The 288,358-nt window shown below is 41.2% G+C and overlaps 10 protein-coding genes across 15 annotated transcripts in view; 4 read left to right on the top strand and 6 right to left on the bottom strand.

Annotated features, from left to right (window-relative positions):
- Positions 1–35,999: 35,999 nt before the first annotated feature.
- On the top strand, positions 36,000–38,211 carry LOC135710133 (uncharacterized). Its single transcript, XM_065232629.1, has 3 exons — positions 36,000–36,337; positions 36,590–36,676; positions 36,744–38,211. The coding sequence occupies exons 1-3, from the start codon at positions 36,101–36,103 to the stop codon at positions 38,112–38,114; spliced, it is 1,695 nt and encodes a 564-aa protein (XP_065088701.1). The 5' UTR covers positions 36,000–36,100; the 3' UTR covers positions 38,115–38,211.
- Positions 38,212–44,714: 6,503 nt separating this feature from the next.
- Positions 44,715–46,134, bottom strand: LOC135710016 (uncharacterized). Its single transcript, XM_065232473.1, has 2 exons — positions 45,963–46,134; positions 44,715–45,903 (listed from the first exon to the last, which is right to left on the bottom strand). The coding sequence occupies exon 2, from the start codon at positions 45,895–45,897 to the stop codon at positions 44,881–44,883; it is 1,017 nt and encodes a 338-aa protein (XP_065088545.1). The 5' UTR covers positions 45,898–45,903; positions 45,963–46,134; the 3' UTR covers positions 44,715–44,880.
- An 11,577-nt stretch (positions 46,135–57,711) lies between these two features.
- LOC135710014 (uncharacterized) lies at positions 57,712–59,024 on the bottom strand. 3 transcript variants are annotated; one of them, XM_065232471.1, is made up of 2 exons: positions 58,953–59,024; positions 57,712–58,893 (listed from the first exon to the last, which is right to left on the bottom strand). In XM_065232471.1, exon 2 carries the CDS (start codon positions 58,865–58,867, stop codon positions 57,716–57,718), a length of 1,152 nt encoding a protein of 383 aa, XP_065088543.1. In that variant the 5' UTR covers positions 58,868–58,893; positions 58,953–59,024; the 3' UTR covers positions 57,712–57,715. The 3 variants fall into 3 exon arrangements, with proteins under 3 accessions (XP_065088543.1, XP_065088542.1, XP_065088544.1); XM_065232470.1 differs by having other exon boundaries at positions 57,712–58,881; positions 58,938–59,018; XM_065232472.1 differs by having other exon boundaries at positions 58,966–59,003.
- A 4,963-nt stretch (positions 59,025–63,987) lies between these two features.
- Eato (Engulfment ABC Transporter in the ovary) lies at positions 63,988–282,493 on the top strand. Of its 2 annotated transcripts, XR_010518394.1 has the most exons (8): positions 63,988–64,514; positions 81,519–81,639; positions 81,701–83,756; positions 85,931–86,643; positions 86,706–87,626; positions 87,835–88,514; positions 88,581–93,150; positions 282,287–282,493. XR_010518394.1 is itself a non-coding variant. In XM_065232610.1 (7 exons), exons 1-7 carry the CDS (start codon positions 64,308–64,310, stop codon positions 88,773–88,775), a joined length of 4,893 nt encoding a protein of 1,630 aa, XP_065088682.1. In that variant the 5' UTR covers positions 63,988–64,307; the 3' UTR covers positions 88,776–94,315. The 2 variants fall into 2 exon arrangements, 1 of the variants encoding a protein (XP_065088682.1); XM_065232610.1 differs by lacking the exon at positions 282,287–282,493 and having other exon boundaries at positions 88,581–94,315.
- Positions 111,605–113,665, bottom strand: LOC135710158 (uncharacterized). Its single transcript, XM_065232671.1, has 2 exons — positions 113,407–113,665; positions 111,605–113,339 (listed from the first exon to the last, which is right to left on the bottom strand). Exons 1-2 carry the CDS (start codon positions 113,572–113,574, stop codon positions 112,932–112,934), a joined length of 576 nt encoding a protein of 191 aa, XP_065088743.1. The 5' UTR covers positions 113,575–113,665; the 3' UTR covers positions 111,605–112,931.
- On the bottom strand, positions 114,104–115,996 carry LOC135710151 (uncharacterized). Its single transcript, XM_065232664.1, has 4 exons — positions 115,711–115,996; positions 115,553–115,639; positions 114,813–115,490; positions 114,104–114,753 (listed from the first exon to the last, which is right to left on the bottom strand). Exons 1-4 carry the CDS (start codon positions 115,739–115,741, stop codon positions 114,542–114,544), a joined length of 1,008 nt encoding a protein of 335 aa, XP_065088736.1. The 5' UTR covers positions 115,742–115,996; the 3' UTR covers positions 114,104–114,541.
- Positions 127,040–129,150, bottom strand: LOC135710152 (uncharacterized). Its single transcript, XM_065232665.1, has 4 exons — positions 128,916–129,150; positions 127,439–127,875; positions 127,225–127,378; positions 127,040–127,157 (listed from the first exon to the last, which is right to left on the bottom strand). The coding sequence occupies exons 1-4, from the start codon at positions 129,100–129,102 to the stop codon at positions 127,048–127,050; spliced, it is 888 nt and encodes a 295-aa protein (XP_065088737.1). The 5' UTR covers positions 129,103–129,150; the 3' UTR covers positions 127,040–127,047.
- Positions 129,240–154,980, top strand: l(3)72Ab (U5 small nuclear ribonucleoprotein l(3)72Ab). Its single transcript, XM_065232607.1, has 6 exons — positions 129,240–129,403; positions 129,553–129,716; positions 129,781–130,306; positions 130,386–135,304; positions 135,368–135,893; positions 154,719–154,980. The coding sequence occupies exons 1-6, from the start codon at positions 129,359–129,361 to the stop codon at positions 154,959–154,961; spliced, it is 6,423 nt and encodes a 2,140-aa protein (XP_065088679.1). The 5' UTR covers positions 129,240–129,358; the 3' UTR covers positions 154,962–154,980.
- Positions 200,652–279,432, top strand: Gbs-70E (Glycogen binding subunit 70E). 2 transcript variants are annotated; one of them, XM_065232637.1, is made up of 5 exons: positions 200,652–201,651; positions 254,111–254,870; positions 263,037–263,174; positions 263,275–263,543; positions 277,630–279,432. In XM_065232637.1, the coding sequence occupies exons 2-5, from the start codon at positions 254,163–254,165 to the stop codon at positions 278,060–278,062; spliced, it is 1,548 nt and encodes a 515-aa protein (XP_065088709.1). In that variant the 5' UTR covers positions 200,652–201,651; positions 254,111–254,162; the 3' UTR covers positions 278,063–279,432. The 2 variants fall into 2 exon arrangements, with proteins under 2 accessions (XP_065088709.1, XP_065088710.1); XM_065232638.1 differs by lacking the exon at positions 200,652–201,651 and adding an exon at positions 236,900–236,918.
- Positions 282,494–285,811: 3,318 nt separating the features above from the next.
- Positions 285,812–288,358, bottom strand: part of LOC135710149 (solute carrier family 25 member 3-like) — a 10,856-nt gene continuing 8,309 nt past the window's right edge. For both annotated transcript variants that reach the window (XM_065232659.1, XM_065232660.1), the window contains exons 3-4: positions 286,666–287,006; positions 285,812–286,595 (exon numbers count right to left, since the gene is read on the bottom strand). In XM_065232659.1, coding sequence (XP_065088731.1) covers positions 286,250–286,595; positions 286,666–287,006 — 687 coding nt within the window. In that variant the 3' untranslated portion in view covers positions 285,812–286,249. The remainder of the gene's footprint in view (positions 286,596–286,665; positions 287,007–288,358) is intronic.

Raw genomic sequence — 288,358 nt, 5'->3', positions numbered from 1 at the left:
TAAAGGGCACGGTAGCCTAGTGGAAACCGTTTTTGCGTACTGCCCCAAACTCCTTCACATTACTATAGAGGTAATAGGGTCCCAAGCTTTAAAAAATCATATCACTTTCCAATGTGAATCCAAATCTAATTCACCCTTCTCACCAAAAACGTCTTTCCCGTGACAACCGAGGATTTTCAGAGGTACATAAACTCGGTCTCCAGTAATGACGGGTGTCGAACTAACAATGATTTTCTTCCCCGAAAATATCTGCCATGGCGTTTTGGACGTTGAAAAAGCATTCGACAATGTCTGGTATGACGGCCTGGTGTTCAAATTGCAGCATTACGGTCTTCCAAACTTCCTAGTGAAGATAATTAACAACTATCTATCGAACAGGACGTTCCGAGTCTCTCTGAATGGCATCACATCGGATGCTTTCAACATCGGTGCTGGAGTTCGACAAGGAAGCATCCTTGGCCCCATTCTATTCAACCTGTTCACCTAAGATATACCGGCTCTGCCTGATGGTGGATCGTTGTCTCTGTCGCAGATGACACATCCATCGTCTACAAGAGTAGGGTCATCGGAGCTCTAACTGCCAAACTTCATAAAGGCCTGGACGTCCTGTCTGAATATTTCAACAGCTGAAAGATCCGTATGAACGCGGCAAAGACCCACACTCTAAATCTCCCAGACTTGTTTCGTCGGTGAATAATAAGATCTGCCTGAACGGTACAGTGGTGGAATGGTCGAAAAAGGTAGTCTACCTCGGATTAACACTAGACAGCAAGCTGATTTTCAGGGAGCACGTTGACAAAACCAAAACCAAGTGTAACATCTTGATAAGATCACTGTATCCACTCATCAACAGGAGGTCTACTCTATCCCTGAAAAATAAGCTTGCTGCCTACAAACAAATCATCCTTTCCGTAATAGAATACGGGATGCTAATCTGGGAGAGTTGCGCCTAATTCCATCACCTTGAACTCCAAAGGATCCAGAACAAGATCCTTAGGATGGTCCTAAGCAGTCCCCCGCGGACTAGAAATTCTGAGATCCACCTCCTGGCTGGAATTCAAACATTAGAAGAACAGAGAGTATTCATCCTGGAAAGGTTCAGAGACACCTGTCTGAGATCAAATCATCATATCTGTGATCTAGCTCGTTAGGTTAAGTTATACTCGTAGTTAGGTAGGTTTCCACTTTTTTCAATTCAAATAAAACACACTATAAACTAGTTGAAAAACGCAAATATTAAATTATAATATCAAATTAAACAAAGATGAAGAGCCAGGTAGGCTAATCAAATAAAATGTCTAATCAATGTACTATCATAATCAACAGAAACAAACATAATTTTACTACTACTCCCCAATGGCCTAAGGACGTCGCCGACGTCGTTATAGACCTTGACAGTACTGATTCTCCAGAGTTTTAACACTGAGAATGAATTGCTAATGCCAAGCCTCATTTATTTCGTGGTTTGTGCAAATTTCGCTGGATCACGGACTAGAAACTACGGATTGGGTTCTTTAAATTTTAAAAATTTATTTGAAAAAGTTTCGATTTTTTTTGAATTCATAGACTTTCATCTCGATTTTTAAATCCAGATTCAAAGCAAAATAATAACTTCACTGTTTGAAACTGAACTAACAAATTGACTGCTCACTCTCATACAAAGTATCACCGAGGGGCGCTAAAACGCTGTCCAGACTGAGCAGTTATAACATGTTATAACGGTTGTCAAATAATTGCAACACAGAAACCACCATCAAGATAGCACTATAACATGTTATAACTCTGTAGTCTGAACGTACTAAAGGGTGATACGGTCAAAATTTGGTCAAGGGAAAACGCGTGTAAATCGGTGAAATCGTTTATTTAAAAAATCAAATTAAATTTCTTTTTCAAGTTCAATTAGTATAAAATTCAGGAAAAATATTCAGTTAGGCTTCCACTTTTCCAAATCCGAATTGCCGGGCCTTACGCTTGACCCCTGCCATCAGATTTTGTACAGCCACCTTGTCCACCTTCTTCGCCGCAGAAAGCCAGTTTGCCTTGAACTGCTGCTCGCCCTTAGCAGTTTTTTTGGTCTTCTTTAGGTTCCGCTTGACAATAGCCCAGTATTTCTCAATTGGGCGGAGCTCTGGCGTGTTGGGAGGGTTCTTGTCCTTGGGAACCACCTGCACGTTGTTGGCGGCGTACCACTCCATGGCCTTTTTACCGTAATGGCAAGATGCCAAATCCGGCCAAAACAATACGGAACAACCGTGTTTCTTCAGGAAAGGCAGCAGACGTTTATTCAAACACTCTTTCACGTAAATTTCTTGGTTGACAGTCCCGGAAGCTATGAAAATGCTGCTTTTCAAGCCACAGGTACAGATGGCTTGCCAAACCAGATATTTCTTTGCGAACTTTGACAGTTTCATGTGCTTGAAAACATCTGCTACCTTTCCCCTTCCTTTTGCCGTATAAAACTCCTGTCCCGGAAGCTGCTTGTAGTCGGCTTTGACGTAGGTTTCGTCGTCCATTACCACGCAGTCAAACTTCGTCAGCATCGTCGTGTACAGCCTCCGGGATCGCGCTTTGGCCGTCGTATTTTGTTTATCATCGCGATTTGGAGTCACTACCTTCTTGTAAGTCGATAGTCCGGCTCGTTTTTTGGCTCGATGCACGGTTGTAGACGATACACCCAGCTTATTTGCGGCATCTCGGAGAGAGAGGTTAGGGTTTCGCTTGAAACTACCGGCAACTCTCTTTGTCGTCTCAGCGGCTTCCGGTTTTCGATTTCCCCCCGATCCAGACTTCCTGGCTGTCGACAAACGTTCCCCAAACACTTTAATTACATTTGTAACGGTTGATTTGGCAACTTTTAGCGATTTTGCCAACTTTGCGTGCGAGTAGCTCGGATTTTCGCGATGCGCGAGCAAAATTTTGATACGCTGCTCTTCTTGCTTGGACGGCATTTTGACAACTGAAGAGTGAATTCCAAAATCAAAATAGGAGCAACATTCTACACACACACACCTTCAAAATGAGGGGTGTTCAGGTTTTTTAAATGCAAAATTGAAAGAAATACGTCAAGTTGATATTGACCAAATTTTGACCGTATCACCCTTTACAACAAACGCTCGACGATCACGTCCCGCGAAATCCAAACTGATTCAAGATTCAAAGCAAAATAATAACTTCACTGTTTGAAACTGAACTAGCAAATTGACTGCTCACTCTCATACAAAGTATCACCGAGGGGCGCTATGATAAGGATTTAGGCTAATTTAATAGCATTTATTTAAAATTGTTCCAGTGTACCAAAATTGATGAAATTTTGGATTTCGGTTCCATTTTTAATGCAGTTTACCAATATGCATTTACTTCAATACCCTTAAAGAACCCAATTGTACGGTCATCAACGCTCATGCTGCTCATGTCTCAGGGATAGGCTGTGTCCTGTGTCCACGTCTTCTACCAGATCTAAAAAGAGATGTGAAATGTCAGACTGACATTTTCCATAAGCCTATTTTAGTACATAGTGTTTAAATGACAGAACAGGCGAGCTTCTCATTCTCAATGAAACTTATTTCGTATATCAAACAGCCCCATCCAGTTGGTCTCGATGGAAACGCATTTATAATTCTATTAACGCTCATCGGAATGGAATGAGCCAATATAAATACATTTCTATTGGCACGCATGTTTGTACGGACTGTAATGGTCTGAAGCGAACATTCTTGCTGCTGTTTGGAAGAACCCTAAATGTTAACACAAAAGCAGCATTCTATTATATATTCTTCAGAAACCAGATTCGGAAAACTCGAAGCATAGAATGAGCACTCCGCCTCTGCGGTGCTGTCGGGCAACGGAATAGAATGAAAGCTATTCTGTCGTCAGTGATGGGTGAAATTTTGCTATAAATATGTTCCAACAGGCTGATCTGGCTAAGCACAACAAAGGATTCCCTTTTCGCTTCGCCTTTTTAGTTTATTATTTTTGAATGACGAACAAATGATTGAGTAGAGAACATGTTTTGAATCGAGTTTCTTTGAAGGTTTCTGTAGGAATGATCAATTTTAAGAAACTAAGTTGATCGTACTGTTGTTAGAGATTCTTTTTACTGTCTTAATTAGCATGTTCAAATATATGACAAATTCCCAAAACACTTGAACTTGTAACAAGGAATAATTTTAGAGGAACCGCTGTTGAATTGAAAACTTCACACATTTTTCTCCTCCAGACAGTTTAAACTATAGGCCGGTGATCATATTTCACATCCCCTACACACATTTCATGGACTCGGTGCCATCCATGTCACGGCATTTCTAAGTAATGGTGGGAAATTGAGAATCGAATGTGTGTACCGAAAGAAAACATCTGCAGGTTGTTCCTGGGAGTAATTCAAGTAAACCACCAGTGCAGTGCAGTATGTAAATCGCTTCGACACCCTGTCACCAAGCAAGCGTGGTAGAGGTCTTGTATTTAATCCCCTGGGGAAAAGAGAAAAACAAGAGAAAAAAAAGCAATCTGAAGAATCGAGGGAAAAAAATTAAGACCGAAACCGAAATCAAAGGACTTTGTTCTTCGTCTTCCGAAGCTAATCCAGCACTTGAAAACACATTTGTAACTACTTATGACTTTTGAGCAGACCGTGGTGAGTCGAGTCTCTTCGCGGCAACTATCGATAGCAATTGGCGTTTCTTTTCTCTTGGGAACGGGATCGAAACGAAGGAGGGTAACGGAATAATATGTGATGTTCTGGAACCATACCACCAATGCCTATGTGACAAATTGAATTTGTGTGCACTTGAGATTAGAATCATTTCCTACGCATAGCGTGCCTTGAAGCAGTGGAAAACTAATCATAGCAAGCCTAGTTGAAGTGCTGCATAGATTTTCGTCTGTGTAGCTTATAGGTCTTCATATTCTCAAGTTAATGAAATAGACTTCTTTTCGTAAATCAATCATCAATGACGTGTCCTTCATTTGAAATTTCCAGGACAATAGACAATAACCCTCAGAATCATTAATGATTCAGTGAAAAAAAAAACATCCTCAAAAAATCATCTTCGGAACATATTTCTTTTGTGCTTCCTCCCCCATCAAGTCTATGCACATTTACGTTTCTATCTCATCTTTCTCCCAAAGACCTTCTTAGCGTATAATCCATAGAGTCGTCGCCTACTTGAAACCGTCAAAGATCCATAAAGACATCCTCATCGTCGACGGTACCGGTTCCGTGTGAATATCAATGTGTAGGTATATTTCCGAAAGAAGGAAAAAAGTAATACCCTCAGAAGTAAAGCAATAAATATGAGAAAAATATGATGTTCAGGAAAGAAAAGTAACACGCCATCATCATCTTTCGACGTAAAACACCCCACCAAGGCAGTCGTCCTTTTTTTCCGTCTGATGATGTAAATACGTGGAGATTTCGGATTTCAAATGGTGGGGAATATAATTGACTGTCAGATTATTAGATCATGCGGTACGTCAGTCAGTTTGTTTTTCGGCACCGGACGGAATCAACCAACCGAAGCTTGTTACCGTTGTTACACAAATATGACAGCCCTGAAATCCGATCGTCTATAGTCCGGTTTTATTTTCGACACGCGATTTTGATTGTCAGTACACTGCGTTACTTTGTTTTTTTTTTTTGAGAAATTACCAATGACAAGTTTGAATGTAACAAAATTCTAGACAACAGCATTGTGGATAGTCATCATCATATTGTGGTCCATCCATACCTTATTAATGTTTTCATCTTGTTAACGCCGAAACTAGAATTTTATGCCTTCCTCAATTAAAGTATTCCCAAGCATGCTTGGTATGCACAGTTGTACACACCAACTGCTCATTTGTTAATAACTTTTCACTCAGTTGTTGAAATTTGTGTTTCTTTAAAGTAACTGATAGATTAGAATCTTAGTTTTCTATAGATATGCAAAGAGTAGGTAAATCTTAACATTTGAATGAACAGCAATGAATTTTTACACTTAAAGTCCGAGATGTGCAGCGAGTATTTCTCACTTAATTTTTACAACGCAAAAACAAGGGGAGGTAGCTCATCGATTCTTCCGGTTCGCCTCCTAGCATCGTGCTATAAGGTACCAGGCGATAACCAGGGTAGTTGATCGATAGCTCGATGACGTCATTTCGTTGGCGTCTGCAATGGGAAATTCTCATAGCAGGCGTTGACGATGGGACGTTGTCGAGTTGTTGAATAGCAACTATCGTGGTAACTCACCGATTACCTGTCGATCTGCCAAATTTGGAAAGACGTCTGCATTGAATTGTCTCATATAATAATATTCCGCCCACTATATCACAAGAAATTGCGAGTAGCTGAGTGGAAAGGAGATAAGTTAAGCATTGGGTACAGGACCAAGTCTCCCCTGGGTGGTGCAAGAAGATGAGCGCAATAGAATCATCAAGTTGCCATAAGGCACGGAATGAGACTATTGCATGGCTGGGTAGTCAAAGTCTTCCATACGTTAGTTAGTTAGTTATATAATATTAAGTATATCACAGAGGCAACTACAGATCCAGAAACAAAAACCGAAAACGCTGAACGGCAGATTGGTTTACAGTGGTCGACCAGGGTGTGTGCGGATAAATTACAAAATTACAATTAGGGTAGATGTACCAGTTATGGCTGTGCGTTCCTGTTGTGGTGTGTTCCAATCATGGCCTATGGAAATCCTATATGCCATAATTGGAACACATCATAATAGGAGCGTATAGCCATAACTGGTACATCTACCCTACATCATTATTCCATACATCAGCTTGAATTACGTTGATCGATATTACATTTTTTTTGCTGTGCACTACACCACCGGAGCCAGCAAAGTTCAACAATCCATCGTTGCTTATGCCTTTGTTGTCGTTTGGAACCAGTTTTGCGAGGTAGGTGACGATTGTGCGTATTTCTCGCGTAAATTTTGAAAAGGGCCTAGCCTGAACAATACGTAAAGAGCAAATTGAAACATTGTACGTCGCGTGAATGTGGAACTTAATGAAGGCCTAAGTACTTTTTCGTAGTTTTTAGTTTTCGGATTTGAAAGATCGTCGGTTACAGTGGCCTGCTTACTGAGCAGAAAAACGCGGTCCCAGGTCCTTACATATCAAAGAGATTTATAGTAAAATCGCTTGTGTATCGTGTATTTTGCGAAGCTCGTTGTTGTCGTTGGTTCCGGGTTTGAATGGATACAAAAATTTGAGCAACGGTATTATGTGATATGAGGGGCTCGGTGGCCTTAGAGCAACCGTTTTTGCTTACTGAGCAGAACATCATGAGTCTAATCTCAGGCCCATCCACAATCAAGATTCGTCAATCGTTTTATTTGTTAATATGACTACATGGTAATAACAGCAACTCGGTGATTAAAAAGGTGCTCGTCTGCCTAGTGGCAAACGTTTTTGCTTACTGAGCAGAAGACCGTGGGTTTAGTCCCAAGCTCCTTCGCGTTATATGATCGTTAGGACATTAATTCAGCTTATCGTTTACCAAAACGAACCCTGCTGCAAACCCAACCCTCTTATCCAACATCCCAGTGATTCCTCGTGGAAGTGCAGAGGTGTTCTCGGCTTCCATCAAAGCGAGTGTCATGTCAACACAATCCTTCCCATTACTTTCTTGACCTGTGTTCGGGCGCGGCCGGCGCTGGTATTGCCTAATTCAAGATCACCAGTTTTTACACATTGAGGATGATTGCTAGTCCCAAGCATCGTCTATTGGTTCTCTGTGTAATTACAGCTGATCTGGCAATAACAGAGTAGCAACCGTGGGCGGTCAATCAAGCTCAAGCTTAATTTTTACAACGCAAAAACAGATACAGTTTATTACTAGAATTAAAATCTACTTTTTTTACGTATCTATAACAAGCTTAAACTCTATTCTATTGACTACTTAAAAATAACTGTGTTTCGTCAACTTTGAGCAAAGTTATTAGGAAATGAGCAGTTCGTGACCAAAACTGTGTATTCCAAGCATGTTCCCAAGTAACCAACAATCCCGCTAATTCGCATTTTTGCAACATAAGGCTGACACACGGCTAACATAGAGCATGCTAAGCTTTATATTAGCCGCATATTAGCCTTATATTGCAAAAAGGTGAATTAGCGGGCTTCTTGATTACTTGGGTTATTTGTAATGTAATGTAAAGGATACCCCTCATTGTTACAGGGCACAGCCATTGGACAGTGGACTGTCCACCTCATATGACTTGATCAAGTACGATACCTGGTTGTATTCAATTTACCACTGTATGAAGGGCCAAAAAATGGTGGGTGGACCCGTAAGCACAGACACTTACGCGTGATCCACGGGAGCAAGAAGAAACTCCCTCCAATGATAACAGAACTAGCCATCATGCGAGAAATGTCCCAATGAGTGGGGAGAAGAGCCCAGCTTCAAATGTTAACAACAAGACGTTGGCAATCCCACTCTGTATAGAAATATAATACTACCCATGATTTTCTGCTCAGTAAGCAAAAACGATTCCTCCAGGGCAATCGAGCATCTCAAAACCACAACACTCTACGACAAAATATGATTACGTTTTTACTAAGTATGCAATGAACGACCAGGGTCACTCAGCACAGTGTGCCAAAATACATTGGCACTGTTTGGCACCCATGGTACATCATTTTTATGATCACTAATGTAACTGGCATCACTGCACTATTTCTGCGCCTGCGTAGTGCGGATATGTCAAAATTTGATTGTATCAAGACGGCTCAGGTTCATACAAACATCCAGGCTTATCATATGGCAAACTGCAACAATATTACATAATTCTGCAATGGATACTACACGAAACCATGGTGATGGATCCGTTCAGTCTGGAAGTGCTATTTTCCCTAAATTCCAAGGTTAATCCGGATTGGATTCCTGTCTTGCATGTTTTGAGACCGTCTAAGCGTACGGATGATGTTGTGCCACTACGGGCCATCAAGATTCGGACGTTGATCGGAAATGAAAATAAGTATCTCGAACAGATCTACGAAAATGAATCGAAGCAGATCCGTTGGCTCAATGCCATTACGATCAACTGCTGTTCACAAAACCAACGCACAGTACTGTGCAAAATATTGGCAAATTTACTATGCTAGAGATTTTACTGTTCTGTGCAGCGTGTTCCCGCCATCGGGGGCACGTTGTATGGGAGGTAATTTCCTAACAAATTATCGCGTTATATTGTAGTCCGACGAAGGAAAGGGATACATGTACTGTTGGCACCAAAGACGACGAGCTGGCCACCCTGATCACGGACGTTCCTGAAGGGTGTAACGCAACGGTCGAAGCTGTCAGTGTCAGCGAGTAAGCGTCTGGCAACACGATCGAAGGAGCGGACTTCCGGAAAAAGGAGAATAAAAGGCAGTGCAAGCAAGCAGTGAACACGCAAGATTTTGCTACAAATAAAATTTGTTTTCCTATTACTACAATAATTAAACTATATTGAGCTAAAGTAGGGATAAAGGTAACTTGTTTATAACTAAAATTTCCTTATGTAGACTAAAATTAATTGCCTTAAAAATATTGATTCCTAGTTCAGTGAGACCTAACCTAACTTAACCTAAATTCGGATAAAAAGCCCTAGATCACGAAAGGCCACTGATTAGTAAGTACTGTTGAAGAATTATATAAACTTAAACTAATTGTAACCCTCCCTAGCTTTGAAGCTGTAACGATAATAAAACCGCTATCAAAATCAGTGCGGGCTTTTTAATCCGACCGACGCAACATGTACCGATTTCCCGCGAATAGCATTCCGGATATCAAAGATTTTCATGTTCTGTCTCCGACTATGGAATAGGTCACGTCGAAAAAAGTATCTCCTGAGAGGTGATTCCGAAGGGTTCATCAATATTTGGGCCGTACCGGACATTACTACGGAGCAGATTAAAGCCATTCAGAATGCAAAGAGACTGCCTGCAAGTAAGCAGATTCCATCAAATATATTTTCCTAAATGATTCGCACAGCTCTTGAATCGACCATCTGTACCAGTTTGGAATAGGCGTGGAACAAAATGAAAGAATCATTCATGTGGGCATGCTCATCGTCATCTTCACCAGCGAAAGGCTGTGTGGCGACGTGGACAGTCCCGTCTGGCTGGAGCAGATATCCGCATCTACGTAGTACTTCTCCGAATTGGTTTCGAGCGGTTCCCATGGGGTGATTTTGGCCAGACTGAACTGTGTCGAATTGATTTCCTGCGTCATCCATTCCGTCTCCAGTAACTCCTGGATGGTGATCCAAGTTTTGGGATTCTTGTCCAACTGCGAAAGCAACACTCTCCAATTCTTCGCTGATTTCTTGCGGAATTATCAGTTCGAATTGCAGGACTTCCTTCAACGTCCACGAATGGGTTCTCGAAAACATCAACACGTACGATATTCCTATAGCTTGCTTTCGGCAAGTAAAACAAAACTTTGAACTGTAATAATACCGGATTGCTAAACATACAATTATGCATAAACAAAGTCAGTCCAATTACTGACACTCTTTGCACAGCGCGGCACACTTGAAGCACACTGAGAAAAATGTTGGCGCAAAATAAGTGTCATTCTACACCACCCCTTGTGAACGACAGAAATACGCGATAATTCATATAGGGAAGAGCGCTACTTCGTCGTAATCGCCCATTTCCGTTCTATCGAGTGGAAATCATCAATAATATCAATGATTTTACCATGCACAAAACAATAATACGTTTGTTCCGATGCGTTAGTTCATTAGCTACGACATAAATCCTATTAGAGCGCATTGTATGCATATTTACGCTCATTGTTCTCAAAACAAAAGAAGCGCTCCTAGCGAATACCCTTTTTCTCCGTTTATCCGTAGGACGAAGAAAATCTAATGGCGTTTTAATGCGTTTGGACGGAATTGAAACGCGTAGGACGAATTTAGAAGCAAGAAGCAGTGTTAGATTTTTAATAATATCTCAACAATGTTTGACTCTTTATCAAATCCAACGGTACGTATGGAAAGGTGGATAAATTTAGAAGTTATCTTTGATGAAAACATTCCATTTTTTGTTCAAACGCTTTCCAAAAAGCGTGGTAAAGTGCGGGATGTTCTTAGTAGGACGGAAATTAGATCAAAAACCCTAGTTTCTGTGGTTGATGTTTTTTTTTCCTTGATTTGTTTTTCGTCGATCTTGTTTTCCGTGCTGAGCACCAATGCTACCGACGCCAGGGAGGCAGCTCCCACACCTGGACCCTACCTATCGACCCATAAACTCATGAACCGGGGACCAACGGCTTTACTTCCCTTCGGACGGAAGGCGTGATCAGAGATGTTATGCCTCAGAAAATTCCAGCGGCGCCGACTGGGATTGAACCCAGGCCTGCTGGGGTGAGAGGCAATCACGCTTACCACTACACCACCGGCGCCGCTATGTGGTTGATGGTTAATTTTAAATATACGAATGGTTACAAATAACAAATATACGAACGACAACAGCGAATTTGGAACTTACCATTTATCTAGGGTATAAAACCTTTGTCCGACACTTCCACTGGATCTTCATGTCCACCATCTGGTGACCTCCAATATCCTTCGTTCTGCCCATCTTAAAAACTTCACGTCTGCTCGTGGCAAGTGTCGTCGAGTGAATCGCGAATACCGTTAATAACTTTTCCTGGCTGGTCCGAAATCTGCACGGCTCGTCGAAGGTCTCGCAAGAGAGAGAGAATGCACAATGTTCTCAAAATCTCCCGAGCATAATGCTGCACGATGGCAAAGGCGAACGCGCACGGGCAGTCAATCAGAAATTATTCGGCTTCCCAAACGAGAGACGGAAAGGGAAAGAGAGAGAGAAAGAACTCTCACCGCTCGCATCGCACTGTAAGTGTAAGTGTAACTCGTGTCGTTTCATCCAAACCGCCTGAAGGTGTTGGTGATCGCTCGTATACCGTATGACGTGCAAAACGAGGACTGGTTGACTAGAGACTTTAAAGAGAGACAAACCGATACCAGAGTCTAGGATGAATGAGAGTCCGTGGAAAAGCATAATGGAAGTAAGAGAGCCAAAGTACTGGAATCAAGGCCGATATTCGCCTGGATTTATTTAGGCTGAAATGAAATAATCTAATGTTTAGGTTTTGTTATATTTATTCAACTTTCAAGTGCCTCGCTTATCTCCCACATATCTCATCTTCTCCACTCTTAACAATAAACTGTGTATACATATTGATCACCAAATCGCGTTGGTTTTCTGATATTCTTCCGTTGTCGTAAGGTTCTTGGAATATCATTTGAACAGGATGCTTGGTCAACAGATTCCACGATGCTTGAAGTAATCGGAGCGCTTCTGACATCCTGTACGTTTCTTGAGTACTGAACGCCTCCACTGCTGACCAGAACAACCTTTGCTCCTTCTCTTGCCAACACGGTAAAACGTTCCGATGAGAATGTTGGATCCATTTTTGTCTTTTTTTGTTGAGCCATGAGCACCATATCTCCGACGGCAATTTCAGATTCTTTTGCTCCTCGTGCCCTATCTGCGTAGTGCTTGCTGACAAGTTTGGCTTCACCGTCTCGTTCGCGAATATCCGTTCGATCCAACTCAGTTTTTGATTCCTTCCAAAGGCTAGGAAAGGTCCCCCTATACTTCCAGCCGACTAACAGCTCGAAGGGTGTCACACCTAAACGTGAATGAGCAATCAGGGTATTGTGATTATGAACATAGCGTTCTAGCGCCGCTTTCCAATTTTCGCCATCGATTCTTGATGCGGCTACCGCCTTGATTATGCCCTGATTTTGTCGCTCGACGATTCCGTTTGTTTGGGGACAAAGTGGAATTGATTTCCGGACTTTGATTCCTTTATTCTCCCAAAACTCTACGAATGCTGAGCTTTGGAACGGAGGGCCGTTATCACTTTGGATGATAGCTGGACATCCCCATGTCTGGATAATCAAACACAACGCCCTGTTGGTACTTTCAGCGTCGGTGTGATTCATTTCTATCATTGATAGATATCGCGAATACGTGTCAACGACCACTAAGAATGTGCCCGCTCCGGCACCTGGTATAGATAGGAAATCAATTTGGATAATCTCCCACGGCCCTTCGGGTAACACTCTGCTAGACAGCGGTAAGGGAGGATTTTTGCGAGCTAGAACAGCACACGTTTCACAGCATTTCACAAATTGAACTACGTCCGTCGACATCCCAGGCCACCAGAAGAATCCACGCATGATCCGTTTCATTGCCGCTTCTCCTACATGCCCTCCATGTGCCGATGTCATTGCTTTCATCCGGAGTAGCCTGGGTAAGACCACTCTATCACCTTTAAATACAAGGCATCCCAGCACGCGTAGATTATTCTTTTGAGCTTCAAATTTACGCAGTGCTTCGGTCCACTCGTTGGTCTCTACTGCTAGCTTTACTCTCATTAGTTCGCTGTCATCTTCAGTTGCTTTCTCGATTTCGTCCCACGTAATCTCCATGCACCCGGAATCCAATGCATATAGAAAGTTATTCGAATCCTCCTCCTCAAATGGAAATGCACTTTGAGTCTCGTCAATCAGCCTTGACAACGCGTCGGCCACGTTTCGTGCTCCAGGTACTGTCTTGATCCGGAAATCATAACGCTGGAGCCTTAAGGCCCATGATTCCGCCCGAGTTACGGCCCTTTTACCGAGGCGATGATTTGTACTGAAGATGAATTCGTTAGCTTCTGAGTCGGTGCGAATGACGAATGAGCGTCCCAGAAGATAGTACGAAAAACGCTCAACCGCCCACACTACTGCTAGCGCTTCCTTTTGAGTTTGTGGGTAGCGTTTCTCGGTGGACGTCAACGATTTTGACGCGCAAGCAATAATTCTAGGATTACCATTGGCGTTGTATTGTACCACCACTGCACCCAAACCTGCTGGGGATGCATCTACAAATAACTCGACCATGTCCGTAGTACTGTAATATCCCAGTTTCCTTATCGTCTTCAACGCGTCATTCCGTAGGAAGTTGAATTCGTGCTCTTCTTCGTCAGTCCAATAAAATTTGTCCGAATTGACTAGGGTACGGAGGCGCTCCGTTTTATCCGCTCGATTCACAATAAACTTATCTGTAAAAGTTACCAGACCTAAGAAGCTTTTAACTTCTGAGCAGCTGGCTGGTCTTCTGAAATTCTTTATCGCGTCGATCTTGTCAGCTTCAACCATCCAACCTTCCGCAGTTAGTATGAAGCCAAGAAACTTCACTGACTGGCTGCTGAAAACGCATTTCGATTTGTTGAGCTGAACATTGTGGTTACGAAGACGAGTTAGAACAACCGCAAGGTTAGCATCGTGTTCCTCCTTGGACTTCCCATGGACCAAAATGTCGTCCAAGTAATTCTTGACACCCTTACACCCACTCAGAATATTGTTTTCCAACATTTCCTGGAATATGTCCGGGGCATTGGATAAACCGAATGGGAGTCTGACACATCGGAAAACTCCGAATTCTGTGTAGAAATTCGTCAGGTGACGCGATTCATCATCCAGCTCGATGTGGTAGAAGGCATTCGACAAATCTATTGTCGAAAACCAGCGAGCACCATCTAGTTCAGCGAGGATCATTTCTAGCGTGGGCATTACGAAAGGAGTCCTATAGATGTATTGGTTTGGTCCTCTGAGATCGATCACCAGCCTGAAATCATCTTTACCCTTCGGAATGACAAGCATGGATGAGCAGAAAGACCGATCCATATTATTGGAAACAGGCTCTATAATCTCCGCCGAAATTAACTGATCGAGTCGCTGCCGGACCAGTGGTTTAATGGCCAAAGGAATATTTGTGAAGATGTTCCGGCAAGGAGCAACGTCCTTGTTATAGTTAATCTTCACTGGCGGAAGGTTGAATTTGGGGAATGGTACGTTTCCATTAACAAACGAAATTTCTATCGGCTGGAACTTCGAATCAAAAATCTCACAGGAAGATGTGACCGGAACCTTCAACCCAAGCATTAAGACGCTATACCGGGTTGCTGTTGGTCTGCTTAACAGGGAACGTCGCTCATTCACCACATAAAATTTCTCCATTAACACTGGCCTGTCTTCCGAGATGAACAGATTTGCTTCGAATGTAGCCATCACAAGAATTTCTCCCTTCGTGGCATAAGCTTCGAGGGATCTGTCCGCTCGTTCTTGCAAATTGTATACCGCCTCGGCGTAATTAGCATCACTCAACAGTAATCGAAATAGTGGTTCAGTGAAAGTGTTGACCTGAGCACCCGAGTGGATTAAAAACTCGCAGTCCATTCCTGCCACTTTCGCCGCAATAATTCCTTCGTCGTTGAGCGTATTCCTGGATGACACTACGTTGATATGCTGCCCGAGCTTGACCTGTGATAGTTTGATGTTTAATTATTAAACCAGTAAACTTATCTATTTTCAATACAAAATCGATAGTTGTCCATTTTTGCAATTGCACAAATATACCTTCTTTGCAAGTTGCATCTAAACTATGTTCAAAGCTATTGGGTGGTTTCGTTAAACAAATCAAATAACTGCTTTTGATCCAAATTCATTTATTAAGTAAGTTAACAAACTGTTTCAAATTACATTCGAAATACATTTCAATAAAATCAACAAAAGCAATAGTTGGAACCATATCATGTCGTATTATCAAATAGATCCATGTATTAATTAATTTTCCGAATCATCACTTACGTTCTCCATAGCCTTGGAATCCGGTTCCTGCTTTTCGACCGCAGCAATCCTTTGAATTTCCGTTTCTGTTGGTTCCGACTTGCAACCGCTTGAAACCGCAGATTGAATTGGAACACGGCAAACTCTCTGAAAGTGGCCCATCTTGCCACAGTTTCTGCACACCTTATCAATGGCCGGGCAATCCGACGAATAATGGTATACGTTACCACATCTCCAGCATTTCTCTCCGTGCGATCGATTGAAGTTCATGCCACGACGTCCGTTCATATCTCGACGATTGTTACGCCATCCCGGCAATTCAGAGTGTCGTGTGTTGGTCGAAGACCGGGAGTGGGAACCAGAAGAATATGGACGTGTCCCTGTACTGTTCTGATACGGATGATATCGATTGTGAGGTGGCTGGCTCTTCGGAAAGTTTGCTCTGACGGGAGCGATAACAGCCGGTTCCGATTGAACGTGCTTCTGCCTGTAATATTCTTCATTCAAACGGATTGTTTCGATCTCGCGCACTTGATCAATCAGATCAGTAACCGAACCTCCTTTGTTGAGCATCTTCAATGCTGCTGTACGCACTTCCCGGCATCGTGCCTGGCCGGCGATTGTGCCGATGATTTCTTCAAACTCCTTGTCGTCCTTGAATTCGCACAGCCTAGCCGTTGCTGCTACTCTGTTGACAAATTTCAAATCAGATTCTTCTGATTTTTGGGTCATCAAAGCAAGTTTCCGTCGCTGTAGCATGATGTCGGATCCCGACCCAAAATACGTCTTCAAGCGGTGTAGTGCGTTAGCGAAGGGCCTGGTTTCTGCACTTGGTGCATCCTCGGTGGACTTCGTATTCTTAAATACTCCGAGCAGGCGTGGTCCAGCCTTGATTTTGAAGACGATGAACTGCGTGTGCTCATCTTCGATCCCTGCCAGCGTCATCGAATCAATCAATAGCTCTTTCCACATTTCGAACGAGTGTCGGTTGATATCATCGTCGTCCGCCAGGGGCACGCATTCCGGTACATTTAGCGAGGACACGGAGAGCTGGTTTACAGATGAAACGAATCGAGATTCTTGAAAATTATCCGCCGTTTCCGCCCGTCGTGTACTAGAGGGCCTTGGTACTCCATCAAAATCGACGCTACCTTCGTCCACCGCGCTGCTGGTTGCATTCAGTGCCGCCACGCTTGATTTCAACGCTTCTTTTTCCGCACGTTCACGTTCTAGCGCTTCCTCTAAGGTAACCGAACGTGCCTTTGCATCCTCCAGTGCCTTCGTCAATAGTCTGATCTGATCCGCATTCTGTTCCTTCGCTAGTTTAGCCTTCTTCTTCTTTGGAGATTTGACACTGCAAACAGAAAAAAATGCCTTTTAATTATTTGGCATATTTCGACGTGGCCTCGTTATAACCTCGAAACACATGATTTGTTTCAACTAATAATAACTTGCTTTTCTGCCCTTCCGTCAGAAAGCACCAGAATCACAAAATTTTCCATTCCGCCCTTCCGTCGGAAGACACTAATTCATAATGTTTTAAGGTTACGCTTGTTTAAAATGAACTCCATCGCCCTTCCGTCGTGGAGTATTAATCCGTCCTTCCGTCGGTTTATACATGATTCCATCACTTTCATAAAATGGCCGTCCTTTTCTTTTCCATCGATATTTTCTACCAATTTCTTTTTCCAAATCATCTCGTTATTAACACACAAAGTTGCCATTACAGCCTTTTTCACTATCACTACACTTTTGTTTTCACCGATTGATATAAATTTTCAGTTTTCCTTATTTTCTTACCTCATGGGAGCGTTTACTGCGCCATTGTGGTGACCTCCAATATCCTTCGTTCTGCCCATCTTAAAAACTTCACGTCTGCTCGTGGCAAGTGTCGTCGAGTGAATCGCGAATACCGTTAATAACTTTTCCTGGCTGGTCCGAAATCTGCACGGCTCGTCGAAGTCGGAGAAGCATACACGATGAGGATTATGCTGTGAAGGGCTGACATCCTGTGTTATGTACACGTAGTACAATGACATAAAACGAGTTTGAGGGTTCAGCTCAAGAAGCTTTTCAAAGTTTTCGATTACCAGTGGGTTCATAACTTCGCAACGGGTGAGGAGCCTGAGGGACAATTCCGAGAACCGATCCGATAGTGGCAACATGCCCGCCAACACTTCTAGACTCATCGTATGAGTCGAGTGCATGCATCCTAACGCGATACGAAGACAACGATACTTGATACGTTCCAGTTTGATGATGTGAGTTTTAGCCAGTACTTTGGCTCTCTTACTTCCATTATGCTTTTCCTGGCTGGTCCGAAATCTGCACGGCTCGTCGAAGGTCTCGCAAGAGAGAGAGAATGCACAATGTTCTCAAAATCTCCCGAGCATAATGCTGCACGATGGCAAAGGCGAACGCGCACGGGCAGTCAATCAGAAATTATTCGGCTTCCCAAACGAGAGACGGAAAGGGAAAGAGAGAGAGAAAGAACTCTCACCGCTCGCATCGCACTGTAAGTGTAAGTGTAACTCGTGTCGTTTCATCCAAACCGCCTGAAGGTGTTGGTGATCGCTCGTATACCGTATGACGTGCAAAACGAGGACTGGTTGACTAGAGACTTTAAAGAGAGACAAACCGATACCAGAGTCTAGGATGAATGAGAGTCCGTGGAAAAGCATAATGGAAGTAAGAGAGCCAAAGTACTGGAATCAAGGCCGATATTCGCCTGGATTTATTTAGGCTGAAATGAAATAATCTAATGTTTAGGTTTTGTTATATTTATTCAACTTTCAAGTGCCTCGCTTATCTCCCACAAAAGTCAGTCCAATTACTGACACTCTTTGCACAGCGCGGCACACTTGAAGCACACTGAGAAAAATGTTGGCGCAAAATAAGTGTCATTCTACACCACCCCTTGTGAACGACAGAAATACGCGATAATTCATATAGGGAAGAGCGCTACTTCGTCGTAATCGCCCATTTCCGTTCTATCGAGTGGAAATCATCAATAATATCAATGATTTTACCATGCACAAAACAATAATACGTTTGTTCCGATGCGTTAGTTCATTAGCTACGACATAAATCCTATTAGAGCGCATTGTATGCATATTTACGCTCATTGTTCTCAAAACAAAAGAAGCGCTCCTAGCGAATACCCTTTTTCTCCGTTTATCCGTAGGACGAAGAAAATCTAATGGCGTTTTAATGCGTTTGGACGGAATTGAAACGCGTAGGACGAATTTAGAAGCAAGAAGCAGTGTTAGATTTTTAATAATATCTCAACAATGTTTGACTCTTTATCAAATCCAACGGTACGTATGGAAAGGTGGATAAATTTAGAAGTTATCTTTGATGAAAACATTCCATTTTTTGTTCAAACGCTTTCCAAAAAGCGTGGTAAAGTGCGGGATGTTCTTAGTAGGACGGAAATTAGATCAAAAACCCTAGTTTCTGTGGTTGATGTTTTTTTTTTCCTTGATTTGTTTTTCGTCGATCTTGTTTTCCGTGCTGAGCACCAATGCTACCGACGCCAGGGAGGCAGCTCCCACACCTGGACCCTACCTATCGACCCATAAACTCATGAACCGGGGACCAACGGCTTTACTTCCCTTCGGACGGAAGGCGTGATCAGAGATGTTATGCCTCAGAAAATTCCAGCGGCGCCGACTGGGATTGAACCCAGGCCTGCTGGGGTGAGAGGCAATCACGCTTACCACTACACCACCGGCGCCGCTATGTGGTTGATGGTTAATTTTAAATATACGAATGGTTACAAATAACAAATATACGAACGACAACAGCGAATTTGGAACTTACCATTTATCTAGGGTATAAAACCTTTGTCCGACACTTCCACTGGATCTTCATGTCCACCATCTGTCACTGTCTGCAATTGCTATTAGATATTAGTGCTGTGATACTTCCTTCAACGAAAACAAATTTTCTTGCATTGCCACGGTCAGCTAGGAGGTGGCTCGCGTCTTAAGTCGCTGGTCCACCGAGCACTCGGCATGGTCCATCAGCGGTACATCATTTAATCAATGTAGATATTACCAACAATCAATACGAAACTAACGATTTTAAATTGGCTCACCACTTTAGTAGCCTATTGGTCCCAAGCAAACGATTAACGTACCCTATCCTAGTCGAAATTCTAGTACTACGCCATGTTTGTTTTGATTCGCTATGAAAGTTTGACAGATAAAATGAGGGGTTATTGGTTTTTCCTATGTTTCGAGGGGTGAATCGATTAGCTTGGGACCGAAGAGGGTACCAGAGCCGTTATTTCGGAACCTTCTAGTCTTAGAGTTACCTCTATGATATTACCAACAATCAATACGAAACTAACGATTTTAAATTGGCTCACCACTTTAGTAGCCTATTGGTCCCAAGCAAACGATTAACGTACCCTATTCTAGTTGAAATTCTATTACTACACTCTGTTTGTTTTGATTCGCTATGAAAGTATGACAGATAACATCAGGGGTGTGTGGATTCATGCACAACATGCAGGGGTGAGTGAAATAGCTTGGGACTGCTTGGGACCGTTGTTCTGGTACTGAGTGAGCCAAAAATAATAATGATTTTCTTCGGGACCCAGTGGTCTTAGAGTTACCTCTATGATATTACCATAGAGGTAACTCTAAGACCACTGGGTCCCGAAGAAAATCATTATTATTTTTGGCTCACTCAGTACCAGAACAACGGTCCCAAGCAGTCCCAAGCTATTTCACTCACCCCTGCATGTTCTGCATGAATCCACACACCCCTGATGTTATCTGTCAAACTTTCATAGCGAATCAAAACAAACATAGTGTAGTAATAGAATTTCAACTAGAATAGGGTACGTTAATCGTTTGCTTGGGACCAATAGGCTACTAAAGTGGTGAGCCAATTTAAAATCGTTAGTTTCGTATTGATTGTTGGTTGTAGTGTGTAAACGTCAAACGCAAGGAGATTGATTATGCGCGCCACAAGTAGCGGTACTACCAACTAAGAAACTTTTAAATTTACCGTTAATAAATTTTCGATAAACATTTTGATATAGTTACACAGATAAAAAAATCTGAATTTTAATTGTGATGTAAAAATTCAATCACGTAGAGTTGTATTTCATTTCACGCAACCGAGCAACTTGCAAACAATGTTGTTTACAAAGATGGGCTTTTGTATACAATATTGCTACATTGCATGAAATGTGTCAGAACTTTACATGATATATAATGTAAACGTATATGATATGTGACGCTCCATTTATGTGCATCATATTGAACAGAAATTTACACTACTTTTTCGAACTGTGTATGTCTACTTGTCTGTAACCGTTTGGTCACAAGTTCATAGGTTTTTGTCATTTATATTAAAGAGACTGAATTGGGTAAAGAGGCGACATCTTATCAATTTGACAGGTCTTCTGCTCGATTGGAATAACTTTTCCTATGACTTTGACGGATAGGATAATCCATTGTTCCAATTTTGACATGTCGTCTATTTATAAATTCAGGCTCTTTAATTTATATTATATATTCAGATCCTTCACGTTTCATGTGCAAGAACAGCAGTATACCACAGAAGTGATAGGGTCCTGTACCGCTGTGAAAATGTTGTGCCGTTACGTTATGTCCACCATTCGTCTATGCACCGAATGAACTCACGAAAAAATTTGACTTTTGAGCGGTGCCGTGTTTACTAAAAATGAACACATGATGTAATGCTCGCGTATCTTTAGAAAAGGTTCTATCAACTTTTATAAAAAAAAACTTGTTAGGCCCTTTTCTCACGAGCTGAAGAACACCCACGAAAACCAAACCACTATCGGAAAGGGGAGAATTCGCCCTATCTGATGGTGTTGTTGGTTTGCATGGGCGTACTTCGGTTCGCGCGAAAAATGTCTAACAAGTTTTGTGTACATAATTTGATAGGACATTTTTAAATGTTACGCGAGTATTATTCATGTGTAAAAATGGGCACCGCTCAAACGTCAAATTTATTCATGAAGGTCATTCCGTGCATTGGTAAATAGAGCTACAAACAACCATACAAAACAAGGATGACGGGATGAAAGAAAATTGGGAGAAAGAACGGCCATTGCCCAAAATCGGCCTCTTTTAATATCAGGCGTCCAAGTGCTAAGACGCATTTTAATTAGCTAAGTGCAGTGGTTGCTGTTTTTTAACGAGAACAAGGACCCCCCCCCCCTCCCCTAGCAGCAGCTAGTGTGCGATAGGGAAATTTAACGTTCAGGACATCTTTTATGTTGGACCTTAAAATGGTCATCCGTCAGCACACGGCGGGCTCGTGAAATTGGAAACAGTTTCCGAGCCTAATTGTCAAGGACCAAACACCATTATCTGGTCAAACCGAGGGGGACGACTCTATCTACGATGCAGAAAAGATTGTGTTTTGCTGTGACTAGCTGCGCGCACGTTGAGTAGATAGAAAGAAGATTGATGACGATTCTGAAGATTTCCTGCAAAAAGATGATACGCGATGCAAGTAGATGCGACAAATGAAAATAGATTTTTCGAAGATTGATTAGCTAGTGTGAGATTTGTTGAGCATCTAAACTTGAGATTTAGATGTGTCGCCTCCTGGGGTCAAACGTAGGCCATAATCCCAAAGGAGGTTTCCCTTCTCGGCTTGACCAAGGTGTCCTTGCTACGGTCGACCGCTGGCCCGTCATCCGCTCGCTTCGCCAATCTGGCGAGAGTACCGGCCGCACTGTAGGACAGGAGTCACTGTGTCGGCCATCCCGATTCACCATCAACGGTAGCAGCGGTATGTACCGGTACAGTGAACAACGCGATTAGGCTCCACGACACATATTACACGAAATTATGAACACAGAACAACACGCACATAATACAGAAAATGGCGAATAAATGCATTTAAAGAAAAGTGAAAGTTCTTCGTTTTTGTATCGCGAAACCCTATGATTACCCGGTAGCTAACCGACTCTGGGTGTTCCGGAGCTTGCTCTTGTCGCCTGAGTCGACCGGGTGCTGTATGTTTGATCTCCGAGTAGGTAGTTGGTGAGTGCTGAGTTCTAACATCAGTTATATGTCTGTGATCATATCTTAGCTATCGCAACTTCGGGTAATCCGCAAAAGTACTTGCATTTTCCTCAGGCACTTTTGATCTAACTGCAATCACTCTTTCATACTCGAAATGTGCCACGATCAAATTGGCACAACGACACCCTATATGCTCTCTGATCAAAGCACAGGGTCAAGTATTAATTAATGGAGAGCGTTCTAAGCCTATGTGAAAAGGGCTACGCACAATGGATCCGGTTGTAATCCATTCCGGAAGATTTGAAAGCTAGCCCTCAAATTTTCCGGAGTGAATCACAACCTGATCAATTGTGCGTGGTCCTTAAATGTTAACCAAAAGGATTTGTAGAAAATTATATCAACAATCAATACGAAACTAACGATTTTAAATTGGCTCACCACTTTAGTAGCCTATTGGTCCCAAGCAAACGATTAACGTACCCTATTCTAGTCGAAATTCTAGTACTACGCAATGTTTGTTTTGATTAGCTATGAAAGTTTGACAGATAAAATGAGGGGTTATTGGTTTTTCCTATGTTTCGAGGGGTGATTCGACAAGCTTGGGACCGAAGATAGTACCAGAGGTGAGCCAAAAAGTTGAGCACGTTTCTTCGGGACCTACTTGTCTTAGAGTTACCTATATTATTATATTGTACAGTTAGCATTCGCTCGTTGCGGTTTTCTCGTCCAGCTGCTTTTTTGTTGTGAGTTTACTAACTGGGTGACGTCCAAACTAAGGCTGTGTTCCATTTCAGGGGAAACATGTCAGAAGGGTATAACTCGAAACGTAAACAATGACTTTGAAAATCCCTAATTGGTTCCCTAGAAGGAGTTTGTCAAAATTGATTCCTGGTCTATCAAAAATAAGTCTGGTGGAATAGCAGGTTTATTTGAAATTTTTCCATCTGTCAAATTTAAATGAAAATTCACCAAATGCAACACATCCTAAAAGTAGTTTTTCCATCAGGAAATTGTGTCAAACTAGCCTTGGCATTTCACTATTGTTACTTGGGAGTAATCTATAGTGAGCTGTTTTGCATGAACAACCACAGTTTGACTTCTGATAAAAACATCCCAACGAGCAAATCACATTCGTTAGATACAAAATTATGGTTAAAAAATGTGAGAAAAGTTTGAGTTTATATTTTTAAATGTTTTCGGTTTTATAAAGGTCGAACAAATTATAGCATGATGTATTTGAAAAGTGTTATATTTGAAACCCACCGAATTTATCATTGAAATCACTGTCCTTCGATCCAAAAAATAAATTCATTGGTAAACCCCCTGTTCCCGACTGCTCTTTGAATGCGTATTGAGGTCCCCAAGAACTGTGCAAAAGTTAAATGAATTTGGTTATAATCTCAATTCGCGGGACATTTTTTTTTAAACCTAACGATCCTGTTTATTTGCATTTAAAAAAATGCAAATATTGCTCAAATTTCACCAAATTTTGAAAATACTACGCAAAACAACACTGTCCAATTGTTGATTTGATCTTTGTACAAAAACTTACTATTCTTTCACTTTAGATCAAGTGCTCCACACCTACCTAAAAATTCATATATACTTAGGTATTTAGAGCAATAGGTCTAAATTTATATAATAATTATTTTTTCTCAGAAGTCTTATCGATGTCGGTGTTCGATAAAGTTGTTCTGCATTGTATTCCTAATCCGAGATTTGATTAAATTTGAGCAATATTTGAATTTTTGTTTAGCAAATGAATAGCTTCGTTGTGGTTTCCTTACAAAATTTAAAATCCTCCCGCAAATCCAGCGCATAACCAAATTCAGCGGGGAATGTTTATCTTTTTACACGAAACAGCTGTTGGCAGTGACATTAGAGATTGCAGTAGGCTGCGGTTAAAAATAGACGTTCTAATTTTTTCTCCTCTAACATAACGTTTTCCATAAAAGTGCTTTTAATAGTGTGTTGAAGCTGAGTTCCAAATTCTGCACGAAGTTTGGAGTTGGAGTTACGGAGGTCAAGAGCAAGGGAACTGCTTTCAGGTTCCACAATGAATAATTCTCGTGTTCTGGCCGAGCGGAACAAGCTACTACAAATTGGCTACCGTGGTAGCTGGACACGTTTTAAAAGGAGAGCACGCAAGCTACAAACAACCAGTACATTGCAGTGCTCAAGAATCAATTTCTCGCTTCTGAATCGCCACTAAACTAGAATTTTAAGAATGGTCAATCAACGAACGTTGAAACTTTATCAGAAGTGAAGTAGGGGTATTTCAAATAAATTCTAAAAGAGTCTGGACCAGTTCATGTTGATCCCCGTGGACCGTCTACGACTGGTACTATTATGTCAAGAAGAAGGATGATTTGAGCAGCTTGTTGCAGGTCCACTTGATTCCTTCGGTTAGATCTTTCCCTTTTATCTATTTCTACTTCATATCCATTAGTGATTAAAGTACGTCATTATCAGCATTAGTTTACCAAAACGATCCCTGCTGTAGATCTTTCCCTATATCCAACATCCCAGTGATTTCTCGTGGAAGCGCAGAGTATTTCTCGGTTTCCTTCACAGCGAGTATCACGTCAACAAATTCCTTCCCATTCCCTATTTGACCTGCATTCGGACACGGCCGGCGCTGGTATTGCTAAATACGGGTACACCTCGATATAACGTAACTGTCACTTTTGACTTTCATCGTCGATATCTCGCTAATAATAATTGAATCATACAAATTAATATTACCAATAGATGGGGGATGGTGATATTACCATAGAGGTAACTCTAAGGCCAGAAGGTCTCGAAGAAACATGCTCAACTGTTTGGCTTAGCTATGGTACTCTCTTCAATCCCAAGCTAATCAATGCACCCCTCAAAACATAGGAAAATCCACGAACCTCTCATTTTATCTGTCAAACTTTCATAGCGAATCAAAACAAACATTGTGTAGTAGTAGAATTTCGACTAGAATGGGGTATGTTAATCGTTTGCTTGGGACCAATAGGCTAGTCAAGTAGTAAGCAAATTTAAAATCTTTAGTTTCGTATTGATTACCTGTATTAGATTTCCTGTATTATATTGGTATACCAGTATTAGATTTTCAGTTTTTACACATTGAGGATGAATTTTAGTTCCAAACATCTTCTGTTGGTCATATGTGTAATTGCAATAACAGAACAGCAACCATGGGCGGTCAATCATGCTCATGCTCATGCTCAGCTGTTGGCAGAGATGTCAATCTCACTGTTCCCAGTATGGAAAGTTGTGGTAGAGCGACGTCTTGAGTGCTCAGCAATGTTTACAATATGTTTTCTTCTAAAACCAGCAAGTGCCTGGCGGGCCGGACCTCATATAAACGTCATTGGTTGTGATCCTCCATACAAACTTCATCCACCCTAATGGCCATATTTATACAACAATTTCAATTAAAGTTTTTAGATATATGCAACAATATTTACTTTTCCTCGCCGGAATGTTTACACTCCTCGCATTTGAAATTGTTTTTTCCTAAGATGCAAATCGATATGAGATTGGTTTACATAAAATAATTTTGAACTGTTTGGGATACATCAGATTTCGTCAGATTTGTTTGATTCTCTTAATTTTGAATAGAAACAATATAAAGAGCAAATCAAAATCGGGGAAATCCGAGATCATCGGCTCGAAAGTCGTAAGAAATTAAAAACATTACATTGTATTAAAAAAAAACCTTATATTTTCTTCAAATTCTAATGGTATCGTTCATGTGAGTGTCGTTCCCCTCGGGAAAGATTCGATACAAAAATTGTGTTTTTTATATTTGACCTGGAACTGCTCTAAATATTCTAATGTATAAATCTGGAGAACAATTTGAGTAGAAGGTAAGACATTTGACATCATTTTGTCCATCTTGTTGAAGATTTTCTCGAAAAACACCTGGCATCTCTAGGTAAACGTTTCTGGTACAAATATTACAATTATTAAAAAATGTTCAATTTGACGGGCCTGAGATTGAACCCACGGCCTTCTGCTCACAATCGGCGCACTGAACCACCGAACCTGTAATTTTTCAATATGTAACGTGCGGGACTGAAACACGTACAACTGAAATGTGATTCGAAGTCCGAAAATCTATGATCTGATTCGAAAAATGAGGCAAAAATCTTCATAAACATTTTGTATGAAAATTTTCGCAATTCATGGCGCACACTGTACTGCCGATACATTGAATTCAGCTGATATCGAAATACATACAGTAGTTCATCAATCATATGGAACCAAGATAAACTGCAAAGATTGCAATCAACACACTTCTTCAGAGACCTTTTTTGCATTGGGAATAGCTCGAGTGGCTTCTTGCTGAGTCTGACCGAAATTTGCCACAACGAAAAATCATATTCGTTCGGGTGAGCTCCTACAAACAAATTGAACCCATGTGCAGCTACCTACCACCTACCCAGAAGGACCTCTCCGAATGGCTCGCACCGGGCCAATAGATAAATATATGACCCTCTTCAAACTGCATTCGCTGCTTTTTCCTAGATCATTTTTTTCTCCCTAAAATTAAATAGAAAAGAATAATGCGTCGGACGAAAAAAAAGCTGTAGCAAGAAGTACGGAAAAATCTTTTCAATGGCAAATAAATTGGAATCGAACTGCAAAGGACATCCTTCGGGACTTGAGTGGTCCTTCGCAGGTAGAAGAATGCAAACGAAACCGAATCCAGGGTAGGCGAAATTGTTTGAGGTCAGTTCCACGACTTTTGCTTGATTCTTCATGACATACTACTATATATTGTTGTTTTTCCTTTTCCTAGACAGGCTTTGACATTGTTATGGTCCCTATTGTATTGCACCCATAGACTTCAAAAGTGAGGGAAAACGCAGATGTAACACTTTACCGACTGATAAATAGATTCCCATATCCCGCAGATTCTCACAATCTCCTCGTCAACCGAATTATGAACCGGTACAGAAAGGGGCCCAACAGTCTGGGAAGACGATATCGTCTTAAGACCATTATTTATGAGACGACGGTTTCAAAGGAGAGATGAAGCGTTCCAGAATGACCCTCTGATTTCTTCTTATTGTATCGATTTGAGAGTGAGTATCAATCCGAATGGTTGGTCACGGCTTTCGGTCAGTTTTAATCCTGTAAACGAATCAGGTTGATCATTTCCCGCCAGTTTTAGGTCCTCTTAATCGGTGTATGAACCGAACGAAACCTTCATGCACCGTAATTATACATCTTTCACAAGGAGCATTCCCTTTCCGATTTACTACATTAGCCACGTCCTCACGTACACCATAATATAATTAAGAAAATAACATAAATTATAATTATATGTGCGTAAGTTTGTAGCACGCAGCAACAAGCTGCAGGCAAGTAAAACTTGAAACCATCGAAAGGGAATTTTATGGCAGCAAGGAACATCTTTTTTCGGTTGTAAAAAATATTAACATTTCCTTAAGGGTTCCAGCCAACGTCGTCAGCTCAGCAGAAGGAAAGAATACAGGACGAATGAAATTTCTACGCATTAGGGTGGCCCCAAAGTAATGGTTAGTCACGCATGCAATGGACCCCTAGGATGATGAGGTACATTTTATTCGCGGAATCTTTGAAAGTCTCCTCATCAATGTTTCTTATAGGTCAAAATCTAAGGATGGAGTCCATTAAAACTGAGGCAAACGGGTCCCCCTAGCAGAGATCTTTGCATGGTTGCACGCACCGTGGTTCCATAAAATGTGGCCAGTTATTTATGCTACATAAGGAAAACGAAACGTGCGCCGAGTCTCACGGACAATTCTATTGGAATTCAATACCATAAATAGCATAGAAGGCAGTTTTTTTTTTAAGAATGAGCAGTTCCATGCGAATTTGGTAAATTAGTCTGATTTGTATGAAACTTTTGGGCCAAACATCTGTTTTACTAAGATGAAACTGTACTAAGATGAAACTGTACTAAGATGAAACTGTCGGAAGAAAAACTTTCTATTATAGTGTCCTCTTTCACGGTCCCCTTCATCTAATGAATACCCCCCGTATGCAAGGTAATTTTGAAGTTATACTGCCCCCTCGGTAGAGATGAAATCATTGTGTGCATTTGTGCATTTTTACTGAACATTTCAGCTGATTTCATGGTACTTATTAACCTTTCTACAGCAGCTTTTCCGATGATATATGGTACAATTACACTTCAAAATGGGGCAAAGCGGTGCATACTAAGGAGCATTTTCAAATACTTAATGTATAGTTTTCTCTATTTTAGGGAGCGTGCTTTAAATATTTACTGAGCTTTTTAAGATTTTTAACGTATTTTGATCAATCATTTAAGGAGCAACCTATTTTAAGGAGATTTTTTTACTTATTAAAGATAATTTCATCTGTTTTATTGAGCAAAAGTAGGGCTGCCTTGCTTGAACTGTAGAAGAACTCTTCAGAAGGTCAATCATAATCAATTTATGCCAGCTTGATTACAAACCTATCGGTTTCCAAGCGCTGTGTGAGTCTGAGGACAGAGGGATCCTGGCTTTCGGATATGAACTAGCCCATGGCTAAAAATCTCCTAAATAAAGTTCACAAAAAAAAAACTATCCCGGTTTGACTTGTAATGTAAATCTAAATTATAAAAACACCCACACTCACAGTGACACAGTAACAAAACCATAGTGGAAAAAGTGTGCATTTGTACTTGTACCATTCAAGTTGGATGTGCTGTTGGAATGCCTACCGGGTCCGAGGACTCCAGAGCAGCTGCACTCGATAGATTGAACAAAGTATGCTGGACTAGATGCAGGACTTGCTGGAATATTTAGTTGATCAAACGATTCGATGAAAAATTTCCGGGAAGTATGCCGGCAGTGAATGACAGAATTTGTACCATTTCCGAACTTGATTCCAATCACATTTTCATCACGGATACTGACCCGGACATGCTCGGTCAGAATAGAGAATCTATCCCAAACGAACACCAGTCGCAATCAGCCCCAGATAACCTAGCCGAGCAAAGCGCGCCCCTTTCGAAGTTATCTCTGGATCTAAATTTCGAAAATAAAACGAACTCCTTTGTCGGAGTTTGCCTGTATATAGATCGAAGCGAAAACCTCATACAAAATACTAAATTTTTCACCTGCGTGAAAAACGCAATTGGCAAATTTTTCACTTCGCGTTGAACTGTAAACAGATACGATCCAGCGAAATCTAATTTTGTGGATCGTATCTTTTTCGCTTACGTTTTTTTTCGCGCAGCGCTAGCGAAAAAAGCAGCAGCTAGGGGAAATGTTGCAAGGTATTTTTGGTATGTGGATACATTGTATTTGAGAGCATCTATTGGCCAAATTTTAGTGCTGCAGGACTTTGTTTACCCGGTTTACCCCGTGACGATAATAGGTTAAGGTATTGCCGAACCCAAGCCCTAAGCGAAAAGTTGACGTTTCGAGAAAGAGCGTATCTGTCAGATTTTCACTTCACCGGAGGTGTAAACTGGAACATGTTCCACAAACATTTTTTCACAACCTTTTTCGCTAGCGAAATTTCATGATTTATCGCGTGCTTCAATTTTCGTTTTGCTTCGATCTGGATACTAGGCTTAAGCGGCAGCTAGCTGAGCGGATCGTCTGTGAACGCACAACTGGAAAAAAAACCCGTCGATTTAGCTCGCCCCGTCCAGTCCAGTCCAGTCCACAATCACCAAACCTCGAACGTCGGCCGGATCTTTAATAAACTACAAACCAGGGGAAACATGTCAGAAGGGTCTAACTCGAAACGTAAACAATGACTTGGATCGTCGGTTTCATACGAATGACAACACACCCACTCAAACTAACTAAATCATCTGACAGAGAAAGGTTTGTCCTATGAGCTGGTGTCGTCAGATTTCGTGAGTGTGTGGTCATTCAAGAGAAATCGACGTTCAAAGTCATTGTTTACGTTTCCAGTTATACCCTTCTGACATGTTTCCCCTGAAACGAATGTAAATAGGGTTAACTACCCCATTTCTGGCCTATTAAGCACAACCCGAATTTAGGCTGTGAACCATTCGCCGAGTTAAATTTAACTCGTGGTTAAAAGTGACATTTCGAAAGTTATTTGAAAATCCCCGTGATCGACCGGTTTTCGAGCCACGGTTGTCAAAATTTAACTTCTTGTCCGTCAGAAATAACCATGCTCAGATAGCAGGGCTAATTGATAACTTTCCATCTGTCAAATTTTAACCAAAAGTTCAAATAATCCGGAGTTAAAGGGTGATACGGTCAAAATTTGGTCAATATCAACTTGACGTATTTCTTTCAATTTTGCATTTAAAAAACCTGAACACCCCTCATTTTGAAGGTGTGTGTGTGTAGAATGTTGCTCCTATTTTGATTTTGGAATTCACTCTTCAGTTGTCAAAATGCCGTCCAAGCAAGAAGAGCAGCGTATCAAAATTTTGCTCGCGCATCGCGAAAATCCGAGCTACTCGCACGCAAAGTTGGCAAAATCGCTAAAAGTTGCCAAATCAACCGTTACAAATGTAATTAAAGTGTTTGGGGAACGTTTGTCGACAGCCAGGAAGTCTGGATCGGGGGGAAATCGAAAACCGGAAGCCGCTGAGACGACAAAGAGAGTTGCCGGTAGTTTCAAGCGAAACCCTAACCTCTCTCTCCGAGATGCCGCAAATAAGCTGGGTGTATCGTCTACAACCGTGCATCGAGCCAAAAAACGAGCCGGACTATCGACTTACAAGAAGGTAGTGACTCGGCAAAAGGAAGGGGAAAGGTAGCAGATGTTTTCAAGCACATGAAACTGTCAAAGTTCGCAAAGAAATATCTGGTTTGGCAAGCCATCTGTACCTGTGGCTTGAAAAGCAGCATTTTCATAGCTTCCGGGACTGTCAACCAAGAAATTTACGTGAAAGAGTGTTTGAATAAACGTCTGCTGCCTTTCCTGAAGAAACACGGTTGTTCCGTACTGTTTTGGCCGGATTTGGCATCTTGCCATTACGGTAAAAATGCCATGGAGTGGTACGCCGCCAACAACGTGCAGGTGGTTCCCAAGGACAAGAACCCTCCCAACACGCCAGAGCTCCGCCCAATTGAGAAATACTGGGCTATTGTCAAGCGGAACCTAAAGAAGACCAAAAAAACTGCTAAGGGCGAGCAGCAGTTCAAGGCAAACTGGCTTTCTGCGGCGAAGAAGGTGGACAAGGTGGCTGTACAAAATCTGATGGCAGGGGTCAAGCGTAAGGCCCGGCAATTTGGATTTGGAAAAGCGGAAGCCTAACTGAATATTTTTCCTGAATTTTATACTAATTGAACTTGAAAAAGAAATTTAATTTGATTTTTTAAATAAACGATTTCACCGATTTACACGCGTTTTCCCTTGACCAAATTTTGACCGTATCACCCTTTAGTTGGAAATGCTAACATGAAGCTTTAGTGTGATAATTTATTAGCTAGAGAATGATCTTCAGAAGAGGGTAGGTGGATAGTTCCGTTAGAGTACGGCAGTATGAAAATTGAATGATGAGCGAAGGGCCATTAATGCGACAGTTTTTTGAAGTCAAACGCACATCTTTTGCCTAACCCGTACGATGTACGCGGAGACTTGAAGTATGTCTTCAAGTCTACAGGCTCATGCTCAACAAGACATACTTCAAGTCTCCGCGTACATAAGTAGTATAGTATATACCAGCAATTTTCGCATATACAATAGCTCGAGAACCTGACCAGATAGAAAGTTACTGTCTTCGGCAAACTTGTTCAGGGGGTCAAGTATTTTTGGCTGGTGGACAGTAGTTCCGACTTTTCTCACTACGTGGCGCTAGAACACACGTGAAATTCTCATATAAAATATCTCGAGATCCGCAAGCGGCGCCGGTGGTGTAGCGGTAAGCGCGATTACCTCTCACCCCAGCAGGCCTGGGTTCAATCCCAGTCAGCGCCTTTTTGGTCCCCGGTTCATGAGTTGATGGGTCGATAGGTAGGGTCCAGGTGTGGGAGCTGTCTTCCAAACCAAAGGAAAAAAAAATCTCAGATAGAAAGTTACTGTCTTAGGCAAAGCTGTTCAGGAGATCATAGCCTTTTTGCTGGTGAACAGTAGTTCAGAATCTTCTCACTAGGTAGTGCTCGTATACATGTTAAGTTATCGCATGTGGTACATCACTAGATCCTGACCAGATAGAGAGTAAATGTCTTTGGCAAAGTTGTTCAGGAAGTCAAAATCTTTTCGTTGGTGGACAGTTGTTCGGGCAATTCTCGCCAGAGTTGCGACCTATCACAATCACGATTGCCAAACAGCTGATGGTAGTAACGCTTTGTACATTCCTATCAATGTGCTCGTCGAAGCTCTCTCCATGACCATCCATCAAGTTGACGAAAGAAGTAAAAAGCAACTGGTGAATGTCGCCTTCTGTTGTGATCCATCACCGATCTGGTCATTCCCGACCGAGACGGCTAATACATAGGTGCCACAGTCGGAAGAAGTGTTAGTTTGTTTACTTAAATGAACCATGCCCATTTTGTTATGGCATGTTTGCTATAAGAAATGCGCCTCGTGTTTATTAGCGAATTTCACATCAAAGATTGATTAATTGAGTAGGGAATCAGTTTGGCACGGCATTTGTGACCAGCATACACCTTCCGGTAGTATGAAACAGGTCATAAACTGTTCAAATCCGCAGATAAAAATTTTTGTTTTGAATTTCTGTATAGCAAAATAGTGAACTTTTCGTGAAAATTAACGGCAAAGAACTCACCAACACTGGGAGACTGTGAGTTCCTGCCCACCTGTCATAAAACCGTCTTGATTCCCGACAATCACGACACTCATCTGTGCTCGTTTTGAAGCAGTTGCTGCTTTGCTTGCTTATGTGAGTGTGTTGGTGAGTGAGCCCAATTGTTTCCGTTTCATGTTGCCTGCTTTGTTTGTAACTCACACAGTCGCGACTGCCAAGACGAACTTGGAATGTGTAGGCATTGCAAGGGGTTCACAAGGTTACTCGGCACACCAATCTCTAGAACAAAAAAAAACACGGAAAACGAGACTAACTCAGAGAGTGAGGCACTTTTGCTCAGTTGAATGGAGACATTTATAAAACCGTACACTCCCGATTATAAGTTTAAGGACACTCCCTAAACGTTTTCGTTCTTTTTGGAACATTTGAAAGATTTTGAATGGAAATACGAATAGGCAAATTGCTCAATATCATTTTCAAATTTTGTATACCAAAGGTTCACCCAAAGTTACACATTTTTTTTAAATTTACTCTGAAGAATCATGATTGATTTTCTCAGAATTGACTTGAAAAAAAAAATGGAAATTAAAAGTAGTAGTAGTAGAACCCATATGCTATACCATTCATACCATTCAAATAACCTAAGGAGATCAAAAAATGGACGTAAAATGAGAGAGCTTTGAACAAAACACATTTGCATGTTCACCATCCGGAAGAACTTTGCCGCATGTACAACTTTGGCGATGACAGTTACTTCCTGACCTTAAGCTATAGCATGTACAAATATTTTACATGCACACTAGCGCCACATACCGGAAAATATTCTGAACTATTTACTGTTCACCAGCAAAACAGCTTTGATCTCCTAAACAACTTTGCCGAAGACAGTAATTTTCTAGCTGTTTGGGATCTCGAGCTGTAGCATATATGAGGATTGCACGTGTATACTAACGCAGCGCAGTGAGGAAATTCTGAACTACTGTTCGTCAGCCAAAAGACTTTGACCTCCTAATCAACTTTGCCGAAGACAGTAACTTTCTATCTGATCAGGATTTCGAGCTATTTTATATGCGAGAATGGCACGTATACTAGCGCCGCAAAGTGAGAAAACTCTGAACTACTGTTCACCTGCGAAAAAGCCTTCATCTCCTGAACAACTATGCCAAAGACAGTACTTTTCTATCTGGTTCAGAACTCGAGATTTTTAATATAAGAATTTTACGTGTATACTAGCTTCGCGTAGTGAGCAAATTCTAAACTATTGAGCACCAAACAATAGGCTTTGACCTCCTGAAAAACTTTTTGAAAGACAGTAAGTTTCTATTTGGTCAGGATCTCGAGAAATATCACAGACGAAAATTTCACATGTATACTAGCGCTACGTAGTGAGAAAATTCTGAACTACTGAGCGACAAGACTATGAGCTCCTGAACAATTTTTTCGGAGACAGTAACTCTCTATCTGGTCAGGATCTCGATTTATTCCATGTTGTAATCAATGAAGTCAAATCTCACGTAGTATGGTTACAATTTACGCGGTTTCCATTTACATTTTCCCTATTATCCGCATTTTCAGGTGTTTACTGTAATCAAAGTTTAGCTTGTTTCGATCAAAACAAGTTTTTTGAGGAATACTCGTTGGTTTCAGATCGATTGGTAACTCAGCAACAAAATGGCAATGGAAAACTCATGTGTGTTGTACAAAGTACAACAGCGTGAGTAACGGAGGGTTAAGTCACCCAATTTCTATGAAGATGCCGTTTGTCTTAAGTAACAGCGCAAAGAAACCCTTGTAGTGTACGTTCGTCGTTTCGCTTTCTCATTATAAAAGTGAATAAATCGAACTGTTTGTTGCTAAGATGATTTCGGTGGTCCTAAAATAATGAATTTTAAGCTGCACGTAAGGATACGTGATTGATAATTCTCCCGAATATCCTGGTAAATACACTTTGACTTAAGTAACATTAGGGGGCCACCAAACGACGTATAATAACTTTTGACTCAAAACCAGTATTTTTTAGCATGAAAGCTAGCGATCTGCTTTGTATGATTAAAACCCTGCTTAATATATTAAACATTGCTATCACTATGAGATTATATGTGTTTAATTGGAAATAGGAATAACTTTTCGGTCATCAACACAAAACTTTATTTTTCTCTGATCGGGTGCGAAGGTTACTTTCGACATAATGAAAATTTGCTCTTGATATGTCAAGAATCTGGTAGTACCAAATTAAATTAAATTAATATTATGATACTGAGGTAGAAAGAGCATTGCCGCCCCCCCCCCCCCCTCGCCTGTCTGGCTATGCCTATGTAGATTGCTTCAAATATTTATTATCAAGAAAGTTCCAACCGATACAGAAACAACAGAGCTATAAGAAAAGGATACATTCATCAGTACATTTCGGGTACACGCTTTTGTTTGTCCACATGTGCTTGCAATAAAATTTTAAACTACTTTCTTGCAAGAGCATCTATCCTTCCTGACGACGACGGCGAGGCTGCTAATTCAAATTTCAAAAGCAGCGTCGTTCGAACGACGTCGAGAGAGCGTCGATATCGAAGCTTTCGTCAACTCGTTACCTAGTCGTTACTCGTTCACTTCGGATTGATTCGGCTTACGAGGAGGGCGTCAGAGAGTCGTCGATTGTTCGGCTGGAAGGACGCCTGAACTGAAATTTGCGGTGCGCGCTTTGATTTTTATACTTACGTGACTGTTGCTGTTATTTTGTGCAGTTTATCAGAAACCATTATCTTGAAGAAATGGCTCACTTGCATCTGCAGCTGTTTGCGCACCGGTTCAACGAGATAGCGGAAGATTACCTGCGACGGTTCAACTGGATCTACGCGGGCGTTGTTTCCGAAGTGGACAACCTGTTGCGTGCGATCAACGCCACCTGTTCGAAGCAACACTTCGCCAGCCCAAGATCCTTGGTTTTCGACGATGTGGCCTTCTGCCGGGAGATTTTGCACTTTTTCGATCCGGTCCAGTGCTGTCAGGTAAGGAATTTAAAGAAAACTCCGAATGCATCCTGCATCGAAAGGGAGCATGCATTAAGTACGTCACGAGAAATTGATGGAAAATCAAACCGCCCCCGCCCCCCATTCGCCACGTTTTTCCTATACCCAATGCATGGCTCCCTTTTTAGAGCGTGACGTATTAATGTATGCTCCTTAACTGCCGTCTTGTTTATGTTATAACGAATGTGCTTCTCGTTTTTCTGCTGTGCATGCTTCCCGCTGTGTAAGCAGAAAACCCTGTGGAACACCGACACGCTGATTATGCACATTTTGCGCCACGGCGGACGGGATGAACTTGACGAAGATACGAAGCGCTTGGTGAGCAATCGCAATATAGGTTTCATGAATTTTCGTGTTGAAATCAACTTTGAATGGTTTTCCACAGGCCATCCTGTTCAATCTGTACGTACAGATTGGGGCGAGCATTCTGGTTCGGTACGATAACAACTATGAAATGATGGAGCAGTTCACGGCCCAACTGCTGCGTAAAGCAGCCGACTATCTGAGCTGTATCCGGAATAAGCCAGTTCGTGAGGACGCCTCAGCGGGGGACACCTTCGCCCAAGGTACGTTCGCCAAATGGAAGTACGTTTTTGACTATACCTGTACAACGTGCTGCGACGCGGGAATCAAAAAATGCCGTTTCGACGATGCTATTGCTTGGTTCAAGATCCATCAAACCACGTTGGTGGTCAATCAGATCCGCCACTTGGGTACCAAGGTGCATGCGGCTAACATGCGTAACGTACTGCCGGACCACATTGTTCCAACGATTACTCAACCCCGCCAGGAACCGCTGGAGATCAACAACAATACTCAATGGTCGAAAGCGGCCATGTACCTGTTGGAGGTACGGGAATCTGAACTCGATAAACTTTGCTTTAAGGGAGCGGCAATTCAACTCAACACCCCAGTGGAAACTATTCGGCGCTATCTCAAGGGAAAGCTTGATCCACTATTGACAGACATTATTGTCGAACCCTTCGGTTCACGCGTTACCGGTGTCGGTAATGACCAGTCCGATCTCGATCTACGTATCAAATGGAAATCCAACATGAAAGCGACCAAGGCGTACTTGAAGGCCGTTGAATGGGCTAAAACGGACACCAGCGAAGTCGAAGTTATCCGCGAAATTCCCGCAGGACCCATGGTGCTTACCATCCACGTTCTACCACCATTGGATATAACATTGGACCTCACCTTTGCCAGCCCTTACATCGTCGCCAACAGCGAACTGATCCAGTACTTCTTCCGTCTTCAACCAATGGCACGTAAACTGTTCTTTCTGCTCAAGGAATGGAAACAGCAAACGAATCTTTCGCGCAGCTTTCATCATCATGTCCTAATTATGATGATACTATTCCACATGCAGCAGGAAAAGTACATTCCACCGATCGTTTCCCTGCTGGTTGGCCCAGTTTTATTGGACAACAATACATATAACACCGCGTTTGCCGAATCAATCACATCGTTCCAAAGACCAACAAACCTTCTCACACTGTTGAGAAGCTTCTTCGCGTACTGGTCTCAGTTCAACTGGGCCAGAAATGGCGCTTGCCTTTCGGATGGCCGGGTAAGGCCCAAAGAATCGTTCCGCATCGCATCGGCACGTAAGTCGGTCCCGCCGATGATGGCCACCGATTACTTCGACCAATCCCGAAACATTGCCGCCAGCATTCACACCGGCGACCATCAAAAGTTTGTTCAGGCCTGCAAGGAGGCCGTCGAAGTGCTGCAGATGAAGAAATCCATTTGAGGTGCCTGAGATGTCGCATGTTTTGCATTACCTTGGACATTTATTTGCCTTGAATTACGTTTCTTGATTTGAATTTTATGTTCTGACTTATGAATGCAATAAAAATAAAATAAACCTTCATAATAAGGGTATTCACGTAGAAGAAACCATCGTAAGTATACCAAGTATACGTAAACTTCCACTGCAGTTCAATAAACCCTAGTTACAATGGTGCATATGCTTACGATGCGCTACGCGAATACCCCTAAATGTGCTTTTAAAATGCTCTTTCAGAAACATCCAAAACGGCTTGTTTTTACTAGAATGTGTGCCGATTTTGGCAGCACGTCTCTAACTCTTTTCTGTAGAGAGTAGCTAAAGACGTCTGTCTTTGGTAGTGGTTAGAGAAGAACTAATTTTATTTAAGACGTTTAAAATTTAGTATAAATGTCAACAAGGCTTGCTTCGATTGCTAACAGCTTAGCTTAAACACTCCTCCTCAAGCCGCAGAGATTCCCATCATCGTACGGCTCTCTTCAAACTTCGTCCTCTGCAATGGTTTGGTTAATCCGTCAGCGATCTGCTCCTCCGTGCCAACGTAAGCCAGTTTCACCACACCACGATTCAAAGCGTCCCTGATGAAAGATCTGGGACCTGCGAAACATTGTCTTGGGATCCGGATCGGCAGGATAACGTTGGATCAAGAAGCCTACATCGAAACGATTTTGAAGCGGTTCAACATGGATCGGTGCAAACCAGTGAAGGCACCGATGAACACTAGCGAGAAACATTCCAAGGTTGACGAGGAATCTGCTGCTATGAAGGATGTTCCGTATCAGGAAGCTGTCGGGTGTCTTATGTATTTGGCGTAAAGCACTCAACCGGACATACTGTTCGCCGTGAATACCCTCAGCCGGTTCAACAATAATCCAGGTATCAAGCACTGGAATGCGATGAAGCATGTTCTGCGTTACTTACGTGGTACCTCAAACTTGAAGTTGGTCTACAACAAGCATGCCGATTCAAGCATAGTCGGCTACTGCGACGCGGATTGGGGATCCGATCCGGACGAACGTAAGTCAACCAGCGGCAACGTTTTCATGGCTCCAGACCGCGCTATTTCGTGGTCATGCAAGAAGCAACCTACGGTGGCGCTATCGACGTGTGAGGCGGAATATATGTCCGTTTCGGCTGCGGTACAGGAAGCGTTCAGGTGACGAGGACTTTCTGCGCTATTCAATGAAGAAGGAGAAATGGAAATCCGCTGCGACAACCAATGCTGTATTGCAATCCAGATTTGTGAGGAGCTCTCGATTGCTCGATCCTCCCAACTGGTTGCCGATCGTTCTACGCGGATGATGTGAAGATCTATGTGATTGTTCATAGCTTCACCGATTGCTTACGGCTTCAGCACCTAATCGATACTTTCGAAGAGTGGTGCTCAAGAAACTATCTCACGTTGAATGTTCAAAAATGTAATATTATCTCATTTCATCGCAAGCTGAAACCAGTGGCATTCAACTATACGATAAATCACCAACTTCTGCAACGTGTGGACAATGTTCGTGACCTAGGAATCACGCTGGACGGCGCCTTAACATTCAAGCTTCATTACTCGGGCATCGTTGCGAAAGCTAACAGGCAACTCGGGTTCATTTTCAAGATCGCTGACGAGTTTCGCGATCCTGCCTGTCTAAAAGCTGTATATGTACTGCTCTCTAGTGCGATCGATCTTGGAATTCAGCTCGGTAGTATGGTGCCCGTATCAAGCAGTTCGGATAGCGAGGATTGAATCTGTTCAAAGGAAATTTGTTCGGTATGCCTTTCGTCACCTTCCTTGGAATGACCCTGTGAACCTTCTGCCGTACGAAGACCGTTGCCAATTCCTGGGTCTTGAAACACTAGAACATAGGCGGACGATTAGTCAGGCCGTGTTCGCAGCGAAAGTACTTATTGGTGATATCGACCCTCCAGGAATCTTGGCTGAATTCAAAATCTACGCACCCGAACGAGTTCTTCGGTCGAGGAGTTTCCTGCATCTTGGACCTCGTGCTGCGAATTACAGCTTGCATGACCCAATACGGTTCATGTCTGGGCGTTTCAACGAGTTTTTCGACTTCAACTGTGCAGCGGAAACCTTTCGTCACCGTATTCAACGCAGACTTCTGAGAAGGTGAGTAGCTGTCCATTTAATATACACGTAAAGGATTGTGCTACCTGTTTATTTTTTGTTTCCGGTTCAACTGCATGACGAGGACTTCTACCTGATTCACGGACAACAAATCTATGCCATAGGAGGATAACTTTTTTTATGCTATAGACTTGATTAATGTTCGTTGTAATTTTATTGTATTATTGTGATTCATATGTATTTCGAAAAGATATGGGGTTTTTACGCCTTTTCTAGGCTTTTCCCCATCAGGCTTCATTTAGACACGTTAAGTCCGATGAAGAAAAACAAAATAAATAAATAAATAAATATGTGCATACGCCGCAGAATCGAAAATCCAGTCGTTCGCATCCTTCTTGCCAAACCTAGAAATAACCGTGCAAAATGTTTCACCTTTCCTTGAACCCTTGCAGTCCCTGGCGATGTGTCCGTACCGAGCACATTTTCTGCATTTCGGGCCCTTGGATGAAGTAGGCTACTTTATTTGCTTCGAGGTTTTTTCATGCCGTTTGTGGGTTGCGAAGGCCTGGTTGTTTTTCTTGCTGCCTAGCAACGGTTGCTCTTGAAGAAGTTTGGTCTTGACAAAATCACCGGTTATGGCAACTCCAGAGTTTTCCAAGGCCATAATCATGGGTCGGTAATCGTCCGGGAGGCCAGGCTTGAATCCGATGCAGTTCAGCTGGTGCGCTGTCGAAATTACATGGTTCACGTATTCTTCCATTGATCCACACGAATCCAGATCCGACTTGATGAGCTGGTGGAGCAAAGCGATCTGCCGAGAAAGTCCTTTGTCCTCGAATGCCGTTTCCAACTTGGTTCATGCAGCTTCGGCCGATTCCGCGTCCTCAATGTGCACATAGATTAGCGGATCGAGAAGCAGGATCAGTTTCAACAGCGATCGCAGATCCTTCTGCACATCCACCGGTTCGAATGTTCCGTCTGGTTTCTGCTTCGGGTTCACTGCATCCAGAGTCCTTCTGAGGAGCTGATGAAAAGTTTTCGCTGCGAACTTCCATGAGGACCAGTTGTCCCGTCCAGTCAACCTCTCGATGGGAGGAATACTTGAGGAACCGCCTTGAGAAACTCCGTTGGAATTCGAACTTGTACTCATTTTTCTATCTTCTTTCACTACAGGCCCATAACATGTAGAGAGTAGCTAAATACGTCTGTGTTTGGTAGTGGTTAGAGAAGAACTAATTTTATTTAAGACGTTAACAATTAAGGCTCTGAACCATTTGGTGGATTATTTTAACTTTTGGTTAAAATTTGACAGATGGAAAGTTATCGATTAACCCTGCTATCCGAGCGTGGTTACTTCTGACAGACAAGAAGTTAAATTTTGACAACCTTGGCTAAGTTCTTCTCGAAAACCGGTCGATCGACAGCACAGGGATTTTCGAACATAGAAAATAACTTTCGAAATGTCACTTTTAACCACGAGTTAAATTTAACTCGGCAAATGGTTCACAGCCTAAGGCTGTGAACCATTTGCCAAGTTAAATTTAACTCGTGGTTAAAAGTGACATTTCGAAAGTTATTTTCTATGTTCGAAAATCCCCGTGCTGTCGATCGACCGGTTTTCGAGCCACGGTTGTCAAAATTTAACTTCTTGTCTGTCAGAAATAACCATGCTCGGATAGCAGGGTTAATCGATAACTTTTCATCTGTCAAATTTTAACCAAAAGTTAAAATAATCCACCAAATGGTTCAGAGCCTAAGGCTGTGAACCATTTGCCGAGTTAAATTTAACTCGTGGTTAAAAGTGACATTTCGAAAGTTATTCTTGATGTTCGAAAATCCCTGTGCTGTCGATCAACAGGTTTTCGAAAAGAACTCAGCCACGGTTGTCAACATTTAACTTCTTGTCTGCCAGAAATAACCACGCTCGGATAGCAGGGTTAATCAATAACTTTCCATCTGTCAAATTTTAACCAAAAGTTAAAATAATCCACCAAATGGTTCAGAGCCTAAGTATAAATGTCAAGGCTTGCTTCGATTGCTAACAACTTCGCTCCAACATTTTCTTCCCATGGTAGCACTAGCACAGGTGATTCACAATGTCTGTCCTTTGAAGACATTTCATGTTTTGCCTGTAGACATACTGAAACTGCAAAAAATATGACAGTCTCATGATAAGATGTCACTTCAAATAGATCAAAATCTACACTGATCGATTCTCTCTCTTTCGTTAATAACTCAGCTCCAAAAACATGTTCAGCTATTCTTATCGTTAAATACTCTTAATAATACTTTCTTTTAACAGACTATGTATATAAATTAGCTCGAAATATGAATGCAGCCAAGCTATTAAGGAAAGAGAGAGACGATGAAGAGAATCGATCAATGTTGATTGGTCTATTTGAAAAGTGACGCGAGATTTCTCCTTTCAGAAAATGCTGAATATGATAAATGTGACCACCCTGAATATCCACAGGATTAAGTTCCAGTCGTTCGATAAGCTTGAGATCGTTTGAATAGATCCTGATCAACAAGTAATCTTGAAAAAATATCTACAGGACGACTTTTGAATTTTTGCTAGAATTTTTGATCAGTTGGCGATCTTCCGAACATCATCATGATCAACGTGATGTGTTGAAAAATATCCAGAGGACTTAATTGAAAACTTTGATCCGCTGGATATGACTTTAAAATGAACCTAGGGCCTTCCATACGTCACGAATTAAGTGGGGGGGGGGGGGGGGGTTTGGAGGCCCATGACAATTTGTAATACATGGGGGAGGGGGACTAATCTCAACCGTGACATCACATTTGCTTACGTTAATATATGAGTAATCCTCGTTGAAACCAGGCCGCCATTGACACCTGGTTTTTAAATATTTAAATATATCCGCTTGATTGATTGAAACTGATGAAAAAACAAGGGGTGGTCACTCTACACACTTATTTTGTGCCGACTTTTTTCTCAGTGTACCTAGCATGTGCCGGCGAGCCGCAGTTGTGCCAGTCGTCGGACTCTGAGGGTTACCGTGTATCGAGCATAGTCGACAAACTTACTCTGTTGCGTGGGAAGTATTGGTATCGAAACTAGAGGAATCTTTCACACACAACCCTGGTGAAGTCATCGGAGGTGTAAACAAAAAAAAAGACCGTTGATCGACATCAGTATTGCAAGCTTCACTCGCTTCACAAAGTTAAATGTAAGTTCTCACTAGAATTCTCAAGCTTTTATGAAGTTCCCTGAAATTATAAAAAGTTCAATGTAGTTCCCCAAACATGTAAAAAGTTCCGGCTTCTACAAATTTTTGCTAAGCTCGCTTATTTTTTAAAGCTTCCTAAATTTCATGATTTCCTATGTTCCTAATAAGTTCCCTGCTTCTTTCTTCTTCTTCGCATTTCAAGCTTATTGCGTATGGCATATTAGCTTATTGCATGCTCTCAACTTAGTGTTCTAGATGCACTTCCACAGTTATTAATTGAGAGCTTTCGATGCCTGTACCATTTTTGCATTAGTATAATTGTGTGGCAAGTACAATCATACTCTATGTCCAGGGAAGTCGAGAAATTTTCCAACCCGAAAAATTCCTAGACCGGACCGGGAATCGAAACCCAGCCACCTCCAGCATGGTCTTGCTTTGTAGCTGCGCCTTTACCGACTGAGCTAAGGAAGGCCCCTTAGTAATAAGTTCCCTGCACGTCTACGAATTCCCTGAAGATATAAAAATATTCCTGAGCTAATCGAATTTATAGCAAATTTCTACAAAGTTCTTCGTTCCAGAGATGAACCAGCCGAAGGCTAAAAATCTCTTTAATAAAGTAATAAAAAAAAACAAAGTTCTTCAAACTTGTCTCCTTCAAAATTTGCTGAACTTCTTCAAAGATCGCTGCAGTTTAATGAAGTTTGCTGAACTACTACAAAGTTAACTGAACTTCTAGACAATTTGCTTCTGTTTTAGAAATTCTCTGAACTTCTTCGATGCTTCCTTGAGTTCTTAAAAGTTTCATGATGATCTTCGAAGTTCTTTGAGTGTAAAACTTCAGAACTTTTACGAGCTTCCCCAAGTTTCTCCGATGTTTACCAAACTTGTATGACGTTCTCTGAAATCAAATGAAGTTGTCTTAACTTCTACAAATTACCCTTGAGTTCTGAGAAGTTCCCTGAATGCCTATAAAGACTCAGTTTAATAAACCGGAAACATTGATACCCCCTCCCTTAGCTCAGTGGGTACAGGCGCAGTAACAAAGCAAGACCATGCCGATTCCCGGTTCGGTCTAGGAATTTTTCGGGTTGGAATTTGATGTGATTGTACATACTTGCCACACAATTATATTAATGCAAAAATGGTACGGGCTTCGAAAGCTCTCAATTAATAACTGTGGAAGTGCATCTAAAACACTAAGTTGAGAGTACGCAATAGGCTTGAAATACGAAGAAGAATCACTAGGCCACTGCTCATAACAGAAAACAATCTACAAATAGGTTATACCGAATTCACCGTAACATTTATTCCAGTTCAATTAAACAAAGTTCAGTTTAAAATTAAAAATAAGTCAAACTACCACATTATCTGGGTAGCAAAAAAAAATACACATCGTTCTTTCCAAGTTCAATAACCGTCAACAAGGCACATAGCCGTCAGTCCAGCTGCCGTTTTACCATTATTTAGCATCCATTCCGTACTTTCTCTTCATTTTCTTCTGAAAAAGCTTCATCTGAGTTTTCTTCGATGGTCCCTGTCTGAGCGGGACCACTCTGTATTGCCTTCCTTCATCAATAAATGGACGAAAGCCATTCAGGAGCAATTTCATGTATTTGTCGTTCCGCTTGACCTTAAGCGTATCCGGATTTTCAACCAGGAATGCTTCGATCTGGTTGAGGACGTCGTTCTCCAGGAAGCGCTGCTTCTGCAGTTTCCATGTAATTGGCGCATACTTCCACATTCTTTCCTTCTTCTGTGCCTTGAGAACATCCTCAGGCCTTTCGAATTCCAGTGCTCCGTGTTTCATATCAAACTTGACGACACAATTGACCTTCACCTTGCAGATAAATTTGGCGTGCTTTTCAAAAAATTGCTCACTGAAAATTCGTCCGCTTTTCATCTTTTCGGCATACACACTTCGATCTTCCTTGAAGTATACCGGTTCCCTTCCGGGAAAGACGTTCAGCGTGTATCCTCTGTGAGTATCCCGATGACAACGCTCGATGGCCAGTTTCGCATCGCGTTCCGATACGAAGTATACCAACATGTCGAAGATTTGTGCTTTGCACTGAAACTCTCTGTAGTATTCATCTTTCCTGTGGTACCACCAGCGGACATATAATCCCCGCGAGGCAAAGTATTGCGAAACTGAAGTGTCCTTGAAATTACCAACATATACCGGCCAAAAGCAAGCCAAATCGGTATTGGAATTGCATCGAGGATCTCGAATGATGGGAGTCATATCGTCCATCGTGTAGCGGATCTCGTCGAGTGCTACATTGCGTTGACGACGCTTTTTCTTCGGTGGTCGTGGTGGCCGAACGATTGGACCAACGTAGTCGACTTTACTGTAATCGATTTCCACCACCTTACGACCCTGTTCGTCGAAGTATTCGTCTGTTTCGTAACCGGCTTCTTCGTCATCCGTTGATTCCTGCGCAGGTTGCAGCGACGAGAATGGACGGGTTTTGACCATGGTAACCTAACCTCAAATAGCAAAACAAAAGTAAAATAATGTTGTAATTTGGTTTAGGTACTTACACAATGTTTTCACTCGAACAATTCAGTAGTCCAGTGCAACAGCTAATAGTATTTCTAAGCCAGACTTGAAGGCAGGAACGTATATAAAATTCGAACAGAAATTCCTTTTCCACTGAAGTTGAAATCTCGCAGAAAAACGTCTCCGCGGAGAAAAACGAGAATAATTGCATGAATAAACGACGAAAAGTTCAGAAAATCTGCTTTATCGATCAAGAACACGGCTTTACGGCACTGTCTAATTATGCCCAAAGCCATTTGAACGAAATTCGTCATCAGCGAATTCGACTATACATACACGTAAAAAATTTCCATGTACTTATACCTTGATACACACACGGTAGCTCGCAACAACTCAAAATTGAGTCGACCATTCAGCGGAAGTGGATACTCCGCTCAAAAGTGAGTAGGCGCACTTTAACTCACTTTTGCGTAAACGACGTTCTCGCGCAGAGTTAGTTGAAACCGCTCTGGGATATTTTCAGCCGGGAAGTATCTTTTTTTCATTTGTTTAAAAAAAATGGAAACTACCTGCTCCAGATTCATTTAAATGGAGCTGAAGACGACTGAAAACCGTCTCCGCATGCAATTCCTACTTACCTTAATACGTTTCGGCCGATGTTATACAATAATTTCGCCGTTTCTTAGAGCGTTTGCTCCAATACGGCTGGCATTTTTTCTAATCCCGGATTTGGCTGACTGAGTGGCTTTTACTCAGTTTGACATTTCTCCCCTAATAAAAATTGTATGGTTAATTTGCTTAACGACGTGTTCTGGGTATGATCCAAACCATTTGTGGAATAGTTCAATGATTTGGGTTATCGTTCGTTTATGGTTATTTTTTATTACTCAGAAGAAATCGTAATGCATCAGAAGAAATTGAGTACGATTGACTCACCCGGTGAGTTAGCTGAAGTAAGCGTGTATGATATTTCATACATATATATCGTATACACGCTATTTCAAAACTACCCAAATTTGGGTAGAATCCACCCAGATTGGTCAAAACTGAACCTACCCAAAAATGAGTAAACTGTGTTTGAAGTGACAAGTTGACGAACGAAGAACATTGAAATGAATTTGATCGACTTTATTGGCAAATCAAAGTTCCCAACAAACAATCGTCTATTGAAGAAACGACTTCTTGGCCATTTTATTCAACTGCATGCTTAATAGTACTTGTACTATTTTTAATAATAACTTCTGTTCAGGCTTTGTTCACACGAATCTGGAGAATTTATTCAACAACAACATTGAACTACTGGTGTTGTATAAGGTATGTCGAGAAGCTTTTATTCGACTTATATGAGTTGTAACAGAGTTTATACGATAAAATTTTTGATTATTCAGCGTTTATTAGACATCACTGCTTCCCTTAAAACAGTGGTGCTCTGTATACGCTTGATTCTCATGTGAAGTAACGTTTAATTAGACATTATTATACATTTATTAAACGATTATTCAAACGTGGGAAAATTAATCCGAAAATAAGAGGACAGGGACAAGGGAAGGGTGTGTGTGTTTCTTAAGTGTATTGTATTTTCAATATTGCTGACCTGGCTCGCACCACACAGATATTAGAAAATTTATTAAATACTTATACATGCCGTTGTATGGGAATCGAACCATGTACCTTCCGATCAGCAGCCGCTTGCTTTGTCATCTGAGCTATCCTAGAATTCATCATATGGGTAACTCAATAATCAATAAAAACTTGCTCGAAAGTAAATACCTATCAGCACTCCCGATCGCAACTCTAGCTCGTTCAAGGCCCTGTGGGAATGATTAATTCATTCATCGTTGTTATAAATGAGACCAATGTTGCCTCTTCACCTCTCCAAGTCGAAAGAAAGGATGTTCGGTTATATTTTAAACTAGATCAATGCATAACAACCAGATTTAAATTCAATGCTCAGTTTTCAAAATAAACGCATTTTAAGATTGCACTCGTATACCTGTCCGTGGAAAATTTTGAAACCATCATCACTTTCATAGTTCGTCTATTCTCCACGAGTGGCAACTTTGATTTGCCAATTCATTTGTCAACTTGTTACTCCCAACATAGACCTTTTTGACGTTTGATAGTCTTTCTCTATCCAGCACACATGAATGAATGAACGGTTTGTTTTCCCCTCGGTTTTCCCACTAATCTGTTTCCCTCTTGCTTGCACTCGTTCGATTTAAATGGTGCAGTAGTGGTGCGCCGATTAAGCGTCAAAAAGCTCTATAGTTTACCCATTTTTGGGTAGGTTCAGTTTTGACCGATCTGGATGGATTCCACCCAATGTATGAAATATCATACACGCTTACTTCAGCTTACTCACCGGATGAGTCGATCGTACTCAATTTCTTTTGATGCTGATCTGATGCACCGAATTGAAGATCCCGGTGAAGGAAGCGTGGGTGGTGTGCCATTTCAAATAGGTTCGCCACTCTACCCACCGATGGAACAAACGCCCAGCCAGCGGCTACGAATAAGCGAAGTAAGAGGAGGAGGAGGAACCGTCAGTCCGATGGTGCGAGCCGCGATGATGTTACCGTGACGAACGTCAGCGGCATCGGTGAATTCGGTGTCGCCGATGAAGACGAACATTCCAGCCAGAGTGCTACAAAAGTGAAGCTATCACCGCTGGTGGTAAAAAAAATGCATCCCTCAACACGCTCATCGCTAGCTTCGCGTCGATGGACGTCAAAGCTGAGTATACTTTGAACTTTGATTCTAATGTAACGTTAGGTTCTGTTGTCATTGGATGTATTCTGATGTTTTATGCGTGCAACAAATTACATCGTGATGAAGTTTGATTCTAATGTAACGTTAGGTTCTGTTGTCATTGGATGTATTCTGATGTTTTATCCATGCAACAAATTACATCGTGATGAAGTTTGATTCTTATGTAACGTTAGGTTCTGTTGTCATTGGATGTATTCTGATGTTTTATGCGTGCAACAAATTACATCGTGATGAAGTTTGATTCTAATGTAACGTTAGGTTCTGTTGTCATTGGATGTATTCTGATGTTTTATGCGTGCAACAAATTACATCGTGATGAAGTTTGATTCTTATGTAACGTTAGGTTCTGTTGTCATTGGATGTATTCTGATGTTTTATGCGTGCAACAAATTACATCGTGATGAAGTTTGATTCTAATGTAACGTTAGGTTCTGTTGTCATTGGATGTATTCTGATGTTTTATCCATGCAACAAATTACATCGTGATGAAGTTTGATTCTTATGTAACGTTAGGTTCTGTTGTCATTGGATGTATTCTGATGTTTTATGCGTGCAACAAATTACATCGTGATGAAGTTTGATTCTAATGTAACGTTAGGTTCTGTTGTCATTGGATGTATTCTGATGTTTTATCCATGCAACAAATTACATCGTGATGAAGTTTGATTCTTATGTAACGTTAGGTTCTGTTGTCATTGGATGTATTCTGATGTTTTATGCGTGCAACAAATTACATCGTGATGAAGTTTGATTCTAATGTAACGTTAGGTTCTGTTGTCATTGGATGTATTCTGATGTTTTATGCGTGCAACAAATTACATCGTGATGAAGTTTGATTCTTATGTAACGTTAGGTTCTGTTGTCATTGGATGTATTCTGATGTTTTATCCATGCAACAAATTACATCGTGATGAAGTTTGATTCTAATGTAACGTTAGGTTCTGTTGTCATTGGATGTATTCTGATGTTTTATGCGTGCAACAAATTACATCGTGATGAAGTTTGATTCTAATGTAACGTTTGGTTCTGTTGTCATTGGATGTATTCTGATGTCAAATTTTACATCGTCAAGACGTTTGATTCTGATGTAACGTTTGAGGCTAATGTATTTTTATGTACTTGGACGTCACATTGAAGTCTGAATACACTAAGGGTACAGCAATACACGTTAAAATTTAATGTATTGAAGATGTCTGCTGATGTTTCCTACATTACAATTTCTATTCGGGTACAAACTCAGTGGAATCGGTACCAAGATGATGCTTCGTACGAGAGCGGAATACAACCTGGCCGTAAATCACCTGATGGATTCCAAGGCGGGATTCTTCACCACGATATTCCCGGTGAGAAGCCCTTCAAGGTGGTCATCCGAGGCCGACCGAGCTACGACCCAAAGTTCATCTCGGATCAAATCAAGGACCACTACAAACTGGTCCCAACTGCCGTCTACGGGATTACGCGAAGGGACGAGAACACGAAAATTGCATTTTCCTGGTACACTTACAGAAGGGAACAGTGACGACGAATGCGTTGAAGGCTATCCGCTTCATCAACTCCATCATTGTGGAATGAAAACCATACCGTGGCGGCCGTCACGACGTCACCCAGTGCCAGCGTTGCCTGAATTTTGGACACGGCACCTGAAACTGTCACATCAAGCCGCGGTGTGGCAAATGCACACAAAACCACGTTACCTCTGAGTGTGGTGTCGATGTGGTGGCGGTTATCATGGGTCCGACAAAGAGTACCCCAAACGCGAGGATTTCAAGCGGATCCGAAAGCAGGCGTCCACAAGAAACCAACCAGGACGGAAAAAGGAAAACACTCCGGAGTTCAGGGTGGTCAAGTTACGTCTGGTGCCTCAGCTCGACAAAGCTCTCCATCCTCCCTGAATTCTGGAGACAACCACCAGCACAAAACGCCAATCCCGATCTCTTCTCTGCGGATGAGCTCGAACAGACCCAAGTGCTCGGTAAATTTATCATTCAGTATGGCGTCTAAACCGTTAACTATCGTCACTTGGAACGCTAGCTCTGTACGAGCAGTATTGGAAATCCTTGGGCAACGGTTGAGTGTTCTTCCTGTTCGCTGATGATACCGCCATAACCGTCAAGGGAAGGATGTCTCGTGAAATAACAAACAAGCTTCATGGGGTGTTTACACTTATCCTTTCTCACTAGCGCTAATGAGCCAGCTGCTAGCAAAAAAGCTCACCAGCATAATGTAAACAGGGCATCAGCGTCTACCAGCATGAGATTTCAGGAGCAACTGAAATTCGTGTTATTTGGCTAGTACATTAGCGCTAGCAAATCCGCACAGCTGTAAACACCCCATCAACGATGCATTGACGCCTTTGCTGATTATGCCAACACGTGGAAAATCAAAATCAATGCCTCCAAAACCCAAACAATAATGTTCATCCATCGGCAATCTCCCAAACTAAAACCGGCTTCCTCTTGTACTGTAATAATGGATGACACAAGGGTTGAGTGGTCCACTGAAGTAACATATCTTCAAGAGCAAATTTTCATTACGTCGAATGTAACAAAGGTAAACAAAGTCGAGCTATCAGTGTCAATCGATGCTCCTGCTATTACACTATATACTGTCCGAATATAGGATCACATCCCATTTTTAAATTTATTTACCAGTCGAATTGCTTTTTGACGTAATCACCTTCCGATCAAAATAGTTTTCGATGTTACTTAAGTCACCCGATTTCTATGGAGATGCCGTTTGCCTTAAGTAACAGCACTGAGAAACCCGTGAAAAGTGTACTTTCGTCGTTTCGCTTTCTCATTATTAAAGTGAATAAATCGAACTGTTTGTTGCTAAGATGATTTCGGTGGTCCTAAAATGATGAATGGGCTGCACGTAAGGAGACGTAATTGATAATTCTCCCAAATATCCTGGTAAATACACTTTGACTTAAGTAACAATAGGGGCCACCAAACGACGTATAATAACTTTTGACTCAAAAACCAGTATTTCTTAGCATGGAAGCTAGCGATTTGCCTTTGTATGATTAAAACCCAGCTAAATATGTTAAACATTGCTATCACTATGAGATTATATGTGTTTAATTGGAAATAGGAATAACTTTTCGGTCATCAAAACAAAACTTTATTTTTCTCGGATCGGTGCGAATGTTACTTACGACATAATGAAAATTTGCTCTTGTCTTGAAATGTTATTTGACGAGAGGCTCCTTTTCCGCTCACACACAGCATACTCAACAGATGGCGGAAGTCTTTTAGCAACGATGTTTTATATTGAAAAGTATTCAATGTGTTATGTCTGTTTGTTTGTGGGGCAGTAGTTAAGTGTTCCAATTTTAAATAGCAACCGTCGGTGGAAAGAATTTACCAGAAGAAAGGTGATATGATGATCCCTAGGCAGCACTACGGGATATTTCGCTACATATGGAATGTGCGGTACATTTCCAATTCGTCTGCCTACCCGGACGATTTCGTGTTCATCGAGAAATAGAACCAACTAGTGCAGTGGACTCCGTTTTCCAATACTGCAACCATTTTTCAGCTTGTGAACCAAACGCCTGCGCTTGAGCCTGGTGCCGTTCCAAAGTGTCTCCTTTGCCTTCACGAAATCGTCCTGACCGCTAGGCTTTGCCGTTGACTTTCTCCGCACGTTCGCTTACAGATCCTTACTGAACGTTGGCCATCGTTCGGACTAAACGATTCCAGCTCGAAAAGTGTTCAACGTTAACTACCGTCATTGCTCTTGAATGGGTGGTTGGGCTTGAATCTAACGGTTTTCTGGATCGAACTCCACTTGATGGCATCGGTAACCACATTAAGCATCAAGGGTACGTAGTCCGATTCATCCAAACTGGTGAGCGACAGAATTTCGCCAATCCTAAACGATAGGAACTAATGATATCGGTGGCTGTCCGAGCGAATCCAAGCCAGAACTGTAGCTGAGTCCGTCCACAGGAAACGCTTTCGAATGTTGAGGGTGAGCGCTGTACAATTTTTTTGCAACAAACGTGATCCCATCATGGAGATTTCGAAGATATTGAATTAGGAAAAATACCAAGGGGAACGAAATTTGAGGGTAGAATTCCAAAGGAATTTCGATGAAATTTCTATAGAAATTCTGAGGATAATTCCAAAGATTATTCTGAGCAGAATTGCATAACCATAACCAGGAATTTCAGGAAATTTGCTTAAAATTCAGGGAAATATTTCTCAATCTTTATTGATAACTGCGGTTTAAAATAAAATGATAGGTATTGATATCACCATGTGGGAAAGTTCTAGATATAGAGCTAAAATTAGGGCCTAACAGCTTTTGTAAACAATGACTTCTCTCGATACAAATTTAAGAAACGCCCATCAAGTCATCGTTCACAAAAGCTGTTAGGCCATTATTCTAGGTCCATCTAGATTTTTGTCAAAAAATGCACCAAAATTTTTATGGCCTCAATAATAGAGATATTGTTGGAGTAAATCGGTAACGCAGTGTGCTGATCACCTCCTTGGAGACCGAACGTCACCCCTAGCAACCTAAGTTTTCTTAAATAAACAACGGTGAAAAACTATTCATTCCTGTTCAAGACTCCACTCAAGCTAGTCGTTAAATAAAATCCATTCTACTTTTAAACTTTGCTGTTCCGGTTCTTTCTAACCATCAAGAGGTTATGGGCGACTCACGCAAGGATTTAGTCCACGGGATCCCGCAGTTCTCGGGCACCGGTTTCGACAATTGGCAATTTCGAGTGGAGAAGTATCTGAAGTCCGTGAAGCTGTTGGATATCATCAAGAAGGATCCTCCGATGGAAGCGGCCGAGCTCACGAAGTTCCAGGAAGATGACGGTAAGGCGGCGTTCCTGCTGACGTCATTTGTTCATGACGATTTGCTGCATTTGGTGCGTGACAAGGAGACGTCCAAGGAGATGTGGATGAGCCTTGAATCCGCCTACGCCAAGAAGTCCGTCTCGTCGCAGACATTCGTCAGGAAGCAACTTGCGAAGCTACGAATGATGGAAGGTTCGTCTGTGAAAGATCACCTGAAAACCTTCGAAGAGCTGATCCGACAACTGAAGCTGGCCGGAGCGAAGCTTGAAGAGAACGATATTGTGTCCCAGCTGTTTGCTACCCTTCCCGAGTCGTTCGATCCGTTGGTTACGGCACTGGAAAATCTAGGTGAGGAAAACCTAAAACTGGATGTTGTTCGCGAGCGCCTTCTTGCCGAGGAGCTCAAGAAAACCGACCGGGCAGCGGATTCCTGCCAAGAGAAACCTGCAGCATTCCAAGGATCGAAGCAGAAGCCTGGTAAGTTCACCGGAAAGTGTAACCGTTGCCAGAAGAAGGGGCACAAGGCCAAGGACTGTCGTGTGAAGTTGAAGACAGATGGGCGCGCTGAAGCTAACGCTGCTGCTGGAGGTAAGGCGGTGGTTTTTATGACCGGGAGATGCTCCCAAACAAAGGACGAGGGAGCAGTTTCCTTTAAGCTGGATTCCGGAGCCTCGGACCACCTTGTGAATGTGAAGCACTGTTTCACCGACCTCACGAAGCTGAAGCACCCTGTCGTCATAAACGTGGCGAAGGATGATCAATCCCTGATTTCCCGGCACAGTGGCACGATCAACGGCGTCAACAAGGAAGGTAACTATATCAGCTTGAAGAACGTCCTCTTCGTACCAGATCTTCGAGCGAACTTGCTATCTGTGAAGAAGATGGCAAAATCGGATCTTGATGTCACATTCACGAAAAAGGAAGCGATCATGAAGCAAGGTCGTGACCTGATTGCGAGATGTCCCATGCGGGGCGATTTTTACGAGCTCGATCTCCGTGTCGATACGGTGGCGGCCAACATGTGTGGAGCTGTGACTGGTAACCTGTGGCATCGTCGACTGGCTCATTTGGGGAGCAAGAGTTTGCAGACACTCGCGAAGCATGGCATGGTAACAGGTATTCCCGAGAAACCAGATAAATTGGATTTTTGTGATGTTTGTGTTCTCGGAAAGCAGTGCCGAGAACCATTCACGGGTACTAGAGTCCGTGCTACAAGACCTCTAGAACGAGTGCACTCCGATGTGTGCGGTCCAATTACACCAGCGGCTTGGGATGATTCTCGGTACTTCGTCACCTTTATTGATGATTACACGCACTTTGCAGTAGTATATCCCATCAAGAAGAAGTCCGAGGTGTTCCAGAAGTTTCGAGAGTACGAGGCCATGGCGAGTGCCGCTCTGGGACATTCGATTTCGAAGCTGACTGTCGACCAAGGGCGCGAGTATTGCTCCAATGACCAGCGTGATTGGTACGTTTCCAAGGGGATCCAAGTCGAGCCAACCGCAGCGTACACACCACAGCAGAATGGAGTGTCCGAACGGTTCAATCGGACAATCGTCGAAAAGGTGCGTGCGATGCTGATTGAAGCCCAAACTCCGAAGAATCTGGAATGAAGCGGTTCTAGCGGCGGTATACCTGACGAACAGAAGTCCAACCACCGCGGTATCTGATTGGAAGACTCCTGCGGAAATGTGGACTGGTCACAAGCCGGACGTTAGTAAACTACGTGTGTTCGGCTGTAAAGCATTTGCTTGGGTGTCCACGGCACAGAGGAAGAAACTGGATCCGAAAAGCAAGCCTGCTGTGATGATCGGCTATGCGCCGAACGCCTACCGCCTGTGGAACAAAGAGAAGAAGCAGTTATTCCTAGCCAGAGATGTCAAGTTCGATGAAAACAGTTTTCCGTTTGCCACCCAGATCCGTGACGAAACTCCTTTGGTTGTTGCTCCGTACGAGTTCGAGGATCAAGATGAGGAAGACGTGCAAACCCCTGAACAGTCCGTTCAACCCGATGAGCCGCTGGTGGCTCAACATGACGACATCCTGACTGATGATGAAGAAGGCGAGGTTGAAGACGACGGTGTTGAACAAACCGGAGCGCTCCCTTCGCAACTAGACCGTGGTTCAAACCTCGAAATGGAAACCCCGAGGCGCAGCGAACGGGAGCGCAGACTCCCCGGTAAGTTGAAAGAATTTCTGGTTGGAAAAATTTTCACTGCCGCGCAATCCCATTCTGCAGATGTTCCCCATAACGTTTCCGATGTACTATTTGACGGTTCCGTTGGACGAGATGAGGCCGAGCGTTCGATCTTCGATGTCCCGGAGGCGTACAAGGAGATCGCTGGACGAGCCGACGAAGTTCTTTGGCAGCAAGCGGTCCGTGAGGAACTGCAGTCGCTAGCGGACAACCATGCTTGGCGATTGGTGAGATGCCCTGCTGGTGTGGTTCCGCTCAAATCGAAATGGGTCTTCCGAATCAAGCCGGACGAGCATGGCGAACCGATCCGTTACAAGGCGCGCTTGGTGGCGAAGGGATTCCAACAGAAGCCCGGAGTCGACTACTACGAAACATATTCCCCCGTAGCAAAGTTAGACACGATACGAACCGTTCTTGCTGTAGCAACCCACCGAAGGATGCACGTTCACCAACTCGATGTGAAGACCGCATTCCTCTACGGTGAGCTTGAAGAAGACGTCTACATGGCCATACCCGAAGGAGTTGCAGCACCGCCGAACTTCGTTTGCAAGCTGGATCGATCGCTGTACGGACTCAAGCAAAGCCCCCGCTGTTGAAACAACAAGCTAAACGACCTTCTACTGGATTTCGGCTTTACCCGTTCCCGGCATGATTACTGTCTATATACCAGGATCGACGATCGAGGGGGGGTATACATAATCATCTACGTGGACGATTTGCTCATTGCTGGCGATCGACTGGACCTGGTGAAGGAGATCAAGCGTGCTCTTTCCAAGAAGCTCCAGATGACGGATTGCGGCGTGGTTAATCATTTCCTTGGAATGAAGATCCGATACGACCGCGCCACCGGATGCATGTACCTGGCGCAAGAAGCTGCTGTGGACCGTGTGCTGACGAAGTTCGGCATGCAAGACTGTAACCATGTCAAAACCCCAATGGAGAAAGGCTGTTTCCTGCCACCACAAGCTGCGAATCCTGTGTCGCATCCATACCGTCAATTGCTGGGCAGCCTGATGTATACGATGCTGTGTGTTCGACCGGACATATGCTACGCTGTTGGATACCTAGGGCGCTTCCAAGTTCAACCTGATGAGGCCCACTGGCAAGCCCTGAAGAGAGTGGTCCGTTACGTGAAGGGAACGAAGAACTTGAAGCTCCAGTACAAGCAAAACGACGACGCCGAGGCACTTGTCGGGTACGCAGACGCTGACTGGGCATCGGATGCTGAGGATAGGAAATCCGTTAGTGGCTTCGTCTTTAAGGTCTTTGGGAACACCGTGTCTTGGGCAAGCCGCAAGCAACAAACCGTTGCACTGTCGTCGTGTGAAGCCGAGTATGCAGCTTTAAGTGCCGCGGCCTCCGAAGGGCTGTGGCTGCACGGAATCCTTGAAGACCTGAAGCAAGTTCGACCGGACACGGCATTCAAGGTGTACGAAGACAACCGTGGGTGCATTGCAATGGCCACAAACACCGAAAGCAAGCGTGTCAAGCACATCGATGTAAAGCACCATTTTTTGCGCGACCATGTGGCACAAGGAAGACTTCAAATCGAAGCAATTGATACAGCAAACCAAATAGCGGACACGTTCACAAGCCCCTGGAACCTGGACGTTTCCGCGAACTGAGGACCCTCCTAGGACGATTCAGGGGGGGTGTTGGAGTAAATCGGTAACGCAGTGTGCTGATCACTTCCTTGGAGACCGAACGTCACCCCTAGCAACCTAAGTTTTCTTAAATAAACAACGGTGAAAAACTATTCATTCCTGTTCAAGACTCCACTCAAGCTAGTCGTTAAATAAAATCCATTCTACTTTTAAACTTTGCTGTTCCGGTTCTTTCTAACCATCATCCCTATATTCAAAAATAATTTACATTTAACGTTCCGCTTCCAGTTTACAAACATGGACTGCGAAACTCGCTGTAAAAATAAAACAGGACTCATTTACCTAGCTTGTGAATATTATTCCACACGATTGAAAACAACAACACTCATCGTATTTCAGCATGAACTTTATTTGCCTTGCATTTGCTTTTGCACCTTCATTTGAACATCCCGAACGGTGGCCCTGGAGATCGGTGCTGCACCGTAGTACCGCAGGAACCAATTGATCGATTTCATGTTGTCTGCCTCATTTTGCCGTCTGGTTTTCGGCGGCGGAAGGGCAGGATCCCGTGTCACGATCTCAGTCTCAGGCTTTTTAGGCTTCTGAATCTTGTATTTTTTGTTGAAGGCCAGCATTCTCATCCTCTTGTTTGTTTCTTTGCGAAGTTTTAGCAAGACTGGTGCCTTGACGTACGTTTCATGTCCCTTCCACAATGGACTCACGTTCGGTCGCACACCCTCGAATAAGTGGACCAGCACGCTCGGCTTTGGCTGCATATCCATGAACGTTGGATTCGATTCCTTAGCCCATTCAATGTCCAATTTCACATCCTCTTCGATAAATCGCTGCTTCATAAACTCTTGTTTTAGCGGAGAAGGTTTCCAGCGAAACTGACTCGCTACGGCGGCAACCATAGCCTGAATACTTACAAATTCAAGTATAATGATTTCGTTTGGGTATCTGCCGGCAAACGTAACTGGACCGTGTCTGGATAGTGCATTCTCCATGACCGTTTCCAATGGCGTAAATTTGCATGAATCGCCCAAAGCGGCGAATCGAACGCATCTTTCTTTATTAAAGTAAATCGGATCTCTTCCCGGAAGAACAATCAGCTTGTATCCAAAGTAGGGATCCCGGTGACATGTGGCAATTGCTCGATCCGCATCCGCTTTCGATGTAAAGTACACCAACATATCGATGAGCATGCACTGTCTCTGGTACTTTGAAAATGCCTTATCATTCGGTTGGTGATGAATGTAGATCATTCTCGTCAGCAGTCCGTTGTATGCAAAATAGTTCGAAACCTGTTCATACCAAGTATCCTCCACCCATTTATCCACCTTGAAATTTCCGACATACACCGGCCAGTAGGCGGCCAAAAACCAATTAGCTTTGCAAGAGGGATCCGTTTCCTCGGAAAGTAAATCATCTGGAGCGTACTTTCGTGGAAGCCGGTCGCACTCTTCTGTATCTGCGGCTTCGGGTTCATTACATCTCTTGGTGAGATCGACATGAGTGAAATCCGGTTCTTCATCTGAGTTATCCAAATCATGCAGCATGGTGGTTCCTTCACCTGTTGATTTGTCTAATTAAATTACAAGTATTATGGTAAGGAGTACCTACACGGACCAAGACAAGGTTTACTTTTTACGTTTACGTTTAATTTAGGTTGTGTTGTGAACAAAAGATGCGATCGATGCGACGCGACGATTCGAGTGGTACCTATCGGCTTTTTTTACGACGTTTACGATGACGGAAGAATATGCCAGCGTTGCCAGAGTGCTCTCAACTTTATTTACCTTTCTATAAACGCACACTTGCATAATCATGAAGACTTCAAGTTTCAAGTCTAGCCGAGGATGTGAAAAAGGCCTATGTACCAAATGTAAATAAATCAAGATTTTGTTTTTAATCAATTGAGGCTGTGTTCCATTTGGTGAATTTTTACTTAAATTTGACAGATGGAAAATTTTCAAATAAACCTGCTATTCCAGCAGACTTATTTCTGACAGACAAGGAATAAATTTTGACAGACGCTTTCTCGAAAATCGGCCGATCAACAACAGAGGGATTTTCGAACATCTTAATTTATTTTCGAAGTGTCAAATCTAAGTGAAAATTTTCCAAATGGAACACAGCCTGAGTTCTTTAATACCCCGGACAGACTATATGGCTTATATCAAGTAATATAGGCTGGCTTGCAATGAGCACTCATATATAGGATTTCCAGTGAAAACTAGATGTATGAGCTAGGGGAAGGGCAGCTCCAAGTATCAGTATCAATACCGATGGTGGAAATATTAAATATTTTAGTATGTGTGATATTTGCGAATCTTATACTTAGTCTGACAGTTGTTTTTTTGTTTTTAACTATTTTTGTTTTAAGTGTACATTTGACATTCGTTTAATCAAAAATGTATTTCACACGAGAGGCAAGTAAAGCCCTACAGTAAAAGTATGGACGACTGTCACCACAAAACTGAAAAAAGCTGTTCCAATCGAGCAAAGCGGTGCATTTTGACGGTTCGATTGGAACAACTTTTGACAGACGTCCACACTTTTACTGTAGGGCTTTAGAGGCAAGTCATTACTTTGTGATCTTACTGGCCACCACCACCAAAATCCGCTCCTTGTTCTCATAAATTCGGCATTTTTTGGTAGCTGTTCTCAGTGCACATAATCGGCCGCACTTCCATTCCCAGGAATTAATTTCCACAAATTCTTCATCGTCTGTGAACCAATGTGCTGTTCTCCTATGGAACGGGAATCGATTGACAATGCCGCCCCTGTTATCGGAAGCCCAGAGTGATGGTCTCGTGGTCGTATTACGCTCGATTCGCCATGAGAATGCAACTTGGAGAGATTTGTTGCTGGGGGAACGTCCAGTACCGTTTTTATCATGAATAGCCGAAGACGAAATCGATCAGAGCTATCGAAAACGAAAATCTAGGCAAAAATTAAAACAAACAGAAAGCTGCAGTAAACATAAACAACAACGGTGCAACGTCATTGAGTGTATGCGTTAAAGTTACACTGTTATTATTTTTTTACTTTGAAGCTTTCCGCTTGACAGTTAATATCATTGATATTTATACTAAAAATTATAATATCTACCAATTTGAGCAATTTTTACATCAAATTTTACTTCAGATCAAGTTGTACTTCCCCTAGTGTATGAGTGCCTATTGCAAGCTAGTCTATATTACACACGCAGAAAAATTTATCGTTGAAACAAAAATATTTGAGGTAAATTTAAACGTAAACTCAGTTTGTTCTGGCCACAAAAATAAACAAGGTTTATTTCAAACGTATTCCATGTCTAAATTCATGTGATATTTATATTTAAAATAAAAATAATGTTACGTTTATTTTAAAAATATTCGTGTTGAAAATAAACGTGAATAGTTTTGTTTGGTTTGACAGCTATGCGTACAAAAATAAATATGTTTATTTTAAACATGCTTCTTTTGTTTGAAAGAAACATACTTAATTTTAAATTAAATTAGCATTTGAATGTTTGTAGGAGATGAAAAAAAAAACAATCTGCAGACAGGGCATCTAAACTTGTGCTCTTTTTCAAGTATGATAAGTTCGAAATGCGGGGACCCGTTGGGGTGAGTGTCCGGAGGTTACAGTTCAGTAAAACCAGCTAAACTTTGTGATATTAGCGTCGTTTTGTCGTTTCTAACGCTGGTCCTCATACCGGCCTCTTTCTACGTTCGGTGTTGGAGGGGAGGATCCGGAATAGATTCAAAATCTAGTTCAAAATCCATTTCGGATTTTCGTTTTTCTTCCGACGTCAGTTGTGGAGGAGGATGATACAGGGATCGGCATCAGAAACGACAGAGTGACGTAGATACTGTGGAGTTCCTCCGGTTTTATCGAGCTGGAACTTTATTAAGACACTTACCTAGGTGGGTTTCCGGATCCATGACTTCGGTTTTGTTGCGGGCCGTTTTAAGTTGATTGGCAAAGCTTTCTTTCCTTTCCTGTATTTTAACGTCGGTCTCTATTCCGCAATCTAGTGCCAATCACCGACGGACATCGATTGCCATCCATTGACGGCAATCGAATGTGCAGGAAGGCAGCTTCCACACCTGCGTAGGATATCGCACCCATTCAACACACATGGGCCGGGACCAACGGCTTTACTTCCCTTGCGAAGGAAGACGTGACCAGAGATTTTAATGCCTCAGAAAAATCCCACCGACCTCGGCTGGGATTGAACCCAGACCCATCGCGGTGTTAGAAAGCAGTCACGCTTACCACTACACCACCGGCGCCGGCATTGGCAAAGCTGGGGCAATATTTTTCCGAATGTAAACAAAGAAGGAAAAAACGCAGGGCACGCTAAAACTCGTTTACCCAAATTCTATATTGTTGAAATAAACATGCTTTTGACTTTAATTCAAACATATATATTTTTGTTGCAAACATGTTCTTAATTTATTTTCAATTATTCATATGTTTATAGAATAAACATTTAAATTTTTGATTTAAATGAACAAAATTCGGTTCCGTGGGAAAAATTATTTCGATTTTAATCATGCATGACTACTGGCGAAGTAATCATGGCTCGGACTCAATAAGGTGAAGCGGGAAACTGCATACCTTTTAAGCTTTTTTGATTTAATATAATAAAATATAATATAATAATAAAAAATAACCATAAACGAACGATAACCCAAATCATTGAACTATTCCACAAATGGTTTGGATGATACCCAGAACACGTCGTTAAGCAAATTAACCATACAATTTTTATTAGGGACGCCAATTCACAGTACACCGTGCAGTGTACGGGCCGTGCAGAATTTGCGGTAGTATGAAAAAGACAACTACTACTCTGACTGATAGTACGTTCAGACTACAGAGTTATAACATGTTATAGCAATGAGCTGGATTACCGAGGTGAAGCAATCACTCACACAACCACTGTACGATACACGCAAGTACACGCAAGTAGTGACGTCACTACTTGCGTTTACGTTGATATTTTGGTTTACTAATACAACCCTATTTCACGATCTGCGCCACCTCTCTCTGTACCTCATTGATGTTATAGCGCTATCTTGATGGTCGTTTCTGTGTTGCAATTATTTGACAACCGTTATAACATGTTATAACTCTCCAGTCTGGACAGCGTTTGACTCATACCCCTAAATTCTTTACACGGAGAAAAAATACCACCCTAAATTTGAGTTATTTTTACTAAATTTTGAGTTGAGCCTCTCACTTGCACCCGTTATTGTTATCAAAAAAGGAACGAGAGATTCGACCTAATGATATAGTTCAGCCCAATAAGTTACTTGTGAGAAAATTGCATATTCTCAAATTTACGTAAATTAAACTTAATTCTGGGTAGAATATACTTGAGAGAAAGTATTTTTTTTGCTGGCGTTAAATGGAAACTACTAAATGCGATTTCCTCAAATTTGGGTTATTGGGCTGAACCCGGGAGTGATGGGAAAAGTACTTAATTTTGGGTAGTTTTCCATCTCCGTGCAGCGTTATGTGAGCTGCACGCTATTTCAAAACTACCCACATTTGGGTAGAATCCACCCAGATCGGTCAAAAATGAACCTACCCAAAAATGGGTAAACTGTGTTGGGAGTGGCAAGTTGACAAATCGACAGTGAGCATGCATAAGGGCGTATACGCGATGATTGATTCTCTTCGTCGATTTTCTCTTTTGTTAATAACTCGCTAGATTTAACGTTTCTCGGAGCGTTTGCTGTTGCTTTTGATAGCCAATACATCTTGTTACTACTCTGTATTGAACAAATTATTGAAAATTGTTTCGCTTAGCAGTAGCAATGCAAAGAGAAAATCGATGAAGAGAATCGATCATCGCGTATTCGCCCTTATGAATGCTCACTGTAGAAATGAACAACGTCGATCGGATTCATGTCAATGTTGTTCATATGTCAACTTGTCACTTTCAACACAGTTTACCTAAAGCCCTACAGTAAAAGTATGGACGACTGTCACCACAAAACTGAAAAAAAGCTGTTCCAATCGAGCAAAGCGGTGCATTTTGACGGTTCGATTGGAACAACTTTTGACAGACGTCCATACTTTTACTGTAGGGCTTTAAGTTTACCCATTTTTGGGGAGGTTCAGTTTTGACTGATCTGGGTGGATTCTGCCCAAATTTGGGTAGTTTTGAAAAAGCGTATGCCCCTTAAGGTATGGCATCCATGGTATCCGATACCGGGCGAGACCAACACAGAAATTCAAAACTACCCAAAATTAAGTTCTTTTCACTCATCTCCATGTTCCGTACAATAAGCCAAATTTGGGTAAACCGGCTCAAAGTAGTTGCATTTAAACACGGCAAAAAAAATTACCCATCGCTAAGTTATTTTCAATTTTTTCTACCCAAAATTAAGTTCAATTAACTCAAATTTGGGTATATCGCATATTACTCAATTTTGACTTCTTGTACGGAACTAGACGGATGAGTCGAATCTTTCGTTCTATTTTTGACAACAATAGCAAGAGGAAATGAAACGGGGAGAGGTCAAATAATTCAAATTTGAGTTTAAAAAACCCACGCGCTGGGTAGTTTTGTTTTTCTGTGAATATGTTTTGCAGCGGAAATGAGAGAGACACTAGCCATCTCTCTCATGCAACGGCAAAAAATAATGTCGCGTCCAATCCAATATCTGATGCTAGTGCGGCCGTACCTTCAACCTCATTGGCCGTGTACAAGCGGTGCAAAATTGCGTGTGAAAGTGCGCTTCGATTATCATTGTTCGCTCAAAACCAATCTTATCGGAATGGATTCGACAGAACGACATTGAAATCCCTTCCCAGAAGGCAATCGTAATCAGCAACAAACAAAAGCCACCTCCTTAGTATTGTCACTGCTGCTGCTTGGGGAAATCCACGAAAGAAAAGTCGTGTGACTAGAGCGCTGCTGTATCAAGTCGATCGTGTGTTGTGTGTGTGCTGTAGTGTGACAGAGGTAATGAACCAAGGGGAAAGTGACCCCAAATGACGACAAATAGTTTGATTAGAATCTTCCTGTTGAAAGCCTGGAAGGAAAAGCAACGGCACCCCGTGCGGAATGTACTGAACACACTGTTTCCGGTTGTGGTCATCGCATTGTATGCGTTCAGTCGATCCGGATTTCAACGGGGCGGTGCGGCCAAGGGAAGCTTCGATGATGCTCCGATTCAGCTGTCCAGGGTTTCGTCCGAGGTAGGTTTGCGAGGGAATCTAAAATGAAAGCTTTGCCTGTTCAGCGATTGCCTCTTAAGTGTTTATTTACATTTTCATTGTGCCGCGGTGTCCGCTGTGTTTACTTGTCGCGAAACTCGTTTCCCAAGGTAGAACGACAACATCAACCTACCTACATTTTTGTCCAGTCAACAAGTTTGTAGGAAAGGTTATACCGTTATGAAAAAAGAAATCCAGTTCTGCTATAGGCTACCACTTAGACGATTTCCTGATTTGAAAGTGAAAGTAAGATTATTAATTGTTCAGACCAGACTGCCTAGACTCTCAGAATATAGAATCGTAGTTAGGGTATTTGGAGGATCCATAGTTGCAGAATGAAATTTTATTGTGATTTGACGATCATTTATTTCTTTTTTAGACTCACAGCGAAATGAATGCACCAGCACACGCTACAATTCCATTATGTTGCATGTCTGTTTATTTCCAGCCATACGTATTATAAATAAGCAAATCAACGCTATAGCGTCTGACTGCCATTGACTTATTGATTTGTTTGGGTGTTAGTAGGTACCGGAATGGAGTGAGTCAACAACGTAATTGCAATCTCTTTCTCCCTGTTGGCACTGTGCTGACGCTTTCGTCGCTTTCATTTTAGTCTTAGTCACATACTTGATATTAATCAATATACAAGTATATAACGGTAATTATTAGTAAGCAAAATGCCAACGTTGCTATATCATAGTTAATTCTAACGTTGAAGAATCATTCGAAATGCTAAGCTCGTTCAGAACATTTTGGAAAACAATTGAAGCATTGTGACATAGTTTATAACTACGCTTACGCTTTTGATAGACGATAGGTTTCATAAACTTAAATGAAGCTTGGAATGCGGTGCATTATTTATTATATTATCTGTCGTGTTACTTAGTAGAGCGTAAAATTTACATACTAAAATGACGCGTCTATTTCCGATACTTTGTTACTCTGGGTGCGTTTGAAATGATAATCAGTATTCAGTACATAACATCACTATTAAATACTAACACTATACGGGATTACGTAAGCTATGCATTCCATAAGCACGACTTATGACTGATTATCGTACTACAGGAGGTACCACTAGCGGCTCTTATAGCCTTTACTGTCTGTAATCGCATATCAGTCACATACGAATTGTCGTCAATTTTAAGGTAACAACGCTATCGATTATCAATTGGAATCTACTTTCATATTATGTAATAAATATACGAACTTTGATAATGAAAAATGTAAAACCAACATCCAGTTAGTTTGTCCCACCAAGCAAGGTAATCGCATATCAGTCCCATCCTTAAATTCGATCGTCCAAAGGTGAGGCTACAGTTCCAACATTCGGCAATTGTGTTAGGGAAACCACTTTTTTCCATCACGAAAACGCCTCGTTTGCTGATGAAAAATGACGCATCTTTGTGGTTTATTCAATAGATAATAAAAAAGCGATGATTGATTGGAGGAATTTCTTGCTAAAATTTTCCAATCACGAGATATTCGCAATCAATCATATAAATTAGAGTTTTTTTTTTGCTTTTTTCTAGCGTTCTGGAGAAAACCTTACCTTAATTCGAAGTGTTTCTGATCAATTGACCAGATCATGTGGTATTCGATCAGTGCGAGAATGTATGTACCACTTCAATACTGTTTCGGCATTTGACCAAAAACATTTGGTTGCTGGGTACATTATCAAAGAGTTTTAGGGGATGCGGCTGGCAGCAAGTTCAATGAAAATAAACTCTTAAACAACAATAATTTATTGTGGTCCTGAAAAGAACCGTTTTGTCGTGATGGTTGAGTAATGCTGAGCTATCAGGGTGTTCAACACGGATAAGGCTGGCGAGCTGTATGTAGTTTGGAACGAGTGTGACGCGCTTGGCATAGACTGCCCACAGCGACTCACGAAGAGCTACTGAATCCGATCAGTAGCGGTGTGGCTTCTTCCTCTTTCTTCGGTGATTGAATAAGCACCGGTCGGCGAAACCGGATGGAATTCGATTTTGAAATCTGTGTTAGGGAAAGCGCTTTTTGCAGGCAATCGGTGATGATTTTGATCATTATTGGTCGATTTTTTTTCAAATTGCACCCCCAATATGTTGTCGAAAGACGTAATCCTACGGCAAAATTAAATATGTATGATGTTTCAAATATTTACATGGTAATCGTACGTACTTCGTAACTTCAACTGCCATTTTCTCAGCGTTTATTTTTTTTTCCATATGAGACTTGTATGGGATTATAGCGAAGACAACATATCAAGAAGACTGGCAACTCTTCCATTTTCTCATACGAACGCTATGAGACAGGTACAATCGCGTCATCTGCCGCTCAAAGGTAAATGCGTCAGGTAGATACACTGTCCATCAGTCTTTCTGCTTTAAACGTGTCGAAATCAATATTTTTAATTCTAATGCTAATTCTGACTGCACGGGAGGTATTGAAAATTTTTCAAGATTACTAAGAACCTGTGATTCTCGGTAGGAAAAGTGAAAAATCGGCAATTTTTAACCTTTCGTCTGTGAATCGGTAGGCATCCCGAAAATCGGTAGGACTACCGATAAATCGGTAGGACTATTGATAAATCGGTAGGTCTGACCACCGTGGGAGAGGGTTAACCTGTTCGATATTGCAAGCGTTGGTAGCGGTGAAAGCAAATGACGGGGTCAATAATCTGAACGCTAAAGGTTGAATTCTGGTGTGCTACATTTTATATTTGGCCTATTCTGCGCGGCGTGTGAGGTGAGGTGACTCACTGTCACTAGTGAAGTGACAATTTGATTTGCATGGAGAGTCACCTCACCCGAGGTGACAATTGTCACTTCATCATCACTTCACTGTCACCTCACCTCACACGCCGCGCAGAATAGGCCTAATTACTTTTTTAATGTTTTATAACCTAACTAATGATTTCGGTTTCATAAGTCAAACTGATGATTTCGATAAGAAATCCTTCTGCCGAAAATTCATAAATAGTTCGAACTATTTATGAATTTTCGGCAAGGATTTCTTAAAGATCTTTGGCTCAGTGCAGGGCTGGTAGCTGGCTATTTTCAAATCAGTCACTAAAAAGTCACTTTTTGCTCGAAAGCCACTATTTCTTAAAATTTTAGTCACTAAAGTCACTTTTTTACGACCAATAATGTTGAGAGTGCAGCATTTGCCTTTAAAAAATCACATCAAATCACAGCTCAATATGTTATATTTTTGGCAACAAGAAGAAATTAAGTAAATTCTAAGGGAATTTTAAACACAATTTCAAGAAAATTCTGACATGAAATCCTGGAGAATTCGTATAGAATCTGGATTTGAAAATAATTCCAAAGGGATTCTAATTATAATAGAAATTTTTCAGTGTTTCCACGGAAACTGAAGTTTTTCAACGAACAACGTCATGAAGCTGGTCTGCCGTCATCTATGATACATAATGGTAACGTGGCCTCATCTACGCAATATATCTGTCAGCCGTTCTCTGAAAATTTTCTAGTGTCTTCACAGACGAGAGACTGAGTGACGACCATGTCCGACTGGCAGTAAGACAATAGATTTAGCTGTCACTTTGCCGCAACGCGTCCGATCCGGATCTAATGTGCGTGGGCCTTTACGTACCACTCTCTGGCAAAACCATGAGCAGAATTGACATCAATCCCGAGATGTTTTCCAGGGCTACCTCAAAACTCAATTCGTCGTACATTCCGGGTCCTGACGGAATTCCATCGGCGCTGCACGTTTTTCAACGGTCCGTGGACGTCAGCGTTTTCCCATCCTGTTGGAAGCCAGCGCACATGTTTCCAGTACACAAGAAGGACAACAAACAGGACGTGGCATCACTTCGCTTAGCGCTGTTGCTAAATTGTTCAAACTCGTTGTTATGGAACCGTTACTAGCTCACTGTAAGCTCTATCTAGATAGAGCTGGAATTAGGGGGTAACAGCTTTTGTAAACAATGACTTCTATCGATGATTTCTAGGAATCCAAGGCAAGCAAATGGGCGAGCCTTGAATTTCAAGAAATCGTCAATAGAAGTCATTGTTTACAAAAGCTGTTAGGCCTTAATTCCAACTCTATCTAGATATATAAGTATCGACCAGCATGGTTTCATGACTGGTCGCTCCACTGCCACTAGCTTGCTGTGCCTTACTTCCTACATTTCTAATAGTATATCGGATCGTGCACAGACGGATATCATTTATACTGACTTATCTGCAGCCTTCCATAAATTGAATCACCGCATATCAGGCTTGGTATCCACGGCTGCCTTTTCCTATGGTTTCAGTCGTACCTCACCGATCGCTATCCTACTGTTGACATTGGTGAATACCAGCTCCGTATGCTCACTGCCACGTCCGGCATACCCGAGGTAGTAACGTGGGACCACTGATTTTCCTGATTTACTTGAACGACGTGAATCTGGTAATTGAGGGACCACGATTAACTTACGCAGATGACCTTAAACTCTTCCTTCGAATTCAATCAATTGAAGACTGTTGCTTCCTTCAACGTCAGCTGAATGCTTTTGGTGATTGGTGTATTCTGAATCGTATGGAGGTTAACCCGTCCAAATCCTCGGTTATCTCTTTCGCGCAAGAAAAAGACTATTATGTTCAAGTATGTTTTTTTTTAATCACTGAAATTGTGCGCGTCAGCAAAATTAAGGACCTAGATGTGATTCTGGATACCAACCCTCTTTCAAGCAGCACATCTCGCATGCCGTCGACAAAGCTTTCAGACTTTACGGATATCTACTGCCTTAAATCGTTGTACTGCGCCTTGTCTCGCTCCATATTAGAATACTGCTCGGTTGTCTGGACTCCCCACTACAACAACGGTGTCGAAAGAGTTGAGTCTGTTCAGCGACGGTTCCTGAGATATGCGCTACGTAAACTGCCGTGGACGGATCGCTTCCGCTTGTCTAGGTACGAAAGTCGTTTGCAACTGATCCATCTATTTATAGTGCGTAAATCTCCAGAAAGTCTTGCACCATAGCTCCATAAATGTGGCAGACACAGTTCAGTTCAAAATAATAATTCAGATTTCGTTACTCTGTGCAGCATATCCACAACTTCTAAAACTGTCGGGACTCCAAGAACTTGAGACATTAAAAACTACAATAATTTCCAAAATCCTTTCAGGGTGTTCCGAAAGCACCCTGATCTTTGATCTTAAAGTTTTGTTTGCTTCAAAGATTCCGTAGGTTCCAAAAGTTTCTGGAATTTTCAATGTTTATGAAGCCTTGGATCTTCCTAGAAATTCCTAGAAGTAATCGTGATTATTTTCAGTTCACATGAATATTGGAGTTTTCCGGTGTACCCGAAATTGAAGCATTGCCATGAATTCCACAAGCTGATCTTCTGGAATATTCGTAAAAATTACCAAGTGATGAAACCGATCCTAGAGCTCCGAGATTGGTTCCAAAACAGTTGTAGGTGTAATACAGTAATGACCCGATTTTGTCAGCCTTTTTTAAAATATTTAGCAATGTTCCCAAGCCCAAGATTCTTTGTACAAATTTCGCTAGATCTGGCCAATCACGGGGTAGCAACTTCTGAATTGTATGGTCGACAATTCTCATGCTCATGCTCATGATTTTGTCAGTCGTCTTCGAATTTTTTTCTAATGTTCTACGAACCCCTTCCATTTTTTCAATGGTCTTATTATACCAAAGTATACCTTAAACGTCTATCTTGAAGATGAATGAGAAAGATATGAAAATACAGTTATGTTAAATTATTAAAAGATAAAAATCTGCTGCGCGGAGGGACTGACAAAATCGAATTATAACTGCATTAGAATTAATTTGAGATTGTGATATGAATATAGAATAAATAGAAGTTCCACATCAACATTAAATATCTAGCGTTTTACTAAAATTATTCAAACTTCATACAGGCTCTGCCAATAAAGTCTAAAACTGTAGTAGGCCCTGTCTGTCACCAACCAAGTTAGTCATAGTAAACAGTAGCTCCTAACAACAACTAGTTTTACTTGTTGGCCTTGGTTACGGATATAACAATTTGGCGACAAGGATGGGATGAGGGAGCGGATGACGGTCACATTCCACCCAAGTAGCAATTGTGGTTTTATGAGGGTTCTGTAGACCAACATTTAGACTTGTAGCATGCTTTAAAACCTCGATAAAACTTGCAATGTTACTTGGGCAGCGCGTTGTTCAGTCCCGACACATACACGGACCGATACGTTGTCCGACTTGCGTACGACGACTATTGGTGTTGCCCAGTCCGAGAATTCTAGATAGAGCTGGAATTAGGGTTTAACAGTTTTTGTAAACAATGACTTCTTTAGATGATTTCTAGAAAATCAAGGCTCGCCAACGCAAATCAACATCACCATCGGGTAGAAAACGACTTCCTTTACCCGAATGTTATGTTAGTTTGCATATGTTCCCTACCAAAAACTCAGTCAGATTAAGGCGGCCATAAGCGCTCGTAAAATGCTGGATATGCGGGACGTGCATCGGGCTTCAGGTACTGCTTCACTTGTGCTATTGGGCATCTACCCAGCGTGCTTCGGAATACCTCTGGAAACTGTTGCTTGAGTTGATTGGTGAACGACGTTAACCAAGCTGCTTATCAGCACAGACCACAAATCGAACAGATCCATAGTCTCGATTCCAAGAACGTTGAGTTCAGCGCTGCTCGAGATGAAAATGCGAGAAATCTCAGTCTGGAACTCGGCAGTCAGAAGCTGTAACTGCAGATTCTTCCGTCGGTTGAGTGGGGTGGCTGTCCGATGCTGATCCATGTCTCTCCTGAGATTATGGTGATGTCGGACGCTGAGTCGTGTTGAAGTTTGACTGCTGCACCATTGAGCTCGACCGGGATGAACTTCCGCTTGCTTCGCAACATCGATATACACGGTTCGTCTTCACGTTTTCCTTGAGTTTCGTCTGCTTGAACGGTTTCGAAGGCGCCGCTGTGTTTCTGGAACAGTACCCTCCCTTGTATTCTTTTTGCTTGCATCTGGAACAGGTGTGCGAAGCGAACGGACATTCACGAACATAGTGCTGGTCGCCACACTTCCAACATGGCGTTTTCGGCACTTTTTGGTTCTTCTTAGAAGGAGCATTATTCTGGTTGGGAGATACAAGTCCACCATCAGTCATCTTCCACGAGGTTCTCCAGGGTACCTTGCTGGCGGCTTCTCCCAATTCGTTGACTGCGGTTTCGTCGGCTTCCAGCTTCGAGATCAATCTGGCTCGTATGTCCGCATCGCGTGGCGATTGGATTCCACAGACAAAACGGAGAGCATTGAATTGGTCCGGTTTGAGCTTGGACAGCTGAAACGCTTCACAGTTTTTGTTAACCATGGCAGCATACTATGTGAAGTCATCCGTGTCACTTTTTGCATACTGAAGACACTGGTACCGGGAATGTAAAACAGACTTCTGTCGACCGAACAGTTTCTTCAGTATTGCCAAGGTCTCGTCCAGGGTGTGATCCCGGGGGTGCTTGGGAAGAATGTTGTTGACATACTTCTCGTGAAAAAGCGTGCTTAGCTTGCGAAGAAGCAATCTGAAACGGGCAGCGTCATCCATCGAAGAAAACTACTCCGTCCGGATCGTACTGGAAATCCTGGATCCCGCTTGCCTAGGACTCATTAATATTCTCAGTGCCAGCAATCAGATTTCCCCTATTTTACTGGTTTTTCAATTTGCTGCTGCTGTCTCGTGATGAGATTCGTTAGCTGCAGGATGGCGTTCCGGAGTTCCCCGTCGGACATCTTCTTGCTTGAGGCTTAGAGACACTTGAGGATCTTTTAGATGCAAATCTGCATAACCAAAATTCGTAGACGAAACGTGATGGATATCGAAATCGTACAGCAGGAGTGTCAAGGCTCAAACGGTTTGCTGTGTAAACAGGTATACCTTTCTTTGAACCGAAAACCTAGAGCAACGGTTGATGATTGGTTTGCAGGAGGAAGTGTCGTCCATACAGTATCTTATGGAAACGGGTGACGGCGAATATCAGGGCTGTCCTTGCAATCGCGGGAAATGGACTGTAACGAAAGAGTTTCGGTTTCAGTGGAATAAAATTTCTTCGGACGAAATCAAAAGAACGCGTGTTAATGATTCAACAGACAATTTTACTCTGAACTAATAATCGGTTACATGTGTGGATGTGTATAAAAAAAATGTATGATGGTTTCTGTATTCTTCGTAGGTTGTCTTAATGCCAGAGGGGCGTTAAAGTACCAACATCCTCCGGGGCGTTGAAATTGGCAATTTCAATACATCAGCTACACAGGATTGTCGTCCTCTTCGTTGTCTAGTGGCAATAGACAGACCTTCTTAACGGCTCTCCTAGTGGTGCCGTGTCCGGTTCGCAAACTCACAACGCGTGTGTGCCCATCCTTGCCCGGATGCAATTCGATTATGCGGGCGAGAGCCCACTTCAGCGGCGGTGCATTTTCATCAACGATAACGACCATCGCTCCAACCTTGAATTCGGTGACTTTCATATCTCGCTGGCGTTTCTGTAGTTCGTGTAGGTAATCGTTCATCCACATTTTCCAGAACTTCTGTTTCATGTCCTGTAACAACTGCAAACGGGACAATCTGCCTTTAGGAATGTGGGCGTACAAGGGTTCCGGTATAGCTTGGAATTCCCTCCCTATTATGAAGTGAGCCGGTGTGATAGCAGTCAGATCATTCGGATCATCAGAAGCAGGTGTGAGAGGGCGGGAGTTCAAAATAGCTTCTACCTGGGTAAGGACGGTAGACAGCGCCTCGAACGTCAATCGATGTTCAGCGAGAACCAACTTCAAGTGCGATTTCACTGATTTAACTCCCGCCTCCAGATCCCACCGAAATGTGGGCTACGTGGAGGAATGAACGACCATTCGATGCCCCTTGGTACACAGTATTCATTCACAGCACGCGTGTGCTGCTCACTGCGGAATAATTCGACTAGGCGATTCATTTCATTTTTAGCGCCTTCGAAATTAGTCGCGTTATCCAGTGGCGTCTCGTCCATATGTGCACCTCGTGCACTGCACAGTCTCAAATTTTCAAAAAGTAAAATTAATATTTCATAAAAATTAAGAGGCAAAAATTTAATACTCAATTAAAACCATTTTTGTCCGCCCTATTTATTGGTTTCATATGGATAGTAACTGAATTATCCACCTCATCACTGGATAGTAGCTGAATTGTTTACCACATCGCTGCTCAACCTCCGTTTTACCCACCACTGAAAGAAATGTACGTAAAACAGAAGCGAGGCATAGCGATCTTGTTTTCACGTACGGGCACGCTGGAATTTTACCACGTGCAGACAACACTCTTTTTGGGCTTCTATGGCGAATGAGCGACACAAAACAAGCAAGGAAAATATGCCTTCGTTCTACCAAAGCCACCGCATGCTAAGTTCTCCCAGTCTGAGCACTTATGCTTGTGCACCAGAAACGCTCGTATTTACAACCAGATCAGTTGTATATGTATTGAAGTCCCGTAAGCATAATTGCCGCTGTGTTAGTGTTTATTTTGTGCACTTCTATCTTTGCACAGTTTAAAGAGAAGAGAATAAATTGGCACGTATAGGCTACGTCGCATTTGAGTTTCTCTCTGAATTGATTGAATCTTGGAGAGCCGTCATTCGTTGTATACCTACCTACACGCACACATCGAATTTTTAAATTTTTAAATTTTCTCACTACCATGTCTGCATTTCATTTAGTAGCCTCAGAGCATTGATGGAATATTGTTCATAGCATAGTGTAAAATTAAATAGGAATCATGGAACAGGATATTGTTGATGACCTCCTGAAAAGACCGTTTGCCAGAAGGCGAGTAACGATGACAAATATCATAAACATGAGACTTAAAAAGAAAATCAATGTTTCTATGCAAGAGTAAGCAAAACTGGTAGCAGAACTGTTTCCCATCATCATTTCGTTTATTTTTTATGCAGGTACCCCCGTCGAAAGATTTGTATCCCATTTTTTTATTATGCATCAAAATTGGCTTCTACTGTTACAGACAAAATATAAATAAAATAGGTGCACAACTAGTGAATTTTCTCACGTGACGCCACTGGCGTTATCGGAGTATAATTTCTGTACGAGGCCACGACGACTAACAAAGCGCTGGAGCGCAGCCATGAAGGATTCCGAACTTAGGTCCGAAACCGCTTCAAGATGGAGAGCCCGAGTTGCCATGCAAACAAATAAACAAACGTAACCCTTAGTGGTCGTCGGGTTCCTTGCAGTTGCACTTAATCGAAGGTTGAAGGGTCCCGCAAAATCCAATCCCGTGTGTGAGAATACTGGAGAAGGCTGTACGCGGTAATCCGGAAGCTCTCCCATCAGTTGAGTTGATTTCTTTGGCCTCATCCGAAAGCATGGTATGCAGTGGTGTACCACCTGCCGGATGACGTTCTTCGCCTTGAGTGGCCAATACTGTTGCCGGACGACCCCAAGAAGACTGCGCTGACCGAGATGCATATTGGCGCGATGTAGATGACGTATCAGCGTGACGGTGAGCGGATGTTTCTCGGGAAGTAGTGCTGGATGTCGGTGTTCGTACGGTACAGTTGCGTTCTTTAAACGTCCTCCAACACGCAGTACTCCGTCGTTCGCATCGATGAATGGATTCAAATTTTGAAACGTAATTCTGCATTCTTTATTACCTTTAATCGCTTGTAGCTCCACGTGAAAAGCTTCGATTTGAACCATTCGGATGATCAAAACTGCTGCTCGATGCATTTCCGAAACTGTGGGAAATCCTCTAGTAAGCTGCTTTCGACCGCTTTTAATGTAGTCGCAAAACCGAATCACATATGCCATCGACCGTTGAATTATAGTATACCGACTGATTCTGTCGAATGTCGGTAGCCTGGACGGCCCGCGTGCCGTTACAAGTACTGTTCTCCGAAGTTCTGGTATTTCATCTTGCGATAGCGGTAGTGGTTGCTCGAGATACGGTTGTGCGCTATGGAACCTAGGTGGACCATGCCACCAAAGCTTGCATCCTGGAAGATCCGATGGCGACACGCCACGAGATATCAGATCAGCAGGATTTTCTTTCGAAGGTATGTACTGCCAAATAAAACCTTCAGTCAGCTGCTGGATTTGCCTGACTCGGTTTCCAACAAATACAGTCAGTGAGTCCGAAGATTTCTGTAGCCAACAAAGGACTATCTGTGAATCCGACCATAATGCGACAGAACTGAAAACGGTCTCGATAGCCGCCAACAGCTTCACAGTGAGTTGAGACAGCAACAGGGCTGCTAGTAGTTCTGCTTTGGGCGTTGTAATTTCTTTCTGTTTGTTCTTCTTTCTTGGGAGAATCCGTGACTTGCTGCACACTATATTCATCATCACTGTTCCATCGTTTCGTACTGTGCGAGCATACAGACTGGCGCCGTATGCCAAGTCTGATGCATCCGCAAATCCGCAGAGTTCGTAACTACAGGCTTCGTCGCAATGAATCCCTCTTGCAATCTTCACGTTGTTCAAGCTGGATAGTTGTTCACGATAGTCCGTCCACAACTTCGCAAATGCATACGGAACCGGTTGGTCCCACTCCATGTTTAAAGCCCAAAGCTCGCGCATAATCAACTTCGCAGCGGTGATTGCAGGTCCCAAAAACCCCAACGGGTCGAAGATTTTAGCGATCTGACTGAGAATCATTCGCTTGGTCAGCAGAGTGTCTGACTCAGGGTAGACCGCAACACAAAATGTGAAACTGTCTTCTTTAGGGTTCCAGGAAATGCCCAAAGTCTTCATTATCGCATTGACGGTTATGTCCGTTATGTCCACACAGCTCTCTCGCTGCTCCTCGGAAACAGTAGCCAGCAGTATCTCTGAATTCGAACAGAATTTATGCACTTCGAAGCCTCCTCGCCCTAGCAAGCCGATAATTTGATTCTTGAGTTCCATCGCCTCCGTCAACGTATTAGCACCTGTAAGTACGTCGTCAATGTAGAAGGATTTTCTGACCGCCTTGGCAGCGAGCGGGTACTCTTTCCCCTCGTCTTCAGCGAGCTGGCGAAGCGCCATTGTTGCCAAGAACGGTGATGAAGCAATTCCGTACGTAACGGTTCGTAGATTGTAGACACGAATCGTCTCGCTTGGATCTTCGCGCCAGAACATACTTTGGTAACGGATATCATCGTCGTGCATTCTCACCTGCCGATACATTTTCGGGGCGTCTGCAGTGAAGACGAATTTGTACGAACGAAAGTCCAGCAAAATCGAAATTATATCATTCTGCACCGTTGGACCCACCATTTGGGTCTGGTTGATGCTAATTCCAGTGTCGGTCGGTGCTGAACCATCGAACACAACGCGAAGTCGAGTGGTTGTGCTGGTTGGTTTCAAAACGTAATGATGAGGCAAATAGTACACAGATTGAGGATCGACGGTGTCAGCAGCTTCGTCCACTGACATGTGACCAAGCATCTCGTATTCTCTCAGGAAGGAAATGTACTGCGCCTTTACCTCCGGTTTGCTGTCCAATCGCTTCTCTAGAGCGAGGAATCGTTTTTCTGCCAGGATCCTGGAATCGCCCAACTGGTCTTTCAACTCGTTGAATGGTAGTCGGACGACGTACCTTCCATCGTCGGTACGCTTGTGTGTTTCACGAAAGTGATCCATACAAAGTTCGTCAGATGCCGTGGTCTTCTCATCCATGTCACCACACGATTCAATCTGCCAGAATCTTCGCACTATTTCGTTGAGATTTTCTTCAGCAGTAACGAAGAACGATTGCAGTTTCTCTGGCACCTTGCTTGGGATCGGACCGCTCAACACCCAGCCGAATTGGGTATCTTGAAGAACTGCAATAGTGTGTGGAATCTTCATGCGATCTGTCTTCAACATTTCGAAAAATACTTCAGCTCCCAGCAGCATGTCCACTCGATCAAGGATACTGAAATTCGGGTCGGCTAGTTGAATGTCTGTCGGTAGCGCAAGATCGGTGCAATCTACTTTCGTCAAAGGTAGTTGTCCTGTAATCCTGGGTACGATGAAGAATTCAAGACACACCGAAAAATCACTTATACGAGATTTGATTTTCGTATAAATCTTCCGTCGAACCTTCGTGTGAATATCATTCAGACCGGTAATTGAAACGTTAGCGGGCTCCTTGTTCAACGACAATAATGTTGCGAAGTGTTCCGAAATGAAATTCGAGTGGGAACCAGAATCCAAGAGAACCCGACAAGGGTACACGTCACCCTTTCCGTAAACGAGGACTACCGCTGTAGATAGCAGAACTTGCTTCCCTGATGCCTTTGGTTGAACACAAAACGTGGATTGTTCTACTGCACCGTTGGATTCGGTCTCTTGTTCATCCGGTTGCGATGTTGCAGATTTCTTGTCGGGTTTTGATTGCGAACTTCCACCTGGAGAATCATCTGATTTCTTCTGCTGACTATCTGCTGGATGCAACGTGGTGTGATGACGTTTGTTGCATTTTTTACATGAATGCTTCGATGAACAGTCTGTCGTGCGATGTCCCTTCTGCAGGCAGTTGAAGCATGCACCAGCTCGTCGGAGTGTATCATACCGATCGGACAGGCTCGCCTTCTTGAAGGTTTCACATTTCCACAGTTCGTGACTCGCAGAACAATGCGGACATGCATTGGCTGTGGTGACTAAGGAACTTGCACGTACCTTTGATTCTACAGGTTTTCGCAGCAGGAGTCTCGTTGATGGCTTGATGGATGGTTTAGAGAAAGGACGGATCTTCTCGAGTACTCGGCACCTTTCGCGCAGAAAGTCCAACGTCAATTCGTAGCTGGGTAGTGTATCCGAAACTTGTTTGAGCTCCCAAGCCTTGCGAGTTTCGATGTCGAGCTTGAGGGCGATGCGGTTCACTAACATTCTTTCGCCGAGTCCAGAAACAGGTAGTCCCAGATTTTTCAAGGCGTCCACGTTCTTCGTACATGTATCCAGCAGTTTCCGCATATCAGTTGTCAGTGTCGCCCAAGCTGCGTCGTAATCGTTGTTATTAATGATCTCCTGATCAATGATTCCCGCAGCCCTTGCAGTCAACGAGTTCCGGAGATGATACAGTTTTATTGCAGGGGACTCCGAGTTGTAGCGGGACATGATTGTCGTAAACATTGATTTAAACGCGTACCAATTCTCGTACGATCCATCAAACGATGGCAGCGGCACCTTCAACGGTGGCAGCTGGGACACGTTCACAGTTGGTGGAGCGGGGATCCCAACCGACGGTTCCTCCTTTTTCAAGGAAGTTTCCAACAATTTAGTAAGGACAATATACAACTCACCGTAAAGCTGCTCAAATTCGATACAAGCTGTCTCCAGCCCATCACGATCTTCATTGCTGATGTTAAGGCCGTGAGCTCGTTGCTGTTGGACGTTGTAGTCAGCATTTACACTTTCCACAACCTTTAGCTGAAGCTGCAAAAATTGTTTGCACTCCAGGCTCTGATTGTAGTCGTCGGTGTCAGTTTCCATCGCTGATCTCACTCGCTCCAGCTTCCTACGTAATGCACTCAGCTGATTTTGTAGCACTCTATATTCAGCAGCCATCTTCTTCTTCGCCTCATTTTCCTTTTTCTTTTTCTTCTGTTCACTGATCGGCACTGGTTCACCGTTCTGGTTGTTTTCTTTCATTGGCGTAACACTTTCATCGGCGGAATTTTCATCACCAGTGTTTTTATCTTTCGCACTTCTCGTCACGATCGGTGTACGTACCATGCTCATCGTGCTTATTCATTTCCGCACCAATAATGCGGTAACAATTCGTCACTGAATACCGCCCTGAATCTTCAACATTTGCGTTCCACTTGGGGGGGCAGCTCGTTACTTGTGAAAAACACTATGCCTTTTTCACTCTTCGCTGTTAGCGGCCATTTTTTATCACCACAAGCACGATAGCATGTTCGACGTTGTGATGTTTTCACCAATCGAATACAATCCGTATGATTGTCAACTTCCGCGAAATAGCACTTAATTAGCAATCGATTATTCGTTTTTTCAATGAATATGCAGCTAGCATTAGCACTAGCGCATTCAAGAGCTGCAAACACTCGACCCGACGGCAACTGCGTAATTCGCCTCCAGTAATGGCGTCATTTTTCTTCGGCTGCGTGAGCCTCTACTGCACGCCGGTAGCGTTTCCGATTCACTTTTTTCGCGAAATTCAACTGTTATTGGAACAATTGATCGAAAAACCGAAACTAATCCGGTTCGAAGGACCACTAATGTCCTTGCAATCGCGGGAAATGGACTGTAACGAAAGAGTTTCGGTTTCAGTGGAATAAAATTTCTTCGGACGAAATCAAAAGAACGCGTGTTAATGATTCAACAGACAATTTTACTCTGAACTAATAATCGGTTACATGTGTGGATGTGTATAAAAAAAAATGTATGATGGTTTCTGTATTCTTCGTAGGTTGTCTTAATGCCAGAGGGGCGTTAAAGTACCAACAAGGGCCAATGCTTTCTTTTCCGCTTGTCTGTAGTTCATCTCTGCTGGGGTCAGTGAGCGAGAGGCATGAGCGATTGCCTTCACTTCACCGGTCGGATATCGACGCATGATGACAGCGCCAAGACCTACTTCGATGCATCTGCTGCAACAATGATCTCCTTAGACGTTGTGTGTAAGCAGAAGGTCGGAAAGTATAATTGTCTTAAATTGCTCGAAAGATTTCTGGCAATTCTTGGTTCAGTTCCAGCGTACATCCTTCTTGAGGAGTTGCTTCATCTGCTTCACGAATCTACCACAGTAGTTGACAGCACCGTGTGTCCGAAGGAGAGTGTGAAACGACATTTTTCGAGGCGTAGGTGAAAACCATACTCACGTATCTGCTCGAGAACAGCGTAGAGACTGCGATCGTGTTCCTGCTTGGTGTGACCAGCGATGAGGATGTCATCCAGATACGGCTTGACTCCGGGAATGCCGGCCACCATGCTGTCGATGAAGCACTGGAAAGTGCCGGATGCCGACTTGGCTCCAGGGGGTAGTCGGTTATACTGGAACAGTCCACGATGCGTGTTGACCGTGAGTAGCTATCGCGATTCCTCGACCTCGACTTGTAGGTAGGAATCAGATAAATCGAGATGGGTAAAATAACGTGCTCCAGCCGGTCCCCAAAGAGGTCGTCGGGATGAAGCAGTCAAGCGCAACTTCGAAGAAGATGACCTGGTCTATAGCATTACAGGAATTCCAAGTCCTTGATTCCTGGTCGAGTCATCGAACGGAAAGGTTCTGTCAACTATATCGTTTCCCTGAAGATATACGGAAGATCAAATGCGCCCTCGTCACAATTCTGATGTCCCAGGGTAATCGATCGCGGAATCCTGCGCGATGAGGTTCAAGATGCCATAGCTGTACCGAATGATCCAGAAGTGCCTGTCAATCCCGATGTCCCTATTCACTGTTCGTAATCTTTCGTAGCGAGAAAATCTTGATAAATTTTCCTCGTTGAATAATGAGTGAGAATAATGAGAATCTTTTCTTAGACTGCGAGCTAAAAAAGTTATGTAAGTTACACACTTTAGGGTTAAGTTAACGTTTAAAATAAAAGGAATTCGGATTAGAAGAACGTACTTGTTCTGTGGTCTAACTAGAACTGATTTATTTCATCTTAACAGCTATGCTATATGGCTTATGTTTGTATGATAATGAAAGGAATTCGAAGACACAACATTCATAGCCTATAACAATTATGGTAATTGATTACAATGTTGCTATTGTGCTCCGCTATGTATAATAGTGCTGTTGGTAACTGTAATCGGTGGTCTGTGGTCGGGTCGACTGGTGATAACTTGTATGTCCCAGGATTATAAAAATTTGTCCATGTTTGAGGTGTTACAGAAGTTTCTATATTCGTGAAATTTCAAATTGTTTGTCTCTAGATATTGGGATTAGTTCTGTTGAGTCCTGATGTAGCTACTGTTGTGATTGGAATTAGATGTAGTAAATTGGTATTCAAGCATCGCTGGAATTTGAAGACCCTGCCTTTTATTGTACGATAAAGTAACATTTTCCATTCTTTTCAGGACGACGTCGTCAGTGCGTATCCAACCGGTAGCTATAACAAACTCCTGTACGCTCCGGACAATAACTTTACCAATGATCTTATCGAGCTGGTCCGCCAGAAGCTGTTCATCACCTATACGCGTAAGTACAATTGTAATGGCCGAAGATTCCTTGCCTTAGGTCAACCATTTGCAATCAACAGAGGTGGAGCTCTTCGCGACGGTTGCCGATATGGAACAGGCGCTGCTGTTTCAACAGGACTTTTACGCCATCGCATTCGATCGCAACTCGTCCACAGCGTACCTGTCCTACACGATCCGTAGCAAGAATAACAACTTTCGCACCGACGAAGTATACTCCCGGGATGTATACACCAGTTACCTGAAGGATCGGAACGAGTACTTCGAGAGCGGTTTTCTGGCGTTGCAGTACGGGATTGAGAAATCCTTTGTGCAGATGCGCACCGGCCTGTCCAATGATGCGCTTCCGGAGTTCTACTATGAGCACATCCCAGTGGCGGGAGGAAGGCCCCAGGAGTCGTCGGAAATTTTTGTTATAAATATCTTGCTGGCAGTGTTCGTGTCCGTGGCGTGTACTTATCTGCTCTTGGTTCCCCTGGTAGAAGAGAAGGCCTCCGGAATGAAGGAATACTTGAAAATTGCGACATCGTGTAGCTATTGGAACGAAATAGCCATTTTTGTGACCAACTTCCTTCACCTGACCTTGATTGTGGTTCTGTGCATGCTGATTACAGTCTTCGCCAACATTTGGGAAGTGACTGCAGCGCAGATGGTGAACGTCTCTGTGTTACTATTTCTGTTTGTGATCTGTTCGATAAGCTTCACGTTCTTCATCAGCGCCTTGCTGGAATCGGTGACAATTTCGACGATTGTGGCACCGATCTGCTACTTTGTTCCGGTCGTGATTGCTTCGGCCCAGAAGCGGTTCGAACTACTGCTGACCGTATTTCCCATGGCCGGGTTCAAAGTGGGAGTATCGGTTCTGCATGATTATCAAAACAGCTGGCATAGCTTTAGGGCGGTCGATGCCTTTCGGTCCGGTTATCCGGGGAATGAAAACATGAGTCTGTTTGGCGTTATGGCCATGCTTATGTTTGGAACAGTCCTGTGGATCTTTCTTTGGTTCTACCTGACGAACGTGCGCCCCGGGCAGTATGGAACGCCGAAGTCGTGGACGTTTCTATTCTCGAAACAGTATTATCAAAAAGGTAAAAACAAGATCAACAACACGCATAACCATGACCCTACCATGAGCATCGCAGACGATAGCGGAGGTTCCACCAGGGGTGCCATGGAAAATGGTGATCATCTCGAGAAGGTAGTGAAAATCACAAACCTGAACAAAATTTTCAAAACATCGTTTGGGACACGAGTTGCCGTCCGAGATCTATCGCTGAGGATTTACAAAAACAGAATCACCGCATTGCTCGGGCATAACGGAGCCGGGAAGACTACTACCATGAACATAATTACCGGAATGACGCCCCGTACGTCCGGACGGATCGAGGTGGATGGAGAGGACAATTCCGCCAACTATCGCCAGCAGATTGGTTTCTGTCCGCAGCATAACGTCGCCTTGGGGTACATGAACTGTCGCGAGCATTTGGTTTTCTTTGGAGCCCTTCGGGGAATGAGCATGAAGGAAGCAGAACATGAGGCGGATCAGATCCTGGAAAAGGTCAACCTAACGGACAAAAGCGACGAAATACTGGCAAACCTCTCTGGGGGAATGAAACGAAGAATGTGCTTGGCCAACGCGATCATCGGACGAACGAAACTTTTGATCCTTGATGAACCCACGTCCGGGTTGGATCCCGAGTCGAGACGAGACATCTGGGACATTCTGTTAAAGCTGAAGAAAGATCACACTATTCTGATAACCACGCATTTCATGGAGGAAGCCGACGTCCTGGGAGATTGGATTGCAATCATGGAAAATGGAGAGCTGATCGCGTTTGGTACGTCTATTTTCCTCAAGCACTACTATGGCAAGGGTTATACGTTGAAGCTGCTGAAAACGGCGACGTTCGACCGGGTCAAACTAATGGATAAGATAAGCGAGCACATCAGTGGTGCGGTTGAGAAACCGGCCGTAGAACCGGTGTTTGCCGTTACGTTACCGTACATCTGTTTGGAACAGTACGCTCCGCTGCTGCAGGAACTGGAGGATGGGAAGGAAGCGTACGGCATCGATTCGATCAGCGTGTCGAATGCGACGTTGGAGGAGGTGTTTTTGAAGTAAGTAGCAAACGCACTAAATAATGTAGGTAGTTGGGATTTATGCTAAACGAAAATTCTTTCAACATGATTCCGGAGTATCCAGAGGTACAACATACACGGTTCATGAGAACGAACCAAATTTGAGTTTAGTTTACTCATAATCGCCAATAGTGCAGGAACTCAGCGATGGGTAAATTTGCCTTTGTACTTGACAATCTGTCAATGTAGTTCTAACGAACCCCAGATTTTATGTGAAACTTGAGGTACCAAGGTAGTTTTGAGTAGAATTCCAAGTAAACCCTGAATAGGAGTCGAAGGAAATTTTAATGAAAATTCATAGGAATTTCTGAAGCTTATTCCTAAGCAGGTTGTCACTGCCTTGAAAAACCTGGAATCCTCAGGGAATTTTATTTTACCTGGATTTCCCAGGGAATTTTGAAATTCTCGTATCAAGCTATATTTAAAAATAAGAATCGACAGTTTTTTTTCTACACTCTGGACCTAATAAAATCAGACTTGGAGACATTTTCAAGAATCTGGAAGAGAAATAAATATTCAAGACGTTGGACATTTAATATTTTCAAAAACCCAGATTTTTTGATAGGGACTTGCAAAAGTGTCACAGCTTATGGACTTTAATTAATGAATTTGATGATAATTTTCAATGAACTCGGAGTTCAGAGAATAACTACAAGGGACGTATTGTTAGGCAAACTTTCAGTGATATTTGAGGTTTCCTTTCATGTTAGTTTTCTTGAACTCCTGCTTCCTGGTGAAACGTAAGGAGAATTTCAAAGTAGTTCTGAGAAGAATTCCAAGAGAATTCTGAGTAGGATTCAAAGTAAATTTTCAACAGAATTCTGAGGAGGATTCCAAAGGGAATTCCAAGAGAGCTCTAACTAAAATTGCGAAGTAATTTTGAGGAGAATTCTGAGCCATTTGTAAGGAGAACTCCAAAGTTATTGTGAGTATAATCCCAACAAAAGCAGGATAATCTAAAGGGAATTCTGAAACGAATTCAATGAAAGTTCTGAGAAATATTTCAAAGGAATTATAAGGAAAGTTTCAAGGACATTTGTTGAAATTCGTCCATTTTGGATCTTGTAAAATTTTCTGGGAAAAATATGCATGACGCATGATGATAGTGGTCTACCAGCAATTGTAGCACAGAAACTAAGTCCAAGAACAGTGGGCTCTCTTCACTGTTTGTGTTGATTCTTGATCAAGCTTAATAACCTCTGATTGTCCTTAACATGTCGCTGTATGAAGGGCCAAAAACGGATTGGGTGGATCGATAGGCAAAGTCCCCTATGCGAATATACGGGACAGTAAAGAATCTCCTTCCAGCAACATGATCGCACAATTGGTCAAAAAGACGAGCCCCCAAACAGAAAAATGCAACAATGAGTGGAGAAAAGAGCCCGCCTTTTATCAACGAAATGTGCTCTACAGGGAGTTGGCATTCTCACTCTCCCCGTCCAAATCGCTTCAATCGATGATGATCCCTCCCAATCCCAGCATTGTTTTGTAAATGTACATATATGCGCAATATTAAAAAAGAAAAAAAAAGAAAACAATCTCACCAACTTAACCAAAGGGCAGGGAAAATTTTTTTGAGAAAAAAAAACTACAAAATGTGTTTAGTAATTTCAACTAAATTTAATAAAGTTGAAAAACCTTAATATCTTTGCCCAATTTTTTAATTTTTTTAATAGCTTATGAAAAAAGCAAAATTTTGAAAACTTGAAAATTGACAAAAATCGTAGATTAGGAACTTTTGGTCAAATTTTTGAACTTCAGGTTTAAACGTTTTTTTCATAAAATTCATACTCAGAAAACAATGTTTGAGGCATTTCAAATTATTTATTTGTGAAATGAATACCAAAATTTCTTGTTCTACGAATTTGGTCAGTTCTCAAGTGTCCATAGTTTTGATCATTCCAAAAGTTTGAATTTTACATAAGCTTTATTTTTGGAAATTTAATTTAAAAAATCGGGCGAATCGGGAAATTTTTTACTTAAAATAAATTAAAAAACAAACATTTTTTTGTTAAGTTTTCCCAGAAAGACATAATTTTTCTCTACAACTTCGTCACAGACGCCATTTTGAAAATTTTACAAGATGGCCGAACTTTAGCAAAAATGTGAATCATTGCCCAAAACAAACGTCTAATCACCCTCCTATTGCCCAGTTCATCCTCGAGCAACAAGGCCCTGGAACATGCACGGAGCATCGATGTCGTCGATTCACCCAGCCGATATGAACGCTCCGAAGTCAATGACATTCAGTCGACGAAACCACGCGAAAGCTTGCTCCTAAAGCTACAACTGGTGTCTCAGTACAAAGCGATCGCGTACAAGAAATACCTTCACATACGGAGAAACCTTCACATCTACGGCTTCATGTCGGTGCTTCCGATCGCAACGGCAGTCCTGTGCTTTGTCCTAAGTGGAGGTTACACGAAAACCGACTACGGCATCGTCAAGTTGCACCATTCCACCGTAGCCGGAGCCTTCGCGGTGATCATCTTGAACGGTAACGATCGGCCGATCGACTTTGCCGCGATCAAGAACCAAACCTACTTTCGGGAGCTGGACCTGATCATGCTGGAGGAGCAGAACATCGAAGACTATCTAGTACAGGAAGCGCGGCGAGATGAGATGCGCTATCGCCATCGGTTGATAGCGGCCATCGAGTTCAACGTATCCGAACGAAGTCTGAAGATGCTGCACAATAATAATCTATTGCACAGCGCTGGGATTGCCGCTAACATTGGAAGCAATTTGCTTCTGCACTACTACGGCTATCCGGAGGCTGAAGTGATGGTGAAGAACAGCCCTTCGACGAGAAGGATGCAGCTGGACTCGATCACGCCGTACGTCTTCACCGAGGCGATCGCTATAGGTAGGTCATTGTTTCACCCTTACTTAATCAGTGAATGTCTAACAAATTCCCCGTCTTTGCAGTATTCATGCTCTACGTCTTGCAATTTCTGCAGCTTCCTTATCTCGAGGCATCCACCGGATTCAAGCAGCTTCAGAACATCCATCGTTACGTGTACTGGAGTGGTTCATTTTTGGTAGACTTTCTGCTCCACGTCATAATCTGTCTTCTGGTGTTCATGTTCGCTTACGGTTTGGATCGTGATAGGCTCTTCACCAGCACCGAGCATCGTCAGATTCTCACCATCCTGCTGCTGTACGGGATCGCGGCCTTACCGATGATCTACATCATCAGTCAGTGCGTAGACAAAATGGATACGGCCGTTACCTTCATGAGCTATCTTATGATCTTCGGAGTTTGCGGAGTGTTCCTTCTCTCCGATGGGTATGATCATATTAACGATAATGATGCTCTGATATTCCTGTTTCATGTGGTTCCGGAATTCGGCCTGAAACACTCGCTGCGGGTGATTTACGAGAATCAAAAGTTGACAAAAATCCAAGCTCTGCTGAACGAGAATGCGATGGACACTCGTACCACTTCGGTCATTTCGCGACTGAATCTGACCTACGCGTACTGCATGATGCCGTTGATGATGATCGCTCTGATGTTGATGCTTAATGAAGTGGTGGAGAACATCTACCGGAAGGGAGTGATAGTGGAGCGAAAGGTGCGAAGCGGCAAGCTCTTAAAGAAATACTGCAGAAGACAACGCAGGAAAGGGATTGATCAACCGGATTCCAACTACGAAATGATGGCCGCGGAAGTGGACGACGATGTGGATGCGGAGTCCAAGATGGTGTGCGATATGGTTTCGAAGGAACCGCCGGATTTTGCTTCGCATACAATTGCGGTTCATAGTTTGAAGAAGAGTTACCTGGACCTGCCGGCGGTCAAGGGAGTGAGCTTTGCTGTGAAGCGAGGCGAATGCTTTGGATTGTTAGGTAAGTGTATGGGCGCAGAACAGAGTTAAGCGGTGAGGATAAATGTAGTACGAGGGAACCGTAATGCTTTTTAATGAGCAATTCAAAAAGTTATTTTGAAGCGATCCAGAATTCGAATACTTCATAGAGCACCTTTCCATTTTTAGTAAAAAAAACACACACATTGAGCTGCCTTTAATCTACAAGTCATTCTCATTTTTCTTCCCAGGTATGAACGGAGCCGGTAAGACCAGTACGTTCCAGATGATCACTCGAAATCTCCCGATCTCGGATGGGACGATCTACCTGAACGAACGGGACGTAAAACGTTCAGTAGAACGAGACTACCGGTCCCAGTTCGGCTACTGTCCCCAGGGGGACGCTCTGTTGGACTTCATGACCCCGTACGAGCTGATCCGATACAGTGCAATGGTTAAGAATGTGCCGAACATAGATCATCTAATCAGTCTGTGGTTGACGGATTTGGACATTCTTCCATTCGCCCACAGCCGAATTAACGAATGTTCCGGTGGAACGAAACGAAAAGTCAACACGATTCTAGCCATGCTGGGCAATCCGTCGATTGTGTTCCTGGATGAACCCACGACAGGAGTCGATCCCAAATCACGCCACTTTGTGTGGAGCCGGATAAAGGCACTCCAGAGACAGGACCAAACCATCATTCTGACCTCGCACAGCATGGACGAGTGCGAGGAGTTGTGCAATCGGTTATCGATCATGGTCGGTGGGCAACTGCGTTGCATAGGGTTCATCCAGCGATTGAAGGAAAAGTACGGCAAAGGATTCAACCTGTTGCTCAAGCTCAACGACGGAGAGTCCCAGGCAAGTTGCGATTTGATAAAGGAAATCCAACAGCGCTTCGGATGTGAACTGAAGGAGGAGCACGATGTAAGTTGAGTTCGCCACTGTTTAAGAGTGCCTAACACGAATGACTGTATCTCGTTTCGTTTTCAGGGTATGTTGAAATTCCTCATTCCGGACCCGGTAAGACTTTCTGAACTTTTCCGGGAGATGAACGCCCTGAAAGTGGACTACAATGGCCTTATAAATAGTTTTTCAATCAACGAAACATCACTGGAGGACATATTCCTCAACTTCAGGCCGACTCTGTCGACTTCCCGGGTTTGTCAGTTGCAAGAGGTTGTGTAGCTGTTTTTTTTTTACCAAAAATATTGTCTGTGTAGGGATAGTGAAATACACCCCCCCGTCTCCCATTACCATACTACGTATATTAGGAAATATGGAATAATGGTCTTTTATATAATTGGCAGCATTCCAAACGGCACACGCGCACCGTATCATACGAATCTCACCTTCATTTTGAACGTTGACGTAGTTATCACCGACACGTTCCACATATGCAAAACCACTTACTGTGTATGATCACCATAAGCACTTACTGTGTATGATCACCATAAGCACTGATTTTTAAAAACACAACCACCATCAACTGGACTCTATCCACCCCACACCGTGTTCTCGAAATCCAGAAGAGATTTTATCCAGGCCAAAGCTTTGAATAAGTAGAATTAATCATTGAATTGGTGATATTTCTTTTGATCCTGTGTTCAGTTTGATTTGAAGTTGGAAACTCAGTTAGGGGAGACTTGATTCCCCAAGGATTAGACACACTTAAGGTAGGACTTAGTTCAGGACACCTATTTTTACCACAATTCTGCACCTATTGTTAGCGAAGTTGTGCAACTGATCGCTCATATCTCGTGATCAGAACATTTTAACGAGAAATCCCTGCAATCAATCATTGGTCATCGGTACATCGTTTATCTATCGATTGAGCAAAAAATTGACGAACACTTGCTTTTGCTTATAAGAAAACGGGGAGTTTCTGTGGTGAAAAATAGTGATTTCCCTACCACAGATTTCAGAATTCAGTACATAGCACTGAAAAAACCGGACGGTATACTTATGTATGCTTTTAGCACCTTTTAGATTAGAGATTTTAGATTTAGAATTGTAAGTTCCTCCTTTTATGCATACTCAAAAACAAAAAAAAATGCTTCTTAAGTCCCGCCCCTAATAGGAATTCCCGATTTTTTTTTTCTGATTGGAGTGGGGCTTAGGAAATATTTATTTTGAGAATGAGAATGCGAACCATTACTTGACCTTACCGAAAATGGTTAAAAATTGTTTATAATCCCTGCTAAACTTTAACTGAAATGATTATGGAACTCATGGACGTTTGTGTGATAAAGTTTTAACCTTATGTATTCAGGTTTTTTGGAAGTGAACCTTACAAATAATGGGTTGTTAAGAACCGTTACCATTCCAAATTCTTGTTTTGTTTTTGGGAGGTGACTTGAGTTTAGCATCCGCTTTCATCCGTGCTCTCAACTCCCTTGCTTCTTCCAATTCTTTTTCCTTCAGCAATAGCATCCGCTTGGCCTCCTCTTCATCCTTCATCCGCTCCTTCTCGGTATAGTCCACTATCCCGAATTTGTAGTAGTAATACGCATTGTTTTGCACTTGAAAACAGGCGGCTGCTGTTTTTCAGCAGCGCTTGCTCCCTCTACACTGTTCTTCTGGGCGTCCAGAGACGTCACATCCATCACCACCACCTCTTCTTCCAGGACATCAACCACTTCTACTAAACCAGCGTACTTTTCCTCATTCTGTTGTTGGTTTTCTTCTTCCGTTCGTTGTTGTACTAGCTGTTTTCGTTCCTTCCGCTTGGTGCAGGAATTCATCCGATGCCCCTCCATCTTACAAAGGAAACACACATTTTTGTTACCTTGCTAGTAGAATATGTTCCCCTTTCAATTGAGGAAATTCAGCCAGTTGGAAATCTCCTTTTGACGTAGGATTACGTCTTTCGGGAACATATTGAGGGTGCAATTTCAATAAACCAAAATCGATCGCGTTTCGAAAAGTGGTCAGGTGTTGACCACTTATAACTCTGTCAATAGCGAATGGATATGAATTCTTAACAAGCCAATTGATTGGAATGTTATCTACGAATCTGCTAAAATGAACTTTTCATCCATTTTCAAGAGATCACTATTGAAAACTGCACGAATGTTGCTGTAATAATGCAAACTATCACCGATTGACTGCGAAAAGCGCTTTCCCTAACACAGATTTAAAAATCGAATTAACTCTGGTCTCACCGAACGGTGTGCATTCAATCACCGCGTGGTGTGAGTTGTGGTGTCCAGTGGTCATCATCAGCAGCAGCAGCAGCAGTGCTTTCGGCACGTGGCGTTGTAGATTGTTCTCCAGCACACGACCAAAGGCTGATCGCAAGTGTGAGATGCAGCCCACTGAGCGGTCCATTCGCCTAAGATTGAGGAAGACGTTGCACCGCTACTAATCGGATTTCAGTTTCTCGTCATGAGCCGTTGTTGGCCATCTATGCCAAGCGCGTCACTGTTCCAAACAACATAGAGCTCGTCTGCCTTATCTGTGTTAAACACCTTAATAACTCAGCATTACTCAAACATCACGACAAAACGGGCATTTTCAGGACTACCATAAATTTGTTAAATAGTATTTTCAAATAGACCAATCTACATTGATCGATTCTATTCATCTACTCTCTCTTTCGTAAATAACTCGGCTCCAAAAACATGTTCAGCTGTCATTATCGTCTAATACGCTTAATAATAGTTTCTTGAATGCAGCCAAGTTATCAACGAAAGAGAGAGTCGATGAAGAGAATCGATCAATATAGATTGGTCTATTTGAAAAGTGACGCGAGACTTGTCAAGGTCATCAATCGGATGTTAGTTCCCATAATTATAAATCTATCATAACATGTATTTTTAAGGCAACTTTGGGGGTACAATTTCAAAAACCAAAGTCGGTCGCGGCATAAAAGTGGTCTGATTTTGATCCAGAGATGATGAATTTTGATTCTTAATACGCAAGCAAATCAATAGGGAATTCTACGAAACAGTTATAATTTAGACTATCAATTTTCAAAAGGTAACTATTGAAAATTGCACGAATATACAACTGTTACTACGATAATTAAAATAATGATCAATGTTCTTAATAAGAGGAGCTTAAAATTTGCATCGATAAGCATAAACGTAGGTACCGTCCGGTATGCTCAGATTCTGTGATTGATGTGTTTTCCCTACCACAGATTTAATTTCCGAGTACCAAAATTAATAGGCACTTCAATCTCTTCAAATTTCTACAATTGTAGTACGAAGTAAGTGATATTTGAGAAATAATTTGTGAGTATATCGATATAGCCATGTTGCAGCATTTGGTAACACAATAGGCAGAGGTAGCTCTAAGACTAGTAGGTCCCGAAGAAACGTGCTCAGCTTCTTGGCTCAGCTCTGGTACTCTCTTCGGTCCCAAGCTAATCGATTCACCCCTCAAAGCATAGGAAAATCCACGAACCCCTCATTTTATCTGTTAAAATTGCATAGCGAATTAAAACAAAAATAGTGTAGTACTAGAATTTAGATTAGAATGGGGTACGTTAATCGATTTGCTTGGGACGAATAGGCTTGTCAAGTAATGAGACAATTTAAAATCGTTAGTTTCCAACCATGGTAATTCGAAGAGAAAATCGATGAAGAGAATCGATCATCGCAGTTAGGCCCTTATGATTCTGAACGCTAAGTATATATCATGTCAGAGACTCGATAGTATTTAAAAAAAATCATAGGATGGGTCCTTGAGTTCACAACCACTTAATACATGGCTTATATAATGTAATATAGGCTGTCTTGCCTATAACAGCCTATGTTACATGATATAAGCCATAGTCTGTACGGGGTATAAAAATGTCATCAAAAGGGGATCAAGTAAGAATATCTTTCAGAAGAAACGAACTTTTAAGAATTTATATATCACTTTGGAGGTTTTAGAATATTTATAAATTTACATAGAGGGAGGAATGGAATAGTGAACAGGTGGGGCATAGTGAGCATCTCGCAGTTTGGCCCTGGATCCCTAGCTGCATGAAACAAATCAACTGGTAGTAGGATCAATATCATTATGATATTGATCCTACCACCAATAAATGTGTTCCGAACGGCCGGTAGTCAAAGCTGGTGCACGGGATGCTCACTATGCCCCTTTTACCCCTAAGATATTTTCCGAAGAGCCTGGGCGAAAACCGCATCAATTTTAGGATTTTTCCTCCGAGATACTTATGTCCAAAATTATACCAGGGTATCAAGTATGTCCTGACTCCCCCAAACAAAAACATTCGAACGTATTGCGTAACGTACACTGGACGCCAACATCCAAACAAACGACACAACATTGCTAGCATACGAAAGCTTAAACCGAAACGGGCCATCCACCGTTCTGTCAATCTTAATCCATCATGTTTTTATCTGAGTGGTGTCAGATCAGTTTATTTTTTCAACTTCAATAATTGCTGGCAACAATGGATCAATGAAAATGCTGAGTTTTTGACAGAACTATGCTGTGGCTACCACAGTATTTTACATTTGATCGTCCATATACAGTAGCGCCAAAAGCATGCTGTGGTGGTTTCAAAACTTGACCATCTAAAATGATCAATTGATCAATTTGGATGGTCAAGTTTTGAACCCACCACAAGCATGCTTTTGGCGCTACTGTACATGGACGATCAAATGTAAAATACTGTGGCAGCCACAGCACAGTTCTGTCAAAACCTCAGCATTTTCATTGATCCATTGGTGGGAGGGTTGAGCTCTTTTTATTGGAACAATCTGAACTTTTGTTGACCTCGTACCATTGCATATTTAGCACTTTCAAAACCAACAATTGAAAAGGTCTCAACTCCATTTTGTAAACAAACCTTGTAAGGCCATTTTGTAGCGAACCGAAGTCCATCAACGCAAACCAACAAAATGAACAGGTAGGGGGGAAAATGCTCTTACGAGGTTTGTTTACAAAAAGGAGTTGAGGCCTTTTCAATTGTTGGTGATGAATTATTTATTTCATCAAGCAAAAGTAGACTACATACAATGGTTACAACGTTTTACCGTTTTACTTACTTGCATTATTTATTTTCTAGCACATCCTTGCTATTGCTGACAGCTTCCAAGTTCTAGCAAGTTCTGAAAACTAATTCTTTTGCAACCCTATGTATTTTTTATTGTTGTAGTCACTCGAAAACTTTTAAGGTCATTCGTGACTTGTCCGGGATGAGATTTGAAGTTGTGATCTGCTGCGTGAGAGACGTGAATACTAAAGACTTCACCCAAAGTTTCCAAGATTCTTATAAGCTGAAGAAAATAAATGGAGATCTTGGACATAGGCAATTTCCGACGATGACTTGGAATATTTTGAAGTTTGGTAAAAATCGTAAATATCCGTAGACATTGAAAATATTTCAAACTCTTTAAAATACTGAACATGGAACAATTTTGTATTATTTTGATCTCATTTTGAAAGTCGATATTTTTTTCACAATTCGTGTATGAACTTTACAATTATTTAAAAAAAAACGATGGAGCCGAGTAACATAAAAATAAGAATAATAAAATATACAAATATTCATAAGTTGTTCTTCTCATTTTTTCTGGGAGGCGACTTGAGTTTTACTTCTGTCTTCTTCCGCTTGGGCTCCTCTTCGTCCAATATGCGTTGCTGCTCGGTGTAGTCCACGATGTCGAACTTGTAGAAGTAATACGCGATATTCCGATGCTTGAAATTAGATGGTCATTGGTTCTGCGTATCCCTCCAGGAAGCATTTATTTTTTCCCTTGATTTGTTTTTCGTCGATCTTGTTTTCCGTGCTGAGCACCAATGCTACCGACGCCAGGGAGGCAGCTCCCACACCTGGACCCTACCTATCAACCCATCAACTCATGAACCGGGGACCAACGGCTTTAATTACCTTCCGAAGGAAAGCGTGAATGCGTGATCAGAGATGGTATGCTTCAGAACAACCCGGCAACGCCGACTGGGATTGAACCCAGGCCACTACACCAACGGCACCGCTAGGAAGCATTTTTTCCCATCATAATATATACTCCCCTTCCGATCGCGAAAATTAAGCGAGGAGGGTATCCAAGCTCGCGACATGCGTACCTCCATTGCCATTGGCATAATCACGAATATTCACCCCAGCAGGCCTGGGTTCAATCCCAGTCGGCGCCGCCGGGATGTTCTGAGGCATAACGTCTCTGATCACGCCTTCCCTTCCTTTGGAATGGAAGTAAAGCCGTTGGTCCTCGGTTCATGAGTTGATGGGTCGATAGGTAGGGTCCAGGTGTGGGAGCTGCCTCCCTGGCGTCCATAGCATTGGTGCTCAGCACGGAAAACAAATAGCGCTTAGTATCATTTCTTTTCTTGAGCGCTAGAAGTTCCGGTTGGAAAGCTTCTCGGTGAACCTAGCGTACAATCAGCTTCAGAGTTTGAGCTGTGAACAGTAAGTAATCCTTGCAAATCGCAGAACCGGGAAAACCGGGAAAAAGCCGGGAATTTGAAATGGACCGGGAAAACCGGGAATTCCGAAACAAAACCGGGAAAAATCAAATTATATATCTTATTTTAATTTAATTGCATATGCACAAGTTCACACTCTTTCTCAGTCCAACTTGCTCAATATAATTCGAAAATGCTAATCAGTCCCACCTTGATCTTGACTGGCGATGGCAGCTTTTATTCTCTTACACCGATTCCGTTCTCGAGGTGTACCTAACACTGAGCGCCAACAAGTGCGAGCTATTGACAGCTCAGCATCATTCGTTTATAAACAAACATGCACCAAACAGCTACACCCTGAAAAATTTGGGTGTACGGTAGTACAGATCTGCTGTTACTCCAGAACAAAAACGAACGACATTAAGCGGCTTAAAGCTTTTTTTTCGACGGCGATCAAGCGTCTGAAAAAGATTCAGCAAAGTTGGACGATCGGGTTCGTTCGACATTCTCTTTTAAAAGCTTTTTCGTTCACCTCACGTTCGGCTCTTCGCATGTATTGGTATGTTCTGAAACGTACCGACCCGACGACGAGCTATCAACCTTCGTCAATGAAAAAGCTTCGTGTTTTTTTCATTCATTTCGCGAGCATTGGCCTGTTAAAAACCGCATTTGCATTGAAAAAAGTGAGACGCGTTTTCCATCTGTGTTTATAAGTGTAAAACTATCAAATAAGAGTAGTGAAATTTGAGAAAGTTGGAGCAAATAACCATGACTACAAAATATTCGATGAGGTATGAGAAGGATTATCCATGGAGCGCGCCCAAAGTACCGACTGCTGCTCGATGCACCTGGTGCAATAAATCATTCAAAATTGATACGATGGGAAGGGTGGCCTTTGAGAGTCATGAAAAAAGCAAAGGCCATCAGCATCAGGCTGCAGCACGTCGCTCAAATTTGCCGATCAGCAGCTTATTTGGAACGAATGGTAAGCTCCGAAATAACACGCTTGATTATACCACAATGCACTGAAACTTGCAACGAAGCTTCGATTATTGTTTTGGTTGCTATCGAATCAAGTTCATCATGTGCTGAGACTTTAATACAAGAATTCTATGAATTAAATACTGATCTTCTATCTCAAATTTCAGATCGTTCAACAAATGATAAAATCATATCTTCAACTTCAAGTTTGACTGTCGATCCCAAGGTGAGTACAACTACCTTGGTCGATTCAATTCAGACAAATGCTTCAACATCATCTGAAGTGGCAGTAGGCGCCAATCAGGCTGTCATGAAAAAGTATTTTTTAAACGATTCGGTGACGTCCGCTGAAATTTTATGGGCACTTGAAACTGTGGCCACCCATGGTTCATACCGTAGTGCAGGTACCAGTGTTGCTCTGTTCCAGAAGATGTTTCCTGACAGCCAAATTGCTTCGAAGATGGAGATGAGCCGCACCAAAGTTGGTTATTTCATCACACACGGTCTGGCACCTTACTTCAAGAAGATCTTACTGACCAAAGTTGAAAGTTGCTCCGAGGTCGTCTTTGGATTCGACGAAACACTGAACAAAATTGCACAACGGCAGCAACTTGATGTAAGCATTCATTTTTGGGATGAAGACAAGCAGGAAGTACAGACAAGATATGTAGGCTCAGCTTTCCTATCATCGACACGAGCGATTGACTTGATGAGTGGGATCAAGAAGTGTTTCGAAGCATATCCCGGACTGTTGAAAAAAGTTATTCAGGTGTCTATGGATGGACCCAACGTGAACTGGCGACTCCTTAACGATCTGTCCTCCGAATTGCAAGAGATGCGTGAGAGCAGTTCCTTCAGTTTACTCAGCATTGGCAGCGGTCTTCATGTAGTCCATAATTCGTTCAAGAGCGTTATGCAGAAAACGGACTGGAAGATCGATTAGTTTCTGATGTCGTTGTACTACCTGCTAAAAGATGTTCCCCTAAGACGTGCTGACTTTATAGCAGTTACTGGTAGCACCATATTGCCGCTCAAATTTTGCGGAGTCAGGTGGGTGGAAAACCAGCGAGTAGCAGAACGAGCTCTAGATATGCTTCCTCATCTGCGAACATATGTGAAGGCAGTAAAATTTCAACAAGAGTCAAAACGAAAAGAAAGTCATCCCGATTTCAGGACAAGCTTTAAGGCGGTTTAAGCTCCAACGCGTTTTCAGTGGTGTCCCAAACGGTATCGGATCAGCTCTTTGGACCTAAATTGAGCTTTTTTGTAGCTGCAGCGGCAAATGTGGAACCATTTTTGAAAGAATTTCAGGGTGATGCACCACTTGCTCCCTTCAAGGGGCCTCATAGCCTAGTCAGTAAAGGCACGGTATTACCAACAATCAATACGAAACTAACGATTTTAAATTGGCTCACCACTTTAGTAGCCTATTGGTCCCAAGCAAACGATTAACGTACCCTATTCTAGTTGAAATTCTATTACTACACTATGTTTGTTTTGATTCGCTATGAAAGTTTGACAGATAACATCAGGGGTGTGTGGATTCATGCAGAACATGCAGGGGTGAGTGAAATAGCTTGGGACTGCTTGGGACCGTTGTTCTGGTACTGAGTGAGCCAAAAATAATAATGATTTTCTTCGGGACCTACTAGTCTTAGAGTTACCTCTATGGTATTACCATAGAGGTAACTCTAAGACCAGAAGGTCCCGAAGAAACGAGCTCAACTTTTTGGCTCAGCTCTGGTACTATCTTCGGTCCCAAGCTAATCGATTCACCCCTCGAAACATAGGAAAATCCACTAACCCCTCAATTTATCTGTCAAACTTTCATAGCGAATCAAAACAAACTTAGTGTAGTACTTGAATTTATACTATAATGGGGTACGTTAGTCGATTTGCTTGGGACCAATAGGCTAGTCAAGTAGTGAGCCAATTTAAAATCGTTAGTTTCGTATTGATTGTTGGTATTACCAAGCCGGAGGCGGCGGGTTCGATTATCGGTCCGGTCGAGGGAATCTTTCGGGTTGGAAATTTTCTCGACTTCCCTGGGCATAGAGTACCATTGTGACACAATATACAAATTCATGCAATTGGTATTGGCATCGAAAACTCTCAATTAATAACTGTGGAAGTGCATTTAGAACACTAAGTTGAGAGCACGCAATAAGCTAATATGCACTAAGCAATAAGCTTGAAATGCGAATAAGAAGAAGAACCACTTGCTTCCTTTTTGTACGATGAACTAACAAGCCTAGTTCAAAATGCGATGCAGAGAGTGGTGAAGCCAGACCGCCTTAAAAAGAAACCTAAAGCGCTAACGGAGATTGACTTAAATCAGGACAACCTTCTTACATCAGCTGAAGTAGACGTGGGATTTGCTGTAAAAGCGGCTATCAAAGCGGAAGGAATCCGTGGAAAATTGTCTGAACAACAACTCTTGGTGTTTCGCAACGACTGCAAAAACTATTATGTTGCATTTTTGACGAAACTCCTCGACCGTTCGCCACTTCGATATGCTCTAACAAGGTATATTTCTTGTTTAAGTCCATCTGTCATTTCAAACTCCCCAGATGTAGCCAAGAAACGACTTGAGTTTTGTTTGGAACATATGGTGGAGAAAGATCATTTGGCTGGAGCTGTTGCGGACAAGGTGAAGGATGAATATTCGCAAATTTGCACGATGGCCTTCTTCAAGTTAATTGCTTCATGATATCGCAGACAGGAGACACGGGTCGATCATTTCTGGTTGAAGGCAATTGCTGATTCTGGAAAACAGCTTCCGAATTTGGCATCGTTTGTCAAGAAGATATTGATAATATCTCACGGAAATGCAGCCCAGAAGCGCGGATTTTCCGTCAACAAGGAGTGCCTGGTGGTAAATCAATCCGAGGAAAGCCTGGTAGCACAACGCCTGTTGAAACGCCCGAGGTCGGTACCAGGAATTTTTGGATGCAAAGTGAGCTGAGGGGATTGCAAGCGATAAAGAAGCTAGCCGAAAGAGGGAAGCGGACAAAGCAATAAAAGAGTTGGAAATGAAAAAGGCCAAACTTTTGGCAGACGCAGAGAAAGAGGCTGCTGCTTTGGACGTTAAACTAAAAGAGCTGAGAAAGTAAAGTGTAATATTAAGGTTTCTTTTTAAATATAAACTGATTCGACCATTTTGTATGGAACATAAACATATTTTCCTATTATTTTTGTATCTTCATCTGGATTCAGCTATGAGTTTGGTTTTCTGTTTTTGTTGATGAAAATTGTCGAAAACTTGCTTAGTTATTTTCATTTTATTTTGTTTGAGGCAAACCGGGAAAATATAAATGTTTTAACCGGGAAAAAACCGGGAATTTCAAAATAAAAATTCTGTGGCCACCCTGAAATCGGACCAAATATCCCAGGCAGCGTTGAAGCTTATCGAAATTTCTAACCTTTTCGAATATCGGCAGTCACTTCACGGCAGCTGTCACCGGTACTCGATCGAATCTCGTGCAGTTAACATACAGGTACGGGGGTGGTGATTGAGCATATTGCCATATTGCCGGCCAATTCCACTATACGCTTCGATCGATCAAGTTATTCGGTCGTTCACTTCGAGAGACGAAATGAAACGCCGACTGAATTGATTCGTAAGTTGCTGTGTCTCGGCAACCCTTTTCGATGCCAACTGCTGCATCAGCTCAGCACGGTCACATAGTCACTCTACAGAGTCACAGCGGTAAAGTTATGAGTTTCAGGGCTTCTTCCAAAGAGTTGGTGAAGTGTTGTGGTGGAATAATCTACTGGGTACTAATCCATCTAGGACTTGGTGGCCATAAAAGGCGACGATGCCAACCCATATGTAACGGTTAATGAGCGGTGATGGATTTTAAATCATCTGTCAAACTACATATTGTCAAGTTTGTGGTCAAACGTTTTCTTTTATTCATGTTATTTTAATCGTTGTTTTTACCAATAGATAGCAGATATGAACAAAAAAGTAAAGCTGATCAGAATGGTAAGTAATATAGAAATATCTTCAAAATGAAAAAAAAATGTTCCCAGCAAAACATAAACAAACATTTATCTAACATTTTTGCTTTGCGCAATCCGTCCGCGGTGCAGGGTCAGAAAGGAGGAAGTTTTTGGAAAAGCAGGAGTGTTGACGACCACGATGATTGCAAGGTGGATGTCAATATGTTCGTGATAGATAGCTTTTTCCACTTAGTCGGCAAATAGGTTTTTCTGGTATCAAGAACTGGAACCCTATCAACTGGTGGGCGTTGGCCAGATTTGGATTTTTCAGATATAATCCTAAATAGGACCTAGATTATTTAATACTCTAGTAACCTCAAGTCCGTGCTCTGTCACAATGTTTCATTGTGATTAATGAACACTCAAAGGGGTAAAATATCAAATTTGGGGTGAATTTGAAAGAAAGGGAACTTGGAGTGTAGAGCGCACTGCCCACTGGACGATTCTGAAGCCTGGCCAAGTGAGTGGGGTATGGGTTTATTTGATTGAAGTCATTTCCAATGTATATATTGATACATTCAAACCATTGGCATTTGAGATAAGACAGAGATAGGATGCGGAGGCCCGCTTAGGGGAAGCGTTATGGTTTCCATTTATTAAATAGTTCAGATAGGCTGGAAATGACAGGTTCATAATGAGAAAATGTACCATATGGGGCCCGTTCACTGATCAAAATCAGATTCAAATCGTCAGACCCTGCCCAAGCATAAGGGGATTGACGATGTCTTGTCAAGTTTTATTTTGGATTTGCGTTTTGCATTTAATACTCTAAAGGGTGTCCACGATGAAATTGCCACACACAAAATTGATTCGCAAAATTCGAGTTTTCATCCGATTGCCATCAAATTTTCAGGGATTGAGAAATAACTATTAAACTTCATTTTACCATTTTACTCGTATTTTATTTACAGTCCATACGCAAATGCCCGCACCTTGGCCTTAACCCCGGCCATAAGATTCTGCACAACCTGTGAATCAACCGTTTTTTGCATGTAAACCCATACTTTCTTCAGTTCCTCGACTGTCTTCACTACCTTAGGTCGTTTAAGAAGGTGCTGCTTCATAATCGCCCAGTACTTCTCGATGGGGCGGAGCTCCGGAGTGTTGCGAGGGTTGAACATTTTCGGCACGAAATTGACCTTATTGTCCGCATACCACTTCAGCACGTCCTTGGAGTAGTGGCATGAGGCCAAATCCGGCCAGAAGATTGTTGGAACGTTGTTGGCCTTCAGGAGAGGAAGCAGCCGCTTCTGGAGGCACTCTTTTATGTACACCTGTCCGTTCATCGTGTCCTGGGTCACGAAAGGTGCACTCCGCTTCCCGCACGTGCAGATGGCTTGCCAAACCAGGAATTTCTTCGCAAATTTGGACATCTTCTGAGTGCGGACATGCTCCGGAACACTGAACTTATCCTTGGCCGTGAAAAACAGGTTGCCGGGGATCTGTTTGAAGTCGGCCTTCACATATGTTTCGTCGTCCATGATGCAGCATTCAACTTTCGTCAGCATGTTGAGGTACAACTTCCTGGCACGGGTTTTGGCGGACTTGTTCTGATTCTCGTCGCGATTAGGGGCCTTTTGTACCTTGAACGTTCGAAGCCCAGCCTTAGTTTTGGCCTTCTGGACAAAACTTCGGCTTAGGTGCAGCTTCTTAGCCACATCCCTAACGGAGGCGTTCGGATTTCGGTTGAAGGCCCCAACTACGCGGTTGTGATTTTTGGTGTTGTACGGAATACTTTTTCCTTCACTTCTGGGCTTCCGATCGGTGGTCAACCGTTCCTCGAACCGCTTAATCACTCGCGACACCGTGGAATTCGCGATTCCCAACGTTTTAGCGATGGAACGATGCGAGAGATCCTTGTTCTCGTGATGAATGCGCAAGATTTTATCATGCACGAGCTGTTCTTTCGACTCCATTTCCGCGAGTTTTGATCACAGGACTTTAAAACTTGCAGGATGTAAATAATGCACTATGAACTAAATCCACCCAAATTTTCATTAAATTCTACCCAACGGTTAAAAAGTTAGAGCAATTTCATAGTGTGGCAATTTCATCGTGGACACCCTTTAGTAAATCTCGCGTCCGTGCTCATTCACAACAGTGTGATGTGTCAATACTCACTGGGTTATATGTCTTAGACCAGTTCCAGATTAGTTTGGTATTAATATCTTCTGCATCGCAGTTCGCGATAGATTACTAAATATGGGTTCTCTTTTCCGACCATAATAGTGTGAGGGAAGGGGGTGAGTTAAACGTTGCGATATGAGAGCGAATAGAGGCAAATAAATAGGGAAGACAACACCATGACCCAAATAAGTAACCAATGCATGCGGCTCACACTTAACTTGTTCTATTTCTTTCTTTCTTCCTATCATGTACTAATATTTACTGCCTGAGGACAAATGGAAACACGACCAGAAGTTCAATAGGAGAAAAGTAGCGAGAAAATTCGAACAAGAAAAGAAGAATTAAACTTGCACCGTCAAGAGGAAGCAGACAGAAAGGATCATGCCGGTTGAAGACAGCCAATGTATACTGGACGAAGCTTGTATCTAGGAAAAGTCGTATGTGCAGGAAACCGTGAGTAGGATAACAATCGTAAAAGGTGTGTGCTTGCTTGATAAGATTCTAACTTTACTTTAAATACACGGTAGGAATCGAATATCCATTTATGATTAAGGTTTTGCCCATTTTTCAGTGGGAGTGGCAATACTCATTGATGAGTGATTTATCGTACCCATATTAGTAACTGTTAGCAGCTAATGATTAATTGATTTGCCTATTTTAGAATTACCTATGCTTCACATCAGAACCTCATTTCCTTCAATTACTACTCCGTCGCAGCACACACCTTATATGGATCGCTAACCTTTATTTAGTTTCAGCATTTTCGACATAATAATCAAAAGGTGAGTTTTAAAAGTATAATTACTATGCATATAGATAAGTTAATGTACCAGAACCTGGACGGACACGAGCCTACCCAGGGGAGGACCCGGATACGACCACCCATGTGTGTCTATAGTATCGCACGAGCTGACGAGTGCAACGGGAAGGACAGTAGGTGTATAGACTAGGGGGTTGGTCCCTAGATAAGCCTTCTTAGCGGAAGGCACAGCCTATGCACTGAACAATTACAATCAAGAACTGGAACCTTATCAACATTGTCGTCACTGTGTTCCTCCGGCTCTAATTCATAGCTGTTCTGTTGGTGAAGCGACAGCTGTTAGCGATGAGGCAGTGAAGGAACGGTAACTTTGGGAATCAACTATTTCTAAGCCGTCGCTTGTTAGGATGATTTTTCGGAGATACTTCCTTCTAGTAGATACTCCCGGATCCATACTGTCCATTAAATCGATATTAGACATCAAAATTGATGATCCGTTTGTGTTTTCTGCACACCATCATAAATGCAACGTCGAATGGATCAATGAAAATGATGAGGTTTTGACAGGCTACCACAGTTGTATTTTACATTTGATCGTCCATATACAGTAGCGTTAGCGTTGTTATGATATACTTCGTAGATTGGATACTAGCGACACTCACGTCTCTTCTGAAATTCTCAGCTAGACTACTTTCAGGAATAATGCTGGGGAGTAAACATTGATTCCAATCTAGACAAGAGTAACAGAAGCATGACTGTCGCTATTCCCGGCCACGCCCATCTTTACCATAACTAGGGATAGGGAAGGAAATGTTGATGTAGTACTTACTTAACGAGAGGCCACCGACTTAGCGACACCCTCATAAATTTGATCGTCCATATACAGTAGCGCCAAAAGCATGCTGTGGTGGGTTCAAAACATGACCATCTAAATTGATCCATTCTGAGCCAAAAACAGCCTGAGCCTTTCGGTTATGCGTAACCCTGTCGATGGTTTCAACTTGTTTCCGGCTGGTCAGGAAGCACTTGAAGCAGCCGATGACTGGTTTGATCTTCCGCTGGGCGAGCTCCATTTCACTGTTGACGAGACGAGATGTACATAACCATGTTCATAGCTAAAGATATTTTTTGATTTCAATATACTAGAATCCAGGTGAAATTTATGCGTCACTAGTGGTGGGAAATAGTACTAGTCGATGGTGATAAATTTACGACAGCCGGTTCAAATTCCAGAGATTGAATGACAAATTATTGAAAAAAAAAAGTTCAAAATAGTGAGATACGATCATTATTATGAATGATACATGTAGGAAATTCGTCGAATAATGTAATGTTATGTTAATTTGCATTGCAATGTCATTGAAAGATAATGAAAATGCGTTTTTTGATGTATCGATATTATTTAGGTTATATTTTGTATGATTGCAGATTCCTATCCCGAAATCGACGTCCATGTCAGTCTGCTGGATATACTGGATTATGTTGGGAACTCCGTGCTAGCGGATTTAGAGACCTAGCATATTGTGTGCCTTGGCCATACCGGTAGATCAGCAGCAAAGCAAAAATTGAGGGGAATGGGTTTGTGCTGCAAATTTCCCATCCCGGGGAGCGGTCACATGAAATTAATCTTAAATTACCCCACGACAACAAACTTTGGGACTTATATTCAACAAAATGATGGGAGCATATTCGCTCTTTCCTTGTTCCATGAACAGTGGCAACTTTTCTCCACTCCGCAAATTTGTTGCTCCCCGAGTTCCCCCGAGTAATTTGATAAGCTTTTTGATCACCAAAACGTACAGAAAAGGGTGAACTTTCAATTTCCAAAGTGAAAATACTGATGTGAGTCGCGTTTGACAGTTGTATACATTTTTTTTATCACCGCTACCACAACAGCGCCACGAGTGGCCGGTGGCTGGTTGGATTTCATTATCAGTCTCATGAGAGACAAAGAATGTAATAAATAAGAAAAATGATGAACAAGTGACATGGTATGAGCACAGACAAACAGACATAACACTAACAAGCTGTTCATCGAACAAGCATTTAGCGGTCAATTTAAAAGTATCTCAGTTGGAGTCTCAGTCTCGCATAGTCAATTCCCTTGCGTTTGACGTTTACACACTACCGTCATCTGTTCAGCGTACTACCCATCACAGCTACTCAACAGATGGCGGTAACGTTTTAGCACAGACAAACAGACGTAACTCTTCATTGTGTATCTTCGTTCACGCATTTAACGGTTGATTTGAATATTATCAGTTCCGCGAACTACTCGCCGCAGCGCTGGCATCGGATCACTTTGACGTTTCTATACATTCTATAGAACTTTTATGCAATATTGTTTGCGAGTTAGCGAGCAAGCTTGTTTTCCGCGAGAAGCCTGAAAGATGTCGCTACTGAGGTCCTATGTTTTGAGATATATGTTTTCAAGAAAAACTTTTTCAAAGAGTTTCGTCTGTTTGTCTGTGGTTTTAGCGACGATGTTTTACAATGAGAAATATTCCATGAGTTATGTCTGTTTGTCTGTGGTATGAGTGAGCGGCGAATCGGAACAATTGCATGTTTAGCTTTGCCTGCCCTCAGACAATTTATCACATATCTAATAGATGAAAACCATGTGAATTTCACATAGCTAAAAATCTCACCACAAAATCACATGATTATTATGATGCCGATGATATTCATATGAAAAATCATATAAAATTAACGCGATCGCATAAATGTTACGTGAAATTCAGATGAATTCCATTAATTTTGTTTATAGATGAAAATAATTTGCGATTCCAATCGAGGGGGACGACTCTATCTACGTTGCAGGAAAGATTGTGTTTTGCTGTGGCTAGCTGCGTGCACGCTGAATAGATAGAAAGAAGATTAATGGCGATTCTGAAGATTTCCTGCAAAAAGATGCAAGTAGATGCAAATAGATGCGAGAACTGAAAGAAGAGTTTTCGAAGATTGATTCGCTAATGTGAAATATTTTGAGCATCTAGTATTGAGATTTAGATGTGTCGCCCCCCTCAATTCCAATGGAAGCTACATGAAAACCTGGGTACTGCGGACTCACTCAATGTGCTTGTCACTTGGGAGCCAGTCAGAACTGTCAAACGGGAGCCAAACATTCAGAAGCAACAAACTAAGTTACTGTTCTTACCTCTCGTCAAGCTTTGCAATCTCATAAAAATGATTCATACTTTTTCATAACACAGTATTAATTGTAATCTCAAAGACAAAAACCAACCGGCTCAATGATGAAAGTATAAAAACCAGCATAGTTTTTATGACTCAGCTGTTTTTTCAATTACAGTAAAACATACTTTGGCGAAACATGTATGTAAACAAACTTTGATAGAGTCATGGGGGCTCGAGCACTCCTGGCTCAGAGCTTTTGGCGGGAATCAACTGAGAAAGAACAAAACAATTTTAAACTTGAACAAATTTTCAAGCAGTTTTCCATTGGCTTGCAAAATGACATCGATTTACTCCGCAGTACTCAGATGAAAACTATTTTCGGTGTGTTTTGCTGTTATTGTAGACCCCCGTTAATCTGAACGACGCTGCGCACATTGCCTAATAAAAAAATACCATAAACGAATGATAACCCAAATGATTAAACTATTCCACAAATGGTTTGGATTATACCTAGAACACGTCGTTAAGTTAAATAACCATAACAATTTTATTAGGGTTTAACGGGGTTCATTTTTAATTTGACCTTCTAGTTAACCGGGTTACCATGTTAAACTGCGCTAGATTAAAAAAAAAAAACTAAGTGCGTGTTGTGCTTAATAGGCCGGAAATGGGGTAGTTAACCCTATACAATACAAGCATATTGTGTTTACGAATACGGTCAAAATTTCGATACTTCTCATTTTCCTAATTTGCAATGCTTGTTGGTATTGGTGCATTTTGAATTTGGATGTGGTTCGAACGGGTGTGGATTCAGTATCAACGGAAAAGCATTAACTTTCACCTTAATATTGGAAACCCCAGTTCCCGATTCGTTTATCCTGTCTCCGCGGTTCCAACTTAATTATAAAGAATCTTGTTTATCAATCGCTGCACACTTAGAAAAACCTAAATTTACACGTGACGGAATCCATCTTTGACATAAAAAATGAGACGTAAACAAACATGTCATGTAAAATTAAGTGCTCCGAGACTTGAAAAGTTCAAAAGTACGTTTGATTGAGGTGAATTTCGCGTCTATTATAACTCAATTTTATGTCAAAATTTACGCTCGTATATGTCCGTCTCAGAGCACCTAAATTTACAACATTTTGTCTAAGTGTGTGGGTCAATTCGGTGCTATCGGCGAACAACAGTACCAGCTGATTTCTGATGGCTTAAACAAAAATAAAACCAACGCAATCAGCATCCTTTCCATTGCATATCCGATGTTGCATTACTTACCGAGAAGCAATGTCTTGCTGAAAAGTACCCGCACACAAGTGACCTCCGTTTGCGCGTTCATTACCGCTGGGACTTTGACAATTCCATCAGAGATGATGGTGGTTATTTCTTTGTTTTGTTTTCACAACCATTTAAATTTTACATTAAATTAAATTAAAGAAAACGAAAGAAACCAAATATATTAAATTTTTACAAAAGGGCGCAATTGAAAACCGAAAAACAATAAGTCAATGCCAACATTTCAAAGGGGCGTAATTGCTTTTGTAAACAATGGCTTTAGCTATCGATTTCTCGCAAATGAAAGCGCATCCCCAAGGCTAGTAGTAGGTCACTTTTTAGTGACTTGGTCACTATTTTGAAGCCAGTCACTAAAAAGTCACTTTCTACACCAAAAAGTCACTTAAGTCACTATTTCTCTAAAAATAATCCCTAAAGTCACTTTTTCACTACTAAAATATTCATTTAATAATTCGAAAATTCATTTATTTATATTTTGGCATTATTTATTGTTATTACTATTGTTTGTGCATCAGGGGTTGGAGAACTAACAAAACATGCATAACCATGGTATCAATTGACGTTTTAGTGGTTTTTAAGAGTTTGAAGTTGGAATGATTTTTCGACGTTGTGAGTGTCAGTGCGTGAATATGCATAAGAATCTCAAGCGTGAATTTTGTTTGCCACATTCGCACGCGAGTTTATTCTCACAAGGAGACTCAATGAATGAGATTTGAGAATTATTTTCCGAACACTGGTCTGTGATAGATTTTCAAAATTCTTTCAAGGATGATTAAGAACTTTAAAAAAATCCCAAGTAAATTAAAGAGAATTTTAAAGGATTCTAGGGAAGACACCAAGATATATCAGAGAATAAGCCAGGTTTACCTACATAGTTAAGCTTGGCTTAACAAATACGAGCGTCGCTTTTGATTATTGTTTAAATTATTGGAGACGTAAAATTCAGCTCCGGAACAATTTTGGAAATAATTTATATTGGAATATTGAATGGAGAGTGAATTTTAACGAGAGTTCCGAGAAGAATGATTGGATGAGAATTCAAGGTCCAATTCTAATAAGAATTCAAAATTAGTTTTGAAATTTTGCTTAAGGGAGCTCTAATGAAAATTCCATGAAAATCCCGTGAACTCCAAAGATGGTCTCTGCAGATACTTCTAAAAGAATTCTGAGGTGATTTCTGAAGATACTTCCAATAATTCTTAAGAGTTCTGAGGAAATACTATGGTATTTCTAAGGAGAATACGAATTGAATTTCCAATCGAAGGGGAGAAGTCCAAGATTGTTCTAAGCAGAAATGTATGAAATTTCTGAAATTGCATTGAAATTCGAAAAAGACTTCAAATAAATTTAAAATTGATTTACGAAGGAGCCTTCAGGGAGTTCCTAGAAGAATCAATGAAAAACGAAAATAATCCACTTTAACTAATGATGTGTTATTACTTCATGCGTGAACAATAGTGAACATACATAGTCGGAGATGCTTAACATCAAATATCAGACTTAAAGTGGAGATTTTATACGATAGATGAGGCAAGAGATGAGGAGATTAAATTATAGAGGTGATAGATCCGTTATAGTCCGGCAGTGTGAAAATTGTATATACAAAGTAGAAAGCGAGCCAAGGACAATTTTTGTGGAAGGTACGAAACGGGTAGATGTTTACGTCAGATGGCGACTTGAGTGTGAAACAATCAATAGAACTGTTTCCGCACATCCGAGGTACATCCGAGGCGATCATCCCTTTTGCCAGTGGTGGCAGGGGGAAACACTCCTCACCATCTCTCATTAACGGATGAGCTTGGTAAAGGAGATGCTCTACCCGATTCGTAGCTTCCTCAAAATGGCCCTTTGTTCGCTTTCTATTTTCTATATACAACGGAACTATCAATTCTTTATTTTCATCTCCTCATCTATCGTATAAAATATCCACTTTAATTCTGATATTTGATGTTAAGCATTTCCAACTACGAAAATAATCTATTTTCAAGAATTTTTTTTTAATTGTTTTGCAAAGAATTTCAAGAGTGCAATATTATTTTTGTTAAAGCTTATTTGCCTCTAAGTTTAAGAGAAGGGGAATTATTCTAAAAAAGTTCTTGAGATCATTCTGAAGCAACTCTGAAATCAAATCACTTAAAATGCTCTTCCAGGAGATTCTGTTGTGAAATTAGTTTAAATTAGAGGAATTTATGAAATTTGATTTTAAGTGCCATGACATAAAAAGTTTATTTCAATATCAAACCGTATTTGAATTTTTAAGTTACCATATAAATGGTTACTTACAGCCTTATTACCGATGTCACTTTACGGTGAAGTGACAACTTATCACTCACGGTGAAGTGATTCCCATTTGATTTACACGGCAATCACTTCACCGTGAGTGAAAACTGGTCACTTCACTTCGTTTTCACCGTGAAGTGACACTCGTAATAAGGCCCTTATTTAGTATTTATAAGTCACTATTTGGTCACTATTTCCGTAATTTTAGTCACTAAAGTCACTACTATTATATCGCATCAGCACTACCAGCCCTGCCCATCCCTCACAATTAACAATGCTAGCTAGTAAAGGAAACATTCCTTTACCTGCTGGTGTCATGATTCTTCACGAGTAAGTTTTTATTCACGAGAAATAGGCGGCTAAAGCCATTGGTTACAAATGCAATTACGCCCCTTTGAAATGTTGACACTGAAGTGGTGTTGAGTACTTAGCACTGATGAAGTCTGCAAGTAGTAGACGAAATACGCGTATCTGTCAAAAGATAAGCAATTATAACGGAATTTAAAGGAAATAAACCAACACACTCAAAACTCTTCATAAAGGGAGGTTCCGTTAAGAGGTTCGACAAATTTTAAAGATTGAATAAGGCGCTGTCAGTGAGGCCAAATTGACAGTTGGTCAAACAAAAGGTACGAAAACAGAAGGGCGTAATCAAAATTGTTGAGAATTTTTAACACTAAAAACACAAAATAAAAATCCAAACTACTATGAACTGATGAACAAGGACCAACTCAAACTAAACACTGCTTACTGCTTTAAAATAAATCATTTTTTTTTGCTTCGAAAACTTTGACAGCGTTTTTTACAGTTCGACATCGTTGTTAGTTTTGCCCTTTTGCAATGTTGATGCCGATATATAGGACTACTACACTGTACCAAAACATCATCCTCCGTTCGAATGAAACCTCAAACTATTCAAATCGAATCATAGCTGCAACCGGATGACGGTTTGTTTTGTAATCAGATGATGCTCCTCTCTAATGCAGGTTGAACATTGATACGAGAAGCGAACGGACCTCAGTTGAAATATGTAATGCCCTTTGTAGAATGATGTTTATCCCAAATTGAAATGCACATGGTATTGGTTCAGCCCCATAACGCAAATCCATCCAAAACGATGATGTAAGTAATTCTATCGACCGTCATTTGCTGATCTGAGCTGACAACCGAGGTGGAAACAGTCATCACTATCTGAGGTGGTATGACCATTGGTAAAGCGTGGAAACCGAAGATTGTCTAATTCGTGGTGAATGGCTGTTCCAATATAAAGACTGGACTCGGAAAAAATGAGACACACAAAAATGATCACCAAAAATTTATTTTAAATCGGATACTTCTCAAATTTTCAGGGATTAAATAACTATATATTAGCTATGTTTTGGCATAACTTATTTATTAAATTTCCTCCCCCAAGCTGAATGCTCGTACATTTCTCTTAACACTGCTAATGAGATCTTGGGCGAGGCTTTGCCCATCTTCCTTACACAATTTCTCCCAGTTTTTCTTCAAAGCTTCATCGGTTTTGAATGTTTTTCCGCTTTTCTTCAACTTCTTCTTCATTATCGCCCAAAACTTTTCGATCGGACGAAGTTCTGGTGTATTTGGCGGGTTCGCCTCCTTCGGGACCACATTAACGCCCTTCGCTTCGTACCAATACATTACAGGCTTGGCGTAATGGTACGAAGCGAGATCCGGACAGAACAGCGTGGGACCACGGTGAGAGCGGAGGAAGGGCAGCAAGCGCTTCTGCAAGCATTCCTCTCGATAAATCTGCCCGTTTATGGTGACGGTTGTAACGAACGGCTTGCTGTACCGTCCGCACTCGCAGATCGCCTGCCACAACAGGTACTTCTTCGCGAATTGTCCATCTTTCTCTTCCGGAACTTTTCCGGAACCTCTTTGCGGGACGTACCGACAAAAAACTCGAGGCCGGGGATTTGTTTGGTGTCCGCCTTGATGTATGTCTCGTCGTCCATGACGAGACAGCCTGGCTTGACCAGCCACTCACGGTACAGCTTCCGCGCACGCAATTTGGCCACCGTGTGTATTGCTTGTCAGTCCGGTTTGGCGCCTTCCTGACCTTAAAAACACGTAGCCCAGCCCGCTTCATGGTCTGCTGGACGAACCACTTCGACGAATTGACCTTTTTGGCCACGTCTCGGGTGGAAAGGTTCGGGTTATTCTTAAAGTACTGCCTTATCTTCCGCGCCTTCTCTGGGTATTCCGTTTTCGGTTTTCGGCCGCTTCCAGCGCGCCGCTCGATGGTCTTCGTCTCCTGGAACATCTTCACAACGCGGGACACGGTGGAATTGTGGATTCCAAGCCTTTTGCCGATCGATCTGTGCGCCTGACCAGGATTATTGAACACCGCGCCCAAGATTTGCTGGTGTAGCTCTTCTTGTTTCGAATGCATCTTGAAAACTACTTGACAGATCGCGCACACATATACATAACACTCTAAACTAGTATTACCTAAAATTTCATTAATTTTTACCCACGCGATAAAAAGTTACACCCAAAACAAAGTGTCGCATTTTTTTCCGAGTCCAGTCTTTATATGGAAAACGAAACGAACCTAGGTATTCATTCGCTTGCCAAAAATTCAAATATTGCTCAAAGTTTACCAAATCGTAGAAATAGATTGGTAATACTACGCAGAACTTTGTAGAATACTGCAAATCGATTAAACTTCTGAGAAACAGTTACTATTATATTAATAAATGAGCTGTGAAAAACTTGATCTAAAATGTACAAAGATCAAATCAAATCGCAGTCTTTGACATCGTGGGTTTGTATAGTATCCTCAATCGAAGTTGGTGAAATTTGAGCAATATTTGGATTTTTGGTAAGCAAATGAATAGGATCGTCTAAGTGACGAACCAGCCAGTGGCTGAAAGTCACTGTAATAAAGAAAAAAAAAAATAAAGAAGAGGATCGTTCTGTTTTCCATACATATTCCAATATACAATTTAAAATTGTCCCTGATCGAGATTATCGAGATTATTTCAATTTCAATTAATTAATTCGTTCAATTTTTGCACAGTTGTTAGGGACTTCAATACGCACTGAACGAATATTGGGGAACAGGGAGTTGTTGAGTTGACTCACCCTAGTGCACAATCCAATTTATTAAATAGCGTAAAATACGCTGTTGTGTGAGGGAACGGATTTTCCATACAAAACTTGTAGCAGAAAGATATTGGTTGGTGAATAGTAAAAGCAACATTTCTATATTAATGAACATATACTTTAACAGATGTATACTATTTCGATTTTTGTACACCCCAACATTTATGTATAAGAGTGTTCCACGTGATGTCTTCTTTTCAAACAAACAACACAATGCATCCTATAGGCAAAAAGGCAATAAACATTTATGTATGATCGAAAATACATCCCGCGTATTGATTGTAGAGCAAGCAGCAAATATTACTCCAAAACACTACCGTCGATCCGAGCCGGAGCATTTGCTTCCACAAAACTGTCCGAAATTCCACGTCTCCCCATTTCATCCGGCACTCCGAGGCGAACTGTATGACATTCATAGCGAAGAAGATCGGCACAAATAGCACCAATCCCAGCAGGGCTTCAACATTCCCCACCACCAAATTGTACAGCGTCCGGGCCAAGGCTTGAACGGAAAACAGAGCCCGCCCGAGCAGGAGATATTGGTGCGGTATCTGAAGGGTCAGGTTCAGCTTCCACACCCTCAGCGGAACCGTAAGCTTGTCCGTCGCGATGGGATTGAGCATTTGCTGGATCAGTTCGTAGGATGCAAAGATCTGGAGTAGATTGAGAGGATTTTGAGGGAATTTCCTGTCATGGCAAGTGGAAGGTAGGTTTACTTACCAGGTTTACAATCAGATACAACCCGACAAAGGTGCTTGAGTAGCGATAGAACGGACAGCTGGTGCAAACCTTCGTTAGAAGGTTGCGATCCCAAAGGAGGAAATTTAGGACAAACGGAAAAATAGTTTGCGGATACTGGCACAATTTTGAATCGAAATGGAGTTTCATTTTTTCCCGGTTATTTTGAAGATTTTTTTAAATGTAAATTCTACTAAAATTTCGACAAGCTCATCACGTAAAATTTGGTCTAGCAAAACATTTGACAGTAGGTAAATAGGTGGAGGATGCCTACTATGGTTAAATCGAAATTTGCATGGTGTCTGGAAGAACACATATAGGGTATGTGTGCCAGTATTTGGCCCTATGAATTTCACACTTTTTCAAAACTTAGTTCGATAAAAAGTTAGAACATATGTTTTGCCATATCTATACGCAGATAAAACCATGAAAATTAAACTGGCACTACAGCCTCTTATAGGCCAGATGTCCACTGTTGTGGCATCTGCTAGCATGTTAAAACATCATGTCGATGTCGTGTGACGTAAGCTGAACGTCTTCATGTTCAAGGTACCCTCTCCTTACATTGGTCATGATGTTTAAACATGCTAGCAGATGCCACCCCACCGCCACAGCAGATGGGCCCCTGACCTTAGGGAATGTTCACAATGAGACGATATATGCTTAAGACTCACCCAAATTACTTAATATTTCCTCTTTATTTGTGTAATGTATCTGTTTTCTTCACCGTGTATGCAAAACCGTTAGCAATCGATCACACTTTGCTACTACAAAAGTAATCATCGTCTTTGTGACATTCTAGGACTAAAAAAACATGCTCTTTTGCTCTGGATGCGTGTGCCACAAATTAGATCAATCATTATAATCTCGTTTTTGATCAGATTTTTTTTTGTTTTCGTTGAGGATAGAATGAAGGTAAAACAATACAAAAGTTATGAACCGAACAAAAATTGCCAGACTGTTTCTAAACGTGAACGGTGCTGTTCCTGATGCTTAAGCTGTTGCTACAACAGGAAACTATTGGGATAGACCAAAAGCAGATAGATATGAAAAATGAAAACCTGACCTACCTGTTCTATCGCCCTCAGCAAAGCGCGGAGGCAGCGAGATCATCGAACTACGCCAGGTATAGCTGACCGTCGCTGGCAACTGTGGCCGTTGTTGTCCCTCCGGCCGTCGTCAGTGTTAGTGTTTGGTGTTGCTGCAGGTGCTGCTGTTGAGATAATTTTTTCGCCTTCATCTTGGCGAACCGTTTGTGGGACTTCTCGATGGCGTCCTTCATTTCGGACACATACTCATCGTACTTGAGCCGATCCTTGAACCACGCCACTGCAAACAAACTAAGTTTTAGCATATTCCGTTTTCGCCCCGTCGTGATCTCAACTCACCGTACAAAGAATCACTGAAGATTACCAACGAGGACAGCTTGAACTTTTTGCCACCGTCCCACGTAACCGCATCGAGTACTTCGTCGCTGACTATCATCGACAGTGCATTCATCACGATGTTTTCATCACATTCCAGCTTTATCTTGGTCAGATACTCGAACAGCTTGTTGTACAGACTTTCGTCGCTGCAGATGCCCTTGTTTAATTCGATCAATTCCTTCAGTGTTCTCAGTGGAAACTTAAAGGTCGGTTCCATACTGATGCAGTTGGACTCGGTAGCGATCAGTCCTAGGCTGGCAGCTGTGGCAGCCGTCGTAGGAACCGTAGCCGATCCTGATGCTTCCTGTTTCAGTGCAGCCAGCCGATTAAAGCTCTGCTCGGCTACCACTTTCAGCAGTTCCTCAATATTCGTCAACTTCTTCAGTATCATCCTAATATCATCCGGCTGCGAGGAAACGGGTTGCTGCTGATGAACTGACATGCCACCCGTTCCGATGGTAATTCCCGTCCCACCAGCCATAATTGTACCCATAACGCTATTCATTGTCCCGCTGTTACTATTGCTGGACGAAGTGCTCGCAGCAACGCAGGATGATGAAGGCTCCTGCAGTCGGACTCGCCTCAGCTCCTCAGAGTCCATACTGTGTTCGTCGTCGTAGTCATGATCGCCGGATGTCGCTGGAAAAAGAAACCTTACTTCAACTCGTTTCATTTTCGCAAGAAATCGAACCTAAACTTACAGGGCTTTTCATCGTGTTTGTCCTTATCCCGGAACTTCTTGATGATGATGTGAATGTCGTCCGATATGGGAATCCGCTTCTTTTTCGCTACAAAAAAAAAAAATAATTACAATTTTTCGACACAATTCGCACTCCACAGTCCCAGCATTAAAACCTACACGTTGTGGCATAGTTATGGCAATTATCCATTCTTGGGCTGAGATCTACCGCCGGGTGACGGTCCGTTCCGAAGCCAAGCAAAAATAACAACCGTAAACAAACTTAACGCAAACTGCTCTGCTTTTCCCGAGCACCCTGCGCCGTTGACCGTTACCAATTTTACTTCCACCGGACGGGCACGTTCCTAGTCTCTACAAAGGCGCTCCATTTCATTTGGAAATGTCGCTGAATTTTTGGGAATTTTTACAAAAATCACAAAACGAATCACTGATTCAGCCAAGACTATTTTTTTTTTATTTTTCACAAGTTTGACATTTTGTTCACGGTTGACGAATGACAACCCAAACACGAATTTACCTGGCCATTTTTCTCCAAAAATGAATCGGATGAATCGGTTCATGTGACTACTTAGTCGTAATTTATATATTTTTAACAAATTTTGTTACGATAATTTATAGTGCCACACAGTGGGGCAGCAAGTCAGATAGCGTGGCCAAAACCTCTATCGTCATAAGTAGAGTCCTGTAAAACGCTGGCCAGACTGAGTAGTTACAACATGTTATAAGCCAATATTGATGAAATTTTTCTTGTCGATAATTATTATAAAATGTTATAACTCTGTAGTCTGAACGTATTGGTGGAAACTAACGATTTTAAATTGACTCACTACTTAAGTTAGCCTTGTTCGAAGAAACGTTGCGGACGCCACCAGAATTTACCGAATTCATGAACATTTATTCCGAGAGTAAACGATGTTATAAATTCCTAAAGGGATTTCAGTATGTTAAATTTTGCATAAATTACCGGGTATCAACTACGACATACTTTTGCTAATTGGGTTCTTTAAGGGTATTGAGGTAAATGCATATTCGTAATCTGCATTAAAAATGGAACCCAAACCCAAAATTTCATCAATTTTGGTACACTGGAACTTTTTTAAATAAGAACGATTACATTTGCAAAAATCACCTTATTAGCGCCCCTCGGTGTCACTTTGTATGGGAGCGAGCTGTCATTTTGTCAGTTTAGTGTCAAACAGTGAAGTTATTATTTTGCTTTAAATCTTGGTTTAAAAATCGAGATGAAAGTGTGTGGGTTCGAAAAAAATATCGCTGTGCTCAGAAAACGAAGCTCTTTCAGATGATATATAAAAACCAATATATTTTTCAAAATTAAAGAACCCAATTCAACACCTCTTCAAACATAAATCCGATTGCGTCGTAGGCATCCCTAGCTTGCGCAGTTTCAGCTGTTGCATATTAAATGTTGATTAGCAAACGGGTGCTTATAATCTTCAAATTAAATAATTTTCCTTTACCTTTTAGTTCGGTAATATAGACTTAATTGTAGTTTGTAGAATTTTTCTCCTAAATTTCTATTTATAGATGTAACCTATTATTTAAGAACACTAGTCAGTAATTTGATTCGGTATTTGTAATTTGTTCTTCTCACCTTATGTTGATTTCAATTTTAACTGTAGGAAAACTATTGAAAGGTGTTGTCGAGGCAGTGGTTTATTGGCAAAAGAGAATGAGCAGCATATGTGGAACGAAGCGGTGCAACAAGCAGTCTACACGATCAGCAGAAGCCTAACATCAGCGTTGCAGGAGCCGGCTCTCAACGGTTCGGACTGGACTACCAAGAAACGTCCCAACAAACAATCGTCTATTGAAGAATCGACTTATTGGCCATTTTATTCAACTGCATGCTTAATAGTACTTGTACTATTTTTAATAATAACTTCTGTTCAGGCTTTGTTCACACAAATCTGGAGAATTTATTCAACCACAACATTGAACTACTGGTGTTGTATAAAGTATGTCGAGAAGCTTTTATTCGACTTATATGAGTTGTAACAGAGTTTATACGATAAAATTTTTGATTATTCAGCGTTTATTAGACATCACTGCTTCCTTAAATTAAAACAGTGATGGTCTGTACACGCTTGATTCTCAAGTGAAGTAAGGTTTAATTAGACATTATTATACATTATATTCAACTGTGAGAAAATTAACCCAAAAATAAAAAGGACGTGGACAGGGAAGGGTGTGTTTCTTAAGTGTATTGTATTTCATTATTTCTGACGTAGCTCGCACCACACACAGATATTAGAAAATTTATTATATTATTTATACATGTCGTTGTATGGGGATTCGAACCATGTGTACCTTCCGATCACCAGCCACTTGCCTTGTCATCTGCGCTATCCTAGAATTCATCATATGGGCAACTCAATAATCAATAAAAGCTTGCATGAAAGTAAATACCTATCAGCACTCCCGATCGCAACTCTAGCTCCTTCAAGGCCCTGTGGGAATGATTAATTCATTCATCGTTGTTTTAAATGAGACCAAGTCGAGAGAAAGGATGCTCGGTTATATTTCAAACTAGATCAATGCATTCATTATCGTGAGTCATGTGATCGATGATTACTATTTAAATTAATTATGTTCTACACAAATAAAAAAAGGGTTGAGGTTGGGATTGAACTCACAACCTTCTAATTGGAAAGCGGAAACGATAACCACTACTCTACTGATTTCGCTGTGTTGTAAGACTGAATCAGTTTTGTCGAATAATGAATTTAATACGTCGTTTATAAAGCATTTACAAATCATGTGATTACAACATGGATGCATAGTGGTATAAGAGCTATTATGCTGACTGTATTCACCTTTATTCAGCAATATTGTAAAGTAATGCAATGAAATCTAATAAAGCATGTTATTAAATCAATTGAAAACAGTCGAATGAAAGTGTCAATGCATGTACAAATTACACTTATTCAGTTTGTTATTAGATCGAACTTCTGGCGTTGAATTGGGAAGACATTTACCAGTTTTACAGCTTTTAATAAGTAAATTAACCAGATTAGAGCAAACAGTGGAATAAATGTGCATCTATCGATCTCAATGAACTTTTTCAGCACATAATTCGACAACTCTTTTTATTCAGCATTGTACCAACAATTGTACACTGTTACACAGCATTTATTCAATGTGTATGCTTATTTGTGACTTTGAATTGTTTGTTGGGGTATGCTCCAGTGGTTCGAATGAGTACCGTACGCACGTAACTGTTAGTGGCCGTACAGCAGAAATTGCACCTGCATCAAATGGACGTTCGGACTGCCTTTCTGAACGGAACATTGTCAGAGACGGTCTACATGCGGCAACCACCACGTGTAAACCGGTTTCCACACCATTGGAACCAAACACCAAGTTGGAAAAGCTACACGATGACCGGGAACAATTCAAGTGTCCCTATCGAGAGCTGACGGGATGTCTGACATACCTCATGCTGTCTTCCCGTCAGAATATTTGTGCCACTGTTAACGTCCTCAGTCGGTTCCAGAGTGCGCCATCAGAGGAACATTGGAAGGCTCTTTTTTTTTTAACTCTTTATTTGTTCCAAATTCAAAATAAATTACATTTCATTTTTAACCTAGGTGCTCCAGTTACTACAGTAACTTACCAGCCTTAATTGATATGATCTATATCTAAGTGTTTTTACATTGTTCCTGTCTTGGCAATTCAGTATTTTAAACAGGTTTTTTTTAAACCTGCATGTCAGTATAACAATTGATAGCTTAAAACTAAAAAACTAAAACTAAATCTTATCTAAGTATAAAGGGAATTAATCGTTGCAATTGATGATTGCAACGATTTTTGCCTGAAATTATTAATTATTTTGTTGGACATTTGTTCTAAACAGGGGAACGACACTCATTTGGATGTATTTTTTCAGTCTAGTAATTACTTGGGATTTTCGGGGAAAAACATATTTGATGGGATTTTTTTGAGTGTGTCGTGTTGACGAAAATAGAGCAGGCGTATAAAAAATAGATGGGAATAGATCAGGCAATTGATGTGATGTGAGGGGTGTTAAAGAATTTCAGAGGGATACGAGTCTGAACCAAGGGGGGGAGGTGGCTGTCAAATACGAACAATCGTCGCCTACCTCGCATAACTGGTTCCAAACGTAAACAAGCCATAAGAAACCTACAGCGTTTGTTTACGTTTGGAACCAGTTTCATACAAGATGATCAGTAGGCTGATTTGACAGCACATCCCCCCCCCCAGGTCTGAACGCGAAGAGGATAGGTGTAAAAAGAAGAAAAATTTGCTGCAATGAAGCGTCCATGAATTACGTAATGCTTATAGGAGGAGAGGGGGTCACCTATATCGCTACGAATTATACATAGGGGAGGAGTAGTAAAGCTTTGCGTTACGTAACAAAGAGAACATTTTGTTTTTTTTTCGTTACTTGATGTAAAGTTTTAAAATACAGGTCTTTTTTGACGTTTTTAGCAACGACAACGAAGGCTGTCATAACTAAATCTTGCTTTGCAAAATGGATATGTTTTAATTTTATAAATTGAGCTTTTTGCTATCCTTGAACTTTTGAAAAGAAGGTACTCGATGGTACGCTGATCTTTTGTTTTTGTTTTGAATATTAATAATATAATTAATTACCTAAACATAAAAAATACAAAACGAAATCAAGCATTAATTAAATGAAAAGGCGGGGGGTGTGGGTTTATAGAACGTTACGTAATAAATAGAGGGGGGTCATTTTAAGTGTAACGTTTTGTTCCAAACGGGCGGGGGTCAAAAATATTGATTTTTAGCGAAACGGAATTAATGGACACCGCTCGGGACACCGCCCAACTATAATAACCAAAGCTCACAGCTCAAGTGCAGAAAACGGTTTCGCACCGAATAGGTCGAAACTGCACAGTAGGAGGAACGAGTGATGGCGATGGATTACAAGGCTCCGGTTAATATTCCCAGCTGTATTTGGACGGGAATTTGATTCGCAATATTCTCGCACAGAAATACATCAGCCGGTGGGTGTCTTACTTCACCATTAGCTCTTTCTTATCCGAACCCTTGACCAGCAGCAGAGACGAGTAAAACTTGGGCCGAGTGGAAAAAAATACCTGAACTCCTTTTCCACCTGCTTGTCGTAGGGGGTTTCATTAGTAAGGCTTTTCCCGGGGCTAGAATCAGCAGTTCGAACGAAATCAACAGTTGCCAGTTGCTTTGCGCCTGTTCGGCAACTTCCATGCTACAACACACAGAGACCCGGGCTCTTATCCGTCGAATTCGATCGGTTTGAGTCCGGGAAATGGATGTGCGTTGCCGTCTCCTCCGTGATGCACTTGATGTTTTTTGCCCCCGAGACCGAGTGGTCCTTCATCTTTTTTTTTAGTTTTCGCACCGATTTTTTACCGGCATGGCCAGCTGACATACGTGGTGTTTGTTGTGGAGAGTGTTGTAAACTGACAGTGAGTATGGCAGAGTGCTTCGCGGTCGACCTGAAAACTTCGAGAAACTGCACGGCTTGCTTGACAATTTGTGTGCATGCAGAAGGGATAAGTTGGGAATAGAAAGAATAGATAGGATGGATTGAAATTTTGTGCACGTTGACAATTATATGAGAGGTTTGGGTAAAAATGGGATAATCCTGAAGTGTCGTTCCCCCTGGTTCTAAAGTCTCAACATTCGAAATTCTTTGAACCTCAGTAGTACCAACCGGTGGAAACTAACGATTTTAAATTGGCTCACTACTTGACTAGCCTATTGGTCCCAAGCAAACAAGCATCGTACCCCATTCTAGTCGAAATTCTACTACTACACTATGTTTGTTTTGATTCGCTATGAAAGTTTGACAGATAAAATGAGGGGTTAGTGGATTTTCCTATGTTTCAAGGGGTGCATCGATAAGCTTGGGACTGAAGATAGTACCAGAGCTGAGCCAAAAAGTTGAGCACGTTTCTTCGGGAGCTACTAGTCTTAGAGTTACCTCTATGGTAGTACCATAGAGGTAACTCTAAGACCACTGGGTCCCGAAGAAAATCATTATTATTTTTGGCTCACTCAGTACCAGAACAACGGTCCCAAGCAGTCCCAAGCTATTTCACTCACCCCTGCATGTTCTGCATGAATCCACACACCCCTGATGTTATCTGTCAAACTTTCATAGCGAATCAAAACAAACATAGTGTAGTAATAGAATTTCAACTAGAATAGGGTACGTTAATCGTTTGCTTGGGACCAATAGGCTACTAAAGTGGTGAGCCAATTTAAAAACGTTAGTTTCGTATTGATTGTTGGTAGTACTGTACCAGGGAGGCAACTTCAAAATCATCTTCAGAATTTTGTTCTGAATCCTTTGAAGTGCTTTTTTCCTGGTAGTGCAACAACAAGACCATATTGGCACAGCGTAAAGCATGGCTGGTCTAAAAACTTGTTTAAATATTAGAAGTTTATTCGTCAGGCAAAGTTTGGATTTCCTGTTTATAAGAGGATACAAACATTTAATATATTTGTTACATTTAGCTTGAATGCCCTCAATGTGATCTTTAAAAGTTAATTTTTGGTCAAGAACTAATCCAAGATATTTCACTTGGTTTGACCAGGAAATTGGAACTCCGTTCATAGTGACTATGTGACTACTACTAGGTTTCAAAAACGAAGCTCTAGGCTTATGTGGAAATATTATAAGTTGAGTTTTGGAAGCGTTGGGAGAAATCTTCCATTTTTGTAAATAAGAAGAGAAAATATCTAAACTTTTCTGCAGTCTGCTGCAAATAACACGAAGACTTCTTCCTTTAGCGGAAATGCCTGTGTCATCAGCGAACAAAGATTTGTGGCAACCCTGAGGCAAATCAGGGAGGTCCGAAGTGAAAATGTTATACAATATAGGCCCAAGAATGCTACCCTGAGGAACTCCTGCCCTAACAGGTAGTCGATTAGATTTGGAATTTTGATAATTTACCTGTAGAGTTCTGTCAGTTAAATAATTTTGAACTAATTTCATAATGTAAAGTGGAAAATTAAACTTTTTCAATTTAGCAATCAAACCTTCATGCCAAACACTGTCGAATGCTTTTTCTATGTCTAGAAGGGCAACTCTAGTTGAGTGGCCTTCAGATTTGTTTGAACGAATTAAATTGGTAACTCTTAAGAGTTGATGAGTAGTTGAATGCCCATGGCGAAATCCAAACTGCTCATCTGCAAAAATTGAGTTCGTATTGATGTGAAGCATCATTCTATTAAAAATTATTTTTTCAAAAAGTTTACTTATTGAAGAAAGCAAACTTATTGGACGGTAGCTAGAAGCTTCAGCTGGACTTTTATCCGGCTTCAAAATTGGAACAACTTTTGCATTTTTCCATTTATCAGGAAAGTATGCCAAATGGAAACATCTGTTAAATAATTTTACCAAGAAAGACAAGGTACTCTCTGGGAGTTTTTTGATGAGGATATAGAAAATTCCATAATCACCTGGAGCTTTCATATTTTGAAATTTTTTAGTTATAGACCTTACTTCGTCCAAATCAGTCCCCCAGGAATCATCAAAAACATTTTCCCGAGAGAAAATATTCCGAAAATCCCGAGCAACCTGATTCTCAATAGGACTAGTAAGACCCAAACTGAAATTATGGGAACTCTCAAATTGCTTAGCAAGTTTCTGAGCTTTTTCCAAATTTGTGATCAAAATGTTACCACCTTCTTTAAGCGCTGGAATTGGCTTTTAAGGTTTTTTCAAAATTTTTGTGAGTTTCCAAAAGGGTTTGGAACTTGGGTCTAATTTAGAAACATTATTTTCAAAAGTTTTGTTCCTCAGGGCAGAGAATCGCTTTTTAATTTGTTTTTGCAAATCCCGCCAGATAACTTTCATGGCAGGATCGCGTGTTCTTTGAAATTGTCTTCTACGGACATTTTTAAGACGGATCAAGAGCTGAAGATCATCGTCTATTATAATTGAATCGAATTTAACCTCGCATTTTGGTACTGAGGCAGCTCTTGCTTCAACTATAGAAGTAGTCAGAGATTCAAGAGCATAATTAATTTCATCTTTGGTTTGCAAAGGAATGTTTGAATCGAAGTTATGTTCCTTAAATGTTCGATATTGCTCCCAATCAGCCCTATGGTAATTGAAAGTAGAGCTGTTGGGATTACAAATTATTTCTTGGGATATTTCAAAAGTTACTGGAAGGTGATCAGAACCGAAGTCAGCATGGGTAACCAATTGGCTACAAAGTTGACATGAATCAGTTAAGACCAAATCAATAGTTGAGGGATTTCTTGCAGAAGAAAAGCATTTTGGACTGTTCGGATATTGAATAGTGTAATAACCTGCAGAACAATCATCAAACAGAATATTACCATTGGAATTGCTTTGAGCATTATTCCATGAGCGGTGTTTTGCATTAAAATCACCAATAATGAAGAATTTAGACCTATGACGGGTAAGTTTCTGAAGGTCACCCTTGAGAAAATTCTTTTGCTGGCCTACGCATTGGAATGGCAAATAGGCAGCTATAATCGTAAGTTGTCCAAATTTTGTTTCTACAGAAACTCCCAAAGTTTCAAAAACTTTGGTTTCAAATTAAGAAAGAATTTTATGTTGATTCGTCTATGAATGATGGCAACGCCACCCCAAGCTCCATCTAGACGATCGTTTCTATAAATGAAATAGTTTGCGTCCTTCTTTACCTTATGGTTAGGTTTAAGGAACGTTTCAGTTATAACGGCAATATGCACGTTATGAACTCTCACAAGATATATAGCTCGTTTTCATTATCTTTAAGAGATCGAGCATTCCAATTTAAAATGTTTAATGCTTTAAAATCCATTACTGAATTTTAAAGTCATGACAATATTATTAGCAAATTTTATTCCAGTTTGAATAGCATCAAACATGGAGTTAGATTTAGGCATATCAGAAATCATGTCAATTAATGAATTCTGTAAAAATTCCATTTTAGGAGCAGTAATGCTTCCTAAGTCAAAATTGTCAAAATTTCCGTTAGAACGTTGGTTAGTATTTTGATTTCTACCCGCTGCAATAGCAGCATAGGTAGCTCCATTAACTCGCTGAACATTGTTAGCAGCGAGGGGAATAGGTACAGATGAAACATTTGAAGCAGGGGTGATATTTGTACCTACGGGAACGAATGTAGAATTTGTTCCTCGCTGACCGTTGTTAACAGCAGCGGAATTTGTACCTGGTCGGAAACGTGGAGCGTTTCCTACCTGACGGTTAGAACGAGATTGTAAGATCGCTTTGCGAGTCTTACATTCCCAAAAATTGGATTTGTGGTTTTCACCACAGTTTGAACATTTAAATTTCTTAGGATCTTCCTTCACAGGACAGTCGTCCTTTGCGTGAGAGGAATCACCACAATTCATGCATTTACCTGGCATGTAGCAATTTTTAGTTCCGTGACCCCATCCCTGGCACTTACGGCCCTGAGTGAGGTTTTGGAAATTTCCTCCAGTCTTCCTGAAGTGTTCCCACTTCACTCGGACATGGAGCATAAGGCTAGCTTTTTCTAAGGCCTTAAGGTTGTTTAGTTCACAAGACTTGAAGTGAACTAAATAAAAATCATTAGAAATACCGTTGCGCGAATCGCCAGGACGGGATTTAATTTTCATTTTGATTACTTGGAGTGGCACAACTCCAAGTAATTTTGCCAGTTCGTCTTTGATCTGATCCGGGGATTCACCACTGGGCAATCCTTTCATGACAACCTTGAACACACGTTCAGTTTTGGTGTCGTAAGTAAAAAATGTGTGCTTTTTCTCAGTAAGATACTTGAGAAGACATTTAAATCCGTCCAAGGTTTCAGCCATGGTGGGTATATAAATGGTGATACAGCTTTGTCACTATATAGGCGAGGAGGTCGCGGGGGGGGAAAAGTGCGGTTTTAGAGCAAATTGTAAACAAACTCGGTCGCTGTCCCATACAAAAATCCAACATGGCTGAATCATGAATTTGACACATTAGAACACCTATTTGTAGTCACCTTGGTTTCAGCCAATACACGGCATTCACCCCGACGTCCAATTTGTAGTGAAAACTTAACTTTCACGAAATTCAAAAGTTCCATGCGAAGAGCATGGAAATCGGAAGTGGTTAACACAATAGGGGGAATCTTTTCCTTCTTGGCATTAAGCCGGGAAAGTTTACTAGAATTTTTCTTGGATGATGGATCATTCTCATCATCCGTGAGCAAATCAAATTGATTACTCAAATTAATATCATCAGAAGGGAGGTCAAGAGTTTGCCCCTTTCTTTTGCGTTTAGGCGCCATGGCGGCAGTAAATTTTTATCCAAATCGACTTCCAAGCAGATTACTATAAGAATCTGAAGGATCGAAGAGGAATTTTCCAAATCGATATCCAAGAAGGATTACCTCGGGTAGGGTCCAAACAAGGATCGAAGAGGAATAAGAGTTGAACAAGGTAGAAAATTTTTACAGGTTGAGCACTGAAAAGTGCTGTTTAAATTTGTTGTAGCTTTAGGTAGTAGTAACACTTCCTTAAGCAAAAAGCAAATAGATCCGCACGGCAAGAGAGCACGATGCGGACTGATTGGAAGGCTCTCAAAAGAGTCCTACGCTACCTTCAAGGGACGAAGGAGTTTTCCTTTCTCTATCATCGTGACGAGGAGAACGTTCCACTGCTCGGGTTTGCGGACGCAGATTGGGGCGGCGATGTGAACGATAGAAGATCCACGTCAGGATTCTGCTTCAAAGTTTTCGGCAACACGGTGACATGGGTTACACGCAAGCAAGCAACCATTTCGTTGTCCTCAACCGAGGCGGAATACGTTTCTCTGAGCCAGGCTGCATGCGAGGCAATGTGGCTACGAAATCTCGTTACAGAGTTTGGTTTTGTGCTGGATGCACCTCTTGTCATCTTCGAGTACAACCAGTCCTGCATCCAAATTGCGAAGGAGTCAAGGGACCAAAAACGGCTCAAACATCTTGACATCCTGTACAACTTTGTTCGAGAGCGAATCGAGCAACAAGAGATCGAGGTGAGGTATGTACCGACTCTGCGAGATCAGTGACGGGTCCCGCTACTCACTTCTCTTACTCACAGGAAGTCGAGGGGTTCGCCGAATCGATAGGCGTAGCAAATCGATTAACGTACCCCAATCCAGTCGAAATTCTACTACTACACTATGTTTGTTTTGATTCGCTATGAAAGTTTGACAGATAAAATGATGGGTTCGTGGATTTTCCTATGTTTCGAGGGTTGCATCGATTAGCTTGGGACCGAAGAGTGTACCAGAGCTGAGCCAAAACGTTGAGCACGTTATTTCGGGACCTTCTGGTCTTAGAATTACCTCTAGTAGTTAGCAGATTTGTAGAAAAATTTCCAATCGTCATCGTTTGTAATTTTGTCAAGATAAAGATATTTTTGGTTTCCTCACCAGGAGACATTTCTCAGGACTATAGGAAGTTAAGTATAGAAAAGTTAAGAGGAAAACAAAAATAATCCCACGTGAAAGAAGTTTATTGACTGCTTTTTGGTTTATCTCTGTCTACCTCTTGTAGCACGATTTCGATTCTGTATCTTGCAGGCGATTTTTCTTAGCTGATTCCGGTAGTCATTCATAGTCGAATATTCGGTCTTCCAAATATCTAAAATTATAATTTTACCAGATTTATAAGAAGGATTCAGTTAAACAATTATAAAAAAAAACTATACCGTAGAGCAACTGGTTGAAGATATAGAACGACATCATGTTTATTTCAGCTTCGTTAAAACCAAGCTCATTGATGAGGCTTTCCGTGACAAAATCTCTCAAAATTGGTTCAAGATTACGGCTGTGCTTCTGTATGGTTGCTCCCAGGAAATTGACCTTAAAAAGAAATATCTTTCTCAGAATGTACTTTTACAAGCTGCTACGTTTCAAACTTACAAACGAAACAAAAGACTCCTGATCACTCGTAATCGATTCTTCCAGCTCTCGCAGATCATCTACCCGATTGATGGGGAATTCAACCAGCTTCAGCTCGTCCTGCTCGATGAACTCTGCGATGAGATCATTGTCGTCGGAGTCCATTTCGAGATGAATTTCATCAACGACCTCATCTTGCACCTGCATCGGTTCTGCAGGAGGAGATTGAGCCACCTGTGCCATGGCCAGAGCAGTCGGAGTTGCAGCAATGAATTGCCGACTCAGTAAACCGTTCATCTGCACCGCACTTATGCTGTCCGCCTGTGCATTAATGTAGATGATGTTCTCAAGTTTCTTCTCGATATCGTCCAGCCGGGCTATGATCGACTTTAGCGTTTCCGGGTCGAATTCGGTTTCACTGGGATCGGCGAAGGTTTTCTGTATTTTCTGGATGACGGCTGGTGAGAAGTTGTAACGTTAGGGTTTAGGATACTGAAATGCAATCTGCGGAAACGTACTTTAAAAGATCGGGCATTCCTAATAAAAAAATACCATAACCAAACGATAAATGATGACTGTTCCACAAATGGTTTAGATGATACCCTGAACACGTCGTTAAGCAAAATAACCATATAAATTTTATTAGGGATTTCTTATTCATCCAACTTCTAGCGCTCTGTCTGGGATTGTTCTAAAAAGGAGAATTCACAGAGAATTTCGAGCATAATTCCAGAAAATAACGAGTAGCATCCCAGGAGATTTGGAGGAAATTTGCCGAGAGAGTCTCATGGACATTTTGAGAAGAATTTCAAAGAATTCTGAGGTAAATCCCTTGCATCAGACTTAATTTATGGCATGCTATACTAAGGAAAACTTAAGAGCTCCGGAATTATAGGCATTGGCGTAACTACAGGGATAATGTAGCCCCCTCAAGAATTGTTACTACAATTACTTATTTTCATTACACCCCCCAAGGACGCCAATGGTTTTAGGAATATTCAAGCACCCATATATGGTTCGAACGAAAACGAAAATATGGGCTAAGATTCCACGAGAAATATTCGAGATATCAGACACAGAATTGGAAGGTTCCAATCAAAGTCCCGATTCTTTTTGGTTCCCAGTTCAGAGGGTGTCCACAGACAAACATACATAAAACTAACAAGTTTATCATCTATCACGGATTTAACGGACAATTTAAATGTTTTTTTTTTTAGTTGGCAGTACCGCCACTTGTGGCGCGCATAGTTAATTCGCTTGCGTTTGCCGTTTACTTTACCGCCATCTGTTACTACTCATGACTGTGTATTCAACAGATGGCGATAGTGTTTTACAGTGAGATTCAATGTGTTATTTGTCTGTTTGTCTGTGCTGTATCTATTTTCATTTTGACTGAAAATATTTTCTTTCCAAATCATCCTTTTTTTCTAACTTCCCTTTTCAAATCTGAATCCAGAACAAAACAAAAACTACAACCAGCATACGCCCTCTTTCTTACAGATATCATCCTCGTCCTCCTCGATATCAATTTCGTCGATTCCTGCATCGGTGCGGAACTTTTTCACCTCGATTCGTATGTCGTCCGATATGTTGAAGCTCCGGATCGTCGTGGAGATGTTCGATTGCACTACATTCATCCTGGAAGCACCGGAAATCCCGAATTCCGAGTGCACCACCAAACGCATCCACTTGCACTTTTGAAACACACAAAACAAACTACGATGAACTTGGAAAATGAACACTGCAATAATTTGACAGTTCTGTCGTTGGGATGAATCTGGAAAGGGCCAGGTAAATAGCTAGCACCGTTCGGATGCGGTGTGATGCGTCAAAACAAACGTTTTCGCAGTGCTGTTCGAGGAAAATTCTATTTCGCGGAAAGGTAAATTTGATTTTCCAATACATTTTTGCATGCTGCGCTGGTAGAAAGAGTGAAAAACCATGGCTGACGCAGCGGCACGCCAGCTGCAGTACGAGTACAAAGCGGTAAGTTCCATTCCGGTGGAATAAAATCGATTGAAAGTGTTGCGACGCACTAACCTCCTTGGACGGGCGTTTCAAGATGGATGCAGAGCAGCAGCAGCCGAGGGAAAACGCACGGCAAACGTTTTGTTTACATTTGCTCTGCTTTTCAGAATTCGAATTTGGTCCTGCAAGCGGATGTCCGCTTGATCGAACGACCACGCAGGGATGAAGCTACCGGTGAGGTGCTTTCCCTGGTCGGGAAGCTGGAGGGAACGCGGATGGGTGATCGTGCCCAGCGGACCAAACCGGAGAAGACGGAAGAGCGGAAGGCGAAGTAAGTTAGAATTAGATTCGAGGATTTGCTGGGAGAAACTAATGGGATTGATTTTCTTCATTAGGCGTCAGAAGCGTGATGAAGCGCAGTACGATTTCAACAGTATGAAAGGAGCCACTCTGCTGTCGGAAGGAATAGACGAGATGGTAGGGATCGTTTATCGACCGAAGACGCAGGAAACCCGACAGACGTACGAGGTGCTTCTTAGTTTTATCCAGGAAGCAATCGGGGATCAGCCGAGAGATATCCTGTGTGGTGCGGCCGATGAGATTTTGACCGTGCTGAAGAACGATAAAATGAAGGATCGCGAGCGGAAGCGGGAGATCGATGGCCTCCTGGGAACGGTGGCCGATGAGAGGTTTGCCCTGTTGGTTAATTTGGGCAAGAAGATCACCGACTTCGGATCGGATGCCAGCAGTGCGATCGGAGTGGGTGGGGAGGAACAAATTGACGATACGTACGGGATTAACGTGCAGTTTGAAGAGTCGGAAGAGGAGAGCGACGAAGATAAGTACGGAGAAATTCGCGATGAAGACATGCCGGACGAGGGTGAAGAGGCCAGGGATGATGGAATTTTGCACGCTGAGAATGTGAGTAAATCGTTCATTTAAAGAGCTTAAATTTGAAATGTTGAACTGAATAACAGAATAACCGAACATTCATTTTCAGCTTGGTGGCAACGAGGAAGGCAAGAAGGAGAAAGCTCTGGATCCACGGGACATCGATGCCCATTGGTTGCAGCGTTGTCTTCGCAAGTACTACAACGATTCGATGATGTCGCAGGCCAAGGCAGGGGAAGTGTTGACTGTACTCAAGGACGTCGGAGACGATCGGGAGTGCGAGAATCAGCTGGTTCTCTTGCTGGGCTACGATTGTTTCGATTTCATTAAACAGCTGAAGAAAAATCGGCATATGATCCTGTACTGTACGATGTTGGCGTCTTCGCAGAGTGAAAGCGAGCGGGTTAAGATACGGGAGAAGATGAAGGGAGATTCCTATTTGGCAAAGATTCTGAGACAACTGGATACTGGCAAACAGGAGGTGGACGACTACGAGAGCGAAAGGTCGAAGATGCAACGCAGAAGGAAGGAGCAGGATGATGACAACATGGAGGGGATTGGAGGACAGATTCCGGGCAGCAGGACCGTACTGGAGTTGGATGAGCTGGCTTTCACGCAGGGATCTCACCTGATGGCAAACAAGCGCTGTCAGCTGCCGGATGGTAGTTTCAGGAAACAACGAAAAGGATACGAAGAAGTGCACGTTCCAGCCTTGAAACCGAAAGCATTCGACGAGGAAGAGGAACTGATGGTAATCGATAAGCTGCCCAAGTATGTCCAACCGGTATTTGCCGGATTCAAAACGTTGAATCGAATCCAGAGTCGGTTGTACAAAGCGGCCCTGGAGAGCGATGAAAACTTGCTGCTTTGTGCCCCCACGGGTGCTGGTAAGACCAACGTGGCGCTGCTAACGATGATGCGGGAGATCGGAAAGCACATCAACGACGACGGAACGATCAACGTGGATGAGTTCAAGATTATCTACATTGCTCCGATGCGTTCCTTGGTACAGGAAATGGTGGGCAACTTCGGTAAGCGTCTGGCAACGTACAACCTTACGGTTTCGGAGTTGACTGGAGATCATCAGCTAAGTCGGGAGCAGATAGCTGCTACTCAGGTCATCGTATGCACTCCAGAAAAGTGGGATATCATCACCAGAAAGGGAGGTGAAAAGACCTACACTCAGCTGGTACGGTTGGTGATCATCGATGAAATCCATCTGCTTCACGACGAACGTGGTCCGGTTCTGGAATCCCTTGTCGCCAGAACCATTCGGAACATTGAAACTACCCAGGAGGACGTCAGATTGGTGGGACTGTCTGCCACGTTGCCAAATTACCACGACGTAGCGACTTTCCTCCGCGTTCGCCCGGAAACTGGGCTATTCTACTTCGATAACAGTTTCCGGCCAGTAGCTCTGGAGCAGCAGTACATCGGAGTCACGGAGAAAAAAGCCCTCAAGCGGTTCCAAGTGATGAACGACATCGTCTACGAGAAGGTCATGGAACATGCCGGCAAGAACCAAGTTCTTGTGTTTGTCCATTCCAGGAAGGAGACGGGAAAAACTGCTCGCGCCATTCGGGACATGTGTCTGGAGAAGGATACGCTGGGAAATTTCCTTCGCGAAGGTTCGGCTAGCATGGAGGTGTTGAGATCGGAAGCCGACCAGGTCAAGAATGCCGAACTCAAGGATCTACTCCCGTACGGTTTCGCCATCCATCATGCCGGTATGACCCGCGTAGACCGAACCCTGGTAGAAGATCTGTTCGCCGATCGTCACATCCAGGTGCTCGTCTCGACGGCTACCCTAGCCTGGGGTGTCAACTTACCGGCCCATACCGTTATCATCAAGGGAACTCAAATCTACAACCCGGAGAAAGGTCGCTGGGTTGAACTGAGCGCGCTGGACGTCCTCCAGATGCTTGGTCGTGCCGGTCGTCCTCAATACGATACCAAGGGCGAAGGCATCCTTATCACCAACCACAGCGAACTGCAGTACTACCTATCACTCCTGAACCAACAACTGCCGATCGAATCGCAACTGGTCTCCAAGATGCCCGACATGCTGAACGCCGAGATAGTCCTCGGAACGATTCAAAACGTCAAGGATGCCGTAACTTGGCTCGGATACACCTACCTGTACATCCGAATGCTCCGCCAGCCCACTCTCTACGGAGTCTCGTACGATGCCATCAAGGAAGATCCCCTGCTGGAACAATTCCGTGCCGATTTGATCCATACGGCTGCGCTGCATCTCGAAAAAAGCGGTCTAATTAAGTACGATCGCAAAAGTGGTCACTTCCAGGTGACGGAAATCGGCCGAATCGCTTCCCACTACTACTGCACCCACGAAACCATGCTGACCTACAACCAACTGCTGAAACCCACACTCAGCGAGATCGAACTGTTCCGTGTGTTTTCGCTGTCCGGTGAGTTCCGCAACATCACGGTCCGTGAGGAAGAGAAGCTGGAACTACAGAAGCTGATGGAGCGCGTGCCAATTCCGATCAAGGAAAGCATGGAGGAACCCAGCGCAAAAGTCAACGTCCTGCTGCAAGCGTACATCTCGCAGCTGAAGTTAGAAGGATTCGCCCTTATGGCCGATATGGTTTACGTAACGCAATCTGCTGCCCGTTTGCTACGAGCGATCTTTGAGATCGTCCTCCACCGGGAGTGGGCCCAACTGGCAGACAAATGCCTAACGCTGTGCAAGATGATCGACCGACGAATGTGGCAGAGTATGTCCCCGTTGCGACAGTTCCGCAAAATGCCCGAAGAGATCGTTAAGAAGATCGAGAAGAAGAACTTCCCCTGGGAACGGTTGTACGATCTGGAGGCAAACGAAATAGGAGAGTTGATCCGTGTTCCCAAGTTGGGCAAAACGATCTACAAGTACGTGCATCAGTTCCCAAAGCTGGAACTGTCGACCCACATTCAACCGATCACGCGATCCACGCTGCGGGTTGAACTGACGATCACCCCGGATTTCCAGTGGGATGAGAAGATCCACGGTCAATCGGAAGCGTTCTGGATTCTGGTGGAGGACGTCGACTCGGAAGTAATCCTTCATCACGAGTACTTCCTGCTGAAGGCCAAGTACTGCCAGGACGATCACTTGGTCAAGTTCTTTGTACCGGTCTTCGAACCGTTACCACCGCAGTACTTTTTGAGGATCGTTTCCGATCGGTGGATCGGATCCGAAACGCAACTGCCGGTTTCGTTCCGTCATCTGATTCTACCGGAGAAGAATCTCCCGCCGACGGAGCTTCTCGATTTGCAACCCCTTCCCATCAGTGCCCTTCGGGAGCCAAACTTTGAGCAGCTGTATGTGGACAAGTTCCCGCAGTTTAATCCTATTCAAACCCAGGTGTTTAATGCCGTGTACAACAGTGAAGACAATGTGTTTGTGGGAGCTCCCACCGGATCGGGAAAAACGACGATCGCGGAATTTGCAGTTTTAAGAATGTTGCAGCAGAATCCTCACGGAAGGGTTGCCTACCTTGTATCGAGAGATTCCCTCGCGGAGCTGGTCTTCATGGACTGGCACCAGAAGTTTGGGCAGCATTTGGGATGCAAGGTCGTCAAACTGACCGGTGAAACCGGTACGGATTTGAAACTGATTGCAAAGGGCCAGATCATCGTAACGACTGCGGATAAGTGGGATATCCTGTCGCGTCGTTGGAAGCAGAGGAAGAACGTCCAGAACATTCAGCTGTTTATCGTGGATGAATTGCAGTTGATCGGAGGAGAGGAAGGTCCCGTCTTGGAAGTGGTATGCTCTCGAATGCGCTACATTTCGTCCCAGATCGAGAAGCAAATCCGTATCATTGCTTTGTCTGCATCTCTGTCGGATGCAAGGGACGTTTCCCAGTGGTTGGGTTGTAATGCGAATGCTACCTTCAACTTCCATCCGAGTGTTCGTCCGATCCCAATGGAGCTGCACGTGCAGGGATTCAACATAACCCACAATGCTTCGAGGGTTGCAGCCATGTCAAAGCCGGTTTACAATGCGATCACCAAGTTCAGCCCGCACAAACCGGTCATTGTGTTTGTCTCGTCGCGAAAACTGGCTCGCCTGACGGCGATCGATATTCTGACGTACTGCGCAGCGGAAGCTCAGCCCAACCGATTCTTCCACGCTGAAGAGGAAGACATCAAACCATTCTTGGACCGAATGGCCGATAAGACGTTGAAGGAAACCCTCTCGCAGGGTGTTGCATACATTCACGAAGGTTTGACGCCTTCCGATCACCGCATTGTCGAACAGCTGTTCGACTCCGGGGCAGTGCAGATTGCTGTCGTCACCCGAGACCTCTGCTGGGGATTGAACATCTCCGCGTACTTGGTGGTGATCATGGACACTCAGTTCTACAATGGTAAGAGTCATTCCTACGATGATTACCCGGTCACGGATGTTATGCAGATGGTAGGTCGTGCCAACCGTCCGCTGGAAGATGACGATGCCAAGTGCGTCCTTATGTGTCAGAGTTCCAAGAAGGACTTCTTTAAGAAATTCCTCAACGAAAGTCTACCGGTGGAAAGCCATCTGGATCATCGTTTGCACGATCATTTCAATGCCGAGATCGTCACGAAGACGATCGAAAACAAGCAAGACGCCGTGGACTATCTGACCTGGACGTTCCTGTACCGCCGGCTTACTCAGAATCCGAATTACTACAACCTTCAAGGCGTGACTCACCGTCACCTGTCGGATCATCTTTCGGAACTGGTCGAAACCACACTTTCCGATCTGGAACAGTCCAAGTGTATCAGCGTCGAAGACGAAATGGATACGCTGCCATTGAATCTGGGCATGATCGCTGCGTACTACTACATCAACTACACAACGATTGAATTGTTCAGTTTGTCGTTGAACAGCAAGACCAAGATCCGTGGATTGTTGGAGATCATCTCGTCTGCGGCGGAGTACGAAGATGTCGTGGTGAGGCACCACGAAGATAACATTCTGAGGAGTTTGGCCCAACGGTTGCCCAATAAGCTGACCGGACCCAATGGAACGGCTCCCAAGTAAGTATTTGAGGATTTCAGCCTATTACCGACCAAGTAATGATTATTGTATTTCCCCGCCAGGTACAACGACCCTCACATCAAGACCAACCTGTTGCTGCAGGCGCATCTGTCGCGTCTCCAGCTGGGTGCCGAGCTGCAAGGTGACACGGAACAGTCCTTGGGTAAAGCGATCCGTCTCATCCAAGCGTGTGTCGATGTGCTCTCGTCCAACGGGTGGCTGTCGCCGGCCGTTGCTGCCATGGAGCTGGCCCAGATGGTCACCCAAGCGATGTGGAGCAAGGATTCCTACTTGAAGCAGCTACCCCACTTCAATGCCGACATCATCAAGCGCTGCCAGGAAAAAAACATCGAAACCGTGTTCGACATCATGGAGCTGGACGATGACGATCGGATCCGATTGCTGCAGCTCAACGATCAGCAAATGTCCGACGTGGCCAGGTTCTGCAATCGTTACCCGAACATCGAGATGACCTTCGAGGTGGTCGATAAGGACCGTATCCATTCCGGCTCATCGGTCAATGTGGTGGTCAACTTGGAGCGCGAGGATGATGTCACCGGACCGGTGATTGCGCCGTTCTTCCCGCAGGTAAATTTCCGCTGCACGTTGCTCGGCGCCAGTTCTCTAACCATAACATCCTGGGGCGCGTGCTCCTCCTACTATATTATAACCATTTATTAAATGGATTGGTGCGATAGATGCGGGGCTGCTGTTTACCCGTAGCGCGCTCAGAGTAAATCGAACTTCTGTTGGTTTGTTTTTGTAAATAATTTGTCCAAACAGATTTTCAGATTATCGGTGCAGGGTTGGAACTCAATAGTGTTTGAATTGGATGTGTGTGTTTATGATACATCCTGATGGCCATTTACGTACGAGATTAGTTTTGTTCGATCGAGGCTTTCCAATCAACTCGATTGTATAGCGCAATATTTACGAATAATGTGAGCTCCTCATTCATCCCAGCAGTTTCGGGAGATAAAGGCGACACCTTGTTGTTAGAAATCACGAGGTAGTGCAGAGTGGCGTGGACTTTTGGCATAATCCATGTAGGTGAAATGCCGGCTTCGACAATACCTAAGACCTATTATCGCCAGGGGGTAAATGAAGTCCTTGAGCGTTGATATTGTTTCATGCATAATTGAAAAGGCATTTAATCGTCATGATATCCAAGCTTATTCCAGTGGTGTCCATGTTCGAGGCGTAGTCATTTTGTAAAGTGAGAGGGTGGGTGATTATATTTTATAGAACAATCCAGCACCTTTGGGAAAACTATTAGGGCTGCTTCCGTGGACTAATCATTAGAAAGGGCTTTACGTGTGCTGTGCCGGTATTCCGTAGAGTACCCGGATGTTATGGAAGCAGGGACATTTAACAATCAGGTGTTCGACTGTCATAATCGTGTTGCAAGAGTCGCAAAGCTTCCGAAAAGAGGTAGCGCTACCCATGTTGTGGTTCACTCGGGTGTGTCCGGATCAAAGCCGGGATATGACCTGTTGTTCCCATCGGCTCGTAGTGTTATTCCATTTGGAGGTGTCGCCCTTTATTTTTCTCAGGAACGGTCCCCTTTTTGCGAACCACTCCCGGGCCCACGGTTCTCGGAGGGATGCTTTCACCCATGTGTTTATGTCCAAACTGGGAACAACTGTGGTAGCCATCCAGCCAGAGCGCCCAGTGGCAGCGAGATGATCCGCTTCACAGTTGCCCCGGATACTGCAATGACCGAGTTCAAGACGTGTAAAACACTGGCGGAGTCTGTTAGGACACATATGGGTTTATTGGTGGGTGTGGTGGTAGCGAAGTGGATGGCCGCAGCCTCCGCCGAGAAGACGGAGCACTGATTGGGTAGTCGAAAGAAGAAACTATTGGATACATCCGCTACTCCGAATCCGACCTTCCCCACCGCCTAAGAGCCGTCCGTGAAACGGTGTTGAAAATTGGCGTATTTAGTTCTCAGCAGCTGCGCTACGTGGGCCTGCATAGCATGGAAGTTGTTACCTGCCTTCTTCTTCTTCTTCTTCTTTCTGGTTGCGAGCTCGAAAACGAACTTGCCAGTTTCAGGGCCAGTTGCTGAGACTATATGCCCTGCTGTTTTTGTTGACGGTCTTCTGACCACAGCTGAGGCTCCTCATAGATCCAAAGCTGCTTCTTTCACAAAATCGGTGATTTCCTTGTACATATTCACATTTTTTGTTTTGAACACATCAATTAGCTTGTTGTGGATTCCAAATGAGTATTTGTGTCGAATGGTCCTGAACTTTTCACAGTGCATGATTAGGTGTTCCGCTGTCTCTAATTCTCCACATAATTCGCAGTCCGGATTGTCTGTTAGTTTCATCTTGTGCTTCCAATACTTTGACCAGTCATGTCCGGCCATCAACCGATTCAGTTGACGAACTTGTATGCTGGTCAGTCCGAGGCCAATAAACCACGGTTTTGGCCTGAAATCTTGTTGGATTTGGAAAAATTTTTGTCCTTTATCTTTTGCATACTCCTTGTACCATTCGTCCGTCTTCGATGATTTTTGGCTTTTCAGGATCCAGTATGCATCCTTATACGATATTTTGTTTTCCAGTATCACTTGTCCACTTGCAGCACCACTTTTCGCTAGTCGGTCTGCAATTTCATTGCCGTTTACTCCGATGTGACTTGGTATCCATTGTAGGGAAACTCGCCACTTCGCCGCAGCTGTCAGGATCTCCTCCAATAGTTCTTCTCGTTCTTCTTGTTCCCTCGCTTCTTCCAAAATTTCACACGCAGATCGGGAATCCGTATAAATCACTGCATCCGTCAAATTTTCCTCTGCTACCGCATCCAAGGCTACTCTGATCGCTGCCAGCTCTGCTCCTGTGATGCTTACTTCATTTGCCAGTTGAAAAGAAAGTCTTCTATTCGTTCCCTCGACGTATATTCCAATGCCGCACACTTGTCCTTCCTTCGAAGCATCAGTGAAAATTTTTCTGCGTCCTTTGTGTGTTCCGTTGAATGCAAAAAGTACCAGTTGTTTGAGGCGTTGCGGATTCGTATTTCCCTTAGACAAAACCAGTCCTTCTAATGTCGGATTGATAGTTATCCCCGGGTATGCTGGACATTTTCTTTTGATTGGCATGATAGCGTCGAATAGTCCGAAATGTTTCAGGAAAACCTGTTCCATGAAACTTTTCTTGTTATCATCGGTATCATTTCTGATGGTGGTTCCGGTCAGTTGGTCTCCAACTGCAGTTTTCCGTGCGATGTTCCGTGCAATCTCCTTTCCTGTGATGTACTCGTGCCTGATCGATAGAGACTCCAGTCCAGATACCGCCAGAAGCGTATTTAGAGGTGTGCTCTTAGTACATCCTGTTGCTTTCCGAAGACTTTGGTTACTTATTACTGCTAGCGAATTTAAGTTTGTTTTTCCTGCGTTGTTATATACCGTAGATCCGTACTCCAACGTGCTCCGAATAAGTGCTTTATGTATATTCAGCATAGTTTCCGGATGCCCACCAGCCTTCACTCCGCTGATGACTTTGATCATATTAAGCCTCTCGTTGACCTTCTCTTTCAGTTCCTTTGTGTGCTTCCCGAATGTTAGTGCTCTATCGAGAGTCACTCCAAGATATTTATGGGACCTTACGGTTTCCACTACCGTCCCATCAATTTGGTAATCAAGCGATTTGTTGCTAGATTGGAATAGAATAGCTTTGGTTTTTGATGGGTTGACGGTGAGGTTAAGGTTCGTCGATTTTTCCACAAAACAGTCCAGGTAAGTTTGTCCCAATGTTTTCAGCATTTCCACCGATTTTGCCGTAACGATGATGCCGAAGTCGTCAGCGTATTGCACCAACTCAACTCCTTCGACATTTATGGTGTGCATTTGGGCTGTATATAAGTTAAAAAGTGTGGGGGACAAAACATCCCCTTGGGGGAGGCCTTCACTTATTGTTCGTGTCAACGTTTGTTCACTTGTTTGAAAGGATATTTTTCTATTGATTAGGAAATTTGTTATCCAACAACTCAACTCTGAAGGTATCCGATTTTCGGACATAACCTTCTCAAGTGTGTCCACTTTCACGTTGCAAAAAGCGTTACTTAGGTCCACAAAAATAATACTGGTTAAGTTACCATCTCTTTTGTTCCCCATAATTTTGTTGACGACATAGGATACACACGTATTCGTCGATAGGCCCTTACGGAAACCAAACGACTTTGAAGGGAGTACGTTGTTTGCTTCTAAAGCAGCTTTAAGTCCCTCTAATACGGCTGTATTCACAACTTTAGTACAAGTTGGAACCAGAGAAATCGGACGTTTTCCTTCCAGCTTCGACTGATCCTTACCTGGTTTGGGTATGGCGACGATTTTGATCGTTTTCAGCTGTTCTTCCGGATATCCTCTTCGCCATTGTCCGTTGAAATCTTCCAATAATTGCTTCACGACACCCGGTTGTAGCTGCTTCAGCATTCCGTAAGTAATCCTATCTTCACCTGGTGCAGAATTCGGCTTTTTAGCCGTGACGATCCTGTTCCATTTTTGTTCATCCAGTATGTCGTAGTTTGCAGATGTTCCATCGATGCGAAACGTATCTACCGGGCTGTTCTTCCCAAAATGTAAATCTAGGAATTGTTCTGCTAGGTCCGGGTCATCCAAAAGAAGGTTATTTTCCTTCCTATGGAACTTTTTCCCCGTAAGCCTTCCGATCTTTTCCCAGAGCTCCTTAGAGCTGGACAAAGGACTTATTTGCTCAACGAATTCTTCCCACTTTGCCTTCTTCTCTTCCTTTTTTCTCCTCTGGAACACTGCCGCTTCTTTCTTGAACTTTATCAAATTTTCTACGCTGCCTTTCTTGTTGAACTCCCTTCTTGCTTCTGTTTTTCTTCTCCACGCCTCTTCTACTTCCGGTGACCACCAGTATTTGGGTGTACGCTTGTCTCGTTGTCTGCTCTCTTTGTGGATCCGCTGCACCTTTTCTGTGAGATCGCCCCATGAGCGAATCTTGTTTTGATCCAGCGTTGACAGTCGTTCGTTGATTTTCTTCTTATTATAGATCCATTTTCCTTCCTTTTTGTATTGCGCCTCCTTCACAGCGATTTGTATCGCCATATGGTGGCTCCCAACTCCAAAATCCAGAACGGACCATTCTAGTTCTCCATACAGATTAGCAGAACACAGTGAAACATCAATCGCTGTGCTTCGCGTGTTCAGTTGTATAGGTACAAACGTGCTGCTTCCATCGTTCAGGATCATCCAGTTGTATTGATTAATTAGATCCATAAGGATACCGCCTTTTCTGTCATTTTTGTCATTTCCCCACGTCACATGGTGCGCGTTCCAATCACCTCCTATTAGCACGTTTTTGTAATGTTTTAATGCTTCAAAAATTGTTGTAACGTCTTGTTCGAAATTCTCAATTGTCGCTGATGGAGTAATATACACTGATGCAACTGCCATTTCCTTGCTCGGTATAACAACTGCTACAGCTTGTGTACTTTCCGATAGGTTTTCTATGCTCACTCGGTTGTAGTTGAAGCAATTTTTCAGGTAAATCGCTGATCCTCCGTAGTTATCCTCCCTCGAATGGAAAACGCTATGGAATCCCGAAATCCTATACCGAGAGCTTCCCTCGAACGACTCCTGAGACCACGTTTCCGATAATAATGCTATTACATAGTCTTCACCGATCAACACTCTTTGCAACTCTTCTTTATGCTTACTCAAACTTTGTATATTACACTGTATCACTTTTACTTTTCCTTCCATTTTTATTTTCTTTTTCTTCTTTTCACTTTCACTGGTTGATCAATTTTTTTCCTTTTTCACTTTATATTATTGTTTGATTGAGCTGAAAATGCTTTTGCACTGCTTGTTTCAGCTTTTCTTTCATTTCTTCGCCGAATTCTTCATCACTGATAAGCTCCGAATAGAAGCTCATCGCTTTGTTTTGATATTTGTTCGTAACACTTGATTCGATTTTTTTATTTGATTCCTGCATCATGCTCTTCCATTTTTCCAGCTCGAGAACTTTGTGTGGGTTTTGCAACGCTACACCATTCACTTGCTGATTTTTGTTCTGCTGAATCCCACTCGATGTAGAAGACGGTCCTGCCGTTGACTCTGGTCCATTCCCTGTGTTCGACGTCGCCTCCGTTGACGACTCCATAGGCGCTGATCTTTTTCGCTTGTTTTGTTGTTTTTTCTTTTCTGCATACAACTTTACTACGGGTTTGATAGGTGTTCTCGGGTTGTTTGTTTGCTGCCATTGTGTTTCGAAGTTGCTACTCTCTGCTAGGGTCTCCGCCAGGGATGGCATTTCCTGCAGTGAGTTCAGTGGTTCAAAAATGTTGTTCGATGTGAAGGACACCATCTCGCGTGCCTCAACGTACGTGTAGTTTTTCTTCGCCATAATGGATTTAATTTGCTCTTGCCTTAATCGCTCTGGACAGTCAACGCTGCCTGTGGCGTGTGTTTTCTTGCAGTGTAGGCATTTGATTCTCTGTTGGCAGTTTTCGTAATTTTCATCGTCGTGTCGATCGCCACACGTTTGACATCTCCGGAAGCTCTTGCAGTTTTCGGATTTGTGGTTGTATCGCAAACACTTTTTGCAGAAGACGACCTTCTGCACAAAAGGTTGAATCCTACTTAGACAGCAAAACAATCTTACTTTCTCTGGCAGCCGGCTTGCTCGAAAGGTGACTGATACTCTATTCGATGGTTCCTTGATTCCATTCACGTAGCGGTTGAGTCGGTACACCTCGACAATGGGGACTTCACATTGGAGGTCCGCAAAGATTTCGTCGGTAGTGATGTCACATGGGATTCCTGTGATGACTCCGGAAATGCATACGACGTGCTTTGGGATGTACGCTACGTACATACCATTTTCGTTGTTGATGTGTTCGACGATAGAGTTGGCCTTCGCGTAACTGTTGAAAACAACCATTATTTTATTCCTACCAATCTGCTTCATATCGATTATGTGGTTTTTGTACATCTGTACACCACGCAGCTTCGATCCCAGCGAGAACTTGTTGATTCGTACTCCTTGTTGTCCACTTCGCAGCTCGAAGTAAACTCGGTATGGTGCCTCGTCCTTAATGGTGTATTCGAATTTCTGTCGTTGTGTGCCTTGTTTTCCATCTTCCTGTTTCCCTCCGGTGTCCGGAGGATCTCCTATCCCCGTCATAACCTTACTTTTCTTCGCTTTTCGCCACCAAAATGGCGTTCCTTTTTTCTACGTATGCTTCGAAATCTCTTCTAATCACTCCTTTTTCTTTTGTGTCACTATTTCTTCAGCTTTAATGTCCTTCTCTCTTCACTACTCGTTTAAATACTCCAATTTCACAGCTTTTTAATTCCCAAATCACTTGAAATAACACGGTATAATTCGCCGAACAACCGATACGCTTGGGAAAATTTTTCGAAAAAAAAAAGAAAAAAAAAAAAAAAAAAAAAAAAAAAACATGGAAAGGTCAACGCGTATGGTTGGCTCTTCCCATCCTGAGGAGAAATACCTATAGTCGCTATATTCATAGTCTGGCGGAGAGCATCTCGGGAACCTGTTGAGCTGTCAAATAGTGGAACCAATCGAGCAAATCACGACCAACAACAGAACAAAGCACATCAGCTATTGCGAACAAAACTTCGGAAACCATTATCTCGTGACTCAAGGGGCTCACCTACGCAAATCAACACCATCTTAGGGGTTGAGGAAAGTTTCCCCTATCCGATAATGCCGGTAATTTGTGTTCGATTGGCGAGGGAAGAATGATCAACGTTTTAGTTATAAAAGTTCATAGTGCCTTTTCAATTGTTGGTCTACATTATATTGAATTGAATTGAAGATCAAAATTCTATTCGCCAGACTATGAATATAGCGTGACCTCGTGGTTCCCGGTGGTCTTTGCAGGTAGCTGGACGTTCTACAGCTCAGCGTTTCTGCGACTTGGTATTGAAACGGCAATACACCGAGTTCGACGCATGCCGATTCAGTGGGTGTTGAAGGCAGAAGTCCCGCGACAATTCGGATTGTCTGGTTATAATTGGGGTTAGAAGGCTGTTGGAAAGGCAGAACAGTTTGATCCCGTAGAATAATCTACTGTTTACGCTGGCTTCGGCCACTTTTAGTAGGATCTCTCTGTTACTGCTCCGGTGTGGTTTGGAAAGTGTCCGGAGGAGGCTTAGTCGCGTGCGGCAGTTGGTTTTGGTGTAATTGAAATGTGCGTCGAACCTCATCTCCCAGTCCAAGCGCACACCGAGAACCTGGATGGTCTTCTTGTTGGGTATCGGAATGTTGTTCGCAAAGATGGCTGTTGGTAGCGGGCAATGACGCCCATCTTGTGGTGACTGATATAGCAGCTTGTAGTTACCTTCGCAAATCCTTGAGGGTACGTCCGATAGCAAGCAGGACGATGTCGTCTGCTTATACAAATATGTATATTCCTTTTGGGAGGGCCCCAAAGACTCCATTTATGGCGACCAGGAATATGGTGACCGCTGCGACGGATCTCTGTGGGACTCCAGTTTCTTCCGCCCGGGTTGAGGAGCGGTGATTCTCTATCATCACCTGAAAGGAATTAAAGGAAGTTTTCACAAAGTGTAGAATGTGGCCACCCAGACCCCAGGCAGCCAACTGTTTGATGACCTGGGGGATCCAGGCGCGGGCAAAAGCCTTGGCTAAATCCAAGGCCGCCATGTCGACATTGGAGTTCCTCATCCATCGCCTCTTGAAGTACATCGCCCAGGCCAGTAAAGTACGTTTCGGTACCGTGAATCGAGGAAGCGAATTAGACGGCCATTGACCATCCGTTCCATGACTTGGTGCAGCACGTTAGCGAGATCGGACGAAAGTTTTCCTGGGTAGAAGCTGATTGCCCCTGCTTGGGGATGGGAATTACCAGACTGTGGGTCCATTTCTTTGGGAGGGTGATCTTTATCTAGATTTTATGTATTAGGTCTAGCAGTTCGACTTTAGTGATGGGCGGGATATGTTGCAGCATGGGGTATCCTATGTCGTCCGGACCGGCGGATTTTCCTTTGCTGCGGGATAGTGCAAGGGTTAGTTCATCGAATCGAAAGGGCGCTTTGATGGGGGTAGGTACAGAGTCGTAGCGGTCAATGGCCGAGAGTGAGGCGAAGTAGTCGATCAATCCGTTGGTGATAATGAGCGGGTTTCGTTTGAGGCTGCTTGGGAGGGGGAGGGGCATCCCTGGCCTTTCTTTTTCCGTTGAGGGAGTTGTCCCGGCTCCACAACTCGGACGCCGTTTGGTTGGAGTTGATCCCCTCCAAAAATTCCTCCCAGCTGCTTTTCTACCTGATGATTTACCGGCACTCGTTTCGCTTGGAGCGGTAAAGCTCAGTGGCTCGTTACTTGCTTGGGTGGTACTTAGAGAGGCGCTTCGCGGCACGAAGAGCTTTCCTTCTGGACCTTTATTGCAGATTTCGCTTCGGGACACCACCAGTGTAGGGATCTTCGGCCGGGGTTCTGGCTGTTCTTCGGGATGGCGATGTGTTCTTCCATGCTCGTCGTTGGGTGTCACATTATCGTTAGGAGGCGTTCAGTAGTTCTGGGATTTTCCCGTGTGGCAGGTAGATGTTAATGACTGATAATGGAAACAAGGTTTTGACTTTAGCTCCCACGATTAGGAGATCGGTGTTAAGGTTGATGGGAGTGAATGGGATGCTATCTTTATGTGTTGGCTCTGTGGGTCTCCTGGAGAGCCAGGAACATGGGTGAGTTATTCTGAACCAGAATTTCGAAGTTCCCGAGATTGTTAAAAAATTGGATCGCTAAAGTGGTGCTGCGAGGTCTTTTGGTTGGAGAGGGCATTTGCGCATATCTGGTGGTGGAGTTGGCGCATGTTGAGATTGAAGAGCTGGGGGTGAACCCCAGCAAAGATTAACTCCGCTGTCCGCAGAGTTGTATGAGCCACCGAAGCAAATGCAGCTCTAGGCGACGGACCGACGGTTGGAGGTAGGTGACAATAACTGACTTGATACGGCATCGTTTGAGGCCGGGCATGTTGGTATTTGTCAGTGATGAGGAGAAGGGAGTGGACTTCAGCAGAGCCCGCTGGGCCCGCTACCGGCACCAAAGGATGGGCTAGGCCACCAAAGGATGGACTCGACGAGGAGCCAACAAATAGATTGGCCCGCCATCGATCGTACTCGCGAGCATTTGATAGTGCGTGTACAGGAACAGCTCTCCTGTCATACAGTCTACGCAGTGGTGTTTAAGTTGTCCGCGACGTAATGTTGTCACTCGATCTGACGAACCGAGGGTTCACAGCGTCCGCGTGGGGGAGAGTGAAGTTATCACGCGACCCACCAACTCTTTCCTCTTCCTTGTCGTCCTCCGTAAGATAATCAACGACCCATTATTTCCACATTCTTCTTGAATCCCTCGTCGTCCTGATTCATTGCGGTTGGTTTCGCTCTCACGTTGTCCACAAGGGGATAGGAATATACTCCCTTTTCCGCCCCTCTTCCGGCACAGCCATAGAGTGACGGGGGTTGTCCGTCGGCTCCGGTTGGGCAATGACTTCCGCACTCGACTGCTCCGTGACTTAGCCGGAATGATGAAGCTTCGGTGTTCGTCGGAGTTTGTCAACGAGCGTTGGGGGGTGTTTGCCAGTTTCGGTTGGTTCATAGCGTTCGCACTGACAGAACCCCGACTACCCGAGGTTGTTGTGATACTAGTGGATTGAAAGAAACTTTTGGATCTTCCTTGGAATTCTCTTCGGAATTCTTTTAAACAAGTTTCAGAAATTTCTTGAAACTTTCTTCTTAGTGTTCCTGGAATGCTACTGATAATTCTTTGGAAATATGCTCAATATTCTCTTTAAATTATTCTCACCTTCCCGAAATTCCTTTTAAACCCCTCGAAATTCTAAAGAAGTCTCATATTAATTCCCTTGGAACTATCTTCGAACTAGGTTGAAATTAAGCAAAGATTTGTTTTAGCTTCGTCAGAATTAGTATCGATATTTCCATGGAGCTCTTTTCGGAATTTTCTTTGTTAAATTAATTGACATTTAAGAGGTTTTCTTCCTTCAAATTTTATTTTTGGTTTCCCTGCAATTCTCCTCTCAATCCCCATAATAGTCTCTTCTGAACTACCTTGGAATTTACCTTTAGTTCCCTCCTAACAACTTTCTTGAAATACTCCTCAAAATTACCTGCAACTTTTTGAATAAATTTTTCAAAACTTTCCTCAAAATTCCGTCATAATTATCCCTAAAATGTTTCTACAAATCTCCTTAAAACTTATTTGGCATACTTTAACTAATCTCGATTACTTTTTCGAAGGGACGTATTGTGAATAACTGACCATCAGCCGGAAAGGAATCTGCCCGATATCGCTGAACGTCTTACCTCCACGGTGGTTGATGATTGAGAGAGGAAAATGCCGTGTCCAGTTCGTTGTCCTCGCAACGCTCATCATGGCTTACTACGAGTCCCTGTGATAGTGCTGAATGTTCAGCACACTGCACCGAGAAGCATTGGGCGCTCTTTGCACTCACACATATCTTCCCTTCACTCATAAAATTCGTTTCATGTTCATGCTGTCAGTCATATTTCTAGGATCTGCTCTCGGGTCCACGCGATCATAAGATCCGCAGCGCGATTTTTTTAATCCGCTCTGTTAATGCACAATGTGTCCGGTGCGCGATCGTAAGATCCGCTGCTAAGGACCTGTCATCATTTCATCAATGCGCGACTTTTTATGCCCGCTTCCCCAATGCGCGATCTATCTGATCCGCTCATCTTGTGCACAATCTCAATAGATTTGCGTTTTATGCATAAAAAAAAAATCGAAGCGCGATTTTTTTAATCGACTCAATCTAACCTCACTTTATTTTTATATATATTCTTTTTTTTCTGTGCGGCGTTGAAAATTTTGGGAGATTCCTTTCCGGCTTCTAATCGAGGTTCTGATTTTTGCGTTGCAGCAAAGGTTGGTTGTTGCAACTCCTGGCAGGATCGCCATTGTGAATAACTGACCATCAGCCGGAAAGGAATCTGCCCGATATCGCTGAACGTCTTACCTCCACGGTGGTTGATGATTGAGAGAGGAAAATGCCGTGTCCAGTTCGTTGTCCTCGCAACGCTCATCATGGCTTACTACGAGTCCCTGTGATAGTGCTGAATGTTGAGCACACTGCACCGAGAAGCATTGGGCGCTCTTTGCACTCACACACGTATCAGCTTTTGTAAACAATGCATTTCTCGATGAACATTTCAAATAGTCCTATCTGCTTTGATCGATTCTCTTCATCGACTTTCTCTTTCGTCAATAACTCAGCTGCAAAACTTTTCCCTGTTGTATTTGACGTTTTGGACGCTAGATAAGAACCTCCTTTATCAAACTATGTGGTAGAATTAGCGCGAAATCTGTTTGCATAGCAGTGGTTATGAAAAGAGAAAGTCGATGAAGAGAATCGATCAAAGCAGATAGGACCATTTGAAATGTTCATCGAGATTTGATCGTCAATTTAACGTAACTGGTAACTGGTAGTGTCCACGCACACTAACACTCAGGTCCCTTCTGGAGCTATTGGAGCTATGTGCCTTCTGGATGATCGTGATATGGACCAGTTTATGTGATACACCACCACTCGTCGCAGAAGTTGCGATGTTCCTGTACTTGGTTGGATCGGATTTAATATTGAGAATTCGTTCAGATCGCCAAGATCCCCTCCCTTCCAGTCTCTCATGTGCAGGAGCTTGCAGCGAACGCAGAATATTTGTTCTTCGTCTTCCTCTCCGGTTTTCACTTTGATTTCATCCGGTAGATCGATGATGGGTTTGAAGTTCGGATGATGATCGAGGATCGTACTCACTGGCTTTGGAAGTGGTGAATGCACTGGATTCTCTGGTTGAACATTCCAGGGTTGGCTTCGAAGCTAAAATTAAGAATTGGGTGTTAATCGGTTGTTGCATAACAAGGAAGATATTTTTTCTTTTCCTTTTATTTAACGTCGGTCTTCCGCAATCTAGTGCCAATCACCGACGGACATCGATTGCCATCCATTGACGGCAATCGAATGTGCAGGACGGCAGCTTCCACACCTGCGTAGGATATCGCACCCATTCACAACACACATGGGCCGGGACCAACGGCTTTACTTCCCTTCCGAAGGAAGACGTGACCAGAGATTTTTATGCCTCAGAAAAATCCCACCGACCTCGGCTGGGATTGAACCCAGGCCCATTGGGGTGTTAGAAAGCAGTCACGCTTACCACTACACCACCGGCGCCGGCTGAAGATATTTTTTATACCGGTGATTTCCCGCACCAATTGGGAATCCTTGGTGGATATCTGAACACGAATCCTCTGGTTATTTTATTAGGTAAACTGTATCCACCTACCTTCAGTTAAGTCACAAACAACTTTTCAAGACGGAGGAATACGAATATAAAGCACAGATTTATTTTTTCTTTGTTTACGAACAAAACTGACGTCTAATATGCATAATCTCGAAAGGAGTAAACGGTGTTAACAGAGATAAAAAATCGATGAACGTAGATTTAATTTTGAGGTACATTGAGCTCATAGTAAAGATGTCTCACCCCTTGGTTTAAACCGATCGAATGACAGATGAGGGCCGGTGGTAGCGTCTACTCCACTAGACGTTGGATACGTAGGATGCCTTGGATGCCAAGTTATCGATGTCACCGAGAAGCAGATATTGCAGATCTGGAACTATTTGTTGTTCGAACCATTAGGGGCGTAATATCACTGGCTTCGGCCAAACATATACTAGCCTAAGTGACCTGACAGAGAACTGGTGTTCAACCAGACCGAAGATGATGGCGGCTAAGAGCGTCGAATCAGTTACATGTCGGGGCGTAGGATGTCATGCTATCAATGTTGCTGACAGAGATGTTCAACCCGATCGAATTACAGATGAGGCCCAGTGGGAGCATCGACTCCACTAGACGTCGAAATCGTAGGATGCCTTGAATGCCAAGCTGACAGAGATCTGGTGTTAAACCAGACCAAAAGATAGATGAAGGCATCTGGGAGCGTTGACTCAGATAGACATCGGAAGCGTAGGATGCCATGCTGATAAAGGGCGAACACGAAATTATTGCGACACATTCAACAGGACATAACTTTTTTACCATTGGGTAAAAATCAGCCAAATTTTGCACACTTTCTCATTGATGTGTATTGTGTACATGCTGTCAAACTCGAAGTCGTGTTTTTCGATTCAACGAAAATGGAGGTGAACCAACGCGAGTTGAGAGAACAAATTCTTTCCAAACACCTGGAATTTCCTGACCTGTCGCACCGGCAGTTGGGAAAAATGTTGAACATTCACCATTCAACCGTCTCCAGAGTGTTGAAGCGGTTCCAGGAGCGGTTGACGTTGGACCACGGCAAAGGAGCTGGAAGAAAACCGGGACCGGAGAACAAAAAGACGGAGGGAAAGGTGAAGCGGATGATTAAAGCAAATCCCAACGCAAGCCGTGATTTGGCTAAAAAGATCGGCATGTCGCAGAGCTACGTCCAGAATGCAAAGAAGAGAGCTGGACTACATACATACAAGGTACAGAACTTCCCAAACCGCGATGAGCGGCAACAATCGACGGCTAAAACTCGGGCACGGAAGCTCTACGAGAAGATGCTGACAAAATATGGCTGCTGTGTGATGGACGACGAAACGTATATAAAAGCCGATTTTAAGCAAATTCCGGGGTTGGAGTTTTTCACCGGCAAGAGCAAGTTCGATGAGGACGACAAATTTAAGAAGAAGAAAATGTCGAAGTTCGCCTCCAAATATCTCATTTGGCAGGCCATCTGCTCTTGCGGACTGAGGAGTGAGCCTTTCGTGACAAAGGGCACAGTAAATGGCGAGATCTACAAATCTGAGTGCCTCGAGAAGCGCCTTTTGCCGTTCTTGCAGCAGCACTACAAGCTCCGCTATTTTGGCCAGATTTGGCATCATGCCACTATTCTAAAAGTGTCCTGGAGTGGTATGAGGCCAATTCTGTCCATTTTGTTCCAAAGGACATGAATCCGCCAAACTGTCCGGAGCTGCGCTCGGTGGAGCAGTACTGGGCAATAATGAAGCGGGAACTTCGGAAGAGCAAGAAGACAGTCAAAGACGAGAAGGAAATGTTAAGAAAATGGAAAAAAAAACTGCGAAACTGGTACCGGATGACACTGTAAAGACTTTGATGGAGGGCATCAAGCGAAAATGCGTTCAATTTTACACTCAAGGCTCCATCGATTAACTTTTCTTTTGATTTTTGAAGTAAATATATGTATAAAACTACCCTAAAATTTTGATTTGATTCTAAACATTATAAGAAAATTGGCATGACATTTTCGGTGTCGCAATAATTTCGTGTTCGCCCTTTAGAGAGCTACACGGATAGAAATCTCCTTATACCTTTTGGCAAATTTCTATTGCTGATTATACATAAAATGTATAAGTCAACTAACTTTAGTTGCAGCACTTTTTCCAAAAATATTTTTTTGCATCTGAAAACAACAAAAAATCTTCTGGGAAGGATTAATGTTAATAGGTATTTTCCTTTCGTTTCAACAGGAGCAGTTCCTTTTATATTTGTTGATGAACAGATCATGCTAAAAAGCAGTAATGTTAGATAATATCAAACTAGCAGACCCGGCAAACTTCGTCCAGCCCAAATTTGAATTTGTATTTTAAACAATTTCGAGCATTCACGATTCCACCGACCGAAGACTACAAACCAAAGAAAACTGGCAACTGTCCCCTTCTCCCATACAAATATCAAACGTCACTAATAACAGCGTCTCTGTCAATCAAATGTGGAACTTTGAAGCACAAGTGCTAGTGAGACTGCACATAAACAGTGATTGTGTGTGTGACCTCTGTAACATGGTCACAATGCATGGTAGTATCAGAACGTTGGTGGTATGAACGGCCTCGTGGAAGATTATCATCTGGCCGTCATGGATCACTGCTACGACATTTTAGTTTTGACCAAAACATGGCTCAATTATCGAACCATTTCAAACTATGTCTTTGGTGCTGGCTACGAAATATTTCGCTGCGATCGAAACACGAATAATAGTAGGAAAACTACTGGGGGAGGCGTCCTTAAGGCAGTTAATTCCAAGCTGAAAGCAGAAGTTATCGAGGACGATTCCTGGAACAGGGTTGAACAAATTTGGGTGGCTATTCAACTTGGTGATCGTCAATTGCTTCTCTGTGCAGTGTACATTCCTCCAGATCGAACCCGTGACTTGGAGCTTATTGACGCGACTCCAACCCATAGTGGTTTCTTTTGTCCTGATCACGAGCGTTCATCTTTCCACGTAGGAACCATCCAGCTCCTGGACAGTTATAGTACCGCAATTCTGTCACAAATCAATGGCCTGTTGAATGAAAACAACCGCACCCTGGATCTCTGCTTTGTGAGTGCTCGTGATACAGCTCCTTTCCTCTCCACGGCACCCGAACCTTTAGTCAAGGTAGTGCATCATCACCCTGCTTTAGTTATCGTGATCGAAAATAATATTGTCCATGATTTCACCAGCACTCCAAACGCTGTGTCATATGACTTCCGTAGAGCTGACCATTGCAGTATCGTCCATGTGCTGTCTAATCTAGATTGGGAGCATATTCTAGATCCTGTAGACGTCAACATTGCTGCACAAACCTTTTCTCACGTCTTGGCATATGTCATTGACAGACACGTTTCCAAAAAGATCATCCATATCGACTCTCGCGTCCCGTGGATGACGAAAGATCTTCGCTCGTTGAAAAGAACTAAGAAGGCTGCTCTCAGAAGATTTACTAAACTCCGCACACTGCCACTGAAATGCTACTATGTCAGACTCAACCACGAGTATAAGCGGTTAAGTCCTCTGTTTTCAACGCTATCAAAGGAGGATTCAACGGCGGCTAAAATCACACCCGAAATCCTTCTGGAACTTCGTAAATGAGCAACGCAGGGAAGTCGGCTTACCCTCTTCCATGATTTTTAATGGTGAAACTGCTGGAAATCAACAAGACATTTGCAACCTGTTCTCAGCCAAATTTGCTAGTGTGTTTGAAGCCGAGCAACTCTCCGCTAATATCATTACTTCCGCGGCCAGTAATGTTCCTTTGATCAACCAAACGCTCAGCATGGTCGAAGCCACTACAGATACGATTTCTAGAGCAGCATCTAAACTTTAGACTTCAACTAAGGCTGGACCCGATGGTGTTCCGTCGATTATTCTTAAAAAGAACATCACTTGTCTTTTAGATCCACTGCGCCGCATATTCCAGCGGCATCTTTCCGTCTTGCTGGAAGACTGCGGATATGTTTCCTGTTCATAAAAAGGGAAGCAAACGCGACGTAAACAACTACCGGGTAATCACGTCGCTGAGTGCTGTATCAAAACTTTTTGAATTGGTTGTCATAGAGTCCCTAAATGCGCATTGCAGGCAATATCTAAGTACAGATCAACACGGATTCATAACTGGGCGTTCCACAACTACGAACCTGCTGTGCCTAACGTCTTACATCACAGACAGTTTGATTGCTCGGACCCAAACGGACGTTATCTACACAGATCTTACGGCAGCCTTCGATAAGCTGAACCACGAAATTGCGATCGCTAAGCTTGATAGGCTAGGGATCGGTGGAAATCTTTTGAGATGGTTTCGTTCATACCTCACGGAGCGCCAATTGACAGTAACTTTGGGTACTTGTCGCTCAGCAAGCTTCTGCGCAAAGTCCGGTATACCTCAGGGCAGCCATCTGGGACCATTGGTATTTCTCCTCTACTTCGACGACGTTCACCATGTTATCACAGAGCCACGATTATCGTTTGCAGACGATCTGAAAGTTTTTCTGCGCATCCGCTCACTCGCCGACTGCCGTTCTCTCCAAAATCAGATTGACATCTTTGCTGACTGGTGTAGTCTAAACCGACTGGTGGTCAACCCAGCTAAGTGTACAGTTATTACTTTCTCACGCAAGTAACAACCGATTATTTTCAACTACAAACTACTAGGCACGACTATCGAACGGGTGCACTGCGTGAAAGACTTAGGCGTTTTTCTAGACTCAAAGCTGACATACTCACACCATATATCGTATTTCGTCGACAAAGCGTCCAGAACGCTTGGCTTTGTCTTCAAGATTACTAAGAACTTCACGGACATTTACTGCTTGAAATCGTTCTATTGCTCTCTCGTACGATCTACGTTGGAATACTGCTCTGCTGTCTGGAGCCCGAACTACAATAATGGGGCCGAGCGAATTGAATCTGTTCAACGACGTTTTCTTCGCTTCGCGCTCCGTAAGCTGCCTTGGAGATACCCACTTCGTCTTCCAAGCTACGAGAATCGCTGCCAATTGATCAATATCGAGCCCTTACGTATCCGAAGAGATGTTTTCAGAGCCTTAACCGTCGCCGATACTCTGCAAGGAAGAATCGACTGCGAAGCAATTCTGCAACAAGTGAACATTAATGTTCAACCTCGATCACTACGCAACAGTCTTATGCTGAGACTTCCACTTCTTCGAACTAATTATAGCATAGGGAGCGCTATTTACGGCTTGCAGCTAGTGTTCAACCGAGTAGCGTCGATGTTCGATTTCCACTTGACACGGAATATGCTTCGCCGAAGATTCTCTGCCTTTTTTGCTGACCGAAGGCGCTTGATACCCAACAGCTAAGTGTAAAATTTAAGACTTATAAATTTTTAGTAACTTGACAATGCTTTCCAAGTTATTTTCGTTTGTAACTGTAGTAACTGTAGTATATGTATGTCGTCTGTATAATCTGTACTTTTTTTACAACACATCATTGGGACTATTTCTAGTCTGTTGATGCAACCATAACAAATAAACAAAATAAACAAAATAGTCTACTCGCATAGGAGTATTGAGCGAAAACCCAAAACTTGATAACTTCAAAAAAATATAAAATATATATTTTGTGATATAATTTGTAAAAAATCGTAAATTTTCAAGGAAAAATATAAAAGAAACATATTGCGGCCTCTATCTACAAACCATGAAATCCATAAAAAAAAACACAATTAATGTTTTTCAATACAAAATCTAAATTTTTTAATATCACTATAATTTTCCCAAAAAGTATTTTTAATTACCTTTCATTTTATATTTTGATCTTTGAAATCGGCCCAGTGAATGAATTTTTGAAAAAAAAAGTTATTAAAAATGATATTTTGGACCACCCTAACATGGAAATGGTCACCCTAATGACAAAACGAAATTCTGAGAACCAACATATCGTTTTCCTATGGAATGTCTGTATGTATATATATGTAGATACCAAATGCCTATAATGCCAAACGGCATTATGCCAACTGGGACACTCTTCAAATTGAGATGAAATACCTTTAAGTTTCGCAGTTAAGGAAAACTTCAAAAATGATTTCACCTCATTACACCTACTTACACGTGTATTCTTCTTTTCCTTCCAGAAACGCGAGGAAGGCTGGTGGATCGTAATCGGCGATCCGAAAACCAACTCGCTGCTGTCGATCAAGCGGCTCACGCTGCAGCAGAAGGCCAAATTCAAGCTGGACTTTGTCGCGCCCAGCCCGGGTCATCACGATTATACGCTGTACTTCATGAGCGACTCCTACCTGGGATGCGATCAGGAGTACAAGTTCAACATCAACGTCGGCGACTTCCAGTCGGAGTCGGAAAGCGAATCCGATTAGGCCGGAAGAAGGAGGTAAATGCTATCCGTCTAACCGTTTCCCTTTTTTAAATAATTAATTAAATGTCAGCAACAGTGTCGCTAGTGTTTGGAACATCTTGTGCGGTAAACTTATTTCTGTAGTATGATCAAAGAGTACAGAAGACAAAATATATCCTACCCAGGAAAACCACAATTCCTGATCCGGTTGGGAAGATTTGCCCGTAAGCGTGGCTTGTTTCTGCAATAATCCAGTGGTGTCATATCACAGCCGCAAACTTGTGTACGCGTTGAGTGTGGATGAGTGTCGTAAAGGGCAATTGGTTGATTGAGCTTGAAATGCGATCTGCGAAAACCACCGCAACACGTTTAATAATTTGGCACCTCTCCGTTCTGCTCGTGTGCTGCAAAATGTTAACAGGAAAATATGATACGCGCCGTGTTGTCCGGTTCAGGGAGGGTTATCACCTCAATGTGCACGAAACAAAGTCCTTACTTGCTCTCAAATTTAAATTAATCAGCTGTAAAAGGACTTCCTGGAGCGAATGCGCAACACGGCACTACGGACTGATTTGGGTGGGACTTGATGCCATTGCGTCGCAGTTGACGGGACAGTACCACTCTGGTGCTTGGTTCTAAGTCTGTTAGTCGTCCTCATTGGGTAACGGACCGAGAGCCGTCGTCATTAGATAACAGATTGCAACTAAAGCCAACTAGTACTGAAAGGCTTCAGGTTGCACATTTTGTTACTGTATTTTCATGCTATCATCGCATGATGCGATGATAGTGACAGAGTTTATTCGTGATTATAACGTAACTATGGCGCGCGCTTCTTAGCATCGTGCATATCCTCGGCATCATCGTAAAGCACCGGAAGAGACGGGTAAACAGCAAGGATTGGGTTTACGCAGTGGCGTCCTGTAGCCTCACTTTTTACCTGTGCACCAACTTTCAAAACCAGATTTAATGGCACATTCATACTCGAATCGGTTAAAAAATACACTTAATCTTCTAGTTTACTCAATATTTATCCATTGCAAGCAATAATTTGAAAATTGTTTATATTTTGAGAGTTGGTGCACAGGAAGATTGAAGTTAAGGAAACGCCACTGGGTTTACGATAAGCTCTATCAAAAGGAAGTATACGATCACCTGCATGTAGCATAGTGATGTTGGCAGCAGTTGAAGTTGAGGAATAATTTATGTATTTGGACATGGAATACTCGTGACATGTGGTAAAGATGCTACTTAGGAGATGAATGGACATTGGACATATGGCATTCATCAATAAGCTAATCAAGGATTGTATAACCAGATGAGTATCTGAATACACTGATATATCTGCGTCACGAATCGTGGATCCTGCCGGTCTTGTAACACGGATGTTCGAAGAGAGATTTCGGACGAGTTGGTCGACTGGTCGGGCCTGAAGCAGACCTCGTACGCAGTGGATTTATGCAAGTGAAGAGGAAAATTAGGTCGCTTAACTCCCAACGTTAGCGACGGTTATCAATTAACAACCCTGTTTCATGGCGACTGGAAGAGTTTGGCTCAGCACCGGATCAAATATAATACACTGTCGCACATAAAGTTTCTAATAAGTATCTCGCATTTCACACCAAGCTGGACTACTAAGCGCGTTTTCACTTATTAAAAAGTGTGACAAAAGTGCGAGTTTTCGTCTAATCATCTTGATGTCTTCAGTGCACTTATTCCTTGTGATGCAAGCAATAAGTGCTACGAAAACACGAAAACAATTTGACGAAAACGTGCACTTTCATCACACTTTTTTGCATTTTTGGGGCAGTCCAATTTCAGATGCAATCAGCAATAGTTGCCTGATTTATTTCGGATTTAATGGCGAACGCGCAAACTGGTAGATGCCGGCGGTGCCGCATCGGAACTCACCCTCCAGCAGGGTCCAGCCGCAGATCAAAGAGAGTGGGAGCTACATATATTGCGCTCCGAAGGGCGATACAGTCAATCATCCAAATTCTGCGGTGAAACCTGATAAGAAGACAAAGCGATCGAGTTTTGTGCGCTTTCGACGTCTGCCGATTGTTGAAGTCAAACTGTCGAAAACAAGAAGTAGGCAAAACGAAATGATTGATAGTAAAATGATATAGGAAATCCTTCCTCTATCAAGCACGCTGACCATTGCAATAGTACAGTTTATATTTTTATCACTGTCAGTGAAGGGGAAGCAAAAATAAACTGCCCGCGGTTCCAATCGACGTGAGATTCAATAATGTTTTGTATATTGAATTATCACGTCGAGGTGTTATCAATTACAACAATACCAATACGTACAAAGTGGGAACGAACTGGCCCTATCAACGATTGGACGCGCTGCGCGTTGATGCACATTCTATCTAGGCTGGGCTGACTTGGGTGATGGCTCTTTATGAGTGCGATCATCATGGGAAAGGAATTAATGACGCATGCAGTAAAGGGATTTGCTGCCCGCTAGTGGTGGTGATTATTCCAATTGATATGGTTATTGGATGCACATGTGGCCGGCAGCTGCTGCTACTGCTGCTGCTGGGAAGTGGGTGATGAAATATTGCAATGACCGACGATGAAGGGTTGTAGGTCGTCTTCGGTCCACTGCAACTCCTTGTGGCCACTGGACACTGTGCATGGCTTGATCACTCCGAAATAGACGTTTGAATCAGATTTTTGCTTACGACAACGAGGAACTGCTTTCAATTTTGTTAATCTGGGAATACACAAAAAATCACTTAGTCTAGAATAAATATTAGGTTTGGGAATGTATTGAAGACTATAGTTGAAACGGTTTTAATTTTTCGATAAAATTCTAGAGATTCTTTAAATTCGCCAAAATTTGAAAGCGATCCTTAAATCGACAAAAGTATACCAACGTCTTGAATCAATTAAAATAAAGACTTGAAACTTGAAAATAAGCTTAAATAACGGTTGAATGGCCTACATAAGTGGTCCTCAAACTTTTTTTGATTGCGACTCACTTTAAAAAATTCCATAAGCTCGCGACCAACTGATAACGAATACAGATGTTGTAATGCTTGGATGGATCCAGACGCACTGGGGTGAGAAAGCATTCACGCTTTTCACCCCATCACGCCCGATCAGACGAGCATAACACAATTATAGGGCTGTGGAGTCGGACGCATTTTTGAGCATAAGGAGTCGGAGTCGGAGCTGAAAAAAAGTACCGAGTCCGACTCCGACTATTATGAAAAATAATTTTAAACTAGAGCGTCCCAAGACCATGAACCGTATCTGGGTTACCCGAGCAAAGTCGGTTAACAAAATGAATGCAAATCGATATTAAAGTTTGATATCATATTGTGCTTTCATTATCCAGTCAAGACTTTTTAAATGAAAGCAACTTAACTTGAAGTTCTGCTGTTAACGTCTTGTTTAAAATTTAATTGAAGTTGAACTAATGATTATTGTTTATTTGTTTTGTTTGACACATTTTAGGTAATTTGTGACCTGCCCGGGGTGAGATTTGAGCCCAAGGCTTTCAGCGTGAGAAGCATGAATGCTAACCATTTACTCCAGGCCCGTATTCAGTTAAACATTATGAATGCAAAATCAGTAATCAAATTGATTTCATTGAAAGCAGGATTAGTTTTCCGTTTGCTTCAACAGTGTAAAATTTTGCTCTCATTTCTGCTGTGTTAACCGTTAAGTCAACCAAAATTAGATCAACTGGAGTATTCAAAATAAGTTACATCATAACAGCAAATTTTGATTTCAATTTGATCTCCAGCTTTGCTCGGGTTAACTGTTGATTTCGATCTAACAAATCTCTTCGTTACAACTTTATGGTTTCGAAGTTTGTATTTTATTATTTTTTAAAGTTTCAATTGATGTAGAACTATAACTATTCAAGCTGAACATTGCATTAGGTCCTAAGTAACATTGACTGAATATCTTCGTCGACTTTCTCTTTGCATCCCACGGCCATATAAAGACATTCCCAGGTATTATCAGCACACAGATCGATAAACGAAGCTTTTATCTAGCATCTAATACGACAAACGCAACAAGAAACGGTTATGTGCTCAAGTTATTAACAAAAGAGAAAGTCGACGAAGAGAATCTATCAATGTTACTTAGGACCTAATGTTATGTTAAGCTTTTATTGTACTCTATACAGGGCACAAAATAATGACAGATAATGCGATGATGTCGCAGCGCTTAGTGGACAGTGTTTCTTGTAGCCTTATTTTCTGTTTTGTTTTGATCCTGCGTTTCTTTTCACAATGTTCCATTTCTCTTTATTGCCGCTCGTCGCATGTCCGTCCCACAGCGAAAATGGGCAAGCCGAGAAAATCGTATTTTAAGTTTGCTTCGTACCATTGCTTCTTATGTGATGGGACCAGGGATGGAAAATCATTTACATTCATTTAGTGCATTCATTTACATTAATTTGCCTCTAACTTTTTTCATCAATAGAATACCGTAAGATGATGTATAAAACATTTGTAGCTTTTGATATTAACTACAACTTTGGTTAATAACTAAAATCTGAATCTCTTATGAATGACGGAATAGAGCTGGCAGAACATGTTATTGTTGAAAAACAATGGTGGGTTCTTATCGCTCTGATTCATCATGCATAAGAGATACAGATTTTAGTTGTTTGCAAAAGATGTAACTAATATCAAAGCCTACAAAAGCTTCAAACACTATTTTACGTAATTCTGTTGATGAAAAAAGTTAGAGGCAAATGAATGTAAATGAATGCACGAAATGAATGTAAATGAATGCCCTCCCCTTGGCTAGTTTTTGCACATTGCTGTTGGTGGGCGGGCTTAATTTCATGCTAGTGGAGTGTTGGAGACGGTGGGTTTATGGTCGGCGTTGCTGGCAAGATAGAATGCCGTCATGGGCAGGCAATGGGGACTACTAAGCTTCCCCTCTCTGATAAACCACTGCATGAGAGAACCAAAGATCTAGCCTAGCAGTGATAGTATCACACTTGTTACTCCTTTAATTGAGAGCCGCGTCGTAGTACGCTTACGTATAGGCACTGACGTTGGGTGCGATACTGGCGGGTTTTGCCGCAAATCACTCTTATTTTATTTATTTTTACGCAGATAGATTTATTTGGGTTTGCAAGAAAGTACCCAACGGTGCTCCTTCTATTTGCGTGACAAGCTTTCATTGTTGTTTTCATTGAGGTATTACTCAGGAAACAATGTTAAACATCATTTTTGTACATGGTATTCTAACTAATCTTATATGTGCTTCATTTTGATTTGGGATAAGTGTTTGAACTATGGCTCGGGATTTCCACTGTGGTGTGCTTCTATTGTGACATACCCATATGTATTTTTGTGGTGCGACATAGTGGAAACGTGAGAGCGTAATTGGAACATTTACCCTATACAATATACAATTTAAAATTAGCTTGAAAACTAACTTCAAAGTGAAGCATTTTAGTCACTTGAAGGTGTCACTTGGAGCGAACAAAGGTATAAAGGGCGAACACGAAATTATTGCGACACCGAAAATGTCATGCCAATTTTCTTATAATGTTTAGAATCAAACCAAAATTTTAGGATAGTTTTATACATATATTTACTTCAAAAATCAAAAGAAAAGTTAATCGATGGAGCCTTGAGTGTAAAATTGAACGCATTTTCGCTTGATGCCCTCCATCAAAGTCTTTACAGTGTCATCCGGTACCAGTTTCTCAGTTTTTTTTCCATTTTCTTAACATGTCCTTCTCGTCTTTGACTGTCTTCTTGCTCTCCCGAAGTTCCCGCTTCATTATTGCCCAGTACTGCTCCACCGGGCGCAGCTCCGGACAGTTTGGCAGATTCATGTCCTTCCCAAGCAACAATTTTTGTTTTATTTAAGTTTTATAGCAGTTGATATAACCAAATTATAAAACCTTCACTGACGACCACATTGCTTTAACAATCTCCTGAGAACCGCAATACAGCCATGTCATGGCCAATTGGCCCAGTTTTAATGCAGTCATTAAAACATGATATGCGAACTACTTTAGGAGCATAGGATTTATGTCAGTTTTATCACACTCTAGACGTGATTGTTAAAAATGAAAACATAAAACCTCCTCCAGGTCAGAAAGTTTTAACAGCCTTCTAATGACTACCATAAAACTATATTACAACCGCATAAATCGCTCCTGAAGAAGTTGATAAAACATGATACGCAAAACATTTTGACAACTTTGAAGGTTTTAAGTTGGGGTTTTTGGATGATAGTTAATATTGAGAAATATTTTATTGTGGTTTTATTCTTTCGATGTTTGATGTGAAATCATGATCCTTGTCAGTTGGTAATAATGGCTGATATTATTGTACATTGAAAATAAGACGACTTTATTATAATTTTAAACCAATCTGTATATGCTTCACAGCATGCCGTGCAATATTTATGGTGATTATTATACCAAATAGGAGCATAAATTTAGTGCGCCATATGAATACTAAAATATAGGGATATTTTTAATTTGTCTGCATTAGCACCATGCATTAAAGAGTCATTCAAAGATTATCTATTTAGTACAAAACTGTTCATACTGTTGAGCAATAACCAGTCACATATTATTTAATTATACATAGATGTATGAAAGTGTTTTATTGCCTGTCAATTAAAGCGTAATTATTCATACTGTGTGAAATTTGTTCATACGGCGACATTTTTTTTCGTTATAACTTGCTACTCCTTAAAAATACCTCAATATAACATATTCTCCTAGATTGGAATTCTATAGCATAACATAAACCTAATGGTTGTATCTTAGCATTTCGTAGTCCAAATTGAGTGCGTTAAGTTATATTTAAGCTATATAACTAGCTTGCTGGTTTTATTCGGTACAGCGAATCAAAACAAAACAAAAACCATGACCACCTGTCAAAAAGTCAACATTCCAAGCGATCCTCCTATTTTCGCTTGTAATCAAGATGTAAGAAATGCTTATTGGATCCACTAAAAGCTTTTTCAATACAAGGTTTAAAGCCGTGATGTCAATACTGGCCATCTCCAAACGGATTTAGTGAAACTGTCGGCGTTGCTTTAAGAAGGGTTCGTGGATCTTTCGGAAGTGTATCGGAAAGCCGCTTGTTCAATATTTTTAAGAGCTCCTTCACCGCACTGTGCCTTATGTAGGGATCGTATAACTGTAGTTCCTCCAGGAGTTTCATATTGTCGATCGTCTCATCTTCATCGTGTTTAGAAGCACTGAAGGGGTTTTCATTTCATATATCTGAATAGATTTATTTTTTATAATGACAAAAAATTTCAGAGTATTTTTTGTTGTAGCAGTATATTTCTTATCTGTGAATCTTAGGCCTCTGATAAAGATGATAGTTGTAATGAAGCTTTAATGAAGGTCTAAGACTGCTTCAAGTTTTATATCGGTCATAAAAAGAGTACCATAAAACATAATTGTATGTTTTGTTTTGATTTTATTCTTCAGTTATAAGTAGTGATGCAGAACCACCTTACAGCTACCGTTAAAACTATGAAGTCTGAGTTTTAATTTAGTAGTCATAAAACAATTTTATAGACGACTTGACGGCCTGATTTTATGACAAGCACACAAAACCGTAATACAACCACAGGCTGGAAGGGATGCTATGATAAAACAATGATAAAATAAGAATAAATCTTCCAAGCATTTAGATTGTTACTTGGGTTTGGAACAAAATGGACAGAATTGGCCTCATACCACTCCAGGACACTTTTAGAATAGTGGCATGATGCCAAATCTGGCCAAAATAGCGGAGCTTCGTCGTGCTGCTGCAAGAACGGCAAAAGGCGCTTCTCGAGGCACTCAGATTTGTAGATCTCGCCATTTACTGTGCCCTTTGTCACGAAAGGCTCACTCCTCAGTCCGCAAGAGCAGACTGAACTTCGACATTTTCTTCTTCTTAAATTTGTCGTCCACATCGAACTTGCTCTTGCCAGTGAAAAACTCCAACCCCGGAATTTGCTTAAAATCGGCTTTTATATACGTTTCGTCGTCCATCACACAGCAGCCATATTTTGTCAGCATCTTCTCGTAGAGCTTCCGTGCCCGAGTTTTAGCCGTCGATTGTTGCCGCTCATCGCGGTTTGGGAAGTTCTGTACCTTGTATGTATGTAGTCCAGCTCTCTTCTTTGCATTCTGGACGTAGCTCTGCGACATGCCGATCTTTTTAGCCAAATCACGGCTTGAGACGTTGGGATTTGCTTTAATCATCCGCTTCACCTTTCCCTCCGTCTTTTTGTTCTCCGGTCCCGGTTTTCTTCCAGCTCCTTTGCCGTGGTCCAACGTCAACCGCTCCTGGAACCGCTTCAACACTCTGGAGACGGTTGAATGGTGAATGTTCAACATTTTTCCCAACTGCCGACCGACAGGTCAAGAAATTCCAGGTGTTTGGAAAGAATTTGTTCTCTCAACTCGCGTTGGTTCACCTCCATTTTCGTTGAATCGAAAAACACGACTTCGAGTTTGACAGCATGTACACAATACACATCAATGAGAAAGTGTGCAAAATTTGGTTGATTTTTACCCAATGATAAAAAAGTTATGCCCTGTTGAATGTGTCGCAATAATTTCGTGTTCGCCCTTTAATTATTATACACTGGAGTCGCTTTTTACGCGGTTTTTTTTACACGGTTTTTTTTACGCGGATTTCGGAAATAACGCGGTTTTTTTTTACGCGGATTTTGGTTTTTTTTACGCGGATTTCAGAATTTACGCGGTATATCGCTTTTTACGCGGTTTTTTCTTACACGGTCTTTTTTACTCGGTTATTTTTAACGCGGATTTCGGAATTTACGCGGTTTTTTTTTTACGCGGGACGTATCACCCGCGTAAAAAGCGACTCCAGTGTATGTCAAAGCCAGAAGTACTTGAAACACGTTAAATTTTAGTTTAAAAGCATGGGTTATGATTCTGTAGGTAGATTAGAGATTTCAGTTATTTATTAAATAAATTTCAATTAGAGAATTCAGAAAGTTAATTAACATAAGAGATAGGACGCGGGGGGTCCGCTTAGGGAGGCGACTAGCCTATGAAGTTGAAGTCCTATTTAGTATATTTGTTAATTACAGACAATGTCAATAGCGAAAGTCATATCTTCAACCAGGCGCTTACGAACAAGTGAAGTTTTAGGAAAGATGTGTTAAATATGTTGATAGGTTTGAAATAAGAATTAGGATTGTTGTGCTTTAGTTTTCGGTAAGGTATGATGTGTCAACAAAACCCTTTTGAGCAAATTTTCAAACATCAAATTGATTGAGTGATTTATTGAAAGACATTGCGTTGAGAAAATTGACAAGTCATACATCTAACATAGTATTAGTAGCAGTGTCGCATAATCTTATCACAATTGCTGCAAATAGTGCTGGAGGGGCCGACAGGGTTGAATACGGATAAAAACTAACATAACTACTAACACTAAAATGATCTTTCTATTGTTTGGATCAAGTACAAGTAATACTAATCTACCTTTATGTATGTTTTACTCCCTTTTAACCCATTATCTTTATGAATGGCGAATCATATGACGTGAGACACGTACAAGCTGGAACTCAAAGAATTACTTCGAACAGGATATCAAACAAATTCAGGACCAATCCAAATGAGACCAGAAACCAACAAGGCATCGGGACGTTATATACTCGGAGAGGTATTTGATAAATAATCAAAAAGTGGTAAGTTAAAATCATAGAGAGCGTATCGGCGTTTGTAGAAAACATGAGCAAATTTATTCATCGCTGAGTTCCTGAACTATTTCCAATTTATGAGTAAACTGCACAACCGTTTAAGCAAACTCAAAATTCGCTTCTTCTCGTATACAGGTAGATTTTATACATAATACCACTGCCAGACACGAGTGTGATTGTAGATACATACAGTACATACAATAAATGAACGAATGAAAAATTGCATCAGTCAAATGTGTCAAAATTAGTCTGTTTTTTTTTTATAAAATCTTTATTCTAATCCTAACATATAAACATGTCTTACAAGCTAAGCTATTCTAAACTAATTACAGGCATTTATTTCTAAGAAGAATTTGAAGCTAGGCAAGGAGATCATATGTCATTCTGTTTCCAAAATATATTGACTAAACTGAACAAATTTTCTTAGAATCATAATTTTGTCATCCCTGCTAAACTCTTCTAAGGTTGGAGCTATCAAACTGGAAAAGGTTAAGAAGCGCACTAAACGAGGATCAAATCTGTTTAGTAAATGTCTAATAAAATAGTTCCATGACTGATTGACCGAAAAACGTTTACAAAATATATGCTCAAGATCTTCGAGGAATCCGCATGATAAGCAATTAGGGTTGTCAGCAATACCTATGCGATACAAATGAGCTCTGTGATCAATTTTCCTATTATAAAGTAAATTAGGAATAGATTTTTCATTTGAGTTCAGGTTCTTTAAGTTAATATTATTCCAGACACGTGGCCAATTGTTTTGTTCTTTAGTTTCTTTAGGCAATGATCCAATTTTATCAGAATATAGTTTTGTCATAGAAAAAGGTTGTGTTAGATCATGTTCGTAAAACAAATTCATGAAAGAAGGATACTTATGTGGTAATATAGTAACAGGTTTCCTAATGACTACTGACTACTGATATTAGGCAGAATATAATTTTTCAACAAACACGTGTCGGTCGAATTAGGATTTATCTACTATTCTAGAAAAACGTAATTGATAGATATTGGGCGGAACGCGTCGGAATGTTTAGAAAAATAGGGTGCACGCTTGATCCGGTTTAAGATACATTGTTGACTGCTTTCGGGAACATGATTTCATTTTAATAACTTGTTTACTTGTTTAACCAGGGCTTAAGCAATCGTCACGTCGGTCATAGCTTGTTATGATAGCCTGAACAATGCGTAAAGAGCAAACCGCGAAACATTGAACGTCGCGTGAAAGTGGAACTTAATGAAGGCCTAAGTGCTTTTTCGTAACTTTTAGTTTTCGGATTAGAAAAATCATCGGTTGCAGGACAGTGTTACCGATTTATATTGGATAATCCAAAGCTATGTTGATCATTATAACATTAAATTTTGAATAACAAATGATAAGACAATCTTATTCAAATGTCGTAATAATACCTCTGACCAAGGAAAAATGATTTATATAGTTTTCATAAATGTTGACGATACAAATACTAATGAGGAAAGGAATTCCGCATTTCCTTTTCCCAAGTCCTTTTCCTCTCCTTCCCTTCCCTTCTTCTCTTTTCAGAAAGCGAGTAATGGCGCTATAACCATATGCCATATAGGGCTAGGACAAGAGTTAGTGCTCAGGTCTCAACCGCTAGAAGAAAATGGTAGCGAGCAAGGGCGCTATAACCTAGGCGAATACAGCATTCCCTCCGTATAGGTTACGTCCGCACACCGCTCTCTGTTGTCCTTCGACTGAGGTCGGCTGGATCGATTGAGGGATGGCAGTGGGTTGGCGGTGCCGTCCACGCTTGTACGGAGGGAGGACTGTACGCTCGAACACAAGGGGTAAATACCTGTGTTCCATCCCAGGAGATCGGACAATCAAGGAGTGTACATTAACTTTCTTAGCTCTGTCACTCCCAACGATTTATATAGCCTATTTTCAAATCCTGCATACGGAGCGGTTGGTACGGTATGTCCCCGCTCTTTGATTACCTGTGGATTAAATGTTAACCACTGTCTATACTTATTAAGTAGACATGGTAAACATTCACTTCCACAAAAATTAACTAAACGCTACACAGTAGGCCTGGCCGCTTTATTGTTTGTTTCACATCCTTGATGTGCAGCAGGCATTAATAATGACAAGAAAAATGATAGATGTATCATTTTCCAGGATTCTTTCAAGTACTGGCTGTGTATGTGTAGACTAGACTAGACTAGAGAGCGTATCGGCGTTTGTAGGCGGTGCGTTTGGTTGTCGATTTGGCTTAACTGGTGGCTCGCCCACGCTGGCTGGCACTATCATCAGATAGGGGAAATTTTCCTCTACCTGCTGGTGGTGTTGATAAGCGTGTGCGAGCTGCCTTTTGCGCCGGATCGACGATCGGATGCATGTTTGCAGGAGCTGGTGCTTCCCTTTGAAAAAGTAATCGAGAAATAACCACATTATCCTGTAATTGATATTACTATTTTTATATATCAATGAAATTAGTCATGACAGAGTAACAGATGGGGAAGGACAATAGACACAAGTTGACACAATAAACAAGACAAGTGGGGGTTAATACACAAGACAAAATGACAAAATAAGTGACGACAGAAGACAAGACTGGGACAAAAATCAATCTTAAAAAAAAAAAAATGCGCAATTACATTATCAAAACTATTTGGATCAGCACAAAAACAACAGTGACCAAACGGGCACCATAGCCTAGGAACGTCTGTGTGTTGATTTAAAATAGAGGCTCATAGAAGCAAAATTGATCAATAAAAGTCGTCCAGTGTAGAGTTTAAGCAAGCGCTGCCACTGGATCACTACAAAAAAAAAAAATTTTGTTTTTATACAAACCCAGAACAAATTATATATTTTTCTATTTTCATTCCAAAGTCTACCTAAAAAAGTATGAACAAAAGTGAAAAACGTCCAAAAGTAACAAGGGACTGATATGCGTAGAACGGCAGTGTAGTTCTGTGTCAAAATTTCAGCTCGATTGATCATAACAAAACATAGGTGCAACATGCCAATGTTGGCTAGTTGTATGAAAATCAGCCTATTGTCCTATTTTAATGGCCACTGTGGGGTGTAAATATGACTGAAAAAATTAATATTTGTTATGTATAGCATCCATTGCTGAACCCCTTGGTAAACTGTCAGATGGATGAACACATTCACTCTGCGATTCATTGCAGCCTACTGTCCCAAACAAGTCACCATCAGGGACGGATCGGCAGCAGACCTGCGGAGAGTCATCATCAGACTAACCTTTACGGCGTGAGAAGTACATCATCGCTGGCGGCCTGAATGCCAAACACCTTTCATCATAAATGTGTAACGTGTAAGATCGGTAATAAATACTGTTAGCATTAAAAGTTCTTTTTAAAAAGTGAACTACGAAGAAAGATCCCTTAACTATAGTTCACTTTTTAAAAAGAACTTTTAATGCTAACACTATTTATTACCGATCTTATACGTTACACATTTATGATGAAAAAGAGGTAGAGCCTCGTGTGCTCTACCGTTTTAAAGACTAAATATGCTTACATTACAAAATTATGTTACCTGTCTCCTATTGGTGGAGCTACGTGGCGTGATGCGCCACGTTTTCGCGCCAACCAACCTTACTGCCTGATTGGTCAATCCACCTATCAGTATTTTCCTGACGATTTCCCCTCTACTGGAAAGTCGTCCCCGACTTTCACGATCCTTGGCTCCTGCGGGATGAATCTTGGTTGCCTGATGTGGTGGTGAGTGTCGTTGTCCTGCGTTAGTCCTGAAGTCCCTGGTCCTGTAGGTCTCTCCGTGTTGATGGTTCCCGTGTTGGTTCGTCTTGGTATCCAGAAGGGCGTCGATTTGCATGGTAAGAATGAAAGAACTGTCTTTGTAACTAATACTGCTAGGAGCACTAGTATTAGGGTCGATATTGTTCCAAATGAGAGCCAGCTAACCAGATGTAGTTGCCAGTGTATGTTGTCCGTAGTCATATTCAGATGCTCTATATGACTCCGGTGCTCCAGATTGATTTCCTGTAAGTACTGTAAAGGCATTTTGTTTATGATTTTTGAAGGAGTTACCGTTAGTCCCGTCGTGTTGTTGTTGGTGTATTCCTCGTCGTTCAACTTGATGGTACAGCCAGAGAACTGGATAAGGTATGATCCTCGTAACTCTCTTACTTGACTTGAACAGTTTGATGTTAGGGTGACGTTATTAGCACTCACCAATATGTTTGCATCATCTATTCGCTTTATGAAGTTTTGTCCATATACTTTCTCCATAGGACATTGAGCTGATTCGCCATCAACCAACTGTTGAACGCATTTTCCCAACGGTTCTAGCTGTGAATTCGTGCAGATATATTGATTTCGATGCCGTTTACATGGAGTGTTGGTTAAAAAGAAATTAAGTCCTTTCACGTAGTATTTCGCCGTTAAATGGATTCGATGGTTGTTGGAAATTACTGGTTCTATGTAGTTTAAGTGATATTCCACATCTTTGACTCGTGGAATTTTGAGCGTGTAAATAATTTCTTCCTTACCATACAGTACGTAGGCGCTGGATATATCTAATATGTTGTCGACTGCACCCGTTCCAAGACCACTGTTGCAGAGGAATTCCTGGGCTATGGTTATCTCGTCTGGTGAAATGATGCGGCTGCTGGGGATATTGCGTCGGGCTAGTGTGATCGCTTCTTCTATTAGTCCTAACTGATCGATTAACTCATCTAAATGAAATATCAAATTAACTGGCTCAAAACCTTCAATGGTTTTATTTTGAAATCTATCATGAAATTTAACGAAAGTATTGATTGATTCTGTGGTAGTTCTCATTCTAGTTTCCAGTATGCTATTGATTTTAACTTGTCTGTTGTTCTGATCAATAAGAGAATTAATTGTACCGTTAATAATTTTTAGATCGTCAGCATCCGGGCTGCCTGATACATATTTCCAAGCGCGACCTAAACTTTCCCATCGCTTTTGTCTAGAGGGTCTAAATTTATTGTACAATGAATGGAGTTTTTCTGATTTTATTTTTAATATTGGACTTAACATTTGTTGTTTAGAAATTTGGTTTTCGATTATTGAGTCTAGATTTTTGATTGTCTCTGCAAGGGAATTAAGGTTTATATGATGTCCGATTCTCAAATAACTGCTGCTGATTTTAGCTATTCCTATCGGGATGATTACCACCGGGTTTTTCTCCACGTCGTGTATCCGTATGTCCGCGTGTGTCCTTGTTGCCAGCAGGCATAGCCTGAAAGGTCAACTTTGCGTCAGTCAGAGTGTTTGATACTAGTCTTATGGATTTTTATGTTTTGGTCGTCAGTTACTGTTTTTTCGGTTTGTTCCTTTACGTCTGTTAGTCTGTATCGATTTCCGTAAGGGTGTGGTTTTGCCTTTCCTTTAACCAATACTTTAGTCTTTTCAATATTTTTATATTGTCTATTTTCTAAAGGCGTCTTTGTGTTTTTCGATGCAAATCGTCTGATGTTGTCCCGTGCAGTCTGTATGTTGATTTGCTTCGCGAGATTAATTTCAGCTAGATTTAATGAATCGCTTGTTCCGAAAATAATTTCGCTTCAAGTCCGTCGTACTGTGCTTCGAGTCGTTGTAAAGCGCAGTAACCAGTGCGAGTCCTTCATAGAGGGTTAGGTTTTCAACTTTGCTGCGGTTTGCTAGGTACATTTGCAGCAATGTACTGTGGAAGCGTTCCACAATTCCATTACCTCTGCTGTCACTAGCAAAATGCAATGCGATCCCTTGCGTCTCTAGAAAGGCTCTAAATCGAGCACTTCGAAATCCCGCCGCTTGATCACAGGTGATCATTTTCGGCAACCCGAAGATTTTGAAATACTCGATCAGTGTGTCCTGAAGTATTTCCGTTGTCTCATTTTCGATTTGAAATATTTGTGCAAATTTGGAAAAAGAATCTACGAGAGTGAGGAATTTGTGTCGCTCCTTGACATAGACGTCAATGAAAACGTTTTCGAAAGGTTTCTCGTAAATCCTTCGAGCGATAGGTATTTTAAATGGTTTTCGCTCGTATTTGGCGAATTTACAGTCTTGACAATTTTTGATAAATGCTTTAACCTTGCCAAGCATACCAGGAAAGTAAGCGCACTTCCTAATTTCCTCATATGTGAGCTTATAATTTCTGTGGTTAAAGTTATGATGCTTAGATATAAATTCTTGCTGGTCCGCGCCTGAAATTAGATCTGGTAGAAGAATATTAGAATATTGTACCTTTAAATTTTTGCTATAATTTGCTTTAATAATTTTATCGCAACTGCGTATAATCTCCACCGGAGCGAATATGCAGTTACTGGAGGTAGGATCCAAATATTTCTTTAAAATTTCTTTAAGTTCATCATCTGAAACAGTGTTCACTCGGCTGTCGACAAAAGCAGGCCACTCTCGATGTGTGCTACGCGATCGTCTGTTTTCTCGGCAGCAACCATTGTGTGGTCCTCCTCATTGTTCTTCATCAGCAGTTCTTTCGGTCGATGCGTCGTCGACTTTGGAAAGCAACCGTTTCGTGATGAGTGTGTGAGTGCTGACCACGTTTTGCGCCCATTGTTGCAATGGACGCGCTCTGACCCTCGTTGGCGTACAACAATTTGCCATACAATGAAACTACTGGAAGCGGCTCCAGTTCTGATGGAGGAGGCTTTTTGGATAGCGGAAGATAAAGTGTTTATTGTGTTGTACCTTTTGACTATAGTTTTAAGATGTATTGTATAGTGACCAAGAATCCTCGGCTCTGTAAAGTTAATTCGGTTGAGCCTTATCAAATAAATTAATAAACAAAAAAAAAAAAAAAAAAAAATCATCTGAAAGTCTTTCTTTGTGGAATACATGACCGTATTTGACCCGGAAAACACCTGGTGGCCTCAATGCCAGGTCAACAGTCGACGCAACCAAAACGGCACAATCCTGAACGACGACCTGCAAGAGGCTCACTACACCATAATAGCGCCGGACTCTCCCACCCGGTTGAGCCGGTCTGGCGTACACTCCACCATCGACATCTTTGTCAGCAACATGGGAGATAACATCTCGCAACCTGTGACTCACCAGGAGCTGAGTTCGGACCACTATTCGGTGATGGCCGATGTGGGCTCATCCGTCAACCGATTCCAAGCTTCCCATCGCGTCAGCTGAGATCAGTTCCAACACTGTGTCGACTACGGTGTCCTTACGGAGACGCCCGAAGACGTTGACCGGTGTCTGCGTTCCATCGAGGAGGCGATATCCCGGGCCAGGGAACAACACGTGACAGTATCCATACAGATGAGCTATACTCTGAACCTTGATAGAATTACCAAAAATCTTGTTAGACTCCGTAACTCAATTCGAAGCCAATACCAAAGTTCTGGCTTGCCTGTATTGAAAACCCACTGTAATCGCCTAACAAAAACCATCCAAGCCAGGATGGTGGACCTCAGAAATCAGAACTTTGCTAACAGGATCTGCTCTCTCTCTCTCTCAGATTATGCAAAACCCTTTTGGAAACGAACCAAAATCCTTAAAAATAAGCCAAAGCTAACTCGAGTAACAAACATTCTCAGACGGAACAAGACTGTTCGAAATCATCTGCCATGGCGTTGTTAGAAGTTGAAAAAGCATTCAGCAATGTCTGGTGTTCTTCAATTGACGGTTCAACGGCGCCGGTGGTGTAGTGGTAAGCGTGATTACCTCTCACCCCAGCAGGCCTGGGTGCAATCCCAGTCGGCGCCGCCGGGATGTTCTGAGGCATAACATCTCTGATCACGCCTTCCTTCGGATGGGAAGTAAAGCCGTTGGTCCCCGGTTCATGAGTTGATGGGTCGATAGGTAAGGTCCAGGTGTGGGAGCTGCCTTCCTGGCACGTCGGTAGCATTGGTGCTCAGCACGGAAAACAAGATCGACGAAAAAACAAACCAAAAGGAAAAAAAAAATTTGACGGTACGGTCTTCTAATCTTCTTAGTGAAGATAATAAATAATTATCTATCGGACAGGGCGTTCCGAGTCTCTCTGAATGGCATCACATCGGATGCTTTCAACATCGGTGTCAGGGTTCCACAATGAAGCATCCTTGGCCCCATTTTATTCAACCTGTTCACCTCCGATATGCCGGCTCTCTCTGATGGTGGATCGTTGTCTCTATTCGCAGTTGACACATCCATCGTCTACAAGGGTAGGGTCATCGTAGCGCTGACTTCCAAACTTCAGAGAGGCCCGGACGTCCTGTCTGAATTTTCAACAGCTTGAAGATTCGTATCAACGCGGCAAAGACCCAGGTCATCATCTTTCCACTATCTAAATATCCCAGGGAATTTATAATTATTTATTGTTCCTATGGGCGTCCCACACCATAAGGCAACTGTTTCAGTGTTCGTCCCGATGCACTATCAACTCTTCACCGAGCTTCCCGCCTCGTGACAGAGTCGTTCATTCCCTCGGGTGTCCCATACCGTAGCAGCTGTTTGGAATCTACAACGCACACCAGTCCAGGCACCGAAAAAAAAATCGTGTGCTAAGATTATTTACCAAGAAGAATTCAAGATGGCCGTCCCAGTTCATTACGCATGCAAAACCCTTCGAGCGTCCCACACGATGGATTTTTCTTTTGAAGATTTCGTCCCGAAGCGCTGTGGAATATGATAATCGATCTGTCGGAGTGCCATGCGGTGGCCTATAGCTTGTTGCTTGTTGCTTGTTGCAAAACAAATATGTTTGATAATTCTGATGATAATAATACAAGTAACAGCTGTTCTCCTGGTCGCTGTTGTAAGATATGACGGCATCCTTTACTTATCGTTATCACTGAAAATGAAAACAGTGTATTCTGGTAGTCGACTATAATTTTAATTCAAATTAATTGTATGGACCATAGTCACTTGGCTAACTGATCTGGTTTATGGCCAGCCCCAACATCAAATTCAATGGTAGATGCCTGATTTTATATCAGGGCATAATTGCGTGCATCTTGTGTATATATTGAGGAGCTTCCAACATGGACGTAGATCTCTACGAATTATCCGAATCCCAGAAATTACTTTTTATTTCAGCCCCACGATTTTAGTGAATGTGTTCATCCATCTGACAGTTTACCAAGGGGTTCAGCAATGGATGCTATACATAACGAATATTAATCTATTCAGTCATATTTACACCCCACAGCCACCACTGCATCATTTTTTAAAACAGAGTGATATGGTGAATTGTTAAATAGATAGGGTAGAGAACTACTTCGGCCTAATCGTCCATTTTGGGCCTATCGAACAGAAAAATTCAAATAAATCCATGATTTCAGAGTTAACAAGTCAATTATGCGTTTGGTACGATACTTTAGTTAATTAGCTACCAAACGAAGTCAATGAGAACGCGTGATATGACGGTTTGCACCCATTATTCCCAAAAACAAAAGAAGCGCTCCGACCGAATCAATTTTTACCTTCATCCGATAGGCCGAAGTGAATTCAATTTCGTTTCAATGGCGTTTCAATGCGTTAGACCGAGTTTGAAATCCGTAGGCCGAGTTTGGCGTCAAGAAGCAGTGTTAGATTTTTGACAATATCTCAACGATTGGTCTCTCAAATCTTACGGTACGTACGGAGAGGTAAATTTGGAAGCCATCAGTACTAATAACATTTCGTTTGGTTCTAAACTGCTCTAGATTAAGAAAGACTAAGCGCGGGTTGTTCTTAATAGGCCGAAAATGGGGTAGTTAACCCTATGAACAATATGGTTTTCCCATACTTATTTCCATACAACTTCAAATGGTTTGTGACAAGTCAGTTTCTTACTAAATGAGAAGGCTAAACAGGACACAATTTGGAACCGTTTGAGCAAATTTTGCTTCAGTCTAGTGTACAACTTTGTTACGTCATTTCGATTAGAAGTGACGTTTTTGTGCTACGATTTATTCAAAAATTTCGAATAGGGTAGAGAAAGACTAAGTGCGGGTTGTGCTTAATAGGCCGGAAATGGGGTAGTTAACCCTACGTCATTTTGAAGAAAAAAACTGCAAGACTAAAAACACAAATGTGCACAGATTCATGCAAATCCGAAAGGGTAGTCCGAGGGGTAGTCTATATTCGGCGGATAGAATTTCGATTTATCAAAAAGCGGAACCAATTCAATATATTGTAGACCAACAATTGAAAAGGTACTATCAACTTTTATAAACAAAACGTGGATTATTCTTTCCTCGCCAATCGAACGCAAATTATCAGCATCATCAGATAGGGTAAACTTTCCCCAATTTAAAGATGGTATCAATTTGCGTAGGCGAGTCTTGAGTCACGGGAAAAGGGGTTTCCAAAGTTGTGTTCGCCATAACTGATGTGCTCTATTCTGTTGTTGGTCGTGATTTGTTCGATTCGTTCCGCTATTTGACAGCTCAATTGGTTCCAGAGATTCTATCCGCGACTATACCTGACGCCCCATCACAGTCAAATATCCTGTTCTGCACGCCATCTCCCCTGACAGAGACCATCCTATTTATCAACAACAAGTGAATCAAACATCTGTAAAACGTCGGATGAAATTCACATTTTCCCAGCTATCAAAAAAACTCCTCACTTTTAGCAATAACAAGCATCCATCGGGCAAATTTTCGGTTCATCAATTAACCCCTCGTGTGCACTGGCAGCGCCCATAATGTGAGCACGATGTGTCAAACATGTCAAGGAAAATTTCTTCATTCGATCGATTGCAAATTACTATCAGTATACTAATTCTGTAAACATCCATACCGCAGAGTACGTGCACAGTAACATGGTTTGTAGTGTTAAAGATCACTTGCTGGCGCCAAATCGGACTCGTCTTCTTTCAAGGTGGGTAGGCAATAATCGGTCCCCGGTACGCGAGAACTACCAAGTTGAATGGATACGGCTCCGTATAAGTATATATGATGCCATGTGAAAAAAAAAACACAGTTTAAGTACCGCCAGAGCACGTGTCGCAACAAAACATCACTGAACAGGTATTTCACGTCTTGAGCAGCGTCAGGTTACTCCTTGTAAAAAAGGGTGATTGAATTTCCTCTCGTATAGACGAAGACGATGCTAGGAATGCTACGTCATGTGAGTATTTAAAGGCAGTGACTATTGTTGGACATTATACGCAGTTTAGCCTAGACAGGGACAGCTACCTAAGTGGGTACACAAAAAAAGAAAAGTTGTCACGAGTTTGCCTTCGCGCCGTTATCACTTGGCCATTAGATTACCAAGGGCGATCTTCGCTTTATATGGGTCAATGTTGCGCGGGAATGAATGAATGAATGAATGAAACCTAGAAAACCCTTGACGTACGAAATCTTACTACCGTCTAGGTGGGCTTCTTTGCGTTGGGTGGACTTCTTCGAACTCTTTCTTATTCGATGAAATTAGTAGGTAAAGTAGATTAAATATTTAACTAATAACTTCCTACTGAGTGTGTTTGACCGTGTAAAGTATGTCGAAACAAGCCCCCCGTGACAGTACCGGATTGGTTTACAACTCTAGATCAACATGTTCTTTTTTCAGGTAATTGACACAATCAGATTAATTCCCTCTTGTTGTCCAAACTGGATTTTTCTAGTTTGATTTGAATTTTAAGGGAGTTGATGGAGCTCTAAACTAATCTGAAAGATGAGCGGAACAGTTAAACGTAGACAATGGCGTACAACTTATAATGTCATCTGGTAGATGAAATTTGCTGTTGTTTTGATTCTCAAGATTCTTGTACACATGGCTGTTCCGCCCATCTTTCAGATTAGTTTAGAGCTCCATTAACTCCCTTAAGTATCAAACCAAACTAGGAAAATCCAGTTTGGACAACAAGAGGGAATTAATCTTATTGTGTCAATTACCTGAAAAAAGAACATCCCGAACGCGTACTTCTTCACTGATGAAAACGCCAAATGCGTCATTCTGTCCCCATGCACGCGAGGAAGATTGCAATCTGTCGTCCAATTATCAATTTATCGAATGAAAGTGAAAATGCTCGCCGTTGATATGTTCGAGTTGAAGCACCTTATGATTTTATCTCCGGCGTACACATAGCTGTAGGTAGGTACAGCAGTTGTGCAAGTTATCTAATCTTGGCAGTTGGTTTTGTTTTGTTTGAACGTCCCTTCGGAACGTTGGACCTAGGTATACCTAATTGGTGGGTGACCTTTCACTAGTTCTGCATGACTGCAGCGTGGAGGTAGATGTAGGCGTCCGTATGATGGTTTAGCGCAATGAAAAATTGGGGATAATTGCAGCCTACAGCGGGTTGGAACGCGTACTTGCGGATGTTGAGCTGGGATTCGGTGATTGATAATGATGAAAAGTGTAGATGATTTTTGTTTGTGTCGAGCGTGGGAATAAGAGGCGTGAAATCTGGGTGATCTGTGTAGTTAATTCAAGACTATCAATTGAATTGTTATCAACTCCATTTTGTAAGCCTTACAACCATATTCTCGCGAACCGAAACCTACATTCGCAAACCTTAAACACAATCGGGTAGCGGAAAATTTACCCTACCTGTTCATTTTGTTGATATGCGTTGGCAGACTTCGGTTCGCGACAAAATGGCCTTACAAGGTTTGTTTACAAAATGTAGTTGAGGCATTTTCAATTGTTGGTCTTGAATTTAAAGCCAATTTCACTAGCTTCCAGCACTTGACAGATTCCGGGTGTCATATATAAGCTCAACTAGAGTGACGACATCTCTTTCGTTCCTTTATTTAACGTCGGTCTCTGTTCCGCAATCTAGTGCCAATCACCGACGGACATCGATTGCCATCCATTGACGGCAATCGAATGTGCAGGAAGGCAGCTTCCACACCTGCGTAGGATATCGCACCCATTCAAACACACATGGGCCGGGACCAACGGCTTTACTTCCCTTCCGAAGGAAGACGTGACCAGAGATTTTTATGTCTCAGAAAAATCCCACCGACCTCGGCTGGGATTGAACCCAGACCCATTGGGGTGTTAGAAAGCAGTCACGCTTACCTCTACACCACCGGCGCCGGCTAGTGACGACATCTCATCTATATTATTTTTCTGCACGATTGGAATGAATTGTTCCTAGCTATTGACAGATATTCGATTGCTCCAATTTTGACGTGTCGTCACGCAGCAATGGGAGAGCATAAGTCAAACGCGCATTTTTGCCTGTAGATTTGAAGACATACTTCAAATCTCCTCGTACATCGTACGAGTTAGGCAAAGAAGTGTGCGTTTGACTTGCACTATCGCATTAATGGCCCTTCGCTCATTTTCAACTTCTATTCAATTTTCATACTGCCGTACTCTAACGAAACTATCTACCTAGCTCTTCTAAGACCATTCTCCACACTGAGGCAAATAGACCTAAGAATTTCATAAGACTCGACTTAAGAACAACATATATGAATTTCATAAGCGAGACTTATTAATGGTTTTCGGGTAACATGCATGAGTTAGCTCTTATACGCCTTTAACCATTTAATTTTGCAGCTCGATATATCTCATCCGCCATTCATGTGGTCTCCACTAACATCCTGCAATAATGAATCCCACATAATTGTAAGCAAATCTTAAATCCCCCGGTTGGGTTGTTCTTGTTTTTTTTTTAAATAAATTTTTGACACCTTTGATGCCGTGCTTATTCTGTGTATGTGTACTTGAATATGACATCAGTAGTTTACAAACTACAGTCGAGTATTAGTACAAGACACTGAAGAAGTCTGCTCATTGTAGACGAAATACGCGTATCTGTCAAGGATTAGCAAATAAGGTAGTGTAATTAAATGGAAATTACTAATCTTTCTCTCTCTCTCTTTTTATATCGGAATTTTATTTTAGGACTACTGAATTCAAGCACAACATGTGAAAATAGTCAAATAGTGATATATATGAGTTAAAACCTCATGGTTTGGTGATACGTTTTTAAAAAGGAACTAACTAGATGTTACCACTTCCAAATTCAAAACAATAATGAATTTAATTTTATTTGCCAAAAGTTACAGAGGCCTCACTGGAGAAACGTGCCATTGCTATGTGGTGAAATAGAATCGCCGTTCGGTCACATGTTGCTGATGAAGCGCGTTGCAGTTTGTTTGGTTTGTTTCTATGCTGCTCAGTGTATTTCGATAAATTTGCTCCTCGAAGAAGACTAATTCTGCTGGTCATTGATGTTGATTAAAGGTTTTGATTTGATTGATCCTTGTGTATTAAATTCGAATGGTTTCTGAAACACTGCGTTCTTAACGTATGTAAAAAATGATAATCAACGTCGATTTTACACGGATTAAAACTCATTTAGGTAAACCGACATCAGCATCTGCTAAACGAAATTTACTTTACCACACACTTCGAAAACTTCTTGTAATTTTAGGGTCCGACACATGTAAGCAACTCAAATGACATAATTGCGTCCGTTAGTATTTTTAAATGACGAAAAATGAAGCAAAATTGTAATTTTACTCGTTCAAGTTTGTTGACACTGCCTACGGAATGTTCCATGTAATGGCTATAAGAAAAAGGATTTACACTACAGATTTAACCAAATCTGCAATTTGGTGTAGACGAATTCGGGCAGAACATGTGAACCTTGATTTGTTTTCCATCGATCTTGTTTTCCGTACCGTACTATTACCGACCCGACGCCAGGGAGGCAGCTCTCACACACCTGGACCCATCATCTCATGAACCGGGGACCAACGGCTTTACTTCCCTTTACACCAACGGCTTTACAGTACCCGAAGGAGGGCGTGATCAGAGATGTTATGCCTCAGAGCATCCCGGCGGCGCCGACTGGGATTGAACCCAGGCCCTTTGGGGTGAAAGGCAATCACGCTTTTCACATAACTGATGTTAAGAACTTGTTGCAAATCAGTAAGTTGCAAAACAATGAAACCATCTCAAATCTTGCCGTCAATATTAATGGTGTATCTCTGTTGTCCATCTACCAATGTTACCTATTTTAAATTATCGGGCCTTCGTCATCTTCTCTTGTGAATTTATTTAATGTACTTGAAGTAATACTTTAGCTGGTTCTTGTGCAGGTCTACTCATTATGCTAAATAAAATTTCCTGAGTTTTTCAGGTTTTTCCAGAACTTTTCGGATAATTTCCATGTTTGTAAGAAAGCTGTTTTCTAATTGAATATTGTTAAAAAATATGTGATTTTTGGTAAAACAACAACTTTATTTCCACAAACGATTTCAAGACTGACAATAAGTTTTACAATCAAAACCATAAAACCTTGTAGTTTAAAATTTACTTAAGCCTAAGATCTCATAAACTATCAAATCCTTGAAGTTTCGGACCCCATGTCCAAGATCTAGAAACTTTTCTAAGTGCCAAAATCCCAGAGTTAGAATAATGAAGTTTCAGCCATTTAATTAATTTCAAGTTCGCAACCTTTGGCATTTCAAATATTTTTTTCTAGTTTTGGAACTCACGTTCCTTAATCTTCTCCGTAATCTCCTCTCCATGTACGGAATATTGAATTTGAATATTGATCATATAATTTTCTAAGTATGATATCTTAAGGGAAGTAAAGCCGTTGGTCCCCGGTTCATGAGTTTGATATGTCGATAGGTAGGGTCCAGGTGAGGGAGCTGCCTCCTTGGCGTCGGTAGCATTGGTGCTCAGCACGGAAAACAAGATCGACGGAAAACAAATCAAGGAAAAAAATCTTAAAAAATGTATGCCCCAGAATTTTAATTTTTTCCCAAATTTAGAATTTTGATTCTTTTTCTGCGATTTTTTTTTATGGACAAATTTTAATTTCCTCCACAATACTAAAATCTTCTGCAGAATTGCGCAAAACAGTCAGGTTCAATGAGTCATTTTCATATGAATATGAACTGCCATCTGCCTCATCATTCACTGCCTCGTGAGAGTCTGAATGATTGAGAGGTAAACGAGTCACTGACAGCCGAGCATTCAGTCAGTAGCTCAATCAACACGTTTATTCTTCCGTGATGGTACCCAATACTTGTTTTGAGTGACTGAGTGTACATTTTCTATGGGAAAAAGCCTCAATTACATGCTGTATGAGCGAAGGCAAGTCGTGGGGTGAGTTGCCTGTTTGTGAGTGACTGAATGTTTTGGTTTGCTCTTTCATTGCCTCGTCATTTACCGTTTGATACAAACGGTCCGCACAGATCAATGGATTGAATAGTGCAGTTCTTCCACTAAGCCTAAGCAGTCAATAATTTTACGCTCTGCTCTGAATTCACTCTACAATGCTCTTTATATTATTAATAATTCTAGCAATTCTTCGAAAAATACTCATGAAAATATCCCTTGAAATGCTCCTCAGGATGCACTTAGTATTCTCCTGAAATTCCCGTCGAATTACCATAGGAGTTCCTTTCTAGTTCTGCTCAGAATTCCCATTAATTCTTTGATATGCTTCTCATAATTTCATTGGAACTCTCTTTCGAATTTTCTAAAAATTATCACCGAAATATCATTGGAAAATTCATCAGAATTCCTTAGAAATTTTACACAAAACTTTATTGGAACTTTGGAATTCTACTCAGAAGAAATAATGCACGAAAACTCTACTGATACTCCCTTAGCTCAGTCCATAAAGGCGCAGCAACGAAGCAAGTCCATGCTTGGAGGCGGCTGGTTTCGATTCCCGTCTGTTCTAGGATTTTTTTTCGGGTTGTGTTTCTGGTGCGAAGAATAGAGCACACATATCATGGCTACTATGTCACACTGCAGAATACAGTGTTGCCTACAGAACAGCTGCTTGATCATGCCATAAGATAATCAATCTATTAAACAATTAAGGGGGTATTCCCGATCTTTTTTTTCAAAAAATCAAATTTTTTTTTTCACGTTTTTTTTGTACTTTAGACTATATACTTTCATCCCCCCAAGCCGTTTTCCGATCAGCGAATTCGGTGTCCAGGCATAGCTGACTAATGGTAAGAACCCCCAAATGGTTTTAACTAAAGTCAAAACTTTAAACGCGTTTTTCTCGAAACCACATTTTTTTTATCGGGCGAAGATTTTTCTCAGAAACTATAAGAGATATTGACTTGAATCTTTGCGCATTTTGTTCCTTATTAAATTCTTTGGAGCTTCTCCCACTTTCAGCCAAAAATATTAACATTTAACATTGTTTGAAGCACCTTAAAGCTGCAAAAAAGCGGGCTAAAAATCGCCTGTTTTTTCATATGGCCGCCATTTTGTTAATTTGCAAGATTTTTTGCTGCCAACGGGAGAAGCTCCAGAGAATCTTATGCAGATTATTAATTTCATCACGAAATCTGTTTCAGATGAAGCCGTTCCAGAGAAAAGTCTTCGCCCGTCCAGGCGTTTGCGGCGAACAGGGGTCTGTTTGCCGCCATTTTGTGACGTCAATAATGTCTTTTTTTATGTCGAAAAAAATTTATTTGTAAACTTTAATGTTCAATAAACAAGAATCCCAAAGAGTTAGGCGCATTACTATTCATTTTCCTTGAAAAAAAAATTAATTGAAAAACAGGCCGAAAAAAGGTAAAAGATTGGGAATACCCCCTTAATAACAATTTAATTTGACATTTCGCTGAAAAACAATATTCCCCAAAGTTGTAGCTTAGAAAATTTCCCGTAAGAATAGTTATAGAAATTTTCGAAAAGCAAAATGGAATATGGGTAGAAGACAATGAACAAAAAGTTTGGTTTTTCCATAGTAATTTTCATATAAACTTCTAATAGTTTGTGCCAAGTCAGTTTCTTACCAAATGAGTTTAAATTTTGGGAATCTAATCAGGACCTGATTTGAAACCGTTTGAACACTGTGGAGCGAAAATTTCAAATTTTGCATCAGTCTAGTGGCCACCCCTACCGATTTTTCACTTTTCCTACCGAGAATCACAGATTTTAAGGCTGTGTTCAATTTGGTGAATTTTCACTGAAACCGTGAGAAGGTGTTTGTCACGATTGATTCCTGATCGGTCAGAAATAAGTCTGCTGGAATAGCAGGTTTATTTGAAATTTTTACATCTATCAAATATAAGTGAAAATTCACCATTGGAACACAGCCTTAGCAGCCTTGAAAAATGTTCAAAACCAATGTTTTGTTTTCCGTGTAGTCAGTTAGTTTGATCGAACGCTATGTGTTTTGCAAGTCCAATCCAACGTATACTAAAGAGTCTGAATTTATAAAGAGACGACTTATCAAAATTGGAACAATTGATTATCTGTCAAAGTCATAGAAAAAGTTATTCCAATCGAGCAGAAGACCTGTCTAATGGATAAGATGTCGTCTCGTTATAAATTCAGGCTCTTTAACGTATACGGTAAGAATAAAGCACCCAAAAGTAAGTTCCTTTCACTCATCTCGGCACTATGGTGCAGGTTCCAAAAAGTAGGTAAAGCGGGTCAAAGTAGTTTTCATTTACTTGTGAGCAATTCGTATGGAATTTTCCACTAACTTTCTACCCAAAAGTAAGCTAGTTGTACCCAAAAGTAGGTAAATATGATTATACTCAACGTTGGGTTCCCACACTGTACTACCTCTGTGGGGTGGTTTTGCTCCCCCTCTTTTTTTACAACATTAGAAGGAGAAAAGGAGACAAACTAGTCAAAAGTAGGTAAAAGTGAACTGGCCGTTGGGTACTTTTTTCATATCGTGTACGAGAGTTTTTTTTTTACGTTTAATCGACTTTCTCTGTCTGATGCTATGTTCTGTTTCTCCCTTTTTTGATTTCGTGTTCCGTTCGTCATACTCGCACTTACTTGTTCGGCCCATGCATTAATTATGTCACGCTAAATCGAGGAGAAATTTACGAGCGACCATGTAAACAACGTGTTAGAATATTCTGGTCTCTTGAGGCTTTATGAAGGGTTAACAATGAACAGTTTTAGCATACAAAGTTTTAAAAGAAGACATTATTTTCTGTAGAATAAATTTTATTTTAAGAAGTACTGCGAGTAACAAAGGTGGAGAGCGATGCGAGTAGATGGGTTTAGATTCAAGAGATGAAAAAAATATTTTCGTACATTGATTCGCTAGTGTGAGATTTTTCGACCATTTAAAATCGAGATTTAGATGTGTCGCACCCCTCGAAGTACTGCCTATTTAGGGCTGCTTCAAAACGTGATTTCATATGATACAGTCATATTTATGAAAGGAATAATGCAAAATTGAAGAATTTAAGTTGAAATATCATTGGTGCTCTTATTACCCCGAATGGACTTAAGTAATATTTTGTTAAGAAAATCTTCAATGTTTGAGTTGGTTGGAAATACTAACATGAAGCTTTAGTGTGATAATTTATTAGCTAGATAATGATCTTTAGAATAGGGTAGGTGGATAGTTCCGTTAGAGTACGGCAGTATGAAAATTGAATAGAAGTTGAAAATGAGCGAAGGGCCATTAATGCGACAGTTTTTGAAGTCAAACGCACATCTTTTGCCTAACCCGTACGATTTGCCTAACGTCGTACGGGTTAGGCAAAATGTGTGCGTTTGACTTTAAAAACTGTCTCATTAATAGCCCTTTGCTCATTTTCAACTTCTATTCAATTTTCATACTGCCGTACTCTAACGGAACTATCCACCTACCCTCTTCTAAAGATCATTCTCTAGCTAATAAATTATCACACTAAAGCTTCATGTTAGCATTTCCAACCAACTCTGAAAATCGCTAACTTCGCGTATGAAGTAACATAAAAAACACTTTGAGTGCTTTAATGTTTATTAAAAACTAGAAAAAATACCGTGTCATATAAGAAACCAATGACCATTAAGAAAGCTGCTGAAGGATTATCAACGATAAGTTATAAGAAACTACTGATAGACATTATTTTCTGACTTGCGAAGGTGGGCGCTATGGAAGGCGACATTTATGATCGACAAATCGCCTATAGTGAATTTTCTCTATTTATCGTCAGCAGTCGCTCGTTAGCTGCTGGCAACATCAATGGAGTGAAGGGAGCTTGGGACGATGGCTACATTCAATTATCCCTAAGGTGTCGAAGTTTGCATGGTTCAAAGGGTTGGACTTGAGTCGAGACTTCTCCCTTTTCCCATCCTAAAAATTGTAAATCTCCACTAACCTCGAGACAACCGCGAGTACTCGGTTCAGTTCCTTTAACTTTAAATATAACAAATAAAGTAATTATTAAAAAAAATATTTTCTGGTTCAGGAATGTTATATAACATTTTGGCATTTTGAGCTAGTCTAACATTTTTCGAATATTTTCTCTAGAGAAAAGTATTTTGTTAGACTTAAATCGAAGACAACAAATCAATTGTCTTCGCTTAAATTAAATGGATAGTTGAAGTAGACTTAAAGCAAAGACTTCAAATCAAGAAGACTGGCAATTTTGCCAGAATCCAAACGAGAGATACAGTAGCGCTGCGCTTGAGTGAAGGTGGAAGCAACGCATAGAAAAATGAGCAAATACACAAACCTTTCTTCTGAGGATGTAATCTTTGCTATCAAATTCGTTCGAAGCATTTACCTTTGAGCGGCAGATGACGCGATTGTACCTGTCTCATAGCGTTCGTATGAGAAAATGGAAGAGTTGCCAGTCTTCTTGATATGTTGTCTTCGCTTAAAGCCTTAAGCCAGCAACAGATTTTTTTTTTTAATATGTTCAATAAATAGATTTTTAAATGGGTGGCCACATTGCCCCATTGGTCATATTTACCCACTTTCTCCTAAGTGCACCAAAGACACCAAGACGATTAGACGAAAATTCTCAGTTTTAAAACACATGCTGCCCATAAAAGCTTAATTGTCCCATCTTTGCTTGATTTCCTATTCATATGGGACAGTTATGCTTTTATGGGCAGCATGTTAATAAGTGAAAACGCGTTTATTAGTCTAGCTTGGTGTGAAATGCGTAATGTCAATTAGAGCCCCACCCAGCTACTTGCAATTTCCCATTGCAGTAGGGTAAAGTGGTGCAAGATGGGTCAGCTAGTACATTTATGAATTTATTGTTTTTTTTTTTCTCTAAATCAACAGGCTCAGCGCAACCCCGATGATGGTTTGCTTTTTCAAACGAGGTTGACAATCAAAGAAATTAACAAATCAAGTAGATGACCCATCTTGCCCAACCTGATCTTACCTATTCCAAATTATCCAAATACTTATTTCGCACCTGTAAGCCGAAATTCTCATACCACAGAAAAACAAACAACATTTGAGCGAAAATGTTGCATCCGTCTGTAAGCAAGGCACAATGTGATCGCTCCAAAATTTACATCAAGATACACAGCTTTTGTGAAGACCAAGGTGGTATTGGCAATTTCACCAAAATAACAGAAGAAAATTAAGTGGAATTACATTAGCAACTGAAATCGTTAAAATTCGGTGATTGGCAGTTACGTGGCGGAACAGTTACCGATGGAAAAAAGCCCGGAAAATTGGTTAACTTAGAAAAGTCATCGGCTATCGGGGCATTTTTTTAACTTGACGCTCGACAAAATCGTTGGCTTGGTACGTTTAGTTTAAGTGAAGAGTTCTGACAACAACAAAACTGTGGGATTCGACTATCCGTGATACAAACAAAAATCAAAGAGCCGTTCCGATCTAGAACAGGTATTCAACTTCGTGTGGGAATCGAATTAAACCATTTCTTTTTGGTATTCATAAGCCAATATTCATATTCATGTGTTTCCAATTAAAAAGGGAATTCAATAAATGACCCGCGGAGGAAGCTCAGAAACCGGTATTAATTTGGGACCCTCTCTTCGCCACTGTTCTTCCCGCATTTGTTCAAAATGAGTCAACCGAGCCCTTACACACATCGACGACAGGAAAAACAGCTAGCCAAATGCAGAGAAACGTACCGTATCTACACATTCAGCAGAGAAGGGTCATCCATCCGAAACTTTGGGCCTCGGCGTGTCGATCACGTGATCCACAATCGACTCGTTCATTTTGGATTATGTGCAGCATCATTGAAACATTTTTGAAAACCCATAGAGTAGCACACATGTAGAAGGAAGTGGCGTAGATGAGCAAAACCAGTGTAGTCATCGTTTAAAGGGCTCGTCAACTCCGAATAACAGAGCGTATAAAAGAGAGCGAGAGAAATGGGGAAAAGAAAATATTAACGTACCAAATATTTGAAGCCTCTCGATAGCTTTGAGGGACTTGACAGGCGAAATACATTAAACTAAAGCGACGAAGATGGCACGTCTTTTTGAGAATCCACTGAACATGTCACAACTTTCAATGAAAATACTATCTTGTTTTTTTTTTCAGTGACTGATCAACCAGTAATTTTGTTTCTTTGTTTGACTTTGATGGATGAAATCGAATCATGTGCTAAACCTGTGACCGAACCTAAACCTAAACCTAGATGCGGAAGATGAACGATCGACGATTCGATGTAGAAACACAGCACGCTAGAGATGCATGAGACAGATACGAGGAAATGATAAGTGCGTCTCCTGAGCGAAAAGTGATGCTAGACTTTTATGATTTCCCGCCTCTGCGTTTTCTTAAAAATACATCGTTTGACTAGCAGTCTGCCGTATCGATCATTTATTTTTTTAATTTCTACATTAGCCTACGCAACTGCCAAGTGTGCCCCTGAGGTTACCTGCCTCGACACGGCCATGTAAAATCCCTTCGCAAAGACACTGTAGTCAGTCGGACAGATTGAGCTCTCGATTCAGCTCATCTTTAGCCAAGCGCGCTGTCGCCAGTCGCGAATTGATAAGGACTTTCCCTCCGGTAACACCAGTGAGATGAGCCATCCATAACCACGCAATATCACTCACTGAGCGAGTGTTTCCTATAAATACTCGTGCTCAAGCGCATGTAGGTATTTCTTATTATTATTTTTATTATGATTAAAAGTCCCCCTTTGGTGTGCTTTCCTCCCTTGCCTCCTAGGAATGATTAGAACGGCTGATTCGAACGAGAGAACAGACACACTGTTTTAGGTATTTCTTAAGACATTCAATCAGTGCTTGTCTACTCTACGAGTGAGGGCTTTCGCCTTCGCTTCCACTGCCGACCGCCTGCTGTATGGCTCATGGCTGGCTGCATGATTTAGGCGTGTGAACTTGCTGTAGAGACGAGAATAGATTAGGTTGACCATTTTTTTCTGATTTCTGTGTTTTTCCCTCGTATATTCTATGTTCAGTGCCCTTTTTGAGGATTGTTTAAGGGAGAAAATGGAAATGAAAATAAAAGCAGCGATAGGGGCGATCACGTGATCGGCATTCTGGTTTGTGATAGACGAAATGCCTACAGGAAGAGTATATTTGAAATGGATGGTGATTTATCATGGTACATTTGTCACTTGTTTTATGGATGCATTTGATGCTCTTCGACAAGTTCTATTCGGAAAACATTTGAATTTAAGTAATGTTTACCACCAATTTTATTTCAACTGCCATGTGGCAAGCAGATTTATGATGAATCAGGTGTCATTTGGTGAGTAACAGTGACTCATCTTACGTTTATGACAGTGGCGTCCCGTAACCTCACTTTTTACCTGTGCACCAAGTTTCAGAACCACATTGAATGCCATATTCATACTCGAATCGGTTGAAAAATACACTTAATCTTCTAGTTTACTCGATATCTATCCATTGCAAGCAATATTTAAGGAAACGGCACTGGTTTATTAATTTAGTAAGAATCGGACTTCAGGCTCCGAAGATATCTAATCTAATCTTACCTAATCTAACACCAACACAGCCAGTTCTTGAAAGCACCATGTAAAATGGTGGATATACACACACTAAGATTATTTTACAGAAATCTGTAAAATTTTACCGAAATCTCAACAGCTGAACGTTCGGTAAACAGTTTTACAGTTTTCCTGTAATTATTTACAGATATCTGTGAAAAATTTGCAGATATTTGTGAAAAATTACAGGAAATCTGCGAAACTGTTTACCGAACGTTCAGCTGTTGAGATTTCGGTAAAATTTTACAGATTTCAGTAAAAATTTCTAAGTGTGCAGTGGTGGCGTTTAAATTAGCACACTAGGCCGATTTTCATACTAACTAGCCAAATTTGGCATGTTGCAACTATGTTTTGTTATGATCAATTGAGCTGAAATTTTGACACAGAACTAAAAATATGCTAAATTTTGCGTGTACGTAATATCAAATTATTGGGAGCGCTTGCCGGAAATTGACGAGCTGGTTGAAAATGGCCAACTAATTAGCACATTTATAATTCGAAATTTCCGAAGTCTATTATTTCGGAAATGTTTGACCATATCGTAAATAACTTTCTTTCCGTCGTTTATTGGAAATATGGTTGAAAACTCTAAAACTATAACACTTCGGAAATTTCGTACTATAAATGTGCTAATTGGGTTCTTTAATTTTGAAAAATATATCGGATTTTATATAATATTATCACGAATTTCTGAGCACAGCGATATTTTTTTCGAATCCACACACTTTCATCTCGATTTTCAAATCAAGATTTAAAGCAAAATAATAACTTAACTGTTTGACACTAAACTGACAAACTTGACAGCTCGCTCCCATACAAAGTGACACCGAGGGGCGCTAATAAGGTGATTTTTGCAAATGTAATCGTACTTATTTAAAATAGTTCCAGTGTACGAAAATTGATGAAATTTTGGGTTTGGGTTCCATTTTTAATGCAGATTACGAATAAGCATTTACCTCAATACCCTTAAAGAACCCAATTAGTTGGCCAAGCGCTTCCAATAATTTGATATGACGTACACGCAAAATTCGGCATATTTTTATTGTCTGTTGCAGTGGTGACTGGATTTTTGGGAATATTTTGAGTCGCACTTTGATGGTACGCTGACGAAAAACAACGAAATTTTTGGTTATTTCACGCCTAGAACGCTATTGAGTATAACACATTTGGAAACAAAAAAGGTGTACCATTTGAATTTAAACACGTCTCAAAATCATTTTCAATCTAATTCATACTTGGAAAACCATATAATTGTTCACAAATAAGTAATTTAGAATTGTTTGCAAAATTGTAAATATTTTGCAAAATTATTTTTACACGTGTTTCGAGTAGAATGCAATGAGAGTGTAAGATCTTGAAATAAAAACAACAACAAAAACCAAAACAGACACTTTGTTGTTGTTTTGATTCCGAACAAAAATCAGTTGCGAGCTAGTCACTTTGACAACTCTATCTGTCATACGCATGGCCCGCACTTATTTCATCCCCGCACTTTCAAAGTGTGAAGTCCAGTAAGGTGCAAAATGCGCAATAGTTCTGCGTCAAAATTTCAGCTCAACTGATCATAACCGTCATCATCATGCCAAAGTTGGCTAGTTTGTATGAAAATCAGCCTATTGTCCTATTTTAATGGCCACCACTGTATATCCATCATTTTACAGAATGCTTTCAAGAACTGGCTGTGTTGGTGTTAGATTAGGTAATATTAGATTAGATATCTCCGGAGCCCGAAGTCCGATTCTGAATAAATTCATAAACGTAAGATGAGTCACTGTTACTTGCCTTCATCATGAATCTGCTTGCCACATGGCAGCTGAAATAAATTTGGTGGTAAAATTACTAAAATTCAAATAATTTCCGAATAGAACTTGTTCATGATCATGTGATCATGATATTAATGTTATGTGAATTTTAGATAAAAATAATTAGTTTTGTTATTGGGAAAATATCATGTGCGTTCCCAATGGAAACTATATGTACACTTTTTTCAGTGTATTTCACATCGAAGATGCTTCACACATACCAAAACGGCCAAGCCTACTGTGAGCATGATTGACCGCCCAAGGGGTTTCAGCTCTGTTATTGTAAGATCAGCTGCATTTACACAGAAAACCAACAGAGATGATATTTGGGATTAACATTTCTCTTAAATGTGTAAAACCTGGATTATCTAATATTTAGCACTACCAGCGTCGGCCGTGTCCGAATCCACGACAAATAAGGAATGGGAAGAAATGTGGTGAAGTGATACTCGCTGTGTAGGAAACCGAGAAGTCTTCTGCGCTTCCACGAGAAATCACTGGGATGTTGGATGTGGGGAAATGTTTGCAGCAGGGATCGTTTTGGTAAACTAATACTGATTGTAGCGATTTATAATAGGTACATAAACACACACACGCACTCATGACTATAAACAGAACATCAAATCAAGATCAAATTTTCATTACGTCGAATGTAACAAAGGTAAACAAAGTCGAGGTATCAGTGTCAATCGATTCTCCTGCTATTACACTATATACTGTCCGAATATAGGATCAAATCCTATTTTTAAATTTATTTGCCAGTCAAATTGCTTTTTGACGTAATCACCTTCCGATCAAAATAGTTTTCGATGTTACTTAAGTCACCCAATTTCTATGGAGATGCCGTTTGACTTAAGTAACAGCGCTGAGAAACCCGTGAAAAGTGTACGTTCGTCGTTTCGCTTTCTCATTATTAAAGTGAATAAATCGAACTGTTTGTTGCTAAGATGATTTCGGTACTCCTAAAATGATGAATGGGCTGCACGTAAGGAGACGTAATTGATAATTCTCCCGAATATCCTGGTAAATACACTTTGACTTAAGTAACAATAGGGGCCACCAAACGACGTATAATAACTTTTGACTCAAAAACCAGTATTTTTAGCATGAAAGCTAGCGATTTGCATTTGTATGATTAAAACCCTGCTAAATATGTTAAACATTGCTATCACTATGAGATTATATGTGTTTACTTGGAAATAGGAATAACTTTTCGGTCATCAAAACAAAACTTTATTTTTCTCGGATTGGTGCGAATGTTACTTACGACATAATGAAAATTTGCTCTTGAAATGATAGATCCCTCGAAAAGAACTAAACTTATCTTTGTTTGCTTCTTCCGTCATGTTACATGGTGGAACCTTTAAAATCCCCATACTCCAGGCTTTCGATGATCCCTAGTGGCTGTACATTTTGGAAAACTTAACGGAACTCAACGAAACATCCATATTGGCAACCCTCTGCTTCGTGCCCCGCAAGCCTGTAACCAGTTGGTTGCTGCAATCCGTGGATTTTCTTCTGTATGAGCTATTGTTGGTTGGGAAAATTCATGTTTTGTTAAACCTAAAACAGTAGTCACCAGTGGTGGCACGAGTCCTGGAGTTTAACATTTTTTCCATAACATTTGATACATTTTGCCATAACCATTGTGACGACACACAAAAACAAACTGGCAAGCGGCAAAAATGTCATGACATTTCTAAACTGTTTTCTGCCAGCGACAGAACATTTTCGCACAAAGAAGCAGACAAGACCGGCGGCGCGCGCGACATAAATTTATGTCGTGTAGAATTTTGCTGATTTCTGGCTAATTACTGCATTTATTTGATGTTTATTGCATGGAATTAAAAGATAAGAATGAAGACTAATCACTCATAAGCATTGATGTTAAAATTATGCGTAAATAAGGGAGTTGGTAATTTACTGTCACACGCAAGCCTGCAGCTAAAATTTCATTACAATAAACTGTTTGGAAAAATCAGGCTGCGAGATTTTATTTATTCTCTATCTCCGCTGTTCGCTTGGAATGAAGTTATACACGGTCGCCCGTGTGCTGGCTGTTTTGTTTCGCTCTGGACGATGGTTTTTCAAAAAATGTACTGTTGCCACCTCTGGTAGTCACACACAAGAGCGAGAGGGTTTGTGCCGCTGCAACGAACAAAAGTGCAGTGCCATTTAGTGTAACCTCGACCACCCCCACCCTTGTGGGGTTTCTGGGATGTTGGACTGCCTCCGTTCAAGACCTCGTAACGTAAAATAAAACAGTCTCACACGGCTCGGCTCGGAAGTCAAGATGGCTTCCGAGCCTAATCGCAAATGATCTTCGATCGTCCATCAGGGACGATTCCTTCAGGCCGGTGGCCTTAACTTCCAAGGAGGGTCCCGTCTCGGCTCGACCAAGGTGCCGATGCCGTCAACGACCGAAGACGCCTGCCAGCCAAACGAGCCAGCAACGCCTGCTTAGCCGTATGTGGCTGATGAACACCACCGGATCCGCCATTCTCCCAATTTTGCAACGAAACGCTGTTAGCAGCCCGCGTCGCAAGATTCCGACCACACGGTAGTGCAGGAGCAGCCTGCAAGCGAGGTCACAAGCCAGCTGCTTATGTTACCAGGCAAGAGCTTTGAATCCCACTCATCTTGAACACAATTCACACGCGTATCTATTATGTACTTTTCAATATCGACATTTTACAAGCATTATAGACATTAAATTTAAAATTGATAAATCAGCGGAAGAAAAACACGCAGCAAAATTCATATGTCAGTCTTGCGTCAGCGCGTCCTACGTCCTACTTCAATTCCTAAAACGGCCAGGCCTACTGTACAGCATTTAAGGGACAAGATGATCCAGAAAAAAAAACATCGGGTCTGTTTAAATTGATGATTTAGAATCCAATAAATGGAACGTGGACTTCTCGTACCGTACGTTCCGTTTTTGGTAATTATATGATTGGTTGGCAGTTGGAAGCATCTTAGCTAGAAACAGGCATGGAAAATCATTTGCATTCATTTCGTGCATTCATTTACATTCATTTGTCCCTAACTTTTTTCAACAACAGAATTCCGCAAAATAATGCATTGAGTTTTTTTTTAGGTTTTGTTATTAACTACAACTTTTGTTAACAACTCAAATCCGTATCTCTTATGCTTGACGAACCAGAGCGAACAGAAGCCACTACTGTTTTTCAGTGAATGTATTTTACATTCACTGAAAAACAGTAACAAGTTCTGCCCGCTCTAGTTCGTGATGCATAAGAGATAACGATTTGAGTTGTTAACAAAAGTTGAAGCTAATAACAAAACCTATAAAAGCTCTATACATCATTTTGCGGAATGCTGTTGATGAAAAAAGTTAGAGTTAAATGAATGTAAATGATTTTCCATACCTGGCTAGAAAGGTTTTTTCCTCTGACGGTTGAGACATCATGAGCACTACCTCTTATCCTAGCCTTTTATGGCTTTGGCTATAGCACCATTACTCACTTTCTGAAAAGAGATGAGGGAACGAAAAAGGAATGGAAAAGGAGAAGAACAATGGGAAAAGGATGATAGGTATATACCATAGAGGTAACTCTAAGACCAGAAGGTCCCGTAGAAACGTGCTCAACTTTTTGGCTCAACTCTGGTACTCTCTTCGGTCCCAAGCTAATCGATGAACCCCTCGAAACATAGGACAATCCACGAACCCCTCATTTTATCTGTCAAACTTTCATATCAAATCAAAACAAAGATAGTGTAGTACTAGAATGTCGACTAGACTGGAGTAGGCTAGTCAAGTAGTGAGCCAATTTAAAATCGTTAGCTTCCACCGGTTGGTAATAGGTAATACCATAGAGGTAACTCTAAGACCAGAAGGTCCCGAAGAAATGTGCTCAACATTTTGGCTCAGCTCTGGTACTTTCTTCGGTCCCAAGCTAATCGATGCACCCCTCGTTTTATCTGTCAAACTTTCATAAAATTAGCTTATTGAACGGAACATGGGAGATGAGTGAAAAGAACTTAATTTTGGGTAATTTTTCGTTTCCGTGTAAATCTCAATTCTAGATACTCGAAAAATCGCACACCAGCGAATCAATATTCGAAATTATGTTTTCATTTCTCGCATCTATTTGCATCGCGCATCATCTTTTTGCAGGAAATCTTCAGAATCGTCATCAATCTTCTTTCTATCTACTCAGCGTGTGCGCAGCTAACAACAGAAAAACATATGAAGAGCTTTGAGTGGGTTGGTTTATTTCCTTTAAATTCCATTATAATTGCTTGTCTTTTGACAGATACGCGTATTTCATCTACTTCTTGCAGACTTCATCAGTGCCAAGTACTCAACAACACAGTGGTGTTGAGTACTTGGCACTGATGAAGTCTGCAAGTAGTAGACGAAATACGCGTATCTGTCAAAAGATAAGCAATTATAACGGAATATAAAGGAAATAAACCAACCCACTCAAAGCTCTTCATAAAGGGATTCCGTTAAGAGGTTCGACAAATTAAAAGGATTAGGAAAACATAATTTTTCCTGCATCGTAGATACAGTCGCCTCCCTCGGAAAATCCTCAACTCTCCCATCGGGACATCGGAAAACCACTCGGAATCGGGCAGTCAACGGTGAGTCGTGTGATTAAACGTGACTACGAAACACTGACCATCGAACGGAAGGAGAAATGCGGTCAGAATGGATGTTCTATTAGTGATCAGGATCACAAGCGTGTCGTGAAACCGTTTAAGGGGAATCCCAATCCTTCGATCAGGGATGTGGCCAAAAAGTTGAATTTGTCCAAGCCTTTCGTTCAGAGAGCCAAGGACCGGGAGGGACTGCATACGCACAAAGTGCAGAAGACTCCAAATCGTGACGAACGGCAAAGTACGGTGGGAAAGTCACGGGCCCGGAAGCTGTACACCAAGATGCTGACGAAGCCTCATTGTCTCATCATGGATGATGAGATTTACGTCAAGGCGGACTTTCGGCAGCTTCCGGGGCTACTGCTCTTCACCGCCCAGCACAAGTTTGATGTTTCGGAGGAAGTAAGGAAGCAGAAACTTCCAAAGTTTGCCAAAAAATACGTGATTTGGCAAGCGATCTGCTCATGTGGCAAACGGAGAAGGCCGTTCGTGACTACCGGGACTGTAAACGGGAAGATCTACATCAAGGAGTGTCTACAGTAAACGTCTGCTTCCACTGTTGAAGCAACACGAGGGCCTTACGATCTTCTGGCCGGATCTAGCTTCGTGCTACTATTCAAATGTTGTCCTGGAGTGGTACGAAGACAACAGGGTCACTTTCGTACCCAAGGACATGAAACCCCACAACGCACCAGAACTAAAGCCCATGGAAAAATACTGGGCTATTATGAAGCAGGCACTACGGAATCATCCCAAGGAGGTCAAATCTGAGGAAGACATGAAGAAAAAGTGGGTTTCCGTACAGCCAGATGTTGTACATAACCTAATGAGTGAAGTTAAGCGTAAGGTGCGAGCGTACGGCTATGGTATTGAAGTTGAATGAAATAAATATGCCAAAAGCTTACTAATGGGTTATATTTTATTGTCTGAAAGTTTGAAAAGGATCAGTCAACTAGATAATTTTCTACAGCGTTTTTCCCGTGATGCAATTTGATGTGGGACACCCTTTACTCCAGAATTCTGTTGATGAAAAAAAAAATCAGAGGCAAACTAATGCAAATGATTGCGCGAAATAAATGTAAATGATTTTCCATGCCTGGCAGAACTAGGATTCGGTGGTAGATCTTATACCAGTAACGCACCATAAAAAGGGTATCTACCAGCGTTACTGGTTGGACTTCGGGGTCCGGAGATATGGACAAAAACTTGTCGACTGCCTATTAGAGCTGGCATTCCTCAGGTTAGCTTTCTTGTGCCAAGATAGGATAAATTTTTAACATCAAAACATTCCCATTTGTCCTTGGATGTCTTACTGTGTTCAACGATTGTGCAGCCTAATCCGGGTTAATTTAAAAATAGTAGCTTTGTGCTTGATGAACGCATAACTCTCAATGATTCCTAAAGCCAAATGTAATAAATTTTCACATGTCTTCACCGCCACTTTTGAACATGGTTAACCCAAGTCCCCCCTCCATCCTAATTCCCTCTTTAATCAAATTTTCAGGATTTTGATAGTAGTAGTGTTGCCATGTGGTACACTGAAAAATTGCAATAGCAGGTTCGTCACCAAAGTTTTTGAGCCGCTCCGTCTGTCACTTCGTTTGTGCTAAGAGTGTAAAGAATCACAGTTGGTTGGTTGTCATTATATTTATTTACAACATGGCATCATCGGAGCAAGCACATCGCGATTCGATCCTGCTCGCTCGATACGAAAATCCCGGTCTATCTGCTCCTCGGTTGACCAGAATGGTGCCCCGGAAGAATGTATAATCAAAAAGAAATCGAAATTCCCCAAAAAGCTCCTTTTCTGGGAAACAATGTGCAATTGTGGACTGAAAAGTGAAACTTTCGTTACTTCTGGGACCATGAACCAGTAAATTTACCAGAAGTGCCTTCTGAAGGGATAACTGCCTTTTCTGGAGCAACATGAGGTGGATTGCCTATTCTGGCCACTACTCAAATTCCACCAAAAAGGAGTACAGCAAAAATGGCGTCACAGTGGTTCCCAAGGAGATGAATCCGACCAATAGGGGAATACTGGTCAATTGTGAAGCATATACCGAAGAAAAACGATGTAACTGCAATTGACCCCTCTTGATACACTAATCCCCATCTAGCTTCCTCTATTATAAAGTCTGATCCACTTAGAATCCTGACCTTTTATTTATTCTATAGCAGTGCCTCTAGTGGTCAGATTTGGAATGTTTTGACAGCATTTTTTTTTACGTACACGTGTTTCAGTGGTGAAAGTTTCATCTTAACACGTGAAGTATTAAAAAAGTTGTACTAGATGGAAGACGAGAAAGAAAAATTGACCTGTACACCCACGTCGAAAACCCGACGTGGTCAATTTGAAATATCACGAAAAAGTTGACAATTGCCATTTCTACCGTGGGAGATGTTTTCCAGTGTGGCCCGGAAGGTTCAAAGCAAACGTCGTGCTGAAATTTTGGATCGGCAGCTGAACTGGAAGGTGTTGAGGTCGATCAAGAGAAACCCAGGATGTCGCCAAAAAATACGGTACCAGCCGTAGTACCGTCCAAAGGATCCGTCTGCAAGCAGGTGCTTCCAAGCAACCAAACAAGACGATGAAGCAGAATCTAGTGGCCAGAACACGCGCCCGGAAGTTGTACGACCGGGTTTTGACGAAGTACAGAGGATGCCTTCTCATGGACAACAGAATCTATGTCAAGATGATTTTCAGGCAGGTTCCCGGACAAAAGTTTTATCTGGACACACATGATGCCCCAGCAAATTCAAGTTTGTTTTCGCCGATAAATTCGCCCGGAAACTGATGATCTGTCAAGGAATTTTCAGCTGCGAACTCAAAACCAGTGTGAATTCCATTTAGCATTTTTTCATGAATGTGCAATAAAATACTTTCATCTTGACAAAATTACATTTTTCTTACGTCAAATCAATCCCGAGAAACACCTGGTTTCATGTGTCCGGATTCTAAGTGGATCAGACTTTATTATTGAAGTCAACCGTGTCAGTATAAATTTGATACCGTTAGCTATTTATATGAAACCGGAAAAAATGTGTTGAGTACCCCGGCAAAACTAGGAATCGAATTACCTAAATCCAGTGGCCACCTGCTCTTGAAATTTACTCTAAAGATCTCTTTGGATTCTTAAAAATTCTCGGTAGAATTTGCTTTAATTTTTCTCCATTATATTCTTTACAATTCGCTTGGAATATTCTTGGAAATCTCGTGGTATGCCATTCAGAATTTAGAAAAGTGTTATCTCATTTTCATGGATTCCACCTCAGAATTCCATAGCAACTTTTACCAGAATTTCCTTAAACATCAAAGCCACCGAAAAATGTTACTCCAGCCGAGTTACTAACAAAAAAAAATTACTTAGAAAATCGATCATCGCAGTTAGGCCCTTATGATTCTGAACGCTAGATTTATTTTGTTTCGCGTAATCGCGAGTTTGATATTTCAAACAATAATGAAACATTCTCTGCAACTTACCTTTTGAGAAATGTATTGTGATGTAGGAAGTAGCTTAGTTGAGATAAGTACTGATGACCTTTATTACCCCACATTAATAAACATACTCAGTTTAAACAAATTGGTAAACAACAACAAAAGCAGGTTGATCATAATCAACATAACCTAGCTCCTCAACAAAAAAGCTGATTCATGCTTTCAACCGAAAACACCAGGATTCTTGGAGCCTTCGAATGAAGAATTTATGTCACGTTAGTCACGTTGCACTGTGCATGGTTTCCTTTTTTTCTAATCTTATCTCGCTCCAAAGATCGCAATCTACCCTCGTTCTAACAATCAATATTTTAGTAAACTGACGACATGCTTCGAGCTTCTTCGCCAAATTGCACAAGTCACAACGTGCTTGCTTGGATTGGACCACGCGATCAGTTCTACACGCGACAATCAGCGAATCGATCAACGGTGAGGAAGGAAGAGTTTGGTTTTCTCTACTTATTTATTTTGCCACTAGGGTTTTCAGGGGCGTAGTTTCCTTCAAATCATGAGGGATGCTATTTTCGGCGACACAGGTGAGAATGATACTATTTTTGGTTTGGTTGCTTACCTGTGCTTTTGGTCGGCAGGTGGGTGGGTGCAATTGCAAAGCAATTAGCGTGGCAGACTTTTGCCGCCACATTTTTGTTTACCCATCCGGCACGGGATGTAGGATTGATTGGTCAGTTTTGCGGATGATTTCTAAAGGCTATTCTCGACTGATATTCGTCTTAATCATCACCTATGATTACCGCTTTCAGTCGAAATGGATTTCCAAAAAAAAAATCGATCGAAAACGAAAAGAGGAGCTTGGAGGCCATAGTATTAACCTTTCAAGAATGAGGAAAACTTCAGATACCACAAAATAAATAATCCACCCACAATCACTTGCTGCAGCTATAAGTAAAAGGATGTGGGAAGGTAGGTAGAAGGAGGTAGGAAGCCTTGACTACTGCCATCAAAGGTTTGGTCATACATATGCCGCGGATACACTTGTATTTCAAACTATGAGCATGAGCCTTATTTGTATAATAAAACTCATGCTCATCCATGGTCACACTTGTATAGTGTTTGTATATTGCTCATAATTATTATGTCATACAAGTGTATCTGCGGCAATAGGATCATAATATTTACATAGTTTCAGGTATCCATGAGATGAATGGACATTGATAGCAAAACAAATGAAAGAAAAAGACCTACTGCGTCATGATTACCTGGGTTGGATTTGTACAATAAAGGATGTCCTTAAAGAGCTTTAACTGTTGAAATTCAATCAGATGAATGTGGTACCTGCCATTTGCTCTAATTGCATTGCAGTTTGCGTTGGTTTGAAATTGCAATTACTCGATGAACATTTCAAATGGTCTTATCTGCTTTGATCGATTGTCTTCATCGAGTTTCTCTTTTGATAACCAAGCCTACGCAAATGCATTTCGTGTTATTTTTGCCACACAGTTTGATAGCAGGAATTTCTATATTGTACTTAGAACGTTGAACACAGCAGGAAATGTTGAAGTTGAGTTATTAACGAGAGAGAAAGTCGATAAAGAGAATCGATCAATGCAGATAGGACCTTTTGAAATGTTTATCTAGATTAGAGAAAGAAAACAATAAATATACAAGCATGCTCACTAGGGTGGGTCAACATTAAAACCCCATGTTCTCTACTGCTCTTTTGATGCGCATTGAGGTCCCCAATAACTGTGCATAATTTGAGATAGTTTGGTTATGATCTGGATTTGCGGGAGAATTTTAAATTTTGAATGGGAAATAACACGAAAATATTCATTTACTTGTCAAAAATTCAAAAATTGCTCAATTTTAACCAAACCTCGGACTTAGATTCATTTCCCCCGCAAATCCAGATCATAACCGAATTCGCTCAATTTTTTCACAGTTGTTGGGGACCTCAACACGCATCGAAAGAGCAGTGAAGCACATACGGTTGTGATTTACCATATAAACTTGACCCACCCTAATGCTCACACCGTGTTACTAAACATTAGCTTTTGAAATAACATTTAATAGTTTGAATTACATAATAAACATCAATTGTCATCCATATGAACCGAATCATATTTTTATTTTCCGCACTTCGACAGGTGAAACCGTAATCGAAATGTGTCTTCCAGTTGGACTACCAAACGGCTCCACTATCATCACCTCTGCTACACTACATTCAAAAGGATTTTCTCGCTGCTCTTGAGAGCGGAATGTCCCTGCACAGAGCACACATCATAATGTGCGAGCACTTTTGTCAAACTACTCTCTGTTCGCTCAAGCAATTGGCCACTCCGATTGGTCCTGCACTGCGCTGCGGCGGCGGTCAGACAGGTCACCACATTCTCAATTTTCGAACCGATGGATGGCTCCGTGTGCCTTTTAGTGAGGAAGAGAGTGAAAGAGCAGATGGAGAGAGAGAAACCTTATCGCGCCTACTCTTCTCGGCTGTCAGACGACGGAGAGCGGTAACTATTGTGCATTGACCGGCGCGACCGAGCGACATTCGAATTTATTACCAGACGTCGGGAAGCAGGTCGCATTCAGTCTTCGATAAACAGTCGAAGCATATGGACGTACTCTTGTTCAGTTGTCCGCAAAAAAAATATAAAGGTTCCTACTACATCACAAACAAATGATAGTACCTAAAGCTTAACTAAGCAGACAGTCAGTAATTGAATATACAGAGTAGGAATCGCCGTCGCCAATTTTTGGATTGGAACCAATCAGCGATACATCAGTTCAAGCTAAACAACCAGTGCCGCACAGCATCCACCAGTCCGTCCATCAGCAATCATAATACTAATATCAGATGTGTTATCATCAACAAGTGAGAGAAAAAGAGAATTTCTCCAGATAAGAGACGCAATCCAGCAAAGTGAAGAATAATGTAATTTTTTAACAGGGAGAAAGGAAGAGATTCGGAGAGTGAAGTGAAATTACGTCTTTTGTTGTAGAATATACCTTTTGAAAGCCAAATTGGTAATGGCAGTCGTGTAAATGTTCCGTTGAAGTGTAGTGAATTCGCCGTGGAAAATCGGTGTACAAGTCTGTAACTTTGTCCCAAAATTGCATGTATAGTGTGAAGATCAAGTAGACCAGTGCGAGAAATTGCGAAAAGCTGAAAGTGTACTGTTCCTAATGTCTAGAAGAAAGCTAAGCAAAAAGGAAACATTCTACACAATCCGCAAGCACAGCTAGCGGCCTTTTGTGAAATGAATAGCTTCAAATAAGATTACAGCGAAAAGCCGGTGTGTGAACTTTCTAAAAATACTCGTTTCAAGACATAATACAGTCGAGAAATCGAAAATTTCCACGCGCATTTTCTCGAAGTGGACGCCGCCGTCGGAATTGGTAGTCGTTAATACTGCAAGGATCAGGCAGCAAAAAAAATTGATCCACCATACTACGCCATACGTTGGGCGAAAAAATAACGACCGTGCTACAAAGCTACCAATTCGTGGATAATTCGCTCCATTCGACGTGTCAGTGCAATACCAATCAACTGAGCCAAGTAGGCGTTGCTTCGTATTCGGATTTGAGGTAAGTTCACCAATGTATGCCTACTAGGTTAAACACTCGAGCTTTCGGAATGCCTTTATGTATCAATGACAAGCTTTACAAACCGTATTTGTCCACCAAAGGGCAAATATGATACCTCGTCGTCGGACATATGTTTGTAAACATTATAGGTATGTATACCCACGTCAGCAACTAGCATTACGGTTGCCACCAGCAACACTCTGGGCCAGCAACATATGCGTCCAAATATTGGGGGTGTAAACGAAATGAAAGTTGTCGTCAAATAATCTCCGACTCGGTTGCATTGCCTGCCTGCCTGCCTGGCTGCCTGCACGCCAACACATGGAATGTCATCGTCGTGGCAATGCAGAGGAAAAGAGGAACAACACACAGTCAAGAAGCCAGAAACACTCCACACCGGATCGAAAGTGCCTAGAGCTGGGCCCTTTTCAATCCAGTTGAAAAGCCCATAGAGTAGCGAGCTAAAGAGCGAGAAAAGCACACAAAGCAGCAACCTTTTAACATTTTCTCGTTCATTGAATTGACGCATGCTTTGATTTGGTGTAGGTTTCGGGTTTTAGGGCCTGCTTCCTCTTTGCATGGAATGCATATCCACATCGTACGATGTGGTGATTAACGATGGGCCTGGGTTCTGCCTCAAACTTGGTCTACGTTGATGTTGGATTGAATGATTCGAGAAATGCAGAGCAACTAGAGGGGAAGATGAATTTTTGATTTCATGTTTGATCTGTGTCCATTCGATGTAAGCTTTGGGTGTTGTAGACGCTAATAGGATGTGAAATTGACATTAAATGAAGGTGTCTAAAAGCGCTTAATTGTTTTGTTTTCCTTTTGGCATTGGGATGCGATAATTGATAGTTTGGGATGCGTTAAAAAGTTGAACTAATCAAAGTTATTATTCAAAAGCGAATTTTCGTTGCTATTTAAATTTGTATTATCAGAATCGGGCGGGCTGTGGAGTCGGAGTCGGACACATTTTTGGGCAAAAGGAGTCGGAGTCGAACAAAAGTACCACACTCCGACTCCTAGTTTGACTATTCTGAATAACGTTAGGCTAGGATGTTAAGTTAGTCCACATGCAGTTTTTTGGCTCATGACAGAACCATTGTGACCATTTTTATTAACAACTAGAAACCAATTTATAATTGTCTGTCCTTGTTTATAAGTGAGAGGTACTAGCTTCGCGTCAAATGACATTATTCCTGTTCTCAGATTTTTAAAACGTAATATATAGCCCTATATTCTAATCTGTTCCATAATGCACCAAAGCTCTTATTTACACTAATCTGTATCTATTTAATGCATATTTTTTTTTATTTAAATCGTTTCCTAAGTCAGTGGAAAGGTAAAAATCAAATTACGCGAAGTCACTGATAAAAGTGATCCATTGCGTTGAAAGATTTATGTAGTTGATTTCCATCGTAGTTGTCGTCGATTTCTTTTTTTTATCTTTAAAGAGATTTTCAGCCGTTGGTTGGTTCGTCTCTTTTTCGTCGTCGATTCGTTCAGTGATAGCTTATTTCTTATGGAAATTGTGACCAAATTCTTCAAAATGTTGGCAATTCAGTCATTGTGACCAATTTCAATGAAATTGAACCGGTATTTACAAAAAAAATATGTCCATATTCGATTAAAATGGTGAAAAGGTGTGATAGATTCAGTAAGAAGTTGTCAAACTCTTAAAATCGTACCCATTTCTTTTGGAAATTTTAAAATTTCTCACAGCTGGAAAACAACCGGAAATTTTAAAAGTAAGCGGGAAAACCGGGAAAAACCTAAAACTCTACCGGTGAACCGGGAAAAATCAATAATCCTTAACAGATGGCAACTTTTTTACCCCAGAGTTGCAGTATCAACTAATGAAAATGGCTAGTTCATTACTAAAAAAAGATTTCCCTTTCTGAAACTTAACTATAAATCTCAATGTTCCTTGTTTTATTAATACAATTATTATTTTATTCACTTTCATAAAGAGCTTTCGAATTATCATCATCATACTATAAACACTAAAGTGATGCAAAATTTGAAATTTTCGCTCCACAATACTTAAACGATTCCAAATCGGATCCTGACTAACCTCTCAAAATTTGAACCCATTTGGTGAGAAACTGAGATGGCACAAACCATTTGAAGATTTTTGTTCATGTCTATCTAATAATTCACCATATCGGTCTGCTTCAAAAGCTTTCAACTTGTAGGAAATTTTCCCAGCTACAACTTTGCTGAAGACCACTTTTTGATCAAATGCATGGATCGAAAGTTATCAATGGTTCAATGCGCTGATGTCTTATGATCATGCTCAGTCAACTGCTCAGTAGGCAACATTGATGTTTCTGGGGCGTTGAATAGGACACAAACATCATGGCTACTATGTCACACTGCGAAATACAGTGTTGCCTACAGAGCAGCTGCTTGATCATGTCATAAGTTTACCAATCTCTTAAACAATTAATAAGTTTTTCCTGTATCTTTTTACATAGAAACGATCTTCAGCAAAGTTGTAGCTGAGAAAATTTTCTATGAGAAAGGCTAGCGAACTGTTTCGCAGCTCAATATGGAAAAAAGACTAGAAGGCAATGAACAAAAAGTTGAGATTTCCCATAGTAATTTACATGTAAACTTCAAATGGCTTGTGCGAAGTCTGTTTCTAACCAAATGAGTTGTAACTTTGGAAGGCTTATCAGGACCCATTTGAAACCATTTAAGCACTGTGGAGCGAAAAAGTCAAATTTTGCATCAGTCTAATAAACACGTTCGCTGTCTCACTGTCTGGAATCGATTGACCACGAGCCAGCTCTTTATTATTCCTTCAACCCACGTATAATAGTTTTCTCGTTCAAGAGCATAAATTATCCTTGCATTTTGTACGATTCGAAATCATAGTTAACATACAATTTTTATCCGAATTTCCATGTTCATAATCGTCTCTGTCTCTCTCTTAATTATCATAGAATTTTTCTCTAAATTAAATGCTTGTTAAAATTCATTTGAAACTCTCCTAAAACTTTCCTTGGAATCCTTTGAAACTAACCTGAAAACTCGATTCATTTATCATTTTCTTCGAACTGTACTCAAAACTCTTCTCAGAAACCCTTCGAAATTCCACATAAATCCTTCGAATTTACTTCTGAATTTTCTTGAAATTTTCCTTTGAATTTCATTTAGTTCTGTTAAGAATCTTCCTTCGTATTCTTTTGAAATTGTCTACTGATTATTCTTTAATTTATGGTTGTAATTCTCTTTGAATTCTCATCAGAGCTCTCGTAATGTTAATTAAAATTCACCTGCTATTCTCATCAAAATCATATCATTTGGAGCTTTAAGTGCTCCGCACAATTCCTATGGAATTCTTCTAAGAATAATTTAGGATTTATCTTACCTTCTCCCCAGAATTATCTTGAAATTTATCTTAGAACTCTTTAGGACTGTATGTAGGGTATACGTCCCTAACCTCGGTCTAATATGCAGCCATCGATTACGTTTTTAATCATAACTCATCAATGAATTTACCTGCAAACGATATTCTACTGCTAAATGGTATGCTTAGATATGCTTATCATGTCGTTTGCTATCAGAAACCACGAAAAGTTGAAAAACTTACTTTTTTTAAGACAATAACTCACGAGGGAAATGTATGTAATATGGGTCTATTGTCCCCAAATTGGGTCTATTTATGGATGCAACTTCGTCCTATCTTGTTTGATCCTCAAAAAAACGCTCTTGGTAACGTTTTCTGATGTATTTTTTTTTATCACTATCACTGTTAACTTAATGCTCTTCATTCCTCAAAACATTTCTTAGAGAAAATTTTACGAAAACTACATTAAATCACTCAATTTAAAAATTAAAAATTAAAAATTTCGCTTATCGTCTTTTGACCGCAGAATATCTAAATCAGAACATTGTGATGTTCATTATACAGGTTTGGCAGAAAAAATCTCCCTTCCTGTTCGTTCCTTATCATCCAAATGCAAAACAACATTGTTGACGTTACTCTTATTGCTATATGCTGTCAAATGAATTTCATGGGCCATAGTTAGGAACATAGAAAAGAAATGTGTCCCTAAAGTTGGGTCCATGTTTTACTTGTGAAAACGTTGTTAAACAATTAAAATAAACATAAAATATTCAAACAGCAACTGTAAGTTTTACGTCTAGTGTGTATTATCAGGTAATTCCAATCAATAAATGCCATAATCAGGCCATTTGATGATCGTCAGTCAACCTTCCCATCTTAACCTTATAAGTCATGGCGGCTAAAAACTCCGAACATTGTGATATTCTCAACCAGTTTTATTACTTACGAGAGCTGAAAATGTATTGAAATGTTGTGATATAAATTGATTTGTGTGTGGTACACATTTATCAACCATCAGTGATCAATATTTTCCTTATTTTTTGTGTAATATTCCTTAATTAATTATTTATTTGCGTGATAGGCCGAATGAAAGGACTAGACCCACATTACATACCGTAACCCTATATAAAAATTATCTATGAATTCTGGTTAGAATTCCTAAAAATTTCATAAGTTCCTCCTCAACACTTCATTTCTTTTTTTAATTCTGCTTAAAATTCTCGGTATTCTCGTCAGAACTTTATAGATAAATTTTTAAATTGTAAGAACCCTGAATAGTTTAAGGGCCCATAATAATGATTTTGATTTTCAAAATCACACATTTTTTGTATTTTTTCAGTCGATTTTTTTTAAAGTCACACATCTCGAAAAAAAAAGTCGTCACATAAAGATTTCAAGATTTCTTAATACAAAAATCATGAATTCAATCTTTACAATTCGGCCTAATTTGGTCACATTTACTTTTAGTATATTTTATACAATCACTCCACAGCTAAGGATTACTTCCAGGTGATTAACAAGCTGAACTTACTGAATATAGATTTCTTACAAATTTCTAAAATTTGCTCTTGGATAAGTTTTAAAACATGTAATCATTGAAGACGTTTTTTTTCTGAGTACACAGGGTGAATATCGGCTTCGGCACCCATTGGCCGTTTTTGGCAACCAAAATTGAAACGTAAATTTCACTGTATTGTTCCATCAAAACACTTCGCTGAATGTATTCAAACGATTCCTTAGTCTTTCAGCTGCAATCTGATTACATTTTTACGACTGAGCAATCGTGGTAATCAATGGCTTATTTCGAGTTGCCGACAATAGAACAGCTGGTTAACACCCAGTTCAAATGGAAAGGTTGCCGAAGAAAAAGAGACTGCCGATAATAGTCACACACAAGCATGGGAAAATTCATACTGAAAGGCAACCGAACAATTTTCTCTACCGAGGGAGAACCAGATTGAATGTGTAAAAACCGAACGCTAATGATTTAAATAGCCGAGTACATTGATTTAAATCAGTTGAATTGACCAAAAGCAGTTTTACGGAATTTGCGTGACGCTTACGTTTATGTGATTTTTTCTCCTTGATTTGTTTTCCGTCGATCTTGTTTTCCGTGCTGAGCACCAAGGCTACCGACGCCAGTGAGGCAGCTTCTACACCTGGACCCTACTTATCGACCCAGCAGCTCATGAACCGGGAACCAACGGCTTTAGTTCTCTTCCGAAGGAAGGTGTGATCAGAGATGTTATGTCTCAGAACATCCCGGCGGCGCCGACTGGGATTGAACCCAGGCCTGCTGGGGTGAGAGATAATCACGCTTACCACTACATCACCGGCACCGCTCCACGTTTATGTGTTGCAGAATAATACTTTTCTCCATGTTAATACAAATTTAAATGTGTAAATTTATGTGTAAAGCTAGAAAGTAAAAAGTGATTCTTTCTGCAAAATTTTCACTGAGCTCACTCAGCAGAATGCGATCGTAAAAGGTTCAGCATGCAAAACATAAATGTGAGGAGTCAGTGAGGAATATATAGAAACGTCAAAGTGATCCGATGCCAGCATTTCGGTGAGCAGTTCGCGAAAAGAATAATATTCAAATCAATCGTCAAATGCGTGAACGATGATCGAAAATAAAGAATTACGTCTGTTTGTCTATGGTATAAGGATGTATCCAATTTCCACAAGCTATGACACTTCGCGTTAAATATTTTGACCAGGTAGTTTAGTTTAATATAGTTCGTTAACTGAAAGGAACTATTAGAATATTTAAAAAATCCCACTAACCGTAGCCAAATGCTAACCACAGCCAACAAATGGTTCAGCCGGTAACCTTCTTTTGACAGTTGTCAAAAAGGGCTGCATACAGTTGTTATTTTCACAAAAAATAAATAAGCCCCTTTCATTTAGCGAACGTTTATACAGCCTCAAGCTATATTCAAAAACGTTATATGGTATGAGGCAACCTTTACTCAACCTCTATACAAGCAAATCTGGCGAACTTAGTCAGCTACTCATGGCTGATGGGACGGTTGAAACAAGATCTTATTGCATTTCCATTTACGCTTCTAAACAGCTGTTATCCTGCTGTTTAGTTGTGTGCAAACTTGAAAGGCGCTTATTCAACCTTTTCCCGGTTATCCAATAATCACTACACAGCTTTCTGTGGAAGCCGGCTTATATATTATCTACGCTTTTTTTGTTGGAGGAATTGATTGAGTTTATTTTGCGGTGAGAATCAAATTATTCGAAATTAGTTTTAATAAGCACACCACCAAATTATTTACCCTGCACCGGAACCTGGAATCGAACTCGAGACGACCGTATTGGCAAACCTTGACACTACCAACTTCGCTATGCCAACATTTTGAACTGACGTAAACAACTATACATGGCTTTCTGCAATAATACCGTTGAGTAGAGGCTCTATAATAGTGCACATGAATCACTTTTCTCGACTAGTTACTTCAGCTTTGTAAAGGAGTAAGGAGGAGTAAAAGCTGTAAACTGCACACGTTTAAAAAAACCTAGTTGACTATAAAAATGCTTCCAAAGTAGAGCTAACACAGTTTATTAGCTGAGTACAGGTTGTGTAGTTGTTGAAAGGGCACTTTTGATGTTCATGTTATTCAGCAAGAGTGGTTGGCTGTATAGAAACCATCAAATGAGTAATATATTCACTTTATTAGCTTTGTTTTGCAAGTTGAAAGTTGATTAATATTTGCATAGAAGTGGTATTAGCGTTTATTTGCTGCTGTTTTTTCAGTGCCAGTCGCACAATAAATAAATCGAATAAAGTTGAGTAAACACTCTCCAAAACTATTTTGCTAGCTTCTGCTTGTAGCTGTATCTGCAGCTTTTTTCAGCTACTTTACAGCACAATGCTGGAAAAAGTTGGCTTATTAAGCTGGAAATGTTAGTTGGCAGTGGCGTTTTCATGATTATTGGCTCTATTTTGATGGCTTTCAAACAAACAATTTTATGCTAGTTTAAATATGTAATATAAATTATAAATATATAATATTTAAAAACAAATCTTCTCATGATACTTAAGAATATAGTGGAAGGCTGACTGGAATATGATATTCAATTAAGAATTTTTATCCAGCGTATTTGAACCAGTGAACAAGGATCGCTTTAAAGGATATCTAAAATATATATCCACTAAAAATCCATCATTATATCTCAAAGCATTTTCCGTGGAATGCTCTTGCTTAAATGCAGCACTGAAAATTCTGGATAAATGTTTATCTCAATAAAACTGAAATCATATATTTACCACAAACAAACAGACGTAACCTTCAATTTAAATATTATTAGATGCGCGAATCCCTCACCGCAGCACTGGCATCGGATCACTTTGGCGTTTCTATACATTCTATCGAACTTGTATGCAACATATTTGAAACTTGGTAAGCAAGCTTATTCCGCGAATAGCTCGCGAGATGCCGTTAGTGAGCTCCGTGACGATATATTTAAGGAAAATTGTTGGGTTTTGTTTGAAAATGAGTCGGAGTCAGAGTCGGTTATTTACGCTGATCATAAGGTTTATATTCCTAATTAGAGCCTATTTAATTTAATCTGAGTATTAAAGGTTACCTATTCATTACATCGTTATAAGCAGCAATTTTAGACATTGATATAATTTCCCTATTGTAGAAATTCAACAACACCAAGAGATTCAAATTTGAACCATAAGCCATCTTTAGTTTCCTTCAAAATGTTGATCAAGATGTTCGTTTAAGTCACACTTTAGGGTTCATTTGCATCCATAAACTTAATGTAAATTTCACCCATTCCAGGTGATTTTGAGATTAATTTTTCCTAAGCTCAAAATGGCGACTTTGAAGTTGTGAACAGGTGAGTTTTGCACATTGAGTCAAAAATCAGTTTTTGTAAGTGAAGCAGTGAAAATTGAACAGCTATCCTTGATGGCAAAAGCTATCCAGCAGCTAAATGTGATCTGATGTGAATGGAACCCACCATCAGTGCAAGGATTACCAATGTCTGCAGATACTTTACCAGTTGTAAAGTTCTGCCTGATGGTTTGTTGCAGCAGGGTGAATCAGCTTCATTGAAGACCTTTGGAAGACAAAATGACCAGATGGCCATCTGTAATCACGTGACAAAGGACTGGCAAATCCACGAACCCTCGTCCAGGCAACAAATCCTTTGATACCCTTAGGCAGCCCGGGGGGACACATATATGATTTACAGTAATGTTCAACCACATGGTGAAAAATGTGCAGACAATCCATTTGGCGTTCAATGATGATTTCAAAGACACAAAAAAAGAGGATGCGTGGAGAAAACTCCATTAAGAATTTGTCAAATTTAAGAGAACAAGGTAAATTTAGTTTAAATAGTTAAAATCAGATACGATCTCAACCAAGCTAGTCCAAATGAATCCACAGGAAGCATCCGTGCTATTGTTGCATTGTAGTTCCAATCAAAGACGGTTCGCTTGATGGGGATCAACATAAACTAGTCCCGTCCTATGTAGAACCAGTTTGAAGTGTTCAAATGTAGTGATCCTCCGGCTTGGGATAAAAAGATAATCGGCTGTAGTCGATTACTGGATCCGAGTGAAGGTAGCCAAGTATCAGTTTCAGCAACTTGCAATTTCTTGACGCGAATACGACGAACAATGGAATATCTTGGTTCCAATAAAGGATCCTCTTCGTTTTCGAAACCGTGTGTCAGCGGCAAATCACAGTCAGTACAGCAGCATAACGTACAGCCAATATCCTTTGGCGATGGGATGCAGTTCTCGCAGGGCTTCGTCTGCATAGATGGTTTGATTATTTTTGAAACGGATAATCGCGTTCTTGGCCATCTTCGAAAATGTTAACCGGATTAATAACCAAATAAGCATAAAAAACTCCGAGAAAAAAAAACGAACGTCATGTTCGTTCACACGCGCAGCCTACTCTGCAAAAGCTATCAGCAGCTAAATACATACATACTGCATTTAGTTTCAACCTTGAGGCATAGCAAATCCCAATCAAAAGTGGCAGTCTCACCTCGATACAAGTCAAACTGTAACCGATTCTGTAATACCTCATAATTTAAAGAAAACATTCTATTTTCTCTGTAAGTACATTAAGAGATGAACTAGCCTATGGCTAAAAATCTCTATAATAAAGGAAAAAAAAAAAAAAAATCTGTAAGTACATCGAACAGACTTGCTACTTTTACATGATAAATGATATAACAGCTCTAAAACAATAAATGCCGTAAACACAACTTAACAAATGCAGGCCGCCGGCATACAAAATGTTTGTTTGCGTTGTTTATTTTGACGTTTCATTTGTTATCAAGGTAGAATGTGTTTTACAACACCAACTATACTATAGCAAAGAACTCTGCATCATTATTTCTTTTCAAGAGTTGATTGTTTCAATAGTCTAAAGGGTGGCCGTCTATACTAAGGACACGGGGTACAAATAGATCAATTAATAATATTGTTGAGCAGTTTTATGAGACAACCTTGTACCAGAGATTTTAAGAAAGTGATTTTTCTAGCTTAGCATAAATAGGTTCTAGAAGAATTTTTTTTCTAAATAATATTCCACGGCAAAGTTCGAGTGGTAGGAAACGTCATTTTAAACTGCTCGAATGTTGTGACCCATAACTAACACTGAACCTAAGGGTAGAGAACTACTTCAGCATAAGCGCTTATTTCCGGCATATCGTGCAGGACCATCAAACGATCAACAAACAATAGGTGTATACTTTGTTCGGCAAAATTGTTTGTCATACAATTTCCTATTCATGAGCTTTATTAAATAAATTATAGGTTTTATTGTTTACCCACTTTGACGATTGAAAAAAATATTCATGAACAAATCGAGTATGTAGCAAGCTGTGACAAATTTGTCTCATATAGCATAGACCCCAATGAATGTGTTAAAAATTTGAAAGCGTTATGTTGGATTAAATTTCGATGCACTAGAAATATTGTTTCAGCAATGACTATGGCAAATCGATATTTTTTTTAAAAAATCTCATCGGTACCACTTCTAAATCACGTTTTTTAGAGTTGCTGCCATACTTTTTTTAATAACATTCTTAGCCCCTAGCTTTCCAGATAAAGTGTTATTTTGGGCATGCTTTGAGCACAGACAAACAGACATAACACATTGAATATTTCTCACTGTAAAACATCGTCGTTAAAATATTACCGCCATCTGTTGAGTACACTGTGGTGGGTAGTACGCTGAACAGATGGCGGTAGTGTGGAAACGTCAAACGCAAGGGAATTGACTATGCGCGCCACAGGTGGCGGTACTACCAACTAAGATACTTTTAAATTGACCGATAAATGCTTATTCGATGAACATCTTGCGAGTATTATGTCTGTTTGTCTGTGCTTTGAGTGTTGACTAGCTACGTGCTATTTTTCTGACATAAACCACCGTCATTAACAGACCTATGGCTGTATACCGGAATTCAATAAAGTTTTACTACTTGTAATCTCCATGGAAACACTAACATTAGTTTGTTGATAAGATAATTTGACAATACATCAGCTCTAGGAGTAGCATTTATGCGCTTAGTAGTATTCAAAAGTGAAATCTATCAGCTTGACAGCGACATACTTCAAACATGGCAAATGGTTGAATTCTGTATTTTAATTTGCATTAGCCGCTTCTAACGAGCATGATGTTACTGTATACGAGCGTGACGTATCAACACGTAACATTCCAGTTAGCCATATGGCATTCTCTCATTCCCCACCACAGTGACAGCAGAGTGCTTATGATGCGTTCATTTATCAAATATGAATCTGTACCTATCTATTTACCGACACCAAACGGAATCCACAAATACATTCACGTTCAAGTTCAAGTTCAACTAATAGGCACTAGCACTCTAGGCCCACAACCGAAAATATGATTCACATTCATAATAGTAGTAGGTGACACACATGCCCTACAGCAGCCGAACCACAACGGTCGTCAGAGCTCGTTTATTAGAACTGGTGTCGTCTCTATTAATAGCGACACCGACACGATCAAACGGGAAAATCTAGATGAAACTCATATTCATTCGCGTTCAAATGAAGCCAGCTGCCCATCCGCGAGTTATCGGAATCAACTTTCAATGGATTCTAAAATAGCATCAAATTACTCATTAAAATAAAACAAAATTACGATTTAATGGGAAAACATCTTCCCGCGCTCGTGCAACTCTATCGCCTTATTGATTAGCCGCCAGAGAAGACAGAGACGGGTGCAGACCGCGGGCCAACGGCGACCCCATTATCACCGGTAAGGTGAGCCACATTTGCTGATAGCAGCCTGCTAAGAGGAATATAGTAACACCACCCTTAATACTCCGTGATTCGTTGACGTGCTTGTCTCTGCACCTCACAAAACAACTGTGACTGAATCATCCGACCGGTGAGTGACCGGAAATTTTTCGATGCAAGCCACTGCATCCCATTAGCTTCCAGCAAAACAATGACCGCGGTTTTTTGGCTTTTTTGTGTCGTTGATAAAAGGCAATGTTACTACATGGGATGCTCGGGGGGTGCCAAACAGCGATTTTAAAAACAAGCCAATTTAATTTACTTTCCATCGACGAGGTTTTTGTGTGTGTGATAAGAAGTTGACTTTAAAATGCCCTAGCAGCAGCAGTCTGGTCGAGAGCGCAATTTGTGAGTGAGCATGTGTCGCTTGAGTTTTTCGTTATTTTGTTTTTTTGGTCAATCAGTTCACGGGAAAAACGGTGCAGGTACTTATCATCAGCGTAAATTACTCTCTCGCGCAATCGCGTATGGCGATTAAGGCAATGGGATAATTAGCGCATTAATGGGACTAATTTAACGCGGGAGTGTACCCAGCTGGGCGCCAGTTGAAAGGGCACTTTCGATTTGATTTGAACATTTCAAGTGGAACATTTTTTTTCCTCTGTTTGGGACCTAACACCACTGCGACCTGTAATTTGATCTATTGCAGTCTATCCCGTGTCCTTAGTTTAGTGCATGTCGTATTACTACATCACTATTTAGAAATGATAAAGTATTCGATTTTTTTTACAGTTGTCATTCTTGCATTTATCGCAAGGATCCGACTCTAATTGAAAGTTTCCGCTATTTATACCCTTCGGATTGTTGAAACACCCTCCAAAGGCGCGCCCCTCTGTCAGTCAAAATTGGATTCCTCAGCAACAAAATTAAGGAATGACGCCGATAATGACCATGCATCAGAACCCTAGTCTTAACCACTTCAAGCTAGAGATCAACGAATAGATGATTAGGAATAACATAGATGAAGACTAACTCATTTTTTCCTTATTTCAAGATCATCCTCGGTGGGCAAAGCAGAGTCTTGTCACTATCAACAAGGCATAACAAGTAACAAGGACTAAGATGTGTTCCTTGGATTACTGAAAAATCCTGTTCCCCTAGTTTGAAGTAGTCAGGACTAGGAATCGGTGGTAGATCTTACATCCCGTAACGTACCACGAATGAATAGATTTTTCCTGCTATTTTCGACACATAGTTTGATAAAAAAAAAAGCTATTATCTTCTAGGACCTAATACAGCAAACACGGCAAGAAAAGGTTTTGTAGCAAAGTTATTAACGAAAGAGAAAGTCGAAGAAGAGAATCGATCAATGTTACTTAGGACCTAATGCATTGTTTGGCTTGATTTATATTTGTTCTACAATCTTTGGCCTAAAGACCATACATACTGTTTAAAGATACTTAATTATATTAAAATCGAAAACCTCAACATTTATCCAGAGGATAATCCAGAGGTCAGAAAATAAGAATTAAGATACGCTGCCTCTTGCAACATTGCGTGGAAGGTGCTATGAAGTGCTGCATTATTTCATCAATATCACGTGACACCTGATGTGCTACATTTCTCGCTTCTCACTGACGAAATCCCTATTGAAATGCTAACTGACAAAATATGATGCGACCAGAGCTGGTAAATATCACGGCCGTAATGTGACAATGAGAAAACAGGTCCTCTCACTATCACGAGACGAAACTACCTATCATTAGCTTTCTTCTCATTTCCCAATGATCAAGCACTCATGAGAATAATTCTTATGCGGTTTTGACATCAACATTTCTAACTGATTTAGATTAATTTAAGCAAGCAGCCGTATGTAATCGGTAGAGTGAATATATTTTTAAGACTACCTCGGAACAAGTAACTTTAATATGAGTAAACACTGTCATGACAAACAATTCCAGGGCTGTTACAACTGGCGCGGATTTCGCGAATTTCGCGGATTTCGCGATTTTCGCGGATTTGTCGCGGATTTGAACTTTCAGTCGCGAAAATCGCGGAAACATTAAATGAAGTCGCGAAAATCGCGAAGGGACTGATGTGCTGTCACAAAAAAATGTGGAATTCATTGTAACCTCTCCGTCCCGGATTATTTTGTTGTTCATTCAATTTTTTACCGGTTCAAACCAAACACCGTGCAAATAATCGAGAAATGATGTCAAATCCATAATTCACACACCAGATTAACACGGAAATTCCCCGGGGTCTGTCAAATGTAAGACATTTTCATGTTTCTTTTTATTTCCAATATGAAAATAGCATTTTTAGTTGTCAAATCATAAACGAATCGTATATATGCGAGTAATTGCCATGTATACCGGATATTCTAGGTTCTCCAAATCGTCCTAAGACTGACTGCAATAAAAAATGTGCCCGACCTATTGCTACGTATACAAGATGTTATAGGTTCTGAAATCATTCTGGAGATCAGATTATTTTTCTACTAGATCACCCAAGACTAATATGTTTAGTATCGAAATATGTCCAAACAAATTTGCAGTGTCTATGTGGATCAAGCCAACCTATTTCCGTGTATGCCAAATGTTCTAGGATTTCCAAATCGATATTTCGATACTACAGATATTATCCCAGTTTTTTTTTATTTAGAAAAACAAATCATCTGAAATGCAGGACGATTTGGAGAACCTATGTCATCTGGTATACGTGGAAATAAATCATACATTATCCATATGAAGGGGTAAGTCACTCAGCACATTGTGCCGAAATTAGCTTCGGCACAGCTTGAGCACATCCATCGGCACACCTTCGGCACAATCTCGTAGGCATTGGAATTCAAACCAGCAGTTTATTTATAGATCTACAGTATGCAAAAAAAGTTTATCCACCCCCCTACCAATTTACAATTGTTTTTGTTTTTCTGGTGAAAATCAGTTTAATTTTATAAGTGTTCCTCCATGATTTATCAATTTATGTTTATTTATCACATTGCTATTGAAAATACGGCGTTTATATCTTTTCTTGAGATTTCATGTGATAAATTATGAAAAATGGTGAAAAATTACGCAAAAAAAGTTTATCCACCCCCAAACGGATACTATGATTTAAGTGTGTTTTACAGAGTTTTAGTGTGTATTCTGCAACTTTATCGAATGTAAACATTGTGTCTATCTGTCATTTAGTGCTCTTGAAGTTTTCGTGCTCAAAATTTCAGTTTTGTGTTCAAAATTGGAAGTTATTTGTTTCAAATTGCCTAAAAAAGATCAAATTTCAATCAGAATCCGAAATTTGATTATTGAACATCACAAAACTGGCAAAAGCTACCGTGATATTGTTGATATTGTCCAGCTTCACAAAGATACGGTCGCTAGAATTGTGCAGATGTACAAAAAGCGTGGTTCTATCTCGCCAGCTAAGCGATCGGGGCGTCCTTCAAAGACAACTGACCGAATTGACAGAGCTATCGTGAAGAAGGTGGAGCTGGACCGGGGACTATCAGCTCCGAAAATTGCGAAACAGATTGAAAGCGAGTTTTCCATTCAACTGACATCACAATCCGTACGAAATCGTCTTCATAAGAAAACTCTTACGGGCAAAGTTGCTCTTAAGAAGCCATGGTTGTCCGCAAAAAAATTTAAAAAAATGATTGAAGTGGGCCCAGGACCACATTTAATGGACCAGTAATGACTGGAATAAGGTAATCTGGTCAGACGAGACGAAAGTAATGCTATTTGGGTCACCATTGATACCATCAGACCATACCATCAGACCATACCATCAGATACCATAAAATTTTGGTCCATGAAATGTGGTCCTGGGCCCACTTCAATCTTTTTTTGATATATATTGCGGACAACCATGGCTTCTTAAGAGCTACTCTGCCCTTAACACTTTTCTTATGAAGACGATTTCGTACGGATTGTGATGTCAGTTGAATGGAAAACTCGCTTTCAATCTGTTTCGCAATTTTCGGAGCTGATAGTCCCCAGTCCAGCTCCGCCTTCTTCACGATAGCTCTGTCAATTCGGTCAGTTGTCTTTGAAGGACGTTCCGATCGCTTAGCTGGCGAGATAGAACCACGCTTTTTGTACATCTGCACAATTCTAGCGACCTATCTTTGTGAAGCTGGACAATATCAGCAATATCACGGTAGCTTTTGTCAGTTTTGTGATGTTCAATAATCAAATTTCGGATACTGATCGAAATTTGGTCTTTTTTGGGCATTTTGAAACAAATAACTTCCAATTTTGAACATAAAACTGAAATTTTGAGCCCGAAAGCTTCAAGGGCACTAAATGACAGATAAGCACAATGTTTACATTCGATAAAGTTGCAGAATACACACAAAAACTATGTAAAACACACTCAAATCATAGTATCCGTTTGGGGGTGGATAAACTTTTTTTGCGTAATTTTTTACCAATTTTCATAATTTATCACATGAAATCTCAAGAAAAGATATAAACGCCGTATTTTCAATGGCAATGTGATAAATAAACATAAATTGATAAATCATGGAGGAACACTCATAAAATTAAACTGATTTTCACCAGAAAAGCAAAAAAAATGTAAATTGGTAGGGGGGTGGATAAACTTTTTTTGCATACTGTAAATATGAAATGTAGATTCTAGAGTGGACTCAAGAGAAAGAGGCAGTTAATCAGACCCCATTAGTATCCTTAATTCAAATAATGCTGCAACTCACACAAAACAAATTAAAGAAGTCTGAATCATCCTCTATAGTCTGTCTCCAACAATGCTCCCCACCGGTTCCAACTCTTCCCGGCCGCTGATAGACCGATGCTTTGCACATCACGAAAAGCTAGGTTTCTGGTCTTAATTTGAGGGCATTATAAAACCCTAAAACACAATCGGCACACCTGCGGTACACTGACAAAACAGATGACGCAAGATTGGTGTGCGGAGTGACCTACCCCTTGATCCATATAGACACTGTGCATTTTTCTGGAAATATTTCGATACTAAAGACATTGTCCCAATCTCGGTTGATCTAGTAGATCAAATTATCTGAACTCCATGACGATTTTAAGAACCTTGAACATCTGGATTACTCGGAAATAGATCATGCATGATCCACATAGACACTTTGAATCTGATTGGACATTTTTCGATACTACAGACATTATTGCAGTCTTGGTTGATCTAGTAGAACAAATCAACTGATGTCCTGGACGATTTGGATAACCTATAATTTCCGGTAAACATAGTAATAAGTCGTGTATGATCCACAAAGTTACATATATACGATTCGGTTATGATTTGACAAGGAAAAGCGTTAGGTTCATATTAAAAATAAAACCAACAAGTGTGACTTATGAAACTCTGGTAATTTCTCAATTATGTACAGGGTGTTTGGTTTGAATTGGTAAAAAATTGAGAAAACTAGAGCCAAATTAATAACAACATTTACGACAGCAAAATACGCAAAGGTTGATTTTCAAGAAAATTTACATTTCAAATAAAAATGCATTAATTTTTTTTTAATAAAGTTTCATCAAATCTAGGCTTGTATTATTCAATAGAATCTCATAATGTGAGGGTGTTTTATTATGTTAGTAGGTGATATAGCTGAAGCTATAGCTATATAGCTGAAGGTGGTACAATAGTAATACAATACAATAGGTACAATCGGTAGCTATAGCTATATAGCTGAAGGTGATACAATATTAATTTTTATTTTTATTTTTTCAATGGTTACAAACGATACTTCTTTAGCTCAGTCGGTAAAGGCGCAACTACAAAGCAAGTCCATGCTGGAGGCAACTGAATTCGATTCCCGTCCGGTCTATTAATTTTTCGGGTTGAAACATTTCTCTACTTCCTTGGGCATAGGATGGTACAGGCATAGAAAGCTCTCAATAATGTGAAAGTACTTTAAAGAGCACTGAGTTGAGAGCAGGCAAAAATCTAATATGCTACCATTAGCTTGAAATGCCATGTAGTAGTATACAAATGGTATCTCTGTAAATATCGCGTGAGACCTTTCATTGAAAATGACATTTGCCAGCCCTGGATGCGACACGATGTGCGTTGACAGACGCGACACTTTGTCAGACAAAGCAGTCCGGCAAATTGTTTGTTATAGGTTAAGATTGTCGCAGACTGTTATTTTTCTTCATTGAGCAACATGTTTTACCTCATCATTTTGGTTGTCGTTTTGTTGTGCTAAGTGGATATCTAACGACGATAACAGTGCCTCCGGGTATCCTTCTTTGTCAAAAGGAGATTTAAGCCTCGTTAAGTTTTGCGGATATAGCGCAGATGATTTTGACGAAGGTTTTTTTGGGAATCAAGTCTATCAGTGACTATGTGAAAAACAATTATGTCAATATCGCGCGAAAGTCTGTCAATGAGAATGAAAAATCTCAGCACTGATCCCGACAGTGGTTGTGCCTTGGGTTGTGCATATTTCCAGATTCTAGGAATTTGATGCGACGCTGCCGGATGGAAGGCTCTTTCTCAATGCAAAAAGTAGCGATTCATTACTTCAGAACACCGAAACGTGTCACGTGTCACGCAATACAACCCTCCGCTGAACCGCTCTGAATGGGAAGGTACACAAATGCTGGTTGGATCTACCAAATGCTGCGATTATCAAAATGTACCTATAGATTGAAAATTCACATTTTGAAAGTGACAAGCAAACTCTGAGCAAATATCGCAGCCGAGGTGAAACGCTAGTATCCTTGCTAGGTTCTGCATTATGGCATGGATGCCACGTTCTCAGAATCAATGCTCAGTATGAACTTTTTTTTTTACTAGTTCGTTTATTAACTAGGCTCAGTCGTGTGTGACACTTTGCGGAGCCAAAATCAGTAATGTTTGATTTACATTTTAAATAGCAGTATTTCTAGGTTAGTATTGGGTACCAATTACTCGTGGCGGGCTCGAGGTTAATGGGTAACAATTTCGATTGGAAGGATCTAGGTAGGAAACTGGTTTGTGAAGCCTCCTTCAGATACTACTCTCGGATGGTTGACCAAATCCTGGCTGGGCAGGGGCAAGTAGCGCAGGAACAGGAGGATAATAAGACTGTTAGGAAAAGAGAGGATGGTCACATCAAACTCTAACATCAGACAAACAAAGGAATTCGTAGATCGCTTGCATGTAGGGAAGATCACGTGTTCCCAATACATCTCTTACTTCACGGAAGAGTTGTCTACCTCGGGCCACTAGGGTATCCAATAGTCGTGCTCTGAAGGCGTCATTACCCGGGCAATACCAAAATGCGTGATCGATGTCATCATAACCGGTTCTGCACCTACATATATTGCTGTCAACGAGGTTTATTCTATAGAGATGTGCGTCTAGCGAGTAGTGGTTGGACATAAGTCTTGACATCACTCGAATGAATCCCCGACTTACATCCAGACCTTCGAACCACGCTCTCGAAGAAACATTTGGAATAATGGAATGTAACCACCGCCCAAGAGAATTACTTGTCCAATCTCGTTTTGCCAACTTAAAAGAGAACTCTGACGTACTAATGGGAAAAATTTACATGTGAAATTCTTCTATCATAAACTCGCCTTGTTGTGCGCCCACCTTTGCGAGAGAGTCTGCCTTCTCATTGCCTGGGATTGAGCAATGTGAGGGGACCCATACAAAGGTAATCATATATGATCTTTCGACCAGCAAACTCATCTGCTCCCAGTGCTCCCTTACCTTTGAAAGGAAATAAGATGAGTGTCTACCTTATTTCATCGACCGAATAGTCTCAATCGAACTGAAACTATCCGAGAAGATGAAGTAATGGTCTATGGGCATATCGGAAATCATCCCCAATGCGAAGTTGATTGCTGCTAGCTCAGCAACATAAACGGAACAAGGTTCCTGAAGTTTCCGAAAGGCGGTTGAGTATTTATTGAAAACGCCGAAGCCAGTGGATCCATCAATGCGTGATCCACCAGTGAAAAATCTTCTATTGCAATTGACTTGTTGGTACTTTTCAGCAAAAAAAGCGGGGAATTGAGATAGGTCGAAGTTGATCTGGAACTCCTTGAATAGCCTGTTTCATGGAGAGATCATAGTCAATGGGGGAACTGTAGTTAGTAAAGCATACACGAAAGGGGTTATAGCAAGGAAGGCTAATATCCGATGACATATAATTAAGATAGATTCGCACGAATCTAGACTGGATGCTCAATTCGAGCATTTCTTCGAAGTTTTCAATCACAAGGTTGTTACTGTCACTACATTTAATCAATATTCTTGATGAGAGCTCCCAGAAACGGTTCTGCACTTAACTTGAACTTAACGAAAAAGACCGTAATCCTGATAAAAAATGACAACTAAAAACAATCATCCGCACTATTCTTAGGCATTAGCGATTTCAGCCTAGTGGTCTACATATTCAGTCCCCTCTATTTTGAAACCTGTCCACGCCCCGATGGCTTTGATCGACCTTGCAATCCAAAACTGTAATATTAATATTCAATCTAATTTCAGTACGGGTGATGATTGTACTCGAAAGCCACTTACTTACTAAACTGTCACGCCCTGCGCAGTCACTTAAATTGATTTATTAGATCAATTTAAAACAACCTCACTTTCGAAGCGACCCGAGCGAATTAACAGACCGCTTCAAATCGTGACTCTGTGCAATCAACCGCCCTTGGGTCGCCACGGCGATGCTCCGATTGCCAGATGAATTAATTGCATCCGAATTGGTAACGCCCTACGGTGGTGTGATCGTCATGGGTGCTCATCCGATGAGAAGGAAACTGGGCAACATTGTAGCAACCATGAGCCATCTTTATAATATTTTGCCACGCAATCAAAGTAAGCCATACGATGATCCGAAGTCAGCTTGCTTGGCTACAGACAAGGAGATCTGGCGTGGTGGGTTCATCGAAGAAAATTACCATAAAATAGGGTTGATGGGATCTACTCTCGACCATGCTTCTATTTCGGACCTTTTGCTACAACCCAAGATTGTGGCTGAGTTGTTCAGCCGACAGTAGACCCCGCAACCCTACCTACGAACCTACGATCCAAAATGCATTCACCGCATTCACCGCCATCGTCGTCGTTCCATAAAAGGAGTCGTGCCGACCATACACGCTTTGATTGCCTGGTATTCCTATTCAGAACTGAAAGAGAGATATGTGTAGGCATTTTTGAATTATGGGTCGATTCAATTGGTTTATGCTGAAGAAAGCAAGCATAGCCTGCTCCGCTTGAAATAAGTAAAGCTGACAATGCATAAATTAAGGGATCCCGATGTGGAAAAGGTGCATATTAATTGCGTGGGCATGCTCTCGGAATTAGGGTAATTGCATGTCTGGTGCATGACAGGAAATGTCTAATAATTCAATTAGAGCATTTTGCATTGTTCGCGAACATTATTCGACGAGTAACTGTATGACACCTGACCTGACTGTAGTGGATGGCAAATAGCTGACTCTAAAGCGGAACTCCGGAACGGCACAAACTGCATATTACAGGACCTTCAACCGGTCAGCTTCCTCTCTGTGTGCGGATAGCTCTCTCACAAGCAAATCTCCATAGAACCAGTTGCTAATCTGCCTTAAGTCGAACAGCGGCGCGGCATTGAATAATTCATGAGTAGTGTGTGCATTGCGCAGTGGGAAGATTTTGCACACACTTCCTTCTCACGCGAGCTACACAGTATTCACGAGACTTGGTTGTTGTGTAGAATACCTCGCAGATGTCGCGAGCAGTGGTCGATAGGGTCAATGTCCCTTGTTGCCGGTGTAATGCAGTACACAATATTCATGATATCGATCATTCGTTGTCGCTATATCAACCAGCAGGTGTCACCTAAGCTGAGTTCGCATGCCTGCGAGCGCTGTTTACTACTTTTCGGGATTGTAACAAAATTTCGTGACGTAAAAAGTAATGCCAACATTTGCCGATTTGGACAAAGAACACATTAAGATAAAGAATGCGATAAGTGTGCAGTGAAATGACAGAACGAGAGCGTACAGTTACTAGATAAAAGAGCTTACAGAAGTGCCTCCATTTTTACAGTGGGTGGTACCGTCCACCCACCGCTGTTTCTTGGCTGTCCTTCAACCAATTACGCTGATGTTTGTATGTGATTAGTGTCAACCGTAAACTAGTTATCTACAAAAAAAATCAGCTCAATTGGTCGATGGACAGCCGAGAAACAGCGGTGGGTGGACGATACCACCCACCGCATAAATGAAGGGATTACTGTACGCTTGCTCGAAAGTGAAAGTAAGCAAACCGAGAAGAATCGTATGATCACAATGTTAGCATATGCAGGGGGCGCCTCATGGTCATATAAAAATATCACTGTAACTGAGCAAGCCTTGGCCGCGAAATGGAGCAGCTTTGTACGCGTAGATACGATGATCTGACATTAAAATAAATACAAACAACCGAAGCCAGGTAAACCAAGGCTGGCCCTCAGTTGCGGAAATTTTAAAATTTATTCCGGACATGCGCTGCCAATTTTGAAAAACAATAAATGTGAACAATTCAACACGCGCGTGGAACCGACCGTCACTGGTCGTTGTGCCATTGGATTTTCCGCTGTTCATATTTTAAGCAAACGACCCAACGAAAACATCTAATTTCGGTATCCTGACCGGTGGCGGCAGTCACTTGACAACAGCGTTCAATATAGCCATACCATGCCAGACAGACGCAACTCAGCAAGGCGATAAGATGCAAAAATATCTGCAAAGAAGAAGCGCCTTCATCGCCACGAGCAGCATACATTCCCGCCTAGTAGCTAGCCGACTTGTCGCCTGCGAAACGGCTTGTTGTCTTGGGTTGTAACAACTGAACCCCATTACCGTCTTGGCATCATCACCTGCGTGCGTTTTCCCATGCCGAGCATGGCCGCACATGGACATGTGATTCGCGCGTGAACAGCAATATACATTTAGTGCAAATTTTCGGAACCGGTTGCTGAGTCGGGCCGGGTCCCGGGTCTTTAAATTATTATCGCCGTATTTACTGCAGTGGTGACTGCGATAATAATTTATTGATTGGAAATTAGCTTGTTTTTCTGCGGCTGGCGCTTAGGGGGAAAGCTTGTTCGCGTCCCAAATACCTACTAGCACAATTTTAACAGAAATTCTTTCTACAGTTTGTGCCTTCTGGCCGACGTATTTGGATGTGTTTTAAATGTATAATGGGAATGACACAGCATAAATATTAAATTTGTGCAGCCTCGGTGTTTTTAGAAAAGCTGAACCGAGACTTTCTGATGCTGCATGATAATTGGTCATCAAATAACTTATTCAAATATGGTTTACGTAACCTATCTTGAAAATCCTCTGCGATCCAAACCCTACGCCGGTCTTGCTTGCATTCGGCTACCGAATTTATTTATTTAAACTTTGTTTTCGTTTTCAACTTTCTGCTCTGGACCAAAACGGCATACAGTATAGACAGCAGCAGTGTGTAGCAATAATAAAGAAAACAGGTTTGGTTTCGCTAAATATATCCAAGCTTTTATTTACCCGCATTTTTGTCACTGTCATCGGCCCTTTTCTGTGTGTGCATGGCAGCTCTGTTGATGCAGTTTATTAGCGCTCGGTCCGTCGATAATTGGATTTTGTTTTTCCAGTCAGATTAATTTACTCATCCCGGTGTGGTACGAACAGACGTTGTTCGAAGACTTGTCCATAAATAAAAATTACCTTGCACCGAGAGCGGTAAAAGTAGCAACATGTTGGTGACCTTTTTGAAATTCAGAAAGGTAAACCTGATTCGCGTGGGTCCTTTGATCGGAATTAATTGGTGCATACATAGTGACCGACCATTGCCGCCAACATTATTGGCAACACTTACTTCGGACAGATTCCTTGATTCACATCGTCCGACAATTTCTCAATAAACTAAATCAAAACCTTGCTCAAGGCTTTATGAAAATTACCGCAGCATAAATCAACGCCTCCGTGTACCGCTTCGTTCCCGATCTCGGTACAATAACAATTTGCAAGTGTCCACGGTTGTATGCTATGCTGATGTAAATACAAATTTCTCTGCAGGCATGAGTCGATGCCTACATGAATTCTTCGTTGCCTGGAAACGTGTAGGCCGGTTGATCTCCCAAGCGACCGAAAGCTATGCTCCCAGCTCCAATCCGGCAGACTTGTTTATTAACGTTGCATTTACACACTCCAGCGTATACCTACTCATAATTTCCGCATTTGCGTACTTGCGCCGGTTCGGTATCGCCGTAAGAAAGTAGGCGCGGAGTGGGATAACAACCGCAAGATCCCGCCTACTAGTTTACATACTGCTTTACTTGATTGAAAATGCGTTTTCTCTCGCGTAGTGTTTGCTGGTGCACTCTTCTTCTATGCAGTTTTTTTTTTATATTTCATCTAAAGTTGCATGAAGCTTCGGCTTTCGATTCGAAGATAGATAGGAGACTATCGCTTTAATTACACCGAGAAGCTGTAAAACCGGGATCAGCCCACCGACGTCGGGGTGATGGTCATTCAATGAAGGTAGGCCACATTGCTTGCGGTGCAGTTATTTTTATTGCCCTCTGTCGGTAGATATTGACACCGTTGCATTGATAACAGTATACATGTTTTGATGGGCTGGACTTTTCCAATCATCTACGTCCTACGTCGCTAGAGAGCCGTTTCTCGTTATTTGAGCTTTGGAGATTTTTTCTTACTCTCGGACAGGTTTCACGTTTTTATGAAATTTTGCCCACGGATAGCGTTTATAGCGTTTATATGAACGAAACAAAAAATTCAAAAATTCGGGGTTGTTAATGTTCCCGGTTAATTTTAGTTGATGTTTTAGGATTTTCCCGGACATCGCGTACTTTGAAAATTCATGCTTCATGATCTTCCGTTGTGTAGTGAGTTTTGACGTAGGACTACGTCTGTTATTTTTTTATGGAGGTACACTTTGTGAAAACCGAAAATGGAACATGTAACAAAATTATGAAAGATTTGGAACGTTAATTACTCAGCTGCCCCTGGACCAATTTCAATAATTTTACCACCAATGGATCAGAAATGTTTATATGCATCTGTTAAATTCAAGACTTTACCATTTTTAGAATTGTCACTCTTGAAAATTGAAGGAATGTGCAACTGTTGCTATGATAGTTAAAATTATCACCGGTAGCCTGCGAAAAGCGATTTTCCTAACACAGATTTCAAAGTTGAATTCCATCAATTCAATCCCTCGTGGTGAGTGGTGGTGTTCTCCAGTACACAACGAAAGGCTCCCCGCAAGCAGCTAGCTATCAAGGCTGGCCTCAACCGCTGATCGGATTCATTTTCAATCACCGCGTGTGGTGGTGTCCGGTCGTCGGCATCATCAGCAGCAGCAGTGCTTTTGACACGTGGCGTTGAACATTGTTCTCCAGTACACAACGAAAGGCTGCCTGCAAGCAGCGAGCTGCAACCCACATGAGCATCCATAGAAGGAGGAATAAGCCGCACCGCTATTGCTCGGAATCAGTAGCCCTTCGTGAGTCGCTGTGGGCCATCTATGTCAAACGCGTCATACTATAGAGTATGAACAGAGAGAACCCCGCTCAAATTCATATTCCTACACAAAACGCAAGCTCATGCTGCAGTTAACATATGAGATGTATTATATAAGACCACGTAGTCCTACGTCGCCATTGCGTACAACCCCATAGGGATGTTCCTTGTAGTTTTTTCTACTCATTAAATTGCACATTCTTGTTTTTGAAGTGCCTCGTTTAATCCATTAATAAAAAAAAACTTTCGATCAACTTTTAGTATTTGAGAGCTCGCGACTGGTGTATAGGAGGGACTGACTTGGGGAGTTTCGGCTCTGTCTGTCTTCTAACGTAGCTAAAACGTTGTATTGTCTCACCGACGTTTCGGTGATATATTTCAACGTCTTCAGGGATTTCTACAATCATAAGGAGATTACAAAAATTGGATGTGTATTGTGCTGGTTGTGTCACTTACAGAAGCTATGTTTCATTGTGCGCGAGAGCTTTCGAATGTGTATGGGAAACGGAATAAAACTATTCATTTGCTTGTCCAAATTTCAAAAATCACTCATAGGACTAAGATTAAGCAAACTATGCAGAACAACTTCGTTCAAGATCGCAAATCGATTCGACTTCTGTGCAAAAAGTTATTAATGGCTATTTGCACGCCAGTAGGTATGCACATGGTCACAAATAAAAAATAACTTTTTCCGTAAAAATCGAATCGATTTGCGGTCTTCGACGAACCTGTTCTGAATAGTTTTCTCAAGCTCAATCTCACGTTTTGTTAAAAATGAACGATATTGAAATTTTTGACAAACAATTGAACTGTTTTGGTCCGTTTCCTATACATTTTCCCATACAAACTTTACAGCTCTCCCGCAAATCCAGATCGTAAGCAAATCCGTTCAAGTTTTGCACAGTTGTAAGGGACCTCAATATGAATCGAAAAAGAAGTAGGGAGCAGGGGGTTAATGGTGAAAGAGCCGAAAATCCCCAAGACAGGTGACATTTTATTTGAATAGGTTTAAGCCGGACTCAAACGATCGTTAATTACCATGGTTTTCTGTGAGGTAAGAGATTCGATGACCTAGTGGTGACTGGTTTTGCCTTACTGAGCAGAATATCGTGGGTTATATTCCAAGCCCAAGGTATTTTTTCTCTCTAAACAGTACCATATGATTTATCAAATTGTTTATCAAGAATCTATTTTGGTCCCCATTACTTCCTGTGACGTTCGTGGAACTTCTGAGAATTTTTCGGCTTCCAAAATAGTGAGTATCCCGCCAATAATTTCCTTCTCTCGCCATAATTGACCTGTATTCTCAAGTGACTTATTCCGCTATTGAACAACATTGTGCAATTGGGTTCTTTAGGGGTATTGAGGTAATTGCATATTCGTAATCTGCATTACAAATGGAACGGAAATCCAAAATTTCATCAATTTTGGAGCACTGGAACTATTTTAAATAAGTGTGATTACATTAGCAAAAATCACCATTTTAGCGCCCCGGAACGAGCTGTCAGTTTGTTAGTTTTGTGTCAAACAGTGAAGTGATTATTTCGCTTTAAATATTGATTTAAAAATTGAGATGGAAGTAAATGGGATCGAAAAAAATATCGTTGTGCTCAGATAACGACGCCCTTTCAAATGATGTATGAAAACCGACATATTTTTTTTCAAAATTAAAGAACCCAATTACAGCTGATCTTTGCAATAACGGAGAAACAGCCGCGGGTGGTCAATCATGCCCATTAGGGTGGGTAATCCCCCACAACTCTTACGATTCTTATTGAGGTCCCCAGCAAATGTGCCAAATTCGAACGGATTCGGTTATGATCTGGATTTGCGGGAGAACTTTCAAATGTGCATGGGAACAAAACTATTCATTTGCTTGTCAAAATTTCAAAAATCGCTTATGGGACTAAGATTGAGCAAACTATACAAAACAACTTCGTTCAAGATCGCAACTCGATTCGACTTCTGGGCAAAAAGTTATTACAAGTCTGATGACGTTATTCTTCGATTCAATGATTGGGCACTCGCAAGAGTGTTCCAGATCCGATTGCATCTTCAACTACTCCTGCCAGCCGCTTGCTTGTTGACGGCACGGCTTTTCATGGACTGAGCCAGATAAACCTTGTTCCCAATTTCCAGTCTCGTTTTCTTGACTTGGTTTTTGTTAGCGAAAGTGCACTTCTGGACTGTGTCGTCGTTGAAGCGCCTGATGTCATCGTTCCTCTTGACAATTTCCACCCTGCTTTGGATATATCTATCGCGAACGGATCTCAAATTCGTTTTGATGAAACCATGACTGCCGCTCGGCTTAATTTCCGGAAGACCGATATCCGTTTGCTGAGACGTTCCTTGTCCCGGATCAACTGGAACGTGTTGAATGACCTTGATATCGATACAGCAGCCGCTCGATATAATAGCCTTTTGCGCGACTGTGTTTGTGCTTCAGTACCGAAGTGCCAACCTCCAAGAAAACCGCCTTGGTCTAACGCTACTCTCCGCAACCTGAAACGAGTGCGATCTAGAGCTCTCCGTGCTCTCACTCATCGACGATGTACCCTTACCAAGCGAAATTTTTCAATTGCCAGCAATGATTATCGCCACTACAACAAGCTTCTTTACAAGAGGTATGTAATTCGTACTCAACATAATCTGCAATGCCACCCCAAGGGATTCTGGTCGTTTGTGAATACTAAGAGGAAGGAAACTGGACTACCGTCAAAAATGTTTCTCGGCAATGACGTAGCATTGACAACTGAGGACAAATGCAGCCTATTTGCTAGGCACTTCTTAAGCGTCTTCTCGAATGACTCCCCATCGCAAGCAGAAATTGAGCGAGCCGTCCGTGATGTGCCAACCGACGTCGTAAACATGGATGTTTTTGTCGTAGATGTACAAATGGTTCTCTCTGTGATGAGTAAAACCAAATCATCATTTTCACCAGGTCCGAGTGTTATTCCATCTGCAGTCCTAAAAAAATGCTCCGATATCTTAGCTGCTCCGTTGTCCTTGCTCTTCAACCTGTCACTTCGTCAACAGAAATTTCCCGCACTATGGAAACGGTCTACTATGTTCCCTGTTTTCAAGAAAGGAGACCAACGCAATGTGGAAAACTACCGTGGGATTACCTCGCTTGGGGTTGAATCTAAGGTGTTTGAGTCGCTGATAAATGAGAGATTGTTTGCTTCCTGCAAGCATTACATAAGTACATGTCAACATGGTTTCTTTCCTGGCCGCTCCGTGGAAACTAATCTCGTCAGCTTTACGTCGTTCTGTATGGAAAATGTATGCAAGAAACTTCAAGTGGATGCCATCTACACTGATCTTAAAGCTGCGTTTGATAGAGTTGTGCACGACGTTCTGCTAGCAAAGCTTGAAAAAATTGGATGTTCTGTTTCCTTCTGCAGCTGGCTTAGATCGTACCTCGTGCAACGTGAAGTTACTGTATGCATTGGAAACTACTCATCGTACTGTTTCTCGAACAGATCAGGAGTTCCACACGGTAGCACTTTGGGACCAATGCTCTTCTCTTTATTTGTGAATGATGTAACGTTTATTCTACTACGAGGAGGTAAATTGTTTTTTGCCGATGACTTGAAGATTTATCTAGTCGTTCGAGGCTATGCCGACTGTTTAGAACTACAAAACCTTCTTGAAATCTTTAATGATTGGTGTGAACGTAATTTTATGGTCCTGTGCGTCTCAAAGTGCTGCGTAATTAGTTTCCGTCGAACTAGGACTGCCATTTTGTTTGATTGTTGCTGGAACTGCAGTTCAACGTGTCGATCACGTTAAAGACCTCGGTGTCATGTTGGATGAAAAGCTCACATACACTCGCCACTTCTCAACCACGATCGACAAAGCTAATCGACAGCTTGGATTCATGTTCAAGATATCTAAGGAATTTCGTGATCCTCTGTGTTTTAAAGCCCTTTACTGTTCATTGGTACGCTCACTACTGGAATTCGCGAGTGTAGTCTGGAATCCCTACCAAGCTGTATGGAGTGGACGATTCAAAGCTGTTCAACGCAAATTCGTCAGATACGCACTGCGCTATCTTCCATGGAGTGACCCGCTGAATTTACCACCGTATGCTGACCGCTGTCGTTTACTGGGTTTGGATACTCTTGCTAAGTGACGAAACATATCGCAGGTCGTCTTCGTTGCTAAAGTTTTACTCGCAGAATATGATGTTCCTGAGTTACTGGCCAAAATTAATCTGTATGCTCCTGCCCGAACACTCCGTCCGAGAACCTTGCTACATGAAGTAGTACATGCTACCAACTACGCTGCAAACAGTTCCTTTGTCGCCATGATTCATCAATTCAACGAAGCCTCTGACCTATTTGACTTTGACATCAATGCCTCGATGTTTCGTCATCGTTTGCTGTTGACCAATTTTTAATTTTTAATGAGTGACTACATTTAGATTTAAGTGTTTCATTGAGACTATCAAGTCAGTTGGACTATAATAATAATAAATAAATAATAAAGAGTCTCCACCCGTCTGCTGCTGATCAGGGATTGAACTGGTGTCTGCGACAGGTTGGAAGGTCGCAGCGAGATAAACCTCAACCTTGCTACGATGAATGGACACTCGGAAGAGTCTCGGTGCAGCTGCTGCTGGACACGGGTTGACTAGGTGGCTGCGACGGGTTGGAAAGACGCAGTGAAGGATACCTCAACGATGAATGGGCACTTGGAAGAGTCTCGGTCCAGCTTGACCCGGTGGTTGGAAAGGCGCAGCGAAGGATACCTCAACTTCGCTACGAGAAATGGGCACTCAGAAGAGTCTCGGCCCGGTTGCTTCAGGATTAGAAGCTTGGACGAAAGCTACAATTAAGGGCTTATCAGCTGAAGTTTGTTTTTACGGTTTTATCACTTGTTAATCGGACATGAACAAATAATCATTTTTCGAAAGCTGGAAAATCATGCCCCACCCATTTTGGGTATTTTATCGTACACTTCATCTGCTGTACCTTTCTACATTAAATTATGCGTTGCATAGAAACAGCCGGTAAAATATCAGTCTCCACCCAGCTAGTCCTCCTCCTTTTTTTAGTTTATCTTGTTAAACTCCTTCTCTCAACAAGTTGGTAAATCTTACCCTTTAGCAGAAAGATGCTTAACACTTTTTTCGGCGAATTTATGATCCTGTTTCACGTCATGGTTCTTCTCTATGCCTGTTCAGATAAATTAGTACTTCTATTTATTTTCTCTATTCCGCTAAATCAAACGAGTAGAAATAAGGAGGGATGTCGGTTATGCGCTCGAATAATTGAAAATCGATATCGATATTTAATCGAATACTTTTAGGCATCCCTAGAAAATAGTGTAGTTTCATGTTTTTTTTTTTGTGGTCCTTCGAAAATGTTGAACAGCAGAATTGCAACCAGCAAGTGTTACCCAAGAACCAAAAGCGATGCGATGCTAATTTTCAATATTAAAACGACGACTGAATTAAGGGGCTTAGAAGCAGAGGGGTTGAAAGTCAATTCTCTTCATCGATTTCCTCTTTTGATGACCATGGCTTCTCTGACCTATTTCGCACTATTTCTGCTATGCTCTTCTGTCATCCAGAACAACAAGCGTATCAATGAATGTGTTTGCCGTCGAGTTATTAACGAAACAGAAAGTCGATGAAGAGAATCGATCAAAATCACTTGTTACAAGATTACAACTCTGGAGAGCATTTTGTGTGGTCGTTGGGGGCATGTGGTTCTGAATCGGAGGCGAATGCCACTTCGACTTGTTTCGTCTATTAACGACTCTCTGATGACTGTGTTGGGGAAGCAGCATATGCATGTACGTAATTGGTGGATTCGTTTGTGATATTGACGATTTTGGACAATGCATTGAAATTTACCACCTTTTTCAATATTTTTTGTTGAAAATCAACAGTTAGTATCGATGCGTGGAAATATTTCTGATCGATTGATGATAAAATTATTGAAATGGGTCCAGGGGCAGCTGAGTTATTAACGTTCAAAATCTTTCATAATTTTGTTACATGTTCCATTTTTGGTTTCTACAAAGTGTACCCCCAAATAGAAATCACAGACGTAGTCCTATGTCAAAATAATAAATTTTTCCGCAAAAGTCGAATCGATTTGCGGTCTTCGACGAAGTTGTTCTGAATAGTTTTCTCAATTTCAGTCTCACGTTTTTGTTAAAAATGAACGATTTTTAAATTTTTGACGAACAATTGAACTGTTTTGGTCCGTTTCCTATACATTTCCCATACAAACTTTACAGGTCTCCCGCAAATCCAGATCGTAACCAAATGCGTTCAAGTTTGGCACAGTTGTTGGGGACCTCAATATTAATCACAAAAGATGTAGGGAGCACGGGTTGATAAGTTGACTCACAAAATAAAATGCCTAGCTTTTATCTACTATCGGCGTGGCACCTGCTGCAAAAGCCAAGCATGTCAGTAATCCAGTTAATTTCTAAGGAAAAATCGATCTACTTAATGTACGAAGCTTGCATATCTGCACGGTATAATTATGGAAATTGTCACTGCAATCGCGAAATGGTGAGGCAGATAGGATTTGTACTTTAATCAATCTTAATAACTTCCAAAACAGTATCCTGATTGGTTTCTCCTCTCACGTGTTAGGCATGTTTTCTTGTCTGACAAGTATCAATCAGGCTCGAATCGACAAATTACTGTGACTGTTTTTGGCAGTCAAAATTGAAACGTCGATCTCACTGCATTGTATCACAAAGAGTTTTGTGTATTGTGCTGAATGTATTCAAACGATTCCTTCTTGTAGTGTGTACCACTCATTGTAGCACGGAAACTAGTCCGATCGCTGTGGGCTCTCCTCACTGTTGAACTTGATCAAGCTCAAGATCTTATTGTCATCAGCATATCGCTGTATGAAGGGCCAACAACGAATGGATGGATTGATAGGCAAATCACCTATTCATTTCCTTGGGACAGTTAAGAATCTTCTTCGAAGAACTTGATCAGCCAATTGAATGGGGAGAAGAGCCTGCCCTTTATTCACGAAACCTGTGCCCTGATGGTCCCTCCTCATCCCGAATTTTGATAATCAGATAATCAGAAGCATAAAGTCTACAAAAATATGCGAGTTTAGTACAGACAAACAGACGTAGCTCTTCAAATAAATTTTCTTTAAAAATATCGTCACGGATCTGACTACACCTTTATCTTTAACTTTATTCGGAGCAGAAAAAACCCCTTTGGGTAGACCTTACTTCAAAGCATTTTTTCTCAAATTCTTATAAAGCCTCCTCATCTTTTAGCATCAACAGATTACAATCCAAACATGTCGCGAACTATTCGACGAAAAATAGCTTGCTTACCATTGCTCAAACAACGTTGTAGCGCTGTGGTGAGGAATTCGCGAAACTAATAATATCTAAATTGAACGTTAAATGCGTGTACGAAGATTGAGGAGAAAAAGTTACGTTTGTTTGTGCTTTTAGCATCAATCTGACTTGATTTTTACGACTGATCAAACGCAGTTGGCCAGGTTTTTTTTTAAATGAAACAAGCACAATACAAAATGCTGCAGATTTTGAGTTGCCAATAATAGTAGTACACGTAGTTAAAATGGAAAGGTTGCCGAATATAGTAAAATCTGAGAAGTTCTGGGGCGTCGTAAAAGAGTTTTAACCCCTTTTTGGACAATTCTATCGATTGCGATAGATAGATAGAGGCAGCAGATGAATGTAAGCAAACAAACACTGCATATGTATGTGTGCATTTCGTCGAGAAGAAGCCAATAGAACCGCCATGCGGCATCGTAGACGCTAATTGCCAGGACAAATAGCACCTTTCATTCGAGAGTATGCATTTTCGTCAGGGAAAATCCCATGTAGAAAATAGAATTGGCTCCGTCCCAAAGAGAACTCAAAATTAACCCTTAATTGGTTCTAATTCAAAGCGCAAAGTATCCAATTATATAATCGGCTTTCTATTTACGTAAACAAACAGTCGCAAAACAAACCAAACAAAACAATTGTCAGCACGCGGCTCGAGCCGGCATCTTACGGGGTGAGCATTTCGTTTATTTTTATAACTCCGCGACATCCACGTGGACCGCGGTGGCCTCGCGTGTGTCAAGTTAGGCAGCGATAAAACGAGACGATCGGATGCTTTCATGTTCGTGGACGAGGGGCTCGATCGCATCACGAGACTCCGACTGATAAATGACACACGAATCTATTACTCTTCTAGCATGTATACAAATAACCAACACACGCGACCGTTGCCATTGGGGATGGGCTGGCGGCCGTGGCCAAACCACAGATAGTTTGTCAACCCGTTCGGATCCTCCGGTAATCAGCTGATGTGATGTGGGTCATCGTGCAATGATATGCTTCGGTGTTGGTCGGTATCAGTAAACCGTAACATCCTTCACTCACTCCTAGTGTGACGAGCAAGAGCATCGCACACAAAGTCTGCTTGCTTATCACACTTTGATGGATTTGGGGTTCACCTCGAAAACCGACAGCTCTAATGTGTGTCAAAGTTTCAGGATCACCGATTTTCGTATTCACCCAACGGCAGGGTATGACGTGTGAGTTTACAATTCAATCGTACGGTAAAATTACGGTGGCTTTTTAGAGGCGCAACAATGATTCAGGCGCCAGTCGAGCTACTATGACGACACAGACAAACACACATAATGCTTTGCATATTTTGTTGTTAAACTTTAACGCCATCTGTAGTATACATTAACACAGTTAACAGATAGCGGTAGAGGTTAAATGTAAAACGGCAAGGAAACTGACTGTGAGCGCCACTGTTGGCAATAATGCCATCTAAGGAAGTCATAAATTGCACGTTAAATGTTTGTTCGGTGAACACTAGACAAGTGCTGTTGTCTGTTTGTCTGTGAAGTTAAATTTAAATTAAAGGGGTACTTCTTCTTTTGTTGCTTATCGTCAGTAGTTTGCACCTAATGTTTTTACCCCAGGCCAGAGGTGGTAACGAGACATTTTTACAAAAAAATGTCATTATGAAAACGTATGGGGAAAAAATGTCGCGACTTTTCCATGACAGAGGCAATTCAAAAATGACATCCATTAGATTTCAATTGTTTACCCCGTCCTCACCCCCTGTGCCACGCTTTTTCCCATACCTATTACACGTACTATCACTAATTCCAGGACCCCCTCACTCCGCCCCCCTCAAAAGTGGACGTCATATTTGAATCGCTCCCCCACTGATGATTGTAGGGCACCCTATATTGTACGACAAGCGCTGTAAAGCTAGACGATCCTTTTGTACTCGTCTCGTTCCGTTGTCTTTGAATTCAATGATCACTCGATCAGCACATGATCAACAGCGATCATGGCGAGCAAGAACACCGAGTCACTATCACGTTTCAATGTTCGATGGGAAATGTTTTTAATCGACAAACCCAACAAAAAATAATCGATTTCTGGGGTATACCCGCACGTTTGAGTAACATACACTCGTCCGTGAAACCACAAATCGTTTGCCATGCAGTGCCACACGTTTGAAGCTGTCCATTTTCCGATGATTTGACGGATGCAGTTTGGTAAATTTTTGACAGCACGCAAAACTTGCCGTCCTTTTTGGCATGTGTGCAATTCCGTTGTAACCAGAAACGCCACCGCTGGTGCTGCCGCATCCGTGCTCGTTCTCAGGGTCAACGAATGTCAGGCTGCTACTAAACTAGTATGTACTAGGACGGTAGATCGTGATCCAAGTGGCGTACCGTTCCTGATTCCTATTTACAATCTATTTAATATGGTAGATAGAGAGTGCTGCTGCATCACTACATACTGTGCACTGTTTGTGGTGTACGGTTTCGAAGGCTAATGGTGCACTGCTTCTTATCATGGGATGCAATTTTTGTGTTGGAGGCGCCCATGATAGGTCAAAACCTGCTACGTGCCTCGTTTTTGTCGATTTGTTTTCACGTGCTTGTGGCGTGATCGCAGTTAGCGCCGCCACATCGCAGCTTTGATTTTTGATGGTAGGAATGTGTGTGTGTTTTGGTTGCTCTTGTAAAGGGTTATCTGTGAACCGTTCCAAAGCAGTCAAGTAGCCAATGGCCATAAGACGCCACATTACTAATTAGGGTTATGTTTTGTTTTGTAGGGCAAGCAAGCGTTTTCGTTGGCAGCCGAACATTTCTGGTTGCCGTCAGTTCGGTTCAAGGTGATCATGTTTGTATGTATGTAAATTGAGTTTATATTTGACCATCAAACGGATTTCGGTTGATGGTAAATCGGTCTCTTGTCTACAAAGCTAAACAAAACAACCCAACGGTTGAGTTCCAAGGTTGCAAATACCTATTTTAGCTAAAACAATTTTTTTTATTTATGAAATAATTAGATGCTATGATCATATTTTGAATAGGTAAGGTACAAGAAGAGGTTTCAAAGAATGTGTTTGACATATTAAACCTGTTTATTTCTCTTCATGAGAGTTACAATCAGCGATTTTTCACACACTCACTCACTCACTCAGCGATCAGCAAATCGCTGATTGTGACTCATAGAAAGCAAAATTTACAGGTGTTATGTTTCAAACGCATACTGTGTAACCTCTTCTTGTAAGTTACAAGTAAAACATGTCATCATACCAACTTTTGGTTTTATTATTCCGAAAAACATTATTTTAGCTGAAGTGAGTATTTGCAACTTTGTTGAGTTCTTTAAATTTACTCTGTATTGAGATGGTGCCTTTTGCAAATTTGCCTCATGTTTTTCCAAGTTTGTCCAGGAAGAAATTCCCGAATATGAGAAAAGTAAAGATTGGATACACTCAGTCTATTGGTACTACTATTAGACTGAGTAAAATTGTCGTCATATTTCCTCATTTTCTGGCAGATTTTTTAGGTTCTCCACAGAAAAAACTTGAGGCAAATTTACTCATCGCTGCGTTCCTGCACTTTTGGCGATTATGAGTAAACTAAACTCAAATTTGGGTCGTTCTCATTCACCGTGTAGGTCTTATAAGTAAACATATTGTCCGGAATACCAATCTGCTTATTCTTAGTCATAGTCCCACCTTATCAAGACGAAACCGGAGAGCCCTGGAAGGTACCATCGATTAATCATAATAACCGAACGAACCCGCAATAAATAATTTTCCGCCTACTTTGCCTTCGGTGTATACCATCGGCAGTGCTTGCTGTGGTGGTGTTTTTCACACCAGGAAGGATTTTTATAAATATTTGTTTCGTTCGATAGAAGGGCCGAGAAAAGTGTGACCAAAATAAAATGAAAAGACGCCAATGAAAGAATGCACTGTGCGAGGGTGTTGGTGTATTACATTTTCTGTTGGCTTTTTTTTTTGTTGGCGCTATTGGCGTTGACGAGTGTGATGATTTTATTTGCGGTGAGAAAGTGAAGAAGGAAAATTTTTTTGCTATTTTTCACACACTCACGTAAATGAGAATTTGGAGTAAAGATAGTCTCCCGGCTCCGAGATGGCCGTCACCACCAATCTCCCGGTTTGCAAAATGTAAACATTCGGTTATTTTTAAGATGCATCGGAGGCGAACCAGCTTCAGGCTGAAAGCCTCCCTAATAAAGAAAACTTAACTTAAGTAATTTTTATGATGAGTAACTTGTCAGGCTATGATTCTTTTCTTTTACCTGATAATAATGTTCTAAGGGAAACGAACTGTTATCAGTGGAAAGTGGGGCTGTCTGCTGTTATCAGTGCCAGACGGACGGATAATTTACGGTGCCCTTTGAGGATGCTGGCTTCTACGTGTGACGACAAGTTAGTGAAAGTTTACTCATCCAACCTGTCCTACTAACTCACAAAACACGAGGCCGACCCGTTGGCGCCGATCTCCCATCCAATGAAGATCACCTCTCTCTCTCTCAATCTCAAATCTAGAAGAAGGATTAAAAAGGTCCTATCTGCTTTGATCGACTCTCTTCTTTCGTTAATAACTCAGCTGCAAACACATTGCGTGTTAAATTTGATGTTCTGGATGCTAGATGAGAATCTCCTTTATCAAACTATGTTGCAAAAATAGCGCGTTCTTATAGCCATGATTATCAAATGGATAGTCGATTGAGAGAATCGACCTTTTGAAATGTTCATCGAAAATTGTTTAATGAAACAAAGTTTTAAGAGTGTTCGTGCACCACAGCAGAATTGCTATATATATACAATTACAATTATTGGTCACGGGGTATGAAATGGGATGACACCCAAGCATTTTGCGTCGTTAGCTGGTGATTTTAGTTTTATTACACCCTTGCTCGTGCGCCCTTACTCGCAGACGAAGGATTTATGTGCGGTAGACATTGTAGCGGAGAAGAAATTTCTAAGCTCAAGGCACAATCAATTCACTCCGAGATGAATGAATCACTGCTACATTTAGTCGGGAGTCAATAAATATGACACCCTTGAATCACAAATAGACGAAAAATTCGGTTGTTTGGATTATCTAATTCCCAGGTAGATATGTCAAATTGTTAACATAAAACTAAGACAAGACTACTTCGATCGTTGCTGAATGATTCTGAGATATTTTTTTCTCTTACGGGTACACGCGCTTCTTGGTCATGACCGTCACAGGCGTGTGTTTCGGCGATGCTCGCAGACGTTTTTCGTCTAGTTCTCTTTCGTACAGCATTTTCCATATGATTAATCTTCATATCCACCCGAGCAAAGCAACCCGCATGTATCTTTAAATTCCTTTTAACGAACCTACAGAGTAGGCTGATGCCAACACCAGAGGGATCGGTAAATTTAGCGTTTGGCTAGTAGAAGAGGTGTCACACTTAATCTATTTCGGCTGTGTCTCCTCGATGGGAGAGCGAACATTAGGAAGCACGCCCTTACGGCGTGATCAGCTGTTTGAACCATGCGTTGATGCTAGATGTTCGACCGTAAATCTGATGCAATGCACTTCTGACATTGCTGACAAAATCGAAGACGGCGAGAATCAACAAAAGCATGCTTATCTGTGGGAGCCGAAAGATTAGTGTTAGAGTTCCATATGTCAAAGATTATCAGCAAAACAAACCTGATCGGCCCAAGTGATTCCCCACCCACGTTATCGGATGTTTCGGAAACAGATCTATTTTTAAAAATAGCACCATTTGTTCCCGGATGCAATTTTATGCCTCATGGCAAACTTTGTACATCAAATTTCTAAATTGATTCGATCATCATCCATCACCGCATGCACACGCTTTACAATGATTCTGTTTGTACAGACAGTTTTTTTCTCTCTCTTCTTTATTGTTGTTTACTTGAGTGGAAATCCTCACTGCAACTTCCGTCGCAGAGCTGCATTTTCTGCACGTTGTTGCGTTGCCAGATTCGTTCGGTGACGTCTGTCGATAGCGCGGACCAAATTTTCTATTTATGGCTTGGGCACGATCATCTCGCAAAGTGCAGTCATGCACAGGCAACATTCTTCAATTTTTCGGCGCATTTAGCCTACATGGATGACGATTTTGCTTTTAATTACTCTGAGGAGCTCAGTCAACTGTGGTTAGCTTTTCGAATCATTTCCAAAAATATTAATGGAAAATTCTATTTTGGGTAAAATTAATCTACTTAGAAATTTTCGAACAGTTCGTGGGTCACATCCCAAGATCACGTAACATGCTCAATTCTACAATCTTTGGTTTGTGGATCAGTTCGCTTTATTTTTATAATTATTATTATTATTGTTTTGTGTTTGCCTGCAACGATTCGTATCATCACATTGCATCAACAGAAAAAATGATTGACACGCGGCAGCGAGCGAGCGCAAAGTGATAATAATACATCGCTAATCGCGTTTCGCCGCAAGTTCACTCCTTCAATAGCTACGACGACCTTCTGAAGGATTCCCCTTCGACCACGGGTATGCTCGTTGAAGCAACCCTTTAAGGTGGTTGATGGCTGGTTGTTTTCGTTTTAAAGGTAAAAACAATCTTTTTCTTTAATTTAAACATTCCCATCGCAGCAATCTACTGTGGCGCCATCAGGTGCCCGCGAGAATAAACGCTCGATCATCATCGTGGCATGCTTTGCACTCGGATCGATCTTGTGAAGGAACTGTGAAAGACGAACAAGAATGCCTCAATAGCATCAAAATAGGCGCTGCTTGAGGATGCACCGGCGACGTAAAGTGGCGTGAATGATTCTGTAATTTATTTCAATTTCTCCTGACAAGGGCTTCGTAAAGGGCGGCTCAACACAACATATAAATAGAGAAAAGAGGTCGCTCGGATCTGGTTGTTGTGAAGTGCCTGCCACAATGGTGAACGGTACAGTTTTTCGTTTTCTTTGGAAATATGGGAAATTTGATCGCTTCAAATGGTATTGAATAACGTTTATCTATCTACCGCTCGCCTGCCGTCTAGGGCTCCGTAGAGGTGATACTTGAACGGGGCAATTTGTACTGTAACATACTGTCAATGAAAGGTGCTGAATGCATTGAATGGCATTGATGAGTATGTTATTATTACAGTAAACGTCTTTGGTTTTCAGGAAGAACCTTACAATCCCTTTGAAGTTTGTAGGCGGGTAGAAATTAAACCAAAGGCTACTAACCGCTGGAACAATGACATCACTTTCAACGGATATGAATCTGGCTTTGGACAGTGTTGTAAAAGTGTCTCCCAATCTAACATCTTACCTGGGGGTGCGACACATCTAAATCTTAATCATGATGGTCAGAAAATCTCACGTTATCGAATCCATGAAAAATCCATCTACTCGCATCATTATTATCTATCTACTAAGCGAAGCGAACTTTGTCCTGCATCTTAGATAGAGTTGCCCCCTCGCATTTAACTAAAACAACACAGCCAGTTCTTGAAGGCATCCAGAAAAATAATGAATATACCTCCATGATTTTTCTTGTCTATTTGACATATGTTACACATCAAAGATGCACCATCAGCTTGCATATCCAAACGGCCAGGTCTACTGTATGGCTGGTTTTGAGCCAAACGAACTGTCAAAAGCAGATCCAATCATGCAGCGCCTATCATGATTGCATTGGCAGTGTTGATAGAAATCACCTAGGCAAAGGTTGCCAAGGCAGTTTGTTTTGAATCCGCTTCTCGCTTATATTAGAACCTATCTAGTAAAAATCAGAAAGCAACAAAGTAACCTAAGACATCCTGGTATAATTTTGGAACCAGTTTGATAGTTTTTGACATTTACGAGTGTAGGCAACATTATAATCAGGTAGATTTTTTTTTATTTTTTTTGGATAATTTTAAACATGGACCACAGAAGTGAAAGAATAAGTTGAAAAGAAGCCAGTGGTCAACACAATTGATCATTCATATTTAAGGTTTTAGACTGCCCCTGTATGGAAACTGAGAAATCCAAATCCAATAAAATCAAGATTCTTATAGTACGGATTCGTTAATGCTGGCCCAAGTAGCATTGCAAGTTTTATTGAGGTTTTAAAGCACTCTACAAGTTTCAATCACGGCCCACAGAACCCTCATTAAACCCAAATTGTTACTTGGGGGATTTCTATAGTACGGTTGTCTCTGGATTCCTATATCCTTAACGAATACCGTGGACCCCCGATAATTTGACCGTTTATAATCTTATCATTTTTTTTTAATTTGAACCCAGCTGATCTGCACAGGGATGCCAATGTAATTCTGTGAAGACTTTTATTTTCCACAGACATTTAGAAGTCATTTAATATACAAACCAATTTCATTACTTCATTAAGATGGCTATCAAGCCTTTAAAGGGTGATACGGTCAAAATTTGGTCAAGGGAAAACGCGTGTAAATCGGTGAAATCGTTTATTTAAAAAATCAAATTAAATTTCTTTTTCAAGTTCAATTAGTATAAAATTCAGGAAAAATATTCAGTTAGGCTTCCGCTTTTCCACATCCGAATTGCCGGGCCTTACGCTTGACCCCTGCCATCAGATTTTGTACAGCCACCTTGTCCACCTTCTTCGCCGCAGAAAGCCAGTTTGCCTTGAACTGCTGCTCGCCCTTAGCAGTTTTTTTGGTCTTCTTTAGGTTCCGCTTGACAATAGCCCAGTATTTCTCAATTGGGCGGAGCTCTGGCGTGTTGGGAGGGTTCTTGTCCTTGGGAACCACCTGCACGTTGTTGGCGGCTTACCACTCCATGGCCTTTTTACCGTAATGGCAAGATGCCAAATCCGGCCAAAACAGTACGGAACAACCGTGTTTCTTCAGGAAAGGCAGCAGACGTTTATTCAAACACTCTTTCACGTAAATTTCTTGGTTGACAGTCCCGGAAGCTATGAAAATGCTGCTTTTCAAGCCACAGGTACAGATGGCTTGCCAAACCAGATATTTCTTTGCGAACTTTGACAGTTTCATGTGCTTGAAAACATCTGCTACCTTTCCCCTTCCTTTTGCCGTATAAAACTCCTGTCCCGGAAGCTGCTTGTAGTCGGCTTTGACGTAGGTTTCGTCGTCCATTACCACGCAGTCAAACTTCGTCAGCATCGTCGTGTACAGCCTCCGGGATCGCGCTTTGGCCGTCGTATTTTGTTTATCATCGCGATTTGGAGTCACTACCTTCTTGTAAGTCGATAGTCCGGCTCGTTTTTTGGCTCGATGCACGGTTGTAGACGATACACCCAGCTTATTTGCGGCATCTCGGAGAGAGAGGTTAGGGTTTCGCTTGAAACTACCGGCAACTCTCTTTGTCGTCTAAGCGGATTCCGGTTTTCGATTTCCCCACGATCCAGACTTCCTGGCTGTCGACAAACGTTCCCCAAACACTTTAATTACATTTGTAACGGTTGATTTGGCAACTTTTAGCGATTTTGCCAACTTTGCGTGCGAGTAGCTCGGATTTTCGCGATGCGCGAGCAAAATTTTGATACGCTGCTCTTCTTGCTTGGACGGCATTTTGACAACTGAAGAGTGAATTCCAAAATCAAAATAGGAGCAACATTCTACACACACACACCTTCAAAATGAGGGGTGTTCAGGTTTTTTAAATGCAAAATTGAAAGAAATACGTCAAGTTGATATTGACCAAATTTTGACCGTATCACCCTTTAGGATTTTCCTTATTAGAGAGTTGTATAGATTTTGTTTCCTTTACTTTACTTAAATCTTTGGTTTTTATTAGTTAGGTAGGTTCCGATTCAACACATTGTAGTTTCAGTTTTATACCTGTGATCTTGACTTTTTTACCTAGGAGATGAGTTCTTAAGGGGTTAGATTTTGATAAGTTCTTTAGTGGGAATGACACTGATGAAGACTGCACATTGTAGTCGGAATACGTATCTGTCATGGATACCAAAATTAATTAGGTGGAATTAAATGGAAGATAACCCTTTTTTGCTGTTTTATTTAAGCATTCCGCTAACAACCCAATTTCATTACTTCAAGACATTTAATGTTTTGTGAAGACTTTTGAAGGAATTTGGAAAATGACGGAGATTTTAGAGTAAACAAGTGAAAAAAATTACTTCATATTTTAAGCATCTTCTTGAAAATTGTAACTATGAACAACAGTGCTATCAGGTTTCGTATTAGAGGGAGCAAAATCTCGTTGTTTGAGTTGAAAATCTTGAAATTTTTTTGAAGTGCCTGAATCCTAAAATGCTAAAAATTCTCAGACATGTGATTTATTTATTGAAAAGTTCAGTATTTCGAATATTTCTGTTAATCATTTTCATCAGGAAGTTCAGAATATTCATTTATAATTTCAAATTTCTGGCTTATCTTGCAACCCTTGCTGAACTTCTTTGTATTTTGTTCAATAATTTCTTTAAAATCATATAAGAAATCTATCCACGTTCGTTTTCTTCAGAACACTCTAAAATTTCTCTGCAATTCGCTTTTAATTTTTTAAATTTTTAGCAGAATAACCTTGCAATTCTGCTCAAAAATGTTCTGATTATTTTGAAATTCTCCTCAGCGTTTTCTATTTCCTCCAAAACATCAATGAAACTATTCCATAAATTGCATTTGAATGTTGCTCAGGAAATCCTTTATGTAGGGTAGAGAACTACTTCGGCCTAATCGCACATTTTGGGCCTATCGAGCAGAAAACTTCAAATTATGCGTTTGGTACGATACTTGAGCTTAAAAAGCTACCGAACGAAATCAATAAGAACGCGTGATATGACTGTTTACAACCATTATTCTCAAAAACTAAAGAAGCGGTCCGATCGAATCAATTTTTTCTTCATCCGATAGGCCGAAGTGAATTCAAAGGCGTGTCAATGCGTTAGGCCGAGTTTTTAACAATATCTCAACAATTTGATTCTGTTTATCAAATCTTACGGTGCGTACGGAAAGATTTTTTTAACTAGTTCGTTTATTTGGAAGGCTCAATCGCGTTAGCTTTACGGAGCCGATAGTTCATTGTTCTTTGTTTGTAACAAAGTTCACTTAATTCTATGTCTAGTATGAGTTGGACCGAATACTCGCGGCTTACCCGAGGTTAGAGAGGTACATTGACGAAGGATAGGATCAGAGGAGGAGCTTGGGGGTAAGGTTTCGTTGTCTCATCACAGCGTTGTCGCCAGTATGAACGGTAGTGCGGTTCTAGTTTCGTCTGGAGTTCGACCGGCTATGATAACCAGTGGGTGACGATCGAGACGGGGGACAAGACAAATAAAAACTATTAAAGAGAGACAAAAGACAAAGGAATTAAATTCTTATACTAGACATTTGAAGAAACACATAAACCGACTGCATATAGCAGATATCGCGAGTTCCCAACACGTCTCTAATAGGAACATAGGGTATTCAAAAGTCGCTCCCTGGTGGCGTCATTATCCGTACATTGCCAAACTGCGTGATCGTTGTCATCGTAACCGTTTCCACACCGACAGATGTTGCTGTCCACGAGGTTTATTCTATTGAGATGAGCATCAAGCGAGTAGTGGTTGGACATAAGTCTACTCATCATGTGAACAAAGTCACGACTTTCCAAGCCTTTGAACCACGATCTCGAAGAAACATTAGGAAAATTGAATGTATTCACCGTCCAAGATTTCCATTGTCCCAATCGGTTTGCCAACTCGAAAGGGTACTCAGACGTACTAAATGGTAAAATTCATCGTGTGAAATTTACCTGTCATAAAATTCGACTTCCTGCGCGCCCACCTTTGCGAGAGAGTCCGCCTTCTCATTGCCTGGGATTGAGCAATGTGAGGGGACCCATACAAAGGTAATCATATATGATCTTTCGACCAGCACACTCATCTGCTCCCTTACCTTTGAAAGGAAATAAGATGAGAGCCTACCTTGTTTCATCGATCGAATAGCCTCGATCGTACTGAGACTATCCGAGAAGATGAAGTAATGATCTGCGGGCATGTTGGAACTCATCCCCAATGCGAAGTTAATTGCTGCCAGCTCAGCAACAAAAACGGAACATGGTTCCTGGAGGTACGGAAAGGTAAATAAATTTAAAAGTCATCTGCAGTGAAAAAATTTCATTTAGTGAAGGAAAAATCCACTCGAAATTAGAGGCAAAAAGCGGGTTGTGCTTAGTAGCCCCAAAATTAGATCTAAGTCCTATTCTTCAGAATTCTTAGGCGATTCCACTTTGTAAATAAAATAAAAGCAAAATTTACATCCGCCTTATAGTCACTTTAACACGGTAGGTCATGTATGCCCGACCTATCAGAACAGGCTTTTCAAGCATTTTAGAAAGGCTGGAGCATGTTTCAAGTAGCATTTTGCTTATTTCGCCTTCATTCTGGATCAAAACTCATAATGATGAATGAAACTCGACTAGAATGAATTAATTGCTGCGATCCAGAGAGCACGTCCGTCCCGCCGTTGGGCAGCGCTGCTCTAGACCTAGGGTAATTCGTGACTTGTGCGGATATGAATTTTGAACTCGTGACATTGGCGTGAGAGGCCGTCCTCCAAAGCCAACTATCTGCTTTACGACTTTGCCAAAGACATCAGGAAGTTATCTCTTCATAAGACCTCAAAATCAGCGTTGGGCCCCATTTAGCTTAAATCCTGTTTGTTGTATGCGGTTTTAGAGCAAATTGTAAACAAAGTCGGTCGCTCCTCCATACAAAAATCCAACAAGACTGAATCATGAATTTGACACATTATAACACCTATATGTAATCACCTTGGTTTTCAGCACAAAGATTCCAATCAGATTCGTACATCGATCTTCTTTCTCTTCCTTTTCATTCATCCGCCATGATATTGCACTAGAAGTCCACTCTTGGTTCCAACATTTGCCGCATTCAATTAATTTAGCACTTTGTCAAGCAGTTTTGGCGTGACTTTCTACCAGCGATTTCACAAAACTGGACCAACTAATTTCTATTTTTTTATGAAACGCACAAATGTTGGTTACTTTTCTCGTGGTTCTAGAAGAAAAAGTCTGAAGATAATGTTTTATTTCAAAGTTAGAGTGGTAGTAAACGTCATTTTAACTGCTCGAGTGAAGTGGTTAATTGTCAATCAGATCCACTCGAAACCCGACCAATTAACCACTTCATTCGAGCAGATAAAATGACGTTTACTACCACTCGAACTTTGAAATGAAACATTATTTCAGTGCCAACATTTCAAAGGGGCGTAATTGCATTTGTAAACAATGGCTTTAGTCGTCGATTTCTCGCGAATAAAAGCTCACTCATGAAAAAAAAAATGACACCAACAGGTAGAGGAATGTTTCCTCTACCAGCTAGCATTACAATTTTGAAGAGGTAAGATTTCATTCGCGAGAAATTGACGGCTAAAATCATTGTTTACAAAAGCAATTACGCCCCTTTGAAATGTTGGCACTGATTTTAAGATTTCCGGAGAACTTTGAGATTTGGGCGTAATTGCTTTTGTAAACAAACACGTCAATCGTCGATTTCTCACGAATAAAAGAACAATCTCACCAACAAAGTATACCATATGATAGAGGAACCATTCCTCTACCTGTTTGTGTTATTAAATTTTAAGATTGAGCTTTAATTCGCAAGAAATCGGCAAATGACGTGTTTGTTTACAAAAGCAATTACGCCCTAATCTCGAAGTTCTCCGGATTTGTTCTTCTTTTTTTTTTTTTTATTAATTTATTTGATAAGGCTCAACCGAATTAACTTTACAGAGCCGAGGATTCTTGGTCACTATACAATACATCTTAAAACTATAGTCAAAAGGTACAACATAATAAATACTTTATCTTCCGCTATCCAAAAAGCCTCCTCCATCAGAACTGGAGCCGCTTCCAGTAGTTCCATTGTATGGCAAATTGTTGTACGCCAACGAGGGTCAGAGCGCGTCCATTGCTGCAATGGACGCAAAACGTGGTCAGCACTCACACACTCATCACGAAACGGTTGCTTTCCAAAGTCGACGACGCATCGACCGAAAGAACTGCTGATGAAGAACAATGAGGAGGACCACACAATGGGTGCTGCCGAGAAAACAGACGATCGCGTAGCACACATCGAGAGTGGCCTGCTTTTGTCGACAGCCGAGTGAACACTGGATTTGTTCTTCTAGAACCTCAAGAAAACTAGCCAACATTTGTGCGTTTCACAAAAAAAAATAGAAATTAGTTGGTCCAGTTTTGTGAAATCGCTGGTAGAAAGTCACGCCAAAACTGCTTGACAAAGTGGTCAATTCACAAAACAAATAATACTGGATCGCTAAAAATTGATCAATTTAGATGGTCAAGTTTTGAACCCACCACAGCATGCTTTTGGCGCTACTGTATATGGACGATCAAATGTAAAATACTGTGGTAGCCACAGCACAGTTCTGTCAAAACCTCAGCATTTTCATTGATCCATTGTTTAAATCACAGAAGAAAAACAGTAGCAAAAACAAAACACGTCAGTTTTTCAGCGCGGCCTACTTCCATGTTCTATAGTACGGAGAAAAATACTACTCTTTTTACATAATTTTGAGTTGAGTCTCTCACTTACACTCGTTATTGTTGTCCTAAAAGGAAAGAGAGATTCGAACCAACGAAGTTGGTTCAGGCCAATAAGTTATTTTTGAGTAAATTGCACATTCCTAAATATACGTGAATTAAACTTAATGTAGGGTAGAATAAACTTAAGAGTAAGTTATTTTCTTTGCTGGTGTTAAATGGAAATTACTATATGCGATTTACTTAAATTTGGGTTATTGTGCTGAACCCGGGAATTTAGGGAAAAGTACTTAATTTTGGGTAGTTTTTCATCTCCGTGAGAGGTTTCTCCCGATAATTAAAATGTACATTTGATTGACGTCGAGATTGACGTTTGGCTTCGATGTCTGCAGGTTGATCTGAGGTCTATTTAACATTATGCCATGTTCGACTCCTTTAAAGGAATCTGCCCGTTTGTAGCTTGATATATTGGCAACCACTACGGTATGTTTTTGACTCTACTCATTAGTTTTTTCTGACAATCATATTTCTAGATAGAGCTGGAATTAGGGCGTAACAGCTTTTGTAAACAATGACTTCTCTCGTTGATTTCTAGGCATTAAAGGCACGTCTACACAAACAAACTGCACCATCGGGTAGGGGAACTCTTCCCTTAGTTGATCGTGACATCGAATTGCCAGGGAGAGCCATGACTTTCGAAAAATTAACGAGAGAAGTCATTGTTTACAAAAGCTGATTCGCCCTAATTCCAGCTCTATCTAGATTTACATTACTTGAAAAATCTCAGGTAATCATGACGCAGCAGATGAATCATTGTATACGCAGGGACTCGCTCTCAGGGAGGTTTAAATTTTCTCAAAAACTCATGGACAGTCCTTCAACATTATTTCCACGTGCATCGAAGAATGGCTCGTCTCGCGAGACCGCTCAATCAATAACAACCTTAAGATAGCGATCCACCAACTAGATCATGCCACTTTTTCCAATGTGCTTTGTGTTGTGGTCAAAAATGAAAACAACAAGAAGAACAGAGAAACCCCCGTGCATAAGGTCATCGTTAATGGCCGTGACGGCGGTGGCGACGGCGACGACAACGAAACCCAATGCACCCGTGTAATCAGTGGCGTCGGGAAGGCACAAGTGCTCCATTCTTCCATCGTAATGGCACCATCAACAAGAAGTCCAAACAATTGATAGGATGAACATTAACTGCCCTTTCCGCTTCCTGTGCCGGCGGTGTGGTGTGAAGAATGATGATTGTACGCATGGGTGTGGCCTCGTTAACGGAATCGTTAATACCACCAAGTTCATAAGGGCATCCAAGATGATGGGGAAGTTCCACTTTTTGAATGACGGTGGGCTTGTCTACAGCAATCAAAGCTGAACAAAACTAATCGAACAGAAATCATTCAGAATCAGTTATTTTTGGTAACACTGATAAATGTCAAAATGTGACAGTAGTCCTCAACGTACAATCAAGGCTTAATTTACTTTTTTACTTCCGTCCGTGGAATAAAACAAAAATCGTAGGATTATTATCAAGTGTTGAAATCTATTGCCAACCTATGGCAGCTATCCAAATGCTCTGACCAAGAGTCCGGTTGCGTTCATTCACAACCCGCCTCGTCTCGTTGACAGCTAGTCCTAAGGTCATACGGCTATGAATAGCTTTACGCCATTGCCAACCGTCCGAAAGGGCAATCAACGGAAATGCAACACTTTCAACTATGCATTATGAAATCGCGCTCCATTCTATGCCAAATCAAACCGGCCTTCCTTTAAGATCACGGCGGCATCTAGGTCGTTGAACACTCGAGCTCGTTGCAATGCAAGCGAGAGCGCATCTGCCTAGCTCGCCTAGCTCTATTATGATGAGATGTAAAGTGCTTCGCCGTTTCCATTTGCATTGCTGACACAAGCGTTTCGAAAAATCTCCATATGAACGATGAGATGTATCGCATTTCACCTCCGGTCGTATGCTTCCCAGCCACACTGCACAGACGACGGGTGGTGATTGAAAATTAGAGCATGGTCATAGTAAACTACAGACTGATTGCCATGGTGACGCTCGGTGATTCACATAGTTGCAAAGAAATAACCACGCGCCTCCACGGAAATTTATTTATTTCGAGAGACAATGCATCGCCCTTTGCGTCTGATTTGCGTCAGCAAAAAGTGATAAATGAGAATATAAACTGACACATGGCGAGAAGGCAAAGCTGTCAGACCCGGTTTTCAAGTTGGACACTTCATTCATTACCCCTCTGCTGTTGGTTGGCTTTTGGAAAGAACGCAGATGAACCCATTTCCCAAGCTGTGTTCTGCTGCAGCACTGATCGCGAAAGTAAAAGTTATTTTTACCAATCAGCTGCTATACATTTTATCAACATGAAAGGTAAATAAGATCACCAGCAACCATCACCAGTCGCTTGACGCAATGTGTCGCGCGTGGCCTCGCTTACACAGCAGCTCAGTGCCTACTTTTTTTTTCTAAATATTTTGACTGCCATTTTTTCACGATAAAAAATAAAATATCCGGCCGGTGGCAAGAAAGGTTCGATTTAAAGTTGTTTATCATTCCGGCCTATACGGTACGGAGCCGTGTCATCTGGTGGATGACCTTCCGAATTGATGCGTGGAAAAATAGACCATTTTTTGACAGGAAACATCGGTTGTTTTTAAAAACGTTTTTGCAAGATAACCAGTTTTTTTCTTTGATTTATTTTCCGTGGAGCACCAATGCTACCAACGCCAAGGTGGCAGCTCCCACACCTGACCTATCGACCCATCAAATCATGAACCGGGAACTAACGGCGTTACTCCCCGTGATCAGAGATGTTATGCCTCAGAACATCCCTGTGGCACCGACTGAGGTGAGAGGTAATCACGCTTACCACTACACCACCGGCGCCGCTAAATAACCAGTTTTGATTCGGTTTGAGCCATTTTCATTTTGCTGACGTAATGTTATTTTAGCATTCAGGATACACGAATAAAGGCGAGGTAAACATCACATGACAACTTTTTTGCTACGAACTGGTACAACATAAATTTATAATAATAGAATAACGTGCCCACTTTTCTTTTCACTGATCTCTAGGTACAATCAAAGCAGCTTTGCACTGCACGCCTGATAATGTCAAAGGATTTGTAATGACCGATAAGAGTAAACAAAAATGCAGAAAATGACATGCATCAAGCGTAACTATTCAAATCGACGTATCTGCTTTTGTAAACAATCGCTTCAATCGACGATTTGTCTTAACTATTAACTCACCCACGCACACAAACACCATGATCAGGCAGGGCAATATTTCCCCTACTAGCTGGTTTGGTAGTTTCTGTGAGTGAGCTAGCAGTTGCCAAAAATCGTCGATTGAAGTGATTGTTTACAAAATCAGATACGTCGATATGAATAGTTACGCTTGCATTTATTGTTGCACTGATAAAAATTTAAAAAATGTCTCGAACATGACGATTCCGTTAAAAGAAGGGCATTATCGATTCTTATCTCTTGGGAATGTTCGTCGGGTTGTCAAGCACAATTTTTCGCACAAATTACTCATTTGTTAACATGTACCGTGCCGATTCAAATTTCGGACACTTAAACTCGAATTTCGGACACTTTTAAAAGTTGATTATCTCGGTCGAATATGATCCACATGTCTTGTAAATTTTAAATTTTTTTGACTAGTGCCCTCCACGATCATCTAACATTATTACTTTGTTTCTAACTGGATGTAATATTTAATTAAAAATGAAAGTGTCCGGAATTTGAATCGTCCGAAATTTGAATCGGAACGGTATTTTCTTGAAGCAACACTATGATAAGAGTTCCAGGTACCTATAGGTACGTTAACACAGTAGATTTGTTTTTAAACGAAAAACTGTGCTCCAATTTGGGTCACGAAAACGAAACGAGAAATAATTGCTGCTCATTTTAGACTTTCAATGAAAAAAGTCATTGGTGTGAATTTAAATTTCGTTATTCAACTACTCTATGCGTGTTTACTGTGTACTCTGATGCTACTCTATCAATTGCTTGAAGTAAAACCGAGTTTCATCAACTAAAAGTTATTAACAAAAGACCAATTTGTCACAAATGTGCGGCATATTTTTAGAATTTTAGAACCGCTAAAACACCAATGTAAAGGGTGATACGGTCAAAATTTGGTCAAGGGAAAACGCGTGTAAATCGGTGAAATCGTTTATTTAAAAAATCAAATTAAATTTCTTTTTCAAGTTCAATTAGTATAAAATTCAGGAAAAATATTCAGTTAGGCTTCCGCTTTTCCAAATCCGAATTGCCGGGCCTTACGCTTGACTCCTGCCAGATTTTGTACAGCCACCTTGTCCACCTTCTTCGCCGCAGAAAACCAGTTTGCCTTGAACTGCTGCTCGCCCTTAGCAGTTTTTTTGGTCTTCTTTAGGTTCCGCTTGACAATAGCCCAGTATTTCTCAATTGGGCGGAGCTCTGGCGTGTTGGGAGGGTTCTTGTCCTTGGGAACCACCTGCACGTTGTTGGCGGCGTACCACTCCATGGCCTTTTTACCGTAATGGCAAGATGCCAAATCCGGCCAAAACAGTACGGAACAACCGTGTTTCTTCAGGAAAGGCAGCAGACGTTTATTCAAACACTCTTTCACGTAAATTTCTTGGTTGACAGTCCCGGAAGCTATGAAAATGCTGCTTTTCAAGCCACAGGTACAGATGGCTTGCCAAACCAGATATTTCTTTGCGAACTTTGACAGTTTCATGTGCTTGAAAACATCTGCTACCTTTCCCCTTCCTTTTGCCGTATAAAACTCCTTTCCCGGAAGCTGCTTGTAGTCGGCTTTGACGTAGGTTTCGTCGTCCATTACCACGCAGTCAAACTTCGTCAGCATCGTCGTGTACAGCCTCCGGGATCGCGCTTTGGCCGTCGTATTTTGTTTATCATCGCGATTTGGAGTCACTACCTTCTTGTAAGTCGATAGTCCGGCTCGTTTTTTGGCTCGATGCACGGTTGTAGACGATACACCCAGCTTATTTGCGGCATCTCGGAGAGAGAGGTTAGGGTTTCGCTTGAAACTACCGGCAACTCTCTTTGTCGTCTCAGCGGCTTCCGGTTTTCGATTTCACCCCGATCCAGACTTCCTGGCTGTCGACAAACGTTCCCCAAACACTTTAATTACATTTGTAACGGTTTATTTGGCAACTTTTAGCGATTTTGCCAACTTTGCGTGCGAGTAGCTCGGATTTTCGCGATGCGCGAGCAAAATTTTGATACGCTGCTCTTCTTGCTTGGACGGCATTTTGACAACTGAAGAGTGAATTCCAAAATCAAAATAGGAGCAACATTCTACACACACACACCTTCAAAATGAGGGGTGTTCAGGTTTTTTAAATGCAAAATTGAAAGAAATACGTCAAGTTGATATTGACCAAATTTTGACCGTATCACCCTTTACCAAAGTGCCCTATTCCAAACGTCGCCTTTTGTAATGGGTTACTGCAGATTTCTGTCCAATATGAACGTGCGCATATGACTAAGTCGTACTTTTTGCTCTCCTTTTTTTTTGCAGTGACAATTCCGCTCGTCCGTACCCCCATCTGGAAGGGTGTCCAACTTGGTGAATGCCAGCCTACGCAGAGATGCTGGTATCCCAAAGTCCACCGATCTACAATCACTCACTCGTGGATTACATTTCGAGTCAAACCGGCGACGGGTCACGCTTCGGCTACGGTGGCGTACCTCCGACGACCCGTAGCTACTGTCGACCGGCGTCACTGAAGCTTACTCCACCGCCCTTGCGCCGCCAGCTGACGCCACCTTGCCCGATCAGCTCTAAGATGCCGGCGTCACCGAGACGATCGTGTCTGGTGGTACGACCGGAAGACCTGAGCCCGGAGGAGGAGCACACGATTGATCTGCACGGCTCCCTGGACCCCAGTCACGATAAGCATCGGAACAAGAAGAAGGTAGTCTTCGCCGATGATCAGGGCGGCCAGCTGACGCAGGTGCGCGTCATGGAGGAAGCGTCCTACATGCCTCCGAACTGGAGCTTGCAATTTCTGGCGCATGTCACGCAGGGTATGATCAGTCCCGTGCCCCAGGAGCAGTGGATGGTGGACTTTAGGCAACCGGCCAGTGCCTACCTGGAGTTCCGCCAGAAGGTAGAGGAGAAGAACGTTTCGCTGGAGAATGTGATCATCAAGGAAACGGAACACCTGATCGTCGGTACGGTCAAGGTGAAAAACATCAGCTACAACAAGGAAGTCATCGTCCGGTCGACCTGTGATGCCTGGAAAACCCACGAGGACACCTACTGCACGTATACTGTGGTAAGTATAGGGGACAACTCAGTCCCTCTCAGTACGCTTGTTTTCTAACGTTTTTCGATGAGCCAATAACAATCAAGATTATGGGACCGATTCAGTTGTCGAACCATTGATTGGAACGCTAAGCTAACTTTAATTTCGGCAAAAGTGGATTTACTCAAAAATGAGTTGAATTTTCCGGACTTTTCCTGAAAAAACCTTCTCAAATGTGTGGAAAATCGAGTTTTTACTCAGTCTCAGTCTCAATCGATGTTCCTCATATTTGAGAAGTTTTTCCTGGAAAAGCCCTAAAAATTCAACGCACTTTTGAGTAAAACATAACCCAAACATCTCTAAATATTTTAGCATGTATAAAGATTCCGGACAGTTTCATTAATTCCCGGAAAATTACAGGAAATTTTATATAAGTTCTGAGCAGTGCGGGGAACTCCTGAAAAATCAGGAAAGTTTCGAGCTTTTAGATTAATTTCGGTTGTGTTAGTGATGTTCCAAGCATTTTAGGGAATATCTGAGAATTCAAAAAAACTTTCAAAAACTTTAGGAAAGTTCCGAGAACTGCTGGAAAACTCAGAACTCTGAGGAAGATTGAAGATCTTAAAGAGTAGGTTCCGAGTACTGCTGTTCAGTGCTATGAACTTCAGGAAATTTTCGTGAACTTAGATGAAGATCAGTGATCTTCACGACAGTTCCTTTAACTTTAAGAAAATTCCAGGAACTGTAGACCTTCAATAATTATCAGAAAACTACAGGGAAGTTCAAAAATGGCTAGGAAAGATCAGAGAGCTTCGGGAAAGATCTGAGCACTTCATTGCACTTCCATGAACATGCGAAAAATTATGAAATCTTGAGGGAGGTTTCAAAAACTTCATGGAAAAGAACCAAGAACAAAGCCCGGAAAACTTCAAAGAAGTTAAGAGTCCCATGAACGTCAGAAAAACTGCGGAAACATAAATAAAGTTCCAAGAACATTTGAAAACTTTTGACACTTTACTTTAGTTTCATTAAGATCAGAAAAACTGCGAGAACCTGAAAACATCAGTACAACATAGAAGTTTTAAGATCTTAGCTTCAGGTTCAGTTCCAAAGGTAGCTTTAGGTCAGTTCCAAAGATTTTTGGAAAGTTTCAAAGTGAAAATTAAATACAGGAAAATTTCAGGAGCTTCAGGAGCTTTAGTTACAAAAACTTAAAGATCATCATCAGAAGAGTAGTGAGCACTCATCAAAAATTGCAGGAACTTTGATGAAGTTCTGAGGAATAAAAGGAAATACCGAGGATTTTGAAAAAGTTTCATGAACAGACTGTGGGATAGTAAGGAATTTCGGGCACTTCAGGAAAGCCTCGAGAACTTCAAGGCTATTCTATCAGCTCCAGTGAAACTACAGGATCTTTATTCTTGGAAGCTCAGTGATATCCAGAGAGCATCAGTAAAGTCAAGAAAACTTCAGGAAAGTTCAGAGAACTTGAGAAATTGTGGCAACTTTAAAGAAGTTCCAAGAACCTCAGGGAAGATAGGTCTGGGAAGCTCAAAGACGTTAGAGAGGGCTTCCCTTAGCTCAGTCGGTAAAGCCGCAGCTACAAAGCAAGACCTGGGGTAGCAGGGTTCGGTTCCCGGTTCGGTCTAGGAATTTTTCGGGTTGGGCATAGAGTATGATTGTACTTGCCACGCAATTATACTAATGCAAAAATGGTACATGGCTTTCTATGGCTCTCAATTAATAACTATGGAAGTGCATCTAGAACACTAAGTTGAGAGCACGCAATAAGTCAATAAGCTTGAAATGCGAAGAAGAAGAAGAAGAAGAAGAAGTCAGAGACGTCCAGACTTTTGGGCAAGTTCAAAGATCTGTGAATTCAGGACAGCGCCATCAACAATAGCAACATTTTGAGAATCTTTAAGAAGTTCCAGAATTTTAGGAAAGTTCGGAAAACTCCTAACATTTTTAGAACACTTTGGACGTGTCTTGGGTATTTCACAGAAGTTCAGAGATTTTCAAAAAAGTTTTCAGACAGTTCCATGTATTTTAGGGCAGTACCAATAACTTCAGGAAAATTGCAGGAACTTCAGGATGGCTTCGAGAATCTTAAGGTAGTTCAAGGAAATTACGAAAACTTTACATAAGTTCCAAGAAACTCAGTTCCAACCTCTTCGAAGCAGTTTCATTATTTTCAAGGATGTTCCATGTATCCAATGTAATTAATTGCAGGAACTTGCAAGGAGTTCCGAAGAATCATTTCCGAAGATAATTTCTGAAATATTCTGAAAATTTCTGTAAATAAGCGAAGTCTTCATATCAGAAAAAATGTTGGAATGCTAGAGAAGTTCCGAGAACTACTTGAAATTTTCAGGGATGTTCAGAGATTTTAAAGGAAGCTCCATGAGCTTCAATGAAGTATTTATTGAAACCGTTAGATACATTGTGGAAGCTTCAGGACAGTTTAATTATCTTCAGGAAAATTGCTGCAACATTTAAAAACGTCTGAGAAATTCAGGTCTAGAGATCATAATTGATGTTCAGAGATCTTTAGGGCAGTTTCAATCATTTTAGGGAAGCTCCGAATACTTCAGAAAAATCTAGACGTTCGGGGAAGTTTATAGACCTTGAATAATAAGTCATTTTGTTTCGGTTTTCATGGGATAGCTTCAGCTTAAGCTCGTTAAGATTTTTGAGCTGAACGAAAGACGGTACAACTGTTATTCGCTGAAGAAGGCCATCCAAGCCCATCCTACCGTTAAACTGAGAAGCCAATATTCGAAAAAATATGTATTTTTAAGTTTTATGGCGAGCTGACGGCAGGCAAGCTTACCTGTACGCTAGTTTCTATTAGAGAGAACTAAAGTGCGTGTACAGTCTGAAATTACAATTATGAGCGCTCCTTATGAACATATGAAAAATTGTGAGTAACCAGCTCCAAATTTACCATGCCAGTACTGGTATGGAGAACTGATACTCTGGGGCTTCCTCCGTTGAATAGTCTACCGCCGATCACCGAACTCAAATCATGAATCGGAGAAAGTCAATTTTTGATTATTGGCCACCTGAATTCTCATAGTGTGTGCTTCAGAAATTGAGCTCCCTGTGGTATCTGGGTGTGTTATAAACTCTGGATCCAAGTCATTATCTTGGAATCCTTCAAATTCCGGGAGGAAACACGAAAGAACCTCATTGATTTCACCAATACTAAGTAATCCAAGTAACTAGCGGCGCTGGTTGCCTCTCACCCCAAAGGGCCTGGGTTCAATTCCAGTCGGCGCCACCGGGATTTTCTGAGGCATAAAATCTCTGATCACGCCTTCCTTCGGAAGGAAAGTAAGACCATTGCACAGTGGTACATAATGCAGATTTAGGTGGAATGATATGTTTTGAGCCTGAAATTGAAACTTTAGACTAAAAGTCTCTTCTACAAAGTTGTTCCTTATAGTTAGGCCCTCATTCTTATGACAATGAATGCTAGGGTGGTTCCTATTATCATTAAAATCAAAAATCTAACTTATTTGTTTGAATAAACTAAGGTATACATTCTTCGGCAAAGTTATAGCTGAGCTAATTTCAAGCAACTTTGTTGAAAAGAACTTTTTTGTGTCTCTTCAATTGGCCGATTTAGAGCTATTTTCTTGAATTGAGTTAGGGTGGCCCTTAAAAGAACAGGTTTTTTGCTCTATTTTTCTTATTTCGAATTTCTCAGCAAAGGTGTCTTCAGATAACTGTTAGATCTTAAGAAGGCGCAAATTTTTGCTGCACAAAGCTTGTCAATATCTTTCGCCGATCAAGAGTTATTGACGTTTGTATACTAAAAATATACACTTTTCAAATGTTAATATCTCTGGTTGGGGCAAACGAAAAAAAAGTTTTTTTGCAGCATTTGAAAGGGCGTATGTTATTCTCAAATTGGAGGTATGTTATTTTTTAAACTCGTATAAAATCAATTTGAATTTATTCATATTTTTTACTATATTTGAGTATATCTTTTTTATTAGAAGAGATACAGGCAACAAATTCAGCTATAAAACATTTGTCTTAAAGAGTTTTAAAAGTCTCTTGAAGATAACATTCATGAGAATTTTCAAATAAAAAAGTTATTGCCAAAAAACTATTTTTTCCAGGAATACCCTAAGTCAACTCCGAAAAATTACTCTAAAATGAGAACGTTAAGAGATAGAAAAAAATTTTCTTCGACAAAGTTGCTTGCAAGTAACTTAACTACAACTTTGTTCAACAACACATGTTTATATTTTGTACAACAAAAAAGTTAGTTTTAAAAATTCCCTAATTTGAGGACCACCCTGACGTTTGCAAACACCAAAAGAAGGGAATTGTTAAGAACAAAAACTTCTTCGAAGACTCTAAATGTCCAAATATTGAAACAAATGTACTAGCACATTTTATATAAATTTGTCATTAGAGTGGCCCTATGAAATCCATCTTTGGCCAATAACTTTTTTATTTGAAATTTATCATGAAAGTCATCTCCTAGAGACTTTTAAAACTCTTTAAGACGAATGTTTTATAACTGGATTTGTTGCCTGTATCTCTTCTAATAAAAAAGATATACTCAAATATAGTAAAAAATATGAATAAATTCAAATTGATTTTATACGAGTTTAAAAAATAACATACCTCCAATTTTTTCATATTATTGAGAATAACATACGCCCTTTCAAATGCTGCAAAAAAACTTTTTTTTTGTTTGCCCCAACCAGAGATATTAACATTTGAAAAGTGTGTATTTTTAGTATACAAACGTCAATAACTCTTGATCGGCGAAAGATATTGACAAGCTTTGTGCAGCAAAAATTTGCGCCTTCTTAAGATCTAAAAGTTATCTCAAGACACCTTTGCTGAGAAATTCGAAATAAGAAAAATAGAGCAAAAACCTGTTTTTTTAAGAGCCACCCTAACTCAATTCAAGAAAATAGCTCTAAATCGGCCAATTGAAGAGACACAAAAAAGTTCTTTTCAACAAAGTTGCTTAAAATTAGCTCAGCTATAACTTTGCCGAAGAATATATAACTTAATTTATTCAAACAAAAAAGTTAGATTTTTGATTTTAATGATAATAGGAACCACCCTAGAACTCATTGTCATAAAAATGAGGGCCTAACTATAAGGAACAACTTTGTAGAAGAGACTTTTAGTCTAAAGTTTCAATTTCAGGCTCAAAACATATCATTCCACCTAAATCTGCATTCTGGACCACTGTGCATTGGTGTATAGTCAAAGATGAATACTAAGATGAAACTGTCGGAAGAAAAACTTTCTATTTTAGTGTCCTCTTTCACGGTCCCTTTCATCCATTGAATACCCCTCGTATTCAAGGTAATTTTGTGGTTTTGCTGCCCCCTCGGTAGAGATGAAATTTTGCGCTCATTTTTATCAAAACAAACACACCAAAATCAGAGGAGTCCCATTTTTTAATTACTCGATTAACAAATAATAGATTTTTTTTTTGTTCGCTGTGCTGCCATTTTTCCACCAATGAGAGTGCAGAACATGTTTGAAACGATCGGTGATGATCCTCTGGAGAAGTTAATGCTTATATCGGCATGATATAACCGATTGCAAATATTTTACTTTTCGGTTCGTTAATCGATTAATCGATAATTCGAATGAAAATCGGCCATCACTAGATGAATGTGAAACGTCATTTCAAATATATGGACCGTACATAAATAATGATACAATTTGAAAGGGACCGGGGCTCATCACAAATTACGTCCACACGGTAACTGAAATAAACATGAGTGTTCACCGGTTGGTATAGTGCCTATATTGCACTACAACATAAAGACTGTTTTTGATGAACAGCCCACTTCCAATTTAAACGTGTTTGGTGGTTTAGTGCGTTGGGTGTCTGCTATGTGAGCAGAAGATCGTGGGTTCAATTCCAAGCTCGCCCAGTTGAAAAATGTGTAATTGTTGATGCAAAATTTCAATTCTGTCACCGATTTTCGTAATTACTTGGAAAATCCGTTTTCAGTAAATGCGAAGAAAGCAGATAGTGAAAAGAATATTTTGCACAATCGCTTGGAGGGAAACGGATGCACCCCTTTCCCTCCAGTCCAAAATGAACTACTGGAATATTGAATTTTGCATGTCCCTTAAAAGAGCACTTAACGATTGAATTAAAACGTGTATTTTCTACCACACATAACAATATTCTCAAAGTATCGCTTAGTGACATTCTCATTTTTATCAATTTTGCCCGAACGCCCCAAAAGTATATTCCAATATTTCAATCTGAATCTGAAAAAAGTTCCAAACTGACGTATAGGTAGGGTATACGTCCCTAACCTCGGTCTAATATGCAGCCATCGATTACGTTTTTAATCATAACTCATCAATGAATTTACCTGCAAACGATATTCTACTGCTAAATGGTATGCTTAGATATGCTTATCATGTCGTTTGCTATCAGAAACCACGAAAAGTTGAAAAACTTACTTTTTTTAAGACAATAACTCACGAGGGAAATGTATGTAATATGGGTCTATTGTCCCCAAATTGGGTCTATTTATGGATGCAACTTCGTCCTATCTTGTTTGATCCTCAAAAAAACGCTCTTGGTAACGTTTTCTGATGTATTTTTTTTTATCACTATCACTGTTAACTTAATGCTCTTCATTCCTCAAAACATTTCTTAGAGAAAATTTTACGAAAACTACATTAAATCACTCAATTTAAAAATTAAAAATTAAAAATTTCGCTTATCGTCTTTTGACCGCAGAATATCTAAATCAGAACATTGTGATGTTCATTATACAGGTTTGGCAGAAAAAATCTCCCTTCCTGTTCGTTCCTTATCATCCAAATGCAAAACAACATTGTTGACGTTACTCTTATTGCTATATGCTGTCAAATGAATTTCATGGGCCATAGTTAGGAACATAGAAAAGAAATGTGTCCCTAAAGTTGGGTCCATGTTTTACTTGTGAAAACGTTGTTAAACAATTAAAATAAACATAAAATATTCAAACAGCAACTGTAAGTTTTACGTCTAGTGTGTATTATCAGGTAATTCCAATCAATAAATGCCATAATCAGGCCATTTGATGATCGTCAGTCAACCTTCCCATCTTAACCTTATAAGTCATGGCGGCTAAAAACTCCGAACATTGTGATATTCTCAACCAGTTTTATTACTTACGAGAGCTGAAAATGTATTGAAATGTTGTGATATAAATTGATTTGTGTGTGGTACACATTTATCAACCATCAGTGATCAATATTTTCCTTATTTTTTGTGTAATATTCCTTAATTAATTATTTATTTGCGTGATAGGCCGAATGAAAGGACTAGACCCACATTACATACCGTAACCCTACTATGGCCAATTTTATATTTTTTTTTTTTCATTTTCAAATTCAATCTAGCAAATTCCTAAAGTTTTAAGATGATTCCCTGTAGCGTCCTTTTTTGCATTACATTTCTCAATTTTACAAGTCATAATATTAAGGTTTTTGTAAATGGGTAGGTGTTATTAGTTATGACTATATGTTTCTTTTTAAGTGGATCACACCATAATAGGAACGTATATCCATAACTGGTACATCTACCCTACTTGTTGTTTGCTGTGACGAAGCAAGCAATTTCTAAAAAATGCACAGTTCTGTAAACCTCGTAAATCTAGAGATCCCAAGTCACAATTTTGGTTTTATGAGGGTTTTGAAGACCATGATTTATACTCGTAGCAACCTCGATAAAACATGCAATGTTACTTGGAATGTGTGCTCTTTAAGTTGCGAAGTGTGATAAGATAAAGGATTCCACAAGGAAACAGCTTAAGGTAATGCTAGAGAGAATCCCAAGATTATTACTTGATTCCTTGAGAATTATGCTTTAACGGAAAACGAACACATTGTACCTGTGCTGATCGAAAACTGCGGTCATTCGATGTCTATTTGTAGCAATGCTAATTCGTGTTAATTACTCACTGCCGTAAAAGCAAGCTGAACAAACAAATCGAGTATTGTATTAACCCAATTTGAAGGTTTCTTTCATTGTCGAACAACACACATCTATCTTCCATTGCGTGCCAGCAATGAATCTTGCTCCACGACCATGTGTCCTTCTTATTACATAACCTGTAAATTGTTAGAAACGCAATTGATCGATACTATTTATCTTTCTCTATTTCTTCCCTTCCACACAAAAAAATAAAATAAAAACAGGTTGGCAGCGGTTTGGCGTCCGCCTACATGGTATACGACACCTTCTCCTTCAAGCTAACTCTTCCTCCTAAGTCCAGACGGATTGAGTTCTGCGTTTGCTACAAATGTGAAGCCGGCGAGTTCTGGGATAATTATGATGTAAGTGCTCTCTCTCTCTCTCTTCGCATCTATTGCGTTGCCATAAATTTGTAAAATGTTATGGTTTTCACTCTCTCTCCCTCTCTCACAACACTTTCAGGGTCGCAACTATTCGCTCACGAACCGCGTCATGCCCCGTCAGGACTCCAGCATATTCTTCCCCTCGCATACCTATAGTAGTAGTAACAGTAATAATACTAGTAACAGCAACAACAGCACCTCTCCCAATAGTACAAACACCACCACCACAACCATCAATGAGCAATGTTCCAGTTTAAGTGCCTATAGTAGTTCTCAGTATGTGGACCCAACGGTCGATCTGGACACGTGGCGTCACATGCACCCGGAGGCCCATGATGGACCATATTGGTAATTTTTCTTGAAAAAAAAAAAACAAAAAAAAAAAACAATCACATTCGATCAAATGCTATACGCTAGCTACATATGAGATCCAGGGGAACAAGCGACGGACACCACAAGCGCGTCACCTTCAGTATAGAACCTATCAACGGAAGCATATCGAACATGTGTCTGATCGCTTGTACCAAAACAAAACAAACAATCAAAAAGCAAATCTTAATGCCAAATTTTACAAATTTTACAAAAAAAAACAGCACCTTTTTGGTTGGCATATTACGCGATACTGCATCAAAACAAAACAAATCAATGTAACAAGTGTTAAGTGTGTACAAAAACGGTACTTGCAAGAGGGATCCACCAAACAAACAAACAAACAAACAAAAATCGAGCAAAACCAATCTCAATATCTAGGCTTAGTAGGCAGATCAACCTTCCTCTTCTATGTCAAGACAAACTCATCATCACTGATCGCGAGAGGCAGTGTAGTCGCAGAATGACAGCACCGCCCCCCACTGACCAGAACAAGGTAACCTTCAAGCTCTTGGTAGCTATAGACACACAAACGCACTCTTTTCTACCATTTTTCACCTGTGTAATTTTCGTAGTATTTTTCTCTGTGTACGCATTCCCACTCCGGATTTGGTTTTATCAGCATAGTAGACAAAAAATGACACCCATTTGTGAGCGTTCAAAGTGGTGTACTAATACTGCCCTCCACTAACCACAAACAACTGTCCCTCCCGGCGATGATGGTCTTATTAGGTAGGGAAACTCGTTTGCAAACGACACACTTAACCTAAAAATTGGCCGAGTTTTACGATAACAGCGTGATGAAATTTTGCCAATTTTTTTACAGTTTTTTTGCGAGTATCCATTGTTTACATTCATGTGTTTATGTGCGATAGAAAGCTACTAACCCCTTACTAACAACGCTTGCTTATTGATTAATCGCTAAGAACAAAACAAAATGCTGGAAGATCACAACAGTGATCGGTGCAACATCCGCAGTAGAACCTAAGTAGCAGTATAGTAAGCCATGACGATGACAGTGTGATTTTATTGAATCAAAAGTGCTTCTCCTTCGGTGTAAAAAAAAAGGAAACCCATCATGATCAGGATGGTTGCTGTTGAGCAACAGCACCTTGCGCGACCTTGCCAGGTCATTCGCGGGCATCGTACCTACTTCCTTCCCATACTGAGATCATTGTTTATCGTATTTACACCCCATACTATACATACTACAAACGTTGCTCTAGTCTCGTGACCCATCTCGTGAATGCATACACATGCACGATGTTTACGAATCGGTCGCTATTAGCATTGGGCGTATATTCACGACCTGGGTAATTTACAATCACTGCGCTCAACCAACAAGTGTGCCTGCAGGCGGGCACACGCAGCAGTAATACGACGAACTGCTCTCTAACGGTTAACCGTTTTTCGGTGACTAATCGCGCTAGCAGGCTGATTGACAACCGGTTTCTACTTCCTCAAGTCATTCAACCAGAGAGCTGTTGCTCTACTCCTATATCTGACACTGGTTCTAATTTGCCCAACCTAAGATCACCGTCACGCCGCTGCACCGGCGTAGCAGTGATCAATTTCATCCAGAGATTGCATCACGGCTGCTCGCTCCCGCCGTAACAGATCAAACTTTGTAAAAAAAATAGGCATTTGGAAGCAGCTCCATATCGAAGCGGTCTGGAAAATTCGATCAAGTGCTCGTAACTCACGGTCGACGCCTGCCTTGATTGTATATAACTGATGGGTGCCCCGTTGCATAATGAGAAACAGGTTTCCGCCTGCGCTCTGTGCTTCAAACTCGATCGAAGTAAGTACGTTGCGTGGTGTGGGGACAATACCTGAGGATGAGGTGGCAGACATAATTTCCTGTTCTTGTTGTGCCTTCGTTTGCCTGATTGACTCTGCGCTATCGATGCTAGCCATGTCGCTATATGACACCGGCCGGTGAGCGATAGGACTCTTCCGTCACACAATAATTGACAATTATTGTCCAATATGTATTAGCTAGGGAAGTGCCAGGAAATTACTTTATCGCTGAGGTGTTATTAAGCATAAGTGGCACTTTTTTTTCGCAATCTAGATAAACATTTCAAAAGGTCCTATCTGCTTCGATCGATTCTCTGGCTATCAAAAACCATCGTTACGCATACACATTTTTGGCTACTTTTGCCACATAGTTTGATGCAAGAAGTTAAGCCGGAACAAACCCTATGGATACCTGCAAGACCTTAAGAGTAGACATGACAAACTTCAATTCGTCCTGAAATCTTACTTAGAATTATTTTGGAAAACTCTTTAAATTTTCCTAGAAATTCTGACCAACATCACCTTTGAATAAATTACAAAAAAATCTATTAAATTCACTTCAGGATCTTCTTGAAACACTCTTTCAAGTTCATTTGGAACTTAGAATCCCCACAGAATACTCCTTTGAATTGGCTCCTGAAATTCCTTGAAACTCTCCTAAACATGTCTTTCCTCTCCAAAATTTCTTTAGAGCTATCTTCAGAGTTCGATTCCTTTAGATTTCTGCATAGTTTTCCTTAATTTATCTTCAGAATTGGCTAAATATTCGCTTAAGAATTCCTTCTGAAGACTGTTAACTTCTCCTTAAAATTCACCTGGAATTCTATTCGCAATCCAAATTTTCTTTAGAATATTGAAATGTCCAAGATTCAGTATCTATCCAAACCTCAGTATCTTAAAAAATATAAAATCCTAAAATTTACAAGATTTAAAAATGGTCGAACTATTCCATATTTTTTAAATTTATCCCCCCCCCCCCTACTTTCCAGATTTGAATGCACTGTGACAAAAGCAAAAGTATTCAGTTGTTCCGGCTCCCCTAAAGCACAAAACATCAAACAAAGCAAGGAATGTTTTTGCAGTTGTGTTATTCACGGAAGAGAAAGTAGATTCAAAGAATCAATCAATGCAAATAGGACCTTTTGAAATTTTCATCTATGTAATGTAATGTGATGAATCATTTCGCCTTGGAAATATGTTGACCTTCATTTTTTTCATAACAAGCTAAACATAAACGTGTGACTCATAGCAGATGTTGGTGCCCTTTCGGAACAGTCAACCGATACTTCTAGAATGTTCGATTCTAGATATTGAAGTATTGTAACTCTCATTACTCGCGTACTCCATGCTTCCATGCTTCCATCTATTAACGTCTCTTTAAACAAACCACCTTGAAGAGGTGGATACACACTTAGAAATACCTAATTTTACACGTGACGGAATCTATCTTTGACATAAAGGATGAGACGTAAACAAACATGTCATGTAAAATTAAGTGCTCCGAGACTGAAAGTTTGTTACCCGACGATAAGTAGGTTTGATCGAGCTGAATTTTGCGTCCAATATGACTTAATTTTATGTCAAAATTGACGCTCGTATATGTCAGTCTCAGAGCACCTAAATTTACATGAATTTTTCTAAGTGTGTATATTTCATTCAAAATGGCCAAATCGCAACCAGCACCAAGCCGATTAGCATCCCCAGGTAGCGATAATCACGGGCTACTTACATAGAGTTGGCTATAACCTTTTTGCTCTGTCATCGTCATCACTGACACTAGCGACTTATAAACAATAGTGCATTAGTGACGACGATGATCCCCCGTTCTTGTTCGCATTACTTACGGCAAATATCACCGCCAGCAATCCCACCGGGCACCGCGTGGAGATAAGAATCGGAGTTCAGGTGCACAGAGGTCGCAAATCGCCGGTCAGGGCAGAACCCAACAACCATTGATAGGCGTTCTTATGCACCTGCTTTACCCGGCGCGTACTCTATGGGTACCCACTTCCAGTATCGAGTTTTGTAGTACTATTCAGCTGTCAGATACATTTTGTTTTTTCATGATTGCGCCTTTCAAAGCGCTGGCATTAAATGCAAATTTTTGTTTTATCTTATTTTTTTTATTTTCGATCCCAGGTCAAGAGAATACAATGCAGTGATACCAACAATCAATAAGAAACTAACGATTTTAAATTGACTCATTACTTGACTAGCCAATTGGTCCCAAGTATATACATCTCTTAGCGTACCCTATTCTCGTACTAGAATCTGTCAAAGTTTGCGTTTGTTTTGATTCGAGTTATAAATTTGACAGAGTTTAATGAGGGGTTCGTGGATTTCCTACGTTTCGAGGGGTGCTTTAATTAGCTTGGGACCGAAAGTCTTGCCTTCATGAGCCAAATGACTGAGCATGTTTCTTCGGGGCCATTTGGTATTAGTGTTAGCCTATGGTGATATAGAACAGTTCCACGCCAAATGACGAATCGGTCTGATGCGATCTTTAGCAATATGCACGAAACTGTGCATACTTGTTTGTTATGGTAAATCATTCACATCTGAGCTAAACTTCGGCCATTTCGAATATCGCAAAACAACAACGCAGCTGTGCCGGCAGTGCCGAGAGTGTCGTTCATCAGGTTGAATTAGTTTCCTTATATAATAGTATGTTTGGAAACCCGTTAAATTTGACAGTTCACATATTTTGTTTTAAAGAAACAAGCAGTGCACGGTCAACCACAACAACTCAGCGGCTGAATTCAATTGACTCAGAGCATTTTCTTTCCATTTGAAATTTACTCATGTTTGGGAAAACCAGCAGTTACTCATTAGCTATGAGTTCCTGCAGGTTTTCCCAAATATAAGTAAATTTCGTATGGAACGAAAATGTTCTGAGTCAATTGAATTCAGTCGCTGAGTTGTTGTGGTTGTGGTTGTGTGGAATCCTATCCCAACCTAACGATGCTCCAAAGTCACCCCAGCTGGAAAAGCTGGCCAAACCGGAGGATCCCCTCAAGAACGTGATCGAGTTTCTCCGTCCGCTGGATGACGAGCACGGCAAAGACATCATCGAAACGCATCTGATGGCATTCGAAATCTACAACGGTGGAACGGACTCCCACTATCGATGCTAACTACCGAGGTGGTCAAGCTTATGTACCAACCGGCCGAAAAGAAACGGGACGAAACGGTTAAGTTGAGAGTGTGACGAAAATGTTCCTGCTTCTTCACCGAAGAGCAGGTGGATGCATTCACAAACTGCTGCCAAAGGCGATTCCCGATGCAATCGTGTTCGCTGATTATGCTACTCTCACCACCACCCAGTATAGTCGCTATATTTAGAGTCTGGCGTATAGAATTTAGATCTATCAAAAAGCGGAATCAGTTAAATATATTGTACACCAACAATTGAAAAGGTACTATCAACTTTTATAAACAAAAAGTTGATTATTCTTTTCTCGCCAATCAAACGCAAATTACCAGCGGATGAGGGAAAATTTCTTCAACCCAAAGATGGTGTTGGTTTGAGTAGGTGAGCCTTGAGTCACGAGAAAACGGTTTCCGAAGTTTTGTTCGCAATAGCTGATGTGCTCTTTTCTGTTGTTGGTCGTGATTTGCTCAATTGGTTTCCGCAGTTTTGACACATGCACAGCGCACGCGCAGATATACTACAGTGTTGCCAGTTACTTTAAAAAGCATGAACATTTTTAACCATCGGTGCCAAACAATGCCAATGGGAGTGCCCAACTGTATTTTTGGCACACTGTGCGGAGTGACCGGCCTTGACAAAACTTCCAAATAGCATATTCGAGATTTTTCAACAAATCATAACTCGAAAACGTCACTTCCAATCGATTTTTTTTTTCAGGAAAAATATACACGGTAAAAAATTGAATCAATTTTGACTTTAAAATCTAAAAAAAAATTAAAACTTTAACAACAAATTATCCTCTTTATATATTTTTTTTAATTCTATTATTATAAAACACGGCTTTGTCTCAGACGTCATTTCGATTGGAAGTGACGTTTTCGAGTAATGATTTGTTGAAAAATATCCAATACGTCATTCTGAAGTTCTTTGTTATTTTCAAAATGGCTGAATTTAAGCTCAAATATGAATGATTGCCCATAACAAACAGTTATGGAAAATTTCATGAAAATTGGAGAAGGTCGAGTCCGAAATTCAATTTGCATTTGCTACTTGGCCAGGAATGTTTTATTGCGTCATATGCCAACCGGCTCCTCTTGATGAAAAGAGAAAGTATTGATCAAATTTTAGAAATAATTTAACGGATTTAGAGCCAAAGGCAACAGAAAAACTTAGAACAACAATTCATTTAGAAAACCTAGATTAACCTATTACCGACCAGGAGAAAATAACGTTTTTGGTGCTGATCAGCCAGACAAAGAATTAAAAATAAAAAAAATACTTCGTAAATAACAAGGTATCGAGATATGCAGGGTTTGAGAAAGACACACCACACTTATCAATAGGTTAATCTGGGTGTTCTAAGTAAATTGTTGCTTTAGGTTTTTCTGTTGTCTTTGGTTAAAAGTCCGTTAAATTAATGAAACAATCCTTATTCCAAAATTCATAACAATTTTCGGGATGAAATTATTCGAAATTCTCTCAATGAAAGTTTGAGCCACTGAAGGCTTATCAAATCCTAAACTTTAAACATGAGCTTACTTAGGCGGCACCATAAAAATAAGCAATGGATGCCCCGCGGCAGAACGTGCGAATCTACAAATGCAAATGATAGCTTTCCAGCGTGGCTGATTGTCATTAAGGAATGTGTTCAGTTGCTTTTTGTGTGTTTGTGCCTGGTAAAATTACCTACACTCAAAATAAAATCCTCACGTTATTTCTGCGTGAAATTTTATCTGACTTTGAACTGTTTCCTGTTACCGTGTGGACGCATAACTGTTCCAAAGAACATGCAACAGTTATACATCTACCGGTAGTATACACGTAATTGACATTCGCTTTTGTAAAAAAAAATCTGGTGAAAATTACGTATCCAGTGGATTTTACTTGAATATTCACACAGATACAAAAATCGTTCGAGAATTTCAAGTACTTATTACTGGCTCTGAAAGTGTTTCACTCGGAAACAACGTGTCGATTATTTTGAGTGTATATGCAGTACATATGCTTTTCCCACAATTTTTTTTTAAAGTGGATGTTTAGCGTTGTCGAAGTTGTTCTCTTGGCCGCGCCTAGCTGAGAGAACAACTCCGACCGAATAATTTTCGGTTAAATGAACTTTCGAATTGAAAACGTAGTTTCCGCAAGTCATGGTGCTTTCCAGTACGACTTGCAGAATACCATGAAGAAAGGTGACCATAGCGCCAACAAAAAAAACATGACAGTGAAGACTTCAAAGTAAGTACCCCCGCAATGTATTGGTGAAGGAATGTGTCCATGTGTCTACCGTAATGCGCCGTGGTTTTACACTTTTTAGACAATCTCTCCGCTTCGAGTTGTCACTGGTACTAATCTCTCTATTCAGAAGTCATACAAATCCGAAAATAAAACGTGCAAACATGTAGATTCAATTTCAACTTTGTACTTCAAGGAGATCTCCAGATGTATGGAAAAAGAATTCTGTCAATCGTGTCCTTAACTATAGTTAAGGACACGATTGACGGAATCGTTATCTTCCTAAACTGAAACAAAATCCATTGGAAAAAATACTACATTGATGGTTTAAATTAAATAATCTCACCAATAGATTTTTGCAGAAAACAATGTCATTTAATTTTACTATTATTTCTATCAAAAATACTATGCATTTTGAGCAAGCATAGTGGTTTTGCCAGAATCATAGTAAATTTGTTAACATTCATAGTCAACTATACTGAAATCATAGTAGATTTAATGGTGATCAACAGCGTAATAAGCGTAGTGTTTTCTGCAAAATAGTACTCCTAACTATGATCCTTGTTTCAGTGTACAGTCATCTTTCGATCGTTAGAAGTTGTCCGTCAGAAGCTTGACGTTTCATTGCTGATACAGCCATCATTCGCTGGTTGGGACTTAACCACCGACAAACCGACATGAAACTAAAACTAACGGCGGATTCAAATGTGCAGAGATCCCATCTGTCAAAACCATAGAAATTTGTTATCTAGATAAAAATAATTTGGCCCGGAATAGATTAGACACGAACCAACTCATACATTTAGTATGTGCGTTCGTGGCTAGGATACACATTTTTCGCGAACACGGCGGCAGATGTCATTTTTGTGCTTTGATCAGAAATTTGATGATACTTTGTATGATCATTCATGTCGGTTTGTCGGTGACTTAACCATCTACGTTATTCGATAGTCTTAACCGTTTTGTAGTTTTCAACCTGTCATGCAAAACAGATCTTTTCCAACTATCGATAATGAAAGGTTATTTTGGTACAATGCGGTGATGATTTAAGATTGGGCGTATTTGCTTTTGTAAACAAACACGTTAATCGCCGATTTCTTGTGAATAAAAGTTCATTCTCGTCAACAAACTATTCCAAATGATAGAGAAATCATTAGTTTACCTGATAGTGTTATTAAATTTCGAGATTAGGCTTTAGTTCAGGAAAAATCGTCGATTGACGTGTTTGTTTACAAATGCAATTACGCCCAAATCACAAATCACTCAGAAGTTTGTTTACGGATAACTGGGTTTAAGACATCACTCAACTAAAGTCCTCTAAATAAAAGTATGGACGTCTGTCAAAAGTTGATCCAATAGAACCGTCAAAATGCACTACTTTTCTTGATTGGAACAACTTTTTTTCAGTTTTGTGGTGACAGTCGTCCATACTTTTACTAGAGTACTTTACACCCAAATAGTGAACTCCCTGCCAAGATGTACCATAACGAGCAACTAGTGTGCTTCATTTTGAAAAAAAAAGTATTTCCAATCTTATAGGCCAGTTTGATTCTTAACCCCAAAATATGAGTCAGTGCAAAAAATGGTAAAGATTGATGAAGGTCTAGAGGTCGCGCAAATCTAGATAAAGCTGGAATTAGGGCGTAACAGCTTTTGTAAACAATGACTTCTATCGATGATTTCTAGGAACTCAAGGCACGCTCACGCAGACCAACATAACCATCGGATAGGGAAAGTCTTTCCCTACCTGCTGAGGATGTTGGTTTGCGTGGGCGAGCCTCGAATTTCTAGAAATCATTGATAGAAGTCATTGTTTACAAAAGCTGTTAGGCCCTAATTCCAGCTCTATCTAGAAATGGTTTGAAGTTTGTATAAGGATTACTAAATAACCATATGGAAGAAGTTTAAATTTCACAAATATTCCTCTAACTTTGGTTGTAGTTGTCTAAATGCTGTAAATTTTGAATTTGTGGCTGTTATGATAATAACTGTTGTTGTTGCGGTTGTCAGTTTTATAGCAATTCAAGAAAGATAAAAATGTGAAAAAATACATAATATGGAAAACTGATAGTTGATTTTAGTGGCTGACAATGCCTCTTTCATCACAATAACGACTGCTTGTTTATCGTTGGACCAAAGATAGAGCGATTTTAGTGAAATTCAAAAATTTCCCATGGTAATTCGCCATAATCTCCACTCTTCATACAAACTTCAAAGCATTTACGCGGCCTCTAAACCTTAATTGGCGAATCAAAGCAAAGCCAAAACTGGTCATGCGACACCTAGTTTTTAGATCCGCAATTACAAAAATGAAGATGCACTAAAAATTATTCCATACGATTTGACAGGTAGCAAAACGGCATTACTATTTTCACCCACTCGCCATCTATGAGACAATCGTCACTTTGATTCTTCAATAAATCTTTACCATTTTTTGCACAGGCTCCTATTTTGGAGTTAATAATCAAGCTGTAATCAAACGAGAAAATTCCCAACGAGTGAATGATGATTGTACTACACGGTGTTTCGTGAAAACCCATTAATGGGTAAAAAAAATACCCATTTTCAAACCATGTATGCAGCTGTCAAAAAATGGGGGAATTTTGAAATCATAAAATGGGTGAAAAAATACCCATTTAAAGAATCAGTTCACGGTTGAATAATGGGTATATTTTTTACCCATTAATGGGTGAAAAAACACTTCGAAATTTTAACGTCTCATTTCCGTCACCGGCTCATTGGGAATGCAAACCTCGATGCAAACAGTTACTGTCCGCAGCAACGATCTCCGGAAAATGTTAGAACCCAAAACGTTGGAGAGGCTTACGGATAAGTCAATACAATGGATAATTTGTATTATAATGTTTCGTGAAAAATTTGATCGGAACACCTGCATTTATTTTCAATGTTTTAAACACATTTTTACATCAACGATCGCTTGCATCCTCCATTTGTAAAAATGGGTATTTTTTCACCCATTTTACGGTAAACACAATATAAGAAAATGGGTGAAAAAACACCCATTTATTGACAGACCACCCATTTACCCATTTATGAGTAAACCATAGTTTACCCATTAAATGAGGAGGGGCACTTTTAGCGGAAATGGGTATTTTTATACCCATTAATGGGTTTTCGCGAAACACCGTGTAGGAAATTATCTAGTGGGATGTACAGTTTGACAGCTGCACATCCATTCCAACCTAAGAGAAGAGGTGACAATACGGGGGCGAAAATTAACCACTTTTCTGTCAAACGTGAACCAGCTCCTGAATGGCCGATTTCATGTGCGTAAGATAGAGATAGAGATAGAAATAAAAGAGGAAGAAGCCAATTGTCACCTCTTCATCTTAGATTCCAACTAGAGAGGGTCTAGTATAAGAAAGGAGTGGTCACTTTTCAATAGGTCCTTTCTACATTCATCGATTCTCTTCATTGGCTTTCTCTTTGAATCACCACGGCCGTGTTAAGATATTTCCGGGTATTTTCGACACAGAGATTGATGGAAAAAGCAACAATCTAGTATCTAACACAACAAAGATGGCAGGAAACGTATTTGTAGCCGAGTTATTTACGAAAGAGAGAGTCGATGAAGAAAATCGATCAATGTAGATTGGTCTATTTGAAAAGTGACACGAGAATTGCTCACATCGTTTAATTCCAGACTTTGTACAGAAAACGGCTCAAACGATACTGGGAAAGCTTTCAAAGGGCTTCTCTGTGCCGATTGGTTATTGTAGCTGCTGTTACTGTTTTGCAAGTGCTTTTTGGCAACCCGGATTCCTTCCGGTTGGAGTTAACAATCGACTAACTTTTCGGGTTCGTGCGAAGATTCGCTTCCGTGTGTCTCACGTGTCGATTGTTAAAAATGATTGTATTTTCGATTGATGAATTTACGTTGCGGTCGAACAGCATATGGAAATGATGTGAAAATGATAATGACGTTTTGCTACCTGTCAAATCGTATGGAATATTTTTTTGTACATCATCAGTTTTGTAATTGCAAATCTGAAAACTAGGTGTCGCATGGACAGTTTTACCAACAATCAATACGAAACTAACGATTTTAAATTGGCTCACTACTTGACTAGCCCATTGGTCCCAAGCAAACGATTAACGTACCCCATTCTAGTAGAAATTCTAGTACTACACAATGTTTGTTTTGATTTTATTTATCACAGAGGTAACTCTAAGACTAGAAGGTCCCGAAATAACGTGCTCAACTTTTTGGCTCAGCTCTGGTACTATCTTCGGTCCCAAGCTAATCGATTCACCCCTCGAAACATAGGAAAATCCACGAACTCCTCATTTCATCAGTCAAACTTTCATAGCGAATCAAACCAAAGATAGTGCAGTACTAGAATTTAGACTGGAATGGGGTTCGTAAATCGGTTTGCTTGGGACCAATAGGCTAGTCAAGTAGTGAGCCAATTTAAAATCGTAAGTTTCCACCGCTTGGTAAAACTGAGCCAGCCCAAATGACAAATGACATCAAGATGGCAAATCGTTGCGCTTGGGCCGTTACCCAAGGTGCCTCGAAAGCAACTCTGAAATTGCTCATAAGTAGGAGCTGTCTTGCCGCTTGCTACCACTGCTGTGTCCCACATCTTATATCACGGGAATCATGACAGGAAGGGCTCAAACTGTCAGCAGCCTTCGATGATCTAGCTGAACCATACCATTGCAATTGCCACGTTACATAAACTTGGGGTTGGCGGCAGCCTCCTTCGATGATTTAGCTCAAATCTCACTGATTGGCAGCAGATGGTTGTTATCATTGGCGTAGTTAATGGGTCCGCTCAAGAATTATCTAGGCACCTTCAGAGAATGATCTAGGCCTTTTCCAGAATGTTTTGGAAATTAATATTGCCTTTCCAGAGATTAAGAAGTTCCACCGCAAGTTTGCCAACGCTGGTGATTCTTTAAAGATTTCTATATAGCGGTACAATTTGTGAAAACCGAAAATGGAACATGTAACGAAATTATGAAAGATTTTGAACGCATATTTCTCCAAAGTATTAATGTGAAATATGTCATGCAATATGCCATTCGACGGGGGCTTCATTCAGCAAATTTGTGGCATATAGTACAAATAATGAAAATAGTTAAACAGCTAAGAAATTTAACGAAAATTGGTAGCATCATAATTTCCCATACATATGCTTAGACCACAAGGTGTCTTTTCTAACACAGCCATCACATATGTAGTTGGTCCCAAACGAAACAAGCCGAAGCCGAATTTTCTTTGGAACTGCAATAATGAACCATTATAAGAATCTCCCGAAAAGCCCGGTGGGAGGTGTCGTCCACCCACCGCAATTTATCTGCTGTTTGCTAGCCAATTGGGCTGATTTTCTGTAGGTGACAAGTTTAGGGTTGACCCAATCACATACAATAAAATAAGCCTAGTTGGATGGATGACAGTCGAGAAATTGTGTTGGATAGAAGGTACCACCCACCACGCTATTCAGGGATTCCTGTAATTGTACAGTGTTTTGGAGTCGTGAATTCAATCGTATGTCAAAATATGAGCTCATACACCGGACACACAATGCTCAATTTATTATGCCGATCATGGCTAAATGATCGTTAAAAATTACCTTGAATAATGGTTGCTATAGTCATTCCTGAGATCTTGAACTATTTCCACATCAAACCGGCTTTTTTCAGAGCCACAAACCATCGAAAGGGCCACCACAATTTTCAAAGTAAGAGTTAGTTTGAAATATTTTCTAACAGAAGAATAATTACACATGAACTGATAAAGAATCTTATTAGTAATAAACGGAAAATGGACACTTATCAATTATTACTCTTCGGGAGAAATCAACGGTTTTCATAATAATAACGTCATTGAACTTTGTAAAACTTCAGGGTCGTTGTAGATGTGCACTCTTCCCACAATTATGGAGGAACTTTTTTTTTAAATAAGTTCTCTGATAAACTACTACGAAGGTCGATGCTGAGCCATTAGGCTGAAGGCCATTAAACCGATGGTCATTAGGCCGATGGTCAACATAACAGTTTGTCAGAGAACTTATTTAAAAAAAAACTTAAGAGTTTAACTGGAAGTTTGGAGAAGTTCATGGATGTTCATAGATATTGGATAAATTAAGATAGCATGGAAAAAATATATTGGTGAACTTGGAAGAAGTTCAGGGATGTTCGTAAAAGTATAATTTTGTTGTAGAAGTTAAAGGAACTTTGTAGATGTGTTATAGGAAATTCGTTCAAGTTCAGCAAACTTGGCAGAAATTCAGTTGTAGTTTGTATAAGCTATGGAAAATCTTAAAAGTTGAAGGAACTTCGTAGAAGTTTACCGAACATCTCAGGAGTTCGTGAAACTTTACAGAGGATAAAATAAGTTCAGAGAGTTTTGTTTGAGTCCATACAACTGAGCTATGTGTGGAAATTCAGGAACCTTCGAAGAAGTTCAGCAAGCTTCCTATAGTAGAATTTTAGAGAACTTCGTTGATACTCACGGATACGATATCAAGAAGAAAGAACCGATCGCATTCTGGGCACTAAAATCGAATGTGTGAGTCATGTGTAAATGATCTGGGTGTAATTCTAGATTCTCAACTTACTCCATTTGAGCTTATTGATATTGAGAAATGCTGGAGGCAGCGTTTCCCATCGCCGTCCGGAAACGGGTCGGAAGTTTTGACTATCGTTGAGTCCGTAATACTAATCCCCCGAACACAAAGCAACTTTTGATTCAATAAATCGCACTTTACACCTGGGATCACATCAGTTGTGCAGTACTTCATCTCAAACCAACCTGGGACCTCAGACAAAGCCGCCGCCAAACCTTACCGATCGAACGCACCCCACTTATAATGCCCTTCCGTTTCTGTTCTTGTTCCTCCTCTCCAATTATAGTACGGACAACCACTCCCCCCAAGAGGACTACGACTCAGAGACTTCCGACTCCCGAGCATCGACCCCGGACCTGCAGCTAGCACCCGTTGCTGCTCCATCGCTGCAGTCCTCCGCCAACAGCCAACAGTCAGCACCCTCCAGACAGTCAGCGGACGTTTTCTCAACGACGGTGACTCGATCCGAGTCTCTGAAAATTCCCAGCACCAAATCCTCCTCCATCACACCCGCCATCTCCTCCTCCCCGATCCGACGTAGCTCGTGCGGTGATCAGTTTGCCAACCGTCAGCAACAGCTGTACCGCAACCATACGGTCAGCTACCCGCGCGACACTGGCCGTCGGTACTACGTTCACGAGCGCAAGGACAGCGAGGATCTACTAGCCAACCTACTCAACCTACGGGACCTCTTGCTGAACCAAAACGTACACGTGTGATATACTGTTTTAATGTGTAGCAGACTAGAGCTCACTTTTAGTAGGCTGGCAATTGCGTGCGGATAACAAGCATCCGTGTAACCATAGGAACCACGGGTGTTTTTCCTTTGCTACTTTTTTTTCTATTGTGAATTTTCGTGCAAGTGTCCGTAACCAGCAGACGCAGGAGGTATCTGATAAATGTTAGGGATTAGGTCATACATACAGCATAAAACAAACAGTTTTGTCTCGTACTACTCTCAATGGGGTTCTATATAGCAAGCTCTTCGTTTTTATCTATCTGTGTAAGTTATTTTGTGTGTAGCAATTCTTGTTGAAATATTTGTAACAACGGAAAATCGACAGACCTCTACCCACCGGAGATCATTGTTGGAACGGGAAACAAGCATCCCAAGGGAATGGGGCAGAAGTAGGAGGTTTTTCGAATACTACCTGATGGCCAATATCATGCTGGAACGGTAATTGTGGATTGTGCTGAAACCGAAAGCGCAACGCTACCAATAATTGTACTATTTATTTATTTCTTTTTTGACACATCATACACTATCGAAGCAATCGTGGTGGCCGTTTTTCGTTTTATTTTATTTTATTTGCTTTCGGTAATGTTGGCGGAAACCATGGTTACTGTGACCAGCAGCCTGGCTTGCAGTTGAGAACATAACATAACCTTCGAATGAACAGAGATGGGACAGCCAAAAATGGAGAACGGAAGGAACTAGTAATTTAAAGCAAAACAAAAGGGATGAATCAAAATCAGATGAAAAATAAAACTCAACTAGCAAATGAAGAAAAAGCAGCAGCAAAAGAAGCAGTAGGAGCAGGGGAGATGAAAAAATGGAAACCAAAAGACTGATTGTGTCCACAAATTACATTAATTTGCATGCGAGAAAGAGAGAGAGAGAGAGATTGATAGAAAGAGAGAGTCAGAGTTTTAACGAAAGAAAGATTGATGAAAATGGAAAAAAAAAAGATTATGAACAGGTTCAGGAGTTTACAACAACACAGCGAAAAGTCTCCCATTATTTTATTTTTTTTATTATGCAAACGTAAAAAAGAATGTTAATTGTCGAATTAAGGAGATAATAAAATGTATGAAAACTGCTCAGAGATGCAATGGCCATATCTAATTGTAGGACAACAAGAACAAAAGTAGGTGAATGAGAAAAGGCAAAAAACTTTCTGCTCAGCGAAGGTTTCAAAACAATCGAACGGTAATGTGAAAGACTAGTTAAAATATGAACTGATAAATGTCGAATGATGCGATCCAATAACACAACCCAACCGGGATCGCATTACCAACTACAAACAACTCATAACCCGTCAACCTGAGATATGAAACATCCAGCAAACTAAAAAGCAGACCTGTGTTTTCAACTCAACTTGTGTAGATATTAATACTTTCATCTTTCTGAAAACGATAGGTCCCTCTTACCTGTCTGCAATAGCTCAAATATATCTATTTACATATGTACATTTATAGTCAAGTTGCTAAATTATTCACTGCTTACGTGAGCTGAATCTTGTACTTTCTACCGAGAGAGGGTCTGCAATTACTAAGAAATAAGCAAAGCACAATCGAAAAATCTAATCAAAATAATTGCTAAGACAATGATGCAAACAAAAAGCGGTTCTCAAAAAAAAATTACAAAAACAGAACCGCGCTTTTTTCTTGCTCGCTGTACATAATTTAAAGTTTACACACAAATGATGAGAAAACTACAACTTTATGTCTACAATAGAAACGCTTATCTATCTTTATACACATATATACAGTTATACATTTACGTCGGAGGTATATTCGTAGTATAGTTGTATCGCACTGATAGGAACATTGATCTGCCGGAGCGTGCACGTTTCAAACACAACAAATGAAAAAACAAAACAAAAAAAATACAAGATGAAGAAATGGAAGCGATAATAATACAACAAACAAGATATATATGCAAAATATAGTTTTGAAAGCCTGTTGTGGTATGTGTTGTAAAAGCAATAAAATACAAACATATATAGATATTTTTCGGAAATCAGCAAAGCAAAATAATTTGATGATATTAGTTTTATTATTAATTATAATTTCCTATGGTCTAAGTGGCTATGTATATAGGCGTAGCTTTCGTGGAAGCAACACTCAGTGAAGAAGAATAATTTTATAATAAAAAAAATCTCTCTTTAATCCCGGAAAAGTGTGTATCACAGCCGCACACGGCCAATCAGAGTAACTCAGTAACTGAGTCGAATTCGACTCAAAAGTACAAAAAGTAGGGTTGTTCAGTAGTAGAGTTTAATTTTCCTCGATTTTCAAAAAACAAAACTTCATTAATATGAGAAAAATCGAGACATAGGCCCATGAGGCAAATTTACTCATCGCTGCACTTTATGTGATTTATGAGGAAACTAAACTCAAATTTGGGTCGTTCTCAAGCGCCGTGTATTCCTAGACTTAGTCAAATTTTCCTCATATTCGAGCTGTTTTTCCCGTAAAAGCGAGACAAATTTCACTCATTCACTGAGTAGCCTTGAGTAAAACGCTGTCCAGACTGGAGAGTTATAACATGTTATAACGGTTGTCAAATAATTGCAACACAGAAACCACCATCAAGATAGCGCTATAACATGTTATAACTCTGTAGTCTGAACGTACCCCACTTTTTGCATTTTTGAGTCGAATTCGACTCACGTAATGAGTTACTTTCATTGGCCGTGTATCTTCAAGCGAAGCGGAAATGCAAATTCAGAGGAGACGCTTGGTTGATTGTTATGTGGAACAGCGCACCACCTCATTTGACATTTCCCGTACACGATCGTGGTGGGTCGGGTGGTGAAGTTGTTGAAATATTTCAGCTCGTTTTGTTGCACATCATTAGTCGTATGAATGTCGTGTCTCATATTTGAGTTGCGTTCACTCAAATTCACAAAAACGTACACGGTAAGAAAAAAGTTCCCAAAAGAAAGTTCTTTTCACTCATCTCCGCACGATGCAGGAACCCAAAAGTAGGTTCAGCGGGTCAAAGTAGTTTTCATTAACTTGTGTGCAATACTTATGGAATTTTCCGCTAGATTTCTACCCAAAGTAAGTTAGGGGCTGTCCATAAACTACGTAGACAGTTTAGGGGGGGGGGGGGGGGTTGACAATTATCCACGGCCCATACAAATTTTAAAAAATTTGTATGGACAATTGTCTACGCAGGGGGAGGGGGGGGGGGGGTCAAGAATCCCAAAAAAACTGTCTACGTAGTTTATGAACAGGCCCTTATTTGTACCCAAAAGTAGGCGCCGGTGGTGTAGTGGTAAGCGGGATTACCTCTAATCCCAGCAGGACTGGGTTCAATCCCAGTCGGCACCGCCGGGATTTTCTGAGGAATAACATCTCTGATCACGCCTTCGGAAGGGAAGTAAAGCCGTTGGTTTCCGGTTCATGAGTCGATGGGTCGATAGGTAGGGTCCAGGTCTGGAAGCTGCCTCCCTGCCGTTGGTAGCATTGGTACTCAGCACGGAAAACAAGATCGACGGAAAACTAATCAAGGAAAAAAATCTCGGATCCACGGGAATTAAAGCCGTTGGTCCCCGGTTCATCATCAGTTGATGGATCGATAGGTAGGGTCCAGGTCCTGGCGTCGGTAGCATTGGTACTCAGTACGGAAAACAAAATCGATGGAAAACAAATTTTATAGTATTTTCCAAACAGTTTTGTATGGCATATCGTATGAAAGTAATAAGGCGCCCTTCATAAATTATGTCACCCAAAATTCGTAACCCACAGAGAATCACGAGGATGGATCCCGATCAGTAGCTGTGAGGCTTCTTCCTCCTTCTTCGGAGCCTTTCGTTGTGTACAATGTTCAACGCCACACGTCGAAAGCACTGCTGCTACTGACGACTGACCGGACAGCACCACACACACACGGTGATTGAATAAGCACCATTCAGTGAGCCCGGCTGGAATTCGATTTTGAAATCTGTGTTAGGGAAAGCGCTGTTTGCAGGCATTCTGTGATAATTTTGATCACCATTGCAACAGTTGGACATTTGTACAATTTTCAGTAGTGACCTATTGAAAATTAATAAAGTGTTCAATTAAGTAGATTTGTAGCAAAATTTCGAATCGATTGGCTTGTTTAGAATTAAAATCCATCCGCTATTGACAGAGTTATATGTGGTCAACACCTGACCACTTTTCGAAAAACGGTCAATTTTGAAATTGCATCCCCAATATGTTGCCTAAAGACGTAATCACAGACAAACAGACATAACACATTGAACATTTCTCACTGTAAAACATCGTCGCTAAAACATTACCGCCATCTGTTGAGTACACTGTGGTGGGCACTACGCTGAAAAGATGGCGGTAGTGTGTAAACGTCAAACGCAAGGGAATTGACTATGCGCGCCACAGGTGGCGGTACTACCAACTACGATACTTTTAAATTGTCCGTTAAATGCTTGTTCGATGAACAACTTGCGGGTGTTATGTCTGTTTGTCTGTGACGTAATCCTACGTCAAAATGGGTAGTCCCAGTTTCCCTCGAGAATGCTTACTTTGTACGTTTTTGCGAATTTGAGTGAACACAACTCGAATATGAGTGAGATTCAGTGGCCGTGTCAGATTCATAACATATCGTGTTGCATGCCTGATGCCTAGCCTACATCTAGGCGCTATTGAAATCAAATGCTGCACCTAATCAAAATTTGCTCAGTTTGTTGAAAAGGAGTCGAGAAATTGCGGTGGGTAGACCGGGTAAACGGCACCACCCACCACACCATTCGGGGGATCCCTGTATGAATGTTTAGGGGAAAGTGGACAGTTTTTCCATCCTGCAAAATCATCGCTAATAATACCAATAGGCCTATTCTGCGCGACCTGTGATGTGACTCGCTGTTACTAAAGAAGCTGAATTTATAAAGAGTCGACATGTCGCCTCTTTATCCAATTCAGTCTCTTTAACTGTTACTAGTGAAGTGACAATTATTGTCACCTCGGTGAGATGACTCTCCATTTGATTTGCACGGAGACTCACCTCACCTGAGGTGACAATTGGGTTGTTAATGGGTATTGTGGTAAATACATATTCATTATCTGCACCGAAATCCAAAATTTCATCAATTTTGAGACACTGGAACTATTTTAAATAAGTACGATTACATTATCAAAAATCTCCATCTTAGCGCCCCTTGGTGGGACTTTGTATGGGAGCGAATAGATTAAGGCTGTGAACCATTTGCCAAGTTAAATTTAACTCGTGGTTAAAAGTGACATTTCGAAAGTTATTTTCTATGTTCGAAAATCCCCGTGCTGTCGATCGACCGGTTTTCGAGCCACGGTTGTCAAAATTTAACTTCTTGTCTGTCAGAAATAACCATGCTCGGATAGCAGGGTTAATCGATAACTTTTCATCTGTCAAATTTTAACCAAAAGTTAAAATAATCCACCAAATGGTTCAGAGCCTAAGTGTCAGAATAAAAATTTAAATCTTGATTTAAAAATCGAGATGAATGTCTACGGGATCGATAAAAATATCGTTGTGCTCAGACGAAGCTCTATCAGATGATGTCTGAAAATCGGTATATTTTTCATTTTCATTAGCATTTTGCAACGTTTGGTGGGCCAATGGGAGCGCAAGTCAATCCAAAGCCGAGGATAAAGGAAGGGTAATGGCTGAATAGTCTATGCGGACCACTTACACGCCATGGGAAAATGAAGAGATTGAAGAGGTCGGTCGTTGGGGGGTTTTGAGGAAATTTAGAACTAGATTTGTGCTGCAAAATGTAAAGAAATATCCATCTCCCAATGATTAATCCTTTCGCATATATACCAAATTGATATTTTAAAGCAATCATCAAAGGCTAAAGGTTTCCTCCCTAAGCGGACCCCCCGCATCCTAATTCTTTTGTTAATCTACTCAATGTTATTAGACTTTCTGAATTTTCTTATTTAAGTTCATTCGATGATTATGATATCTCATTAGCCTAATTTAATAAATAATTGAAATCTCTAATCTACCTACTCAATTATACCCATGCTTTATTAAGTACCTGCACTTGTGCCTGTAATCTAAAATTTAACGTGTTTCAAGTTGTTTTTGACTTTGACCTATACATATTTATTATATATTAGTTCGTCCCCGGTGACACCTTCAAGTGACTAAAATGCTCCACTTTGAAGTTAGTTTCCTAGCTGATTTTTAAATTATATAGCGTATATGCTCCAACTACGCTCACACGTTGCCACTATGTCGTCCCACAAAATTACGTATGGATGTGTCACAATAGAAGCACGCAACAGTGGAAATCCCGAACCATAGTTCAAACACATATCCCAAACCAAAATGAAGCACATATAAGATTAGTTACAATACCGTGTACAAAAACCTACACGAACCTACGATTTCTTCATTTTCTCTTGAAAACAATCTATCACTGCTATAGCTTCTACTTCTGCTTCTGTTTCTTCGGTCCAAGCTAACTCGAGACCGGTCAACCCTAGTACCAAGCCGAGCAATTAGATTTTTTTTCTTGAATTTCCGCTTTTGTCATCGTCGTCTTTTAAATAACGCGTCCTATCGCTAGAAATTTCTTGATTCACTATTATGCGCTCTGCCTGAGAAGCTGTAAGATCGTCTCCACCAAATAATCGTTTTTGTAATTGTCGATCAAGAACCCCGATAACTAAAACATCACGAACCGCACGATCTTTAAAGTTACCAAAATTACACTCCTACACTGCTAACTGTTTCACCGCTAGAACAAAATCTATTGCCTTTTCATACTGCTCTTTACGTCTAGTTCAAAATCTATAACTATGAATGACATCTGAGTCCTTTGTGTCATGGCGCTTTGCTAATTTCTCAACGTTAACTCCTCAGATTTCAAATCTTTTCCCGGAAACAATGGTTTCAATTTGGTATAGACTTTACGTCCACATACCGCCAAAATGAAGTACATATTGTACTGTTCTTCTTTTATATTATTGCGCAAGAACAACCATTCTAATTGCAAAACGGCTCAGTTACAGTCTGCAACATCCTGAACAATTCCGCTCAAAACTGCTCGCAGCAGCAATAGCAATCGCAATCCAACAGTACAACAACAGCAGCAGTCAAATCCAGCGACATCCAATATAGGTATAATACTCCAAATGACGGTTAAACTTCTCCGCTTGCTAATCTGAGCGTCGTACAAGCAAAGGGACGAGCGTCGAGCGCTACTGTCGTCTCACACTTACGTTCAGCCTCACTTCCAGAAGCGTAAGTGAAATGTCGCCATAAATCTGGTCGTTCGATAATGGTGCAAACAAAAGGATTAAACCCTATCTGAGGCGCTATGGTCGGAAAAAATTAGTCGTAAAAAAGCAAATGACCACCGTCGTTTCAATAAAAAAAAATCCAGGGCAACAATACCAGAAACAAAATGGTATCCTCAAGATAAAAGCCGTAAAACTGCTAATGTTGATATAACCTCTCACCCCACAAGGCCTGGGTTCATTCCCTGTCGGCGCCGCCGGGATTTTCTGAGGCATAAAAATCTGATCAAGGGAAGTAAAACCGTTTGTCTCCGGTCAATGAGTTGATGGGTCGATAGGTAGGATCCAGGTGTGGGAGCTGCCTCCCAGGCGTCGGTAGCATTGGTATTCAGTACGGAATACAAATCAAGGAAAAAACAGGAACTTGTACCAGAAGCTCGGTGTACCTATTTGCAAGATGGCAATGTGATAAATACCTACTCGTGTGAAAACATCCTTCCCCTGCAAACGAGTTTCCTTTCGTTCTTCCATGAAGAAACGCATTCACTTTAATGTTCTTTGGGCTACCCATGGTAACATAGCAGAACTATACTAAATAAACAGTACAATCGATCCATCCTGGAAGAGTGGCAGTACGGCAAATTCCGAACAACTTGTTTTTATTTTAATTTTGTGCAAAATAATCGTAATAAGTGCTCAAATACTGAATCGCGTACCCGAAGTTGTTTCTACTATTCCAAGATGCTATCGCACTATAATAGCACCTACTAATGTTGCACTTGAATGTTTTTTTGTTTAGATTCCTCCAATTTATTATCGATGACTGCTAGCGTCCGTACCGTGAAAGTTTTACTTGAGAATTTGGTTTGCACTTATAAATTAATTTTAGCTTATCAGTGAAAGAAGTACAAGGGAGAAGGGGTTTAATAACGAAGGATATTGTGACGTATTTACTGAACTCCCAGCTTCTTCTTCAGCGATTCTGGCATCTCTGGGGGTGGTGGACGCGGGATGTTCAGGGCGACCTTGACACCATCGTAGATGAACCACTGCAGGGCAGTCAGAGTACCGATCATGATGATACGTGGCATCAGACCGTTCCACATACCCATGAAGCCGAGCTGCTTGGCCACATCGAATGCACTGGCTCCCTTGGCCTGGTTCAGCTTGGACACGACGACGTCAGCCGGGTGAGAAACGATAGCGCAGAACACACCAGCAATGTAACCGGCAGCAAAGGTAACCAACAGTTGCTCACCCTTGGAGCACTGGTCGCGTGGCTTCGGTACAACATAACTGTAAAATAAGATAAAAGCGAAATATTGCTATCAATCCATCGACATGCGGGTTAAGTGTTGCAACTTACGCGTATAGCAGTTCGACAGTCTTTTCAAAGCAGGCGAACTTCATCATGGTGTACGGGATTTGACGGCACCATAGTGGAACCAGACCCTTGTAGAAGGCCATGATACCCTCATCGCCCATCATCTTGGGCATAGCTTCACGCAGCGTACCAGCGAAGCCGGGCATGGTTTGGATCTTGACCTTGGCAGCTTCCATCGGAGACAGAGCGATATCGGCGAAGAACTCAGCCGAAGCGGATGCACCCAGGTACAACCAGGTACGGTACAGGTAGGCATTCTCCTCGCCCAGCATGTTGGCATACTGCACCTTGAATACCTCGTACAGACCGAACTTGAAGGCACCCTGCGAGTATCGAAAACACATGTGTTTAGTTGATCAATTAGATTAGCTGCTGAACTACTTAGGTATAGGAACAACGGTTGGCTCTGCAACAACTCTCATCTTGATGAATTTTACATTTCCGCTATATTCCCGGAGTAAGCATAATTGTCTCATGTGTATATGAAAGTCCATAGTGATAAAATTAAACCTATTTTTTATTGAAATACCACTGACAATACTGGGAATCAATTTCCACTAATTTAAAAAAAAAATAAGGATGCACTGGACCAGTGCGTCGTAGTTAAGGTGATTCCTTGTAGAGTCCACAAATGGCCACCACGTAGGCTATACATGCACTTCCACTTTGAATTTTCAATTACACACATCTCGGAAATTAATGCTTCATTTCACCTGGAGTGCAGTAAAGGGCCACCCACATTAGATCCGTTTGCGTTGCGTTGACGTAAATGTGACAGTTAGACAATAGATTTAGCTGTCAGTTTGCCGCAACGCGTCCGATTCGGATCTAATGTGCGTGGGCCTTAACAGTGGTACGTATCGTAGAAGCTGATATTTGTACACTTAAAATTTCGAAGCAAGGATCTAAACACCTTGAAATGCAAGCAAAATCTCGTCATATAATTACAGGGCTGGTAGCGATCAATGCCGTCAAAAAAAGTGATTTTAGTGACCATATTGAAGAAATAAGTGACCTTAAATATAACACTTAATGTGACTTATAATTGTAAAAAGTAGAAGGGTCTGTACCTAGGGGCACGAACGGATGCTTGACGTAGGACCGCTAGTGGACGGAATAAATGTGAAGAGCATTTAGTTCTTTTAATTTATCAATTATCTATTATCTCAACTCTTTCCGTTTTTGAATTATAGGCGTACCAAATTTGTAGTAATTTTTTTCAAAGAGAAAGTTGATTAAGAGAATCAATCAAAATCACTTGCACCCCTGCTTCCAAGTTTGGTTACAAGATTACAACTCTGGAAAGCATTTTGTGTGGTCGTTGGTGGCTTGTGATTCTGGACAAATAAGCACAGATAAATTCTATTTCAACTCTTTACTGATGTAAGCTTGATGGCCCTGAAAAGGGCCGTTTTATTGAAGAGGACATCCATGGCCACTTACGCTTGGCGTGTTTAGTTTAGGTGACAGCATCACGGATCTCAGTTTCCAGAAACACCTTCAGCACACCTCGTAGATCAGACCGGAGATACGTTTGACACCACCACGGCGAGCCAGACGACCGATGGCGGTTATCTCGAAGAGCTTTGCGATGACGCTTGGCGCCTCCTTTACCACACCTTTTCCTCCTTTGTCACGACCAGTCAATTGTTACTTGTAAGATGTGAGGGAGTGG

Source organism: Ochlerotatus camptorhynchus, unplaced genomic scaffold, assembly GCF_037179485.1.
Source record: "Ochlerotatus camptorhynchus isolate MF236.1 unplaced genomic scaffold, CSIRO-AGI_Acam_v1.1 ptg000370l, whole genome shotgun sequence".
Lineage (NCBI taxonomy): Eukaryota > Metazoa > Arthropoda > Insecta > Diptera > Culicidae > Ochlerotatus > Ochlerotatus camptorhynchus.
The sequence above is the reverse complement of the archived record's forward strand: the minus strand, read 5'-3'. Positions and strand labels throughout refer to the sequence as shown.

Excerpts from the sequence above, each read along its gene's own strand:
- LOC135710014 (XM_065232471.1), bottom strand. The coding sequence starts at position 58,867 with ATGCTGCATGATTTGGATAACTCAGATGAAGAACCGGATTTCACTCAT.
- LOC135710158 (XM_065232671.1), bottom strand. The coding sequence starts at position 113,574 with ATGAAACTCCATTTCGATTCAAAATTGTGCCAGTATCCGCAAACTATT. Across the intron at positions 113,340-113,406 it reads TGTATCTGATTGTAAACCTG|ATCTTTGCATCCTACGAACT; the intron begins GTAAGTAAACCT and ends AATCTACTCCAG.
- LOC135710152 (XM_065232665.1), bottom strand. The coding sequence starts at position 129,102 with ATGCGTTTGGTGGTGCACTCGGAATTCGGGATTTCCGGTGCTTCCAGG. Across the intron at positions 127,379-127,438 it reads AGGAGTCTTTTGTTTCGTTT|GTCAATTTCCTGGGAGCAAC; the intron begins GTAAGTTTGAAA and ends TTTCTTTTTAAG. Across the intron at positions 127,158-127,224 it reads CTTCAACCAGTTGCTCTACG|ATATTTGGAAGACCGAATAT; the intron begins GTATAGTTTTTT and ends TTATAATTTTAG.
- LOC135710151 (XM_065232664.1), bottom strand. The coding sequence starts at position 115,741 with ATGGATAATTGCCATAACTATGCCACAACGT. Across the intron at positions 115,491-115,552 it reads CAAACACGATGAAAAGCCCT|CGACATCCGGCGATCATGAC; the intron begins GTAAGTTTAGGT and ends TTCTTTTTCCAG. Across the intron at positions 114,754-114,812 it reads CTTCAGTGATTCTTTGTACG|TGGCGTGGTTCAAGGATCGG; the intron begins GTGAGTTGAGAT and ends GTTTGTTTGCAG.
- LOC135710133 (XM_065232629.1), top strand. The coding sequence starts at position 36,101 with ATGGCTCACTTGCATCTGCAGCTGTTTGCGCACCGGTTCAACGAGATA. Across the intron at positions 36,338-36,589 it reads ATCCGGTCCAGTGCTGTCAG|AAAACCCTGTGGAACACCGA; the intron begins GTAAGGAATTTA and ends CTGTGTAAGCAG. Across the intron at positions 36,677-36,743 it reads ACGAAGATACGAAGCGCTTG|GCCATCCTGTTCAATCTGTA; the intron begins GTGAGCAATCGC and ends GGTTTTCCACAG.
- LOC135710016 (XM_065232473.1), bottom strand. The coding sequence starts at position 45,897 with ATGGTCAAAACCCGTCCATTCTCGTCGCTGCAACCTGCGCAGGAATCA.
- Eato (XM_065232610.1), top strand. The coding sequence starts at position 64,308 with ATGACGACAAATAGTTTGATTAGAATCTTCCTGTTGAAAGCCTGGAAG. Across the intron at positions 64,515-81,518 it reads TGTCCAGGGTTTCGTCCGAG|GACGACGTCGTCAGTGCGTA; the intron begins GTAGGTTTGCGA and ends CATTCTTTTCAG. Across the intron at positions 88,515-88,580 it reads AACTGAAGGAGGAGCACGAT|GGTATGTTGAAATTCCTCAT; the intron begins GTAAGTTGAGTT and ends TTTCGTTTTCAG.
- Gbs-70E (XM_065232637.1), top strand. The coding sequence starts at position 254,163 with ATGCCAGCCTACGCAGAGATGCTGGTATCCCAAAGTCCACCGATCTAC. Across the intron at positions 254,871-263,036 it reads CCTACTGCACGTATACTGTG|GTTGGCAGCGGTTTGGCGTC; the intron begins GTAAGTATAGGG and ends AAATAAAAACAG. Across the intron at positions 263,175-263,274 it reads AGTTCTGGGATAATTATGAT|GGTCGCAACTATTCGCTCAC; the intron begins GTAAGTGCTCTC and ends CAACACTTTCAG.